Below are 274582 nucleotides of genomic sequence, written 5' to 3' on the forward strand. Positions count from 1 at the left end.
CCCATCCCTGATGGAGCCCATCCCCAGCATCCCTGCATCCCCTTCAGACACTGGAAGCTGCTCTGAGCTCCCCACACAGCCCCAGTGGTGTCAGCCTGGCTCCGGCCGGGGGAGCTGCCCCATGGTGCCGTGCTGTGCCATGGGTGCCCTGCAGCACCCCATCTGCAGCACCCCCAAACCAGGGCACGTTTCCTGTCCTGCTGCCTCTCACCTCCCTTGGTGACTGCAGACGGTGGTGATGGGGATGCTGCAGCCAGCAGGAGGAGGAGGAGGAGGAGGAGGAAGCACCAACAGAGCCTGCTTTGGCCTCAGGTCTCCCATCGGAGCCGGTGCTCGGGGTCATGGTTACACTGGTTTCCCCACACAATCCAGTGTGTTTGCTCCCCAAACACCTTACTGGGAGCTCCTCCTCCCATCTCTGCCCCCCCCCAATCCCCCCAATCCCCTTTGGACCCCCCACGCTGCCCCCATCCCTGCCTCCATCCCTGCCCCATGTGCTCTGCAGAGATTGCGGGAGCCCAGGAAGGGGACGAGCACCGAGCCCCCCATCTCCCCCCCCCTCCTTTATAGGATGTGGGGAGGCAGCTGCCAGGTTGAGGCTTCAAACAGGGCCAGAAGTGACGCAGAAAACCACAGAGGGAGGAAAACAGCCTCTGCCTGCCCGCCCCGGCCCCACTGCAGCACCCCGGGGCCGGCCGTGCCGATGGCATCCCGGAGCCTGCTGCTCCTCCTGGGAATGTGGGGTGAGTGCCGGGGCGATGGGGCTCGGCGGGATGGGGGGTGCCCAGTGAGCACCCAGCCCTTGGGGTGATTTAAAGCACATGGGGACCCCCCCCACCCCCTCGGTTTTCCTGCTGTTGGGAATAATCTGGGGGGCTCAGGCTTGTGGGCTCTTATGGGGGTCGCTGGTGATCATTTGGGGGTAAACCCAAAGCATGGGGGGCTCTGGACAGGCAAGGGTCCTGGGGGGGGGGCAGGGTGCACCAATGGGTGCTAGGGGCATCCATCCATCCTTCCGTCCTCATTCCCAGCTCATTCCATCCCCGGCTGAGCCAGGAGATGCTCTCCTATGGCCAAGGACTAACCCAGCATGATCCGAGCTCCCCACTCACTCCCATACACTGGGGTATGGGGACAGGAGGGTCCCCCCAGCTGGGTATGAACAGGGAGCTCCTGGCCACCATCACCAGCTTCTACCCACCAGCAGCACCCTTACATGGGCACAAGGCTGATCTGAGCCCCCAGAACAGCCTTTTCTCCCCCAAAACAACCACTGAGAGGCCGAAAGCTGGGAGCTGCTGCCCCAGGTGGGGGGATCCCACGTGCCCTGGGACGAGGAGCTGGACTGATGCTCTATCCCCATCTTCCTTGCAGCCATCACCAGCCATGGAGGAGCTGCGCCGAGCACTGGAGGTAAGAGCAGGGATGGGGACCACGCTATGGCTCCGTTAGCATCCCTTTGGGCATGGCTCCATCAGCATCCCTTCAACCATGGCTCTGTTAGCATCCCTTTGTCCATGGCTCCATCAGCATCCCTTTGGGCATGGCTCCATCAGCATCCCTTTGTCCATGGCTCCATCAGCATCCCTTTGGGCATGGCTCCATCAGCATCCCTTTGTCCATGGCTCTGTTAGCATCCCTTTGGGCATGGCTCCATCAGCATCCCTTTGTCCATGGCTCTGTTAGCATCCCTTTGGGCATGGCTCCATCAGCATCCCTTTGTCCATGGCTCCGTTAGCATCCCTTTGGGCATGGCTCCATCAGCATCCCTTTTGCCATGGATCCGTTAACATCCCTTTGACCACAGCTCCATCAGCATCCCTTCGACCGTGGGTCCATTAGCATCCCTATGACCATGGCTCCATCAGCATCCCTTTGGCCATGGATCCGTTAACATCCCTTTGACCACAGCTCCATCAGCATCCCTTTGACCACAGCTCCATCAGCATCCCTTTGGCCATGGCTCCGTTAGCATCCCTTTGACCATGGCTCCATCAGCATCCCTTTGTCCATGGCTCCATCAGCATCCCTTTAACCATAGCTCCATCAGCATCCCTTTGACCATGGGTCCATCAGCATCCCTTTGACCATAGCTCCATCAGCATCCCTTTGACCATAGCTCCATCAGCATCCCTTTGACCATGGGTCCATCAGGATCCCTTTGACCATGACTCCGTTAGCATCCCTTTGACCACAGCTTCATCAGCATCCCTTTGGCCATGGCTCCATCAGCATCCCTTTGACCATGGGTCCATCAGCATCCCTTTGACCAAGGCTCCATCAGCATCCCTTTGACCATGACTCCGTTAGCATCCCTTTGACCACAGCTCCATCAGTATCCCTTCGACCATGGGTCCGTTAGCATCCCTTTGACCATGGGTCCATCAGCATCCCTTTGACCATAGCTCCATCAGCATCCCTTTGGCCATGGCTCCATCAGCATCCCTTTGGCCATGGCTCCGTTAGCATCCCTTTGACCACAGCTCCATCAGTATCCCTTCGACCATGGGTCCGTTAGCATCCCTTTGACCATGGGTCCATCAGCATCCCTTTGACCACAGCTCCATCAGCATCCCTTTGGCCATGGCTCCATCAGCATCCCTTTGGCCATGGCTCCATCAGCATCCCTTTGACCATGGCTCCATCAGCATCCCTTTGGCCATGGCTCCATCAGCATCCCTTTGACCATGGCTCCATCAGCATCCCTTTGGCCATGGCTCCTTCAGCATCCCTTTGGCCATAGCTCCATCAGCATCCCTTTGACCATGGCTCCATCAGCATCCCTTTGACCATGACTCCGTTAGCATCCCTTTGACCACAGCTTCATCAGCATCCCTTCGACCACAGGTCCGTTAGCATCCCTTTGTTCATGGCTCCCTTAGCATCCCTTTGTCCATGGCTCCATCAGCATCCCTTTGTCCATGGCTCCATCAGCATCCCTTTGACCATAGCTCCATCAGCATTCCTTTGACCATAGCTCCATCAGCATCCCTTTGGCCATGGCTCTGTTAGCATCCCTTTGGCCATGGCTCCGTTATCATCCCTTTGGCCATGGCCTTCCGCAAGAAGCCCTGGTGGGGACATGCCCACGGAAAACACGCTGTGGACGGAAGGAAATCCCCTTCCACCCTTGGCTTCCCCACAGAACCCAGGCTGCGGCTCACGGGCGGCGGGTGCCGCTGCTCCGGGATGCTGGAAGTCAATTGGGACGGCAAATGGAGCCGCGTGTGCCAGGACGTTGTGATTGGAGCCAGTGCTGATGGCATGTGCCGGAGCCTGGGCTGTGGTCCCCCCATCACCGGGCCCCTCCGGCTTGCGCCCAGCACCGGGAAGGAGCCACACTTGGGTCCGCTGCGGTGCCCGGTGCTGGTGGATGCTCCAATGGGATGCGTTTGGGAGCCGGCAAACTGCACGGAGCACGCGGTCCTCACCTGCAGCGGTGAGTACGGATCCCAGCCCTGCTCACCAGCATCCCCATGGGCCTGGCCCCTCTCTTCACCATACAATCATGGGATGGGTTGGGATGAAGGGAGCTTAAAGCTGATCCAGTTCCAACCCCAACCCCTTCCACTGGAGCAGGGTGCTCCGAGCCCCTGTGTCCATCCTGGCCTCGGGATGGGGCAGCCACAGCTTCCTTCCTTACATCCAGTCTGGATCTGCCCTGTTTCAATCCGAACCCATCACCCCTGCTCCTACCCCTCCGTAACCACCTTGTTCTTGCTTCAGAGCCAGCAAAAACCACCCCGGCGCCTCCTCCAGCCACCACACCGGAGCCCACCGGTAAGGCCCCAGCTTTGCTATGATGGAATGGGTTGAAAGAAGCAATGCCCAACCCGGACCCCCTTTGTTGATTGCTTCGCCCCATTAACAGCGTTTGGGGCCAAAAAGTGATGTTTTGGGGGACTTCCTGCTCTATAACACAATGACCCCCCCCCCCCCCCATTCCTCCCAGGGCCCCCCCGGCTGCGCCTGGTGGATGGTGATACCGGTTGCTCGGGCTTCCTGGAGCTGCACAAGGCAGGGATGTGGGGCTCGGTGGCCGCGGACCGGAGCATCCCGGTGGCGTTGGCGGCCCGCGTGTGCGGGGCCCTGGGCTGCGGGAGCGCCTTGGAGGGCTCCGTTCCCCCACGGCCGCGGTGGGGCAGCCCCCTACCGGTGCGCTGGGAGGTGATGGAGCCCTGCGGGAGCCTCCTCCTCCTCGAGTGCTTCAACGGGAGCAGCGGCCGGAGGGGAGCGGAGCCCGCGTTCATCCGGTGCTCAGGTGAGGACCGTCGGGGCTTGGCTACGGGGGTGCTGGGGTGGGTGCTGGGGTGCTGGGGGCAGCTCCCACCGCGTTCACCCCACTCATCGCGTTCCTCTCCTGCATGCGAGGGTAAAACAGGGGTGCCCCCAGGGCAGCTCGAAGTAGGGGGGGTGGCCGCCTAGAAGGGGATGATCCCAAGGTCCTTGCCGACCCGAAGCGTTCCGGGATATCCCTGTGGAGCTGCTTGGGGCTGGCGCCCTGGGAAGGAGAGCCGTGAGGAGGGGGCTGGCTCCCCATCGTGGATTCATGGAATGGGTCGGGATGAAGGGAGCTTCAAGCTCATCCAGCTCCAACCCCAAGCCCTTCCCACTGGGGCAGCTTGCTCCAAGCGCCTGTGGCCTTGAGCACTGCCAGGGATGGGGCAGCCACGGCTTCTCTGGGGCCGCAGCCCCCTCCCAGAGCAGGATTCCTTCCCAAAGCGTTCCCACCATCTGCCCGTGCTCGGAATCCCTCCCGTGGGATTCAGGGATGAGCCGCAGCAGCCGGCAGAGCCACGGGCACAGCTCCTTCTCCCTGCGGCACAAAGGGGAAGCGGTGATGCCAGGAGCCCATCCCAGGGGATGGAGGCTCACACGCGGGCGGGATTCCAAGCCCTGGCAGCCGGTTCCAACGCCTCCCCATGGATCTGATCCCTCTTTCCCCCCCACCCTTTCAGACTCCCAACCCAAGGCCCTGCGGAGGCTGGCATCCGGCCCCACACCATGCGAAGGGGACATCGAGGTCTTCCATAGGGACCAGTGGCGGGTGCTGTGCGACAGCAGGACCCTGCGGGCGCAGTGGGGCAGGGAGCTGTGCCAGGAGCTGCGCTGCGGGAACCTCTCGTCCAGCACCGAAACGCGGGACCCCCCTCCTTCCACGGGGGTCACTTGTGGGGTCCCCAACCTGCACCTCTGCCCCCTCAGGGACACCCCGAGCTGCTCCAGGATCCGAGTCGTGTGTAAGCCGCTGGGGGATGCTGAGCTCTATGGGGGTTACACTGGGGAGCGGGGGGCAAAGGGGATGGGTCCAACGGGGGCTCAAGCTCCCAGCATCAGCGGCAAGGGTCTCATTCGGTGAACGCTGGTCCTCTCTCCCCAGGCCAGGACTCGAAGCCGCATCCCAGCGGCACGGCCCCGGGTACCATCGTGAGCATCTGCCTGGCCCTGCTGCTCTTCGGCATCCTCTTGGTCCTCTGCGGGCCTCCCGCTTACAGGAGGCTGATGAAGAGAAGTAGGGCACAAGCCCTGGATCCCCTCTTCCTATGCCCTTTGCCGTGCATCCATCCCTGCCTTGCTCCTCCACTGAGGGCCTTCGGGAGATGCTCCGCGCTGATGCCCATTGTCCCTGAGCCTGCCCCACTATGGGGTGGGCACAGAGAAAGGGGATTAAGCACTGAGCACACACAATAGAGCAGACAGGGGGGTTCGGGAAGGGGATTACCAGGAGGAGGAGGTGATTGGGGATGACATATGGGGCCGGCGGGGTAGCGGGGGGGACAGCAGCCGGAGGAGGAAGCGGCATCAGGTCCATGGGGAGCTGCCCATCACATCGCCTGCCCTCTGCCTTCCAGGGTCCAGGAAGAAGCAGCGTCAATGGATCGGCCCCACGGGACTCAACCAGACGGGTGAGGGGGTTGGGGGTGGGTTGGGGCTGGGCTGGGGCTGGGCTGGGGCTGTTTTGGGGATGGTTTGGGGCTGGTTTGGGGCTGATCTGAGGCTGATTTGGGGCTGGTCTGGGGCTGGTCTGAGGCTGGATTGGGGCTGGTTTGGGCTGATTTGGGGCTGGTTTGGGGCTGGTTTGGGCTGATTTGGGGCTGGTTTGGGCTGATTTGGGGCTGGTTTGGGCTGGTTTGGTGCTGGTCTGGGGCTGATTTGGGGCTGGTTTGGGGCTGGTTTGGGCTGATTTGGTGCTGGTCTGGGGCTGATTTGGGGCTGGTTTGGGGCTGATTTGGGGCTGGTTTGGGGCTGATTTGGGGCTGGTTTGGTGCTGATTTGGGCTGGTTTGGGGCTGGTTTGGGGCTGGTTTGAGCTGGTTTGGGCTGGTTTAGTGCTGATTTGGGCTGGTTTGGGGCTGGTTTGGGATGGTTTGGGCTGGTTTGGGGCTGGTTTGGGGCTGATTTGGGGCTGGTTTGGGGCTGATTTGGGGCTGATTTGGGGCTGTTTTGGGGCTGGTTTGGTGCTGGTCTGGGGCTGATTTGGGGCTGATTTGGGGCTGGTCTGGGGCTGATTTGGGGCTCGTTTGGGGCTGGTTTGGGCTGATTTGGGGCTGGTTTGGGGCTGATTTGGGGCTGGTTTGGGGCTGATTTGGGGCTGGTTTGGGCTGGTTTGGGGCTGATTTGGGGCTGGTTTGGGCTGGTTTGGGGCTGGATTGGGGCTGGTTTGGGCTGATTTGGGGCTGGTTTGGGGCTGGTTTGGGCTGGTTTGGGCTGGTTTGGGACTGGTTTGGGGCTGGTTTGGGCTGGTTTGGGCTGGTTGGGGCTGATTTGGGGCTGGTTTGGGGCTGGTGCTGATTTGGTGGGTCTGGGGGATTTGGGGCTGGTTTGGGGCTGGTTTGGGGCTGGTTTGGGGCTGATTTGGGGCTGTTTTGGGGCTGGTTTGGTGCTGATTTGGGCTGGTTTGGGGCTGGTTTGGGGCTGATTTGGGGCTGGTTTGGGGCTGATTTGGGCTGGTTTGGGGCTGGTTTGGGGCTGGTTTGAGCTGGTTTGGGCTGGTTTAGTGCTGATTTGGGCTGGTTTGGGGCTGGTTTGGGATGGTTTGGGCTGGTTTGGGGCTGGTTTGGTGCTGGTCTGGGGCTGATTTGGGGCTGATTTGGGGCTGGTCTGGGGCTGATTTGGGGCTCGTTTGGGGCTGGTTTGGGCTGATTTGGGGCTGGTTTGGGCTGATTTGGGGCTGGTTTGGGGCTGATTTGGGGCTGGTTTGGGCTGGTTTGGGGCTGATTTGGGGCTGGTTTGGGGCTGATTTGGGGCTGGTTTGGGGCTGATTTGGGGCTGGTTTGGGCTGGTTTGGGCTGGTTTGTGCTGGTTTGGGGCTGGATTTGGGGCTGGTTTGGGGCTGGTTTGGGCTGTTTTGGGGCTGGTTTGGGGCTGATTAGGGGCTGGTTTGGTGCTGATTTGGGCTGGTTTGGGGCTGGTTTGGGGCTGGTTTGGGGCTGGTTTGGGCTGGTTTGGGGCTGATTTGGGGCTGGTTTGGGATGGTTTGGGGCTGATTTGGGGCTGGTTTGGTGCTGATTTGGGGCGGGTTTGGGGCTGATTTGGGGCTGGTTTGGGCTGATTTGGGGCTGGTTTGGGGCTGATTTGGGGCTGGTTGATGGCTCTTTTGGGGCTGGTTTGGTGCTGATTTGGGGCTGATTTGGGGCTGGTTTGGTGCTGATTTGGGGCTGGTTTGGGCTGATTGGGGCTGGTCTGAGGCTGAGTTGGGGCTGGTTTGGGGCTGGCTTGGGCTGATTTAGGGCTGGTTTGAGCTGATTTGGAGCTGGTTTGGGGCTGATTTGGGGCTGGTTTGGGGCCGGTTTGGTGCTGATTTGGGGCTGGTTTGGACTGATTTCGAGCTGATTTCGGCCTGATTTGGGGCTGATTTGGTGCTGATTTGGGGCCGGTTTGGTGCTGATTTGGGGCTGGTTTGGGGCTGGTTTGGGCTGATTTGGGGCTGGTTTGGGGCCGGTTTGGTGCTGATCTGGGGCTGGTTTGGGGCTGGTTTGGGCTGATTTGGGGCTGGTTTGGGGCCCGCAGCAGGCAGAGCGCTCCCGTTTCCTGCCTCCACATTGACTCATAGCACGATGCGAACCCGGCCCCGCTCGTGGGTCCTGCTTTGACTCAGCCCCTTCCCCTCCGAGCAGCATCACCTCCCAGGGGCTGCTTCAGCCCCAAATCCCCCCCCCCTATTCCCCACTGTTCCCATCTTCTCCTCCAGTTTCCTTCCACCGCAACAGCACCATCACGCAGAGGCCACGGGCAGAGGGGCAGCGGGTGCAGGGGGGGGACAACGACTACGCTCAGCCCCCCAAGAAGAGCCCTCACACCCCGGAGTACCCAGGTGAGGGCAGGAGGATGCTGGCAACGGCTCCTCCGGGCTCCATTCCCAATGGGAACGACCCACCCATGATAGAACCCCTGCATCCATCCATCACCCCACAGCCCTGGAAGGAGCGTTGCGACCTCCCAACCCTTCGGAGAACGCCTCGGACAGTGACTACGACCTGCACTCTGCGTGCAGAGTGTGACCCCAAAGGGTGCTGGGCCCCAGGCCAGCCCTCCCCCTGCTCATGACACTCTGCAAGTGCTCTTTTAGTGGCTTTCCCTGCATTCTTTGGGGGTGGGAGGAGAAAATGAACTTGGATTCCTTCATCAATCCCCCTTTTCCATGGGGGGAAAAGGGGGGATGAAGCACCAGGAGCAACCGGATCAAGCAAGAAGATGGCCCTGCCTGTGGTAGGGGTGGAAGGAGATGATCCTGGAAGGTCTTGCCCAACCCAAACCCCTTCTGTGTGCCCATGCAAGGATGAACGGATGGGAGGTGATGGAGGATGCTGGCACAGGGCGGCCGGAGGAGCTGTGGCTGCCCCATCCCTGGCAGTGCTCAAGGATGCAGGGGCTTGGAGCAAGCTGCTCCAGTGGAAGGGCTTGGGGTTGGAACCGAATGGGCTTTAAGCTCCCTTCATCCCAACCCATTCCATGGCTCCAAGAGATGTCAATGCCCTGCACTGCTCCCCTCGGAAGGAAGCCTGCGTCCCCAAAGGGATGGGATGAGCTCTGCTCAGCCCAGAGCCAAACCCGCCCCTGCTCCTACCAGCACACGAAGCCATCCTAAACCCAGCTGGGGCTGCTCCCCGGGGCTCAAGCCCCATCTAAGGAGGCTTCCTCTTGCTCTTGAGCTTCTCCCACTGGAGAGTGCGAGGAGAAGGGGGTTTAAGCTCTTTGCATGGGTTCAAGAGGCACATTCATCCCTGCATGAATGGGGCAGCCATGCTTTGCTCCCTGCTGAGCGGCACCACCATCTCCTCCGTGCCTCCAATCCCGGATCCACCACACTCCTCCTCTCAGCCAGGCCAGGCTAAAAGCAGCTTGAGCTGCCCTGTGCCAGGCAGCTTCAGGACAAAGGCAGTGACCCCCCCGTCCGCCTGATCCCGCTGGAGCTGTGAAACAGGGGTGTGAGGAGCAGGGGAATTACTGGCAACAGGTCAGGTGTTTAATAAGCACCAACCACGGCAACAAAATCGGGAATTCTTCTAGGAATTACGTCTTGTTTCCTTCCTTCCAACCCTACCTGTGCTATTCCCAGGCTAGAGAGCTCCTAGTGATGGAGGACAGGTCCAAGGGGAGGCTGCTCCTCTGCTCCGTGATCCCACCTGGATGCTGCATCCAGCCCCGGTGTCCTCAGCATCAGGACATGGAGCTGCTGGAGCGAGTCCAGAGGAGGCCACGAGGATGCTCAGGGGCTGGAGCAGCTCCCATAGGGAGCCAGGTTGGGAACATTGGGGCTGCGTGGAGAGCAGCCTGAAGGGGATGCAGGGATGCTGGGGATGGACTCTTCATCAGGGACTGGAGTGATGGGATGAGGGGCGATGGGTTCAAGCTGAAACAGGTCCCTTAGGAAAGATGGGAGCAAGGAAGAGGAGTTTGAAGCTGATCCTGAACGAGCCTGAAAGGTTTCAGTGATGAAAGCGAGAGGAAGCTGCTCTGAGGATGCCCATGGGAACCAGGATCAGGATCAATGCAAGCGTGAGGCTGGTGCTGGCGCCGGAAGCAAGCACCCCACACACAGTTCATCGAGTTTTATTACTGCCATTAACCAGAGCTATGGAATGGCTTCCATCAAACCTCGTCCTAGGCCATTAGTAACAATTCCTGATAAATAACTTACAGGGAGACAGGCAGGAGCTGGAGGATAAAGTGCTGAGCAAAGCAATCCCATTCCCATTCCCATCCCGCATCGGTGCTCCTTCCGTTAGTGTTACCTGAGAAGGGGGATGTAAGGAAGGCTGGAGCCTGGGGCACCTCAGTAACAACTCTGCTCTCCCCATGGGAGAGGTTGGGATATGGGAAGCACCAATTCCCGACTCCCAGATGCAAAGCAGCGATGCCCCAGGTCACTGTGCCAGCCTGGTTTACATCAAAACCATGGAGAAGATCCATGCAGTGAGCCCTGGGAAGGGACTGGAGGCTCCAAACCCTTGGTGGGACAGGGAACAGTGGCAGAGCGAAGAGGTTTGTGCTTCCCAGTGAGCTGGGATCACTGGGGCCCATCCAAACTGGGAATTGCCTCTGCTTTGGAGCACACCAGGACTCACCACACAGGCAGAGGCGCAGCGGAAGTTATCCCACATCCAAGGATAACACCTGGATAGATCCCAAGGCCTGGCTCATCCAGGGAGCTGTTTCTCCCTGCTGCAACCTGTTGGGAATGCCCTGCAAGCCAGGCTGGCTCTGCCTCTCGCTTCCAGGCGCATCCCAGGACTGCTTTGGGGCCCCAAAGCGGTGGATGTGGGGCAAGCAGCGGGTGGTTTTGTGCCAGGAATACTGTCCAAGATTCCCAAAGTGTCCTTTGAGCACTCGTGGAAAGGTTTAGGATTAGGATATGACATCTGAGACCCACAGAGCACACAACTCTTGCACACTCATGCTCTCTTGCAAACACGGAGGGGGTCTGGCTCTTGGAGCTGCCATCACCTCCCATCGAGTACCTCAGGGTCTACCTGGATTTCACATCAAAACCTGGATGAATCCACCTGGGATTGGCCACTCCAGCCCCTCAGATGAGCACAAACCTCAGGAGATGTGGCCCATGGGGACAGCATCAACCTGCCTGACCCCCGGTGCTGCTGCCCGTGTAATGCTTCTGCCCCAATGGGTTGAAGAGCATCACTCTTCCTCCTCACTCCCCGAAACAGAGGAGGGGACTGCAGCAGATGTCCCACATTCCAGGAGCCAGGAGTCCCACGTTTAGTAGCCAGGCCAAGCAGGGCGCTGGGGATTGGGAGGTGGGGGGAATCCAAAGGGTGGAGGTGCTCCAGGAGGATAAGGAGGTTGGGGGGGGATTGGGAAGTTCGGGAGAGGAGGCTGGGTTGGGTACGGACACTGGGGCCTCGCTGCTCCAGGCGGGAAGAAGGGAGGGTATCCGGGTCTGGGGGGGGGTGGAAGAGGAGGGGGATGAGAGCCAGGAAAAGGGGGGGGCTGAGGTGGGCCCCTGGATGGAGACCAGGAATAACCCGGGGCTGGAGCAGAGCCTCCTGAGGGGGGTTTGGGATAGCCGGCTTCAGCAGCTGGGGCTGGAGGAGGTTTATAGGGAAAGGTGGGCTGGGCTGGAGCAGCGTTCCCCATGGCGACTGGGGAGCCAGAGAAGGGAGCAGGGGGCAGAGCTCCATGCGCTGTGGGCCCAGCTGGCACACTTGGGGCTGGGCTGTAGGGCAGGGGGAAGGAAGGAGCTGCTGAAGGCTTTGGGGTTTCTGTGGGCACAGGTCCATGAGGAGCTGGTTGCTCCTGAGGCTCCTGCGGCGTTCCCGACTTCCTCAGGATCTCCTGGAGCTTGTCCACCCTCACCCGGCGCAAGTGGGACAGCTTTCTCATGCTGGAAAACTGCTCCAGGAAGGTGTCCAGGGGCACGGCGCCCTCCAGGAACTTCTCAGCCATTTGCTGGAAGAGAAGCCAGGATCAGTGCTTCAGCCCCAGACCCAGCTCAGGATTTAGGGGGACACACAGGAGACACCAAGGACTGTAGGGACAGGCCAAGGGGTGAGGGGTTTGAAGTGAAACAGGGCAGATTTAGGCTGGATTTAAGGAAGTTCTTCCCTGGGAGGGTGCTGAGGCGCTGGCACAGGGTGCCCAGAGAAGCTGTGGCTGCCCCATCCCTGGCAGTGCTCAAGATGGGGCTTGGAGCAAGCTGCTCCAGTGGAAGGGGTCCCAGCCCATGGCAGGGGGTCGGGACTGGATGAGCTTTAAGGTCCCTTCCAACCCAAGCCATTCCATGCTAAGACCATCACCCCCCACACCACCAAACAGAGGGCAATCCAGTTCCTTTAGGAGCACGAACACCAAAGCACAAAGAGATAATCCTCGATTCAAGGCCTTAAGCTTGGGATTGTAACTACAACTGGGAGGACTTCATCGCTTGCCTTGCTCAAGGATTTAAACCTTAAGCTCACCTCAGACTCCTCTTCAATCTTCTGGCTTTCCACCTGCAGGAGATCCAGCAAGGTCTGGGGATGCAGTGCTGCAGAGAACTTCTCTGGGGGGAGAAGGAACAAGGAGAGCAGCAGAGCACATCAGACACAAAAGGAAAGGAAACCAGCAGCACCCAACCCTGCTGTGCTCCGCCAGGAGCCAATTCCTGCCTTGGGAAGTGGTGGTGCAAGGAGAAAAGGAGAGGAAAAGGTTCTGGGCACTGCTGCACCAGGAGGGGGGTTTGCTGGGTGATCTGCTCAACTGGATCTGACTGGGAAATGGGAGAAAAGAGATCTTATAGGCAGCCCAATGTGCCACCACCCCCGACAGCTCAGCATGGCCAAGGGAGGGAGAAGCAGACGGGAAGGCTCTTGCTCTAAGTGCAGCCCTTGTGCCTCTATCGGCCAGCAGAGGTTGGCAACCACTCACCCAGCTTTGCCTTTTGCTCCTGGCACCTCTGAGCCAGCTTCTGCAGCTCCTTGTACTTGCTGCCCAGCTCCGTGCGCCCCGTCTCCAGCGGCGCCTGGAACTTGAGGTTCTGCTCAGCCAAGCTCCTGTTGGCAGCCAGGGACATTTCCCTTTCCAGCTGCAGCTCCTGGACCTGGGCAAGGAGATGGGGAACTCATGGAAGCAGGGAACCAATCAGGCTGGAAGAGACCTTGAAGAGCATCACGTTGCCCCAGCACTACCAAGGCCACCATAACCCATGGCAATGAAGCCTTCTCTATGGGGTTTGTGAACACGTGCAGGGCCTGCAGCCCTGCCCTGGGCAGCCTGTTCCAATGCCTGAGCACCCTCTGGGGCAGGAATTGTTCCTCAGCTCCATCTAAACCTGCCCTGGGGCAGCTTGAGGCCGTTTCCTCTTGTCCCATCCCTTGTTCCTTGGGAGCAGAGCCCAGCCCCTCCTGGCTCCATCCTCCTCTCAGGCACTTGGAGGCAGCCATCAGGTCCCCCTGAGCCTTCTCTTCTCCACACTGAACCCCCCAGCTCCCTCAGCCCTTCCCCATCACACTTGGGCTCCAGGCCCTGCTCCAGCTCCGTTCCCTTCTCTGGCCCCGCTCCAGCACCTCAAGGTCTCTCTTGCAGTGAGGGCCCCAGAGCTGAGCACAGGATTCGAGGTGCAGCCTCACCCCCCCCTCCATCCACACGCACCTCCTGGGACTCCAGCGCCAGGCGCTCGATCTCCTCCGTGTTCTCCTGCAGCTCCTGGAGCTCCTGCACCGTCCGGGTCCTCAGGGTCTCCATCCTGCCCGCAGGAGCTGCACCCTCCCCTGCCACAGGGAGGAAGCCCAATAACACCGAGGTTTCCTAAAGCCACCTGCAAACAGGCACTAATCCTATCAGGGATTGAAGCAGCTTTGTTAAACTGCTTCAAGCGGCCGCATCCTCCTGCACCAATCCTGGGCCTCAGCTCCCATCTCATTTGCCTGCTGTTGCCCTTTCCGGATACAGGGTGCCATTGCTCCCCTCGGAAAAGGCATTATTCATCCATGGGGAACGGGATCCAACACTTGGGACTTGAAAAATGGGTGAAACGTTACTAAAATCAGGGAATAAAACCGGTTTCCTGCACTATCCATGACTTATTCCTCCACTCTCCATCAAGTAATCGGGGCTGCCCAACACTATTAAGCAAATAGCAATGTTCAAAGCACAGTTTAGAAGAGGTGGGATGGGATAATGTGGGAATACACGAAAACCAAGGGAGAGACACAGCAGTGAGAGGGGAAAGGGAGCTACAATGGGAATCCCAGTGCTGTCCTCATCACCTGAGGTTCTGCCTTCCCGTGGGTGAAGCAGCCCAATGCTGAGCCAGCCTCTGCGCCTACCATGGAACGACAAGGGAAGGCTCAGGGTTACCAAACGTCCTCACCCAAGATCCAGCCAAACTTGTCTGTGGAATTACCACGTGGAAGAGAGGGAAGCTGCTGCTACGGACACACGGGGGTGACTTCATCCCTCTGCCAACAGAAATCGACTTATGGGGTGGCTTTTGTTATTAATGAGGCTCAAGGAGGGAAAAGGGAGAAACAGGGGTGAAGTGAACGTTCAGCCCCTGCTGCTGTGCAGGTGTAGAGGGCATGGATCATAGAATCATTGAGTGGTTTGGGTTGGAAGGGAGCTTAAAGCTCATCCAGCTCCAACCACAACCCCTTCCACTAGAGCAGGGTGCTCCAAGCCCCTGTATCCTTGAGCACTGCCAGGGATGGGGCAGCCACAGCTTCTCTGGGCACCCTGTGCCAGCGCCTCAGCACCCTCACAGGGAAGAGCTTCTGCCTCAGAGCTCATCTCAGTCTCCCCTCGGGCAGGTTAAAGCCATTCCCCTTGGCCTGTCCCTACATCCCTTGTCCCAAGCCCCTCTCCAGGTTCCCTGCAGCCCCTTCAGGCACTGGAGCTGCTCTCAGGTCTCCCCTTCAGGAGCCTTCTCTTGTCCAGGCTGCCCCAGCCCAGCTCTCTCAGCCTGGCTCCAGAGCAGAGCTGCTCCAGCCCTATCTCCATGCCCTCCTCTGGCTCCCTCCATCAGCTCCACGTCCCTCTGGTGCTGTTCCCGCAGCGCTGGATCAGGGCCGCAGTGGGGGGGTTCCCCCCCCGGAGCACACCAGCAGGGCTCAGCCCCCTCCCTGCGCGGTCAATGGGGGTTTATTAATGGTAATTAAGACAGTAGTGATTAATTAATGATGTTTTAGGTGATGAATACTCTGTATGGGCCTGCTGGAGGGGCTTTCCTGAAGGGGGTGCTGAGGCACTGGCACAGGGTGCCCAGAGAAGCTGTGGCTGCCCCATCCCTGGCAGTGTTCAAGGCCAGGTTGGACACAGGGGCTTGGAGCAAGCTGCTCCAGTGGAAGGGGTTGGGGTTGGACAGTGGGATTGAGTGCGCCCTCAGCAAGTTTGCCGATGGCACCAAGCTGTGTGGTTCAGTTGATACCCTGGAGGGAAGGAATGCCATCCAGAGGGACCTCGACACGCTTGTGAGGTGGGCTGATGCCAACCTCATGGAGTTTAACCATGACAAGTGCAAGGTCCTACAACTGGGTCGGAGCAATCCCAGGCACAGCTACAGGTTGGGCAGAGAAGAGATTCAGAGCAGCCCAAGGAGAAGGACTTGGGGGTGTTGGTTGATGAGAAAATGAACATGAGCCGGCTTCAGTGTGCGCTCACAGCCCAGAAACCAACCGTGTCCTGGGCTGCATCCAAAGCAGCGTGACCAGCAGGTCCAAGGAGGTGATCCTGCCCCTCTACTCTGCTCTCTTGAGACCCCACTTGGAGCACTGTGTGCAGTTCCGGTGTCCTCAACATGAAAAGGACATGGAACTGTTGGAACAAGTCCAGAGGAGGCCACGAGGATGCTCAGGGGCTGGAGCAGCTCCTGTATGAAGACAGGCTGAGAAAGTTGGGGCTGTTCAGCCTGGAGAAGAGAAGGCTGCGGGGAGACCCCAGAGCAGCTTCCAGTGTCTGAAGGGGGCCTATAGGGATGCTGGGGAGGGACTCTTCATTAGGGACTGCAGTGACAGGACAAGGGGTAACGGGTTCAAACTGAAACAGGGGAAGTTTAGATTGGATCTAAGGAGGAAATTCTTTCCTGTGAGGGTGCTGAGGCACTCGAATGGGTTGCCCAGGGAGGTTGTGAATGCTCCATCCCTGGCAGTGTTCAAGGCCAGGTTGGACAGAGCCTTGGGTGAGATGGTTTAGTGTGAGGTGTCCCTGCCCATGGCAGGGGGTTGGAACTGGATGAGCTTAAGGTCCTTTCCAACCCTGTTCTATGATTCTATGTATCTTAAAGCAGAAAGTTGTCAAGCTTGCAGATGTTGTTACTCTGGCTGTCTTCTGTTCCTTTTCTTTCTATGGATCCCGTTTAACCAAGAACGTCTTCAATGTTAAGTTATGACTCTTACCTACTACAATTCTGCTTCACCAAGCACAACGGCTGCTTAAGCAAGCAGGCACCGCGTTAACCCCTTATTCCCAGGTACCAGGAGCTCTTCCTCGTGTGAAACAGGAACATCCCCGAGCAGATGAGACCCAGGAAGCTCCAATCCCTTCACCCTCTTCTGTCCCAGCGGTGCTTCTGCATCCCCACAGACATTCCCTCTATTCCAATGGAGCAGGTTGGAAAAGACCTTTCGGATCCTCCCTGAGCAGGCCTGGGAGTTGCCTTAGGAGGAAGGGAAGCTCGGTGCTGAGGTGAGGAACACGAAGGGCACTGCTGAGGGCTGGGCAAGGTCCTCCAGCAGAGCTGCGATCCAGGTGCGTATCCGCTCGTCCCGGCTGGAGACAGACCCTGTGTTGAGGGAGTTATGTGGATCCCGATAGGAAACCTGGCCTTTAATCACTGGGGCTGATAACCAGGTCAAAGCCCGGTGTTAGTGCGCCAAGGGACGTGGCTTTCCAAAGGGAGATGGAGATTTCCATGTGGAATTGTTGCCGTGGCCCTAGAAGGACATTGAGTTAACAGCTTCCGCTCAGCTCTAAGGGCTGAGTAGAGGATGCACTACGTTCTGCTCCGATTTACTCCTTGCAAAGAAGGAAGCCTTGGGTGAAATGATGCAGTGTGACCCAGTGGGCACATCCCAAGTGCCAAGTGGGTGCTTTCTGGTTAACTCTGGAGCCCTCTGTGCCTTACATCTGTTAGGCAGCATCTTTGATGACGTTACCGCCGCTCCTCAGGACACATCCCACGCTTACTGTGAGGCTGAAAGGTGCAGAAGTCAATATCCAATACACACCAAGAGCAAGAGTGACTGAGAATGGGTAAATACCCAGCTTACAGCAAGCAGGAGCTGAGCTGAGGATCCACAGAGCACTCGCCTGGGGGTAAAGACACCAGAAAGGAGCAAAATGCTTGCAGAAGGGAGCAAAATGATGCAGAAAGGAGTAAAATGCTTGCAGAAAGGAGTAAAATGCTTGCAGAAAGGAGTAAAATGCTTGCAGAAAGGAGTAAAAGGCCTGCAGAAAGGAGTAAAATGCTTGCAGAAGGGAGCAAAATGATGCAGAAAGGAGTAAAATGCTTGCAGAAAGGAGTAAAATGCTTGCAGAAAGGAGCAAAATGATGCAGAAAGGAGTAGAATGCTTGCAGAAAGGAGCAAAATGCTTGCAGAAAGGAGCAAAATGATGCAGAAAGGAGTAGAATGCTTGCAGAAAGGAGCAAAATGCTTGCAGAAAGGAGCAAAATGATGCAGAAAGGAGCAAAATGATGCAGAAAGGAGTAGAATGCTTGCAGAAAGGAGCAAAATGCTTGCAGAAAGGAGCAAAATGCTTGCAGAAGGGAGCAAAATGCTTGCAGAAGGGAGCAAAATGATGCAGAAAGGAGCAAAATGATGCAGAAAGGAGTAAAACGCTTGCAGAAGGGAGCAAAAGGCCTGCAGAAAGGAGCAAAATGATGCAGAAAGGAGTAGAATGCTTGCAGAAAGGAGCAAAATGCTTGCAGAAAGGAGCAAAATGATGCAGAAAGGAGCAAAATGCTTGCAGAATGGAGCAAAATGATGCAGAAAGGAGCAAAATGCTTGCAGAATGGAGCAAAATGATTGCAGAAAGGAGCAAAATGCTTGCAGAAAGAAGCAAAATGCTTGCAGAAAGGTGCATTTGGCTCCAGAACTGGCTTCTGAAGCAGCTCAGGGCAGTCGGGAGCCTTCCTATGCCAAGGAAAGGAAGCTGGAAGCTGGCAAGTGAGTGCAATGGAAACTTTGTGGGGTTATCAGTGCAGGAGCTCGTTGGCACTGGTGTTTGCAGGTGATGTTTGCAGCTCCTTGGGGTCCCAAGAGGAGGGTGGCAGCGTCGAGAGTGGGAAGCGAGTGAGCACACAGGCAGGGAAAGGTTAAACCAACAAAGCCTCACGTGCGGAGCTGATGGCAGCTTTCCCCCCCCGGCGTTGTTATCAAAGGCCAAGTTCATTTGTGGCTTTGGTGGAACGTTCCTTCGGAGCCCAGGGGTCAAATGGAACTTGGAGAGTTTCCCAACTGAAGGAAGAACGCGTTGATGGGGATGGTCTGGTTTCTCTCTTAATGTGATGCTGGTTGGTTTCAAGCCGATGTTGTGGGTGTTCCTCAACGGGATTCAGAGGTGGAAGAGCCTGTGGCAGAATCCCACCCTTCTGGAGCTGGTCTGAGAGCACCATGTCCACAGGAGGCCATGGAGATGCGGCGAGGGCTGGAGCAGCTCTGCTCTGGAGCCAGGCTGAGAGAGCTGGGCTGGGGCAGCCTGGACAAGAGAAGGCTCCTGAAGGGGAGACCTGAGAGCAGCTCCAGTGCCTGAAGGGGCTGCAGGAAACCTGGAGAGGGGCTTGGGACAAGGGATGTAGGGACAGGCCAAGGGGAATGGCTTGAACCTGCCCGAGGTTGAGGAGACTGAGCTGAGCTCTTAGGCAGAAGCTCTTCCCTGGGAGGGTGCTGAGGCGCTGGCACAGGGTGCCCAGAGAAGCTGTGGCTGCCCCATCCCTGGCAGTGCTCAAGGATACAGGGGCTTGGAGCACCCTGCTCCAGTGGAAGGGGTTGGGGTTGGAGCTGGATGAGCTTTAAGCTCCCTTCCAACCCAACCCACTCTGATGCTCTGGTGTCTGCCAGCTCTTCTCAGCACCACGTTCCCCAGCAGCCTGGCTGCTCACCTCAAAGCAGTTCCCCTCTGCTCTTGCTCTTGCACACTGGAAGCTTTGTGGTCCGCGTGGTCCAGCCCTAACTGATTTAACAACCACAGACCGAGCCACTAATGGTTTTTAGTCACCCACAGCAGGGAGGAAGAGCTGGGCCACCCTGAGCTCCTAGCCCAGCAGAAGCCCTCCCACCACCCGCTCAGCCTATATCTCAGGAGGCTTCCTTGATAACTCCATCAAACACTCGTAAATCAAAGGGGTTTTGACACTCTCAAGACTCAAACTTGGCCTCCCTCCTCTCGGCCTTTGTGCCTTTCATCTGATAAAGCCACAGCGTGATAACGCCTTTACGGGAAGGACAGGGAAAACCAGGAGCAGGGGCTGGAAAACAAGTTTGCTTCCTTAATCTGCAGTTCCTAAGATAAGGAATATCTCCATGAGGTGACTGTTTTTCCAGCTCCACAGATAACGTTCAGGCTGTTGTGGGCTTAGTCAGCCAAGTCTTTGCCATGGAGAAAATCCATATATGGTCCCATTTGGCCCAAGGGGTGAGTCCTGTGGCACTTAAACCCATCCTGAGCGTTGTTACCCGGTCCTGTGCAGTTCCCATTGACAATCCCAGGCAGGTGGCTGTCAGGATGGAGTGTGGAAACAGGCTCCTGGCCTTGTGTTCCACATGAACGTGATGGGTTGGTTTGATCAGGAGCCAAGCAAGATTCTATTCCGTAGAATCATGGAATGGTTTGTGTTGGAAGGGGCTTCTGCCTCAGAGCTCATCTCAGTCTCTCCTCGGGCAGGTTCAAGCCATTCCCCTTGGCCTGTCCCTACAGGCCCTTGGCCAAGGACCCTCTCCCCATTTCCCCTTTAGGCACTGGAGCTGCTCTAAGGTCTCCCCTTAAGGAGCCTTCTCCAGGCTGCCCCAGCCCAGCTCTCTCAGCCTGGCTCCATTGAAGTTCTCCAGCCCCTTCTCCTGTTGTCCATGGCCTGGATTGCTCAGGGTACCCTACAAGTGACCTCCAGTCCATCCCATGTACCCTTTAGCGTTCCTGTCTCCTCACACACCGATTGCTGCCCATAAGGGACAGCAGCAAAGCATCAACCATTCCTAGCAGCAATCCTGCAGGAATGGGGGGGTCAAAGTCACCTCTCAGCTCTTCTGCCTTTGCAGGCACCCCCAACCACTTCAACCACCAGTTATCCTGCACCCATCAGCGCTGTTGGGTGCTTTAGTTTAGAGCTCCTTACTTACTTAATGCATCTACAATAGCCCAAACTCGTCGTGAGGCCAGGCTGAGCCTCCAGATGCTGGGATCTCACTTGGAGATGGACACAACAGGCATTAAATCCTACATTTCTCTGGATAGAAACATCTGTCTTTGTGGATTTGATCCAACAGGAATCCTCACCCTGCCACCAATGCGTCAGGCCCTGAAAGCTTCCAGATCCATCCCTCCGGCTGGATTTGGGGATCTCAGCATCCTTTGGTGCCCTCTGCCGCCAAGTAGAGCTACAGCAGAGCACCCAAACTGGGCGCCCAGCCTCCTTCCTCCCTCTTTGCCGCGGTGGGCGTGCAGCAGAGTTGTGTTTCACGCTCTTCACAGCTTGGTTTCGAGTTTCCTCAGGGATTCCTTCACCTTCTGGGAGCAAATGGAAGATTATTCCAGAAGCTGGCATGTCTCATTCCCTCCATTTCTCTACCAAATGCTGATTTCCCTCTCCCATCCCATGCCATGAGGCTGGAAGGGGGTTACTTGGGTCACACCACATCTGCTTCCAAAGTTCCCCGAAGGACTTTGAAAGCCATAAAGACTTGAAGGGAGCCTGGGTGGGAAGAGGTTGGGAAAGAGGCAGAGCCTTGGAGTTACACTGCCACCAGTCCACAAGGAAAGGGCTGGAATTCATCTTGTCCTGCCAATGGAACTGCCCTGGGGCTTCAGGAACAAGAGCCAGGTCCTGGAGGAACAGCACCCTTATCTCTGGGGCCATCAACGTGAACCTCGACCACTTCCAACGCAGGACAAACCAAGCCTGTGGGTTTCTCCAGGCAAATCCTAGGAAGGAGGGAATTGAAGGGAATCTTCTCTGAGCACCCTGTGCCAGCACCTCAGCACCCTCACAGGGAAGAGCTTCTGCTTTATCTCCAACCTGAACTTGCCCTGTTTCAGTCTGAACCCATCACCCCTTGTCCTATCGCTCCAGTCCCTAATGAAGAGTCCCTCTGCTGCATCCTTGTAGCCCCCTTCAGACACTGGAAGCTGCTCTGAGCTCTCCACGCAGCTTCTCTTCTCCAGGCTCAACAGCCCCAATGTTCCCAGCCTGGCTCCATACAGGACCTGCTCCAGCTCCTGAGCATCCTCGTGGCCTCCTCTGGCCTTGCTCCATCAGCTCCATGGCCTCCTGATGCTGAGGACACCAGAACTGCACCCAGTGCTGCAAGTGGGGCCTCACGAGGGCAGTGGTGATGCCAACTCCGTGACCTGCTCCTAGACCTCCCCTCCAGCCACCACGTTCCCAGCAGGGTTTCCTCACCTCAGGAGCTGTCTCCACAGCCCTTACGAAGTCATCTTGCACCTAAAGGTGGTTCTTTTCCAGCCCCCCCCATCTCTTTTGCTCCTGATGGGAACAGTGCCAAATATTTGCTCTGGGATTGGTTTTGTGGGGCTGAATTCCATAACTGGAATTCTGGCTGTACTTATACATACCAAAAATCAATACCTGTCTGGGCACAGCTTCCCATTGGCTGCTGGTGATGGAATCTATTGACAGAGGAATGAGCTTATCCGAAAACTTCCCCTGCTTTAACAAGTTAGTTCTTTCCGTTGGAAGGAAAACTGAAACCTGGATCCTCCGTGATTCCAACTGTCCAATTGCCTCCAGGAGAACCTTGGAAAATGGCTACGGGTCATCATTGCATGGTAGAATCCTGAATTTGGGATGCCGTTTGGGTGTTTGGAAGAGCCCAGCTCAGCTAAAGGTCCATGTAAGGGCTCAGAAACGTGGGATGGAGATAAATGGAACTGGGGTTAAGCTGCTGTGATGGATCCAGTCCAAACCCATCGCTGCCAGGGTGGAGAACGAAGCAAGTTGTGTTCCCTGGCATTACAGACCAGGTTATAGATCCCTAAAACACGAGGCTCTTCCAGTTTCTTTGCTAAATACAAGGAGAGGATCCATCCCAAAGAATTTAGCACTTGACCTTCCCATTTCTCCGCTCAGTACCACAGGGAATGCAGGAGGAGCCCTTTGAGGTAGCTCATCCCTCCATCACCCCACCATGAGCTCTGGATGAGCATCCCAGCTCACACCTTTCCCACTAACAGAGGAGAATCCACCTTGGCATCACCAGGATCTCCACCTCTCTGCTCCCAAACACCCAACGGTTACCTCCTGTTCCCCGCTACGGGGCTGGACCAAGGACCAGTCCCAGCAGGACCTTCCTCTCCATCACAAGTTCTCCACTGTGGGAGCAACAGCAACACATGCCCATGGCTACTTCGTGGAGCTCCAGCCACCTCCACCAGCTCCCATGGACCTCCTATGGTGTTCTCTGCCCCAGCATGGAGCACATGGACCTCCTATGGTGTTCTCTACCCCAACATGGAGCACATGGACCTCCTATGGTGTTCTCTACCCCAACATGGAGCACATGGACCTCCTATGGTGTTCTCTACCCCAACATGGAGCACATGGACCTCCTATGGTGTTCTCTACCCCAACATGGAGCACATGGACCTCCTATGGTGTTCTCTACCCCAACATGGAGCACATGCATGCTGTTCCTCCTATGGTGTTCTCTACCCCAACATGGAGCACATGGACCTCCTGATGGTGTGATCTACCCCAACATGGAGCACATGGACCTCCTATGGTGTTCTCTACCCCAACATGGAGCACATGGACCTCCTATGGTGTTCTCTACCCCAATATGGAGCACATGGACCTCCTATGCTGTTCTCTACCCCAATATGGAGCACATGGACCTCTGATGGTGTGATGTACCCCAACATGGAGCACATGGACCTCCTATGGTGTTCTCTACCCCAACATGGAGCACATGGACCTCCTATGGTGTTCTCTACCCCAACATGGAGCACATGGACCTCCTATGCTGTTCTCTACCCCAATATGGAGCACATGGACCTCCTATGGTGTTCTCTACCCCAACATGGAGCACATGGACCTCCTATGGTGTTCTCTACCCCAACATGGAGCACATGGACCTCCTATGGTGTTCTCTACCCCAACATGGAGCACATGGACCTCCTATGGTGTTCTCTACCCCAACATGGAGCACATGCACCTCCTATGGTGTTCTCTACCCCAACATGGAGCACATGGACCTCTGATGGTGTGATGTACCCCAACATGGAGCACATGGACCTCCTATGGTGTTCTCTACCCCAACATGGAGCACATGGACCTCCTATGGTGTTCTCTACCCCAACATGGAGCACATGGACCTCCTATGCTGTTCTCTACCCCAATATGGAGCACATGGACCTCCTATGCTGTTCTCTACCCCAACATGGAGCACATGGACCTCCTATGCTGTTCTCTACCCCAATATGGAGCACATGGACCTCCTATGGTGTTCTCTACCCCAACATGGAGCACATGCACCTCCTATGCTGTTCTCTACCCCAACATGGAGCACATACTTCCAAGCAACCTTCCTGGAGGAAAACCCAGGATCTCAGCCCTTGGGGAGTGAATGGGTGGGAACGTGGGAGCTTTGTCATCTCCAAACCACCCCCCAAAAGGACTATCTCGGCAGGGTCCAGCCTCTGCCTTCTACCAGCACCAAGGTGGCAGGAAGCTTGCAACGCATGGCATAACGGAGGAAGAGCCAGGCCAAGGAGCAAGCCCCGGCTATGGATCTCCCTGTATCCCAAGGGAATTTGAAGCAGCTCTTCCCAATACCTGCAGGAAGTCACCCAGAGCCTTGTGGAGACGTGAATCCCCCTGTGGAGCGCGGAGGAAGGAGTGGGAACGGCCTCATCCCTGGGTGCCGGCACGCAGCGCCTTGGGGAGAGGAAGTGCTGCCTTCACAGTGGGGATTCTCCGAGCACATCCTCAAGCCCCCTTCTCCAGTGCCTTCTCCAGCTCTGTGTTTTCCCTGTGGAAGCACATGGATGTGGGTGCAGGGAGCCAGCCCCTTGGCTGGGGCTGCTCCGTATCCGAGCTCCTGCGCATCACCCACGCTGCTTCCCTTGTGCAGGGCAGGGATAGGCTGGAGTGAAGTGGGAATTAGATGCTCTCTGGTTCTCTTGGCAGTTCACAGCTACCTGCAGGCCCAGACTTGGCTCCTGAAGCTGCCAAGGCTCCATAGGGGATTGGTTTTGAGGCTCTGGCTTCCATCCAGCTCCAGACTTTCCATCCTGGGGGTCAGCCAAGACCTTCTCCTCAGCAGAGCCTGCTTACCCCAACAACGCATCCCGTCTTCCTTTGGATGAGGTGCTTTATCCCTTTCCTCCCATCACCAGCCACCAAACCCTCCCAGGATCTCCTTGATCTCATTTCCTTGGTGCCATTCAACATCTCCCCTCAATTCTGTGTTACCCAGAGCTGGAGTGAAGCTGGTGCTGAGGGATGAAAGCCAGTTCCAGCCCCTATGGTGCCTGTGGTCCTCAGCGCAGGGTCTGCCTTTGTTTTCCTGCAGGCCAAGGTGACCGTGCCAGCACGGGGTGCTGTGATGGAGGCCAAGGAGCCTGGTCCAGCACCGCTGACGTAGCCCAGCACCAGTGACCTTGGCTTTGCTCAACCAGCAGCATCCTGAGCTGGGTTTTCCCCTGTGAGGTCCCGCTTTGACCCTTCCCCATCCCACTTCCCCCCACGCAGCCATGGGACGGACGAAGGACCAGCAGTGCCTCGCTGTTGGGACACCTGAGGATGCTGCTCTCCCAGCTCCAGCCTTCCCCAAGCATCCCCCACGGCCCAGCTTTGGACTGGGGTGAAGATGGGGAGCCCTCCGCTTGACATTGCCCCGGTGCCTCCGTTAAGGACGTCGTGATAAGTGCCCCACAGAGCTGTTTGCCTTCCTTATCGTGAGCGCTGCCCAAACAACGCGCTTGGGGATATAAGGAACCTGCTTGGGACGCCCTCGCTGGGTCTGCACCTCAGCTGCTAGAACCAGCATGAAGCTGCTCCTGCTCTTCAGCTTGGTGGCCCTGGCTCAATGCCTCCTCCACAGGTAAGCATGGGGATGGGGGTGGGATGGGATTTAGGGTGCTGAGGACCCCGCAGAACCCGTGCAGGGGACAACGTGCAGCCCCCCCCAAGCCATTGCGTGGCCAAGGCTCCCCACAGCAAGGAGATGGCTGGGTCCCACATGTGGAGAGGGACCTGCACGTCCCCTGAGCACATCCCTGAGCAGAGGGTGAGGGATCCCTCTGCTGTGTCCCAGGATCCCTCTGAGGAAGGGCAAGACCCTGCGGCAGTCCCTGCAGGAGCATGGCTTGCTGGAGCGCTACCTCAAGCAGCACCCCTACAACCCGGCTGCCAAGTACTTCAGGACCCTCGTCTCTTCTGAGCCTATGCAGAACTACATGGATGTGAGCATGGCAGGGAGAGGGCTGGCCCCTTCCCATCCCACTGCCCCCTTTCCCATCCCTCTAGCTCCTTACCTGACCCACTAGCTCCTTACCCGTTCCCCTAACCCATTCCCTACCCTGCTAGCCCTTTACTCATCCCAATAGTTCCATACCTTTCCCTCTAACCCTTTACCCATTCCCCTAACCCATTCCCTACCCCGCTAGCCCTTTACTCATCCCAATAGTTCCTTACCTTTCCCTCTAACCCTTTACCCATTCCCCTAACCTGTTAACTTATCCCACTGGCCCATTACTTGTTCCACTAGCCCCTTACCCATTCCCCTAACCCGTTACCCATCCCACTAGCCCCTTACTTGACCCACTAGCCTCTTACTTAATATGCTAGCTCCTTACCTGTCCCTCTCATCCTTTTCCAGTTTCCCTAACCTATTGAGTCATCCCACTAGCCCCCTACCTGTTCCATTAGCCCTTTACCCTTTCCCCTAGCCCCTTACCTGACTTGCTAGCCCCTTATCCATTCCCTTAACCGGTTAACTCATCCCTCTGGCCCCTTACCTGGGCCACTAGCCCTTCAACCATTCCCCTAACCCGTTACCCATCCCTCTAGCCCCTTACCTCACCCACTGGCCACTTACCTGACCCACTAACCTCTTACTTGATAGGCTGGCTCCTTACCTGTCCCTCTCATCCTTTACCAATTCCCCTAACCCATTAAGTCACCCCACTAGCCCCTCACCTGAACCACTAGCCCCATACCTGACCCTCTAACCCTTCACCTGGTGTTAGTTCCTTACCCTAATCCTTTACCAATGGCACTCATCCCACTAGCCCCTTCTGCATCCCAGTAGCCCATTACCCACCTTGCTAGCCCCGTCTCCATCCCACTAACCCCCCACCCACCCTCCTTTGGCAGAGCTCCTACTATGGCACCATCTCCATCGGGACCCCCCCCCAGGAGTTCACCGTCATCTTCGACACCGGCTCCTCCAACCTGTGGGTGCCCTCCGTGTACTGCACCAGCCTGTCCTGCAGTAGGTGTCTGCTAGCCCTGTGGCCACTGGGCGAGGGGAGAAGCCCCCAGGATTCCCTGGGAGCCCTTGAAGGGATCAGGAGACGAGGATGGCTCTGCCCTGTCTCTCCCAAGGGATTTAGGGCCATGGGGAGGCACTGGAGATGCATCCTCAGCCCTTGGGGTCAGGCTGGACCGTGACCATCTCCCTGCATCCCCACAGGCAACCACAAGCGTTTCAACCCAGCAGAATCCTCCACCTTCATCAGCACCAACGAGAGCCTCTACATTGCCTATGGCACTGGCAGCATGTCTGGTATCCTGGGCTATGACACCGTCCAAGTAAGGCACCGTGCCCCAGCTCCCCCCGTCCCATGGGACTGAGGCCATTGGGACACCCACACCGAGCCTTTCTCCCCCGTTTCTTTGCCCAGGTTGCAGACATCGAGGTCTACAACCAGATCTTTGGGCTCTCTGAGACCGAGCCTGGGGACTTCTTCTACTACAACCCCTTCGATGGCATCCTGGGGCTGGCTTACCCCAGCATCGCCTCTGCTGGAGCCACCCCTGTCTTTGACAACATGATGAGCGAAGGTCTTGTGGCCAGGGACCTCTTCTCTGTCTACCTGAGCAAGTAAGTCCTGGCCAGAGCCACCCAAGCCCACGGCGAGGATCTTCTCCCATTGTCCCCCTACCGAGGCTGACTCCAGGACCATTCCTTGGTGCTGTGACACCCTATGGCTCCCGGGGACATGCTGGTGCTGGCATTGCCATGGTGGTGATGGGACAGGGCCCTCATCTGATGGATTCCCCCTTCCAGGGATGAGGAGAGCGGCAGCTTTGTCCTCTTTGGTGCCATCGACCCCTATTATGTCACCAACGGCATCGTCTGGATCCCCCTCTCTGCTGAGACCTACTGGCAGATCACCATGCGCAGGTAGCCCTGGGGTAGCTGCAGCGGGGGGGGGGGGGCTCCCCTCGCCCTGCAGACGCTGGCTTTTGGGGGTACAGCACCCAGGAGCCTCACCCTGTGTCCCTTTGTCCCCAGTGTCTCCATCAAGGGCAAGGCTGTGGTCTGCCAGCACAGCTGCCAGGCCATCGTGGACACGGGCACCTCGCTGCTGGCCATGCCCAACCAGGACCTCACTAAGGTCCTCCGTGCCCTTGGTGCCACCTCCAGCGGCGAGGTGAGACCCAGGGGAGCACACAGAGCTTTGGGGCTCCCATGGGGTGCGTGGTGCTTCTTGGGGTGACCACAGACACCCCGTCCCCCGTCCCCTTTACCACCGTGTGTCCATCCCCACCCCAGATCGACTGCAATGACCGGCACAGCCTGCCCGACGTTGTGTTCCACATCAACGGTGCAGAGTTCCCTGTGACACCCAGTGCCTACGTGATGGAGGTGAGCATCCTGCTGGGCTGGGGACCGGGAGGGCTCAGGGAGGAGATCCAGGAGCTGGGAATCACCCTCCACCGTGTCCTTGCCTGCAGAGCGATGGGGTCTGCAGCCTGGGCTTTGAAGGCATGGATGTCCCCACTGAATCCGGCGAGCTGTGGATCCTGGGTGATGTCTTCATCCGTGAGTACTACGTGGTCTTCAACAGAGGCAGGAACATGGTGGGCTTGGCCCGCCTGCCCTGAAGGACGAGGCAGGGCTGCCCCACTGCCCTGCAGCCCCAGCATGGCAGCTCCCCGCCACCTCCTGCCGTGACCACCAATAAAGCTGTATAGAAGCATCCTTGGGTTGTGTCTCTGGGTTCAGGTGCCACCACGGCCCTGGGCATGGAGCGTGGGCACCTTGGTGCCACCTTCACCCCCCTGATGATGCTCTTGACCATGCAAACATGGCCAGGGCTCCCAAACCCCTTCCTCAGCACCATTCCCTTAGGATCAACCTGCAAAGGTCCTGTCTGGGTGCTCTGATGATGCCCTTGACCATGCAAACATGGCCAAGGCTCCCCAGACCCCTTCCTCAGCACCATTCCCTTAGGATCAACCTGCAAAGGTCCTGTCTGGATGCTCTGATGATGCCCTTGACCATGCAAACATGGCCAAGGCTCCCCAGACCCCTTCCTCAGCACCATTCCCTTAGGATCCACCTCCAAAGGTCCTGTCTGGATGCTCTGATGATGCTCTTGACCATGCAAACATGGCCAGGGCTCCCAAACCCCTTCCTCAGCACCCTTCCCTTAGGATCCACCTCCAAAGGTCCTGTCTGGATGCTCTGATGATGCTCTTGACCATGCAAACATGGCCAGGGCTCCCAAACCCCTTCCTCAGCACCATTCCCTTAGAATCAACCTGCAAAGGTCCTGTCTGGGTGCTCTGCTGATGCTCTTGACCATGCAAACATGGCCAGGGCTCCCAAACCCCTTCCTCAGCACCCTTCCCTTAGGATCAACCTACAAAGGTCCTGTCTGGGTGCTCTGATGATGCTCTTGACCATGCAAACATGGCCAAGGCTCCCCAGACCCCTTCCTCAGCACCATTCCCTTAGGATCAACCTCCAAAGGTCCTGTCTGGGTGCTCTGATGATGCTCTTGACCATGCAAACATGGCCAAGGCTCCCCAGACCCCTTCCTCAGCACCATTCCCTTAGGATCAACCTGCAAAGGTCCTGTCTGGGTGCTCTGATGATGCCCTTGACCATGCAAACATGGCCAAGGCTCCCCAGACCCCTTCCTCAGCACCATTCCCTTAGGATCAACCTGCAAAGGTCCTGTCTGGATGCTCTGATGATGCCCTTGACCATGCAAACATGGCCAAGGCTCCCCAGACCCCTTCCTCAGCACCATTCCCTTAGGATCCACCTCCAAAGGTCCTGTCTGGATGCTCTGATGATGCTCTTGACCATGCAAACATGGCCAAGGCTCCCCAGACCCCTTCCTCAGCACCATTCCCTTAGGATCCACCTCCAAAGGTCCTGTCTGGATGCTCTGATGATGCTCTTGACCATGCAAACATGGCCAGGGCTCCCAAACCCCTTCCTCAGCACCATTCCCTTAGAATCAACCTGCAAAGGTCCTGTCTGGGTGCTCTGCTGATGCTCTTGACCATGCAAACATGGCCAGGGCTCCCAAACCCCTTCCTCAGCACCCTTCCCTTAGGATCAACCTACAAAGGTCCTGTCTGGGTGCTCTGATGATGCTCTTGACCATGCAAACATGGCCAAGGCTCCCCAGACCCCTTCCTCAGCACCATTCCCTTAGGATCAACCTCCAAAGGTCCTGTCTGGGTGCTCTGATGATGCTCTTGACCATGCAAACATGGCCAAGGCTCCCCAGACCCCTTCCTCAGCACCATTCCCTTAGGATCAACCTCCAAAGGTCCTGTCTGGGTGCTCTGATGATGCTCTTGACCATGCAAACATGGCCAAGGCTCCCCAGACCCCTTCCTCAGCACCATTCCCTTAGGATCAACCTCCAAAGGTCCTGTCTGGGTGCTCTGATGATGCTCTTGACCATGCAAATATGGCCAGGGCTCCCAAACCTCTTTCTCAGCACCATTCCCTTAGGATCAACCTGCAAAGGTCCTGTCTGGGTGCTCTGATGATGCTCTTGACCATGCAAACATGGCCAAAGACTCCCAAACCCCTTCCTCAGCACCATTCCCTTAGGATCAACCTGCAAAGGTCCTGTCTGGATGCTCTGATGATGCTCTTGACCATGCAAACATGGCCAGGGCTCCCAAACCTCTTCCTCAGCACCCTTACCTTAGGATCAACCTACAAAGGTCCTGTGCTGGATGCTCTGATGATGCTCTTGACCATGCAAACATGGCCAAAGACTCCCAAACCCCTTCCTCAGCACCATTCCTTTAGGATCAACCTCCAAAGGTCCTGTCTGGGTGCTCTGATGATGCCCTTGACCATGCAAACATGGCCAAGGCTCCCCAAACCCCTTCCTCAGCACCATTCCCTTAGGATCAACCTGCAAAGGTCCTGTCTGGGTGCTCTGATGATGCCCTTGACCATGCAAACATGGCCAAGGCTCCCCAAACCCCTTCCTCAGCACCATTCCCTTAGGATCAACCTACAAAGGTCCTGTGCTGGATGCTCTGATGATGCTCTTGACCATGCAAACATGGCCAGGGCTCCCAAACCCCTTCCTCAGCACCATTCCCTTAGGATCAACCTGCAAAGGTCCTGTCTGGATGCTCTGATGATGCTCTTGACCATGCAAACATGGCCAGGGCTCCCAAACCCCTTCCTCAGCACCATTCCTTTAGGATCAACCTACAAAGGTCCTGTGCTGGATGCTCTGATGATGCTCTTGACCATGCAAACATGGCCAGGGCTCCCAAACCCCTTCCTCAGCACCATTCCCTTAGGATCAACCTGCAAAGGTCCTGTCTGGATGCTCTGATGATGCTCTTGACCATGCAAACATGGTCAGGGCTCCCAAACCTCTTCCTCAGCACCATTCCCTTAGGATCAACCTGCAAAGGTCCTGTCTGGATGCTCTGATGATGCTCTTGACCATGCAAACATGGTCAGGGCTCCCAAACCTCTTCCTCAGCACCATTCCCTTAGGATCAACCTGCAAAGGTCCTGTCTGGATGCTCTGATGATGCTCTTGACCATGCAAACATGGCCAGGGCTCCCAAACCCCTTCCTCAGCACCATTCCCTTAGGATCAACCTGCAAAGGTCCTGTCTGGACACAATGAACTCCCCACTGGACAAGGCACATCCCTCCTGTCCCCAAACCCAACTTGGGGGGGGGGGGGGATGAACAGCACCATCCAGGGGGGGTGGGGGGGGCTGCACACCCCAAATCCCCCTCCAAGGACACCTAGAGCAGCCCTATAGTAGGTACAAGCAGGAGTAAGGGGAGAGGGCATAAATATCAGGGTGACTTTATTGGTGGCAGGGAGGGCAGGTCCCCTGTCCCCAGGCCAGGAGCTGGGGCAGCAGCACCCCAGGGGTGCATGGGGCACTTGGGGGGCTGGTTTGGGGCTGGGGGTCCCCAGGGATGCTCCAGGGCTTCCCTGCGCCATCCTGCTGGGAGGATCCAGCCTATGGGGCTGGGGGTCCTTAAGGATGCTCCAGGGAGATGGAGGGGGTGCTCCTGGGGGACCCCAGCACCTCAGGGTGGATGAGGACCACGCAGCCTCTGCCTGAGAGAGAAGCAGTGCCTATGCACCCATGGGAGGTGGGATGCACCCATGGGAGGTGGGATGCACCCATGGGAGGTGGGATGCACCCATGGGAGGGGGGATGTACCCATGGGAGGTGGGATGCACCCATGGGAGGGGGGATGCACCCATGGGAAGGGGGATGCACCCATGGGAGGGGGGATGCACCCATGGGAGGGGGGATGCACCCATGGGAGGGGGGATGCACCCATGGGAGGTGGGATGCACCCATGGGAGGGGGGATGCACCCATGGGAGGTGGGATGCACCCATGGGAGGGGGGATGCACCCATGGGAGGGGGGATGCACCCATGGGAAGGGGGATGCACCCATGGGAGGGGGGATGCACCCATGGGAGGGGGGATGCACCCATGGGAGGTGGGATGCACCCATGGGACATGGGATGTACCCATGGGAGCCAGGATGTACCTGTGAGAGCTGGGGTACACCCTTGGAGCTGGGATGCACTCATAGAGCTGGGATGCACTTATGGGAGCTGGGATGCACCCATGGGAGCTGGGATTCACCCATGGCAGATGGGATGTACCCACTGGAGCCAGGATGCACCCATAGAGCTAGGATTCATCTATGGGGCCTGGGATGCACCCATGGGATCCGGGATGCTATTGCCCACCCCATCTACTTGGCACCCCCTCCCCAGCCACCCATCACCCCAGGGGCCTGGTGGGCCAGACCTGCTGGTCCTGCAGACCCCTTCTCCTCCTCTTCCTCTTCCTCCTCCTCCTCTCCATCCTTACCAAGTGCCACTTGGTCCCTATGGGGCCATGGCCCCGGGGCTCTCCCCTCTGGCCGGGGTCACAGCAGAGGGCTCCGTGTCCCTGGGGGGTCCCTGAGCTCTGGGGCTGCCTGTGGGAGCCGGGGGTGCTCCGGCCTCAGAGGGGGCGTTGGGGGGCAGAGATGGGTGCCCAGAGGGGCTCAGCGCGGCCTCGGGGGGCTCCTCAGCCCCTGCACCCCCCAAAGAGGGGCCAGGGGGGGCTGTGTTGGGGAGCAGGAGCTGGGCCAGGCGAGGCCGGGGGGGGCGGGATGGTTGGGGGGGCGTTGGGGTTGCAGTGGGGGTGTCCTCATGGCTTGGGGATGGGGATGAGGATGAGGAAGATGAGGATGGGGATGGGGCCAGGTCACTGCTCTGCAGCGGGAGCCGGACGTCTGTGGCTATGGAGAGATGCTTTGCGTTAGCACCCACCTCCCCCTTGGGGACCCCCATGGGCTGCATGGGTGCACCCCAGGGTGCTCCAGAGGGGAGGGGGGGGTCCCCATGTGAACCCCATCACCCCGAGCATCACCTTGAGCCTGGCAGGGCGCAGCGAGCTCCGCGCAGGACCGGGGGCACAGCCTCTGCTCGCAGCTCACCTCCCCGAGCTGGTACCGAGGGGAAGGTTGGGGGTCAGCCCCCCCCCCATTGCCCCCCCCCACCCCATTGCCACCACCACCCCATCCATGCCCCCCCATTCACCTGGCAGGTACAGCGGGTGCAGGGCTGGCCCTCGGGGGTGAAGGTTTGGCCATTCCCCACCTTCCGACCTTGGTAGTTGCAGTCTATGGGGCAGGGGGGGGGAGGCAGCGATGGGGAGGGGGGTGATGGGGGGGGGAACCACACACACACACTCAAGGTGGGGCCAGGACACCCCCCTCGGTTGTCCCCTTTGGTCCCTACCGTTACAGACGGGGCAGCACTCGCCCTCGGGGTGGAAGGGGTACGTGCAGAAGATGGCACAGTCCATGGGGGAGCAGGCCACTGATCCCAGCTGCGAGAGATGGGAATGGGATGGGGGGGTGGAAAAGGGGGAATTCCCCAAGGCTTTTTCCTGCAAAGGAGGAAGAAACCTGGGCTGAGGAGCCAAGAGCATCTCGTGGTACCCGGCCCAGCCCTCACCAGGCAGATGCAGCTGAGGCACGGGTCCAGCACGGAGGGGAAGGTCTCGTTGTTGTAGAAGATCCTCCCCATGTAGGTGCAGCCTGGAGGGAGAGGGGGGGATTTGGGGGGGGGGGGGGCAGAGATGGGTTTGGGACCCCCAGAGTGTCAATGGGGTTGGGAAAGGGCTTTAAGAGCATCGAGTCCAACCCCAAGGCCACCATAACCCATAGCACCCTGGCTCCATCCTCCTGTCAGGCAGCTGTGGGGAGCGATCAGGTCCCCCCTGAACCTTCTCTTCTCCACACTGAACCCCCCAGGTCCCTCAGCCCTTCCCCATCACTCCTGTGCTCCAGGCCCTGCTCCCACCCCCCTGTATCCCTATGGATACAGCGGCTACCCCCAGCAGCATCCTCACCTGCGGAGCAGTCGGGGCAGCACTGCCCAGGGATGCGGATGGGATAGGGACACGTCTCCACGCAGTCTGTCCTCTTGCAGCTCACGGAGCCATCAGCCTGCAGGGGAGAAGCACTTGACCGAGACCTCAGGCTGCCCAAATCCATGGGGATCAACACCCCCCCCCTCCCCTCCATGGGGAGTGCCAGGGATCGTGGCCATGAGGAGCCCGGCGTTCCCAGGGGAGGAGTGGAGCAGAGCAGGTTCTCATTCACCTGGCAGATGCATAACTCACAGGGATCGCCCGGAGACCAGATCTGTCCGACGGGGAGCTCCACGCCGTTGTCATCCAGGAAGCAGCCTTGGGATGGGGGTGGCATGGAGGGGACGTGGGTACCCGCCAGGGATGGACGTGTGTGTGTGGTACCCATCGCCCCGCAGGGACTGCAGCCTCCCGATCCCTGTGCGCCCACATCCAGCTCCCCTGCCCTCCATGTCCACATGTTCCCTACATCCCAGCGTCCTCTACATCCCGTCCTTCTGGTCCCCGTATCCCCTACATCCCATCCTCACTATTGCCCCAAGCCCATTTTCCTTGTCCCCAAGCATCTCCACCCGTCTCACCCCACCCCATCCCATCCCACCCCATCACGTCCCATCCCACACCCTCCCATCCCACCCATCCTTTCCCACCCCATCCCATCCCCTTCCATCCCACACCATCCCACCCCACCCATCCCACCCCACCCCATTCCCTTCCACCCCATCCTACCCCATCCCATCGCTTTCCATCCCATCCCATCCCACCCCATCTCCTCCCATCCTACCTCATCTCACCCCATCCCATCCTCCCCCATCCCACCAATCCCATCCCCTCCCACCCCATCTCCTCCCACCCCATCCCACCCATCCCATCCTACCCCATCCCACCCCATTCCATCCTCCCCTATCCTACCCCATTCCATCCTCCCCCGTCCCACCTATCCCATCCCACCCCATTCCATCCTCCCCTATGCCACCCCATTCCATCCTCCCCCATTCCATCCTCCCCCATCCCACCTATCCCATCCCACCCCATCCCATCCTCCCCCATTCCATCCTCCCCCATCCCACCTATCCCATCCCACCCCATCCCACCCCATCCCATCCTACCCCATCCCATACCCCTCCCCTATCCCACCCCATTCCATCCTCCCTCATCCCACCTATCCCATCCTACCCCATCCCACCCCATCCCATTCTCCCCCATCCCACCCCATTCCATCCTCCCCCATCCCACCTATCCCATCCTACCCCATCCCACCCCATCCCATCCCACCCACCCCACCCCATCCCATCCCCTTCCATCCCCTTCCACCCCACCCCACCCCATCCCCTTCCATCCCATCCCACCCCACCCCATCCCCTTCCACCCCATCCCATCCCCTTCCATCCCACCCCATCCCACCCCTGCTCTCACCGGTGGGGGCCGGGGGTTCCCTGCAGCTGAAGCAGCACTGCCCAGGGCTCAGCTGCTGCTGGTGCTGGGGACAATCCAGGGCAGGGCAGGGGGCAAAGGAGCACTCGACCTCGCCAGCCTGGGGGCAAGGGACCGGTGACCCCCGGGCATGGACCCCCCTGTGCCCCCTGTCCTGCTCCAGCGCCAGGCAAGGACCCCTGGATGGTGCAGGGGAGCCCTGGAGCATCCCTGGTTCACATCCATCAGGATAATACAGGGGATCCCTGCAGCATCCCTGGTTCTCATCCATCAGGATAATACAGGGGAGCCCTGCAGCATCCCTGGTTCCCATCCAGCAGGATAATACAGGGGAGCCCTGCAGCATCCCTGGTTCATATCCATCAGGATAACCCAGGGAAGCCCTGGAGCATCCCTGGTTCCCATCCATCAGGATAACCCAGGGAAGCCCTGGAGCATCCCTGGTTCCCATCCATCTACAGGGGAGCCCTGCAGCATCCCTGGTTCCCATCCATCAGGATAATACAGGGGAGCCCTGCAGCATCCCTGGTTCCCATCCAGCAGGATAATACAGGGGAGCCCTGCAGCATCCCTGGTTCCCATCCAGCAGGATAATACAGGGGAGCCCTGCAGCATCCCTGGTTCCCATCCAGCAGGATAATACAGGGGAGCCCTGGAGCATCCCTGGTTCCCATCCATCAGGATAATCCAGGGGAGCCCTGCAGCATCCCTGGTTCCCATCCATCAGGATAATACAGGGGAGCCCTGCAGCATCCCTGGTTCCCATCCATCAGGATAACACAGGGGAGCCCTGGAGCATCCCTGGTTCCCATCCATCAGGATAATACAGGGGAGCCCTGCAGCATCCCTGGTTCATATCCATCAGGATAACACAGGGGAGCCCTGGAGCATCCCTGGTTCCCATCCATCAGGATAATACAGGGGAGCCCTGCAGCATCCCTGGTTCCCATCCATCAGGATAATACAGGGGAGCCCTGGAGCATCCCTGGTTCCCATCCAGCAGGATAATACAGGGGAGCCCTGCAGCATCCCTGGTTCCCATCCATCAGGATAATACAGGGGAGCCCTGGAGCATCCCTGGTTCCCATCCATCAGGATAATACAGGGGAGCCCTGCAGCATCCCTGGTTCCCATCCATCAGGATAATACAGGGGAGCCCTGCAGCATCCCTGGTTCCCATCCATCAGGATAATACAGGGGAGCCCTGCAGCATCCCTGGTTCATATCCATTAGGATAATACAGAGGGGTCCTGCAGCATCCCTGGTTCCCATTGAGCAAGATGATGTAGGAAAACCCTGGAGCATCCCTGCTTCCCATCCATCAGGATAATACAGGGGGTCCTGCAGCACCCCTGGTTCCCATCCGTTAGGATAATGCAGGGAAGCCCTGGAGCATCCCTGGTTCCCATCCATCAGGATAACCCAGGGAAGCCCTGGAGCATCCCTGGTTCCCATCCATCAGGATAACCCAGGGAAGCCCTGCAGCATCCCTGGTTCCCATCCATCAGGATAACCCAGGGAAGCCCTGGAGCATCCCTGGTTCCCATCCATCAGGATAACCCAGGGAAGCCCTGGAGCATCCCTGGTTCCCATCCAGCAGGATAACCCAGGGAAGCCCTGCAGCATCCCTGGTTCCCATCCATCAGGATAACCCAGGGAAGCCCTGCAGCATCCCTGGTTCCCATCCATCAGGATAATACAGGGGAGCCCTGCAGCATCCCTGGTTCCCATCCATCAGGATAATACAGGGGATCCCTGCAGCATCCCTGGTTCCCATCCATCAGGATAATACAGGGGAGCCCTGCAGCATCCCTGGTTCATATCCATCAGGATAACCCAGGGAAGCCCTGGAGCATCCCTGGTTCCCATCCATCAGGATAACCCAGGGAAGCCCTGGAGCATCCCTGGTTCCCATCCATCAGGATAATACAGGGGATCCCTGCAGCATCCCTGGTTCCCATCCATCAGGATAATACAGGGGATCCCTGCAGCATCCCTGGTTCCCATCCATCAGGATAATACAGGGGAGCCCTGCAGCATCCCTGGTTCATATCCATTAGGATAATACAGAGGGGTCCTGCAGCATCCCTGGTTCCCATTGAGCAAGATGATGTAGGAAAACCCTGGAGCATCCCTGGTTCCCATCCATCAGGATAATACAGGGGAGCCCTGCAGCATCCCTGGTTCCCATCCAGCAGGATAATACAGGGGAGCCCTGCAGCATCCCTGGTTCCCATCCAGCAGGCTACTACAGGGGAGCCCTGCAGCATCCCTGGTTCCCATCCATCAGGATAATACAGGGGAGCCCTGCAGCATCCCTGGTTCCCATCCATCAGGATAACCCAGGGAAGCCCTGGAGCATCCCTGGTTCCCATCCATCAGGATAATACAGGGGAGCCCTGCAGCATCCCTGGTTCCCATCCATCAGGATAATACAGGGGAGCCCTGGAGTATCCCTGGTTCCCATCCATCAGGATAATACAGGGGAGCCCTGGAGCATCCCTGGTTCCCATCCATCAGGATAATACAGGGGAGCCCTGCAGCATCCCTGGTTCCCATCCAGCAGGATAATACAGGGGAGCCCTGGAGCATCCCTGGTTCCCATCCATCAGGATAATACAGGGGAGCCCTGCAGCATCCCTGGTTCCCATCCATCAGGATAATACAGGGGATCCCTGCAGCATCCCTGGTTCCCATCCATCAGGATAACACAGGGGAGCCCTGCAGCATCCCTGGTTCCCATCCATCAGGATAATACAGGGGAGCCCTGCAGCATCCCTGGTTCCCATCCATCAGGATAACCCAGGGAAGCCCTGCAGCATCCCTGGTTCCCATCCATCAGGATAACCCAGGGAAGCCCTGGAGCATCCCTGGTTCCCATCCATCAGGATAATACAGGGGAGCCCTGCAGCATCCCTGGTTCCCATCCATCAGGATAATACAGGGGAGCCCTGCAGCATCCCTGGTTCATATCCATTAGGATAATACAGAGGGGTCCTGCAGCATCCCTGGTTCCCATTGAGCAAGATGATGTAGGAAAACCCTGGAGCATCCCTGCTTCCCATCCATCAGGATAATACAGGGGGTCCTGCAGCACCCCTGGTTCCCATCCGTTAGGATAATGCAGGGAAGCCCTGGAGCATCCCTGGTTCCCATCCATCAGGATAACCCAGGGAAGCCCTGGAGCATCCCTGGTTCCCATCCATCAGGATAACCCAGGGAAGCCCTGCAGCATCCCTGGTTCCCATCCATCAGGATAACCCAGGGAAGCCCTGGAGCATCCCTGGTTCCCATCCATCAGGATAACCCAGGGAAGCCCCGGAGCATCCCTGGTTCCCATCCAGCAGGATAACCCAGGGAAGCCCTGGAGCATCCCTGGTTCCCATCCATCAGGATAACCCAGGGAAGCCCTGCAGCATCCCTGGTTCCCATCCATCAGGATAATACAGGGGAGCCCTGCAGCATCCCTGGTTCCCATCCATCAGGATAATACAGGGGATCCCTGCAGCATCCCTGGTTCCCATCCATCAGGATAATACAGGGGAGCCCTGCAGCATCCCTGGTTCATATCCATCAGGATAACCCAGAGAAGCCCTGGAGCATCCCTGGTTCCCATCCATCAGGATAACCCAGGGAAGCCCTGGAGCATCCCTGGTTCCCATCCATCAGGATAATACAGGGGATCCCTGCAGCATCCCTGGTTCCCATCCATCAGGATAATACAGGGGATCCCTGCAGCATCCCTGGTTCCCATCCATCAGGATAATACAGGGGAGCCCTGCAGCATCCCTGGTTCATATCCATTAGGATAATACAGAGGGGTCCTGCAGCATCCCTGGTTCCCATTGAGCAAGATGATGTAGGAAAACCCTGGAGCATCCCTGGTTCCCATCCATCAGGATAATACAGGGGAGCCCTGCAGCATCCCTGGTTCCCATCCAGCAGGATAATACAGGGGAGCCCTGCAGCATCCCTGGTTCCCATCCAGCAGGATAATACAGGGGAGCCCTGGAGCATCCCTGGTTCCCATCCATCAGGATAATACAGGGGAGCCCTGCAGCATCCCTGGTTCATATCCATCAGGATAACCCAGGGAAGCCCTGGAGCATCCCTGGTTCCCATCCATCAGGATAACCCAGGGAAGCCCTGCAGCATCCCTGGTTCCCATCCATCAGGATAATACAGGGGATCCCTGCAGCATCCCTGGTTCCCATCCATCAGGATAATACAGGGGAGCCCTGCAGCATCCCTGGTTCATATCCATTAGGATAATACAGAGGGGTCCTGCAGCATCCCTGGTTCCCATTGAGCAAGATGATGTAGGAAAACCCTGGAGCATCCCTGCTTCCCATCCATCAGGATAATACAGGGGGGTCCTGCAGCACCCCTGGTTCCCATCCGTTAGGATAATGCAGGGAAGCCCTGGAGCATCCCTGGTTCCCATCCATCAGGATAACCCAGGGAAGCCCTGGAGCATCCCTGGTTCCCATCCATCAGGATAACCCAGGGAAGCCCTGCAGCATCCCTGGTTCCCATCCATCAGGATAACCCAGGGAAGCCCTGGAGCATCCCTGGTTCCCATCCATCAGGATAACCCAGGGAAGCCCCGGAGCATCCCTTGGGACCACAGGACCTACCCTGCAGACACAGGTCGTGCACTCATCCCCATCCAGGCTGAAGCGGGCACCGTGCGCGTACGTCCGACCTCGAAAGCTGCACTTGGCTGGGGAGGAGGGAGGCAGCAGGCCCAGGAATGGGATCATGGAGCGAAGCACAGCTCCTCCGGAGCCCCATCCCCATCCCAGCAGGGCCTGGGGTCCCCCTGCCCCACACACCCCACAGGATGGGGGTCTCGGACCCACCGGGCTGGCAGGAGCAGCAGTCGGATGAGGAGGAGCTGGGGCAGGAGCTGGGGGGGCACTCGGGGGAGATGCAGGAGATGTTCCCAGCCTGTGGAGGGGAACACGGAGCTGCCACAAGGTCCCACATTCCTCAGGCATGGAGGAACCGTGGCAGGGCAGCATCTGCAATAGCGCATCCCAAGCCATGAGCCCGAATGGGGATGCAGGGGGATGCTCCCTTGCTTGGGGACAAGGAGGATGGGATGCAGGGATCATGGACACAAGGAGGATGGGATGCAGGGATCAGGGGGACAAGGAGGATGGGATACAGGAGACACACGGGGACGATGAGGATGGGATGCAGTGATCATGGAGACAGGGAGGATGGGATGCAGGTGACATGGGGACAAGGAGGATGGGATGCAGGGATCAGGGGGACAAGGAGGATGGGATGCAGGAGACATGGACACAAGGAGGATGGGATGCAGGTATCATGGACACAAGGAGGATGGGATGCAGGGATCATGGACACAAGGAGGATGGGATGCAGGGATCAGGGGGACAAGGAGGATGGGATGCAGGAGACATGGACACAAGGAGGATGGGATGCAGGTATCATGGACACAAGGAGGATGGGATGCAGGGATCATGGACACAAGGAGGATGGGATGCAGGGATCATGGACACAAGGAGGATGGGATGCAGGGATCAGGGGGACAACAGGATGGGATACAGGAGACACGATGAGGATGGGATGCAGTGATCATGCAGGATGACATGGGGACAAGGAGGATGGGATGCGGGTGACATGGGGACAAGGAGGATGGGATGTAGGAGACACATGGGCACAAGCAGGATGGGATTCATGGGACATGGACACAGAGGGAATGGGATGCAGGGATCATGGGGACAAGGAGGATGGGATGCAGGAGACATGGACACGAGGATGGGATGCAGGGATCATGGGCACAAGGAGGATGGGATGCAGGGACAGGGGGACAAGGAGGATGGGATGCAGACATGGACACATGATCATGGACACACAAGGAGGATGGGATGCAGGGATCATGGACACAAGGAGGATGGGATGCAGGGATCATGGACACAAGGAGGATGGGATGCAGGGATCATGGACACAAGGAGGATGGGATGCAGGGATCATGGACACAAGGAGGATGGGATGCAGGAGACATGGGCACAAGGAGGATGGGATGCAGGAGACATGGACACAGAGGGGATGGGATGCAGGGACACAGGGACAAGGAGGATGGGATGCAGGAGACATGGGCACAAGGAGGATGGGATGCAGGGATCATGGACACAAGGAGGATGGGATGCAGGGATCATGGACACAAGGAGGATGGGATGCAGGGATCATGGACACAAGGAGGATGGGATGCAGGGATCATGGACACAAGGAGGATGGGATGCAGGGATCATGGACAAGGAGGATGGGATGCAGGGATCATGGACACAAGGATGATGGGATGCAGGAGACATGGGCACAAGGAGGATGGGATGCAGGGATCATGGACACAAGGAGGATGGGATGCAGGGATCATGGACACAAGGAGGATGGGATGCAGGAGACATGGACACAAGGAGGATGGGATGCAGGGATCATGGACACAAGGAGGATGGGATGCAGGTATCATGGACACAAGGAGGATGGGATGCAGGAATCACACAGAGGGGACGGGATGGACACAAGGAGGATGGGATGCAGGAGACATGGGCACAAGGAGGATGGGATGCAGGAGACATGGACACAAGGAGGATGGGATGCAGGGATCATGGACACAAGGAGGATGGGATGCAGGAGACATGGACACAAGGAGGATGGGATGCAGGAGACATGGACACAAGGAGGATGGGATGCAGGAGACATGGACACAAGGAGGATGGGATGCAGGAGACACGGACACAGAGGGGACGGGATGCAGGGACACAGGGACAAGGGGGATGCCGGGTGCTCACCAGGCAGACACAGACGGTGCAATTCCCATCGGACAAGGAGAAGACGTCGCCCTCAGCCCGGGCCACCCCTTCGTGCAGGCAGCCTGCGGGAACAGGGGGTCAGGGGGGGCTGCCCCATGCAATGGGGCTGGGATGGGGGGGGTTTGGGGCTCACCTGCACAAGTGGGGCAGCAGCTCCCGCTCGGAGCAGGCAATGGATGGGAGCAGGACACCGTGGGGCAGGTCACGGCCTCACAGAGCACTTGTCCCCCTGCATGGGCACGGGGATGGGGGGCTCAGCAGGGCCATGGTGGCATGGGGGTGGTGACACAATGGGGGGGACACGGTGCTCACCAGGCAGGAGCAGCTCCGGCATCCCGGCTCCATCCAGCGGGCACCGGGATCCCGCGGGATGCCCCGGTCCCAGCAGCGCGGGGCTGATGGGGTGGAGGATCCAGGAGCTCCGTGTTGGGATGGCTCCGTGGCCGGGAACGCCGGAGAGGAAGGAGGGAATTGGGTCCCGGGAGCCGCAGCGGGGAGCTGGGATGAAGGGGAGCCCCTGGGCACCAATAGGGATGCTCCGGAGCCGGGAGGAGGGAGCAGGACCAGGGTGGGAGGATGCTGCAGGGATTGCAGGATGGGCGATGGAGCCAGGATGGATTTGGGGTAACCTGGGAACAGAGGGAGCGGGCATCACTTGGGGCAGGGAACGGGAGCATCCCGCTCCGCTTCCCAGCGCCAGCGCAGGGGGGATGGATACCTTCACAGGACACCCTGTCCCCGCTGAGGCGGTACCCGGGCCGGCAGGAGCATTGGAAGCTGCCCGGGGTGTTATGGCAGGAATGCTGGCACGCCCGGCCCTCCCCGGGCCTCCGGCACTCGTTGACATCTGGGAACAAGGGGATGCGGCGGGGCCATCCCGGGAATGTCGCTGCCATCCCAGGGATGGGCCCGGGAGCCTCGAGCCCGTGGAAGGATGAGGATAAGGCGGTAACAGCCCATCAATGGGGTCAGTGGTCGCCTCCATCCCATTGGGATTGGTGGCGTGGGGAGGGAAGCGGGGGTTCGGATGTCGGCGCTCACCCACGCAGGAGTGCCTGTTCCCATGGAGGTGGTAGCCGGGCCGGCAGGAGCAGCGGTAGCTGCCGATGCTGTTCTTGCAGCGGTGCTGGCACGGGGTGGCCAAGCACTCGTCTGTGTCTGCAGGGAGAGGATCGTGGAGTGATGGAAGGGGTCGGGATGAAGGGGGCTGAAAGCTCCTCCAGCTCCAACCCCTTCCACTGGAGCAGCTTGCTCCAAGCCCCTGTGGCCTTGAGCACTGCCAGGGATGGGGCAGCCACAGCTTCTCTGGGCACCCTGTGCCAGCGCCTCAGCACCCTCATGGTGAAGGATTCCTCCCTTACATCCAAGCTGGATCCCCCCTGTTCCATTCTGACCCCATCACCCCTTGTCCCATCACTCCCATCCATCCCCAGCATCCTTCTATCCCTCCCCTTCAGGCACTGGAAGCTGCTCGGAGCTCCCCACACAGCCCCCATGTTCCCAGCCTGGCTCCACGCAGGAGCTGCTCCAGCCCCGGAGCATCCTCACGTCCCGATGCTGAGCACACCGGGGCCGGATGCAGCACCCGGGCTGGATCTCACGGAGCAGAGGGGCAGGACCCCCACACACCCCCCCCTTTCCCCCCAGCCCCCCAAGTCCTTGCTTCCCCCCCGCACCCCGGCAGCGGTGGCGGTCGGCAGCGAGCTGCATCCCGGGGCCGCACTCGCAGACGAAGCCGCCCTCGGTGTTCACGCAGCGCCCCTCGCAAGCCGCGCTCAGGCACTCATCGATGTCTGCGGGGTGGGAAGGGAGCGCTGGAGATTGCGGGGACCCCCCCCAAACCCCCGGCACCCCGCATCCCCCCCCCCCCGAGCGCCTCTCACCGGTGCAGCGGATCCCGTTGGAGGTCTCCACCATGGCGAAGCCGAGGGGGCAGACGCGGGCCACCTCCTGGCAGCCGCCCTGGTTACAGGCCAGGTCGCAGCCGTACTCCCCGCACGTCCCCGGGGGCTCTGGGACACGGACATTGGGGACCACGGGGCGCCGGGGCCAGCGCGGAACCCGTCCCCGTGCCCATTGGAGCCCATGGGGATGAGCGGGGGGAGCGTCCCTGCCGCTGCCGGGGATGGGGATGAAGGGGACGAGGTCTGGGAGCGGTACCTGGGCAGGTGATGCCCTGCTCTCCATCGGGGCAGGAGCACAGGTTGGGGGCGATGCAGAGCCCACGGCCGCAGCCGAAGGGGCAAAGGGCTGCGGGCAGAGGGGACAGGCGGCCATGAGGAGGGCAGGGACCCCAGAGACGGTCCCGTGAGCCCATTCCTCATGCAGGGACCCCCACATCCCCCCTGTGAGCCCATTCCTCACATAGGGACCCCCATATCCCCCCTATGAGCCCATTCCTCACATAGGGACCCCCATATCCCCCCTATGATCCCATTCCTCACGCAGGGACCCCCATATCCCCCCTATGATCCCATTCCTCACGCAGGGACCCCCATATCCCCCCTATGAGCCCATTACTCACACAGGGACCCCCATATCCCCCCTATGATCCCATTCCTCACACAGGGACCCCCATATCCCCCCTATGAGCCCATTACTCACACAGGGACCCCCATATCCCCCCTATGAGCCCATTTCTCATACAGGGACCGCCATATCCCCCTTATGAGCCCATTCCTCACATAGGGACCCCCATATCCCCCCTATGAGCCCATTCCTCACGCAGGGACCCCCATATCCCTGCTATAATCCAATTCCTCACACAGGGACCCCCATATCCCCCCTATGAGCCCATTTCTCATACAGGGACCCCCAAATCCCCCATTCCTCATACAGGGACACCCATATCCCCCCTATGAGCCCATTTCTCATACAGGGACCCCCAAATCCCCCATTCCTCATACAGGGACCCCCATATCCCCCCTATGATCCCATTCCTCACACAGGGACCCCCATATCCCCCCTATGAGCCCATCCCTCATACAGGGACACCCATATCCCCCCATTACTCACATAGGGACCCCCATATCCCCCATTCCTCAGGCAGGAACCCCCATATCCCCCCTATGATCCCATTCCTCAGGCAGGGACACCCATATCCCCCCTATGATCCCATTCTTCAGGCAGGGACCCCCATATCCCCCCTATGAGTCCATTCCTCAGGCAGGGAGACCCATATCCCCCCTATGACCCCATTCCTCATGCAAGGACCCCCATATCCCCCCTATGATCACATTCCTCAGGCAGGGACCCCCATATCCCCCCTATGATCCCATTCCTCACACAGGGACCCCCATATCCCCCCTATGATCCCATCCCTCATACAGGGACCCCCATATCCCCCCATTACTCACATAGGGACCCCCATATCCCCCCATTACTCACATAGGGACCCCCATATCCCCCATTCCTCATGCAGGGACCCCCATGACTCACGCAGGGTGCACTGCCCGCTGCCCGGGGACAGCATCCACCCGGGACAACATCCGCTGCCGAAGGCGGAGAAGCAGACGTGGGGCCCCAGGCGGCGCCTGAGCGAGGGATGCGGGGATGAGGCCGGGCCCATCCCAACCCCCTGGGGCAGAGCAAAGGTCCCGGCCTTGCTCCTTGAGCCAGTGGGGAACCCTCGGCCATGGGGATGGGGGATAAGGGGGTGCCCGCGGCCACGCTGTGCCGGGCAGCGCATGGATGCAGGGGGAAGAGTGACCCCCAAAACGAGTGGGATGGAGGGAGAGCTGTGCCCCTAAGTAACCTGAAAGCAGGGATAAGGGAGCAGGACATGGATGCAGAGGGAAGAGTGACCCCCAAAACGAGTGGGATGGAGGGAGAGCTGTGCCCCTAAGTAACCTGAAAGCAGGGATAAGGGAGCAGGACATGGATGCAGAGGGAAGAGCGACCCCCGAAACGAGTGGGATGGAGGGAGAGCCGTGCCCCTAAGTAACCTGAACTCAGGGATAAAGGAGCAGGACATGGATGCAGGGGGAAGAGCGACCCCCGAAACGAGTGGGATGGAGGGAGAGCCGTGCCCCAAAGCAACCTGAAAGCAGGGATAAAGGAGCAGGATGTGGATGCAGCAGGGAGAGTGACCCCTGAAACAAGTGGGATGGAGGGAGAGCCGTGCCCCAAAGCAACCTGAAAGCAGGGATAAGGGAGCAGGACATGGATGCAGGGGGAAGAGTGACCCCTGAAACAAGTGGGATGGAGGGAGAGCTGGGCCCCAAAGTAACCTGAACGCAGGGATAAGGGAGCAGGACATGGATGCAGGGGGAAGAGTGACCCCCGAAACAAGTGGGATGGAGGGAAAGCCATGCCCCAAAGCAACCCAAACTTAGGGATAAGGGAGCAGGACATGGATGCAGGGGGAAGAGTGACCCCTGAAACAAGTGGGATGGAGGGAGAGCTGTGCCCCTAAGTAACCTGAACGCAGGGATAAGGGAGCAGGACATGGATGCAGGGGGAAGAGTGACCCCCGAAACAAGTGGGATGGAGGGAGAGCCGTGCCCCAAAGCAACCTGAAAGCAGGGATAAGGGAGCAGGACATGGATGCAGGGGGAGATTGACCCCCGAAACGAGTGGGATGGAGGGAGAGCCGTGCCCCTAAGTAACCTGAAAGCAGGGATAAGGAAGCACTATGAGGATGCAGAGGGAAGAGTGACCCCCAAAACGAGTGAGATGGAGGGAGAGCTGTGCCCCTAAGTAACCTGAACACAGGGATAAAGGAGCAGGACATGGATGCAACAGGGAGACTGACCCCTGAAACAAGTGGGATGGAGGGAGAGCTGTGCCCCTAAGTAACCTGAACGCAGGGATAAGGGAGCAGGATGTGGATGCAGGGGAAATTGACCCCAGAAACAAGTGGGATGGAGGGAATGCCGTGCCCCAAAGCAACCTGAACACAGGGATAAGGGAGTAGGATGTGGATGCAGGGGGAAGAGTGACCCCCGAAACGAGTGGGATGGAGGGAGAGCTGTGCCCCTAAGTAACCTGAACGCAGGGATAAGGGAGCAGGACATGGATGCAGGGGGAAGAGTGACCCCTGAAACAAGTGGGATGGAGGGAGAGCCGTGCCCCAAAGTGACCAGAACACAGGGATAAGGGAGCAGGACATGGATGCAGGGGGAAGAGTGACCCCCGAAACGAGTGGGATGGAGGGAGAGCCGTGCCCCAAAGTGACCAGAACACAGGGATAAGGGAGCAGGACATGGATGCAGGGGGAAGAGTGACCCCTGAAACAAGTGGGATGGAGGGAGAGCTGTGCCCCAAAGCAACCTGAACGCAGGGATAAGGGAGCAGGACATGGATGCAGGGTGAAGAGCGACCCCCGAAACGAGTGGGATGGAGGGAGAGCCGTGCCCCAAAGTAACCTGAACGCAGGGATAAGGGAGCAGGATGTGGATGCAGGGGAAATTGACCCCAGAAACAAGTGGGATGGAGGGAATGCCGTGCCCCAAAGTGACCTGAACGCAGGGATAAGGGAGCAGGACATGGATGCAGGGGGAAGAGTGACCCCCGAAACAAGTGGGATGGAGGGATAGCCTTGCCCCAAAGCAACCCAAACTTAGGGATAAGGGAGCAGGACATGGATGCAGAGGGAAGAGTGACCCCTGAAACAAGTGGGATGGAGGGAGAGCTGTGGCCCTGAGTAACCAGAACACAGGGATAAGGGAGCAGGACGTGGATGCAGGGGAAATTGACCCCAGAAACAAGTGGGATGGAGGGAGAACTGTGCCCCAAAGTGACCAGAACACAGGGATAAGGGAGCAGGATGTGGATGCAGAGGGAAGTGACCCCCGAAACGAGTGGGATGGAGGGAGAGCCGTGCCCCAAAGTGACCAGAACACAGGGATAAGGGAGCAGGATGTGGATGCAGGGGGAAGAGTGACCCCCGAAACGAGTGGAATGGAGGGAGAGCCGTGCCCCAAAGTAACCTGAAAGCAGGGATAAGGGAGCAGGATGTGGATGCAGGGGAAATTGACCCCAGAAACAAGTGGGATGGAGGGAGAGCCATGCCCCAAAGCAACCCAAACTTAGGGATAAGGGAGCAGGACATGGATGCAGAGGGAAGAGTGACCCCTGAAACAAGTGGGATGGAGGGAGAGCCGTGCCCCTAAGTAACCTGAACGCAGGGATAAGGGAGCAGGACATGGATGCAGCGAGAAGAGCGACCCCCGAAACGAGTGGGATGGAGGGCGAGCGGTGCCCCCAAGGCAACCCGAAGGCAGGGATAAGGGAGCAGGACGCGGCTGCAGCGGGCAGGACGCGCGGGGATGGGCGGCACGGAGCGGGGCCGGTTTGGCTCGGCTGGAGCCAGGTGTAGCCGGGATCAGAGCAAGGAGGAAGGGAAGGGAAGGGGGGAAACCCCCCGGGTACCTCTCGACGGCAAAGCCGGGCGGGTTCTTCCTGCCGGGGTGCGCCGTGCCCTGGCCGGGGGGGCCGAGCAGGGAGACGCAGGCAGCGTGGAGGAGCAGCGCCCGCAGCATGACCGGGGCTTGCGGCTCGCTCCTGCCTCGCTCCGGCAGCCTGGCCCCTTGGCCCCGCTCCTCCTCCCGGCTTCCACGCCGGGAACAATGCGGGGGGTGGAGGGAGGGCGAGAGAGGGGAGCGAACCCATCGGCACCCGGGAGGCGTTGCACGGGGATGCTCGCACCGAGCCCGGCTCCTATGGACGGAGCGAGCGGCTCCCATCCCAGCCATAGGGCACGTTGGGGGGCTCGGGGATGCAGGGAATGGGAGCCGCCCCCCCCCCCCCCTTTCCCTTTTTCTCTCCCCCTTTCCCACATCTGGCAAAGCTCCGGCCTGGCCTCTCCCTACCGCTCCTCCTCCTCCTCCTCCTCCTCCTGGAGGCACTGGGCCGCCTGCCCGGCCCTGCACAGGGACCCACCAGAGAGGAGCACGCAGCAGCCAAAGGGGCCAAAGTGGTGCTGGGAGTGGGGGGGGGGGGGGCACCCACATGGGGTGGTTTTGGGGTGCAATGGGGTCACCCCCAACCAAGCAATTCCTTCCTCCCCCATCCCAACCAAAGGCCAGGGGCTGGAGCGAAGGTCGGAGGCAGGTAAATGATTGATAGGAGGGAGCAAAGGGCGGGTGCTGCTCCAGGGTCAAGCCCTGCAGGCTCCAGGTCCCCATTCCATAAGGATTTCCTTCCCCCCCCCTCGCCATATACAGCCCTGTCCGAGGTTGGATCCAGCATCAGGCACCCCCTGCATGCGTAGAAGTAAGGGTTAAAGGGTGTTCAGTGGGGGAATAGGGTGGGTTTGGAGGGGGGAGCAGGACCCCTAGGGTGGTCATGGACATGATCCCAATGCTGGGATAGGGATGGAGCAGGGGCAGTGGATGGGATAAGCACCCACCACAGAGGCACAGTAAAGGGGGGGATGCTGCCAGCATCCCCGGTGTTGGGGATAGGAGCCATGTGGAGCTGATGTGGTCCTCCAGTTGTAGGGGGGAGGGATGTCCAAGGAAGAAGGATGCAGGATGCTGTCCACCTCCTGCTGCTGGAGGGAAGAGTTTAGGGAAAACCTGCCCAGGATGGGACACGGGGATCTTAACATGAGGGGTTATGGATGGGGATCGTGCACGGGGTGAGATCAATGGGCAGAGAGACAGGGGAAGAGCTTCTTCCCTATCTCCACCCTGACCTTCCCCTGGTTCAGCTTGAAACCATCACCCCTTGTCCTATCCAGTCCCTGATGAAGGGTCCCTCTCTGAGGAAGAGGAGGGCAGGAGCAGCAGAGCAGGGGGGCTGGTTCCCCTCTTCCCTATGGAGAAGGGGATGCTCCACAAGAGCCAGGCTCAGCTCAGAGCCCCAAGGAACAAGAACACAGGTAAGGAGCAGTCAGACGAGGCTGAAATCGCATCCTAATCCCCCCCCAGATCCATAGGGATAGGGGCTGAGCACAAGGAAAAGGCTGCTGGAGAAGGAGCCCTGACTGCAATCCCCTCCACTACCGGTGCCTGCTGCCAGGGTGGGTGCTTCCATGGTCCAACAAGCTTCCAAGTGCTGCTGCTCCAGGGCCAGGAATGCATGGAATAGTGTCTAAAATGCAGGGGAAAAACGCCTTGCAGCGGGAAGGGGGAATCCCTCCGGGTGCCAGCAGCCAAACCTTTTCCTTGGACTACTTTATTTGGTAAAACTCAGAAACCACCAACTGCTCCCAGAACTTCCCTCCTGGAGCGAGCCAGTGCAGAGAGGAGCATCCCTATTCAGCTTCAGCACTTGGGATGCAGAGGAATCCTCCTCCTCCTGCTCCGTGTCTCACCACCACCCCCCCCTACCCCAGCCCTCACCCCTGGGGCAGCTTCACTTCCTCTTCCAAAGAAATCCCAACGAATCCATTAAGAATCCAAAGCAAAACTGAAAGAAGGAACAAGATGCTAAAGACAGCGATGAAGAGGGAATCCAGGCCAGGGAATCCCATCAGCCCCAGCACAGCGACCAGTTCCGGGGCAGCAGAGTCCATAGGAGCCCTAAATCCAAGCAGGAGATGAGGCAGTGGCTGAGGAACAACCCCCCAGAGAAGCTGGATCCCCTCCAGAGCCTCCACGGCCCCCATGGTTGGTGTTTGGTGCAGGGGTTGTGGGGGGGAAGCTTCCTTTGCTCCCCATGGAGGAAGGTGGTTGGGAATGAACCTGAATCCTGCTAATGGATCCGGGTCAGCTCCTCCACGATCTTTATGAGGTCGTCTACGGTGGCTTCCCTCTTCATGCCACTGCCATCATCGATCTGCAAGGAGAGGAGGGCTCAGAGCTTGGAGGCAGCAGGAAGAGCTCAAGAACAGTCCCAGTTCATGGCCGTGGAGGAAGGGAACAACTGGGATCTATTCCTTTAGCAGAGCCTGGATTCCAGAGTGGGATTGTGAAGGATCTAAGAGGGAGGAACCCCAGCTCACCTGCAAGTTTGCCACCACCTCCTGCATCTTGGGCCTGCTGATGTCCAGGAAGCTCTCGATCAGGTCGCCATCGATGAACCCCGTGGCTGGTTCCGTCTTGCGCTCGGTGTGAAACGATCTCCAGGTACCACAGTCAAGGAGCCAAATCCATAGGGAATAAGCCCAATCCATAAGGAATAATAAACCCAGCCCTGGTGGGGAGCACAGAAGATGCCCCAGGCTGCCAGTGCCACTACCAAGCCAGATTGAACCTCAAACTCCCCCCAAAAGAGACCCATCCCTACCTCCTCTATGAGCACAAAGCCCTGTGCTGGCACCTAAAGACCTCACAACCACCCTCTCCAGCTGATGTCCACCCCAACCAGAGCATCCCAACAGGAAGAAACCCCCCCAGCACCCCACAGGCACAGGCTCCAGAGGGAATGGTGGAAGGATATAAGGAATGCTCAATCTTGCCCACACTCTTGATGACTTTATTCAGCCTGTTCTGCATGTCCAAGAGGAGGTTGTACCAGCTCTCTGACAGCGAGGTCACCAGGCCTGTTAAGGGGAAAGCAGAGGTAAAGAATCAGGGTCATCCCAGCAGCCTCCTGGGACTGGAACTGCGCTGGGAGAGATGGGATAAGGAAGTGCTCAAGGAGACCCAGAGGACTTCCCTCTTCTGGAAGCAATCCAGAGGGAAAAGCAGGTTTCTGAAGGGATTACGGGTGAGGAATGGAGAAGAACAGAGGCGTGAGGGAACCCAGCCCAGGATCAGCAGCAGGGACGGCACCTCCTGCCCTCCGTTCAGGATGAGACCCTTACCAATCATGCCATTGACTGTGCCGAAGAGAACCGAGCCCTGGGTCGGTGTGGAGGTCTCACCCAGGTTCTGCATGACCAGAGATCCGTGGCAGAAGACATTGACAAACTCTCCCAGGTGGGACAAGCCCACCTCCTGCAAGTGCTGACGTTCCTCATCGGTCGTGGCCGCGCTGCAAGGCAAAGCACCCTGCGTTGGGGGGACCCGAGACCTTGCCCTGCTCTCCCCACCTCGCTCCTCAGAGCTGGATACGCTCCTCTCCCAGCTTCCCTGCCCCTAGGTGGGATGTGGAGGAGACCAGAAGGTCCTGTCCCTGCAGCTCACCTGTCCTTCTGGCACACAAACAAGTTGAAAGCATTCTCTGCTCCCAAGAAGTTGTCATCGTCCAGGATCTCCACAGCACTCATCCAGTTTGGATTGAAGTCCCGGGCAATCTGGAAGGGCACGAGAGGAGACCCAGTGAGCCCAGATGGCTTTAACTGTCATCCAGCATCATCATTCCACCCAGCACCACCACTCGGAGCGAGGATCCAGCCTGGCCTCTCTGCTGGCTGAAGCAGCTGAGTGGGAAAGGCACCAAGTGCCTTCTGGACATGGCCCATGTGGTGCTCAGGTGATGCCACAGCATTCCCATTTCAAACCCAGAGAGCCCAAAGCCTAACAGAGGAAGTGCCTGCTCCATCCTCCCACTGCCAGAGCTGCAGCTATGGTCACGCTGAGCTCTTCCAACTGGACAACGGGCACTCCAGATGGCAGCTCCCAACCCTGGCAGGCAGCAAGCATGTACCCAGAGCATGCTCTTCTCCAGGCTGCTGGTACATTGCCCAGGTCCACATTGCTCCACAAAGCACAGGCATCCATGTGGAAGCATGCCTGGATGATGCTGCCCTCATTGCACAGCCCTAGATCATAGAAGGGTTTGGGTTGGAAAGGTCCTTAAAGCTCCTCCAGTTCCAACCCCCTGGCACGGGCAGGGACACGTTCCACGAGAGCAGGTTACATCCAACCTGAACTTGCCCTCTTTCACTCTGAACCCATCACCCCTCATCCTATCACTCCAGTCCCTGATGAAGAATCCCTCTGCAGCATCCTTGCAGCCCCCTTCACACATGGGAGCTGCTCTGAGCTCTGCGCCTTCAAGGTGGGCTGAGCCAGACTCCTTCTTCCATCACCTCCAACGCACCTCCTCGAAGTTCCCTTCCATGGGCTTGTATGCGAGGAGGAGCACGGACCTCATGAGGTCTCCCACCAGGATGAAGTCCCCTTTGGTCTTCAGGTAGAGAGCCATGATGTTGTTGTAGTGGTTGCACTCCGTGCGCAGCTCCTTCTCGGCTGTCCACTCATAGAGGCGCACCTGAAGGCAGGGACGGTGCTCTGAGCCACCATGGACACCCCACAGCAGCCAGGACAGGCTCCTCCATAGGGATCAGGGACCTGACTGACAGCCAAAGGCGTTCCCAAAACCAGGTAGGGTCTTGCAAGAGCCTTACCGTGCTGTTGATGCTGGCTAAGAGCTTCCCATTGAATTCCACCATGGAATACACAGCTCCCTTGACCTCCTTCTCAGCCAGGCTCTGCAGCTTCCCTGGAATAAAGCCATGCACCCCATGGTTATTCCCCTTGCATTCCCAAGGGTGGCAAGGCAAAGGGAGCTGCTCTAAACATCATTCTCTTAGAGGATCTGTGGGCAAGTAACACAAGAAGTGAGATGACAGCAGGGGCAGCCACTGAGAAAGGAATCCCAGGATCCTGGCAAAGGATTCCTGGGCTTCTCTAAGAGATGGGAGCAGTGGCAGCCCCTACAGATCCTGTCTATGGGCAGCTTAGAGCAGGACCCTCTGGTAGAGCTCTACCTGCTCCTGGCACACGAGACCTTTTGGGTGTGAGGAGCTCATCTCTGCACCCATCTCAAGCAGCTGAGCTCGGCCCCAGGAGAAGACCTCGCTCTTACCGTCGGAGTAGTGGAAGACCACGATGCGGCCCTGCTTGGGCTCTGCCTCCTCGGGATACACCATGGCAGTGCCCACGATGAAGTAGGTGTTGGGGTCCTTGCCAAGCTTGCAGGAGACCAGGCTGAGGGCGTACTCGTTCTGTAGGAACTGGTGAGCGTGAAGCACTGTGCACAGAGGGAGAGGCAGGAGACAACTGAGTCCTCCCAGCTCCTTCCTGCTAGGCAGCACCTCCAGGTAGAGCAGGCTGAAAACTTAACACGTGTCCCAAGTAGATCCCATCTCCTGTCTCCCACCACCACCTTGTGCTATCAAACCCCACTATGCCTTAAACATGTGCCCTGGGGCTGATACTCCACCAGGAAACACACTCTGTCCAAAGGAATATAGAAACATAGAATAGTCAGGGTTGGAAAGGAGCTTAAGATCATCCAGTTCCAACCCCCTGCCATGGGCAGGGACACCTCACACTAAACCATCTTACCCAAGGCTCTGTCCTTGAACACTGCCAGGGATGGAGCATTCACAACCTCCCTGGGCAACCCATTCCAGTGCCTCAGCACCCTTACAGTAAAGAACTTCTTCCTTAGATCAAATCTAAACTTCCCCTCTTTCAGTTTGAACCCGTTACCCCTTGTCCTGTCACTACAGTCCCTCATGAAGAGTCCCTCCCCAGCATCCCTACAGGCCCCCCTTCAGATGCGAGATCACAGATCTCCCCATCACCAAACTCAGCCCCACGCTCATGGGCTTGTCCTGGAGGAGAAAACAGGAGTCTGGCAGAGGCAACATTTGGGGTTGGTACCTTCAAAGGTGTGCTGATCTATGATGAGCAGGTTGTGCACCTCCACCTCCTCTCCAAAGGATGTCTCGTGGGGGGCTGTGCTGCTGGAGAACAGCTTGCTGGTGCTCACACTGCTAGAGAGGGCCTAGGACACAGAGAGTCAGTCACATCCTTGGGCTATCACCATGTCCTCACGTTGCTCCACATGGGCTGAGGCAGGCAGAGACCAGGAAAAGGAATGGGACAGAAGGTGACCCAAGGAGCTCCCTGGGCCCGAGTAAAGGGACACACTCCCTGCAGGAGAGCTGAGCAACAGCATCCACAGCATTATTTACACACTGTTGTAGCTTCCACCAGTGCTCCTGGCCTTGAAGACCACTTATGCTGCATCCCTGCCAGAAGGAAACCACTGGAGACCAAATGGAAGCCTGTAGGAAGCCTGAAGGAGCAGCACCCAAAGGTGACCGCACACAACAGGGATGCTGAGGCTGCCAGAGGGCCCTGGGAGGTCTCTCACCACCCCATCTCCTCTCAGGCTGCCAAAGGGAGAGCTTGCACTCAGAGCTTTGCAAGAGCACACTGTCAAGGGTGATCTGCATCGTGTGTTGGCCTGAGGAGCTAGGAAACCCCCAGCCCAGAGCTCAGGATGATCTGCAGCTCCCCCTCACCTGGGTGCTGGCGCTGGGTCTGAGTGCAGTGGTGCCTCCACTGGCATCCTGCACCTCGATACGACTCGAGAGCACCCCAAAGCATTGGGACACCTCCTGGTAGCAGATCTTCCTGCGGGACAAATTGAGCTGGGTGAGAGGCAGGACAGGCCACTGCAAGGAGAGCACGGAGGCTCTGGAGACAGAGCTGTTTGCTTGTCCAGAGCGCTCTCAGCACAAGGCCACCACCACAACAGTGACCGTGAAGTCTTGCCCCCAAAGCTCCCCCCATGCAGCAGAGCATGGAGCTTCGAGCCAGGCTCCTTTTCCAGCTCACCTGGGTGATTCATAGAGGGGAACGGTGCGGATGTGCAGCTTCTGGATCTCATCAATGGTGCCAATTGTCAGGGTGCTGTTGTTGGCCAATGCCAAGCTGTAAGGAAACAAAAACACACGAGCACTGGTGCTTGCAGCATAGAATCACAGGATCACCTGGGCTGGAAAAGACCTTTAAGGTCATCAAGTCCGACTGTCAAAGGCAGGTGGCATGTCAAGAACCTCCCTTTCCTCCACCACCCCTCAAAACTGCTGATCCCAGGACAGAATCCCAGCCTGGGTTGGGCTGGAAGGGAGCTTCAAGCTCCTCCAGCTCCAACCCCAACCCCTTCCACTGGAGCAGCTTGCTCCAAGCTCCTGTGTCCAACCTGGCCTTGAACACTGCCAGGGATGGGGCAGCCACAGCTTCTCTGGGCACCCTGTGCCAGCGCCTCAGCACCCTCCCAGGGAAGAGCTTCTGCCTAAGAGCTCATCTCAGTCTCCCCTCGGGCAGGTTCAAGCCATTCCCCTTGGCCTGTCCCTACATCCCTTGTCCCAAGCCCCTCTCCAGGTTTCCTGCAGCCCCTTTAGGCACGGGAGCAGCTCCAAGGTCTCCCCAGGGGGCAGCAGAGAGGCAGAATCACCTCCCGGAGCTCACGCTCTGGGCGTGCAGCCCAGCACATGGAGGGTTTCCGGGCTCAAGCACACACTGCAGCCAGGTCATGGGGAGCTTCTCCTCACCCCAAACCCTCAAGTCCTTCTCCTCAGGCTGCTCCATGCCGTCTCCCCCAGGCTGTGCTTGCGCTTTGGATCCCTTTCCACAAGCCAACCCTCCCCAGCCCACGCCCCACGAGGCAAGGAGCAGACTCACCTGTCAGGATAGCCATCCGAGTTGAGGGGACACATGTAGTTCACCTCCTTCAGGTTGACGTTGGAGAAGACCAGCTTGTGGTTACTGCTGTAGATGACGGTGGGACGGTCGGAGCAGGCAAACACGTTGGTGGTGGACAGAGAGCGGAAGGTCCTCAGGACAGTGGGCTGGGTGCCAAGGGTCACCTTCTTCCTGTCACTCAGCAAACCTGTGGGAGAGGAGCTTGGTGCTGGGTGCCACAGGAGGAGCATGGCAGAGGGCAATGGGGCAAATGCATCCTGCTGTCAGCACAGGGCAGCTAAGGAATGGGTGTAAGCATCCATGCATCTCCTTTCTCCACAGTTCATTCCCAGTGCCCACAGCCTGAGCACAACCCAGTCACAGCGAGAACACAAGGCAAAATTGGGCTTTTTCAGCCCAGAGAAGAGAAGGCTCCTGAAGGGGAGACCTGAGAGCAGCTCCAGTGCCTCAAGAAACCTGGAGAGGGGCTTGGGACAAGGGCCTGTAGGGACAGAACAAGGGGAATGGCTTGAACCTGCCCGAGGGGAGACTGAGCTGAGCTCTGAGGCAGAAGCTCTTCCCTGGGAGGGTGCTGAGGCGCTGGCACAGGGTGCCCAGAGAAGCTGTGGCTGCCCCATCCCTGGCAGTGTTCAAGGCCAGGTTGGACACAGGGGCTTGGAGCAAGCTGCTCCAGTGGAAGGGGTTGGGGTTGGAGCTGGAGGAGCTTTAAGCTCCCTTCATCCCAACCCCTTCCATGATTCTACGAAAGAGAGCTCTCGAGAAGGATGACAGAAAACACATGAAGCACATGAGAGGGCACGAGTCCAGCCTCCCTCCCCAGCACCCCTCTCAGTGCTGGGCCCTGTACTCACCTGTCTCAAGGCTGAGCCCGAAGTAGAAGAGCGCTCCATCCCCCAGGGCACACAGGAGGTAGTGGCTGCTCTCAAAGGTCGTCATCAGGATGGAGCGAGGGATGATTTCTGCAGGGAGCACAAGGGAAGGCTGATGTCAGCCAGGACTCCCCCAGCACCACCCAGCACCGCCAGGAGATTCCTACCTCCTCCCAGCATCTCTTTGTGCAGCAGCTCAAAGGAAGGCAGCTTGAGGATGCGGGCAGAGATGTCAGTCCAGAGCCCGATTGCACACAGCGGGGACATCCCATTGCTGTCCCCCAGAGGGGTGATGTCCAGGCAGGCAACTTCATGCTCCATTTCTGTGCAGCTGGAAGCAGAAGTGTCCATCCTGAGCCCAAAGGCAGACAGGAGAGGCTGAGAGCCCTCAGGTTGGGATGGGAGACCTGCACCCACCTGATCTGCCTGAGCTCCTGGGGTCGGATCTCCAGGTAATACAGGGCTCGTCCCACAGCCACCACGACCTGGTTACTGTTGCAGGAAGCCACGCTGATGTTCTTGCCATTGGGCTCTTTCCATTCACTCACCAGGGCTTTGGGCTCCTGACTAACCAGTCTCACAGAGGCAGAGGTGATCTGGGGAGAGAGAACCCCTTTGCTCAGAGCTAGAACATCACCTTCCTTCCCACACCGGCCCAAGGAAGGACACCAAACCCTGCCCCAGGGAAGCAATGCAGGTCTAGGTTAGCCCAACATCAATAAGGGATGTGGGATCACCACAAGAGACATATCTGCAGTGCCTTAGAACTGGATTTACCTGGATCAATTGCTGGTGTGCCACATTGCCACAGAAGAAGGTCTGCTGATCATCCACAAACCCTGTGAGCTCTGTCTCTTCTACCTCCTCTCCATTTAACATAAGAACCCTAAGCAAGAAAGAGAACTCCTGTTGTATCATTAGATATGGGTGCAGGAAGTGATTCTGCCCCTCTCCTCTGCTCTGCTGCGACCCCTTTTGCAGCACTGTGTGCAGTGCTGGTGTCCCCAACATCAGGAGGACATGGAGCTGCTGGAGCAAGTCCAGAGGAGGCCACGAGGATGCTCAGGGGCTGGAGCAGCTCCCATATGGAGCCAGGCTGGGAACATTGGTGCTGTTGAGCCTGGAGAAGAGAAGCTGCAGGAGACCTCAGAGCAGCTTCCAGTGTCTGAAGTGGGATACAAGGATGCTGCAGAGGGACTGTAGTGACAGGACAAGGGGTGATGGGTTCAAACTGAAAAGGGTTGGAGATAAGGAAGCTCTTCACTGTGAGGGTGGTGTTGGCACAGGTTGCCCAAAGAAGTGGTATTTGCACTCCCATCCCTGGCAGTGTTCAAGGCCAGGTTGGACACAGGGGCTTGGAGCAAGCTGCTCTAGTGGAAGGTGTCCCTGCCCACGTTAGGGGTTGGAACTGAATGATCTTAAAGTCTTTTCCAACCCTACCTTAACTATCCTATGATCCTGCTCCAATATGCAGCTGAGAGCCCAGCTCAGCCTTAACCCCAGCTCACCTGGTCTGGCCAACGAAGGACAGCACCAACGTATTGTCTGTCTCCCGATGAGAATCCGACCTCAGGGGCCACAATCCTGCAACAAAGAGCCCACAGGTTGGCTCCCAGGGAGTATTCCAAGAGCTGGTGGGTGCCAAGCACCTGCCCCCCATCCCAGCCTCAGCCCCTGCACATGATGTGTCCCCTCTGAGGCTGCGGGTTGTACGTGCCAGCACTGAGGAGCTCACACACCTTTAATCCCTGGCAGGTCAATGCTGGCGTGTTCATGGATCCCAATGCCATTCCGGATGATCCGCAGGGAGCCCTCTTTAAATGCACCTGAGCATGTGACCAGCTGCAGGAAAAGGAGGTGATCTTTACCCACCATTCCAGGGAAGCTGCCCCGCTCCTCCCTGTAGCAATGGGTTCAGAGGGAGATGGGGAACCCCTCTTCACTTCCCAAAGGAAGGCTTTTGGCAGCTGCTCTTCCCCTGGTGCACAAAGACAACCCTTGCCTCATGAACAGGGTTGCCCAAGAATTAGCCTTCCCACTCATATCACTCTTCAATACCATCCCTGCAGCTGGAGAAGACTTTGAGATCCTCCAGGAAACCATCTGTGGTCTTTTCCTCCCATGGACAACCCACGTGCATCCATGTGGCTGGCCCAGACACCAAGCAAAGCAAAGCAGAAGCAGCATTACCTGCCCTTGGCCTTGTCTTTCCAGGTCTACCACACACATATCAACAATGGGCCCAAGGTTGGTGAAGGTCTCCATGGCCACCACGTAGGAGCCCTGCTCGTTGCTGTCCACGTTGAGCTGTGAATTGACCCAATGGTCAGCTCACGACACGCAAGACCATGTGGAAAGGGTTTAGAGCAGACAAGGGGAAGGAAAACTGATTCACATACACCCCAGATGAAAAGACACGGGTGCAAACCCCTGTCTGAGCACACTGTACCTTCACAAGCTGGGAATCCCCAAGGCGAGAGCCAACGAACACAACTCCGTTGTCCAGGTAGGTCAAACACTCTGCTATGGATGTCTGGGAAAGGAGAAGATGCAGCTGAAGCATCACGGGCGTGAGAAGGACCCTGTCACACCCCACAAGCAGCACATCTGAGGTGCAGCCCCATAGGAAGACCCTGGGCACAGGATGGAGAGGCCAAGCTTCTCCCAGGGATAGCACATAAGCACCAGGGAAAACCTTGGGAAGATGGTGCAGACTTTGAGGTGCTCACAAAGGGAATTGTCCAGGACAACTGTGACACAGCACCCGTGTCAGGCTCCAAACCAGCCCTCTGTGGAGCACTTCTATCCTATGGAGCCTCCCAGCCCCATGGTGAGAAGTGACAGGGCCACACGATGCGGCCAGGTCCTACCTCGCCGAGCAGCTCCACGCGCAGGTCCTTCAAGGTGACAGTGCCATCCATCTGCTCCTCCTTCTCCAGGAGCAGCATGAAGAGGCGTCCTTCCATGTCCCCCAGCAAGTAACGGGATCCATTGGGATCCACCCGGTTGTGGCACACGATTGTGCTTTGCTGCATGGAAAGGAAGAGGGAAGTTTTAGGATACCCAAAGGGGCATCTTGGACCATCTCTGCCCATGCCTGAAGGGAACGAGCACATCCACCTTGTGCTGGCTGTAACCATGGCAAAGACCCACTTCTCCTGTGGATCCACCCTTCAGCCATCTGTCTCAGCGACCACAACCACAACCTGTGCTCAAACAGTCTCATTTCAGGCACTAGGAACCATCTCATGTTCCTAAATTAAACACAGGATCACGGGATGGGTTGGGTTGGAAGGGAGCTTAAAGCTCATCCAGTTCCTAGGTCCATCACTCAGGGACCCCTTCCACTGGAGCAGCTTGCTCCAAGCCCCTCTGTCCAACCTGCCCTTGAACACTGCCAGGGATGGGGCAGCCACAGCTTCTCTGGGCACCCTCCCAGGGAAGAGCTTCTGCCTCAGAGCTCATCTCAGTCTCCCCTCTGGGAGGTTCAAGCCATTCCCCTTGGCCTGTCCCTACAGGCCCTTGTAAAGCCCCTCTCATGCCACTGGCTTCTTCACAGCCCAGGCAAGATGCCCTCAGAGAGCCTGTTCTCCAAACGCTGCCCCTTCTGTGGACTCAGGGATGCTACCTGGGACCTGCAGAGCTCCAAGCTCTGCTGCATCTCCAGCCCCAAGCTCTGCAGATGGATGCAGCCTGGCCTCCTGCCAACAGATTTGGTTCTGGTTTAAGAAATTCCTCATCTTGCAGATCTTTATTGGATGCAAACATCCCACTGGCCTCAGCACAGACGTGCCTGCAGGTCAAAGCTCTGCCTGCTCCAGTATCTCCATCACAGAGCTCCAGTAGCAGTTTGAGAGCCTGTAGCATTCAGGCAGCAGCATTAGGACTTCTTTACTCCAGATTTATTCCTCTTTCCTAGCCCATTGTTATTCCCAGCTTAAAAGGAGCTTCTGATCCCAGCTCCAGCCTCTTTCAGCCCCAAGTGGCACCTCAGCTGTGCCATTTGTGTTTCCTGCACCGTTTCAGTGTGAGAACTGGTCCATCCCTCTGACAAAAGCCACAAGCTCAGCCTCTGTCACAAGCTCTGTCTCCCTTTAAACAAGTGCCCCAGTCACACACTGGTGGACTCAGGTCTCCAAGGGACTCTTTCAGATCTTTTCCTGCTTGAAATGAAAGCAGGCTCTGGCCTGGACCCATGCCCAAAACATGCTCTGCATCCTGATTAAGCCCTTTCTCTGGGGCCCAGGCATGATTTCAGCCTTACTGCACCATTTCTATGCACTCCACAGAGGCAGAGCCACCAATACAAGGATCACACGTCCCTCGGCCCCCAGAACCACAGACAGGTGTGAAACACACACACCAAACCCAGTCTGGGAGTGAGTGGCCCTATTAGACTAAACCTGGAGACAACAGCAGTTGAATTCATGACTCCAAGCAGCCCAATACCCTGGCAGGACTCTTAAGAGATGCCTGGGAAAGGAGGAATTGCATGGGTTGCATTTCTGGATCTCAGCAGGCACTCACCTTGATGATAGGTGGAGCTATAGCCAGGTATTTGTCTCCGTTGTGGTAGGTGATGGACTCCTGCCCAATGATGATCGCGCCTCCGAAAGGCTCTGGCACTGCGCAGGGGAGAAGATAAAGGGCTCATTGGAGAAGCTCTGCAGCAGGGCTGAGGTGCTCAGCCTGGAGGAAGGAGCAGGAGGGAAGATCTCTGACAGAGCAGAACCAACCTGCAATGACCATGGAGGCTTCAGCTTCCACGTTCTCCTGTTTCCAGGGCCCTTTGTTGAACTCCTTCTCGCGCAGGGACACCTCGTACGTCTTCACGTGGCGACCCTGAGGGTCCTGAAAGAGAAGCCACGGGGCATGATGCACAATGGCCATAGGCTTGGGTGCACTGAGACTCCAACCTGCGAGGCAAGGAGGCTCCACCTCATCTGCAAGAGCCCCATCCCGAGGCTTCCCACCTCGTCCACCCCCTCCTCTTCATCCTCCCACAAACCACCCAACGTGTCCGAACACCCCCTGATGTTCTCCTTCGCCTTATCCTGGTGTAGGACAAGCTCTGAATAAATCCCTGGGCCAAAAAGAGGCTGAAACCTGCTTTTTGTGGGTTCAGACAAGTGATTTTGCTAGGACTTGTATTCATCTGGGCACAAGTGGCATTACACTATCACCATCACCCCCAGCTTCAGCTGAGGAATCCAGCTGCTGCTGCAGCAATGCAGGTGCCACTGAGCTCCCATCTGATGCTCCTCAGGCCTTTCAGCCTCATTTCCTGAGGAAGCATCACCTGCTTGGGGAATAATCCCCCTGAAGGCTCTGCCATTCCAGTATTCCAAGCCCAGTGGGTGATTCCAACCTTACCTGATGTGTGGAAAGGTCGGCATGGGAGCAATTCCATGTGGGCTTCACTGTGTGGTGGGTGGAGAAGAGGCCCCCCAAATCAACACCCCACTATGGGGAAGGTGGGTCTGTGCTAACAGGCACTTGGGAACCCGTATGAAGAGAAGATATATGAGCACCCAAAGCACACAGAGGGCTTTGAACATAATCCTCTGACCTATTTCATGTCTAAGATGCTAAGACAAAGCTCTAAATCAGAGGGAACCACATTTCTTTAGTGATGCTGGCCACAAAAGAGGCTATAAAGAGGTGTTCACCCCTTCATTTGTTATGCCACCACCTTCCAGATCTGAGATCCTGGCAAATGCCCCATCCCTGGCAGTGTTCAAGGCCAGGTTGGACACAGGGGCTTGGAGCAAGCTGGTCTAGTGGAAGGCGTCCCTGCCCGTGGCAGGGGTTGGAGCTGGGTGAGCTTTAAGCTCCCTTCCAACCCAAACCAGGCTGGGATTCTATGAAACATCCTCACTGATGATGCTCCAGAGCCCGAGGGATGCAAAGAGCAGCACAGGCTGATAGAGAAGGGGAAGCTAAAGGAGAAACAGCTCTGTGGGGAGGAGAAAGCTGAAGCGGGGCTGTGAAAAGGGCAGAGGAGGCATTCAGGAAACCATTGCCGTTTCTGCACCTTTTCGCTCCACCCCACAGCAGCTCTGGAGCCTTTTTCTGCATCTGTTTTTACCAACTTCCCCTTTTTTTTTTTGTGGCACCTTCCTCCTGTTTCCCAACGGCACAAACATCCTCTCCCTGTAATTCTCTTCGGTCCAAATCCTATGGTAATGATTGATAAACTGAGAAGGAAGCCAAGCAGCAGCTTGGAAACATCCCCCTCTCCACACACACGATTCAGACACCTAGGGCCTAAAACAGAGCCAGAGCTTTATGTAAGGCTCAATGAGTCAGGCAGAGCTTCCACCTCGCTCCTGCTGCGAGGAGAAAACCTGGATTAAGGGTTAGACATGGAGCAAGCTATTAATTTACTCTTCCTTTGTGTCCTACATGCTTAGAATGAGTGATCTATTAACAGCTCTGCTGCTTTATCCAGAGATCTGGCATCTTCACAGGTTAAGACTTCACTGGCTCACTACATGGGGTCACCAAGCTCTCCTTTTCAATGCTCTTGAGAGCTACCACAGGGCACAGGAGAACTGCCCTGCCCTGGAGCTGCATTCCCAGGCCCATGGTGACAAAGGGGTTTCTTCCCCATGCTTTTACTCAGTAACTGTTTGGGGGAGGGGGGGTGCATCCCACAGCACCCAGATAGGGAATAACCAAGTCTCTGTTGTTGCACAGAAGCTCTCATGGTAGGAGTTTGCCACCGTGAAGCAGAACTAAGCTCACAGCAGATCCCATGTGCTGCTGCACCAGGAACTTCCAGCTAAGCCCAGCCTGGGCTGGAATTTGACACAGCAAAGATAATCCCTTGCTCAGTCAGCACAGCAAAGGCTCTTTAGGTCAAAGTAAGCAGGAGAAGGGCCTACAAACACTGCCTCTGTGAGGACCCAGGCAAGAGGAGAGGGGATGGCCTCTCTTTACACTCCTGAGTGGCCACACAAGACATTCCCTTCTTCTTTAAGGGGAAGGCTCAGGTCTCACTGCAATGCCTGCAGGAAACAGGACCCTGGTTCTAACTGTGCTCAGCACTTGCTGGGAAGATCCATGCACCCCATGTTTAACAAGGAAATGGTCCCATCTGAGGCATCAGCTCCTCAGTTTTCCTATGGGAGTCTTGTTTCCTCAAGCCCAGGAAGGGAAAAAAGCAGCCCAGAGGAAAATGGACTTTCCTCAGCTACACAACGAGCCTGCAGGAGGGCAGAACCACCTCTTGTTCCATCCCAAGCACTGCCTGCTGGTAGCCCCAGGACACTTCTACTGTTCCAAGCCCTTGCCTGGTGCCTCTGCCCATTGAAATCAAGGTACCTGGTAGACAAAGCAGATGGTGGGAGCCTGACAGCCATAGAGGAACTTCACATCGATGACTTGGAGCTCTTCCAGGCGGATGTTAAAAGCCTTTAATTCCTTGTTCTCCCTGTCCAAGGGGATGACCTTGAAGAGGCCATCATAGAGCCTTAGGCCGATCATGCGGCACTCGGGGTCAATGATGCCGATGATGCCGGTCTCCGAGGGGCGGCCGATGCGATCCTGAGCCAGGGATCCATGGAGAGGGGAGAGAGAAAGAGAGGTTAGATAAGAGATCCCAGTGTGGGGCTGGAGAAGAGCAGGTACAAGAGTTACCACCCCCTGGCTTGAGGAACAACTCCCTGCACACCTCCCAGTGGGTGTTTAAATAGGTGGTACCAAAGGCAATTGAGGCATCTCCGGCCTTAAGCAGCAAGTCATGGAATCATGGAATGGTTTGGGTTGGAAAGGACCTTCAGATCATCCAGCTCCAACCCCTGCCACGGGCAGGGACACCTTCCACTGGAGCAGCTTGCTCCAAGCCCCTGTGTCCAACCTGGCCTTGAACACTGCCAGGGATGGGGCAGCCACAGCTTCTCTGGGCACCCTGTGCCAGCGCCTCAGCACCCTCACAGGGAAGAACTTCTGCCTTATCTCCAACCTGAACCTCCCCTGTTTCAGTCTGAACCCATCACCCCTTGTCCTATCACTCCCATCCCTGATGAAGAGTCTCTCTGCAGCATCCTTGTAGCTCCCTTCAGACACTGGAAGCTGCTCTGAGGTCTCCACACCTTCCCATCACAGCTCCTGTAGCAGGAACTTGCTCTTTCCTGGGAGCGAGGCATTCCAGGAGCAGAACCTGACTGGTTTCCTAACCCCAGCTCTCTCCTGAGTGACCTCAGAGCCCCATTGCTTTCCTAGAGCCGATGGAAAGTGATGCCCCCCACTGCTGTGAAGCACTTTGATACCCACAACCAAAAATCACCCTCCTGATAACCAGGACACCCCGTTATCAGCCTCCACAGGCCCCTCACCGTTACTCACTGGGGGCTGGTATCAGCATCTCCATATGCCACGAAGCAGAACTGTGCCATAAGAAGATTAAAGGCTTCTCCCCAAACACACTGACATGCTACTGATGGGACATGTCCACCTACATCTCCTGCCCATAACCCCCTGCTCAGCTTCAGCAACAGGCAATCAGCAGAGGCTCAGTGCTTGGAAACAGATGGAAGATATTTTGGCTTGACAAGTGATGGAAAGCATTTAGCTAGTGACTAATGGAAAGCCAAGGACCATATGGAATTGGGACCTGCTCAGAAAGGCCATTTTCATCTACATAAAACAGAATAATGGAAAATATAGACAATTCTTAATGATGCTGTATGGGTGGGGTGGGAGGATTAACTCCAGCAGCCATGGTTCTGGTGTGCAGGGTGTACCAACCCAGTCACGAAATACCAAAGAAGCCATTTCCCAGGGAGAATTCCACCTTATGTTGAGTTTTGAGCATTAATTCTCTTTGTGAGAAGAGTATCTCAAATGAACCTTATTATTCTGGTGCTGAGGCACTGGTATAGCCTGCCCACAGAGGTGATAGGTGCCTCATCTCTTAAAACATTCAAGGTCATGAGAAACAGGGCTCTGAGCAACCTCATCCAGTTGAAGATGGATGTTCCTAAATAAAACACAGGATCATGGGATGGGTTGGGTTGGAAGGGCTCATCCAGCTCCAACCCAAACCCCTTCCACCGGAGCAGCTTGCTCCAAGCCCCTGGGTCCAACCTGGCCTTGAGCACTGCCAGGGATGGGGCAGCCACAGCTCCTCTGGGCACCCTGTGCCAGCGCCTCAGCACCCTCCCAGGGAAGAGCTTCTGCCTCAGAGCTCATCTCAGTCTCCCCTCGGGCAGGTTCAAGCCATTCCCCTTGGCCTGTCCCTACATCCCTTGTCCCAAGCCCCTCTCCAGGTTTCCTGCAGCCCCTTCAGGCACTGGAGCTGCTCTCAGGTCTCCCCTTCAGGAGCCTTCTCTTGTCCAGGCTGCCCCAGCCCAGCTCTCTCAGCCTGGCTCCAGAGCAGAGCTGCTCCAGCCCTCGCAGCAGCCCCACGGCCTCCTCTGGCCTCGCTCCAGGTCCCTCTTGTGCTGCTGCCCCCAAAGCTGCACCCCCATAACTCCATAATCAGGCGTTAAGAAGGTCAAACCCCATCACCAGCCCACCCCAAAGGACGGGAACTGCTGCCTCCCAGGTTCTGCAGCTCCGCTCACCTGCACGTTGCCATGCGCTCGGGTTATGATATCAATGTTGTCTCCGTTCTGCTTGTACTCCAGGATGCAGGCGTTGTACTTGGCTGTCAGGATGAACAACAAGTCCTTGCTCTCCCCCTACCAAAGCAGAGCAGCGACGAGCCTTGAGGAGGGTGTCAGAGCCAAGGGCACCAATGTCCCCGGCCCCTTCCTCCCCACGGCAAGGTCCCTGGCCCCACAGCACACCCACCTTGGGGCGGAAGAGCTCCATCACCGCTGTCTTGCCGTACATCCCCACCTCCTTGACGGGCCTCAGCCCCTCTGCTGTCACCACGTAGATCTCCAGCCGCGTGTTCTTGGCAATGAGCAGGTTCAAATCCTCTGCCGAGGTGAAGTGTCCTGGAGAGCAGGGAGGAGAAACCACGGCTGAGGCACAGGGATGGGACAAGGGGACAACGTGGGGCGGTGACACTGAACAACCGGGGCAGTCCGGTCCATAACCCCCAGCCACAGCATCCCAAAAGCGCAGCTTCTTCCTCCCACAAGTGCCAGCTCCCTCAGGACCCACATCCCCTGGGCTCTGAGTTCTCATTGTCCCCCTGGAGCTTCATTCCCGGGGCTCTTTCCACTGGACCCCCTCACCAGAGTACACCCCCCTTGGCCCCTGTCCCAAGTCCCCATCTCCCCAGTGCCCCACAGAACCCCAACAAACTCAGTCCCCTCCCCTGCTCCCCCCAGTGCCCCCTAACACACCTACAGACCCCCGGGCACCCCACAGCCCCCCCACCTCTGCACCCCCCAGGGTACCACTGTGAACTCACACCCCCCCATGGACCTCAAGGAACCCCCTGACTCCCCCATCCAGCACCCCACAGCTCCCCAATGCCCCCCCCGCCCAATTTCCCCCCACCCCACGCCTCACAACCCCCCCAAAGCCCCACAGAATCCCCCAATGCCCTCCCAGTGCCCCATTTCCCCCCACCCCACAGGTCCCCCCCATGCCTCACAACCCCCAATGCCCCACAGACCCCACCATGCAATACCCCACAGACCCCCAGTGCCCCACAGACCTCCCCAGTGCCCCATTTCCCCCCACCCCACAGCTCCCCCCATGCCTCACAACCCCCACTGCCCCACAGACCCCCCCAATGCCCCACAGACCCCACCATGCAATACCCCACAGACCCCCAGTGCCCCACAGACCTCCCCAGTGCCCCATTTCCCCCCACCCCACAGCCACCCCCCCATGCCTCACAACCCCAATGCCCCACAGACCCCCTAATGCCACCCCAGTGCCCCACTTCCCCCACCACACAATGCCCCACACACCTCCCCAATGCCCCACAGACGCCCCAGACCCCCCCAATACCCCACTTCCCCCACCACACAGTGCCCCACAGACCCCCCCAATACCCCACTTCCCCAACCACACAATGCCCCACAGACCCCCGCAGTGCCCCAGAGCCTCCCAATACCCCACTTCCCCCACCACACACTGCCCCACAGACCCCCCCCAATACCCCACTTCCCCCACCACACAATGCCCCACAGACCCCCGCAGTGCCCCACAGACCCCCTCAATGCCCCACAGACGCCCCCAATGCCCCACAGACGTCCCCAATACCCCACTTCCCCCACCACACAATGCCCCACAGACCCCCCCAATGCCCCACAGACCCCCGCAGTGCCCCACAGACCCCCCCAATGCCCCACAGACGCCCCCAATACCCCACTTCCCCCACACACACAATGCCCCACAGACCCCCCAATGCCCCACAGACGTCCCCAATACCCCACTTCCCCCACCACACAATGCCCCACAGACCCCCCCAATACCCCACTTCCCCCACCACACAGTGCCCCACAGACCCCCGCAGTGCCCCACAGACCCCCCCAATGCCCCACAGACCCCCCCCCAATACCCCACTTCCCCCACCACACAATGCCCCACAGACCCCCGCAGTGCCCCACAGACCCCCGCAGTGCCCCACAGACGCCCCCAATACCCCCACAAGGCCTCAGCCCCCTCCACCCCCCCGGTGCCCCATTGACCCCCATGAACCCCAATACCCCCCCCCCCCATAGGCCACACAGGCCCCGGCTCCGCAGCCGTTAGGCCGGGCCCCCCGGCGGTACCGGTGACGCAGCCGTTGACGGCCGTGGGCTTCTGCGCCGTCACCACGTAGTTGTAGGACATGGTGGCGGCGGGGGGGGGGGGTTCGGGAGGGCCGGGAAGGGGAAGGGGGGGGGTTCGGGAACCGGGGAGCAGGAACGGAGCCGCGCACCGGGAGCGCGGCCTAGCGCGGCCTGTCCGCCGCTTCCGCCCGCCGCCCTGACGTCAGCCGGAAGTGAGGCGCGCGGGGCCGCTCTAGGCTGCTTGGAGGACCCCGAGGAGCAGAGGAGACGGGAGGAGGAGGAGGAGGAGGAGGGGGCTGAGCTGCGGTGGGGATGGAGCCGGAGGGGATGGATCCGTACGGGATAAATCCCTTTGGGATGGGTCCGTGCGGGATGGACCCGGAGGGGATGGATCCGTGCTGGATGGATCCCTATGGGATGGATCCCAATGAGATGGATCCCTATGGGATGGATCCGTACGGGATAGATCCCTTTGGGATGGACCCGGAGGGGATGGATCCGTGCGGGATGGATCCGTACGGGATGGATCCCTTTGGGATGAATCCCTATGGGATGGATCCGTACGGGATGGACCCGGAGGGGATGGATCCCTTTGGGATGAATCCCTATGGGATGGATCCGTACGGGATGGACCCGGAGGGGATGGATCCCTTTGGGATGAATCCCTATGGGATGGATCCGTGCGGGATGGATCCCTATGGGATGGATCCCAATGAGATGGATCCCTATGGGATGGATTTGTATGGGATAGATCCCTAAGGGATGGATCTGTAAGGGATGGATCCCTTTGGGATGAATCCCTATGGGATGGATCCGTACGGGATGGATCCCTATGGGATGGATCCCAATGAGATGGATCCCTATGGGATGGATTTGTACGGGATAGATCCCTAAGGGATGGATCTGTAAGGGATGGATCCGTATGGGTTTGATCCGTATGGGATGGATCCCTATGGTATGGATCCGTATAGGATGGATCCCTACGGGATGGATCCGTAGGGGATGGATCCCTATGATATGGATCTCTATGGGATGGATCCATATGAGATGGATTGCTATGGGATGGATCCCTATGGGATGGATCCGTATGAGATGGATCCCCTTGGAATGGATCCCCCCAACACACACACTCTGGGAGGGGTCCCCGCTGAGGAGGGGGTCCCTGATGGGCGGAGCATCCACCCCGGTCCTTCCACACCCCATAAAGGGGATCCCTGCTTGGGGGTGCATCCCCGCTGGACCGCTCTTCCCAATGGATAGTGCCCCCCCCCTTCCTTTTTCCCCCAGGAGGGGGATCCAGCTTGGGGGTGCTCCCCTCTAACACAGGAGTGGTCACTTTGGGGGGGGGGTTGTCCATCATGGTCCTCCCCTACCCCATGATGGGGGCCCTGCTTTAGGGGTGCTCTCATCCTGGTCCCCCCAACCCCATTCATGGGTCCCTAATTTTTGGGGGGGTGGGGGGGCTCACTCCTACCTTGGTCCCCAAGCCAGGATGGGATCCCTGCTTTGGGGATGCTTTCATCCCGGTCCCCACGTTCCCATCCCCATGAGGGGGTCCCCGCTTTGGGGATGCTCCCATCCTGGTCCCCAGGTCCCCATCACCATGAGGGGGTTCCCGCTTTGGGGATGCTTCCATCCTGGTCCCCAGGTCCCCATCCCCATGATGGGGTCCCCGCTTTGGGGGTGCTTTCATCCTGGTCCCCATCCCCATGAGGGGGTCCCCGCTTTGGGGATGCTTTCACCCTGGTCCCCAGGTCCCCATCCCCATGAGGGGGTCCCCGCTTTGGGGATGCTTTCATCCCGGTCCCCACGTTCCCATCCCCATGAGGGGGTCCCCGCTTTGGGGATGCTTTCACCCTGGTCCCCAGGCCCCCATCCCCATGAGGGGGTCCCCACTTTGGGGATGCTTTCATCCCGGTCCCCAGGTCCCCATCCCATTGAGGAGGTCCCTGCTTTGGGGATGCTCCCACCCTGGTTCCCATCCCCATGAGGGGGTCCCCGCTTTGGGGATGCTCCCACCCTGGTTCCCATCCCCATAAGAGGGTGTCTGCTGTAGGACTCGTTCCTCTCCATCCTCTCCCCATCTCCCTGGTTGAGGTCCCTGCTTTGGGGGTTATCCCCATCCTGATCCTGCCCCATCCCAGACGTTATCCCCGTGCAGGACCACACTGAACCCCTCTCCCCGATCAGGCGCTGTCCCCGTGCCACCGTATCCCGTGTCCCCGCCGGCAGCGGACCTTGCCCTGCCTCAGCCCCTTGGACTCTGAGCTGCAGCTGCGAGGGATCCATCACCACCACCACCACCACCACGCTGCCCTATGGAGGTGAGCCCCCCACACACACCCCCTTTACACTGCTATGGGGTCCCCATGTTACCCCTTTGTGTCACCCCTTTGTGCCCCCAGGTCCCCAAGAAGTTGGTGAACTCGGTGCCGGGCTGCGCTGACGATGCTCTGGCCGGGCTGGTGGCCTCCAACCCGGGGCTGCAGCTGCTGCAGGGCCACCGGGTAGCCCTAAGAGCTGACCTGGTGGCCATCCGGGGCCGGGTGGCTCTGCTTTCCGGGGGGGGCTCTGGCCACGAGCCCGCCCATGCAGGTAAGTGCCTCACCACCACGAGCCGGCATTCCCTGGCGCAGCTCTGAGCTCCCTATCCCCTTCCATAGGGTACATCGGGAAGGGGATGCTCACTGGTGTGGTGGCTGGAGCCGTCTTCACCTCTCCGGCTGTGGGCAGCATCCTGGCTGCCATCCGGGCCGTGACACAGGCTGGGGCAGGTAGGGATGAGCTTCCAACCCAAAGCAGTCCTTGATTCCAGGGTTCCTTGATTCCAGGGTTCCCTAATCCCATGGTTCCGTGACTGAGGGCTGTGGAGACCCTGTCCCCTAGGAAGCAACAACTGAGCTCATGGTTCCCCTCTTCCCCAAGAAGGAGAGGTCCCAATGAAGACCCCACTCCCTGGGCTACCCCCTCCCCACAACCCCTGCCCCATTGCCCTCAGCACCCACCTCAGCCGCCCGCATGGCCACAATCCCCATCTCCAGCATCCTGAGCCCATCCTGCACATCTGGGCTTCGCTCCCCCCAACCCATCCCATGTCCCACCGCAGCCGGGACCCTCCTCATCGTCAAGAACTACACCGGGGACCGGCTCAACTTCGGGCTGGCGCTGGAGCGGGCGCGGGCAGAGGGGGCCGACGTGCGCATGGTGGTGGTGGGCGACGACAGCGCCTTCGCCACGCTGAAGAAAGCCGGGCGCCGCGGGCTCTGCGGCACCGTCCTCATCCATAAGGTGGCCAGGATCCAATGGGAATGTGGGATCCGGGGTGCCGGGGGTGATGGTCCTTACCCGTGGTGCTCTTGGCAGGTCGCAGGAGCTCTGGCTGAGGCAGGAGCGAGCTTGGATGAGATCGTGGAGAAGGTGTCAGCGGCTGCCAAAGGCTTGGGTAGGTGGGGGGCACCCTTAGGGGGATGCTGAGCCTCATCCCTGGCAAAGCAGAGCCCCCCATCAGCCCCACGTAACCTCCCCACGCAGGTACCCTGGGGCTCAGCCTGTCCCCATGCAGCGTTCCCGGCTCCAAACCCACTTTCCAGCTGGCTGCTGATGAGATGGAGCTGGGCCTGGGTGAGGAGCTGCCCCCCGTGTGCCCCCCATTCCGCATGGGACAGGCATCCCTTGGTGCTGGAGGGGGCCACGACATGGGCTGATGCTGCCCTATCTCCGCAGGGATCCACGGTGAGGCAGGAGTGCGCAGGATGAAGGTGAGCGGGGTCCTGCTGGGTCCCCCCCAATGCTCTCCAGATCCCCCCCAACTCTTCCCTCAATGTCCCCCCGTTGTCCCCCTACTATCCCCCTAGATGCTGACAGCGGATGAGGCGGTGGAGATGATGCTGGCCCACATGACAGACCCCTCCAATGCCTCCCACCTCCCCCTGAGCCCCGGTGAGCCCCCTTTCACCCTCCTCCAACCCCCCCCCCCCCCAGACCCCATAGGCAAAGGGTCTCATTCTGCTCCTCCCCTGCAGGAGCCTCCGTGGTGCTGGTGGTGAACAACCTGGGTGGTTTGTCCTGCCTGGAGCTGGGCATCGTGGCCGGGGTTGCTGTGCGCTGCCTGGGTGAGTGCCGGGGGCTCCATCCCCCTGCTCTGCTCCTGCTGCTGCTGCTGCTGCTCATGGACCTCCCTCCATGGCCGCAGAGAGACGAGGGCTCAGCATCGCCAGGGCACTGGTGGGCTCCTTCATGACGGCGCTGGAGATGGCCGGGGTGTCCCTCACCCTCATGCTGGTGGACGAGGAGCTGGTGGGGCTCATTGGTGAGCGCCTGCTGCTGGGGCTGTCCCCAGGTGATGGGGATGCTCAGGACCGCACGCATCCGGTGTGGTCCTTGGGGGGGGGGGGGGGGGGGGGGCAGCACTCACCTCCTGCCTCTCCAGATGCCAAGACCACGGCCATGGCATGGCCCAACCTGGCTGCGGCGCCTGCCACGAGCCACAGACAGGAGCTGCCAGCACCAAAGGAGGGAGCGGGGACCACACAGCATGAGGCCAGCTCAGGTAGGAGGCAGCAGCAGGGAGCTTGGATCCCTTTGGAACCATCACCTCCCCATGCCTTGGTTTCCCCATATCCAGCCTGGGATGAGCAGGGCGATGCCTCCTCCTCGCAGGGCCCGGTGCGGCGCGGGTGCAGCGGGTGCTGGAGCTGGTGTGCAGCACCCTGCTCGCCATGCAGGACAGGCTCAACGAGCTGGACCGTCAGGCAGGGGATGGGGACTGCGGCCACACGCACGCTCGAGCTGCTCGAGGTGGGTGCTGGGGGATGTGGGGCAGGGAGTTATGGGGAGAGGGCACCCCAGGGATCAGCTCCTGCGAGCGGGGGCTTCCGTTTTCTTGGGGGGAGCAGGGAACGCTGAGCTGTTGAGTTCTCCCTTCAGGGTACCTGAATCATGGAGTCATGGAATGGGTTGGGATGAAGGGAGCTTCAAGCTCATCCAGTGCCACGGGCAGGGACCCCTTCCACTGGAGCAGGGTGCTCCAAGCCCCTGTGGCCTTGAGCACTGCCAGGGATGGGGCAGCCACAGCTTCTCTGGGCACCCTGTGCCAGCGCCTCAGCACCCTCCCAGGGAAGAGCTTCTGCCTCAGAGCTCAGCTCAGTCTCAGGTTAAAGCCATTCCCCTTGGTGAAAGCCCCTTTAGGAACCCAGTCTCAGCTGCCCCAAGGCATTGGGGGGGTCTCCCTGCTTGTCCCCATGGCCCAGGGGGTCACTCACCCCCCCCCCCCCCCCCCCCCAGATCCAAGGGCTCCCTCCCTCCCAGCCTGTTCCCATCTCCTCCCTGCAGCCATCCAGGAGTGGGTCCGTGCCCGGCCCCCCCCAGCAGCCCCAGCCCAGCTCCTCTCGGCCCTGGCTGACCTCCTGCTGGAGAAGATGGGGGGCTCCTCCGGCGTGGTGAGTGCAGGGGGGGCAGGAGGGGACCTCACCCCCCAGCGGTGACACCGGCCGGGCCCTCACCCCCAGTGCCCCACAGCTCTATGGGCTCTTCCTGACGGCGGCCGCCCGGCCCCTGCTCCGCAGCACCGAGCTCCCAGCGTGGGCTGATGCCATGGATGCGGGCATTGAAGCCATGCAGAGGTGAGTGAGCATGGCCATGGCACCCCCGGGATCCCCACACCTTCTGCAGGGTCCCGCTGACCCTCTCCTGCATCCCACACAGGTACGGAGGTGCTGCTCCGGGGGACAGGACAATGGTGAGTGCTGGTGTCCTGGGGGATGCACTTGGGATTTGGGTCCGCAGTGCAAGAGGGATGTGGAGCTGTTGGAGCAAGGCTGTGGGGCTGCTGCGAGGGCTGGAGCAGCTCTGCTCTGGAGCCAGGCTGAGAGAGCTGGGCTGGGGCAGCCTGGACAAGAGAAGGCTCCTGAAGGGGAGACCTGAGAGCAGCTCCAGTGCCTGAAGGGGCTGCAGGAAACCTGGAGAGGGGCTTGGGACAAGGGATGTAGGGACAGGCCAAGGGGAATGGCTTGAACCTGCCCGAGGGGAGACTGAGATGAGCTCTGAGGCAGAAGCTCTTCCCTGGGAGGGTGCTGAGGCGCTGGCACAGGGTGCCCAGAGAAGCTGTGGCTGCCCCATCCCTGGCAGTGCTCAAGGCCAGGTTGGACACACAGGTGGGAGGTGTTGGGGTTGGAGCTGGATGAACTTTAAGCTCCCTTCCCAACCCATCCCGTGCCTCCACGTGGGGTAGAGCCACAATCCAGGCTGCCCCCAGCCAGCTCTCAGCCCCTTCCCCATCTCTGCAGTTGGACTCTCTGTGTGCTGCAGCCCAGGCTCTGCACCCCCTGCGCAGCCCCGGTGCCAAGCTGCTGCCCGTGCTGACCAACGCTGTGCAGGTACCGTGTGTGTGGAGGGGGGATCCCAGCGCCGGGCTGGCTTGGGAATGGGATGTGGGAACCCCTTTGGTGTCCTGACCCCATCCCCTTTATCCCTGCAGAGCGCGGAGGCTGCAGCAGAGGCCACCAAGCACATGGAGGCCGGGGCGGGCAGAGCCAGTTACATCAGCTCAGCGCGGCTGCTGCAGCCCGACCCGGGGGCTGTGGCTGTGGCTGCAGTGCTCAAGGCGGTGCTGGAGGGGCTGCAGAGCTGAGGGGGGGGGGCTGCATCTCACTTCTGACCCCCCCCCCTTCTCCCAGTACCCTCAATAAACCTTTGTGGTCCTCCTAAAGCTGCTCCAGAGCTTCCATCCCCTGGGCGAGGGCTGGGGCGGTGGGGATGCAGCAGGGGAAGGGGAGCAGGGATCCTGTGCTTCCTCGTCACTGAGGAAGGAAGCTTCTGGGCTGGGCACGAGCTCAGCACCAGGGTAACCACAGGGCTCACATGGCCCCAGGCACGGGGCTTGGAGGACACTCGGGGGGGGGGAAAGGCAGAAAGAAGAAGCAGGGGATGGGGGCCAGCACCGGGATCTGCTCCTCTGGCCCCCACTGCTCCCATCCCGGCTCCTGCGGCCCCACTTTGTCCCCAATGATGTGGATGCAGGAGCACTGCAGAAGCCAGTGCTTTATTAGGTGGCCAGGAGGGCCCTGTGAGGCTCCTGGGCTGGTCCCACCACCGTGGGGTGGAGGGAGAGGCACCCTGGTGAAGGGCAAGGCACGGGGTGAGGGTCCCCCACATCACCAGCAGGGACATGGGTGCTCCTCCAGCAGCTTCTGCCAGCTCCGGGGGCTGCTTTGAGCTGGTGTGGAGCACAGCAAAATCCAGGCAGGAGATTCCAGCCGCATGGAAGCAGGAGGATGCAGGCAGGAGCATCCCCCTGTGGCTGCCCTCATCCTGCCCCAGGCCACAAAGGAGGCAAAGAGATGTCCTCACAGCAGCAGCATCTCCTGCGGGGCAGCTGAGCGTGTTCCTCCCATGGATTTGGGAGCGTTGGGTGCAGGCTCCTGGGTGAGGACAAGGTGATGGCCACGAGCAGGGCCAGCAGGGAAGAGCTGGGATCCAAATCTCAGTGCTGGGATCCCGGGAATGGCAGGGAGAGACCTCAGCTGCTCAAGCAGAGTAAGCAGGGAAGCGATGGATCCAAAGCTCGGGAAGGGCAGGGATAGACCTCGGCTGCTCCAGCAGTGCAGGCAGGGAAGTGATGGGCTTCCACAGCTCGGGAATGGCAGAGAAGAGACCTCGGTTGCTCCAGCACAGCAGGCAGGGAAGTGATGGGATCCAAAGAGCACAGGAACGGCAGGGAGAGACCTTGGCTGCTCCATCGGCATCAACGCTCAGCGGCGAGCAGTGGCTGTGGGGAGGACACGGCTGAGCCCCACATCCCTCCCCACACAGGGACAGCTTGGGGGGGAAGCAGGACCCCCAAAGCCACCCCACAGCAGAGCTGGTACCTGACGGGAGTCCGGGCAGTCAGCATCAGGGCGCTTCCAGCTTGGCCGGGCCAGGGCACCCAGCACCAGCACCCCAAAGAGCAGGATGAGGAGCCCCAGGGTGTTGGCAAAGACGGCCTCAGCAGGCAGGAGCTTGTACTGCGCTGTCCCGTTCTTCCTTGGGGGGGGAGAAAGGAGCCCAGAGCTGTCCTGGATGTGCCCAACCTCCCCCTCTAAGCCCACACAACCCCTGCAGCAGGGAGCGGAGGGGGCATCACCCCTTTCCCTTTGCCCCCAGGGCTTGGGTTCACTCTGGGCTACTCGGAGCCCAAAGCCTGCTTGCTCCCCACCGCACGCGATGCTCACAGGCTGAGGCTGAAGAAGAGCTTCTCGTTGATGCCCGACACGCAGGAGGCCACGGCCAGCAGCAGGATGGTGGAGCCAAAGAAGACGTGGACGGGCTTGTAGAGCCCCCGGAGCCAGGAGGGAGCCCAGGGCAGCAGGAAGGTGCTGAACCCAGCCAGCCACTGCAGGGAGGGAAGTGAGGATGGGGAGTGCATGGAGCTGGGATGCAGGGAGCAGGACCAGCACTCACTGAGAGGAGAAGAGCAGGATGGTGCTGAACCCAGCCAGGCACTGCGGGGAGGGAAGTGAGGATGGGGAGTGCATGGAGCAGGACCAGCACTCACTGACAGGAGAGCAGGATGGTGCTGAACCCAGCCAGGCACTGCAGGGAGGGAAGTGAGGATGGGGAGTGCATGGAGCTGAGATGCAGGGAGCAGGACCAGCACTCACTGAGAGAAGAGCAGGATGGTGCTGAACCCAGCCAGGCACTGTGGGGAGGGAAGTGAGGATGGGGAGCGCATGGAGCTGGGATGCAGGGAGCAGGACCAGCACTCACTGAGAGGAGAAGAGCAGGATGGTGCTGAACCCAGCCAGGCACTGTGGGGAGGGAAGTGAGGATGGGGAGTGCATGGAGCTGGGATGCAGGGAGCAGGACCAGCACTCACTGACAGGAGAGCAGGATGGTGCTGAACCCAGCCAGGCACTGCGGGGAGGGAAGTGAGGATGGGGAGTGCATGGAGCAGGACCAGCACTCACTGAGAGGAGAAGAGCAGGATGGTGCTGAACCCAGCCAGGCACTGCAGGGAGGGAAGTGAGGATGGGGAGCGCAGGGAGCAGGACCAGCACTCACTGAGAGGAGAAGAGCAGGATGGTGCTGAACCCAGCCAGGCACTGCAGGGAGGGAAGTGAGGATGGGGAGCGCATGGAGCTGGGATGCAGGGAGCAGGACCAGCACTCACTGAGAGAAGAGAAGAGCAGGATGGTGCTGAACCCAGCCAGGCACTGTGGGGAGGGAAGTGAGGATGGGGAGCGCATGGAGCTGGGATGCAGGGAGCAGGACCAGCACTCACTGAGAGGAGAAGAGCAGGATGGTGCTGAACCCAGCCAGGCACTGTGGGGAGGGGGAAGTGAGGATGGGGAGTGCAGGCACTGTGGGGAGGGAAGTGAGGATGGGGAGTGCATGGAGCAGGACCAGCACTCACTGACAGGAGAGCAGGATGGTGCTGAACCCAGCCAGCCACTGCAGGGAGGAAAGTGAGGATGGGGAGCGCATGGAGCTGGGATGCAGGGAGCAGGACCAGCACTCACTGAGAGGAGAAGAGCAGGATGGTGCTGAACCCAGCCAGGCACTGCGGGGAGGGAAGTGAGGATGGGGAGTGCATGGAGCAGGACCAGCACTCACTGAGAGGAGAAGAGCAGGATGGTGCTGAACCCAGCCAGGCACTGCTGGGTGGGAAGTGTGGCTGGGGAGCGCAGGGAGCAGGACCAGCACTCACTGAGAGGAGAAGAGCAGGATGGTGCTGAACCCAGCCAGGCACTGTGGGGAGGGAAGTGAGGATGGGGAGTGCATGGAGCTGGGATGCAGGGAGCAGGACCAGCACTCACTGAGAGGAGAGCAGGATGGTGGCCATGCCCAGCCAGGCACTGCAGGGAGGGAAGTGAGGATGGGGAGCGCAGGGAGCAGGACCAGCACCCACCTGACAGGAGAAGAGCAGGATGGTGGCCATGCCCAGCCAGCTGTGCAGTGAGTACATGTTGGGGGTGCCGTGCTCGTTGTGGAAGCGGAAGACGGCCACCAAGCCCAGCGCTGCCAAGGCGAGGGCTGCCAGGGCCAGGGAGCTGTGCAGCACCTTCCAGGGCAGCTTGGGACCGCTCCAGGATGCGGGCAGGCGATAAACCAGGGATGCTGCGGGATGAGGAGGTGAGGCAGGCGCCGCGCTGGCTCCGCAGCCCCCTCCGCACCCTGCTTACCTGCCCCATAGAGCACCACCATGGCCGTCACCATGAGCACCGGGTGCCAGTTGAACATCCGGGCGCTGCCGTCCCAGGCGAAGCCCCCCCGCCAGTACTGGCACCAGGAGCTCACAAAGGCCACGCACACGAAGCCCAGGAGGCCCAGGAGGAGGCAGAAAGGCAGGAAGGGCACATCCAGCATCTCCACAATGCGATGGGGGCACCTAGGGAAGAGCAAGGCAACGGCTCAGGTCTGTGCTTGGGGTCCCCCCTCCTGCCCCATCCCAGGGAGGAGCCAGGCTCAAAGGGGAACTGAGGACCACAAGGGGGGGGGGTCCAGCCCAGCTGGTGCCTGCACTGGGAGGGATGGCAGGGCCCATGCAGGATGAGGGCAGCCCATTAAGGGTCTCTCCTGTACCCCCCCCACTGTCCTCAGGACCCCATTGATGTGATCCCCTCCCTCTCCACACCCCCAAACCCCTTCCAACTCTCTCCCAACACCCCCCCCCCCCCCCAAGCTGCACCCTAATGGGGTGAACCCCATCCCCACCATAGGGCTCACCCCAACTGGAAGCAAGGCCCCCAGCATCACCCCTCGCCCCATAGGGTTAAAGGGGGACCCACGGGCAGCACCCATCGTGGTACCTGCGCTATGGACGGCCCCGGCAGGCTCCTGCCCTCAGCCTGTGGGGCTCCAAGCGTGAGGCTGAGCTCATTTGCCTGCGGATTTGCATCTGCCTCCAGCAATGGCTATTTCTGGCCCGGCCCGGGGCGGGGACGGCCCCGTCCTGCCCCACAGCGGCCGCCCCACGAGGGTGGGACACGGCCCCAGAGCCGGGGTTGTGTGGGGGGATCCGGAGCTCGGACACTCATTGCTTGAGGTACTGCAGTGGGCACCGCCGTGCTGAGCTGCCCCATGGCTGCCCCATGGCACCCACAGAGCATGGGTGTCGGGGCTGGCCCCATGGCTGCCCCATGGCACCCACAGAGCATGGGGATCGGGCCTGGTCCCATGGAACCCACAGAGTATGAGGATCGGGATTGGCCCCATGGCACCCATAGAGCATGGGGATCGGGCGCTGCCCCATGGCACCCAAAGATCATGGGGACTGGGCCTAGCCCCATGGCTGCCCCATGGCACCCACAGAGCATGGGGATTGGGCGCTGCCCCATGGCACCCAAAGAGCATGGGGACTGGGCCTGGCCCCATGGCTGCCCCATGGCACCCACAGAGCATGGGGACTGGGCCTGGCCCCATGGCTGCCCCATGGCACCCACAGAGCATGGGGACTGGGCCTGGCCCCATGGCTGCCCCATGGCACCCAAAGAGCATGGGGATCGGGCCTGGCCCCATGGCTGCCCCATGGCACCCATAGAGCATGGGGATCGGGCCTGGCCCCATGGCACCCACAGAGCGTGGGGATCGGGCCTGGCCTCATGGCTGCCCCATGGCACCCACAGAGCATGGGGATCGGGATTGGCCCCATGGCACCCACAGAGCATGGGGATCGGGATTGGCCCCATGGCACCCACAGAGCATGGGGATCAGGCCTGGCCCCATGGCTGCCCCATTGCTCCCCCAGAGCATGGGGCTCAGCGCCGGCCCCATGGCTCCTATCACACCGGGCACACAGGGCCCTGCCCCACGGCTCCCCCCGGTACCGGGGCCGTACCTCGCCCCCTCGGCCCCTCCGGCCGCCTCCATCGTGGCCGGCGCCGCTCGCCCCGGTGGTGGCGCCGAGCCCAAGCCTCCAATGCCCCCGGTGATCAGCGAGAGCGGCGGCCAGAGCGGCCCCAGCGCGGCCCCAGCGCGGCCCTTCTAGCCACGCACTTCCGCCTCCCTCTCGGTGGCCGCGCCGTTGCCGTGGAGACGGAAGATGGCGGCCGCAGGTCAGCGCCGGGCCGCGGTGCGATGCGGGGACATAGAGGGGGTATGAGGGGACAGGAAGGGACAAGGGGGGAACACAGCGGCACCCACAGCCCCGGCACTACCGGTGTCTGCGCTCCGTTGAGCGGGGAGCCCGCTCTCGGTGGGGAACGGGGGGTTCGGGGGGTGTCCGGTAGGGCTGCGGCCTCCTTAGGGCCTGGTAAAGGAGGTCCGCGGGGGGGGGGGGGGGGGGGGAGGGGAGAAGAGGGGGGCACATCGGTGTTGGGGCTGTGTAAGGGGGTGGTTGTCCCCTTCCCCCCCCCCATCCCAGCCCTATGGGTGCCAGGACAAGGGGCGCTGCACCCCACATTGCCCCCAGCACCCCCGTTACCTGCCCGTGCTCCACGTCCCTCCTTTGTCAGCGGTGCGCAGGGAGGGTTGGGCCCCGTGCGGCCTCGGAGCCGCCCCAGGGCTGGGTGCGGGTTCCAGGAGGCACCGCGTGTCCAAGCCTGTCCCCACAGCGTGGCCTGCTCAGCGCTGGCCCCGGGGGCCTGAACCCCGGCATGGGTCTGCTCCCTGGGACTCACCCATGGGCCTTGGGGCTGGAAGGGCCGGGGGGAGAATGGGACTGGGGAGGCTGCACCTCGAATCCTGTGCTCAGCTCCGGGCCCCTCACTGCAAGAGAGACCTTGAGGTGCTGGAGCGGGGCCAGAGAAGGGAACGGAGCTGGAGCAGGGCCTGGAGCCCAAGTGTGATGGGGAAGGGCTGAGGGAGCTGGGGGGTTCAGTGTGGAGAAGAGAAGGCTCAGGGGGGACCTGATGGCTGCCTCCAAGTGCCTGAGAGGAGGATGGAGCCAGGAGGGGCTGGGCTCTGCTCCCAAGGAACAAGGGATGGGACAAGAGGAAACGGCCTCAAGCTGCCCCAGGGCAGGTTTAGATGGAGCTGAGGAACAATTCCTGCCCCAGAGGGTGCTCAGGCATTGGAACAGGCTGCCCAGGGCACCGGCCCTGCAAGTGCTCCCAGACCCTATAGACAAGGCCCTCGGTGCCATGGGTTATGGTGGCCTTGGCAGGGCTGGGGCCACTGATCTTAAAGGCCTTTTCCAGCCTGGTTGATTGTAGGGGTGAATCTGAACCTGCTGCATGGGGAGAAAGGAGGGGGGACACAGCCCAGGGCTTCATCCCATGCTGCCAAACCAAACCTCTGCTCCCCCTCCAGGTCCTGGCAATGGAAACGAGCAACACTGAACCCCTCAGCTCCACGCCATGAGCTGCCTTTGCCTCTGGGGACGCTGGAGCTGAGAGCCCCAACACCAAGGGAAGGAAGATGCTCCAGACCAGCAACTACAGCCTGGTGCTGTTCCTGCAGTTCCTGCTCCTCTTCTACGACCTCTTTGTCAACTCCTTCTCGGAGCTGCTCCGCACGGCTCCTGCTGTCCAGCTCGTCCTCTTCATGTGAGTGCCCCCAGGGGGCTGTGACCACCATGGTGGGACAGGAAGGGTGGGATCTCACCCCGTTTCTCTCCTCCTGCAGCATCCAGGACATTGCTATTCTCTTCAACGTCATCATCATCTTCCTCATGTTCTTCAACACCTTCGTCTTCCAGGCTGGGCTGGTCAATCTCCTCTTCCACAAGTTCAAGGGCACCATCCTGCTGTCTGCAGCCTACCTGGGGCTCAGCATCTCCTTCCACGTGTGGGTTATGGTAGGTTGGGGCCGCTGATTCCTCCTGAGGGTGGCCAGCACAACCCTTTGCTCCCTCCTTCAGCCCCTCTTCCATGAGAGGAAGACCATCGTCCACCCAGCAGGGACAGTTTGGTGGCCCCCCATTGGCATCAGGCTGGAAGGAAGGAGCTGCCCCATCCCAACCCCTTTCCTAAAGGCTGGAAAATCCTCTTTCCCCCAGGGAAAGCAGCTCCAGCTCCGTGCTGGCACGGGATAATCCCTGCTGAGGGCTGGGACAGCAGCTCCTGCTTTACCTGGGATTAATCCCCAGCAAACACCAGCGCTCAGAGCCTGGGCACAGCCACGTCACTGCTGGCACTGGACAGCCCTGAGGGCTCTCAGGGGGTCCTGGCTCTGTTGAGGCAGCATCTTCACCTTTTCGTCCCCAATAAACTCCCTCTTATCCCCATCCCCTGAAGAAGCAGCCCCACACCCTGCCCAGCCCCTGGGCATCCTCCTCCATGGGGTCTCATCCCCCTCCATCCTCAGGGTGAGGGTCTCTCCTCACCCCATTGCCCCTGGGGGCTGGAGCGGTTATGTTGGTGCTGCCCACACCCCCCAGGCAGGGGATTGACAGGGGATTTGCAGGGATCTGAAGCAGGAATAGGTCCTGGCTTGTTGGCTAAATCCCCTGAGCTGCTTAACCTTTGGGGTGGGAGTGCCCCCAAAGTGATGGAGCTGCTGCGAGGGCTGGAGCAGCTCTGCTCTGGAGCCAGGCTGAGAGAGCTGGGCTGGGGCAGCCTGGACAAGAGAAGGCTCCTGAAGGGGGAACCTCAGAGCAGCTCCAGTGCCTAAAGGGGCTGCAGGAAACGTGGAGAGGGGCTTGGGACAAGGGCCTGTAGGGACAGGCCAAGGGGAATGGCTTGAACCTGCCCGAGGGGAGACTGAGATGAGCTCTTAGGCAGAACCTCTTCCCTGGGAGGGTGCTGAGGCGCTGGCACAGGGTGCCCAGAGAAGCTGTGGCTGCCCCATCCCTGGCAGTGCTCAAGGCCACAGGGGCTTGGAGCAAGCTGCTCCGTTGGAAGGGGTTGGGGTTGGAGCTGGATGAACTTTAAGCTCCCTTCATCCCAACCCATCCCATGCCTCTGACTCCTGTCTGTGCTCAGAACCTGCGCTGGCGCGACTCCAGCCGCTTCGTGTGGACCGAAGGCCTGCAGACCCTCTTCGTGTTCCAGCGCCTGGGTAAGGGCTGGGGCTCACAGGAGCCCTGCTGGGGCCCTGCTGCTTTTGGGGTGCCCCTGGGGCTGCCCACCTTCACACCCCTCTCCCTCCCTCCCGCAGCGGCTGTGCTCTACTGCTACTTCTACAAGAGGACCGCGGTGCACCTGGGGGACCCCCTCTTCTACCAGGACTCCCTGTGGCTGCGCAAGGAGTTTGAGCAGTTCCGTGGCTGACGGTTCCCCTCCAGCTCTTCATCACCTCCTGGCCCCCACTGCGGACAGCTCCACCTCAGCCTCTTCTTCCTCACTGCTACCAGCACCTCAGGTGGATGCTAGGAGCCAGCGGGAGGCTCATCTCCATCCCACTGTGCGTCAGGATGGAGCCGCATCCCTCGGTTTGGGACTCCAGTGCTTTTGTAACCAGTAAAGAAATAAATGAGCTGTGTTTTCCAACGCTGACCCCCCCCCCACCCCCCGGGCTCTTCAGGGGGGTTGGAACTAGATGATCTTAAGGTCCTTTCCAACCCTAATTATTCCATGATTCCCTCCCATTCACTCTCTGCACCCCAACATCCTTCCCCCAGCTCCTCGCTGCGTTTCCAGCCCGCTCACGGGGCAGTGCCCACGGTGCAGCGGAGAGAACCGCGGCTCAACCCGTGTGTGTGTGTTTGGGGGGGAACACCGGGCTCCCCCCCCGCCCCATACCTTTCACCGTGCCCCATTGCCGGCTGCGGGTCTCGAACCCGTGTCCTCCCGGCTCAGTCCTCCGGGACCATAGAGAGGGCGGAAGGAGCGGGCGAGGCCGGCGGCGGTTCCCATGGAGACGGAAGATGGCGCCCAGGAGTGAGTGAGGGACCGCGGCCGGCGGCGATGGCGGGGAGGGGGGGCCGGGAGGGACCGGGGCTCGGTGCCTCCCCCCCCGGAGCCCGCCCACAGCCGCGTTGTCCCCGCAGGCCGCCAGCGCTCCTCGGCCCCGCTGCAGGTCCTGCTCTTCCTCAACGGCTGGTACAGCGCGACCTACTTCCTGCTGGAGGCCTTCATCTTCGTGTACAAGGGTGAGCACCCCTCCCCATCACCCCCGGTACCCCTTGAGCGCACCGCGGGTACCGGGTACCGGCCCCTGCGGGGGGTGAGCTCTGAGGCAGCCGTGGCTGTGCCCGCAGTGCTGCTGCTGCCCTATCCCTTCACCAACCTGGCGCTGGACGTGGTGCTGCTCTTCCTCTACCTCGGCACTGAGGCGACGCGCATCTTCTTCGGTGAGTGCTTAGGGCAAGGGCCTGGAGGGAGAGGACAAAGGGAATGGCTTGAACCTGCCCGAGGGGAGACTGAGCTGAGCTCTGAGGCAGAAGCTCTTCCCTGGGAGGGTGCTGAGGCGCTGGCACAGGGTGCCCAGAGAAGCTGTGGCTGCCCCATCCCTGGCAGTGCTCAAGGCCACAGGGGCTTGGAGCACCCTGCTCCAGTGGAAGGGGTTGGGGTTGGAGCTGGATGAGCTTTAAGCTCCCTTCATCCCAACCCATCCCATGCGTCTAAGTCCTGGTGACACCAAGCTCCAGGAACCGATGGGACCCACAAGCACCCCCCCCCCCCCCATCCCACTTCCCATCCCCACCCCAGGCTCCAAGGGCAACCTGTGCCAGCGGAAGGTTCCCCTCTGCATCAGCCTGGCACTGACGGTGCCGGCAGCTGTGATGGCCACCTATTACCTGCTGCTGCAGACCTATGCCCTGCGCCTGGAAGCCATCCTCAACGCCATCCTCCTCCTCTTCTACGCCCTGGAGCTGCTGCTGGCTGTCCTGGCGCTCCTCTCCTTCTCCAGGTATCTTTCCCAGGCCGTTCCCTATGGAATGCCGGACTTCCAAGCTGCTTTGGCACTCCTCCATCCCTCTTTCTTCCCCTTCTCTTACAGCGCGGATTCATACTGAGGCCCTGTGCCACGCCAAAGGACCAGGTACAGGAGACACTGGGTGCTCAGCACCCCCCCGGTTGGGTGTCTCCCCATCGGCCAGGAGTGACCTGCGAGGCAGCCCCCTCCCTGCTGCCCCCCAGGACGTGCACGGCAGCTCCAGGTACAGAGAATTCCTATTTTTTTTTGCTACCTTCTCACAAGAATTCCCTCTTTTCCAATAAATATTTATTTTTACCTGGTGCCTGAGCACTTGGGGGTCCCCCCCCCCCCCCCCAACCCCGGGCACCCCCCACTGCTGCTTTGAGGGGCAGAAAAGCCCCTCAGCAGTGGCCCATCAGTCCCCAACCACCCCTAAACCACTCCAACCCCCTCTTTATCACTTCCAACACCTCATAGGCAATGCAAGGTCCTACACCTGGGTCAGGGCAACCCCAGGCACAGAGGCAGGATGAACAGAGAAGAGATGGAGTGCAGCCTGAGGAGGACATGGGGGTGTTGGGTGATGAGAAACTGAACATGAGTGGGGTTTAGTGTGCACTTGCAGCCCAGAAACGAACCGTATCCTGGGCTGCATCAATGGCAGCGTGACCAGCAGGTCCAAGGAGGTGATCCTGCCCCTCTGCTCTGCTCTTGTGAGACCTCACCTGGAGCATTGTGTGCAGTTCTGGGGTCCTCAACATAAAAAGGACATGGAACTGTTGGAACAAGTCCAGAGAAGGCCACGAGGATGCTCAGGGCCTGGAGCAGCTCCCATATGGAGCCAGGCTGGGAACACTGGGGCTGTTCAGCCTGGAGAAGAGAAGCTGCGTGGAGACCTCAGAGCAGCTTCCAGTATCTGAAGGGGGCTACAAGGATGCTGGAAAGGGACTGTTCATTAGGGACTGGAGTGACAGGACAAGGGGTGATGGGTTCCAACTGAAACAGGGGGGATCCAGCTTGGATGTAAGGAATTCATTCTTCACTCTGAGGGTGCTGAGGCGCTGGCACAGGGTGCCCAGAGAAGCTGTGGCTGCCCCATCCCCAGCAGTGTTCAAGTCCACAGGGGCTTGGAGCAAGCTGCTCCAGTGGAAGGCATCCCTGCCCACGTGCAGGGGGTTAGACCTGGATGAGCTTTAAGGTCCCTTCCAACCCAACCCATTCCCCGCTTCCACACCGGACACCAAGGGAAGAGCCCTCCAGCACCATCTAAAAGATTGACAACGTCAGCCAAGTTTTATTACACAACGTCCAACCTATCAGAAAGACAAACCAAATCTCTCTACTCACTGCGGGCAGGAGGGGCACTGCCTCCGGGGGGGGTCTTGCTCTGCACTCGTCTTCTTTGTGTCCCCCCCCCCCCCTCCCTCCACTATTTGCAAAGAAACCTAAAAATGTGGCATTAAGTAGAAAAGAAAATCCATCCGGAAGCCTCCTGGCACCTCCCCGGGGGGGGTTTCAGGCTCTTTGGGGCTCATTTCAACTTAAAAAGCCCTCCAGAGGCAGGTTTGCTCCTTGGCCAGCGACAGTTTGGAGGTGGGGGGGGGGGGGGGGGAGCCACCAGCTCTGGAAGTTGCCCCTTGTCTCCTCAGCTCAACCCGACCCTTTGTGGGTGCTTCCCTTGGGATCCCACCCGGCCTGGAGAGGTGCAGCCCCCTTGAGCATGGGGAACACCCCCCTGCCATTGTGCCCCCTGGAAGGGTGGTTGGGGAGAGCATCCCCAGGGATAAGCATATGGGGGGGGGTTGCATCCTGCCCTGCTGCCTCCTCTTCCTCTAAAACAAGGAAGGTGCTGCAGGAGAGCCCTGGAATGTGGGGCAGAGGGAAGGGGTGAGCCCCAGCTCTGCTCCAGCCCTCCTGGGCTGAGCAGGGAGGATAAAGGGGAAAAGGAGCAGCATGGGGGCCTGTGCTGGCACTGCGGGGCAATGGGGACACGAGCGTCCCCACAGGAGGGGGGCAGGAGGCTGGGGAGCCCCTGGTACCGCTTCCAGCAACCCCAAGCACGGAGCGGGATCCGTGCAGCCTTGGGAAGGATCCATCCCCTTCCCAGCACGGCCTCACCGCCCTCCCTCCGTGGAAGGAAAAGCACCATTTCTCTTTGGGTCCGAGTATCCGTGGAGCAGAGCGGGCTGAGCCGGGTGCTGGCATTCCCTCTGGGAAGCAGCAGGGAGCAGGGGCTCCGGCTCCAAGGCCACGAGGTGTCCGGTGGGAGGCCCGGCTGCTGGCGTGCTCCACGGCTTTCCTGGGGTGTCCGGAGGGAGCTAGGGGGGGGCCTGGGATGGGGTGGGAGGGTGGAGCAGCCTCGTCGAGGGGAGGAGATACGAGTCCATTAAAAACCACTTCCTGCCAAATTCCTGTGGGGAAGAGGAGCAGAGGGGTCAGGGCAACCCTTGGGGGGCCAACAAGGACCAGGGGGATGGCTTTACCCTGCCAGAGGGGAGATGGGAGAGTGCTCAAGGCCAGGTTGGACACAGGGGCTTGGAGCAAGCTGCTCCAGTGGAAGGGGTTGGAGCTGGATGAGCTTTAAGGTCCCTTCATCCCAACCCATTCTATGATGCTGTGGGATCCCCAGTGTAAGGGGGATGTGGATGGAGGTGTTGGAGGGAGTCTGAAGGAGGCCGTGGAGATATAAGGGAGCTGGAGCAGCTCTGCTCTGGAGCCAGGCTGAGAGAGCTGGGCTGGGGCAGCCTGGACAAGAGAAGGTTCCTGAAGGGGAGACCTGAGAGCAGCTCCAGTGCCTGAAGGGGCTGCAGGGAACCTGGAGAGGGGCTTGGGACAAGGGATGTAGGGACAGGCCAAGGGGAATGGCTTGAACCTGCCCGAGGGGAGACTGAGATGAGCTCTGAGGCAGAAGCTCTTCCCTGGGAGGGTGCTGAGGCGCTGGCACAGGGTGCCCAGAGAAGCTGTGGCTGCCCCATCCCTGGCAGTGCTCAAGGGCAGGTTGGACACAGGGGCTTGGAGCAAGCTGCTCCAGTGGAAGGGGTTGGAGCTGGATGAGCTTTAAGCTCCCTTCATCCCAACCCATCCCATGATGATTCCCAGCACCTCGGGGATACCCCTCACCTGTCTCAGTGGTGCCGGTCCCTCTCTCTGTCCCTGTCCCGATGCCGCTCGTGCTCCCGGTTCCGCTCCTGGAAGTAGTCCTCGTGCCGGTCCTCGCTGTGGAGCACGTCCCGGTGCCGCCGGCTGCTTTCACGGGACCGGCTGGGGGAGCGCTCCCGGGATCGGTGCCTTTTCCTGGGAAAAGAGGAAGGAAAAGGACTTCTGGTGTGCGCAGTTGTGGTGTCCTCAGCAACTGGAGGACACGGAGCTGTTGGAGCAAGGCCAGAGAAGGCCACGAGGATGCTCAGGGGCTGGAGCAGCTCCCATATGGAGCCAGGTTGGGAACATTGGGGCTGTTGAGCCTGGAGAAGAGAAGCTGCGTGGAGAGCTCAGAGCAGCTTCCAGTGTCTGAAGGGGGCTATAAGGATGCTGGAGAGGGACTCTTCATTAGGGACTGGAGTGATAGGACAAGGGGTGATGGGTTCAGACTGGATGTAAGGAATTCATTCTTCACTCTGAGGGTGCTGAGGCGCTGGCACAGGGTGCCCAGAGAAGCTGTGGCTGCCCCATCCCTGGCAGTGTTCAAGGACACAGGGGCTTGGAGCAAGCTGCTCCGGTGGAAGGTGTCGGGGTTGGAGCTGGATGAGCTTGAAGCTCCCTTCATCCCGACCCATTCCACAACGGGATGCAACGAAGCCAACCCCACGGCAGCTCCCAGCCTGGGGTTACCTGGAGGAGCTGCTGCTGGCGCCGGTGCTGTAGGACTTGGCCTCGATGCCGTGCAGGCAGTCCTTGAGGGACGAGAGGAGGACGCGGCACCGCTCGTCGCTGGCCACGCGGGACTGTTTGATGACGGCGATGGCCGTGAGCAGGGTCTCGATGGCGTCGCTGTAGTCACCTGGGGGGGGGGGAATGACACGACACAGAGCAGGGTTGAGGGGGGGCAAACCCAACATGGGACAAGGGGGGGGCAATCCCACAGGGACATGGGGACACGGTCACCGGTACCTGCGCTGGCACCGGACACCGCCTTGGAGATGGCGCTGCTGGAGATGGCCCGGTTCCTGTTCATGATCTCCTCAAACTCCCCTTCAGTCACTGGGGCCGGGGGAGGGCCCAGCTCCCGGCTGCACAAGAGACAAGTGGGGGTTCAGCAAATCCCCCCCCCCCCAAGCCCATTTGTACCCCACTGAGACCCCCCCCCTCACCTGCTGTGGTTGTAGGGAGCCATGGCCTTGCCGTAGGTGTCCGGTGGAGGACCCAGCGCCGCGTTGGGTGGGGGGAAGAAGGCAGGGTTGAGGTGCAGGGCAGGGGGGACAGCCCCCGGGGGGGGCACAGCGAGGTGTGGGGGCAGTCGAGGCGGGGGGGGCATGAGATGCTGGTAGTGGATACCGGGGGGTGGCGGGGGGACACCGAAGCCGGAGGACAAGGGGGGGGGCGGTGGCATGGGTGGAGGGGGCAGCCCCATAAGGGGCAAAGCAGTGGGGGGGCGGTTGAAGAAGGGAAGGACCGAGGGGGGTTTGTCCGGGCGGGCTGCAGGCAAAGCATTCTCTGTCGGTGTGGCACGGCCATCCACGGAGTCCACGGAATCCCGGGAATGGGCCCTCGGAGGCACACCTGGAAGCGGGATGGGAAAGAGCCATGAGCTACAGGCAGAGCACCTGCAGGTCTTGGGAGCGCTCCTCCTCTTCCTCCCCACCCGCAGTGACCAGTGCAAGGAGCATCCTCTCCCTCAGCCCCGGGAGAGCTCAAGGTGCCCAGAGCAAGATCCAGCCACAACCACACGTAGCCTCCGCTTCCACATGCCTCCAAGAGGGGAGCAGCTCCCGGTGCCGAAGCCACCGAGCGAAGTGGGTTCCAAAGAGAGAAGCCAAAAAAAGCCACAAGAGAGGGTGAGAGGGTGCCCAGCAGAGAGCTCGCTGGGGCCCCGAAGAGATGCAACAGCCCCGAGAGAGATCCGGAAAGGCCTGAACGTGGAGGAACACAAGGGGTCAGAACCCAAGTGCTGAGAGCAACGGAGCTGCTGGACGAAGGAGAACTTGGGAGCCTTGGTTGCCCTCAATGAGGACCAGGAACGGCTGCTGTGTCCCAAGAGGCTCTGAGGATGAGACTGATGTTCAATGAGGGCACGGAGCCCCTGTGGGGGAGCCACAGCTCCCCACCAGGCTCTGTTGGCCATCAAGCCAAGCACTGTTCAGGCTTCATGCGAGCTCATGACGAGGCCCCTGGGGCCAGGCTGAAGCGCTGGTGCCTGGGCAGGGTGAGGGCAACACCCCTGTGGCTCCACCAGAACACAAGGGCAGGTCCAGCCAGGGTCTAACAGCGCCCAGTGCTGCCAAGCAGCCGATGGAGCTGAAGGAAGGAAGCTGTGACTCTGCCAGGGTGCTTAGGAAGAAATGGTTTTCCCCTTGGCTGAAACAGGCCACGGGATGTCCAATGGCCAAGACCTCCTCTTGCCAAACACGCTCCTGCCCAAAGAGTGCCTGTGGGTCCAGCAGAGCCCCCCCCAAGCACCGGGGCTGGGCACGTCACATCGCTGCGGAGTGAGGCGAGGACCACCGACTGCCATCGTAGAAAGCCCCACGGCCAGGCCCCAGCTGGAATACTGCGTCCAGTGATGGGCACCTTACCTCCGCAGGGATGGACAAGTTCTGGAGGAGATCCAGAGAAGAGCTACTACTAGATATGGAGGGTCTTAGCTATGTTGATAGGCTGAAGAGCTTAAGCCCATTCAGTTTGGAGAGGAGGAGGAGGAGGCTACGAGGGATCTTCGCAGTGTGTGAGCACCTAAAAAGGGGATCATAAAGACTCGGGTCAGGATCTAAGCAGACTCAGCAGCAATAGGAAACAACCCCCAGAGGCTCCTGGCAGCGTTCCCCCCCACCCTGAAGGTGCCGGCGGGCTCAGGCTGACAGCGCTGCGGGGGCCCTGCAGTGTGGAGAGCCCCCCCGACCCCGTGCCGCGCCGTGCCCGCGCCCCACTCACGTTTGCGAGCCTGGGCCTCGAACTGGGAGAGGTTCTGCCGGGTGGCCAGCCTCACCTCCACCTTGTCCCCGTTGAGCATCTTGCCAGGCAGGAGCTCCAGGAGCTTGTGCACCGAGTTCTCGGAGGCAACCACCACCTCTGCGTACCTGTGGGGAAGCCCAGGGCTTGGGCTGAGCGCACCTTGGTGTCCTGCATCCCTTCCTCCTCATCCCGTGCTGCCTGCGAGTCCCTGCTTTACCACCGGCAGCCAGGAAAAGCATTGCCTGTCCCCTCACCACAACGGATGTGGGGCTCATGACCCCCCGCCCCGTTCTGCCCCAGCTCTCACCCTTTGGACTGGCCGTTGGCTCGGTTCTCTGCGAACTTCAGCTCCACCACGTCGTAGACACCGACGGAGCGGATGGTTTGGATCAGCTGCTGGTCAGTCGTCCACTGAGGGGAGGAGAGAGATGCAGGGGTCACCTCTTGTCAGCCCTTGGTGTTCCCAAACACCCCCCCCCCCAGCTAACACGTTGAGTACTTGCACCCTCAGAGCCCCTGCCATGGGGTTTACAACCAACCAACAGGCTCTGGGCAGAGCCACCAGAGGTCTGGATGAGACAGAGCATTCCCAAGCTGTCCATCAAGGAGAAGGGGACGCATCCACGCAGCCCCAAGAAGGAAGAGCCACGCAGGGCCAGCAGCCGGCGCGCTGCAGTCACCGGCCCCCCTGCTTCAGGCTCCATCTGAAGCCCCTCAGCGCTGACCCCAAAGTCAAGCCACAACCTCCAAAGAGCCCCTCGGTGGGGATGGGGTCTGAACCTCCCCATCCCCATTCCCACTACAGGAGACCCAAACCGGACCCCCCAGAGGGGGCCAGGCGAGGCGGCGAGACCCCACTCACCCAGGAGAAGCTGCCCACGTAGACGGCAGCCCTCTTGTTGCGCAGCCCGCTGTAGGTGTACAGGATGGCGGGGGCCTTGCTGTTGGCCTTGGGGGAGGGCTCCTGGCGGATCTCGGGGGGGGGCTCGGAGCTGCTGCTGCTGCGGCTCTCGGGGGGCTGGGAGCTGACGGCCAGCACATCGTCGTACAGGTCCATCTGGTCGGCGCTGCTGAACTCTGAGTCCTAAGGGGACACCCCCGGGGTGGGGGGGGGAGAAGCAATTGCATGTGTGCCCCCCACCCAACCGCAGCCCTGCTCAGCACCTTCCATCAGAGCAGGGGGCTCCAAGCCCCTGGGGCCTTGAGCGCTGCCAGGGATGGGGCAGCCACAGCTTCTCTGGGCACCCTGTGCCAGCGCCTCAGCACCCTCCCAGGGAAGAGCTTCTGCCTAAGAGCTCATCTCAGTCTCCCCTCGGGCAGGTTCAAGCCATTCCCCTTGGCCTGTCCCTACATCCCTTGTCCCAAGCCCCTCTCCAGGTTTCCTGCAGCCCCTTCAGGCACTGGAGCTGCTCTCAGGTCTCCCCTTCAGGAGCCTTCTCTTCCCCAGGCTGCCCCAGCCCAGCTCTCTCAGCCTGGCTCCAGAGCAGAGCTGCTCCAGCCCTTGCAGCAGCTCCGGTCCAGCCCAGCCAAAGATTAACACAAGCCCCACAACAAAGCGCTCAACACCTCCCGGCCCCAGCTATGGGGTTACTGGTACCCCAAAGATGGGGTGATGGGCTCTGCTGACATAACCCTGGAGCACTTTTAACACAAAAGGAGGTGAAGAAGGGAGGAAAACCCCAGGAAGCAGAACCATGAGGCTCTGGGTTGCTTTTCCTCCCCCAGACCACAACCTTTTTGCTTCTGACCCACTGAGCCCCAGCAGAGAGCTCATTCAAGCAGAGAACCCCATCAGGCTGTCCCGAGCAACGAGACAAGACTCAACTTGCTCCTTGGGGAGCTACCAGGAAGGAATTCACCTTTGCTAAGGGAGAGCAAGAGTTCAGTGGTGCAAACCCTCAATGAACGAGCCTCTGGCTCCTTGGCAGGCGCATCCATCACCACCAGTCCACCCTCAAACCCTGTTTGCTCCACAGAGCCCCACGGGGAGCGCTCTGAGGGCCGGCAGAGCCAGATGCAGGAGCATCTGTGCACTCCAACATGCTGGCTCTGCCTCCCCGTTCCCACATTCCCACCCTGATCCAGGCTATATTTAATGTGGAGCGCGGAGCGGGAGCTGTGTTTACTATGCAGCCCCAGGCTCTGGGAGCCTGAGTGTTCTGTTGTGCCACACGTTACTACGGTAGGCTCTGTCCCATGGGTCCTGTATGGCAGAGAAACACGGAGGCTCTGCTCCCAGATCCCTAATTCCAGGGATTCAAAGGCGGTTTGGGCAATGCTAGCTCTAGAAATGGCATGAGGTGGTGAAATTCCCTACGCGGTGATGGTCAGGGGATGGGACAGCTAAAACAGGGGGTGAAGGGAGGGAGGGAGAAAGGTGCTCAGCCAAAAGCAGTCAGGTCATGGAAATATAAAGATAGAACCATTTTCATGGAAGCATGGAGTTCCGGCCTGGTTGGGATGAAGGGAGCTTAAAGCTCCTCCAGCTCCAACCCCAACCCCTTCCACTGCAGCAGCTTGCTCCAAGCCCCTGTGTCCAACCTGGCCTTGAGCACTGCCAGGGATGGGGCAGCCACAGCTTCTCTGGGCACCCTGTGCCAGCGCCTCAGCACCCTCCCAGGGAAGAGCTTCTGCCTCAGAGCTCATCTCAGTCTCCCCTCGGGCAGGTTCAAGCCATTCCCCTTGGCCTGTCCCTACAGGCCCTTGTCCCAAGCCCCTCTCCACGTTTCCTGCAGCCCCTTCAGGCACTGGAGCTGTTCTAAGATCTCCCCTTCAGGAGCCTTCTCTTCTCCAGGCTGACCAAGCAACACTCTCATCCTGTCCATCTTCCCCACAAGCACCTTCTCAGCACCAACACCACTTGTAACGTTTCCAGCCAGCCCTTTCAGCTGGGGAGCTGATAAACAGGTCACAAGAGCTCCAACAGGGAGCCGTGTTTTCCTGCTCCTCAACCCAGCTCAGCTCTTTGTTTAATCCACCTCACACACTCCTACCCCTGCTCTAAGTGCTTTGGACACGGCCCAAGGCTGGAAGATTCCTGCCTGGAAGTTGCAGAAAGTCGAGACCAAAACCAGAGGCGGGCAGAGAATTCCTCGCTTGTGCTGCTATGGGGATGCTGCAGCTTGGGAGATTTTAGAACTCTTCTGGGATCTCTGTAAGTGCTCCCCTTTACTCATGGAATCAACTGGGTTGGAAAAAAACCTTTAGGATCATCCAGTCCAACCGTTCCCCACCACTAACCCATGGCACTGAGGCCTCGTCTCCATGGTGTGTGAACACCCGCAGGGCCAGTGCCCTGGGCAGCCTGTTCCAATGCCTGAGCACCCTCTGGGGCAGGAATTGTTCCTCAGCTCCATCTAAACCTGCCCTGGGGCAGCTTGAGGCCGTTTCCTCTTGTCCCATCCCTTGTTCCTTGGGAGCAGAGCCCAGCCCCTCCTGGCTCCATCCTCCTCTCAGGCACTTGGAGGCAGCCATCAGGTCCCCCCTGAGCCTTCTCTTCTCCACACTGAACCCCCCAGCTCCCTCAGCCCTTCCCCATCACACTTGGGCTCCAGGCCCTGCTCCAGCTCCGTTCCCTTCTCTGGCCCCGCTCCAGCACCTCAAGGTCTCTCTTGCAGTGAGGGGCCCAGAGCTGAGCACAGGATTCGAGGTGCAGCCTCCCCAGGGCCCAGCACAGGGGCCCAATCCCTGCCCTGCTCCTGCTGCCGCACTGGTGCTGGTGCAGCACCAGGATGCTGGGGGCTTCTTGGCTGCCTGGGCACAAGCTGCTCCTGCTCAGCTCCAGCAGCTCCTTTTCCACGAGCAGCTTCCCAAGCCTGCAGTGTTCCATGGTGGCTCAAGCGCAGGACCCAGCACTGAGCCCTGTTGGAGCTCAGGCAATGGGTCCAGCCTGGCCACATCCCTCTGCAGAACCTCCAGCAGAGCAACTCCCCCTCCACCTGCTGTCATCTACAAAGTGACTGGGGGTGGCCTCAATGCCCCCATCCAGACCATCAATGAAGATACCAAACACCATCCCTGGGGGCCACCACCAGTGAGCAAGCTGATGGGACCCCCTTCAGCACTGCTCTCCGGGCTCTGCCATGCAGCCAGGCCTTTCCCCAGCAAGGAAGCCAGCCAGCCAGGCCAGGAGCAGCCAGTTCCTCCAGGAGAGCACTGCAGGACACAGCATCCATGCTCTACTGAGGGCCACCCGATGGGGTGATGGTGCAGAAGAACCCAAAGCCCCGCTCTGCTGCTCTCTGCCCTTGCCATCACACCATGCTTGCAGAGCATCGGTGGTGAGAAGCTTCCTCCATCCCCAACGCCTTCACTCCTGCCACCCAAACCCCAGCTCAGTGAACACACCACAACTTGTGAGGTCCGTGAGGCTGAATCCGGGCACCACCAGCGGCATTCCCATGTTGTTCCATGGGCTCTGGGACCGCACCAGCATCCCCGGTGTGCCCTGGGGCAACCACGGCACCTTCCCCCTGCACTTTGATCCCATGGATTAACTCCGGTTCCTTCCTGCTGCAGCACAGCCTGAGGTGCTCAATAAGCACTTCCAGCTCCAAGAAGCCACCATCTACTATCAAAGAGCTTGGGTCTCCTGTGCACCAGCCCCTCCAGGTAAAGCTTTCCCTGCTGTGCAGCCAGGATTGCTCCATCCTCCTCCCAACGCTGCTCCACTTCACTCCTAAAGATCCCCAAGACTGGAGCAGCACCGGACCAGATCCATCAGAGCCCTCTCAGCATTCCAGTCACCATTCCCATGTCAACTCCCCAATCCTGGGAGCCAAGCCTTCATGGGAAAGCCTACCTGTAGGCATAGGCAGGACCTGCCCACCTCCACAGAGCACCCATGAAGCAGCAGCACAGCTCTCCCATTAAATCCTTCCACCTGTATTCCCGCAGCTAGCCAGCAATTCCCTCTGCTCCCAAACCCAGATGGGATTGGGTATCCCCAGGCATACCCATTTCCTAATGCTTTTCAAAGCAAACTGCATGAAAGCATCCAAACTGAGGTTATTCCTAAGCCAGAGCAGTTCCATTTGGTCCCAGCACCATCACTAGACAGTTTCATGCACGGAGAAGTGGGATTATTCCAGGGTTTTTCAAGGAAGGATGCAGTATGTGGGAGTCAGAGGGCATCCAGGCAGGAATTCACTTTACAACCCACCTTCCTAGTGAGGATCCCATTGCTTTGGCAGCGTCACAGCCAGCTCAGAGCAGAGCCCCCTCTGCTCCGAGGGCCTCAACACCGCTCCCACCATCCTGCTTCTCCCAACACGGCAGGAATAATTCCTTGGAACAGAAGATTCCTCCCCCTCCGCTCCTCTCCCGCCCTCCAGGAGCTCACGGGGATTCCCTTCCTCCATGTGCTTTGCTCCCAGTTCACGTCTTCCCTCTTAGTTCATTCCAGCTTCCCTCCTTGGCTGCTCCACAGCAGTTCCTAACCTCCAAGCATCCACGTCCATGGCTGCTCTCCCGCATCCCTGAATCCTCCAAAACCTCCTTTCCCAACAGCCACGCACTCTCCTTCTCCATCACTTCTTCCTGAGGTTCCCAGGCAACCCCAAGGTGGGAGAAGGTGGCACCTTGGGCATGACCCTGACCACAGCTTTGGTGCTCTGGGTCCCTTCCCTGTGCCGTTCCCTCGCAGAGCCTCTTCCTGCTGGGATTTCTCACTTCTCCAACCAGGATGATGCTCTCCCTCCTTCCATCCTCACTCATCACTTCCCTAGCAAAGGCTCTGCTCCAGACCCTGCCTCCCCTTCCCAAACACTGGGTGCCAGGGGAAGGTGTCCCTACCCATGGCAGGGGATTGGAACTGGAGGAGCTTTAAGCTCCCTTCCAACCCAAGCCACTTCTATATGGAAATCCACCAGGATTTAGGACCATTCCTGGTGGATTCTCCCCATAGGAACTCCTCCATGCTGGCCCACACCTTCCCGGGCGCATCTTCTCCTTCAACTCAACGCGTTCACATCCCTCCATGGGTCCCTCCATAGTAACGGGTCCAGGTCCCGTTAAGGAGCTGGCTGCTGCTGCTTCCAGTGCTTTTCCCACCGGGAAGCGGGGACGTGCAGCCTCTCACCTGGTTGAACTCCTCATCGGCGTAGATATCGATCAGATCCACCCCCTCCGACATCCTTCCAGAGGCGGGAGCAGAGCAGGAGCCCGGGCTGGGACCGGGAGGTCGGGATGAGCACTGCAGCGACGAGCAGGAGAGGGGGGGAAGCCCATCAGCGACCCCCTCTGTGCCCCACACTTCTCCCTATGGGATTGGGGTCCCCCCTATTCCCTGCAGCACCCCTTTAACGGGACAGACCCCACCTCGACCCCCGGGGGGGGGGGGTCCCCCTATTCCCTGCAGCACCCCTTTAACGGGGCAAACCCCACCTCGACTACGGGGGGGGGAATTCGGGTCCCCCCTATTCTTTGCAGCACCCCTTTAACGGGACAAACCCCACCTCGACTATGGGGGGGGCAACTGGGGTCCCCCCAATTCCCTGCAGTACCCCTTTAACGGGACAAACCCCACCTCGACCCCCGGTGTGGGGGGGGAAGGCAACGTGGTCCCGTTACCCCCCAACCTCCCCCACACCAGGGGGCGACCACCACCACCACCACCGCCGCCCCCCTCCCATCCTCTCCCCACACCCCCTCTCTATGGTACCCCACACCCCCTCCTCACACACTGAGGCCTCCCCCCCCACAACAACCGGGGCCGAGACCGCCATAACGGGCCGGGCGGGGGGAGAGGAAGGGGTGGAACCGGAGGGGGGGGTAACGAAAAGGGGGGAGGGTCGGGTCGGTTCCGTTCCCCCTCCCCCATCCCGGTTCCCCCCCCCCCCCCCCGTTTCCGCCCGCAGGCCCCGAGCGCGCGCGCTCAACCGCGCTCACCGCCACCGCCAGCGCCGCCGCGCCACGCCACGCCCCTTCCGGCTCTGGCGGGGACGTGGGGGTGAAGGGAGGCCTGTAGGGGCAGGAAGGGGGATAGGGGGGGATCAAGGGGTCGGGGTCATAGAGGGGCCGGGGGTAGGAAGGGCAAGGGGGTTATAAATGGGGCTGAGCGTTTGGAGGGGGGTGTATGGAGGGATATATGGGTGGTTGGGGGTGTATGGAGGGATACAGGAGTGGAACGGGGTGTATGGAGGGATATATGGGTGGTTGGGGGTGTATGGAGGGATATATGGGTGGTTGGGGGTGTATGGAGGGATATATGGGTGGTTGGGGGTGTATGGAGGGATATATGGGTGGTTGGGGGTGTATGGAGGGATATATGGGTGATTGGGGGTGTATGGAGGGATATATGGGTGGTTGGGGGTGTATGGAGGGATACATGGGTGGTTGGGGGTGTATGGAGGGATATATGGGTGGTTGGGGGTGTATGGAGGGATATATGGGTGGTTGGGGGTGTATGGAGGGATATATGGGTGATTGGGGGTGTATGGAGGGATATATGGGTGGTTGGGGGTGTATGGAGAGATATATGGGTGATTGGGGGTGTATGGAGGGATATATGGGTGGTTGGGGATGTATGGAGGGATATATGGGTGGTTGGGGGTGTGTGGAGGGATATATGGGTGGTTGGGGGTGTGTGGAGGGATATATGGGTGGTTGGGGGTGTATGGAGGGATACATGGGTGGTTGGGGGTGTGTGGAGGGATATATGGGTGATTGGGGGTGTATGGAGGGATATATGGGTGGTTGGGGGTGTATGGAGGGATATATGGGTGGTTGGGGGGTGTATGGAGGGATATATGGATGGTTGGGGGTGTATGGAGGGATATACGGGTGGTTGGGGATGTATGGAGGGATATATGGGTGATTGGGGGTGTATGGAGGGATATATGGGTGGTTGGGGGTGTATGGAGAGATATATGGGTGGTTGGGGGTGTATGGAGGGATATATGGGTGGTTGGGGGTGTATGGAGGGATATATGGGTGGTTGGGGGTGTATGGAGAGATATATGGGTGGTTGGGGGTGTATGGAGGGATATATGGATGGTTGGGGGTGTATGGAGGGATATATGGGTGGTTGGGGGTGTATGGAGGGATATATGGGTATGGGTATGGAGAGATATATGGGTGGTTGGGGGGTATGGAGGGATATATGGATGGTTGGGGGTGAGAGGGATATATGGGTGGTTGGGGGTGTATGGAGGGATATATGGGTGGTTGGGGGTGTATGGAGGGATACATGGGTGGTTGGGGGTGTATGGAGAGATATATGGGTGGTTGGGGGTGTATGGAGAGATATATGGGTGGTTGGGGGTGTATGGAGAGATATATGGGTGGTTGGGGGTGTATGGAGGGATATATGGGTGGTTGGGGGTGTAAGAGAGTCTGGGGAGGTTCTGTAGGGGAGTGAGGTGGGGGGGAGGTGGGTCTGAGGGGGTTATATGGGGGGGTTATATGGAGGGTTACATGTGGGGTTATATGGAGGGATACATGTGGGATTATATGGAGGGATACATGTGGGGTTATACAGAGGGTTACGTGTGAGGTTATACGGAGGGTTACATGTGGGGTTATATGGAGGGTTATGTGTGGGGTTATATGTGGAGTTATATGTGGGGTTATATGGAGAGTTATATGTGGGGTTATACGGAGGGTTATATGGGGGGTTATATGGAGGGTTATGTGTGGGGTTATACACAGGGTCTGGGGCATATATGTGGGGTTATATAGGTGGTCGGGGGGGGACACAAAAGTATTTGGGGGCTTATATGTGGGATCGGGGACTGTAGGATCTGGGGGGGATTTTATAGGAGTTTGGGGGGGCAGGAGGGTCTGGGGGGTTATATTGGGGTTTAGGGGGGCAGGAGGGTCTAAGGGGTTCTAGATGGGGGTCAGGGGCAGTATATAGGGGGATTATATGGGGGACCAGGAGGGTGTTAGGTAGGGGTTCAGGGACAGCAAGGTATGGGGGGGGGTGGGACCAGCAGGGTTGAGGAGACTGGAAGCAGCATCTGGGGAGTTTCTATGGGAGATCAGGGGGGCAAGAGGGTCTGTGGGGTTCTAGATGGAGGCTTGGAGGTCAGTGGTGTCTGGGGGGCTTCTGTGGAGGTTGGGGGGGGGCAGCAGGGGCTGGGGCTTTATAAGGTGGGGTGGAGCAGGAGGGGTTATATGAGGGTGTTGAGGGCAGCATTTAGGGGGTTATATGGGGGTTTAGGGGGGCAGGAGGGTCTGGGGGTTACAGATGGGGGGTCAGGGGTGGCATTTAGGGGGTTATATGGAGGGTTGGGGGGTCTGAGGGAAAGCATGTAGGATGGGGGGATTAGATGGGAGATGGGGAGGGCAAGAGGTTCTGGAGGGTTATAGATGGGGGATTGATGAGGGATTATATGGGAGGCCATGGGAGCAGCAGGGCTTTATGGGATGGGGGTCACGGCCAGCAGGGTTTGGGGGGGTTCTGTGTGTGCGGGGACAACCAGGCCTGACGTCCCCTGCACCATCCCTGTCCCTCTCACAGCTCTGCTCCCTGCCCGGGAGGGCTCTGTGCCGGCGGTGCCTGGGCCCGGCGCTGCTGCAGCGCGGCTACCGAGGGGACTCCCCGTCGGAATCCGGGAAGGATTTGCTGGAGATCCCATTGCCCCCATGGCAGGAGCGTCCGGACGAGCCCCTGGAGACCAAGAGAGCCCGGCTGCTCTATGAGAGCCGCAAGAGGGGGATGCTGGAGAACTGCATCCTGCTCAGGTGGGCTCCGGGCTGCTCGTCCTCCAGCCCTGCTCCTTGGGTCTGCCCTGTCCCCAGGGTGCCCTGACACTTTGTGCCCTGCAGATAGGGCCAGGGATGAGAGAATCAGCCCTGGAGAGCTGAGGGGGAAAAGCTGCTTGAGGTGAGCTCTAGTTCAGCTCCCTGAAGGTATCTCTGAAGGTTTTTAGGTAACATTGGCACTGGGGAGGCTGCACCTCGAATCCTGTGCTCAGCTCTGGGCCCCTCACTGCAAGAGAGACCTTGAGGTGCTGGAGCGGGGCCAGAGAAGGGAACGGAGCTGGAGCAGGGCCTGGAGCCCAAGTGTGATGGGGAAGGGCTGAGGGAGCTGGGGGGTTCAGTGTGGAGAAGAGAAGGCTCCGGGGGGACCTGATGGCTGCCTCCAAGTGCCTGAGAGGAGGATGGAGCCAGGAGGGGCTGGGCTCTGCTCCCAAGGAACAAGGGATGGGACAAGAGGAAACGGCCTCAAGCTGCCCCAGGGCAGGTTTAGATGGAGCTGAGGAACAATTCCTGCCCCAGAGGGTGCTCAGGCATTGGAACAGGCTGCCCAGGGCACCAGCCCTGCGGGTGTTCACACACCGTGGAGACGAGGCCTCGGTGCCATGGGTTAGTGGTGGGGAACGGTTGGACTGGATGATCCTAAAGGTCTTTTCCAGTTGATTCCAGGATTCCATGAAGAGCCCTGAGCGTTGTAGCAAAGTGTTTGGTGGGGTGCTCAGTGCGCAGCTGGAATCCAGACCTCGGGAGATGGGATTTTGCTTGGAGGATGGCCGCTGACCTGTTGGACCGATCACTGCAAGAGCTTTGCTCTGGTCCATGCTGGATGCAGTGGTCAGTGCTGCAGGACAGGGTGAGGCAGAGCCAGAGGCATGTGAGGAAGCTCCTGGCTGATGTTTGAGCCAAAATCCTTCGGGAAGGATGCATGCAATCCTTTGGGATGTACAGACCAGGCACGGCCGGTTGTGTTTTGGGACTTGAGGAGTGTTTAATGGAGAGGAAGTCCTTTGGCCCAGCTCCTTCATGTCTTCCAGCACCGTGCTGGGTGCCAGCCTGGCTCTTCTTCCCGTCATCCCAATGCATCCTCCCCCATCCTCTCTGCAGCCTCTTTGCAAAGGAGAACCTGCACCACATGAGTGAGCACCAGCTGAACCTCTACGACCGCCTCATCAATGAGCCCAGTAACGACTGGGACATCTACTACTGGGCCACAGGTACGGAGCAACTCCCTCCTGCCCTGCCCTGCCCATCCCATCGCTGGTGGGATGAGTGTGGGTGCCTCGGGAGAGGACACAGCCCTTCCTTTACTGCCCTTTCCTCTTGGTACCCCAGAAGCAAAGCCCACCCCGGTGGAGTTTGAGAGCGAGGTGATGGCCAAGCTGCGGGACTTCGCCAAGAACAAGAACAGGGAGCAGAGGCTGCGGCAGCCGGACCTGGAATACCTCTTTGAGCCCCCCCGCTCACAACAGTGATGCTGCTGCCCTCCCTGGGGCCTTCCTCCTCCTCCTTTTCCTCCTCCAGCAGCTCCTTTGAACTCTCAGGTCGTGCTGAATAAAGCTGTGGCTGCTCCTGGCTGCACTGTGAGCTCAGGGCTCTGCTCTTTGGCAGCGTTCAGGAGGGAGGTGGTGGAATTCCACGTGCCAGCTCATTGCTGCCTCCAGCTCCTACCTGTCCCTTTGAAACCCCTTTTGGGGGGGACCTGGGGGAGGTTGGAGTGGGGCATCCTGCTCCTCGGTGCCCTCAGTGGGGTGGCACAGCGACAGTGGAACCCAAGCAGCGGTGGCATTGTGTGACCGAGCCGTTACTAGGAGACACTGTCCCCAGGAGACGCTGTCCCCATCATAACGTCCCCTTCCACGAGAGCATTCCGTAGCCTCCAGACCTTCTGGTCAGCAGGGAGCTGCTCTCCAGAAGAGCTGCACCATGGAGGATGCTTGTCCCTTTGCCTGTCACTGCATCGAGCTGCAGTCCACGGGGATGGACACTCTGTCCCCTTCAGAGAAGGCACTCACCGGGGGGAGCTCCGACCTCATGGACTTCTATGCCACAAACTACCCCGTGGCTCATGGTAGGGGGGCCCAAAACCTTCCCTAAAAGTGGAGTGGGCTCATTCCCAAAGCTCATCCCTCTTTCCCTGCTGTCACCCAGGCCAGCCAGGCTTCTGTCCCCAGCTCGGCCACCACACAGGCACTGGCTACGTGACCGACAACCACTCAGCCATGTCCTGCCTGCTGCGCCCACACGGTGAAGCAGAGGGGTAGGTACCTTTGCCTATGGGTTGTGGGGGGGGGGGACGACAAAGAGGACAAGTTTCGGGGCCGCTCCATCACATCCATGTGGCTTCCCACTGCAGCCACTGCCAGGATGCCATGGCCACCACTGCTGAGCACTTCAAGCCCCTCTGGCTTCCCAACGGCAGGAGCATCCTGCCCTGCCACATCCACGAGCCACAGAGTGGGTACCTGCAGGAGTGCCCCCCTTCCCGCCTCCGTGCGGGGATGGTGAGTCCCCAGCACATGAGGCTCCAGCAGAGACGGCCCAGACTAAGGGAGAACCGCTGCACCGATCCTCTCCAGCCAGGTATGGATTTGGGGTGCTGGTGGTCCCTGCACAAGCTCCATCCCCAAGAAGGTTTGGGGGTGTTGATGATTCCGGGGCCAGCTCCATCCCGAAGAGGGTTTTGGGGTGCTGGTCATCTTGGGGTCAGCTCCATCCCCATGGGGGTTTGGGGTGTTGGTGGCCCAGGGATCAGCTCCATCCCCATGGGGATTTAGGGTGTTGGTGGTCCTGGGATCAGCTCCATCCCCATGGGGATTTGGGGTGTTGGTGGTCCTGGGATCAGCTCCATCCCCACGGGGATTTAGGGTATTGGTGGCCCAGGGATCAGCTCCATCCCCATGGGGATTTAGGGTGTTGGTGGTCCTGGGAACAGCTCCATCCCCACGGGGATTTGGGGTGTTGATGGTTCCAGGACCACCAGCTCCATCCCCATGGGGATTTAGGGTGTTGGTGGTCCTGGGGTCAGCTCCATCCCCACGGGGATTTGGGGTGTTGGTGGTCCTGGGGTCAGGTCCATCCCCATGGGGATTTGGGGTGTTGGTGGCCCAGGGATCAGCTCCATCCCCATGGGGATTTAGGGTGTTGGTGGTCCTGGGGTCAGGTCCATCCCCATGGGGATTTAGGGTGTTGGTGGTCCTGGGATCAGCTCCATCCCCATGTGGATTTGGGGTGTTGGTGGATCCAGGACCAGCTCCATCCCCACGGGGATTTAGGGTGTTGGTGGCCCAGGGATCAGCTCCATCCCCATGGGGATTTGGGGTGTTGGTGGCCCTGGGATCAGCTCCATCCCCATGGGGATTTAGGGTGTTGGTGGTCCTGGGATCAGCTCCATCCCCATGGGGATTTAGGGTGTTGGTGGCCCAGGGATCAGCTCCATCCCCATGGGGATTTAGGGTGCTGGTGGCCCAGGGATCAGCTCCATCCCCATGGGGATTTAGGGTGTTGGTGGTCCTGGGAACAGCTCCATCCCCACGGGGATTTGGGGTGTTGATGGTTCCAGGACCACCAGCTCCATCCCCATGGGGATTTAGGGTGTTGGTGGTCCTGGGGTCAGCTCCATCCCCACGGGGATTTGGGGTGTTGGTGGTCCTGGCGTCAGGTCCATCCCCATGGGGATTTAGGGTGTTGGTGGCCCTGGGGTCAGGTCCATCCCCATGGGGATTTAGGGTGTTGGTGGTCCTGGGGTCAGGTCCATCCCCATGGGGATTTAGGGTGTTGGTGGTCCTGGGATCAGCTCCATCCCCATGTGGATTTGGGGTGTTGGTGGATCCAGGACCAGCTCCATCCCCACGGGGATTTAGGGTGTTGGTGGCCCAGGGATCAGCTCCATCCCCATGGGGATTTAGGGTGTTGGTGGTCCTGGGATCAGCTCCATCCCCATGCGGATTTGGGGTGTTGGTGGTTCCAGGACCAGCTCCATCCCCACGGGGATTTAGGGTGTTGGTGGTCCTGGGATCAGCTCCATCCCCATTTGGGATTTAGGGTGTTGGTGGCCCAGGGATCAGCTCCATCCCCACGGGGATTTAGGGTGTTGGTGGCCCAGGGATCAGCTCCATTCCCATGGGGATTTAGGGTGTTGGTGGTCCTGGGGTCAGGTCTATCCCCATGGGGTTTTAGGGTGTTGGTGGCCGTGGGATCAGCTCCATCCCCATGGGGATTTAAGGGTGTTGGTGGCCCAGGGATCAGCTCCATCCCCATGGGGATATAGGGTGTTGGTGGTCCTGGGGTCAGGTCCATCCCCATGGGGTTTTAGGGTGTTGGTGGTCCTGGGATCAGCTCCATCCCCACGGGGATTTGGGGTATTGGTGGTCCTGGGATCAGCTCCATCCCCATGCGGATTTGGGGTGTTGGTGGATCCAGGACCAGCTCCATCCCCACGGGGATTTAGGGTGTTGGTGGTCCTGGGATCAGCTCCATCCCCATTTGGGATTTAGGGTGTTGGTGGCCCAGGGATCAGCTCCATCCCCACGGGGATTTAGGGTGTTGGTGGCCCAGGGATCAGCTCCATTCCCATGGAGATTTAGGGTGTTGGTGGTCCTGGGGTCAGGTCTATCCCCATGGGGTTTTAGGGTGTTGGTGGCCCAGGGATCAGCTCCATCCCCATGGGGATTTAGGGTGTTGGTGGTTCCAGGACCAGCTCCATCCCCATGGGGATTTAGGGTGTTGGTGGTCCTGGGGTCAGGTCCATCCCCATGGGGTTTTAGGGTGTTGGTGGTCCCGGGATCAGCTCCATCCCCATGGGGATTTAGGGTGTTGGTGGTCCTGGGGTCAGCTCCATCCCCATGGGGATTTAGGGTGTTGGTGGCCCAGGGATCAGCTCCATCCCCATGGGGATTTAGGGTGTTGGTGGTCCTGGGATCAGCTCCATCCCCATGGGGATTTGGGGTGTTGATGGTTGCAGGACTAGCTCCATCACCAAGAGGGTTTTGGAGTGCCAGTGGTCCCAAGACCAGCTCCAACTTGAGGGTGTTTTGGGGCACTGGTGGATCTTTGACCCCAAGGAGGGTTTGGGGACCCCCTGACCTGTATCACCCATCCCTGTGCATCCCCGAACACAAGGGTTCCCCCAGGCCCTGTGACACCAGTTAATGCCATGGCATGGACACTGTTGGGGACAGGACTGGAGACAATGGGACTCCCTCCCTGCCCTCCTGCTCCCCACAGATACCCTGCAGAAGGTCACCCTTGGCACCAAGGAGCCATCAGGCTTCACCAAAGGCACCAAGAGGACCGACTCCTTCCTGCCACCTCTGCCAGTCCAGCAGGGCCAGCCCGTGAGCACCCTATGGGACACTTCTCTCCCTCCCAGTCCCCTCCACCCCCATTTGCACCCCATGGGACACTTCTTCTCTCCCCACAGCTCGGCGTCAGCCTCACCACAAGGGATTGCCTGCCCTCTGTGCGCAGCCATGTAAGTGGGGCGAGGGGATGGGGTGACAAGGGGACCCCCCACGGAGGTGTCATCACCCCCTTATCCCCTTCCATCCTCCTGCAGGGCAATGAGACGCTCCCAACACTGCCACCAGGCTCCAAGCGAGGCAGCGGCTTCACCCGGGATGGACGGAGCTGCCTGGGCAGGGTGGTGAGCAGGATCCCATCCCGTTGTCCATCCCCATCCCTCTGTGTCCTCCTCATCCTCACCCGCTGTCCCTACACAGGTCTTGCCCACGCTGGGACACTCAGCATCCCTCGTCTCCCGAGGGCTGGAGGCAACCCGAGAGACCCAGGCCAGGCTGCTGGGCCGGCAGGCTGCTGGCAGGATGATGGGTGCGTGGTCCCATCCCTATCCCCATCCTCATCCCCATCCTCATCCCATGGGAACACGTTCCCAACTTGCCTCCATCCCACAGGAACCATCAGGGTACACCACTAACTATGGCCAATACGTGACCAGCTGCCTAACCCCATCCCCTGCAGCTCCAGGTGAATTTGGGGTGGCCATGGGGGGTGGTGGTGGTTTGCAGCCCCCAAAGAGGGGGTTCCAGCTTTACCACCCCATCCATGATATTCCAGCCTGGGATGCAACCTGGATAGCGAGACCCATTGGTGGAATCCAGCCCCAGCATCCCAGCGGCTTCAGCACCAACAACCACCCCACAGGGCTGGGGGACGTCATTGACCACCTCCTGGTGTGATGCCCCCCGTTGCCCCATCTTTAGGAGTAACCCCAGCTTCATTGTTGATCCCCAAATCCCTGGAAGTTCCCTTTCTTCCCACGTGGAGGAATAAAGACTGCAAAGCAACCTTCTTGGGCGTAACTCCATTGGCATTGTCACTCCCATAGAGGGGTGGTGGCATCGTTTGGGGGGGCTGCCTGCACCCCAAAGGTGAGCAGGAGGATCTGGGCCGGGGGGGGGGGAACTGGAGGTGCTGTGTGGCCGACAGCCACTGGAGGGCTGTATGAGCCCGGCTTATCCGAGCTGCCTTTGGGATGACACAGCTGATTTCAGGCAGGGAAAAGCAGGCAAGGCTGGCTGGGGTGGGCAGCGAGAGGAGGAGGAAGGTGGCAGCTGTGCCATGGGGTTGTCACTTGCGGGCTTCATCCGTGCCCTCCATGGCCTTGGGGCACTAACAAGGCTTCGTGGGGTGGGAAATGGCACCGAGGGGGTGCAGCAGCACCCAGGGGTGCCAGGGGGTGTGGGTGGGTGATAACAGAAGGACGCCCCCCCCCCCCCCCCATAGCCTGGTACCCAGGGAGGTGCTGAGCCTGATGGAGGGACCCAGCAAGGGAAGGGGCAACGTGGGCACAGGCAGATGATGGACAGGGAGCTAGGAGAGGGGAGCAAGGTGCTGCTGCTGCCTGGGGTGGGGACAGGCAGGAGTGGGGCAGAGCGATGGTGGGGCAGGGTGAGGTACAGGCAGGGGGTGACAGAGCAATGGTGGTGCAGGATGGGGTACGAGAAGGGCACAGGCAGGGCATGACAGCAATGGTGGGGCAAGGTGATGTACAGGCAGGGGGTGACAGAGCAATGGTGGTGCAGAATGGGGTACAAGAAGGCCACAGGCAGGGCAGAGCGATGGGGCAGGGTGAGGTACAGGTAGGGAGGGGCAGGGTACATGCAGGGCGTGACAGAGCAATGGTGGCACAGAATGGGGTACAAGAAGGGCACAGGCAGGGAGGGGCAGCGTAGAGGAAGGGCATGAGAGAGCAATGGTGGGGCAGGGTGAGGTACAGGCAGGGCATGACAGCAATGGTGGTGCAGGATGGGGTACAAGAAGGGCAGAGGCAGGGCAGAGCAATGGTGGTGCAGGATGGGGTACAAGAAGGGCAGAGGCAGGGCAGAGCAATGGTGGGGCAGGGTGAGGTACAGGCAGGGGGTGACAGAGCAATGGTGGTGCAGAATGGGGTATGAGAAGGGCACAGGCAGGGCAGAGGAATGGTGGGGCAGGGTGAGGTACAGATGGGATGACAGAGCAATGGTGGTGCAGAATGGGGTACAAGAAGGGCAGAGGCAGGGTGAGGTACAGGCAGGGGGTGACAGAGCAATGGTGCAGAATGGGATACAAGAAGGGCACAGGCAGGGTGAGGTACAGGCAGGGAGGGGCAGTGTAGAGGCAGGGGCAGTGTAGAGGCAGGGCAGAGCAATGGTGGGGCAGGGTGAGGTACAGGCAGGGCGAGGTACAGGCAGGGCATGACAGCAATGGTGGCACAGAATGGGGTACAAGAAGGGCACAGGCAGGGAGGGGCAGCGTAGAGGCAGGGCATGACAGAGCAATGGTGGGGCAGGGTGAGGTACAGGCAGGGGGTGACAGAGCAATGGTGGTGCAGAATGGGGTACGAGAAGGGCACAGGCAGGGCAGAGGAATGGTGGGGCAGGGTGAGGTACAGGCAGGGGGTGACAGAGCAATGGTGGTGCAGGATGGGGTACGAGAAGGGCACAGGCAGGGCAGAGGAATGGTGGGGCAGGGTGAGGTACAGATGGGATGACAGAGCAATGGTGGTGCAGAATGGGGTACAAGAAGGGCAGAGGCAGGGTGAGGTACAGGCAGGGAGGGGCAGTGTAGAGGCAGGGCAGAGCAATGGTGGGGCAGGCTGAGGTACAGGCAGGGCATGACAGCAATGGTAGCACAGAATGGGGTACAAGAAGGGCACAGGCAGGGTGAGGTACAGGCAGGGAAGGGCAGAGGAATGGTGGGGCAGGGTGAGGTACAGGCAGGGCAGGACAGCAATGGTAGCACAGAATGGGGTACAAGAAGGGCACAGGCAGGGAAGGGCAGAGGAATGGTGGGGCAGGGTGAGGTACAGGCAGGGCATGACAGCAATGGTAGCACAGAATGGGGTACAAGAAGGGCACAGGCAGGGTGAGGTACAGGCAGGGAAGGGCAGAGGAATGGTGGGGCAGGGTGAGGTACAGGCAGGGCATGACAGCAATGGTGGCACAGAATGGGGTACAAGAAGGGCACAGGCAGGGTGAGGTACAGGCAGGGAAGGGCAGAGGAATGGTGGGGCAGGGTGAGGTACAGGCAGGGCATGACAGCAATGGTGGCACAGAATGGGGTACAAGAAGGGTAGAGGCAGGGCAAAGCAACGGTGGCCCAGGGTGAGGTACAGGCAGGGCGATGATGGCCCCGAGAGGTACCGGCAGGGCCCTCGGGGGGGGGGGCGTGGCATCCCGGGGTGGGGGCGTGGCCTCGGCGCAGGTATCCCCGCCTTCCCATTGGCGTTGCCGTGGCGACGGCGTTGCCCTCGTTGCGATGGGCAGCGGCGGCTCCGCGGGCCGCGGGGCTCGGGCGGCCGTGGCCGAGGGCCCGGACGGGGCTGAGCAGCGGGTGCCGGTGCGGGCAGGCCGGGTCCCGGCCGGGCTTTGGGCGCAGCGGGAGCTGCGGAAGCTTTACCTGAGCGGGGCCGGGCTGCGGGACGTGCCCGCCGAGCTGGCGGCGCTCCGGCACCTCCGCACGCTGGCACTGGACGGCAACGAGCTGATGGAGGTGCCCGAGGCTCTGTGCCGCTTGCCCTGCTTAGCGCATCTCTACCTGGGCCGCAACGGGCTGCAGGGGCTGCCGCCAGCCTTCGCCCGCCTGCAGAGCCTGCGCTGCCTGTGGCTGGAGGGCAACTTCCTGGCCCGCTTCCCCACGGCCCTCCTACGCCTCCCCGAGCTCCGCAGCCTGCAGCTGGGGGACAACCGCTTGTCCCGGCTGCCCGCGGCGCTGCCCCGCATGGCCGGGCTGCGGGGGCTCTGGCTCTACGGGAACCGCTTCGAGGAGTTCCCCCCGGCGCTGCTGCGCATGGGGCAGCTCCGCGTCCTCGACCTGGATCGCAACCGCATCGCCCGCTTCCCCGACCTCAGCGGCCTCGCCGCCCTGCGCCTCTTCTCCTACGACCACAACCCCGTGCAGCGGCCGCCCCACGTCGGGGATGCCGTGAGGCTGGTGGGGAACGGGGCGCAGGAGTTCATGGAGGCGCGGCAGGAGCGCCTGGAGAGCCTCCAGCGCCAAGAGGAAGAAGAGGAGGAAGGCGCCGAGGCCCCACCGGTGGCTCCCCGCGATGGGTCGCCGCTGCTGGAGGACGGGGAGGGTGGATGCGCAGCCCTGCCGGGCTCCCCAGGGGAAACGTGAGCCGCCGCGCTGCAGCCGGACACCCGTAGGGAAGCACCGCGGAGGGATGCGCAGCCCCGGGCAGGCTCCCAAGGACCAGCATCTCCCAGCTGGGGCTGGGGAAGAAGGAAGCTCACGGCCTCCATGCAATGAAAACAGCCCCAGCATCAGCATCTCCCTTGGGACGGCAAAGAGCTGTCTCATGGTTCTACACTGGGATCCACAAACGCACCTTGGAGCATCCCGTTAACCACAGCGTGCCTTGGATGGGGGAAGCAGCCGTCTGCCCTGATGGGTGACCCCATGGACCCCACTACCTGCCTATGGGTGGGCAGCAAGGTGCTGCTGAGAGCTGGGCATCTCCACGGACATGGGGACCTTCTGCAGCCACCGCAACACCCCCATGGGCATCCTTTGCTCCCGGCTCTGTGGGGCAGGACAGGTAAAGCAGCGCTGTTTGCACCCGATCTGTGGACCCCATCGACCTGAAGAGCAGCAAGGTTGGAGAACAAGCGCATGGACCCCTTTTCACCCCCAATCCCTCATCCTGCTGCTGGAATTGGGATGGGGAGAGAGTGAACTCCCTGCTGGGGTCCTCCTGGGCCTGTCTTAAGCCTGGAAAGGGTTTTACCTCGGTACAGGAAAAGGAGCCCCAGCTCCAGCTCTGTCTGCCCCAAAACGGGCACCAAAGCCAGGGCCTGCCTCCTCGTCCTTCCTCTTCCCTTCCCCGAGTGCTCTTTGTACTAAATTCAAGCAATAAAAAGCACAAACCCAAGGAAACCTGGTGTGAGAGGCAGGGCATGGGCCCGTTCTGTGGGATAGGGTCTGTTTAGGACCCACTTGGAATACAGCAGCCCCTCCTTGTGCAGGAGCCCCTCTTGTTGCTGGCATCGAAGGGAGCTCTGCTTCCCTCTGCCTGTCTCCAAGCCGCAGCAGGAGCTCAGCCACACCAGCACCATTGGGAGGGCTGGAGGTTCCAGACCATGCATCCGCTGGTGATCACAAGGGGGTTTGGGGTTGGTGGCTGGGAGGCAGCCAATGCTCCCACCACATCCTCTCCCATGCCGATGGGACGGATGCTGCTGGGCTCTCGCCCTCCCCGCCTGCTCTGTGGTGGAACCACAGCTATTTCGGATGTGCTGGAGCAGCCGCATCCAGGCCGGTGCCAGCCCCTCCGGCAGCAGAGGCTGATGGAGCCCCTAACTTCCCAGCAGCAAGGTGGCCCCGTTCTCAATCCCACTTCAGGATGCTGCATCTGGCAGGTCTTATCCTCCAAATCCAGGTCCAGATACAGGCTCTTGGTCCCTGTTGCCATCCAAGCAGCCTTCACTGCTGTGGGTGGGAGTGGGCATGGGGCACCCCCAGCCCCATGTGTGGCACCCTGGGGTGCTGACACAGCAATGGGGGGTTCCCGGACCTCGGGGTCATGCCATAGATCCTGGGGTGCATCACCCCAAGGAGCGCTGGTGTTGGCAGAGGCTCCAAGCTCCAGCTATAAGATGGGAGTTCCTGCATTCCACATCCCTCCTGCTCCCACCACCTCCATGCAGACCCTTATCAAGCAGTCCATGCTTGCAGGGCGAGGGTAAAGACAGCCTGGGTACCACCAGCCTGCTCCTGCAGCCAGATCCAGAAGCTCTGACCCATGGGATGGAGATCCCTGCATCCCTTTCCCACTATTCCAGCCTCAGTTTTCACCTTCTGGCTTGGGAAAAGAGCAAGGTCTGGGTGCAGGCACTACAGGAGCCAGGAGCTGCTGCAGTCAGCAGGAACCTCACCCGCTCCTGCTACACACAAATACCTTGGGATGCTGGTGCACGCAGTGCATCATCCATACGTCTGTCTCTATATATATCCCTGCCCACTCCCCATCCCCGGGTACAACAGCTCACGGCCTCAGCGCAGCTGGGATCACGCTGCTATTCCCATCTGCTCCCGACAAACACAAAGGAAGAGGCTCGGGAACGGGGCTGGCTCCGTGCAACAGGAGCACTGGGATCGCGGCGCCAGGCCAAGCGTGGATGCTCTGTGCTGCGTCCAAGGATGGAGCGTGCTAAAACAAGGCAAGGCTCAGTGGCACTGGTGCCGTCTATAGCTTGGTAGTGCCAAAGAGTCCTGGACTGGTGCAAACCAGAGCCCAAAGGGGGGGAAGCAGCAGGGATTTACCCTCCATCGGGATGCAGGAGCTGGCAAAGGGATGGATTTGTCCCCTTCTGTCAGCTCTAACGCTAAGGAAAGGTGGATGTAGAGGGCACAAGAGCCCGGCTCCACTCCTTTCCCTGCATCTGGAGTTTCTCTTACATATTCAAGACCAGTGTTCAGTGAATTATTTAACACAGGCACTTGAGCCTGAGTGGTGGCAGCCAGCTCCTGGCACGTCCCCTGCCTCGCCAACCAGCGTCTCTCCATACAGAGCATCATTCCCTCCCTCTATCCCTCAACCCAGAGGTGGATTCCAGTCCCTACCCTACACATCACCCCCCAGGGACCCAGCACTCACCTTTAAGCTGCTGCCTTTGGGGTACCAGCACTGCCCCCCCGCTATTTGGGGACCCCAAAGCCCACATTGGGGTTCCCAGCCTGGGCAGGAGCTGCCTCCCAGCACAGCCTCTGCTTGCAGCCACATTGCCTTGAGAAGGAGCCCCTTGCCTGAGGGCTGCTCTTAATAAACCCTCATTAATTGCCCTCATTGGCTGCTCTCATTAGCAGGCCCAGCCTTAAGTCCCTGCAGGTGGTGTTGGGCAGCCTTGCGGCTCGCAAGAGGTGTCCTGGAGCCTATGAGGATGCTCTGGGATGGGGGCTGTCATTGTCCTCTCTCTTTGGAGTGCTTCACCCCCAACACAAACCCTCTTCAACAGGGGGTCCTTGGGTATATCCTGCTTCATCCTTCCCCTGCCTTGTGCAGGGGTCCACAAGGTGCAGGGATGCAGAACATGGAGGGATGCTCAGTCATTGGGGGGATTCTTGGTGCTGGGGAAGGATATTTTAGTGCCAAGGGCACTGGGGGGAGGAATGCTCCATGTTGGGGGGATGCTTGGTGCTTGGGGGGATGCTTGAGGGGGGCATTTGGTGCTAGGAGGGATGCTCAGTGCTGAAGGAGGGATGCCTGATGTTGGGGGGATGCTTGTTGCTTAGAGGGATGCTTGAGGGGGGGATTTGGTGCTTGAAGGGATGCTCAGTGCTGAAGGGGGGATGCTTGTTGCTTGAAGGGGATGCTCAGTGCTGGGGAAGGATGCTCGATGCTGAAGGGATGCTCGGTGCTTGAGGGGGGATACCTGATATTGGGGGGATGCTCAGTGCTGGGGAAGGATGCCCCATGTTGAAGGGATGCTCAGTGCTTATGGGGGGATGCTCGATCCTAGGAGGGATGCTCAGTGCTGGGGAAGGATGCTTGATGTTGAAGGGATGCTCTGTGCTTGAGGGGGGATACCTGATACTGGGGGGATGCTCAGTGCTGGGGAAGGATGCTCGATGCTGAAGGGATGCTCGGTGCTGAGGAAGGATGCTCAGTGCTTGTGGGGGGATGCTCGATGCTTGGAGGGATGCTCAGTGCTGGGGAAGGATGCTCGATGTTGAAGGGATGCTCAGTGCTTATGGGGGGATGCTCGATCCTAGGAGGGATGCTCAGTGCTGGGGAAGGATGCTCGATGCTGAAGGGATGCTCGGTGCTTGAGGGGGGATACCTGATATTGGGGGGATGCTCAGTGCTGGGGAAGGATGCTCGATGCTGAAGGGATGCTCGGTGCTGAGGAAGGATGCTCAGTGCTTGTGGGGGGATGCTCGATGCTTGGAGGGATGCTCAGTGCTGGGGAAGGATGCTCGATGCTGAAGGGATGCTCGGTGCTTGAGGGGGGATACCTGATATTGGGGGGATGCTCAGTGCTGGGGAAGGATTCTCGATGCTGAAGGGATGCTCGGTGCTGAGGAAGGATGCTCAGTGCTTGTGGGGGGAAGCTCGATGCTTGGAGGGATGCTCAGTGCTGGGGAAGGATGCTTGATGTTGAAGGGATGCTCAGTGCTTATGGGGGGATGCTCGATGCTTGGAGGGATGCTCAGTGCTGGGGAAGGATGCTCGATGCTGAAGGGATGCTCGGTGCTTGAGGGGGGATACCTGATATTGGGGGGATGCTCAGTGCTGGGGAAGGATGCTTGATGCTGAAGGGATGCTCGATGCTGAAGGGATGCTCGGTGCTGAGGAAGGACGCTCAGTGCTCGAGGGGGGATGCTCGTTGCTTGGAGGGATGCTCAGTGCTGGGTAAGAACACTTAACGCCAGGAGTCCCCCCACATCCCACCCCCCGGAGCCGAGCCACGCTGGCAGTTCCCGACTGTCCTTTATTACAGAGAACAGGGGCTGCCTCCAGAAAACGAGGGGCCCCGCTCCCCAAAAAGAGCCTTCACCCCCCAGCTCCCCCCACACCCCCCGGCTCCTGCTGCTGCCATTGGCACCGAGGGGGGGGGGGTGTGTGGGGTGGGGTGGCAGCCAGCGTGGCCCCCCCTTCCCCCATCAGCAAAGCCGGCCTCGCTTGTCTTGGGTTTAATGTCTCTTTTTCGCTGTGGTTTTGCCCCGTTTTGCTGTATTTTACACACCAGTTGGATGTTACCGTCACATGAAGAAGAGAGAGACCTGGACAAGAGAACGGCTACGAGCGCTAGGGTTAAAACACACAAACCCCCTCCCCAGCCCACCAGGGAATGCTTCCTGGAGGAGCAGGGTGGAGGGGGGGGGGGGGCTGAGAGGTGATGGGTGGGCACCCAGCGTGGCTCCGTCCTCAGCCCAGCCGCGTCAACCTCTTCTTTTTTTTCTTTTTTAGGGGTAAAAAGAAAAGAGAATGGGCTAAAAACACGAAGTGGCCCTAAAAGCATCGTTGTTACTGCGGAGCAGGATTATGACTTCTCTCCAGATTGTCCAAAATCACCTACAGAAGGACTTTGGGGCCTGCTGACCATGGTCCCGCTGCCACCGTGGTCCCCGTGGGATGCGACAGGGATGTCCCCCCTTTGGTAGGAGAAGGAACAAGCAGCCAGGTACCCCAGGGAGGTGGTTTTTTTTTGGGGGGGGGGGGGTGTCTGGATGCAGGCTCCCCTATGGAGCACCTTGGGGTTCAGTGGGTGCCCCTCTCCATCACCCTGTGCCTGGTGGGGTGGCACTGGGTGCTGGGCCCCATTGTGGAGCAGGGGTGATGGTGATGGGGTGAAGCACTCTCATGGTCTGTAGCCAGGCTCCTGGCTGTTGGCAGCACCCCAGATGTGGCCTCGGTGGTACCCAAGGAGGGGCAGATCAGTGTCCTCCCCATGGGCGCCTTCGGAGGGGCATGGGAAGACTGAGGATTGGGGTCAATGGGCTCGCTATGGGTGCCCATGGGTGGCTGTGCCCTACCTGAGATGGCTGCGGAGCTGGCAGCACCCACCTCTTCCCCTCCTGCTGCTGTGGGTGCTGTCACATCATACCCAGTGCTGCTGGGGTCCTGCCAGCACCCATGTGCCCCATGGGGAGCTCACCACCACAGGGTGACACCATTGTCACCCCCAAACCCCTGCACCCCATGGGGCTCCCAGGAGGGTCCCATAGCCTCGGCCCCAGGGATCTGGCAGGGATCTGGCACATGAATCCCAATGGGAGATGCTGGCACTGCTCCTGCCAGGCTGGCTGCCCCAAGGAATGCCACCTACCCAGGATGGGGACAATGGCACTTGCTCCGTCCCCTATCCCCAGGGACCCCAGCGCTGGGCACAGGGCTCATGGGGGTCAGCCTGGCTGGAAGGGGATGCTCTGGGGCTCAGCATCCCTTTGTGGGTACCACCACATGGGTCAAGGCCAGTCCCTTGCCCAGCCCTATGGGGACAAGCCCAGGGTGGGGGTAACGTGGGGTGAAAGCTGGGTTAGGGGCAGGATGGAGGGGGGGTGGTCCCCACGCAGTGGGGTGAGCCCCAGGATGGGGTTCTCGACCTCCTGCTCCCAGCGAGCCCGTGGACGGAGGTAAAGCATCAAACCCAGCTAAAGGCAGTGCACAAACGAGCCCGCTTTGGCTATCGAACTGTGTCATGGCTTCCGATCCCAGGAGCCCGCGCCTGGCCCGGGAATGGGGGTTACCCCCTCCCATGGGTGCCCCCACCTTCCCCATCCCACCCCAACAGGGGGTTTGGGGAGGGCGGTGGGGATGAGGATGGGCAATGGAAGGGGGGAGCTCCATGGCCCTGCTCAGGCGACGCTGACGGCTCGGAGAGGTTCTATTGAGCTGGAAGGGGAAGGGAAAGGGGGGGACCCCTCTTGCCTGGCCCCCTGCAATGGCGGGGGGGGGGTGTTGAGGCTGGGAAGGGGCAGAGGGGCTCCCAGGGAGCGGGGCTGGAAGCACTCATTGAAGTCCTGCCCAATGGTGGGATGGGGATGGGGGGGGTCTGGCACCCATCTCCAAGCTGGGGGGGGGGGGGTTGGGGGGTGGGTCCTGGGTACCCCAGCGCTGGGATGAGGTGAAAGCAAAGGGGTTGGTGGGCTCCATCCCCCTCCTACCGCAGGGTCCCCACGAGCCGGGCGCTGTCCTGCTGGTGCCTCAGCTCCCTCCCGCCTGGGAGGCCTGAGGAAGGGTGATGGGCGCTGGGAAGGTGGGGGGACCCCCGGCCCCGCAGTCCTTGGTTTGGGGGGGGGGGTGGTGGGGGTGCTCAGGCCTTCAGCTGGTGCCACTGTGCCACTGCCTGCCGGGGACGGGCGATCATGTCCTTCCAGTGCTTCACCTCCCCGGGGCCGCTCTTCCAGGACAGGTAGATCTGGGAGGGGGGACACGACAGGAAGGACTTGGACCCATGGCTCCGCTATGGGAGCCTCCAGTCCCATCCTGCTCCCTATGTGTGTGGCTGTGTTCATCCATCAGTTTTCCATATGGTGACATGGAAAACCACGTGTGCCAAGGCCTCCCTGGAGAAGAATTTGCTGCTAATTTTGCCAACTGAAGTGATCGGCCCACTACTGGCTATGGTGGGGTGGCCAGGGCATGGGCTTCACCATCAGCATCACTGTGTTGCTTTGATGCTGCAGTGCTCCCAGCAGCTTAATGCAATGTGGTGGCATCATGGCACTGGCTGTCCATTCGTCCATTCATCATTGATCCATCCATCCATCATTGATCCATCCATCCATCCATCCGTCATTGATCCATCCATCCATCACTGATCCATCCATCCACCCATCATCCATCCATCCATCACTGATCCATCCATCCACCCAACACTGATCCTTCCATCCATCCATCATTGACCCATCCATCCATCATTGATCCATCCATCCATCCATCACTGATCCGTCCATCCATCACTGATCCATCCATCCATCCATCTGTCCATCCGTCCATCCATCATTGATCCATCCATCCATCACTGATCCATCCATCACTGATCCATCCATCCATCACTGATCCATCCATCCATCATTCATCCATCCATCCATCCATCCATCCATCCATCATTCATCCATCCATCCATCCATCCATCCATCCATCCATCCATCCATCATTGATCCATCCATCCATCACTGATCCATCTATTCATCATTGATCCATCCATCCATCCATCCATCCATCCATCCATCCATCCATCTATTCATCATTGATCCATCCATCCATCTGTCCATCCATCACTGATCCATCCATCCATCCATCCATCCATCCATCCATCACTGATCGATCCATCCATCCATCATCCATCCATCCATCACTGATCCATCCATCCATCCATCCATCATTGATCCATCCATCCATCCATCACTGATCCATCCATCCATTCACCCATCATTGATCCATCCAACCACTGACCCATCATCCATCCATCCTGATGGCACAGTCATGCTCATGCCACCAGTGATGCTCCCACTGGGGACACTCCTGTCCATCTCCAGCATCCCACCATTCCATCCCACCCCTTCCCAGCTTCATCCCAATCTCCACGTTTCCTTGATGACAGCACTGCATTGGGGGATCACCAGCTCTCTTTTGCCATCACTACTCTAAGGAGCAGTGAGCTCAATGGGTTTAACTGCATCAAATCCAGAGGGAGGGAATTCCTCCCTTCCTGTTTTTGGGAAGTGGTGGGTAATCCCGGTGTGGGGATGGAGGCTGGGGTCTGTCTGGGGGTGGACCCACCATGGCACACAGGAGCCATAGGAGGCTTCAATTTGTGTCTTGCTATAGGTAGACTTACGCAGGTTGAAGCTCACCATGGCACAGGCTATGGGCATGGGGCTCCATCATCTCAATGCTCATAGAACCATAGAACGGTTTGGGTTGGAAAGGACCTTCAGATCATCCAGTTCCAACCCCCCTCACACCAGATGAGTCCTTGCCACCACACACCATGGCCGTGCAAAGCCAACGCAAGGGAACCCCACCACACTCCACCTTCCTCTTCAGCTTGAGCTGACACCACCGAGCAGGGACCCGGTTGTCCCCCATCTGCCACCCTTATGTAGGACCCTCCACCCCACCCCGGTGCCATGGGACCCACCTTGCCGATGACATCGTTGCGGCTCAGCCTGTCCTTGTCCATGACGGTGATGACGATGGTGGTCTCGCGCAGCCGCTCCGTGGGGATGTCGAAGGCGAAGGACTCGTTGAAGACGGGGTTCAGGCACCGTTTCATCACCACCGTCTTCTTCTTCTCCACCCGCTTGTCCTTGTACATCAGCCAAACCTTCACGTAGGGGTCTGGGTTGGGGGGGGACACACAGGAGATGCTCTCAGCCCTGGCCTGGCATGGAGCAATGGTACCCAACGCGGTGAGAGGTGGAGCTCGTACCTGACGTGCCCCCGATGTCCATGGCTTTGAGGTTCCGTGCTTTGATGATGTTCACCACGATGGAGTTGGCGGAGGGGTTGTAGCACAGCGACAGCAGCAGCTCCCCACGGCTTCCCTGTGGGACCCACAGAGGCCCGAGCCTTGAGAGGGCACCCAAAGCCCCCATGTCCCACTGTGGGTGCTGAGATGGGAACCCCTCTTCTGGAGCTGTCCCAAGGTGGGGCTTTGGGGCCACAGGGAAAATCAGGGCAGGAGGAAACGGGGCCGTTCCCACTGGGACATTGTGTGGTCCTGCTGGAGGCAACTTTCAGTTTAGATCTAGTCAAACCAGCTTGTTTTGACCCAAAATGAGATGCTCTGGACTATTTTGGATCTAGCCAAAATGGCTTGTTTTGACCCAAAATGAGATGCTCTGGACTATTCTTGATCTAGCCAAAATGGCTTGTTTTGACCCAAAAGGAGATGCTCTGGGCTATTCTAGATCTAGCCAAAATGGCTTGTTTTGACCCAAAATGAGATGCTCTGGGCTATTCTAGATCTAGCCAAAATGGCTTGTTTTGACTCAAAATGAGATGCTCTGGACTATTCTAGATCTAGCCAAAATGGCTTGTTTTGACCCAAAAGGAGATGCTCTGGGCTATTCTAGATCTAGCCAAGAAGGCTTGTTTTGACCCAAAATGAGACGCTCTGGACTATTTTGGATCTAGCCAAAATGGCTTGTTTTGACCCAAAATGAGATGCTCTGGACTATTTTGGATCTAGCCAAAATGGCTTGTTTTGACCGAAAATGAGATGCTCTGGGCTATTCTAGATCTAGCCAAAATGGCTTGTTTTGACCCAAAAGGAGATGCTCTGGGCTATTCTAGATCTAGCCAAAATGGCTTGTTTTGACCCAAAAGGAGATGCTCTGGGCTATTCTAGATCTAGCCAAAATGGCTTCTTTTGACCCAAAAGGAGATGCGCTGAGCTATTCTAGATCTAGCCAAAATGGCTTGTTTTGACCCAAAAGGAGACCCTCTGGGCTATTCTAGATCTAGCCAAAATGGCTTGTTTTGACCCAAAAGGAGATGCTCTGGGCTATTCTAGATCTAGCCAAAATGGCTTGTTTTGACCCAAAAGGAGATGCTCTGGGCTATTCTAGATCTAGCCAAAATGGCTTGTTTTGACCCAAAAAGAGAAGCTCTGGACTATTTTAGATCTAGCCAAGAAGGCTTGTTTTGACCCAAAAGGAGATGCTCTGGACTATTCTAGATCTAGTCAAAATGGCTTGTTTTGACCCAAAATGAGACGCTCTGGACTATTTTGGATCTAGCCAAAATGGCTTGTTTTGACCCAAAATGAGATGCTCTGGGCTATTCTAGATCTAGCCAAAATGGCTTGTTTTGACCCAAAAAGAGATGCTCTGGACTATTTTGGATCTAGCCAAAATGGCTTGTTTTGACCCAAAATGAGATGCTCTGGGCTATTCTAGATCTAGCCAAAATGGCTTGTTTTGACCCAAAATGAGATGCTCTGGACTATTTTGGATCTAGCCAAAATAGCTTGTTTTGACCCAAAAGGAGATGCTCCGGACTATTCTAGATCTAGCCCAAATCGCTTGTTTTGACCCAAAATGAGATGCTCTGGACTATTCTAGATCTAGCCAAAATGGCTTATTTTGACCCAAAAGGAGACGCTCTGGACTATTCTAGATCTAGCCAAGAAGGCTTGTTTTGACCCAAAAGGAGATGCGCTGGGCTATTCTAGATCTAGCCAAAATGGCTTGTTTTGACCCAAAATGAGATGCTCTGGACTATTTTGGATCTAGCCAAAATGGCTTGTTTTGACCCAAAAGGAGATGCTCTGGACTATTCTAGATCTAGCCCAAATGGCTTGTTTTGACCCAAAAGGAGATGCTCTGGACTATTTTGGATCGAGCCAAAATGGCTTTTTTTGACCCAAAAGGAGATGCTCTGGACTATTCCAGATCTAGCCAAAATGGCTTGTTTTGACCCAAAATGAGATGCTCTGGACTATTCTAGATCTAGCCCAAATGGCTTGTTTTGACCCAAAATGAGATGCTCTGGACTATTTTGGATCTAGCCAAAATGGCTTGTTTTGACCCAAAAGGAGACCCTCTGGACTATTCTAGATCTAGCCAAAATGGCTTGTTTTGACACAAAATGAGATGCTCTGGACTATTTTGGATCTAGCCCAAATGGCTTGTTTTGACCCAAAAAGAGATGCTCTGGACTATTCTAGATCTAGCCAAGAAGGCTTGTTTTGACCCAAAATGAGATGCTCTGGGCTATTCTAGATCTAGCCCAAATGGCTTGTTTTGACCCAAAAAGAGATGCTCTGGGCTATTCTAGATCTAGCCCAAATGGCTTGTTTTGACCCAAAAAGAGATGCTCTGGGCTATTCTAGATCTAGCCCAAATGGCTTGTTTTGACCCAAAATGAGACGCTCTGGACTATTTTGGATCTAGCCAAAATGGCTTGTTTTGACCCAAAATGAGATGCTCTGGGCTATTCTAGATCTAGCCAAGAAGGCTTGTTTTGACCCAAAAGGAGATGCGCTGGGCTGTTCTAGATCTAGCCAAAATGGCTTTTTTTGACCCAAAATGAGATGCTCTGGGCTATTCTAGATCTAGCCAAAATGGCTTGTTTTGACCCAAAATGAGATGCTCTGGACTATTCTAGATCTAGCCAAAATGGCTTTTTTTGACCCAAAATGAGATGCTCTGGGCTATTCTAGATCTAGCCCAAATGGCTTGTTTTGACCCAAAATGAGACGCTCTGGACTATTCTAGATCTAGCCAAGAAGGCTTGTTTTGACCCAAAATGAGATGCTCTGGGCTATTCTAGATCTAGCCAAAATGGCTTGTTTTGACCCAAAATGAGATGCTCTGGACTATTTTGGATCTAGCCAAAATAGCTTGTTTTGACCCAAAAGGAGATGCTCTGGACTATTCTAGATCTAGCCCAAATGGCTTGTTTTGACCCAAAATGAGATGCTCTGGGCTATTCTAGATCTAGCCAAAATGGCTTGTTTTGACCCAAAATGAGATGCTCTGGACTATTCTAGATCTAGCCAAAATGGCTTGTTTTGACCCAAAAGGAGATGCTCTGGGCTATTCTAGATCTAGCCAAAATGGCTTGTTTTGACCCAAAATGAGATGCTCTGGACTATTTTGGATCTAGCCAAAATGGCTTGTTTTGACCCAAAAGGAGATGCTCTGGACTATTCTAGATCTAGCCCAAATGGCTTGTTTTGACCCAAAAGGAGATGCTCTGGACTATTTTGGATCTAGCCAAAATGGCTTTTTTTGACCCAAAAGGAGATGCTCTGGGCTATTCCAGATCTAGCCAAAATGGCTTGTTTTGACCCAAAATGAGATGCTCTGGACTATTTTGGTTCTAGCCAAAATGGCTTCTTTTGACCCAAAAGGAGATGCGCTGGGCTATTCTAGATCTAGCCAAAATGGCTTGTTTTGACCCAAAAGGAGACCCTCTGGACTATTCTAGATCTAGCCAAAATGGCTTGTTTTGACCCAAAAAGAGATGCTCCGGACTATTCTAGATCTAGCCCAAATGGCTTGTTTTGACCCAAAAAGAGATGCTCCGGACTATTCTAGATCTAGCCCAAATGGCTTGTTTTGACCCAAAAAGAGATGCTCTGGGCTATTCTAGATCTAGCCAAAATGGCTTGTTTTGACCCAAAATGAGACGCTCTGGACTATTTTGGATCTAGCCAAAATGGCTTGTTTTGACCCAAAATGAGATGCTCTGGGCTATTCTAGATCTAGCCAAAATGGCTTGTTTTGACCCAAAATGAGATGCTCTGGACTATTCTAGATCTAGCCAAAATGGCTTATTTTGACCCAAAAGGAGACGCTCTGGACTATTCTAGATCTAGTCAAAATGGCTTGTTTTGACCCAAAATGAGATGCTCTGGACTATTCTAGATCTAGTCAAAATGGCTTGTTTTGACCCAAAAGGAGATGCTCTGGGCTATTCTAGATCTAGCCAAAATGGCTTGTTTTGACCCAAAATGAGACGCTCTGGACTATTCTAGATCTAGCCAAGAAGGCTTGTTTTGACCCAAAATGAGATGCTCTGGGCTATTCTAGATCTAGCCAAAATGGCTTGTTTTGACCCAAAATGAGATGCTCTGGACTATTTTTGATCTAGCCAAAATGGCTTGTTTTGACCCAAAATGAGATGCTCTGGACTATTCTAGATCTAGCCAAAATGGCTTGTTTTGACCCAAAATGAGATGCTCTGGACTATTCTAGATCTAGCCCAAATGGCTTGTTTTGACCCAAAATGAGATGCTCTGGACTATTTTGGATCTAGCCAAAATGGCTTGTTTTGACCCAAAATGAGACGCTCTGGCAGCTTTGCACGTTAAAATAAAGATGTGGGATGAGAAACCCGTCCAATGGACACCAAACCTCCTCCCAAGGCAGAAAAGTCCCCATCGGGGTAGCAAGAAGGTGCTGGTCCCATTGGGACACCCCAGAAACGGGGGGAGCCTCCCCTTGAGGACTGTGCCCCTGTTTTGGAGGGGGAGCAGGGCCTTACGCTGCCATCGCTGCAGGGCTTCAGGTCCTTCCAGAAGGTCTGCATCTGGGTGAGATCCACCTTGTTGAGGGGGATGGACACCTCCCCAATGGGGTCGTTGCGACTGAAGCGGTCGTAGTCCAGCACCTGGAGGTACAGCACCCGCTGCACCACCTTCTCGTAGGGGAACCCTGTGCCAGAGATGGAAGAGGAGGAAGAGCCATCATGGTCATGCCAATGAGCACCCGATACTCTTCCTTGTGTTGATGGGGAGATGTTGACACGAGGGAGCAGACCATGGCGTGAGCGGTGGTAGGTTAATTCCCATGTACGCACCCACCCATGGGTGCTTGATGGGAGAAGAAGGACCCCCCCACATGTCCCTTATATGCAGAGCAAACACCTCCAACGCGGCCTTGATAGCTTGGCCAACCCATCTCATCAGCGGTAGCCATCACGTTGGCGGCTTGAGCTGAGCAGACCCAGCCAAGGAGGGAGGGAATAGGGTCCCACCACCGCCCTGCTCCCATCCCAGTCCACTCCAGCCCATCCCAACCCCTACCTTCGAAGAGGAAGGTCTCATTCCAATGCGGGTTGAGGTTCTTCCGCTTCACCTTGGTCTCCAGCTTGTGCTTCTTGTCGGGGAGCAGGTAGATCTTGACAAAGGGGTCGCTGGTGCCGCTGAAGTCCTTGGCCGGCAGCTCCTGCGCCTTCATGATCTTCACGGTCAGGGTGGACTCCTGGAAGTTGTAGCCGACGCTGAACTGGATGCGGCCCAGGTTCTCCCGGCTGATGCCATCGTGGGCCTCGTCATCCTCGGAGCCCGGAGAGAGCTGTGGCAAGGGGAGAAGGGCGATGAGCTCCTGGGGACCACCAGTGGGGTCTGCACATCCTTGTCCCCCCCCTTTTCAGCACCTCTACACCAGCACCCAACCTCCAACCCTGCGAGCTGTCGCTGGGCATCAGCTTCTCAACCAGCCCCCTGTCAGCAGCATCACCTCGGATGACTCCTGGCTCCGCGCCGTGCATCCCAAGGATGGGAAGTGCCAATTAGCCAAATTCCTCCTGACAACCATCCCTCACATCTCCATCACTGCTTCATCATGCTTGGCCCCGGGGGGATGGCTGCGTCACCTCGGTTGTGACACGGACGTGCCACTGCTTAAGGCACCGGGTGGGCACAGGGAAGAGCCAGAGGGATGCGAGAAGACACCCATATGGTACCCAGCCAGGGCTACCAACCATGGGGAGCCCGTCCCCATCACTCCCCATCACCCACCATGAGCATCTCGCTGGTCAGGGAGTTGACCAGGTCGGAGACGGAGGAGCGAGGCTCCGTCTTGCGGTCGGACTCATCGTGCGGCGGCTGCCCGGGCACCGGTGCCGTGGTCACCGCCTTGCCACCGGCCGGTAACCTGGGGAAAGAGAGGCCGGGACTCAGAGGAGAGGGGCTGAGAGCCGAGGGTGAGACAGCGAGGGGCTCCCCGGGCACCCTCTCCCAGCGGATGCTGCGCCTGGGCTGGGATGCAGGGCTGGGATGCAGGGATACCCCGCGCCGGCGGCTGCGTGCCACCAGCATCCCCGCCTCCTGGTTGGTGCAGGCAGCTGGTTCTGCCTGTGCTGCTGCCAGCTCGTGCCCTAAGACCTGCGCACACCACCTCAGAGCACAACAGAAGGTCCCACGGTGCCCATGTCTCCCCCAGCACCAGCAGAACCCATGGTGATACTGGGCCAGCCACTCAGCCATGTGGCCACCCAGTCCCTGTCTGCACCTCACACGGCCCCTTTCCACCCTGGTGAGGTCCAGTGTAGCTGACACACTGTGAGTGAGCTCGGCACCCGGTGCCAACCACCCCTTGTCCCTCTGCCATAGAGCCCCCCTGTGCCCCACAGCCAGGACCACTGCCCTGGTTCTAGAGAGCGGGTCTGGAGGGGCTGCGGCTCCTGGCTGGTTGCGGGATGATGGACACGGTGCCAGGGAGGGAACATCCCAGAGGGAAGGTGGAGAGCCAGGAGCACACAAACAGAGCAGCAATGGAGGCACCCCACCAAGGCCACGCTGCCACGATGCACAGGGCCAACAGGGATGGGGCAGCACCGGGTGGCCCCATGGTGCAAAGGGAGGGTACGTGCACACAGACAGCACCCCACGCTGCACCCAGCCCGAGCCGAGACACGATGCTGGGGTACACACAGCCCCAGAACGGCCCCACAAGGTCACAAAGCCACCATCATGCCACTGGGACACGCCAAGCACACGCAGACACGCACACACACACTGATGGAGATGCAGAAGGGGGACCTGGGGGGTGATGGGGGTGGCAGCACCGGGGGGCCGCCCTCTCACACACGCACGCGGTTCAGCCGCCCCGCTGGGACGGCACCAAGCGAGGACCGGAGAGCCCGAGGTAGCTGGGGAGGTAAAACCGGGTTAAAACCAGAGGGAAAATGGAAGCAGAGGAGCTGGTGGTGGGAGCCGCTGGGGCGAGAGGCGCCGGTGGAGCCGTGGGTGCCGGGGTGCGGGCACCGTGTGCCAGCGGAGGTCGAGGACAGCAAGAAAGAAAGAGCAAGGAAAGAGCAAGAGAAGGAGGAGAAGCATCATCCGCTGCTGGCCTGCAGGGAGGGAATGGGGAGAGAGGAGCGGGGAGGTGAACGGACGGAGAGAGCTTGCTTGGTCGCCGGGACAGGAGCCGCGCCGAGGAGCCGGGCTGGAGCCGCCGGGGATGGGCTGGAAGGAAGAAGCTGAGAACTAGGGATGGAGGAAACGTTTTGGGGTGGAAGAGCGGGAGGTCGGCAGCGCCGGGTGGGCAGGAAGGAGCAGAGGGTGAAGCCAATGCTGGCTGAGCCCCCCTCCGTGTCCCATGGGATGCAGGGGAATAGGGAGCAAGGGATGGATGTGGAGGCCATGCATGCGCCGGGATGGGGCTTTGGGACCAGCGAGCTGGGGGAAGCAGGGAGCAGGGTCTTGCTGCGGCCCCCACCGCCACGCAGGGACCCCCATCCCCGTCAGCCAGCACAGGGCAGGTAGCACGGGCCCGTCTGCTCAGCGCGGAGCCGGCTAAAGGGAAGTGCTAAAAGATGGAGCAAAACCAAGCGGGTGCAGGGTTAAAAATAGGCGCTGGGAGAGAACGGTGCCAGTTCATCCCCACGGCGAGCACACGGCGGGGGGGGGGGGCAGAACCCGCCGGCTTCACACCTCCTCCCCGCTCCCGAGAGGGGATTAACACCCGCTCCCGGCAGCACAGGGCCCCTCTGCTCCTGTCGGGGCTGGTGCCAGATGTGGTGCTGAGCCTTTGGCACCCCGAGAAGGCAGGAGCAGGCGGAGGCGCAGCTTGCTTGGAGGAAAAAGGGGAGTAACGCGTGTGTCCGTGTCCCCCCCCCCCCCCCCCCCAAGCCTGTTGCGCTTGCTCTGCCCCTGGTTGAGCACTGAGGCTCTAAGGGATGAACACAAGCCGCTGCAGGGATGTCCGCGCATCCCTCGGGGTGCTGCCAGCCCCGCACCGGGCTGCAAACGGCGCGATGGACCAGACATGCGTTAGGATGGGATGCGGCATCATCGGGGGCATCCCATCCGTGCGTCCCTGCTCCCGAGGTGGGCCCCCCCCCCCCCCCGCCCCCAGCATGCAGCCGGGATGGGAGGGCTGGAGGTGGGGATGGCAGGAGGGGAAGGGCAGGGAGGGAGGAGGAAGGGATTAAGGGGTGGGGGGGTTCCTCTCGGTGCCGCTGCTCCAAAGGCAGAACCGCGGATGCCGGCGGGCGAGAGCTGCAGTCGTGCCGGTGCCCGCTGGGGCCACCCTGTGCCGCTCCAACCTTGGCGCTCCACGAGGCCAGCCTCCTCCTCCTCCTCCTCCTCCACCCTGCGTGAGGCCCTGGTCTCCTCCTGCGGGACTGCCCTCGTCCTCGCTCATACCTCTTGTCCCCCTGAGCGTTCGGCTGGTTCGGCTGCGTCCCAGCGGGTTGCAGGTCGGGGATATTGGCAAAGTCATCTTGCTCTGAGAGTCCCAAAACCAGGGATAACACCACCATCCGGCCTTCCCTGCCCAGGCATCCCCGCAGGCAGCGGGAGAGAGAGAAAGAGAAAGAGGAGAACACAGCATCAGGCAGAGAACAGGCAGGAGCCGCTGGCGCACCGAGGGTCCCCCGATGGCAAAGGGACCCCGGCTCTGCCCGCTGGAGGTGATGGGCACAGAGGGCTGTGGGGAGAAAGGTGCCAGCTCCTGGGACACATGGGTACCACCACCACCCTTCTCCTCCACTGGTCCAGGCAGGGAGGATGCCAAAGTCCTGCCGAGGGGGAAAGATGATGCCCAGAGGGGCTGGGGATAAGGGGCAGAGCAACAGGAGCGAGGTGCCAGCATCCTTCCAGGGAGGAGGAGATAGCAGTGCCGTGGCTGAGGCTCTTTGCCAGTCTCTGGCACTGCTGGCACAGCCTCCCCGGGCCTGTAACCACGTTTATGCCATGGTGATAGCAGGATAAAGAGGAAAAGCAAAGTGAAAGCTTTGGGAAGCAGCTCTGGTGAATGGAAGCAGCTCCTCCGCCGGGAAGCAGTGCGCTGGGTCGGCACATTGCAGCTCTGCGGCTCTTCCTCCCATCCCAGCAATAAAGGCTGGGATCCAGCACCAGGAAACAGGGGGAATGCGACCCTTGGGATGGCGAATGAGGCACATCACATTGGGAAGCTGGCAAATGGGGCCTCTTGTGGGAGAGGGCAGAGCTGGCATCAGGAAGAGCCGGCAGGCACCGGCTGGCTCGTGGTGAGGATGGGGGGTTCAACTTCTCCATTGCTGCCTATGGAGGCAGAAGTGGGGTGGGCAGCCAAATTCGTGTCTCTTAGGGCATTTCCCACCTAACCCTGATGCAGAAGGTGCTGCACTGAGCAGGATCAGACCTGTGTCCCCTACCCTGAGCACTACCAGCCTGTGGGAAGCGCATCCAGGACCTCAGCATCCCCTTTCCTGGGGCTCTGGGTGGCAAACAGAGGCCAAGGGGGAGCAGGAGGACCCTGGGGAGGATGGAGGCTGGGGGGGGGGGGGGGGGCTGTCTCCATGGAGGAGTGACAGTGTCATGTGCTGGGATGTGGTCACAGCACGGGACTCAGATTAGCCCTCAGTGCTTGAGGGCTGAGAGGCAGTGCTGATACAGGAGATAGGGTTAAGCCAGATTAAAGACCACACGACTGCAGCAGCTCGATATCGGGGCTGAACAGATGCTCACCCCTGCACGGGGGCCACCACCACTGTGGCTGACACCCCCCATTCCTCCTTGGGGCAATGTCATTCCTTGGGGACCGCACCAGTGGCTGTCCCATGGGCTGGAAAATCCCTGCACTCCCTGGGGACCAAAGGAGACCTGAGCACCCACATGGAGAGTGATGGGCAGCAAAGCCAGAGGGCAAAGGAAGTTGGGGAGGGTGAGGGGTCTATCCCTGAGCCCCCAGGTTGGGTGAGCTGGGATGGGGATGGAGGGAGCCGGCTCTTCCCCATGGCCGTGGGTAGCGGTTCCCTGAGGAGGAGCTGGCTGAGCAGAGGAGAGAGCAGAGGGGAATGCAGCAGAGAGGAGACGAGAAGGAGAAAGAGAAGGAGAAGGAGGAGAAGAAGAAAGAGGAGAAGGAAAGGTGGAGGAGAAGGAAAGGAGAAGGAAAAGGAAGAGAAGGAAAGGAGGAGGGAAAGGAGAAGGAAAAGGAAGAGAAGGAAAGGAGGAGGAAAAGGAGAAGGAGAAGGAAAGAAGGAGGAAAAGGAAGAGAAGGAGGAGGAGATGGAAGAGGAGAGGAAGAGAGAGAAGTGGAGAGGGGAGAGGAGAAAGGAGAGCATTGGGAGAGCAGAGGAGAGAGAATGTGAAGGGGAGCAGAAGAGAATGCCACGGAGAGAGCCATGGAGGGAGCAAATGAGAGAGCGAAAGAGAAAGCAAAGGACAGAGCAGTGGAGAGAGCAAAGGCAGGAGCAAAGGAGCCAGCCAAGGGGAGAGCAGAAGAGCGCGCACTTACAGGAAGGACTTCATGTCCAAGCCGCGGTTGCGGATCTGCCCCACCACATGGTCCCAGCTGCCGGGGTTGGAGCGGCTCCGGCCGCCGGCCGTCTGATGCTTGGAGCCGGCGGCGATGCCGGGGCGCGCCTGGCCCCCGCGGGAGCCCCGGGCGGTGCCGGTGCCGGCCGAGGAGCCGCTGTGAGCCTGGAGGTGACCCAGGCTCTGGCTGGTGGTGGGCTGGCTGTGGTTGGAGCGCTGGTGCTGGCTGAGGGGCTGCTGCAGACTTTGCTGGCGCATGAGCGTGCGGGGCCTCTGGCATTTGGGGTCGCCTGCTGAGGTGGGGATATACTCAAGGGTAGTGGCTGTGGACAAGGTGGAGTCCTCGAAACTTAGGGAGAGGAAGGGCAGAGGAGAGGAGAGAAAGGAGAAGAAGGTGAAGGGGTAGAATTGGAGGAAGGAAAAGAAGAGAGTTAGAGAGAAGATGCCCCAGCGCAGGGAGCGCTCCGGCAGCGCCCAGCGGATGCAGCCACCGGTTCCTCTGCCCCTGCGCCCCGGCTCGCCGCTGGCCCGGCGCTGTCGCCCCGCTGCCATGTCGCTGGTGATGGGGGTGATGGTGCTGGGTGCCCTCCCTCTCCCGTGCCTGCCGTGCAGCAGCGGGCACCTTCCCAGCGCGCCGGGCGACCTCATCTGCCAGCTGAGGAATTAGGCTGCTGCGTGGAAGGCGAGTCCCGTGGCGCCCGCTCACGTGCTGCCGGTCCCCATCCCCATCTCCATCCCTCCCAACCCGGCACCCGCTGGGCCTCAGCATCACCCGTCCCATGGGACTGTGTCAAATGGGGTCCCACAGTGATGGAGAGGGTCGAGCCACCCGTGGTGGGGACGAGCCAGCAAGCTCCCCAGCGGTGAGGGGAGGGACCCCGTTAGGGTCCAGCCACGCTCCCAGTGCTCCGATAGTGGGATGGGGGTGATGCAGACGCGGGCCCAGTGGGATAGGGAGAGCAGGGAAGCCCGGCCCTGCGTGGAACGGGTTCATCTGGTTGTTGGAAAGGGAACAGCGGGTGCGGGAAGCGGCGGTGCCCATCGCTGGCCATGCAGCACATGCGTGGCATGGCCCATGCAGCCAGGCACGGTGCTGATGCCCACAGCAGCCTGCAAAGCTCGTGGCCGTGAGACCAAGGAGGGTCCATCCAGCCTGGCCAAAGCCCCCAGGACCGCACCAGGCCTGGCCCCACCTCCAGCAATAGCCACGGAGCCAACCGCGGTCCCCTGCATGGTGAAGCTGTGCCGTCGCGCATTGCCAGCAGCGGGGGGCAGAGGGGAGGGGGGGGGGGAAGGATAAAGAGCTTACAACATAAAAAATAGAGGGGAAGAAAGAGCGAAAGGGGAGAGAAAGGGAGAGAGGAGGGGGGGGGGTGAGAGGAGCTGAGAGCTGGGATGGATCCAGCCCCATGGAAGGGCTGAAGGCAGCTGGGCAGTGCCCGGGCGCTGCTCCGTGCGTCTCCCCCCCCCTGTGCCTGCCGCCGACCTCCTTTTGCTTTCCTCCCCAGTCCCAAATTAGTTCCATTTACAACCTCTCACTCACAGGAAACTAAATCTGGCTCCTCTCGGCCCCGAGCCAGCCGGAGGTGCGAGCTCCTGCCAGCACCGTGCCAGGCGGCAGCACACCCTGCCTGCACCCTGCCTGCACCCTGTACAACCTGCCTGCACCCTGCACACACTGCAGGTACCCTGTACACCCTGCTTGTACCCTGCACACCCTGCTTGTACCCTGCATACCCTGCCTACATGCTGCACACCCTGCCTGCACCCTGCCTGCATCCCCTCAACCTGCCTGCACCCTGCACACACTGCAGGTACCCTGCACACCCTGCTTGTACCCTGCATACCCTGCCTACATGCTGCACACCCTGCCTGCACCCTGCCTGCATCCCCTCAACCTGCCTGCACTCTGCACACACTGCAGGTACCCTGTACACCCTGCTTGTACCCTGCATACCCTGCCTACATGCTGCACACCCTGCCTGCATCCCCTCAACCTGCCTGCACCCTGCACACACTGCAGGTACCCTGTACACCCTGCTTGTACCCTGCATACCCTGCCTACATGCTGCACACCCTGCCTGCACCCTGCCTGCAGCCCCTCAACCTGCCTGCACCCTGCACACACTGCAGGTACCCTGTACACCCTGCTTGTACCCTGCATACCCTGCCTACCTGCACACCCTGCCTGCATCCCCTCAACCTGCCTGCACCCTGCACACACTGCAGGTACCCTGTACACCCTGCTTGTACCCTGCATACCCTGCCTACATGCTGCACACCCTGCCTGCACCCTGCCTGCATCCCCTCAACCTGCCTGCACCCTGCACACACTGCAGGTACCCTGTACACCCTGCTTGTACCCTGCATACCCTGCCTACATGCTGCACACCCTGCCTGCATCCCCTCAACCTGCCTGCACCCTGCACACACTGCAGGTACCCTCTACACCCTGCTTGTGCCCTGCGTACCCTGCCTACACGCTGCACATCCTGCCTGCACCCTGCACACACTGCAGGTACCCTGCACACCCTGCTTGTACCCTGCATACCCTGCCTGCACTCTTTACAACCTGCCTGCACCCCGCTTAGTACTCTGCATACCTTGCCTGCACGCTTCACATCCTGCCTGCACCCTGCACCCACTGCCTGCACCCTGCACATCCTGCCTGCACCCTGCACACACTGCAGGTACCCTCTACACCCTGCACGCCCTGCTTGTACCCTGCATACCCTGCCTGCACACTGAACATCCTGCCTGCACGCTGCACATCCTGCCTGCACCCTGCATACCCTGCCTGCATGCTGCACGTCCTGCCTGTACCCTGCACACACTGCAGGTACCCTGCACACCCTGCTTGTACCCTGCATACCCTGCCTGCATGATGAACATCCAGCTTGTACCCTGCACACCCTGCCTGCACCCTGCACATCCTGCCTGCTCCCTGCACACACTGCAGGTACTCTGTACAACCTGCCTTTACCCTGCATACCTTGCCTGCACGCTGCATATCCTGCCTGCATGCTGCACATCCTGCCTGCACCCTGCACACCCTGCCTGCACCCTATGCAAGCTGCCTTTATCCTGCCTTTACCACGCCTGCACCCTGCACACCTTACCTGTACAACCTGCCTGCATCCTGCCTGTACCCTTCACACCCTGCCTGTATTCTGTACACCCTGCCTGTACCCTGCATACCCTGTCTGTACAGCCTGCCTGCACCCTGCCTGTACCCTTCATGCCCTGCCTGCACCCTTCATGCCCTGCCTGTGTCCCCTGCCTGTACCCTCTGCCTGTACCCCCTGCTCGCATCCCCTGCCTGCCCTGCCTCTACTCTGCCTGCACACCCTTCTGCACCCATCCGGGTGTCTCCGGTACCAGAGGAGGGTCACAGCAGCTGACCCCCCATGAACACCCCTAAACCCAAAAGCTCTGCACAAAAGAGATGCTGAAAGGCAGGAGGATGCTTCTCTGGTGGCTTCCATTCCCCCTTAGCTCTGCCCTTGCTGCCTGTGCCAGCCCTGTGAGCTACAGCATCGTCCATCCAGCATCCATCTGTCCAGCTGCCAACCCCTCCAGGCTCTGGAGCCAGGAGAACAGAGCCCATCCCCACACCAGCATCACTCCAAACAGGTACTGCAGCTCCCAACAGTGGGGGACACCAACCTCTGGGGCTCCAGGAGGCGGTTGGGGTTTGACCAAGACATCAGGAGTTGCCTTTCCCCTTTGAAAAGGTTTTCTCTCTACCAACAAGGCTGGAAGAAGCCATTGGGAATGAGGAACAGCAGTCCTTTGCCATCACCACTGAGCTCTCTGAGGGTGCTGGGACCCACCAGGAGCATCGGAACAAGGGAACCAGCGCAGAGACAGAACGCAGGATGGAGCCCACAGCCAGATCATCCACCTATGGTCACTGCCAGCATTGGAGGGTCTCACCAAGACCCTCACCCAGGTTTGCCACTGCCAAAGCTCTGGTTTCCCCCTCAACCTGATAAACCACCATATTCCCAAATTATCTGCCAGTATCAGGATGTGGAGCCGCAAATGAGATGCCGGCGCCGGGTCTCATGGGTCAGGGAAGAGGCTGGTGATGGCCACATCCTAGGGATGGGGAGATGGGATTGCAGCTCCTGCCTTTGGGCCGACACCACGATGATGCTCCAGGGAGCCTCACCGGGGACACCGAGCGGCACCGAACAAAGCCACCCTCGGCGCTGGAAACACACCGGGAACAGCACCCGAAGGCGCTTCTCCTGCAGCCAAAGCCCATGGAGGGGCAGGGGCAGCTCCTCAAACTGCGGTGGCTCCCGGTGCCCCCCATCCAAGCACGCTGTCGGTGGTGCTCACTCACTTGGACAGGCTGAGCTTCCCTGCGGCCAAGTGGCTCTGCACCGTGTGCCAGCGGCCTCGCGCTGCCTTCCCCGCGCCGGGCTCGCTGTGGGCAGAGATGCTGCTCCTCAGGCCGTCCTCGCCGAGCCGCTGCTTGTCCCCAGGGCGGCCGTCGCGGTCCCCAGCCAACCCCGCCGCGGCCGATGCCGTCAGCTTGGCCCCTGATAACAGAGAGCCACTGGGCCGGGCCGGCGGCCAGACCCCCCCAGGACAGACAAGGAAGGAAGCCAGACGGATTGACGTAAGAAAAAGAAGGAGCCGTTCGATAGGGAGCAAGGGGGTTACAAGGGAGAGAGCCGGAAAAGGGGGGGACAGACGGACAAGAGACGGACAGACAGACAGAGAGAGAAAGAGAGACATCAGCACTGCAAAAGAAAAGGGGTCCTGGCTTTGGGGGGGGGGGGGGGTGAGCGGCAGAACCATCCAACGTACAGGGGCAAGGGGAGGGCTCGGGGTGAGGGTCCCGCTCGCCGGCAGCCCAACCCCGGGGCGGGGGGGGACCCGTCCCCACCACCGAGGGGGTGCCCCCCAACGCGCAACCCCATCCTGTGCCGCCGTGGAGAGGACGGGGGGGACCCAGCGGGAAGGAAGGGGTTGCTCGTCTCCATGGGGCGGCCCATGGGTGGCGTGCGGGGTAGCCCGGGAGGAGGAGGAGGAGGAAGGAAGGAAGGAAGGAGGAAGAGGAGGAGGAAGGCGAGTGGGTGCTGCCCATATACTCACTACACGGAGCAAACCAGGTAAGGAGAGACTCACTTGAGGGAAAGGCGCGGGTCACCGTACGGGGCGTAAGGTGAAATGTTTAGTATAAACTCCTTGGGAGGGTAGGAGCTCCATTTCTGCTGCACTGTGTTGTCATTGTTATTCCAAAAGTCTCTGTCTAGATCGCTACAGCGGCCGGAGACCAGGGCGGAGAGAAAAAAGGGAAATACAAGAGAAAGAAGCTGAATTCCTGTGAGAGGGAAGGAAAAGCAGCCCTCAAGCCCCGGAGCGCCGGGATCCTGCGGAGAGACACGGGGCTGCCCACTCCTCGGCCATCAACACGCACACGCTCACAGGAGGAGAGATGGATGGATGGAGGCATGGAGCAGGGAAGAGCTGTGGAGAGACAGGGAGCGGGCGGCTCCATTGGCTGGGGGGGGAGAGAAGGATGGTGCGGGGTTAGAGAGGTGCTGGTGAGCGCACTGTGCCCGGCACGTGTCTGCATGTCCTGGGTACATGTGTCTGTGTGTCCTGGTACATGTGTCTGTGTGTACTCACTACATGTGTCTGTGTGTCCTGGTACATGTGTCTGTGTGTCCTGGTACATGTGTCTGTGTGTCCTCACTACATGTGTCTGTGTGTCCTGGGTACATGTGTCTGTGTGTCCTGGTACATGTGTCTGTGTGTCCTCACTACATGTGTCTGTGTGTCCTGGTACATGTGTCTGTGTGTCCTCACTACATGTGTCTGTGTGTCCTGGTACATGTGTCTGTGTGTCCTGGGTACATGTGTCTGTGTGTCCTGGGTACATGTGTCTGTGTGTCCTGGTACATGTGTCTGTGTGTCCTGGTACATGTGTCTGTGTGTCCTCACTACATGTGTCTGTGTGTCCTGGTACATGTGTCTGTGTGTCCTGGTACATGTGTCTGTGTGTCCTGGGTACATGTGTCTGTGTGTCCTCACTACATGTGTCTGTGTGTCCTCACTACATGTGTCTGTGTGTCCTGGTACATGTGTCTGTGTGTCATGTGTCTGTGTGTCCTGGTACATGTGTCTGTGTGTCCTCACTACATGTGTCTGTGTGTCCTGGGTACATGTGTCTGTGTGTCCTCACTACATGTGTCTGTGTGTCCTGGTACATGTGTCTGTGTGTCCTGGGTACATGTGTCTGCATGTCCTGGGTACATGTGTCTGTGTGTCCTCACTACATGTGTCTGCGTGTCCTCGGTACATGTGTCTGTGTGTCCTGGTACATGTGTCTGTGTGTCCTGGGTACATGTGTCTGTGTGTCCTGGTACATGTGTCTGTGTGTCCTGGGTACATGTGTCTGTGTGTCCTCGGTACATGTGTCTGTGTGTCCTGGGTACATGTATCTGTGTGTCCTCACTACATGTGTCTGTGTGTCCTGGTACATGTGTCTGTGTGTCCTGGGTACATGTATCTGTGTGTCCTCACTACATGTGTCTGTGTGTCCTGGGTACATGTGTCTGTGTGTCCTTGGTACATGTGTCTGTGTGTCCTTGGTACATGTGTCTGTGTGTCCTGGGTACATGTGTCTGTGTGTCCTGGTACGTGTGTCTGTGTGTCCTGGGTATATGTGTCTGTGTGTCCTGGGTACATGTGTCTGTGTGTCCTCACTACATGTGTCTGTGTGTCCTCGGTACATGTGTCTGTGTGTCCTGGGTACATGTGTCTGCATGTCCTGGGTACATGTGTCTGTGTGTCCTCACTACATGTGTCTGTGTGTCCTCACTACATGTGTCTGTGTGTCCTCACTACATGTGTCTGTGTGTCCTGGGTACATGTGTCTGCATGTCCTGGGTACATGTGTCTGTGTGTCCTCACTACATGTGTCTGTGTGTCCTGGTACATGTGTCTGTGTGTCCTGGGTACATGTGTCTGTGTGTCCTCACTACATGTGTCTGTGTGTCCTGGGTACATGTGTCTGTGTGTCCTCTCTAGATGTGTCTGTGTGTCCTGGGTACATGTGTCTGCATGTCCTCGGTACATGTGTCTGTGTGTCCTGGGTACATGTGTCTGCGTGTCCTCAGTACATGTGTCTGTGTGTCCTGGTACATGTGTCTGTGTGTCCTGGTACATGTGTCTGTGTGTCCTGGGTACATGTGTCTGTGTGTCCTCACTACATGTGTCTGCATGTCCTGGGTACATGTGTCTGTGTGTCCTCGGTACATGTGTCTGTGTGTCCTGGGTACATGTGTCTGTGTGTCCTCAGTACATGTGTCTGCATGTCCTGGGTGCATGTGTCTGTGTGTCCTGGTACATGTGTCTGTGTGTCCTGGTACATGTGTCTGTGTGTCCTGGGTACATGTGTCTGTGTGTCCTGGTACATGTGTCTGTGTGTCCTCAGTACATGTGTCTGTGTGTCCTGGGTACATGTGTCTGTGTGTCCTGGGTACATGTATCTGCATGTCCTGGGTACATGTGTCTGTGTGTCCTGGGTACATGTGTCTGTGTGTCCTGGTACATGTGTCTGTGTGTCCTGGGTACATGTATCTGCATGTCCTCGGTACATGTGTCTGTGTGTCCTGGGTACATGTGTCTGTGTGTCCTGGGTACATGTGTCTGTGTGTCCTGGGTACATGTGTCTGTGTGTCCTCGGTACATGTGTCTGTGTGTCCTGGTACATGTGTCTGTGTGTCCTCACTACATGTGTCTGTGTGTCCTCACTACATGTGTCTGCATGTCCTGGGTACATGTGTCTGTGTGTCCTGGGTACATGTGTCTGTGTGTCCTCACTACATGTGTCTGCATGTCCTGGGTACATGTGTCTGTGTGTCCTGGGTACATGTGTCTGTGTGTCCTCAGTACATGTGTCTGCATGTCCTGGGTGCATGTGTCTGTGTGTCCTCAGTACATGTGTCTGTGTGTCCTGGGTACATGTGTCTGTGTGTCCTGGTACATGTGTCTGTGTGTCCTGGTACATGTGTCTGTGTGTCCTCAGTACATGTGTCTGTGTGTCCTGGGTACATGTGTCTGTGTGTCCTGGGTACATGTGTCTGTGTGTCCTGGGTACATGTGTCTGTGTGTCCTGGGTACATGTGTCTGTGTGTCCTGGTACATGTGTCTGTGTGTCCTGGGTACATGTATCTGCATGTCCTCGGTACATGTGTCTGTGTGTCCTGGGTACATGTGTCTGTGTGTCCTGGTACATGTGTCTGTGTGTCCTGGGTACATGTTTCTGCATGTCCTCGGTACATGTGTCTGTGTGTCCTGGGTACATGTGTCTGTGTGTCCTGGTACATGTGTCTGTGTGTCCTGGGTACATGTATCTGCATGTCCTGGGTACATGTGTCTGTGTGTCCTGGGTACATGTATCTGTGTGTCCTCGGTACATGTGTCTGTGTGTCCTGGTACATGTGTCTGTGTGTCCTGGGTACATGTGTCTGTGTGTCCTCACTACATGTGTCTGTGTGTCCTCACTACATGTGTCTGTGTCCTGGGTACATGTGTCTGTGTGTCCTGGGTACATGTGTTTGTGTGTCCTCACTACATGTGTCTGTGTGTCCTCACTACATGTGTCTGTGTGTCCTCGGTACATGTGTCTGCGTGTCCTGGTACATGCGCCTGCGTGTCCTGGGTACATGTGTCTGCATGTCCTGGGTACATGTGTCTGTGTGTCCTGGGTACATGTGTCTGTGTGTCCTCGGTACATGTGTCTGCGTGTCCTGGTACATGCGCCTGCGTGTCCTGGGTACATGTGTCTGTGTGTCCTGGGTGCATGTGTCTGTGTGTCCTGGGTAAATGTGTCTATGGGTCCTCGTCATGTGTGTCTATGTGTTCTCATCACGTGTCTGTGTGTCTCCATCACATGTCTGCCTGTCCTTGGTACATGTGTCTAATGTGTCCTTGTCATGCGTGTCTATGTGTTCTCATCACACGTGTCTGTGTGTTTCCATCACCCATGTCTGTGTGTCCTTGGTACATGTGTCTATGTGTCCTCGTCATGCATGTTTATGTGTTCTTATCACATGTGTCTGTGTGTCCTCATCATGTGTGTCCGTGTGTCTCCATCACACATATCTGTGTGTCCTTGGTACATGTGTCTTTGTGTCCTTGGTACATGGGTCTATGTGTCCTCATAATGCATGTCTATGTGTTCACACCACGTGTGTCCCCATCACACGTGTCTGTGTGTCCCCATCACATGTGTCTGTATGTCCCCATCACACGTGTCTGTGTGTCCCCATCACACATGTCTGTGTCCCCATCACACGTGTCTGTATGTCCCCATCACACATGTCTGTGTGTCCCCATCACACGTGTCCGTGTGTCCCCATCACACGTGTCTGTGTCCCCATCACACGTGTCTGTGTCCCCATCACACGTGTCTGTGTCCCCATCACACGTGTCTGTGTGTCCCCATCACACGTGTCTGTATGTCCCCATCACACAAGTCTGTGTGTCCCCATCACACGTGTCTGTGTCCCCATCACACGTGTCTGTGTGTCCCCATCACACGTGTCTGTGTCCCCATCACACGTGTCTGTGTGTCCCCATCACACGTGTCTGTGTGTCCCCATCACACGTGTCTGTGTCCCCATCACACATGTCTGTGTGTCCCCATCACACGTGTCTGTGTCTCCCCATCACACGTGTCTGTGTCCCCATCACACGTGTCTGTGTCCCCATCACACGTGTCTGTGTCCCCATCACACGTGTCTGTGTGTCCTCGCCTCCTCAGCAGCCAGGTCCTGGAAGCTCACACTGCTTGGTTAACCATGCTGCTGCTGCATGCTGGAGACCCCTCCGGGTCCCCTCCTTCCAAACCAGACCATTGCCAGCACCAAGCCTGAACCTCCTGGCTCCAGCAAGTGACCCACAGCATCCCACTATAGCTGTGTGCTGGGGGCTGTGGAGCCCAGCAGCTCCTCACTGATGTGGAGTCTTGCCCAGCCCTCATTGATGTCCAACAGTGGCTCTGGGTTGATGGAACCCATTGGAGCTGGGGATGGAGAGCCCCATGTGCCATGGCATCAGGAGGGGACGTGTGTCCTCCTCCAGTCCCCACTGTGGCCAGGAGCCCCTGACCAGGCTGTGCCCAATGGAGAGGTGCCCAAGGTAGCCCCAGATGCTTGCACCCCAATAACACCCTGGGCAGGCCAGGCCAGCCAAGGGAGGGGGTTTGCAGCAGCCTTACTGCAGTCACAGGCTATTTCCTTCTGGTTGTCCATCCCCGGCTCTTCCCAAGAGCCCTGCAGGATACCAGAGGTGTTCAGGGGGCAGAGCTGGAGCTGGGGTGCCTGGGAGAGCCCCCCTTGGCTGCCAACACCCCACCTCACTCCATATGCAGTGCTATGAGATGCCTCATCTCCCATCACCTTTCCCAACCACATCCCTGCTGCCTGTGGTCTACAGAGCTGTGCCAACCACGCACACAGGGAGGGCTCCATCAGTGTGACCTGGAGCATCCTTAGGGACACCCATACTGAGGTCCCCATGGCTCCATCCGGTCATGCCCATAGCTTGGGGGGTGAACCAAAAGGGGTTCCGGAGGGTGCTGGAGACACCCATCAGCTCTCCCACACCCCTTCTCCCATTAAGACTGGGAGATATGGGAACACTCCTGCCCCATCCAGGGGGATGATCCCATCCTGCAGCAGCCACAGGAGGAGCAGGGACCGGCGATGCTTTGGCAGCACCATGGGCATCACCCATTGCTCAATCTCCCCGGCATCCCTCACTCTGCCAAAGAGCTGGGCATGGACCATCCTGTCTGGGAGCAGAGGGACAGCCACCTCTGACCCCAAAGAGGGACTTTCCTGCTTCCAATGGGGATGGCACCCATCCGGCACGGGATGACGGGGGGGCTGGCATGGGCTGCGGCGGTGCCAGTCCCATGGGCACAGAGGCCCCTCTTCCCCCCTGCCCCTGGAACCTACTTGATGGTTTTCTTCTCACTGCGGCCTCGGCTGGAGTCCGGAGTCCCCACAGTCTCCAGGGAAGTCTTGTAACGCTTACCCTGCGGACAGGAGAGGATTGGGGGGTCAGGGGTGGAAGGGAGACCCCCCCTGCAGCAGAGGATGGGGATGGGAGTGACCAGGGCTGCAGCTCCATCACCTGGAGGGGTTGAATCACAGAAGGTTTGGGTTGAAGGGAGCTTTAAGCTCATCCAGCTCCAACCCCAACCCCTTCCACTGGAGCAGCTTGCTCCAAGCCCCTGTGTCCAACCTGCCCTTGAGCACTGCCAGGGATGGGGCAGCCACAGCTTCTCTGGGCACCCTGTGCCAGCGCCTCAGCACCCTCCCAGGGAAGAGCTTCTGCCTAAGAGCTCATCTCAGTCTCCCCTCGGGCAGGTTCAAGCCATTCCCCTTGGCCTGTCCCTACATCCCTTGTCCCAAGCCCCTCTCCAGCTTTCCTGCAGCCCCTTCAGGCACTGGAGCTGCTCTCAGGTCTCCCCTTCAGGATCCTTCTCTTGTCCAGGCTGCCCCAGCCCAGCTCTCTCAGCCTGGCTCCAGAGCAGAGCTGCTCCAGCCCTCCCAGCATCTCCGTGGCCTCCTCTGGCCTCTCTCCAACAGCTCCAGGTCCCTCCTGTGCTGGGGCGAGTTTGATTTCCCCCTTTCCCCTTACAGCTCCCCAGTCGCTGGGCTCCATCTCATCGATCCAGGCAGGAAAACTCCTGATAGCTTCATCCCTTGGTCCATAGGAGCCAACAAAGGCACCAGGGAGCTGCTGACCTGGTGGCCTGGTTTCAGCTGTAACATTTATTCTCATTCCTAGTATCTGGTGCAGTGCTGGGTTTAGTGTGAGAATGATGCTGATAACACACTGATGCTTTAGCTGTTGCTCAGTAGCACTTATCCTGACCAAGGACTGCTTAGTCTCACGCTCAGCCAGTGAGGAAGGCCACAAGAAGCCAGGATGGAGCAGAGACAGCACCCATGACCTACATCCAGAGGGGTATTCCATACCATTCCATACATCATGCCCGGAATAGAAACTGGGGGGAGTCACCCAGAAGGGACTGATCTCTGCTTGGGTCAGGCTGGGTATCAATCAGTGGGTGCTGAGCAATTGTATTGGACATCACTTGCGTTTTTGGTTTCTTTCCTTTCTCCTTTTAGTTTTAGTGTTATTTCCCTTATCATTGTTATTAGCAGCGTTATATTATACTTCAGTTATTAATATCTTCTTATCTCAACCCATGGGATTGATTTGATTCATCCTTTGATTCTCCCCCCCATCCCAGTGTGATGCTGAGTTACCGCCTGGCTCTAAACCACGACCCCCTGTCTCCTGGTCACTGTCCCTAAGGGCACAGGGGAGCAGCAGCACCCTTCCATGGCCCCACCAGGGGGCAATTTTAGCCCTAATGACCCTGAATTAATTGAGTTTCACCTTCTTGAGCGCTAGGGAAGAGCTGAGACATGATAACGGAGCTGGAGCTCGCTCCCACCTGGGGCTTGAAATCAGGGCGCTTTGCTGTGGTCTCCAATGCAGGCTGAGCACAAGCTCCCATCCAGGGAGGGCAGGAGCACAGTCAGTGCCAGTTAGCAAACAGTGAGGAGTGGGATGGGAGCAGCTGCTGGAGCAGGAGGGGGTTGTGGCCCGGGAGCATCCTTCCTGCAGGAGCCAGTGCATGGAGCTGCAGGGGTGTTGGGTCTCCCTGGATGCCTATGGGCCAGTCCTGCTTGGATCTGCAGGGATATCGGACCTCCTTGGATACCCATGAGCTAATTCTGCAGGGATCTGCATGGATACCCAGCCTCCTTCTATGACCATGGGCTGTTTCTGCTGGGATCTACAGGGATCTTGGACCTCCTTGGATGACTATGAGCTAATCCTGCCTGGATCTGCAGGGATGTGGGATCTCCTTGGATCCCCATGGGCTAATCCTGCCTGGATCTGCAGGGATGTGGGATCTCCTTGGATCCCCATGGGCTAATCCTGCCTGGATCTGCAGGGATGTGGGATCTCCTTGGATCCCCATGGGCTAATCCTGCCTGGATCTGCAGGGATGTGGGATCTCCTTGGATCCCCATGGGCTAATCCTGCCTGGATCTGCAGGGATGTGGGATCTCCTTGGATACCCATGGGCTAATCCTGCCTGGATCTGCAGGGATGTGGGATCTCCTTGGATCCCCATGGGCTAATCCTGCCTGGATCTGCAGGGATGTGGGATCTCCTTGGATACCCATGGGCTAATCCTGCCTGGATCTGCAGGGATGTGGGATCTCCTTGGATACCCATGGGCTAATCCTGCCTGGATCTGCAGGGATGTGGGACCTCCTTGGATCCCCATGGGCTAATCCTGCCTGGATCTGCAGGGATGTGGGATCTCCTTGGATCCCCATGGGCTAATCCTGCCTGGATCTGCAGGGTAGCCCAACTTTCTTGGATGCCTATGGGCTAACCCTGCCTGGATCTGCAGGGATATTGGACCTCCTTGGATGCCTATGGGCTAATCCCACCTGGATCATCATGGACCTGCAATCTCTTTGGATGCCCATGGGTGAATCCTGGTGGGATCTGCGGGGATGCGGGACCTCCTTGGATGCCCATGGACCATCTTGGAAGGAGCCAGCGCTATGCTGAGCATTGTCCCCAGCCGGGCACAGCCCAGGGCTCATGGGGACACGGCTGCTGGCCCCTGCTCTCCCAGCACAAGCCAACTGGGGCCAGTCACTCAGCGGGTTTGGCCGTGGTTCCCAAGCAGCCATTCCAGCTCCATCGAGGGCCTCTCCATTCCCAGCCTGAACGTCTTCCCGGCCAATTTATCCTTCTTTGTTCCTCTGCCAGCTTCATCCTTCGGTACAACCGGTCCTTCTCCTCCTGCTCCTCAACCCTCCATCACATCCCTCTCTGGGTGGTACCAGCCAGGCTCTCAAGCTCCTTCCCATCCACTCCCCACTGCTCCCACACCCACAGCCAAACCCCATCTCCCATTCCCAAGGGATCTCTGCCTTCCCGCTCGTTATGGCATTGCCAGGGTGGGCATCTCAAAAGCTGCCACCACCGCAGCTCTTGACCCAGATTTGAATCTGATGGTGAAGGAAACATGGCCAAGAACCAGATCCTGGTCCATGGAGAGGAGGAGGAAGGATGGAGAGGAGGAGGAAGCTCTAGCTCAAGCCAAACCCCCCTTTAGCCACAGCGGGGCTTGAAGTGGGGTGCCCTGTGAGTGTTGTAGAGCTGATGTATGGGGCACAGCAATGGCAGAGCTGCCTTATGGCACCCAGCACTGCCAGACACGGGCTGGCCACCTTCCCATGGGGCTCTTCCAGGCAGGAGCGTGCCCAGCAGGACAGGGGCCAGCTTCCTGCTCATCCCAAATATATCTATATCTCTATCTATGTATTTGGAAACTTCCCTTTATGCTGCACAAACAGTTTTGCCCAAACATTAAATTATCCCATCCCCTAAAGAGCACAAGAGAAGCTGCAGCCAGCGCCCGACACAAAGCGCTCTCGGCGTCTTGCCTTTGTCTGCCGGCATCAGTGGGCATCGCCCCCCATCCAGTGGGACCCCCATACCCAGGGCGAGGAGAAGGGGTGTCCCCCCCCCACCCCAGGCCATCATGGGACGCTCACCAGTTTGCGCTGGCACCACTGGCAGATCCCGCAGAGGACGATGGTGACGCTAAGGCTGACGGTGATGATGGCTGAGACGAGGAGGACATCGCGGGAGGGAGCCCCTATGGGGAAGCAAAGCAAAGCCAGAGCTTAGTGGGGGGATAGGGGATGCGGGTGGGCACCCAGGGGTGTCCCCAGTGTGGGCACGCAGCCCCCAAGGGGAGCTGCACAAGAGCAGGGAGGGGGAACACGGGGAATGTGGTCCACGGGCTCCAACCCCATCAGGAGACACCGGCACCATGGCCGCATCCATGGGCTCCAGGTTCCCAATGGTGTGCGTGCAGTGGGGCAGAGCTCCAGGAGCTCAGGTTGGAGCAGAGCAAAGGCTTTAATCCCTGCTGCCCCCCCCCTGGCAGCACCGGTGTGTCCAGTAAAGGTCACAGCATCACACGTGCCTCCCGCAGCACCGCGGCTCTTGTGTTGATTCCTCTTCCCCTTCACAATCACCGTCTCTTCTCCTTGCCCTCTCTCTTCCCCTTTCCTCTTTTTCTTCCTATGCTCATCCCTTCCCCATCCTTTCACCTCCATCCTCTTCCCATTTTCCTTCCTTTTCCCCACCTCTTCTTCCCTTTCCCCTTTCCCACCCCCTTCTCCTTCCTAATCACCAACTCTTCCATTTGCCCATCCCTTCCCTATTTCCTTTCCCCTTTCCATTCCTCTTTCCCTTCCTTATGTCCATCCCTTCCCCATCTCCATCCCTTCACCTTCTCAATCTTCTTCCCCACCCTTCCCCTCCTCTTTTCCCCTCTCTCCTTTCCCTTTCTCTGCTCCTTCCCCTTCCTAATGATGAATGCTTCCCCTTGCCCATCCCTTTACCTTTCCTTTTCCTCTTTGCCTTCCTAACGCTCATCCCTTCCCCATCCAAATCCCCATCCTTTTACCTCCTTCATCCTCTTCCCCTTTTCCTTCCCATTCCTCACCTCTTTCCCTTTCCCATCCCCTCCAGACAAGCCATCCCCACTTTCCTTGCAGCACCCATTCCCTTTCCATCAGAGCCCCGCAGCCACCCCACCAAGGGGGTTCCCTCTTTGGATCAACCAAACCCCATAGATTCACCCCAAACTGTGCACTGCGGGCACTTGGCAGGGGCAGGAGCTGCTGCCTGACCCAGCCTGGCCTTGGGGCCACCCTTGAGGACCCCAAAAGTGGGGATGGATCCTTCTGCTGCGCCAGCATCACCCCCTTTGAGTGCTGTGGGTGGGTACGGGTTAATGCAGGTATCTCCCATCCACCCTGTCCTGCACCCAACCACCCCCACTACTGGGTGCCCCCATCATCATGCTGCCAGCAAGGGGGGTGGCCCTGGCACCCTAAGAGGATGAACATGGACCTAAGGTGCCTTGGGGGGGGGGGGTCCAGCGCATCCCCCATCCCACCATAGCCCTTTTCCCATGCAAGACCCCCTGTATGGCATCCCCCCGTGCAGCTCAGCATCCCGGGATGGGGAAGCCCATTGCTCGAGCGGTGGGAAGCGGTGCTACCCTCTAAATATTAAACACTGATTGTTAATAATTAATTCACCCGCAGCCCTTGTTATTGTAATGAGATTTGCCAACGGCTCAGAGGCTGCCGTGAGTCAGAGCAGCCGCGATCGGGGCTCAGGCATCCCCTGGGCACGTGGTGGGGTCCTGCCTCTATTCCATAGGGAGCAAAGGGGATGGAGGCAAGAAAGGGGATGGAGCTTTATAACAGCACCTTCAGCAGCCACACGGGTGCTGCTGAGTGGGGTGAAGGGGTTAGAGGGCGGTGAATGGGCTTGGGGGTCCTGGACCACTCCAGCGCTCCATCACTGGTACACGTGCTCCCTGCATCCAAACCCAGCGCGGGGCCCCTCCATCCCTCCTGGGTCACGAGGAGCCTGTGTATAAAGCTCGCTTAGCAACTGTTGCCTAGGAGGGAATTTGGGACCAGCCCTTAATTTCAAACATTTATAAAGCCCAGCTACATCAGCTGCTTGGGGAGGGGGTAAAGCAGCCATTGGGGTACAGCCCCCCCCCCCCCCCCCCAGGATACTTGGGTCGTGGTGGTGAGAGAACCCAAGCAGTGCAGCCCATGGGCTAAATGGGCAGCCTGGTGTGGTTAAGATTTAGGGTGAGCCCCCCTCTGACACCAAATGTGTCTCCCCACAGCCCCGATGCCTGCTTGGGGACAATGTGGTATGTGGAGAGCAGGGTGACCTGCTTGGCTGCTGTGCAAGAGGTGAGAGATGTAGGGTCAAGTTCATCCTCAATTTAATCAGGCATGAGGGAAATTGTGGAATCATAGAACCATGGAATGGTTTGGGATGAGGGGAGCTTAAAGCTCATCCAGTTCCAATGTCCATCAGTCAGGGGCACCTTCCACTGGAGCAGCTTGCTCCAAGCCCCTGTGGCCTTGAACACTGCCAGGGATGGGGCAGCCACAGCTTCTCTGGGCACCCTGTGCCAGTGCCTCAGCAGCCTCACAGGGAACAACATCTGCCTTACATCAAAGAGGAAAGGACAGAGGTGCTGCCATGGTGCAAAGGAGGGATTACCCTGCTTGGGAGGGAGAAATCCAGGACCAAGGGGCTTGGGGAGGGATGCTCGTGCTGGTTCCTATGCTGGTACCTGCCCCCGGCCTAAACTGAGTTGTCACCACAGCCCCAAGCCTGGCAGCACCCAGTGAACCTGATGATGGGGACCTGCCCGGTGGGCTCCACGGCCCCAGTGACCTCCAGGTTCATCCACACTGGTCCCTATGTATGGAGGCTCCTACCCCTCCCCAGCAGGGAAACAGGTCCCTGTGCTGGCCCTGTCCCCAGCGCTGGGGGACAGATGCTGACCCCCAGGCTCTGCTGCCCTCAGCACCATTGAAAGGACTCATTTTCCAGGCAATTAACACTGGTTCATTAGAGAAGCTGAGTGGAGCAGAGCTCCTGGTTTGGCCCCAGCCTTGGGGGCTGGCCTGGTACGCTGCATGGGGTCCCCATGCTAGCTCTGTGCCTGGGATGCTTGGCATAAGGATGCCATGGGGCGGGTGGCTGTGGGACCTCAGCTCTGTGCACTGGAGGGTCCACAGCCTTGTTCTGGGGTCCCTGCATCCCACCCCCATCACACCCCCCCTTCACTGATCCTGCCCCATCCCAAAAGAGGAGCTGCTCCATGAGCCAGAGACCCCACATCCTCCCCCTTGGAGGACATCAAGGTCTCCCCAGGCTGGCAGTGGAGGCTGGGGAAGGAGCCAGCACAGCCCTGCAGCTCTGTCATCAGTATTCAATGCCACTTGACGGGCTATAATTCCACTTTTACAGCCGGTTATTGATGAGGGGATTACCTGCCTCGTTAGATCCACAGCTCTGCAGCGTGGGGTTTGTGTGGTGCTGCCACAGGGACAGGGCTCCTGCACCTGGAAACAGCATCCCTGCACACAGGGAGAGGGTCTGCATGGACAAAGTGCCCCTCAGCATGGAGGACCCATGCCCTTGGACGAGCAGGACACCCCGCAGCACCCATAGGAGTGCGTTGGGAGATGAGGCTGGTGGTGGCATCGATGGCATCGTGCCACCGGTGCTTATCCCCCCTAAGCCGCCGCTCCTGCAGGCGTGGAATTAGCTGCCTCCGGAGCACGGCCGAGCTGTGGCCTTTGTGGCTGAGGAGGAAACACTTCAAAACCTGACCTCAGCGCAAGGGAGAGGTGCGGAAATCCGAGAGGGATTTGCATGTCCTTGTGGGGTTTGGGGCATCTCGTGGCTTTGTGCAGCCCGCTGGCTTTGCATCACAGGGGTTTTGAGCATCTTGGTAGCCCTGTGTACACTGAGCTCTCAGGGATGGGCATCCCTCAAGTCCAGCACAGTGAGACCTTGGTGCTCAGTTCCCCCTGATTCCCTTCCCCATGGCATGGATGCTGTATCCCTGTGTCCATCCCTGCGCTCAGACTCAATCAACAGCTCCCCCATCGCTCCCAGTTCCTCACCATGGACCTGCACCAAAGGCCATGGTCCTGGAGCAGCACTTCCCACCATGGCATGTGGCAGCACTGGGAGGACAAAGCACTTGTGAGGGGCATCCAGCTCAAAAGGCACTTGGATGGGATAAAGAGGCTGGAAATCTCTTCCACGGAGTGGCAAATGGCCAAGGGCTTTGGATGAGTGGTGGGCACAAGCTGCCAGCATCTGCCAGCACCATCTCTGAGACTGACCTCTCCATAGTGAGGATGGCGCTGGCCATGCTCTCAGGGCCATATTGTTGGGTGCAGAGCCCAAAATACCTGTGTTGAGCATGGCATCCCCCTGCTGCCGCTCGGTATCCCCATCTCCCCGAGCATCCTCCCCTCCTCTTTCCATCTCCATCAAAACCCCATCAATACCCAGTACCCGGAGGCAGAAATCAAAGCGGACGGACCCCCCTCCAGCCCCAGCCACTCTTTGGAAGTGCAGATCAAAGCTCATCCCCACAGCCAGCACGTCAGAGCTCCATGCAGAGACACGGCACCGCGTGCCAGCCCGCCTGCCGCCGCCACCACCGAGCGTGCCAGCCCGAGCCGGCAGCGGAAACACGTGTGTGCATGGAGAGGGAATGGGAGAAGGTGCCAAGGGAGCGGTGCAATCCCACCACATCGTCATGCTGCGAGCCGTGGAGCTGGGGTGGGATGTGACGTGGAGCACAAGTTGGGATGATGGTGCTGAGGAAGGGATGGAGCGGGGCTGGAGCAGCTCCCGTATGGAGCCAGGCTGGGAACATTGGGGTTGTTCAGCCTGGAGAAGAGAAGCTGCGTGGAGAGCTCAGAGCAGCTTCCAGTGTCTGAAGGGGGCTACAAGGATGCTGGAGAGGGACTCTTCATTAGGGACTGGAGCGATAGGACAAGGGGTGATGGGTTCAGACTGAAACAGGGGGCATCCGGCTTGAATGTAAGGAAGGAATTCTTCACTATGAGGGTGCTGAGGCGCTGGCACAGGGTGCCCAGAGAAGCTGTGGCTGCCCCATCCGTGGCAGTGTTCAAGGCCAGGTTGGACACAGGGGCTTGGAGCAAGCTGCTCCGGTGGAAGGGGTCCCTGCCCGTGGCAGGGGTTGGAGCTGGATGAGCTTGAAGCTCCCTTCCAACCCATTCCACGATGCCATGGGAACGGGGCTGATCCTGCCCTGCGTGGCATCAACACATCTCCACGTGCTGCTGCGGTGGATGGCCGCGGGGCGGGGAGCGAGGCGACCACGTTGCCACTCCGGGGCTTCCCAGATGCTGTTTGCCTGGCGCCAGGCCATTAATTCCTCCTCTTCTCCTCCTCCCACTCATTTGCTCGATATTTCCCAAACCTCTTATTTTTAGGTTGCAGCTGAAAAGCTGTGAATTTGCAGCTTTCGCTCCGGTGCAGGAGCCCGGGTGCAATGCGGGTGGGAGCCGGGCAGGACCACGGTGGAGCAGGAGAGACCCAGGTGCTCAGTGCAGGCAGAGGGACAAGGACCGGGCATGGAGGTGCTGCCAGGATGCAAAAGCTCCGAGGGGGGCTGAGCCCTCACCAGCATCCATGGAAACACCATGATGGGCATTTTGGATGTGCCACGAGGCAGAGTTGGTGGCCACAGGGCTGGAGGGATGAGGTGGTTGTGGGGATGCCAGGGGCTGTGTGGCCATAAGGTGCTCAATGAAGGATGCTGGCTGTCCCAGGGTCCTGGCCAGTGTCCCGCTGTTGGACAAGCCTCAGAGGAGAGGCCCAGCGCAGTGATGCAGCTCAGCACCCCAGGCATGTCCAAGGGGGAGCAGGCGTCTGTTCTGCGCCTCTGTCTGTCTATCCGTGCGTCCTCCTCTCCAACACATCCATCCATCCATCCATCCATCCATCCATCCATCCATCCATCCATCCATCCATCCATCCATCCATCCCTCGTACACATCTGCTTCTCCATCCAGCCATCTGTCCGTCCCCCGGAGCTGTCAATCTGTCTGTCTCTGCCTCCTCCACACAATGCTGCCTGCCCTGGGGGGCTTTGCCTCTGGACCCCCGCCGTGGTGCTGCCTCCTTTACCGGGGACACCATGGATGGGCCAGATGGTGCCACCCTGTGTGGGCATCCCCAGCACCTCTCCCCGTGCCTGGGGCTGTGGTGATGCCAAGGCACCAGGACCCAGCAGAAGCATCATGGTGGGGACAGGGTGACCGTGCCCATGGGCACCATGTGGGCTGCCAGGGAGGACATCTCCCATACACCACCTAGCTCCTATCCAACCTGTTGCCATGCATGGACATGGCCCTGGCGCCACGGTGAGGGGCACAGTGAGAAACCAGTTTTGATGTAAGGCAGAAGCTCTTCCCTGGGAGGGTGCTGAGGCGCTGGCACAGGGTGCCCAGAGAAGCTGTGGCTGCCCTGTCCCTGGCAGTGTTCAAGGCCAGGTTGGACACAGGGGCTTGGAGCAAGCTGCTCCAGTGGAAGGTGCCCCTGACTGATGGACATTGGAACTGGATGAGCTTTAAGGTCCCTCCATCCCAAACCATTCCATGGTCTATGGTGGAGGATGGGATGGGTGTTTTGCCACCAAAGCCATCAGGTCCCTCATGCAGTCAGGTTTCATTTCACGCTGCCTTCACGGAGCAAGCCCCCCACTTATGGTTTGGATACGATGCAGGGCTGTGCATCAGCCTCCCCAAGGCCGCCAGGCACCAATGCAACGTGGTTCACCCTCTTGCCAATGGGACATGCCCATCAGGATGGGCTCAGCCTATGATTCCCTATGGAGAGCCAATCCAGAGCGCCCAGCATCCAGTGTGTGCTCTCATCACCGCCCGGTCACGGAGAGAGGATGCTGAGGCCACATCCATCACCAAGCCCCAATGCTGCCCGCCAGCATCCCCACTCCCTGCGCTGTCCCGGCCTTCCGGCAGCTCCCGGCACACGGCCCCACGGCAGAGCAGACCCCACGGCAGCCACAAGCAGGAGCTGGCGGTGGAGGGAGGATTTGGCAAGCGAAGGCAGCTCCTTCCCCCGGTGCCGAGCTATTTTTGGCTGAGGATTTCCGGAGAGACGTGTGGCTGCTTTCTCCTCTCCGTGGTCCCCTCCGCATCCCTCCTTCCTCCCCCCCCCCCCCCCATTCCCCCAAGGACTTCCTGCCCTCATGTCCAAACCCCATCGGATCTGCATCCATCACCCTCCCTGTTTCACGATGCTCCGCACCCCTTCGGCTCCTGCTCAGCCTTGCTCCGGGTCATCTCTGCCCTAAGCCCTGAGCCCTGAGCCTCACCTCCCGCAGGCAGGGAACGGCCGCGCTCGGCGGCAGCAGGCTCGGAGGAGCGGGGCTGGGCTCTCGTAGCCAGCAGCGCTGCCAGCCCGAGCGCCGCCGCGCCGCCACCACCACTTAGCCTCTAGCCCCAGGGTCCTCCATCATTGCCGGGCACTTCGGGTGACAGCGGGAGAGAGGGAAGCACAAAGCCAGAGGCTCCCGAGGGATGGGAATGAGCAGGCTCCGCACGGCCATACCCAGCCCCGTTGGCCCCTGTTTGCTTCCCCACTTGATGCTGCGGCCAAGAAGGTCACCATGAGGGGGAGAAGAGCCCCATAGGGAGCTCAGGACCGGCAGCAGCACCCAAAATAAGGGTGGGGGGGGGGTGGTGATGAGGGAGGAAGAGGAGGGTGGGAGGGAGCAGAGCACATGGGAAGATGGAGAAACGCAGCTCGGAGGGGAGGAGAGAGGAGGCAGAGGAGGGGAATAAAGGGCAGAGGAAGGCTCCAGATGGACACAGAGGTGTGGGCAGGTGCCTGGGGGACATGGGGGCTGCTGGAAACCCTCCTGCAGACCCTGCTCCCGGGGCTGCATCCTCCAGTGACACACACCGAGCCCCCGGGGCAGCGGGCATGGACACACATGGAGGTGTGGGGACAGCCACCCATCACCGCCCCAATGCCACCAGCATCCCATGGACTGAGTGCACCCCATTATAGGGGGCCCAGAGCCCCCCCCCCCCCCAGAGAGCTGTGTGTCGTGTCCCCCCCCGCCTCGGGAGAAGGCTCCTGTCCCTCTGGCACCACCCTGGCTCCATCCCCGTCACCACCACCGCCCGCTTCCCTTTCAAACCTCATTAACTCCCCCCAAGGTGACCCCTCTCCCTCCTGCAGCAGCAGAGGACAGGAGGGGATAGGGTGCTCAGCGCGCACCCCAAGGCGGGCACCCAGCACCCCTGCACCACCCCGCTCACACCCACAGCGGGATGTGCTGCTCCAGCTCAGCCTGCCCCACTGCTCCCTGCGCCCACCTCCAACCCCACACCCCCCCCACACCCCACTCCCTGAGCCCCCCAAGTTGTAACGCAGGGAGCCCGGCCCCTGCTCCACGCTTTGGGTGCTGCTTTGCCTTCGCACACGCACGGTGGCTGGCGGCTGCTCTCCGAAGCCCTTCCCCTGCTGAATGCATCTATAATAGATATTGTAGCTGAGCCCCCAGGGGCTGGGGGGGGGGGGGGGGGGGTGGCAGTGATATTATCTGCATCTGTCTTCATTCCCTGCTCCCCCGCCCTTCCCTGCCAGCCCGAAAAGCCGCGAGATGTGGCGGTGGGAAGCCGCCTCCAGCTCCAATCCTGCTCCTTGGTGTGATGGGGATGGGGATTGGGGGGGGGGGGATCAAGCAGACCCCCTGCCTGCTTGTGGACACCCCCCAACCTTGTCCCTGCAGTCCCCAAGTCATACACGGGGCTATGGGACATGCACTGTGCATCGGCCGCCCCACGCGTGACACACGTCTGCTTGGGGGTCACCCCCCCTAATGAGTGGATTAGGGGGAGACACAAGGCAAGGACCCCTGGGAGGGAGAAGGGGAAGAAGACCCAAAAGGGGGCTCTATATGGACACCCCACTGCCGTACAGGATGTGATGGAGCCGTCACGGGGGGGGGGAATATGAGCGCTGGGGGACAAAGGGACACGGTGAGGCCGTGGGGATGCTCTGGGGATGCAGGCAGGAGCATCCCTTAGGCTCGAGGTGCTGCGGAGAGGCTGGGAGGGAGGAGAACCCCAACCCCATGCAGGATGCGGGTACCAAGGAGGTGGTGGGGGGGGGGAACTGGAGGCAGCAGCGCTGAGCCTGCACCGTTCGGGACGTGTGGCTGCAGCAGGTGCCTGGCTCCCAGCCCTCGGCTCTTTGTCTGCCTCCGCTGCTGCCGCGCTTCCCCCCCTCCCCATGCTCCCAACGTCTCCCCGCACATCCCGGCCCCCCGTCTCGCTCTTCAGGGCATTCCAGCTCGTTTCCAACCCGGCTCTCGGCTCCTGTCCCAGCCCTGGGGACGTGCTCCCATGGCACAGCCCTCTCCATCGCTCACCCCGAGACAGCGCGGGGGGGAAAACAGGCAGCAGCCTGGTTATTGATTCACCACCGGCAGCAGCACGGCTCTGCTCCGGCAGGAATGGAGCCTGGGACACGGGGATGTGGGGCAGCGGGAAGCCAGCCCCCCCCCCCCCCCCCCCCCCGAACCTCTCTGAAGCAGCTGGGGTGCAACCACCTCCATGGAGAGGGACATGGATGGAGGGGGGGGTGTCTTGCATTGAAGAAGGGAGGAGGAGAGTGATGCCTGGTGTCCCCGGAGCTGGCGCGGGGGACGTTGTCCCTGTGGCACAGAGGGCACCTTTGTCTTCAAACCCAATCTCTGCTCTGCACTCGGCCCATCAGGGGATGATGGCCCCGTCGGCAGCACAGCCCCCAGCTGGAGGGAGCTGCTTTGGGAAGCACCTCGGCTCCATCCCAAACCCCAACACCTCTCCCTAACCAAGGCTCCCTCAGGCATCTCCCACCCCAGAACTGGACCTGCCATCACCAGCATCACCTCCAAGCTCTACCTCACCCCTGAATCCCCATCACAAAGCCCAGTGCAGATGGCATTCAAGTGTCCCGAATTTCCCCCTATGGCAATTTCTCCCCCCCAAAAAAGCATCCAGGGCTGAGGACCACAGTGACACAGAGCAGGGGACGAGGCTGGTGCCACCTCCAGCTGAAGGAGCTGTGCTGGGGGCACAGGCGTTGCTTCACCCAAGGCTGCACCGTGGCTCTTACCATGCCCAGTGTGTGTGGGGGGTGAGCCCCCAGGATTCCCCCCCCCAGCTCCATCACTGGGAGGCAGACCCGACACCCACAAGCATTGTGGCCGAGCAGCAGCACAGGAGGAAAAGCAGGAGCAAGGAGGGAAATAGGGAAGGGAGCAGATGGTGTCCCAGCACCAGCCGGGCCCCCCCACAGCACCCCACGGCTGCAGGCACCACGGCACAGCCGCGGGCGCTGACGTGGGAAAACTCCCACGTGATGGGAGACCCGGCAGCCGGGAATGGGGGGGATTGGGAATGGGGGACAAGGGGGTCTGCACCCCCCAAAAGCCCCAGCAGCTCAGGCTCTGCCTTTTAACCTTAAGGGCAGCAGTGGCACAGGCAGCCGGTGGTGCTCACAGAGCACCAAGGGACATGGGGCAGGGACAAGGGGGCAGATAAGTTTGGAGGGGGAATAACACCAGTGCAAACCTCAGCTCTGGGAGGGAAGGGCAGCTCTGCCACAGTGCTGCTGCTGGGAACAAGCCGCTGTCCCCACTGTGCCACCAACCCACCCGGTGACCTTGGGCCAAGCCGTGCCCGGCTTGCTGGGCATCCCTGCGGGCTCCTAGGGATGGGGTATCCCAGGACCGGGCTGCAATGGGAAGGGATGGGAAGGGATGCTCAGCCTGCGGGCAGGAGGAAACTTCCCCTCGAAGGCAGCTCGTGTGGAGCCGCCGGGTCCCGGGGCAGCAGTGCCAGCGCCACCGGCCACGGGTGACAACGTGTGGCTGTCCCCAACGCTGCCCAAACGTGGCATCTCCCGCAGGCCTGGCTCTGCCGAGCACCTGCAGCTCGCTCCAGCCGCTCTCCCTGCATCCGTGCTCGCCCGCTGCCGCGCCGGCACGTCCCCACGCCACCGCAGGACACCGTGTCCTTCTGCTCCTCGAGCCCCGGGACACCGCAGGTGAGGGCTGCCAGGCCCCGGTGAGCCGCACCGCACCGGTAGCAGCATCCCTTCCCCTCCGCACCGGCTGCCGCCGGCGCCGGCAGCCCCGAAACCTTCCCGGTAGCGTCCCAGATTCCCCGGTACGGGGCCGACCGATGCCTTCGGAGCATGAGCTCAGCAAAACCGCACCGGCCAAAGCCCCTTCCCCAGTTGCCCACCCCGGCAAGCGGAGGAGATGCAGCGGGATGAGGCTGGGGGACCCGCACAGCGATGCAGGGGGTGAAGGAGGAGGAGCGGGGTGAGCACTGGATGCTTGTCCGGGTGCTGGGGGCTCACCAGGCGCTTGCCCCAGGGCTGGGGGCTGCCCTGTAAAGCGGGGAGCTGGCCCGGTGGGGGGTGTCCCCGGGATGCGGGGTGGTGGTGTCCGGTGCCACCGGGTCTCCATGGGCTCTGCAGGGCGGTGATTCATCCCACAGTGACTTTGTCCCTAAACTACCGTAACTCCCGACCGGTCACTCCGGCAGAGCCGCAACCGGGGAGGCGAGGAGGGGTGGGGTGGGGTATGGGGGGGGGGGGGAAGCCGGGCAGCGGGGACCGGTCCCAGCGGCGGAGCCGGGGCAGGGAGGCAGCGGGAGGCGAGCCCCGGTGCGTGCGTGAGCGGCCCCATCCCCTTCTCCCGCTGCGCGGTGCTCGGCGCTGCGCACCACGGGCTCACCTGCGGGGGCAGCCTCCGGGTGCAGGTACATGGCGGCGGGCGGCGGGGCGGCGGCTGCCCGGTTCGGCGGGGCCGCGGCTCATCAGACGGCGGCGGCGGCGGCGGGCGGCGGCAGCGGGGCGGGCGCGGGGGCCGCGGGAGGCGGCGGCGGGGCGGCGGGGACCCGCATGCGGCGGGGGGGGCGGCCCGGTAGCCCCGCGAAGCCCGTGCTGCCCGCCCGCTGCCTGCCTGCCTGCCTGCGGGGTGTGTGCGGGTGTGTGTGGTGTGTGTGTGTGTGTGTGTGCGTGTGCGCCCCGATCGAGCATCCACTTGCTGCTCGCTGCTGGCGGGAGAGGAAACTGCAGCCGCCGGGGAGGGAGGGAGGGAGGGAGGGATGGGGGAATGAGGGGGGATGGAGGGAGGGAGGGGTGGAGGGATGGGGAGAGGGAGGGAGGGATGGAGAGAAGGAGAGGGATGGAGGGATGGATGGAAGGGGGTGTGGAGGGATGGACGGGTGGAGAGGGATGGATGGATGGAGGGAAGGATGGAGGGATGGATGGAGGGATGGAGGGATCAATGGATGGAGGGAGGGAGTGAGTGATGGATGGAGGGATGGATGGATGGAGAGATGGAGGGGTGGATGGAGGGATGGATGGAGGGATGGATGGATGGAGAGATGGAGGGGTGGATGGAGCGGTGGATGGAGGGTTGGATGGATGGAGAGATGGAGGGGTAAATAGATGGATGGATGGATGGATGGATGGATGGATGGATGGATGGATGGATGGATGGATGGGTGGATGGATGGATGTAAGGAGGAGACATCGTTACCGCTCAAGGAGAAGGGGGAACACGGCCCCGCTATGGCCCCATGCATGGCCACTGGCCACGGATTAAGGACACGCGCTCACGGAGCCCTGCACTGACCACGGAGGGGGTGCCACCCGCGGGGACACACCCGCAGCCCCGCACACACGCACCCGTGAGCACAGATGGGCTCCACTCACGCACACACGGACACAGACTCCCACACCTCGCACACGCACGGCCGCGGGCACACGCGGTCTTGCACACGCACATGGCAGCACGGAGCGCGGCACACGGGACCTCCACACCAGGGAGGTCCAAGCAGAGCGTCCCGTGTCCCCGTCCCCCCCACTGCCACCGCGTCCCGAGCCACCCCCGCCGGCTCTCCTTTGCTCCGCTCCGCTCTGATCCAGGCCGGGTCTTCCCGGTGCCGGGGCGCGGCGGCCGCTGCTGGGGCACTGCCGGCGCGGCGGGCACTGCGGGCGGCGGAAAACCCGGCCTGGAGTCCTGGAGCGGGTGCGAGCCGTGAGCTGGCTCCCGTTCTCTCCCCCTCCCAGCACGCAAAGGCAATTTGTGCCCGGGCGTTTATTGCTTGCTCAACGTTTGCTGTTAGAGAGGCAAACAAACGGGAGAGCTGCTCAGGGGTGTGCGCCTCCACCTCCAGCCCTGCTGGCCTGGGGGTTCCCTGGTGCAAGAGAGACCCCGAGATCTGATACAGGAGGTGCCCCTGGAGGGATGCAGTGAGGCAGGGGAGGATGCTGGTGGGTGAGGACTGGGGGCTGCACCCGCTTTACCCCTTCTGCTGGGGTGAGGAGGTCAGAGACCCACCCCAGCACAGGGCAATGGGGCTGGGACGCTTGTGCAAACCTCAAGGAGCAGAACACAGAGTGGCCTTGCGGGATAGAGGGGATCAGGTGGAAGCTCTCTGGAGCGATACTGTGCTGGGAAGAGCCAGAAAACCACCACCATGGTGGCTCTTGGGACCACACCTCGACTTTCCATGCCCCCAGGCTGGGTTTTGAGCAGGGAGCTAAGCGGGGAATATCTCCTTATAATGATGTTTAAGGCCTGAAGAGGCAAACCTGAACCATCAGGGACTGGTTTTAGGCATGGGGCTGAGCTGGAGGGGAGCGTGACCCGGCACCATTGGCTCCCTTGTCGGTGGGGTGCCAGCACTGGCTGCTGCCTGTTGCAGCGAGGCCGCGTGGGTGATAAGGGACCCAGTCTCGTGCGCCTGACTCACTCTGCAGGCTCCTCATAGCCTGTTCTGGCACGTCACCCACCACGGGGGACCGGGGACTTCTCCCAGCCCCTCGGAGCTGGGCCAGCCACAACCCATCTTGGGGCTGAGTGCCAGGAAAGCGGGTGCTGGCAGCCGATGTGGCTCGCTGGGGAGCCATGTGCCAGGCAAACTTCTGCACAGGCACCCGGGGAGAAGCTCTTCCAGCGAGTGGGACCAGCCACCAGCCTGCTCCCGGCACCAGGAGGCTGCGGATGGGCTGGGAAGGAGGCAGCATCCCTCTGCCCTTCTCTTCTCCAGAGCTTGACTTTGATTTCCTCTGTTCCTTCCCCCCTCCCCTCCCTCCTTTTGGTGGGAACCTTCTCATTAAACCCTTGGCACAAACCCTTGCTTTCACTCCGCTTCTCTCCGCTCGCTTCCCACACACTCTTCAGCGAGCTCCAAGCTCCCGGTCCCCGCACGCTCAGGCATCCCGGCAGCAGCAGCACCGTAACCTCCCGCTCCCACACAGCCGCTCGCTTCCACCGGGGGCCAAGTGGGTGTGAATCGCTGCTGACTCACGGCGGAGCCGGCTCCGGTGCCTCAACGGGTGCCACACGTGAGCCTCTGACACCAGACAGGCTCCTGCCTTGGCGTCGGCACCCAGGGGTGCTCATCCCGGCCTTGCCAGGTCCTTGTGGAGGGAGGGAGAGAGTCGGCCCCAGCTCAGCCGGGGTTGGTGGGGTGGGTGTGCGGGAGGTGAGACCCAAATCGCACTCGCCCTGCTGTCACCCATCACTCCCTGCCTCCCTGTGGTGGAGACAGGAGCTGGCCCCAGTCCTGTCCCAACACCAGACCCTGCAAACCCCTGCACCCACAAACCTCTACCCCTAAAACCTCTGGGCAACTCAGCCCCTTGCCATCCCAAAGCAGCTTGCCCTCCCAACCCCCTGGACAACCTCAGCTCCTGCTTATCCCAACCCTCTGGGTATCCCAAATCCCTGGGTAACACAATACCTGCCATCCCAACCCCCTGGACAACCTCAGCTCCTGCTTATCCCAACCCTCTGGGTATCCCAAATCCCTGGGTAACACAATACCTGCCATCCCAACCCCCTGGACAACCTCAACTCCTGCTTATCCCAACACTCTGGGTATCTCAAATCCCTGGACAACTGGGTCCCTGCCGTTCCAACCCCATGGGCAACCTCAGCCCTTGCCATCCCAAACTGCTGTGTACCCTGAACCCCTGGGTAACTGCAGCATCTACCACCCCAACCCTCTGGGTATCCCAAATCCCTTGCAACTGGATCCTTGTCATCCCGAAGCTCTGGGCAACCTCAGCCCTTCCTATCCCAACCACCTGGCTAACTGGAGTCCTTTCCATCCCAAACCCCTGGGTGTCCTGAACCCCATGGTAACTGCAGCTCCTGCTTCCCCAACCCCCTGGGTACCCCAAAGCCCTGGGCATCCCGAGCCCAGCCCAGCGTGAACCCCTCCATCCTGACCACAGGGCAAAGGGATGCTCCCATGCCTCCTGCATGGTACTGGGCTGTACCGGGGATGCTCCCATGCCTCCAGCATGGTACTGGGCTGTACTGGGACAGCACCATGGGGACCATGGGTGTCCCCCAAGGCTTGGCTCAGGTTTTGGCTCCATCTCCCAACATTGGCTCCCAACCTCACTGGGGAAACCACAGCTCCAGCCTGGAGCATCCTTCCCGGATCCTTCCTGCAGCACCGGGGACAGGGAGCTCCTTGGTCCTGAGCCGCATCCCCCATACGGCCAGAGCTCCACCACCTCAACCCACATTGCTTTGTGCATGTTCCACACGGGGCTCCTGGGAGAGGGCAGGTTCTGCTGCCAAATTGCAGTGCTCAGTTCCCAGGCGCTTCGGCTTCCCCGCTGCTCCGAAAGGAGTCATTACCCTCCTTTGCTTCTGTGGATGGGGAGAAAATGGGCATTTCTCATTCTCCCCTCCCACCGAAGGGGGAAGCTTTTCTTCCCTCCTCACACGAGCCTTTTATACAAATTAAAGCCGGGGCTGAGGCCAAGCCTGGGGAAATTTCATCTCCAATGGTGACTTTTCCCCGAGCCTAACAGCAGTAATTACAGGGGGTTAGAAAGCAAACTCCTTCACAGCTCGAACACGAGCAGGCTGTGACCCGGCACTTGTTCCAGCTAATAAAGATGTTAATGAAGCAGCAGCGGCACTGGGACTCTGCCATTGCTCTGTCTTCCTTCTCTCTGCTCATCCTGGTCCTCTGGATGGGGGGGAAGCGGGAGCAGGGGCTGAGCTCGCACAAGCAGCGGGGTGGATCCAAGAGGATGCTCATCCCTTTGGTGAGCTCTTGCAGCGTGTAAGTGGTGCTGATTGACAAGCTTGAGGGTCTGTGCGTGAGTAAAGGCCCTCGAACACGGGCTGTGGCTCCACAGGGAAGGCAACAAGAAACCCGTGCATAGGGACCACAGCAGACCTGCTTATCCTATTCCAGGGCCAGTGTCCCCTTGGTGACAGGGCACAGTGGGAGGCTGCATGGGGATAATGGGCTCGGTGGTGAGTGAATCCCTTGGTGCGTGTTTTAATTACAGAGAGAGCATCCTTTGTGCTGCTGCTGTGGAGCAGCTGCTCAGTGCTCTTTGCTTGGGGCTTGGGGGGGGATTTCAGACTCCCAGCCTAGTTTGGGTTGGAAGGGAGCTTAAAGCTCCTCCAGTTCCAACCCCAACCCCTTCCACTGGAGCAGCTTGCTCCAAGCCCCTGTGTCCAACCTGCCCTTGAGCACTGCCAGGGATGGGGCAGCCACAGCTTCTCTGGGCACCCTGTGCCAGCGCCTCAGCACCCTCCTAGGGAAGAGCTTCTGCCTAAGAGCTCATCTCAGTCTCCCCTCGGGCAGGTTCAAGCCATTCCCCTTGGCCTGTCCCTACATCCCTTGTCCCAAGCCCCTCTCCAGGTTTCCTGCAGCCCCTTTAGGCACTGGAGCTGCTCTCAGGTCTCCCCTTCAGGAGCCTTCTCTTGTCCAGGCTGCCCCAGCCCAGCTCTCTCAGCCTGTCTCCAGAGCAGAGCTGCTCCAGCCCTTGCAGCATCTCCGTGGCCTCCTCTGGCCTCACTCCAACAGCTCCACGTCCCTCTTGTGCTGCTGCCCCAGAGCTGGTGCAGGGCTGCAGGTAGGTGGTGGCATGGCTGGAGCCACGCCAGGGTGCCCATGGTACCATTCCCTGCAGCCTCACGGACCCTGAGCCCCTCTCCAGTTCCCCACCCCAGACTATCCCCAACGCCCTTCCCCAAAGCCCCTTTGGCTCCTGAATCCCTGCTGGTCTCCCTCCTGCACTTATCCCGAGCATCCCTTGGTACCAGCTCCCTTCTTGGTGAGGGGCTGTCCCGTGCTGCCTGCGGGATGCCACATCTCCCCCTTTCCTCCTGCCACCCCATTCCCACTCTTTGCTGCCACATGGTTCCATTCAAGGTGTTTAATACCTCGGTTTTTCCCAGGTATCCAGCACTTCTTGTCCATTTGGGAGCAATTCTGGCTAGAGACGCTCCTGGCTAAGCTCTCCTTTCCCTACAGCTCACTGCCTTCCTGGTCTTAGCAGGGGTGTCCAAAACCAAGATAGGGGGGCTCAGGTGGGCTTGAAACATGAGGTTTCCCTAAGCTACATGCTGGGGTATGTGGTTATGTGGGGCTATGCCAGGACCCCACTGTGGTGATGTAAGGAGCTGGAATGGTGCTTGACACCACGGGGATGGCCACCCTGGCTGCTGCTGGTGCAGGCAGGAGGGTTCTCAGCCCATCGGCATCGCCAGGGTGGATGAAAGCCCAGAGGAAGGCAGGGAAAGGCAGCAGATGGAGGCTGAAGGTCACAGCTCGGACTTTGCCCGTGGCATCGGGAGCAGCTGCTCTGCAGGTGAGATGGGTGCCGAGGCTGAACCATGGGCTCGTTCCTCCCCATCCACCCGGAGCCGTGGGATGCAGGGAGACCCTCTAGAGGCAGTGATGCTCCAGGAGCTGCTGCAGTGGGGTTTGGGCCGGGTCCTGCCCTCCAAAACCATATAGAGGAGGTGGCTGGTTCAGAGCAGCCACCTTGAATTGATGTTTGTCCTTCCTGGCAGCACAGAGCCAAAAGTGGGGCTGTGCCAGGGTCCTTCTCTCTAGATGGCCCATTTCCCCTCCTCCCTGTACCCTGTGTCTCCTCTCATTTGATACGCCATTAAATAAAGGGATAGACAAGTGCTGGAGCACTCAGCCTGAAAGGAAGGACGCGTGGTCACCCATCACCTCTTATCCCTGTACCCAAGGCTGCTGTAAGACCCTGCCTGATGCCAGCATCCACCGGGGTCTGAGGACACAAGGAGCAGCGATGCCAGCATCCACGCAGGGCCTGGGATGCAAGGAGCAATGCGGCGGCCATCAGCAGCCATTCCCTGAGGAGAGTTTTCACCTCCTCATCCCTGCCTTTGGAATCAGGTTTCGATCGATGACGAAGCGCCTGCTCCAGCCCCGCTGCCCTGACTCAGCAGGTCGCCATTGCCCGGCAGCACTGGGCATCGTGGTCATGCCCCGACTCCCCAGGGATGGGCGCTGGGCCTTTGGGTGCTGACCCGCTGGGACCCCTGCAAAGGGTTTGGGATCGGGATGTGCTCCCAGTGGCTGGGATGCTGTCCCCAAGGAGCTGGGAATGGTGGCAGCGCAGCACCACAGGGGTGGCCGCAGGGGCCCTGCTCTGCTTTGCCAGGCACTTCCAGGGGAGAAGCTTGCAGGGTACAGACACTGGGACCAGTTTGCAGCCCCGTCAGGCCCTGCTCTTCCCTCTATCCCCCATCCGAAGCCTGCCGAAGTCCCATCCTCCCTCCCATTGCTTTCAGAGCCCTTCAGCACTGGCCTCGGGTCATCTTTATTTCATGAGTGCTGGAAGGCGTTGGCGGTCGATGCCTGGGAAAGGCAGTGCTGGAAGAAGATGCTGCCCTTGGGCAGGCTGGCTGGGGCTGCTCTGCAACCACTGCCCTTCCTAAAGTGCTCCTGAGATGCCGATGTGGGCCTGAGAGCTCGCCCTGCCTCCGAAACAAAAGCTCTCCGTGTCCTGATGCTTGGATCGTTTGCGGTACCCGGCTCCATCACGAGCAGTGACCTCTATTAGTCATGCTATTAGTCTCATCAGGGGTTCCTAAAGGACGTTGCAGCGAGGTTCTGCCGAGTAACTGTACAATTAGGGCTAAATCAGCCCTGTGGCTGCAGCTGCTGATGGATGGGAGCCGTGGGGATGGCTGGGGGTGCGGTGGGATGGAAGGGATGCAAGCGAGGTCGTGTGGGAATGGCGTCTGTGATGGCAAAGTTGGATAGAGATGGAAAAGGAAGGATGTGCCTGAAGGTCAGGCAGGGATACACAAGGGGATGGAGGGAGAAACTGCTGTTACATTCAGCACCCGGACTAGCAGCAGACCCCTGGCTCTATCCAATGTATGGGCATCCCTGTGCAGCCACTATGGACTTGCTCCCTCATGGAGTCATGGAATGGTTTGGGTTGGAAGGGAGCTTAAAGCTCATCCAGTTCCAATGTCCATCGTTCAGGGACATCTTCCACCAGAGCAGCTTGCTCCAAGCCCCTGTGTCCAACCTGGCCTTGAGCACTGCCAGGGATGGGGCAGCCACAGCTTCTCTGGGCACCCTGTGCCAGCGCCTCAGCACCCTCCCAGGGAAGAGCTTCTGCCTCAGAGCTCATCTCAGTCTCCCCTCGGGCAGGTTCAAGCCATTCCCCTTGGCCTGTCCCTACAGGCCCTTGTCCCAAGCCCCTCTCCAGGTTTCCTGCAGCCCCTTCAGGCACTGGAGCTGCTCTCAGGTCTCCCCTTCAGGAGCTGAACTTTGGGGGGAGATCTCCCTCCCCAGCCCCATGAGATGCTCCAGCAGCACCCATGAACCCTTGTTTCACCCTGGCATTAAAGAAACCTCCCCGCAACGCAGCAGTAGTGGGGCAGAAGCAGACTGGAGAAGAGTGCTCTGAAAAGACCAGAGCCACAGGGGCGGGATGGGGAGGGCTGATCCCAAAAGGAAAACTCGCAGGGCAAGCAGGGATGTGGTGTGGAGGAGGGTGGAAAGGCGATGGTGCAGGGCAGGGTGGTGATGCACGGCTGAGCGCTGCCACATCCGCCTCTAATCCAAACATCTCTGCTCCACTGCAGGCGTCGGAGCAAAGTCCAGGGGAGTTCGTATCCCCGTGAGGACTGGAGCAGGTCCAGCAGGAAAACCCCCAGGATGGATCCAGGAAACCAGTGCTGGGGAGGAGCAGGGAACTGGGAAGAAGGGGAGGTCCCAGCTGCGGGAAGAGCAAAGGTGGGAGCTGAACTCTCCATCCCATCATGGCAGGGAGCAGCGCAGGAGAGGGCTCGCTAATGCAGGCTTTTAGGAGGAAGGGTTTTAATAGCCCGGGAGCAACACGGGGTTACTGAGGACAGGTTGTGCCAAGCCCTCTCCATCAGCCTCCTTCAGTGCAGGCAGGGATGGAGATGCAGGAGCAGCTCTGCACCTCCCAGCTGGCTCACTGCAGGGTCACAGTGCTCACGGTAAAGGGGAAGGGGCTGCTGTCGATGTGAAGGCAGCCCCAAGGAGAAGGAGAAGCTCTCCATGACCCATCGGGGTGCACTTGCAGAGCAGAACCCCCCTCCCGTGTGCTGGGCTGCACCCCCAGGGCGTGAGCAGCTCAGGGAAGGGGTCCTGCCCCTCTGCTGTGTGAAGGGGAGACCTTAGAGCAGCTCCAGTGCCTAAAGGGGCTGCAGGAAACCTGGAGAGGGGCTTGGGACAAGGGATGTAGGGACAGGCCAAGGGGAATGGCTTGAACCTGCCCAAGGGGGGACTGAGCTGAGCTCTTAGGCAGAAACTCTTCCCTGTGAGGGTCCTGAGGTGCTGGCACAGGGTGCCCAGAGAAGCTGTGGCTGCCCCATCCCTGGCAGTGCTCAAGGCCAGGTTGGACACAGGGGCTTGGAGCGAGCTGCTGCAGTGGAAGGGGTTGGGGTTGGAGCTGGAGGAGCTTTAAGGTCCCTTCATCCCAAACCAGGCTGGGATTCTGATTCTATGGTTAAGACCTGGCTCCTTCCCAAGCAGCTGAAGATGCTACCGCAGGCACCAGCCAGCGGGATCCCTCTGCCCGGAGGCCATGGGGATGCCAGCAGCCCAGAGTGGGATCTTTAAGAGCTATTAAAGGCAATGGCCATGCTCAGGGCAATGGGGGAAAGCAGAAACTTCTTGTCCCAGCCGTGCCACTGGTCATGGGGCCATTGAGACAGTGTCCAGGCAAGGAGCTGGTGGTTCCATACCCAGGGACCCATAGGAGCCTTTGCAGCACCTTGAGCCTCACTCATCCCTCGGAGACCCAGAGCATCCATCAGCCTTGCAGAGCTGGCTTGGGATGACTCTGTCCTGCCTGTGACAGACCCCAGGTTGCTGTACCAGTGTCCCACAGCCCCCCAAGGTCTCCAGCTCCCTGCATCCCTGGACCACTGCTCCCCATCCTTAGCTGCTCCCCAACTTAGCAGGGGATAGAGGCTTCACCCCATCATCTCCATATGGGTTACAGCAGCAGAGAGCAGGAGAGCATCCCTGATCCCATCTCATTCCTCCCTGACACCATCCTCTGGCACCTGATCTTGTGCAGGGGGAGGATTTGCGTCCTGTGCATGGGATGCTGGAGGGGTGTCCTTAGCACGGGGTGGTTCCGCCGTGCACCAGTTCCTGGTGTTCGGCCCTCATCCAAAGCCATCCCAGGAACACGAGGGCGTGGGTTTGGAAGGCTCACGGCAGCTCCAGTGCCGTGCCAGCATCCATGCCTGCGCTGGCAGATGCTGCCGCTGTTAACACCCTGCATGCCTCCAGCATCCTGCGGGTTCCAGCAGCACTCACCACTGCCTGGCACCATCCCCTCCTGCCTCCGTGGGCCCCGAGGCTGGCAGCAGATGGCCAGCACTGGATCCCTTTGGAATACGCCGCGTGCTCCCTTATCCCAGGGCTCAGCCGGTGTGGAGAGCACCAGATGGGCAGCCAGTGAGCTCCAGCACAGGGAAGCAATTCCCAGTGCAGCAGGGAGCGATGGGAGGACGAACGCGCTCCTGGCACCTCCTGGCCCCGCATGGTTTGACCGAGCTTGTTATTCCCATGTGGATGGTGCAGGATCTGCTCCGTGGCACAGGTGCCGCAATTCCCAAGGAATTCCCAAGCCGGGATGCTTGGGAACACTCAATTGTCTGAACAGGGATCGGCAGAGTCGGAGCAGCAGGGGGGTCCTGGGAAGGGAAGGGATGAGGATGAGGGTAAAATGGGATGGGAAGATAAGGGATGAGGATGGTATGGAATAGGAAGAGAAGGGAAGGGATGAGGATGAGGGTGATACAGGATGGGAAGAGTAGGAAGGGATGAAGATGAGGATGATACGGGGTAGGAAGGCAAGGGACGAGGATGAGGATAAAATGGGATGGGAAGATAAGGGATGAGGATGGTATGGAATAGGAAGAGAAGGGATGAGGATGAGGATATGAGATAGGAAGGGAAGGGATGGAATGAGGATGATATGGGGTCAGAAGAGAAGGGATGGGAATGGAAGGAAAGATTGGGATGGAAAAGGTGAGATGTGATGGGAAGGATTAGGATGGAAGGGGGGGTGAGATGGGAAGGGTTGAATGAAGTGGAGTGGGGTGGGATGGGAAGGAATGGGGATGATATGGGATAGGAAAGGTTGGATGGGGATGATATGGGGTGGGACTGGGATGATATGGGATGGGGATGATATGGGAAGGAATGGGGATGATATGGGATGGGACTGGGATGATATGGGATGGGACTGGGATGATATGGGATGGGGATGATATGGGAAGGAATGGGGATGATATGGGATGGGAAAGGATGAGATGGTACAGGTGTGATGTGATGGGAAGGATTGGGGTGGAAGAGGGGGTGAGATGGGAAGGGTTGGATGGGATGGAGTGGGGTGGGATGGGAAGGAATGGGGATGATATGAGATAGGAAAGGTTGGATGGGGATGATATGGGATGGGACTGGGATGATATGGGATGGGGATGATATGGGATGGCTCAAGTGCCCCTCAAGCAGCATCCAAGCAGGGTGCCTCCATCCATCACCGATGTTTCAGGGTGCTGCCCCTGCTCCCTTATGGCAGCATTAACATCCCTGGGATGGGCTATTCCCACTGGGCAGTGCGGGGGGGACACCTCATCCCTCCTGGCACCCCGGGATCTCTTCAGCCCTGGGCAGGGGAGGGCTCCAGGCAGGAGCTGGCAAAGGCTCCTCTCCTCCTTCCTCCCATCTTCCTCCTCTCCACACACACTGGGATGCATGGGGGGGGGGTGTGTGTGTCTCCCACATGTTCCGGGATGGGATGCATGGGGGGGGGGGGGAATCTCCCGGGTATCTCCCACCCCTTGGATGGGGAACTTCTGACTCAGGCACTGCTGCTTCCCTGCTGGAATCCCGCTCCACAGCTGAGTGTCACCCAGTGACGCAAATCCTGCCACCCCCAGCACCAGGAGCCACATTTGGAAAGGTTTCCAAGGGGTTTCCAGGCAGGAATCAGACACCCCCATGTGGGAGCTGCCGTCGTATTCCACACAGGAAGGTGCGGAAGGGTGGATCCCTATGTGTGGGGTGCCGTGGGGAGGACATCCCCCCCCCCCATCCATAGGGATGCAGGAGGTCACTGAGCCCTGGGATGGGGTGTTCCAAGCTCCTCTGGCCTCCTCACTGGGAAGAGCTGCAGCGAGGAGGGTGGGAAGCTGCTGTAATTCCAGTAGTAGGGAAAAGCCCATCCAGCGTTGAACTTCCAAACCTCCACACAGCCCTTTCCCAGTGGAACAACGCTGGACTTCAATTCCCAGCACACAGGGAGGACGGGGATGGGAGGGTGGATGCTGCTCCTGCATCCCTCATGGGCTCTCAGCAGTGATGCCCCATGTCTCACTGCTGTCCCACCATGCAGGAGGGATGCAGGAGCCTGAGCAGCTCCCAGGGACTTTGGGAAAGCCCCAGCCTGGATTTCCTGCGGGATGGCAAGGGGGGACACGTGGGACATGAGGACAGAGCTCGGCTCCTGGCAGCCCCGGGTTGCTGCAACCTGGACCCTGTTCCAGCATCTCTGGGTACAGCCCTGGGGACCAGTGTGAAGGGCTGAGGAGAACTGGGAGCACTGGGATGTGATGGGAGCACGAGGAACACCAGGAGGAACCCTACTGAGGGCATCGGGACCCCTGGGAGCACAGGGATGTGCAAGGAGCACTGGGAGCCTTGGGAACAGAGGGAGCATGAGGAGCACTGGGGTGCACTGGGGTGTTCAGGGAGCATTGGGATCGCTGGGAGCACTGCGATACTCTGGGAGCATTGGGAGCCCTGGGAACAAAGGGAGCACTGGGATGCACTGGGATGCACTGGGAGCACCAGGATGTGATGGCCACATGAGGAACACCAGAGGAAACCTAGGATGCGCTGGAAGCAACAGGAGAATGAGGATGCTCTGGGAGCACTGGGAGCCCTGGGAACAGAGGGAGCACAGGGATACTCTTGGAGCACCGGGATGCACTGGGAACAGAGGAAGCACCAAGAACACTGGGAGCATCGGGATGCACTGGGAGCATCAGGATCCCTGCGAGCATAGGGATGCATTGGGAGCATCGGGATCCCTGTGAGCACAGGGATGCTCTGAGAGCACTGGGAACAGAGGGAGCACTGGGATGCTCTGAGAGCCCAGGGATGCAGTGGGAGCATCGGGATCCCTGTGAGCACAGGGATGCATTGGGAACATCGGGATCCCTGCAAGCACAGGGATGCATTGGGGGCATCGGAATCCCTGCGAGCACAGGGATGCACTGGGAGCATCGGGATCCCTGTGAGCACAGGGATGCACTGGGAGCATCGGGATCCCTGTGAGAACAGGGATGCAGTGGGAGCATCGGGATCCCTGTGAGCACAGGGTTGCATTGGGAGCATCGGGATCCCTGTGAGCACAGGGATGCATTGGGAGCATCGGGATCCCTGCGAGCACAGGGATGCAGTGGGAGCATCGGGATCCCTGTGAGCACAGGGATGCAGTGGGAGCATCGGGATCCCTGTGAGCACAGGGATGCATTGGGAGCATCGGGATCCCTGTGAGCACAGGGATGCATTGGGAGCATCGGGATCCCTGCGAGCACAGGGATGCTCTGAGAGCACAGGGCTGCGCTGGGAGCAGCAGGAGCCCTGTGCACAGCGGGAGCCCCGGGACGCACCGGGACGCACCGGGAGCACCGGGTGCCGGTGCGGTCTGAAAGCTCCTCCTCGTGGCTCCCGCGGAGAACTACCGGGCACCGGCAGCGCCGGCGGGAGAGCCCCGGGGCACGGCCCCAGGCCGAGGAGCGAGCCGGGAAGTGGGGCACAACCCGGTGCATCCCTCCCATCCCATGGGGGCACAGCCACATCCCGGGAAACGGGGGGTGATGGGGATGCGGGGATGGGGCAGGGATGTCCCTGGGGATGCTGGGATGGGATGAGCATCCCGGCGCCCTTCCCGAGGGCACCCCACCAGTGTGAGCCCCGTGCAGGATTTCTGCTGGCTCCCAGGAAGCATTAAGTTAATCCATGAAACAGGATTTCAGGCTGGGAATGAGTGTGGGGATGCTGCAGGTGGAAAATCACTTCTGCTGCCAGCAGCAGTTTCTGCTTTTCCCCTTGCTGGCAAAGGTATTTAAATAAGAGGGAGAAAAGAGGAATGGGAACAACCAGGAGCTGCAGGGCAGTGCTCTGGGGAGAATCCCCCTGCATCCTGCATCCAGCTCTGGGGCAACAGCACAAGAGGGACCTGGAGCTGTTGGAGTGAGCCCAGAGGAGGCCATGGAGATGCTGCAAGGGCTGGAGCAGCTCTGCTCTGGAGCCAGGCTGAGAGAGCTGGGCTGGGGCAGCCTGGAGAAGAGAAGGCTCCTGAAGGGGAGACCTGAGAGCAGCTCCAGTGCCTGAAGGGGCTGAAGGAAACCTGGAGAGGGGCTTGGGACAAGGGATGTAGGGACAGGCCAAGGGGAATGGCTTGAACCTGCCCGAGGGGAGACTGAGATGAGCTCTGAGGCAGAAGCTCTTCCCTGGGAGGGTGCTGAGGCGCTGGCACAGGGTGCCCAGAGAAGCTGTGGCTGCCCCATCCCTGGCAGTGCTCAAGGGCAGGTTGGACACAGGGGCTTGGAGCAAGCTGCTCCAGTGGAAGGGGTTGGGGTTGGAGCTGGATGAGCTTTAAGCTCCCTTCCAACCCAAACCAGGCTGGGATTCTATGAATTCCAGAGCTCTGTGCCCCTTTCCCTGCCTGTATGGACTTTGTGTCCCCACCCCAGCAGGTTGCTGCCTCTGCATGCACTCAAACTGCACATTGCCAGCATCAGCTGCAGGAATCCCCCTCTGCCAATCCCCCATGGAGGGAGCGGGGCCTGGCAGCATGGGGACAGGAACTGATAGGACTTGGAGTCGTTTTAGGTGCTGGGACTTCGCTCATCCCCCTTTTCCAGCTGGCACAAAGAGGATGGGCTCACACCCGGCTCTGCCACCAGCTCCCATGGGAATGGGGGGCCGGTTCCTGCACGGGCAGAGCTGCTCCCCCCTTTACTCTGCACCCTCCAGCTCCAGAGAACCCAAGGAAAAATCAATACCTGGCTGCAAAAAGGAGGCAGCTGCGAGCTGCTTTTTATAGCAAGCTGTCCCATTTGCATCCTTCCTCCGTGCTGACCCAGGGACACCGACCAATGGCTAAATTGGCTGCGTTATCCCAAGGGAAACGGGCTTGGAAAAGCACCAGCCCAAGACAAGGAGCTGACGTTGGCCGTGCTGGAATATTCCACCCCAGCCACCCCTTCCTTTGCTCCTTGTTGCTCCAAGCCCCTGTTCCTCACAGGGATGTTAAGCTGGCCCCCAATGATCTTGTCCCCTTCCCAAACTGGACTGGGGGGAGGGATAAGGTGGTTTCCAGCAGTCCCAACCCCTATTGAGGATATCCTATAGGCTACCCTATAGGCTGGATTTGGTTCTGGGCAGCATGACATAAAGGAAGGTGTACAGGGGGGTGGAGCAGATTGCCTTTCCATCCCAAACTATTCTATATCCCAAAGGGAATAATGGATGTGGGCAGGAGCAGAGCCTGGAAACCCCTTCCCATGGGCTGCTGTGATGGCAGAGAGAACCACAGGGAGCAGGAGCAACCCCATGGCAAGCAGGGAGAGGGATGTGGGATACTGCAGGTCCAGCCCAGGATGGAGAGGGGCTGCTCTTTTCCTTTCCCCATGAAGATATCCCTTTTCCCCCTGGATTACAGAGGTGCCAGAGTAGGGGAGTCGAGCACGCTGGCATATCTAGGTCACTGATGTGAGCAGCCAAATGAGCTCCCTCATTAATTCCCTCTGTCTCTGCATTGCACCTACACGGGGCTGGGATGTGCAAATCAGGCTCTGCCCTGACAAGGAGGGGATTTGGGAAGCCCTGAGTGGGAGGGAAAGGCGGATGCACCCGTTAGCCAGGGAGACTGGAGCAAGATGAAAGGTGAGGAGCTAATGTCAGGGTGGCAGGTTGAGGAGGAGGAAGGCACGGCGTTGACAGGGATGGATGGATGGATGGACGGATGGATGGATGGATGGATGGATGGATGGATGGATGGATGGATGGATGGATGGATGGGCAGACAGAGGAGTGTGGGTGCCAGCATCCTCATATCACCCTTGCCTTAGGGCTTCCCTGCCCTTGGAATGCTTTTCCTGCTTGCAGCACAGCACTAGAGGCAAGACTGAGCCTCAGCTGCCTTCCCAGGTCTCCCAAGGGCTGTCCATCAGCATCACACCTGCAGCAGATGAGGGATAAAAGAGCAACCGAGGGAGGCAGGGGCTCCTTGGGAAGACGGCAGCACGGCCTGAGGCTCTGTGCTGTGTCTGCAGGGAGGGCTGAGATGAGGTGTGCTGCTGAGGGTGCATCGCAGGAAGGTGAGTTAGGACCTGAAGCCTGTGCAGAGCACATGGACCAGGAGTTTCCCCCCACCTTCCTTCCAAATGGCTCCTTCTCCTTTAGCCGGCTGTGATTTGCCCTGCCCTGGGGGTGAAGGCAGCCCTTTCTGCTTGAGCTGCTTTAGGGTCATAGAATAGAATGGAAGGGGTTGGAAGGGACCTTAAAGCTCCTCCAGGTCCAACCCCAACCCCTTCCACTGGAGCAGCTTGCTCCAAGCCCCTGTGTCCAACCTGGCCTTGAACACTGCCAGGGATGGGACAGCCACAGCTTCTCTGGGCACCCTGTGCCAGCACCTCAGCACCCTCACAGGGAAGAGCTTCTGCCTTTATCTAACCTAAACCTCCCCTGTTTCAGTTGGAACCCATCACCCCTTGTCCCATCACTCCAGTCCCTGATGAAGAGTCCCTCCCCAGATTCCTTGTAGCCCCCTTCAGATGCTAGAAGGCTGCTCTGATAACACATAGGTTATAGCCTGGCTGTTGGAGGTTAAACCTCGGCTGTGCAGCCATAAAGCCTTTGCTTGCTCTCCTTTAGTGCTGCTTTTTAGTGGCTGAACCCCACATCGTGGCTGGGTTCGTTGAGCCCTGCTGTCACATCACTGTGATGCACAAGTTGCATCCTTCCCGTCAGCAGGATCCCATTCCTGGCTCTGGGAGAACTCCGGGTGCTTGTGGCTGTGAAGGGGACACCAGCCTCTGCTGAGGAGGAGTTGCTGGCTCTTGATGGTGGCATTAAAACTTTGCTGAGGGGGCTTTGGGAAGCACCAGCACCGTGCTATAAGGCGGTGCTGGGCTCCATGCCTTGTGAATGGCTGTAGTAGCAGCATCCTCCGGTGAGCAGCAGCAGGCAGCGGCGGTGTGGTGCTGGGTGTGTAATTGGTGTCAGTGTGAGCAGCTGAGGCCGGTGCTTTGAGGATGAGTAATTACATCAGCCTAATTGTGACAATCAGGCTCTTCATGTGGTGCCAAGCTCATCTGCAGGACAGGCGGGAGCTGCTGGGACAGCATCCAGGCAGCGTGGTACCCGCGCATCCTTGGCCCTGTGCCTGCCAGAGGTGGACAGAGCAGGGCTGCACATCCTCTGCCCTGAAAGAGGAGGGTTTGCTGCCTGTGAAGGATGGAAAGGGGAAGCTGTGTTCCCATTAGCACCCAGGAAGAAGGGATGGAGAGGGGCCTGTAGGGACAGGCCAAGGGGAATGGCTTGAACCTGCCCGAGGGGAGACTGAGATGAGCTCTTAGGCAGAAGCTCTTCCCTGGGAGGGTGCTGAGGCGCTGGCACAGGGTGCCCAGAGAAGCTGTGGCTGCCCCATCCCTGGCAGTGCTCAAGGCCAGGTTGGACACAGGGGCTTGGAGCAAGCTGCTCCAGTGGAAGGGGTTGGGGTTGGAACTGGATGAGCTTTAAGCTCCCTTCCAACACAAACCATTCCATGACATCAAAGTCCTTGTGGATACAGGGGAGAATGGCTCTGGGGTGCAAGAAGGCTTTAGCCAGCATCCTTTTATTTTACCCTCTGCATTTATGTTTTTCCATGCCCTTTGGTATCTACATCCTACATCACCCTACATCCAACAGTTGTAGGGTGAGGAGAGAGGATTTAGGAAGAAAACACTTGAGTCTGTGTTCAAGTGACCTGATGCATGGGCTCTTCCAGGCTCTCCTGAAGCATTTACTTGCTTTTATGGCCGTTTTGTACCACTGGGAGATGCTGTGTCAGTGTCCCAGGGTGAGGGTGCTTTGCCTGCCAACACTGAGCCCCCTGGCCTGGGTGCTGCTCTCCGAGCTCCATCACCCCAACATTCCCACTCCCAGCTTCAACTGAAGCTGCTGGCAATGAGGGGGCTGTGTTTGCCCTTGGCAACCCCACTCGGATGCCCACGGACAAGGGGTGCTGATGGCTTCTCCTCCCCACAGCAGGGGACAAGCTGGAGAGCAGCGGGTCTGGAGGCAGTGGGTACCACGCGAGCTGTGCTGCTCTAGCATCATCCCGGCTTGCCCGAGCATCTGTTTGTTTGTGTGGGTTTCTCTCAACAGCAGCCCTGGCAGGTTGGCACCAGGATGGGAGCTGCCGCTCTCTGCAGCGTCTTTGAGCAGAGCTCCAAGATGGAGCTGCCTACACAGGCAGCTGAACGGGCTTGGGTGAGCAGCTCGGAGCTGGCACTCGCATCACGCCTCAGCTTCTTCCTTCCCCTCAGAGTCTATGGGGGCCCAAAGCTATCTCCTAGCAAAGGTAGAAGGTGATGGTGGCGTGGCCTGTATCCTGGAAAACATCCAATATATAGCGCTGCCTGCTGATGCTCCTGCAACGGGCACGTCCGTGTGCCTCCTGCCATGGATATTAGGAAGATCCATGTCACTAATGTCTGATCTTCCCAATTCATCTTCACTAGGAGGGTGGTGGGACTCTGGTTGCTCAGGGCTGCCCCATCCCTGGCAGTGTTCAAAGCCAGGCTCTAATAGAAGATGTCCCTGCCCATGGAATTGGATGAGCTTTAAGGTCCCTTTCAACCCAAAGTCTTCCTCCTTTGCTTGGCCCTCTGAAGTGACTTGATCTGCTTGATCCTCCTTGAGGCTGTGTGTGTCTGTGTCTGTTCTGTGTGCACAGATTGCGTGTGTCTGTCTAGTCCATGCGCACAGACGTGGGTTCACGGGGAACAAGTGCTTGGTGCAGGTCCCATGTGGGTGCTTACTGAGATCTGCAGCTCCTCATGGACCTTCTGGGGTTGATTTCAGGTCCAGGAGGTGCCTGTGATGGGAGTTTGGATGGGGGACAGGTCCCTCTTTTACACCCTGTGGCTGTTGACTGGAAGCAGCCTGGTCCAGCCTGAGGGATGCAGAGGTTCCCCAAACCAACAGCGTTCCCTATGGGACTCGCACCCCTCCAACCCCAGCACAGAGCTGCTCTGTTCCGTGCGTGCCTCATTCCGAGCTCTGCTGCCTCGGCTGCCAAGCTTTGGGATGGGGTTTTCTTTCCAGCTCTTTCCTTCAGAGCCTTGTTTATGGCCGTCAGGATTTGACAGGCTCTTGGCACCCTCCCAGCCCAGCAAACGCCGCGGTAGCGGCAGCTCCCGCCTGCTTTCCCCTTGCCCTGCCGCGGCGGTTTGAGACCTGTTGGGAGCCTTGTCTTTGCAGGGAAATCAAGTTGGAGACTTCCAGAGCCAGAAAAGACCTGGCACAGGGATGACAGCAGCAGAAGCCAAAAGGCTCAGATGGTTTTAAATGTCAGGGAGAGGTGTAAATGCATCTCAGAGACAGCGTGTCCAGGAGCGATGGTATTTTACAGACAGCCTGGTCTCCAGAGCCAGCATCCCCGTGGCTCTCTCCTCTCTCGGAGCTGTGACTTCACCTGGGTGCTGCTGCGTGGCCATGCTGGGGCTTGCCTGTGGAGCGCCCAGCACGGGGAATGATGCTGGTGGCTGTGGCCTGTGGCGAAGAGGAGGGGGATGAAGGGCTGGCGAGGGGAATGGGGGCAGAGCTCCTGATGAGCAGAAGCACAAATGCCTCTTGTCTCCTGCTGCCAGCGTGACCTTTTCCGTTCTGAGATGATCCACGCTGACACTCGGAGGTGGTGGGGCAGGAGGACGTGGTCATCATCTCAGCCTCACCGCTGTGTGAGCGCCTGCTCCCCTTCATCAACCCCCCCCCTCCCCTTAAAAGAGTTTTAGGAGTCAGCAAGTTCCCCGTGCCAGCCATCTGTCCCATTTCCCCTAGCAACCATCCGTCCTTGTCTCCTTCATTAAGGATCTGAAGCAGATCCTGACTGTCAGCCCCTCTCTTGTTTCCCTTTTTGCCTCTCTGGATCATGCCTCTTGCCTGTCACCGTGTCACAGGCTCTTTCCCTGGGAACACGATGCCTTCCCACGCAGGGGATGCAGCCATAGGCATGTTTGGATGGGCTCTGTTTGCTCACGTTCTGAGCAGGCTCTGGCTTCCCTGCTGGCTCTTCCTTTCCAGCCTGATCTTCTCCAGTTCCTTCACCTCATCCTGATCCATGTGCTGCTTGTGTCGTGCTTTCGAGGATGGAGCAGGCACCGGCGCTATTTCCGTGGCACATCTGGGCTCTGACTCGTTGGGATGCAGGGGAAGAGCCTTTGGATCCGGAGCTGTGCCACGTGTTAGTTTGGTGATGGAGGTACCGAGCTACCGACTGCCACAATAACAGAGCTGTGACTTAAACTGAGGGGAATGCTCCCCCCCCGCCTCATCTCTCAACACTTGCCCACCCATCATCTCTGGGCATGGCCAACAGAGCTGAGCAATCTCCTTTCCAGCGTTGCCTGCTCACATCTGACCTGCCTTGTGCTGTTTCTGCTCCTCGCAGAGGGATCCAGCGCCCTGGCTCCAGCTCCTCCTTGCTCTTTCTCCATGCTGTTGTTTGACCCAAAGGTGCACCAGGAAGAATCAGCCTGGGGTTTGCTGCTCTTCTCCCATCATAAACAGGTTCTGGGTGGTGAGGGCAGCTCCAAGAGGCCACCTGGATGCACTACCTCAGCTGGGCTCGTTTTGTGCTCCTGGAGCAAGGATAAGGGTGTTGGCGCATCCCAAACCCTGCCACGCATCTCTCACTGTGGCCCAGCAGGGCTCTGCCAGAAAGGTCCTGGAGGAGAAACCCACTGGGAGGAAGGATGCCCTCTGCCAAACCAAGGCCATCATGGAGACTCGAGCCCTGTGATAACACCTCAGTTGATGCTGTAAGTATTGAACAAGCTGCATTCAAGCGAGGGAGGATGCAATGCTCTGCAAGGGAAAACTGGGAATTCTCCATGGGATAACTATTCTAGGAATACTGGTCTTCATAGCAACCTCTGCTTTGCTCCTAGGTCCCTCTCCCACCTGCCTGATGGGCTGAGATCCCAACACCTCTGTGCACTTTTTGCTGGGGGAGCTGTGTACTGTGAAGAGGATTAGGATCGCAATGGGATGCTCCATCCCCAGGCTAGAGCAGAGCCCTCCCCATTGGGCGGTTCTGAGCTGGGCTAAAGCCAAGTGGGTTAGAAAGGTCTTTGAGGTCCTGGAGAACTGAGGGATGGCTCTGCAGGAGGTGTGAGCAGTGGGCAAGGAGCCCGGAGCAGAGCCAGAGAGAGAAATCCTTAATGTGAACCCTTCTGGTTTGGTCCAGATGCTTCAGCCCTGCTAAGAATCACCCTTGGAAGCAAGCACCGGTTCCTGAGTGTGCAGAGAAGGGATTTGGCCTAATGAAGTTATCCAAGTGCTCTGGCTCCAGCTGCTGCTTCTAATTGCATCTGTCTGATGTCCAGAGACACGGCAAGTAGGGAGGGTCGGCATCCTCCTTGCATCATCCACATCCTCTGTGCTCTGCCCGCATCCAACAGCGTATTCCTGGCCCCTCTTGCTTCCTAGAGAGCCTGGGAGGCTGCAGGTGCTGCTTGGTGAGGAAGAGGCAGACTTGGTGCTCTCTTGCAAGTGCTTCTCTCCAGCGCTGACAGGCACAACACAGCTGAACCATAAACTTCCCTATCCTGCTTGCAGCCATCCCTGTCACAGGGGGTTAGCAAGCGTCTGACAAGCAGGAAGCAGCCTGGTCAGCCCTTAGGGTAAAGTCTCCTGGTTTGCTATCTCAGGCAGCATCCCCCCGCAGGGAAGTGGTGTTAATGCCACCTGAGCCCTGGGATAGGGCCAGCCCTCCTGCGTGTGGGGGTGAATGCATCCCACATCCCTAAGGCTCCTGTTAAAACTCCTGATTCATTTCTGGGCTGGAGCTCTCCTTCCAAGCGAGGCTTTAGCAAGGAGGATGGAGCCAAGGGCATTTGAGAGGTGGGTGGTGAGGAGGAATAAGAGCATGTAGGAATTTGGGGGGGGGTGTGGGGTCAAGCAGATAAGGAATATGATGTGTTATCGCACCTGAACTGATGCTGGGATGGAGATAGGATGCTCCGGATGCTCTGCTGAGCTGCCAGCACTGCAAGCACAACACCATGAGTCAGGTCCTCGGGATCAGGAGCTTGTGGGTTTGTATTTTAGTCCCCTCTGAGCCTTTCGAGCTCATTTCTCTCCTTGGTTTGCCTTTCTCTGCAGAGCCACGAGGCTGGAAAAGCAAACTCCAGCCCATGGCTTGTGAGGAAACGAGGGGTTCATCCAAGAGGAGACATGTGACAGAGCTGGAGGATGATGGCAAATGCACCAGGAGCCCTGAGCGCTGCTGCTGTGTGATGGAGAGGCCACCTGCAGCTGCTGAGCAGGAAAAAGGCCCTGGGCTTTGCTGAGCAGCCTCAGCAGTGGTGAGAAGCCCAATGGAGGGTTATTTAATGCTCCTCTGCAGCGGAGATGGCCATTTACCAGTGAGGAATCTCTGGGCTGAAGAGCCACAGCTTGGCTAATGCTGGATAATGTCCTTGGGAAGGGGGGGGGGGGGAGAAAGTGCTGGCGGGATGTAGAGCAAGTCTTTGAGGCTTGGCTTCCATAGTTAGATCTGGCACAAATATAGCAAAGCAGCTGGAGGATGAGCTTGTGCTTGGAATCATTAGCAGCGAGGGCTGTGCTGAGTTACTGAATGCAACCTGGGGTGGGGGGGAATGGTTTCTAGGCTGTCTATTAAAGCCAATCCGTGGTGCACGTGTATGCATCTGCTACGTGGCAAAGGCAAACTCACAGCAGGGTAAAGGCATGGAGGGCCCTGCGGGGAGGTGAGCTGTAGGAAGCAGGGATCGTGCGAAGCGAGCCCAAGGAAGCAGCTCTGTGGCTGGGAAGGTGGCTTCACCTCCAGGGCAGAGCTGGGTGGGCAAAAGGGGCAGCTGAGCAGGGTGGTGTCTGCTGGGGTGAAAGGGCTGTGCCCAAGGGAAGGAGCTGGGAACGGGCCAGCGATGCTCTGCCCTGCTCACCTGTGGTGGGAATTGAGGGATGCCCCACAGCTCTGTAATGGTCTCTTCATGTGTCACTTAGATAGGCTCATGGAACGCGTTGTGTTGGAAGGGACCTTAAAGCTCATCCAGTTCCAACCCCGTGCCACGGGCAGGGACACCTTCCACTAGAGCAGCTTGCTCCAAGCCCCATCCAGCCTGCCCTTGGATACTTCCAGGAATGGAGCAACCGCTTCAGAGCATCTCTCCCTGGGTCATTTCATCTCTGAAACGAGCCTTGGCTTACAGCAGGGATGAACTTGGTTTAGGTGCCCATGCACACAGGAGCAGATCCAGCCCCCTGGGCTGCTCCAGGTTAACCCAGCCTCTTGTCTTTTGGAAGGCACAAAAGGGGACAATGCACCCAGCTTGCATCGAATGGGAGCTTGTGTTTGCCCTCAGCAGGAATCAAACCTCTCCTGGGGTGCCCTGTGGAGTTTGACTTGACAGCATCCCCGTTTTGCTTTGTGCAACTGCCTGGGCTTCACTTGGGTACCACAGCTGGTTGCTTGGTTGTCGAATGCCGCTGAGCATCACTTTAACAGGAGCGGAGGCTGGATGCAGAGCCCTGAATGTGATGTGGGGACATGGGAGTAGGGACATAGCGTGATGCATGCTGTGTCCTCCAAAGCATGTCCTGGTGCCTGGAGAAGGCCCTGACTCATCTTGAGGAACATTTTAGCATAAGACATGCTGAGCACAGGAGAAACACCTTTGTCAGGACAATGCCTGTTAGGCAGGATCTGAGTAATGCAGTTTATCTGCAGCGCTGCAGCAGCTGGTCCTGCTGTAGGGCATTAACACTGGGCTCTGGTGCCAGGGAAGAGGCAGAGGGGCCGGTGTGGGAGGTGGGGGTGGCTTTGTGTGGGGATTACAGCTGCTTCTGTGGCTGTTGAGGCAGAGCAGGCTGCTGGGGAGATGCGATAGCGGGCAATGAAGGACCCGGAGAGATGGTGGGGATGGGGAGCTTAATCCTGGAATGGTTTGGGTTGGAAGGGAGCTTAAAGCTCATCCAGCTCCAACCCCAACCCCTTCCACTGGAGCAGCTTGCTCCAAGCCCCTGTGTCCAACCTGGCCTTGAACACTGCCAGGGATGGGGCAGCCACAGCTTCTCTGGGCACCCTGTGCCAGCGCCTCAGCACCCTCACAGGGAAGAGCTTCTGCCTCAGAGCTCATCTCAGTCCCCTGTCTTTCAGTTTAAAACCATCCCCTATTTCCCTTGTCCAAAGCCTCTCTGTGTGCAGTGGAAGAAGCTGTGGGATGATCTCTTGATGGTGAGAGTTTGTGCTGTACAAAAGGGGATCTCAAGGCAGTTTTAGCCTGCAAGGAAGGAGAAATGAAGCTGCCACAACACCTGCAGTGCCTGTAGGGGTGATGGGGGCCACCGTGGTCTGGTGCTTAGCAGTGCTTGAACAGGAGACAGAAGGCGGTTGGGTACCCCTGGTGTTTGAATCCCTGTGTCAAGGAGGCTGCCGTGCTCCCAGATGAGCCCATAGAGGCTTGTTAATGTATTTCCATATGATTTGATTGTAATCCTTATGGAGCAGCTTTGGGAATCTGGCAGCATGGAGCTCGAGGAGGAGCAGGGCTCGCTACAACAGCAGGACTGAGCTGTCTGCTTCCAACTGGGAAGCGAGCAGGAGCGGGATGGGAGAGCGGTGGGATTGGATGTGCTGTGCTTGGGGGTGGCAGGAACGAAACCAAACTGAACGACACCAACACTCCAAAGCTCCCCATGCCCACAGCTAGCTTGGGCAGCTGATGGCTCCCGGGTTTGTGCCTTTGGGAGCCTTGTTACTTTCCCAAATTTCCTACAGAGGGCTTTGTGTTGCTTTTAGGCTTAGGAGAATGTGATCCTTGATCCTGGAATCATTGAATCATAGAACAGTTAGGGTGGGAAAGGACCTTAAGTTCATCCGGTTCCAACCCCCCTGCCATGGGCAGGGACACCTCACACTAAACCAGGTCACCCAAGGCTCTGTCCAATGTGGCCTTGAACACTGCCAGGGATGGAGCATTCACAACCTCCCTGGGCAACCCATTCCAGTGCCTCAGCACCCTCACAGGAAAGAATTTCCTCCTTAGATCCAATCTAAACTTCCCCTGTTTCAGTTTGAACCCGTTACCCCTTGTCCTGTCACTGCAGTCCCTAATGAAGAGTCCCTCCCCACCATCCCTATAGGCCCCCTTCAGATACTGGAAGCTGCTCTGAGGTCTCCACGCAGCCTTCTCTTCTCCAGGCTGAACAGCCCCAACTTCCTCAGCCTGTCTTCATACAGGAGGTGCTCCAGTCCCTGAGCATCCTCGTGGCCTCCTCTGGCCTTGTTCCAACAGTTCCATGTCCTTTTTATGTTGAGGACCCCAGAACTGCACACAATGCTCCAGGTGAGGTCTCACGAGAGCAGAGCAGAGGGGCAGGATCACCTCCTTGGACCTGCTGGTCACGCTGCTTTGGATGCAGCCCAGGATATGGTTGGTTTCTGGGCTGCAAGCTCACCCTCAATTTTGTCACAGGGCAGAGCCGGATGCCTTTGCTGTGGACCGCATCCTCCCTGTGCATTGCTGGGATGCTAAAGATCCCCGGAGCTTTGCCAAGGCTGCTTGCAATGATCCAAGTTCTTGTCCTGGAGAGCCGATATCGGCAGTTCCAAGGCTGCGGTGACAGCAGCTCTGTACCTGTCTGTCGGGTTGAAGTATGATGTACTCCGGCTTAAAGAACAACACAGAATGTCCCCTTCCTTCACGTTCCTGGCTTATTCTTCAGTCCAGCTTGGCTGCAGAGCAATCGAAGAGTGAGCAGGGATGATGAGGGCCAGCAATTTATTAAGGCAGTGCTGGTGCTGAGGGTTTTATAGTGAAACTCACAGTGCGGTGTCAGCAGAGGTGATGTCCTGATGGAGAGGCAATAAAGCAAGCTGGGTTAAGCGTGCCGTAATAGGCATGTATCCGAGGTAGCCGCTATGATAACCCCGCTGATGGATGTCTCTGCTCTCCTAGGTCCCTCTTAAGGTGTAGGACTTATCGCTGACACCTCTGTGCCGTTGCCCTGGGCACTCAAACCCCAAATCTTTCGTTCTCCCCAGGTTGGGATGCTCCCAAGTTGATGTTCGTGCTGCGGAGGATGTAGGTGGGGACCAGGTTCACTGGGGCTTAGCGAGCATCCCACCTCTCCTGTGATGCACTCAAATGGATGCCTTGTGTAGCTTTGGTGCTCGTGAGGAGTTATTACTGTGAGGGCTCTGCCCCCTTCTCCCATTGCGTGCAACGAGAGGGCAGTGCCCTTCGTTGAGGGGTGTGAAGTCCTGAGGGAGCGCTAAGGAAACAGGTCAACACGAAGCAAAGCCCACATTGGGGTGTAAGTTGTGTCCCTGCCATAGAGGAGTGTGGAATGAAGAGCTGCTCCTGGCTGGGATGTGCTCCATGGATAGGGCTGTGCTCTAAATACAGGCTGGCCTTTGATAAGCAGCAGCTCTCGTGGAGCTGAGTTAGATACGGACATCTGAGCATCGCAAGCAGAAAGCCTGAGCTGCACCGGTTTAATAGCTTGGACACATCAATTGGCAGCATCCAGGCTGGAATGTACTGGGAAGCACTGGGAATAAAGCCCCTACTGATTATATTTTCATCAGTTAAGCAGTTGCTTATGGTTTTCCTGACGTTCCTGCTCCTGTCTGCTCCAGGTTCCAGGAATGTCTGCCCACCGGGATGGCGCTGGCTCTGCTGACAATGGCTCACGCTGGAGGGGAAGACCTTGGAAGGATAAAATGGTTTTGGCTAAATACTATATTTGGCACCAGCTTTTCATCTAAACCTGAGCCACTTTGCACCTGTCTGGAGAGATAAAGGGACTTAAAATGAGCGTGAGTGTGGTTTTGATGCCTGAACAGTACACAAAGCCCTCAGGAGAAACGAATCCCGGGGCTTCAAAGCCTTTGCTGGATGTTTTTCTACCACCTAGAGCACTGTCAGGCTATTTTATTTTCAAGGTACGGTGATTTCACCGAGCAGACCGTTTGAAGGCTGCTCTACTTGCTTTAAGGAGGAATGGACAGATGGGTATGTGCTGCTATTCCCTGCTGGATGAGCTGAACTGTTTTCTGGGACACGCGTTTCTGCCCACAGGAGGCTCTTTTTGCTGCTTTTCTGGTCTTGTGCAATAGCAGCATCTAAAATATGACCTGGAGGATTGAGTTCAGCCTTGGGCAGCTCTAGATGTGGAGCTGTTGAGTGAGGCCAGAGGAGGCCACGGAGATGCTGGGAGGGCTGGAGCAGCTCTGCTCTGGAGCCAGGCTGAGAGAGCTGGGCTGGGGCAGCCTGGACAAGAGAAGGCTCCTGAAGGGGAGACCTGAGAGCAGCTCCAGTGCCTAAAGGGGCTGCAGGAAACCTGGAGAGGGGCTTGGGACAGGCCAAGGGGAATGGCTTGAACCTGCCCGAGGGGAGACTGAGCTGAGCTCTGAGGCAGAAGCTCTTCCCTGTGAGGGTGCTGAGGCGCTGGCACAGGGTGCCCAGAGAAGCTGTGGCTGCCCCATCCCTGGCAGTGCTCAAGGGCAGGTTGGACACAGGGGCTTGGAGCAAGCTGCTCCAGTGGAAGGGGTTGGGGTTGGAGCTGGATGAGCTTTAAGGTCCCTTCCAACCCAACCCATTCCATAACGTTCTTGGCTGATACTTTGGTACTTGCTGAGTCCTTGCTGTGTCCACCCCAGGCCACCGCTGTCCTTCCACCACTGCAATGCCACGAGTGAGGGAAGGCTGTTAAGATGTGTCCATCCTAATGAGGATTTAGTTGGTAAGTGAATATGCGAGTCTGGGAGGGTCCATGAAGAGGCTTCCACGGTGTTCTTACCGGGGAAGGGATGCTGGGAGAGCCAGGTGTGTTTGGCTTCTGTCCATCAGTGATGTGTTTTGGGGCACGAAGCTGCTTCATGCTTGGAGTGGGGTTAAGTGGAGCTCTGGCTGTGGGGCTGCGCTGGCAGTGGGGAGGGAGCCGGCGCCCTCAAGGGGGTTGTGGCCCTGGTGCCCAGCAAGATGCTGCTGGTGTGGGGGCCCCGGGGGCCAGCGGCAGGACCAGGGCTCGATCCCCGTTACCGGCAGCCGCTCCTCGCGTCCCGCCCGCACCGCCGCCGCAGGCCCGCCAGGGGGCGCGCCGCGTAGCGGTCCTTACGAAGCTGACGCAGTGGGCGGCCCGGCACGGGCGGGGGCGGCCCCTGCACGGGCGGAGGCGGTGTTAGAGAATCGGGGGGCCGCCAGGCCCCCGGCATGGAGGCGGCGGCGGCCTTGGGCCTACGTCGCGGGCGGCGGCGGCGGCGGCGGCTGAGGTGAGGCGAGGCGGGATGGCGGCGGCGGGAGGGCAGGGCCCCGCGGGCCGTGAGGCAATGAGGCGGCCGCGGCAGGTGCCGAGGGGCGGGGGTGCGGGCTGGGGGTGCCCCGCTTCACGCAGCCCCGGCGGGGGGAGCCTGCGGGCTGGGGCGAGCGGGAGCCGCAGGCTTCCCCCGCCGGGGCTGCGTGGCCTGCGCCCGGTGGACGAGGCGGTTTCCCTCCCCGGAACGGAGGCCCGAGCCCCCGGCCCGAGGTGGGTTTGGCTGCCACGGGAGATGGGATGGGCGCTGCGGGCTGGCGGCACCGCGAGCGGCCGCCGCTGTGCGGAGGGGTGGGTGTGACCCACGGAGTCGGTCAGTGCTCGGGGCGGCCCCGCGGGCTCCCGCAGTTAGCGGGGGCTGAAGGTGCTCCAGTGATGCGGGTTTACCGCGCCCTGGGTGTAGGAGCCCTCGTTTAGGGTCGCAGTGAGCCGCATGCTTATGGAAGTAAAGGATACATCGCCCTGAGAGCGTGCAGCTGGGGTGTTGCCAGGCTGTTCAGCCCTGTGCCCGGTCTGGGCATCGCTACCTGCCGCTGTGCTTGGGACAGGCTTCAGTTGCCGCTTGGAATGGTGGTTGCTGAGTCTGCGGGTCCCGATGGCTCTTAACAGCCCCAGCTCCAGGTGGGAAACAGCACCGTGATCGCCAGCGGTGCTCTGTACGGCTCCTGGGATGCCGGAGTGTTGCAGCGCTGTGTGCTGGAAGCAGCACATCTCGGTGGGGTGGGTTAAACGGCGTGTTAGAGGCAAGGTTCTGAGGGTAAGTATAACCTGGGCCAAGGTGGGAAAGGCTTGATTCTTGCCTGCCAGGGCAAAACTTCGTGCTGCCGGCTGTCCTTCCGCCCTGCTGTGTTCTGGATGGACGGGGGAATGGTGGTTGCTGAGTCTGCAGGTCCCAATGGCTCTTACAGCCCCAGCTCCAGGTGGGAAACAGCACTGTGATCAGCAGAGGTGCTCTGGACAGCTTCTGGGATGCTGGAGTGTTGCAGAGCCGTGTGCTGGAAGCAGCACATCTCGGTGGGGTGGGTTAAAAGGTTCTGAGGGTAAGTATAACCTGGGCCAAGGTGGGAAAGGCTTGATTCTTGCCTGCCAGGGTAAAACTTCGTGCTGCCGGCTGTCCTTCCGCCCTGCTGCGTTCTGGATGGACAGGAGGAAGAGGCTGTGCTTTGTGCGGTCAGGCAGAGTGTTTTTAACATAGTCGTGGTTGGGAGATAATGAAATTGCAGGAAGTGGCTTTTGGAAAGGCAAAGTCTTTAATGGCTTGGGTTTGTTACGTTGAAACATGTATCTCCAGTGGGCGGAAGTGGAGAGCTTCTCTAAATAGGCAACGTTATCAGGGTGAAGTTATTTGTTGGCCCAGGTGTTAGCTTTCTGTGTCATGAAAGTTACGTGGGGTTCTTAGAGGTGCTGCTGAAGTTACTGCTCAGCCCTCAATGTGTGTGTCAGGCTGCAGCGGACAGGCAGGCCAGGGACAGCTAATGGGGACGAGAAACTTGAGCAGCATCTGCTACGTGGTAAATAATGTATGTCGCCTGGAACTTCTGTAACTAAAGCTCCTCAGAAAGGAGTAGGAGAAACAGTCCTCTTTAAATCTGCATTTAAAGAAGAGATTTGGGAGTTACCATCTGGTTTACACAAATTTCACTCCTTCTATAACGTGCTAAGAGTCAAAATGACGTGAGGGTATGGATTATGTATAGATTTTGGTAGCACTGACCTGTAAAAACCAGATTTGATCCGAATTCCATTTTAACTTAAGGTCCTTTGCCTGCTAGCTGCAAAATCAGAAGTCACACAGAAACAGGGGTTGCTTTAAGCCCCTGACAGTTCAATTGCTGTTAGGATGTGGGTGCTGAGAAAGTCAGACTTCACTGTGCTGTGCCCCCTGTTCCTTTTCTAGAGCCCTAGAAAGGAGCAGTTGTGCAACAAGGTATGGTCTGAGTGGTTGAAATTGAGAAACGTGCTGCTCCAGGGGGAAAAGTGGGAAGGATGAAAATCCTCCACTGCCAAAAAGTTGCATAAAAAAAAATAGAGAAATGGGGTAAAGCAAAATACCTTCCATTAAAAAGGAAAAAAGAATGTCGATATCAGCCTGTTCAGTAATGTTAAGACTTTCCTTCAGCAGCAGCTCTGTGTTTGTCTTCTACTAAACTCTGGCAGAGTTTAACTTCTCAGGGAACTGTCAAAATGGACAACATAGTTATGACCCAAAATATCTGCTTTGTATGGACGTGCTGTTGGACTTTGTATGGGAATAGAAATCACATTGCTTGTGCTGGGTCTGCCTCTGTTTGCTCTATGAAGAGACTTTTATGTACCCCTTAAACACTGTGTGCATCTTAACTAGGAACTGGAGGCGTAAACTTGCAAACCCCTTGGTTGCCCTTTGGAAAATCCGTTTGATTTCCATGTTTTTATCAGTCCCACCTGTCTGTGCTTCCCTTTTAAGGAAAAACAAGCCCCAAAAGGTTTGGCATTCCTGATGGATCTGAGTGCAGGAGCTGTGGATTGTCACTGTAACCCATGCGAAGTTCAAGTTGTGGCTCTATCTGTGAGGTGATCTTTAATCCTGGGGCCCTGAAGGTACAGATGTTTAAAGGTGCCAAGACTAAAACCAGGGAGATGGGTGTCTGCAGTGCAGCCTCTTCTTAGAAATTCATTAATTTTGAGTTAGCTCCTCAAAATAGGTCACTTTGATTTCTGAGCTGGGATATAATTGTATGCATTTGCGAAAAATAGATTGATCTGCTGCTTCCAAGGCTCTGTGACTTTGAAAACTCTCCTTAAAGCAACACAGATACCAGTCTTTTTGGGTTTGTGCACCGCTTCCAGGCAAGAACCTCCAAGCTGGAGGCTTGTAGGAAATACAGGCTTGGGACACTGCTCAGCTTTGGACAGCCAAGAGCCTGTGAGGCTTTGAGTTGTCATCTGCTCCATCCCTGGCAGTGTTAAAGATGGGGCTTGGAGCAGTGGGTTCTAGTGGAAGGTGTCCCTGCCCATGGCAGGGAGTTGGAACTGGATGAGCTTTAAGGACCCTTCCAACCCAAAACCGTTCCATAATTCTATGATTTAGAGGCCTGCCTACAATTAAGCTTTCTTGCATTAAACAGCAGTCGTTCTGTTGTCTTCAGGCAGGGAAAGGATGTTTGAGAGCTCTTCCTTGGTCAGCAGAATGTGTTTACCCTAGAGCAAGAGGCTTTTACTCTGGGGAGCCTGCTTCCACCCTGCTTTTTCTCTGAGAAAGCAGCATGCTCCCTTTCTCAGCTTGCCACCTAGGTAGCAGCAGCAAATAATACTGATTTAAAGCTAGCTGATTCTGACAGTGATCCAGCAGATGAATAAGTACATCCTGAGCCGGATTCAGCACTGGAGTTTGAGGAAGTTCCATTTAAAGAGACAGCTATTGAGATGTTTGGATGAGTGCAAACTCTTTTCAGCTGCTTTGAGAGCGCTTCAGGGCTGGAGTTTTGAGAGAGCTGGGGGAAAGGAATTTATGAAAGTGGCCTTTGTGCTATCAGGAGCGTGACAAATGGACTCTGGGGATCTGGGGTTAGCTTTAGGATGTTTGTTCCTACTGGAATAGATTCTTTGGAGTCAATCAGACTTTACTCGACGTTCGTTTGTTCTGATACCTTCTTTATCTGCTCTGTACTCACATGATACTGTTAATTTAAGTGTATATCTGCCAGAACAAACACACATGGCACATGGTTCACGGCGGTGGGAATCCTTGTGATGCTTCTACTTAGAACTACATTCCTTCCGTTTCAAGCCAACACTTCGTTTTGTGTATTTACGAAGAGAAATCAGAGGAAAAACATCTTGCAAATGTGGTGGGTGCATTATCTGTGCAGCTTTGAACTCCTGTGAGAGAAGAAACTGAAATGATCTCTCTGCTTTTGATAAGAAATGGAAAATTTTGCCTACTGAAACCCTAAAATTACTGTGTATTTTAAGAGCACGACTAGCTGGGAGCTGATAGTTACTCACAGGGCACAGAAATAAGACTCTAGAGTCTGCTCCCTTAGTGCAACCATGGTATGTTGATCCTGCTCACTAGATCTCCCTCTGCTTTCCAATAATGCAATATATTTCTTGTCCCCTACAGCAGCAATCACTCTACTTTTAATTCTACTGTGCTAGATGCTAAGGCTCTTAGTCTGCTTGCTTGGGTGCATGAGTTTAAGTCGTGGTACTTGGCGTGTTGATCCTAAGTTCATTATCACACTGTAAGAGCATACCCAACTGATCTGTTAAAGTCTAAAATACTGTGGAATATGAACTCTGAAGCATCACAACAAGCTTTAACAAATGATAATGTGAAAAGGGCTGGGTTTATTAGAAAGCAACATAAAGGGGAATATTCTACTATAAAATGCTTCCAAAATTTGGGGTTTCAGTGCTGTAGCTTGGTGATGATTTCATATACAAAATAGAATTCCTGCTGAGCTTGGGGAAGAACGTGCTCTCTGTCTTCAGTCCTTTCTTATTTCTGTTCTTTTCCTTCCTCCTTTTTACCCCTTTTTTCTCCTCCCAGTGAAAGGGCTGTGGGTCCCTTACCTCATACACTGGATTTCTTTGAAAAGGTGTCAAGCTAAAAGATGGAATAAAAAGGTTGTTGAATATTTTCCTCTTTCTTGCAGCAAGAGTAGAAAAATCGGCACTGCAAGCAGAGCCTGCTTAGGCAAGGAATAGTTTTGTCATGGGCTCTTAACCCCAAGCTTCCAGTCTGTGCCTTTACATTGATGCTTCTTTAACTGGGCTCATGCTCCTGCAGACTCTTGCAGGCCCCTGGAATTCCCATTCCTACCCCCTCCACTGGAGCTTCTGTGTCTCTTGCAGGAGACCTGGCCTTATGGTCTCCTTCAGGCTGGCTATGGATGTCTGGAACTGTGAATTCATGGCTCTTGGAATCATAGAATCATGGAATGGTTTGAGTTGGAAGAGACCTTAAAGTTCATCCAGTTCCAGCCCCAACCCCTTCCACTGGAGCAGCTTGCTCCAAGCCCCTGTGTCCAACCTGGCCTTGAGCACTGCCAGGGATGGGGCAGCCACAGCTTCTCTGGGCACCCTGTGCCAGCACCTCAGGACCCTCCCAGGGAAGAGCTTCTGCCTAAGAGCTCAGCTCAGTCTCCCCTCGGGCAGGTTCAAGCCATTCCTCTTGGCCTGTCCCTCCATCCCTTGTCCCAAGCCCCTCTCCAGGTTTCCTGCAGCCCCTTTAGGCACTAGAGCTGCTCTCAGGTCTCCCCTTCAGGAGCCTTCTCTTGTCCAGGCTGCCTCAGCCCAGCTCTCTCAGCCTGGCTCCAGAGCAGAGCTGCTCCAGCCCTCTCGGTTCTGTTCATCAGCAGCCCGCCTGCTTTTGGTTCCTGCACATTCCCTTTGTGTGAAATTAAAACAACCAGAGGATTCCTCAGTGATGTCTTTGACCTCAATAAAAATTCCTCCCTGAGAACAGGATACAAGATACACTCTAAGGTCTTTCAAATTCTAAGTTTCCTTGTATTTCACTTGCCTTTTCCTCATGCAAAGCTGCTGTTCAGCAGGCAAGGATACAAACCCCAGTGGAACTGATTTCTAGGAATCTCATATTATGCTAAATTCTCCCCGAGTTGTTTGAGCTCATTTCCATGACCTTATGTGCAGATCTACGTGGCTGCATTGGCAGGAACCTGGTGCTGAAGAGCCCTCTCCTACCAGTGGTTATTATGGGAATCTTAGAGAAGACTGTTGGGGTGGAGTATTTTCTAAATGCCTGCTGTTTTGTAAGAAGTTTTGTGAGCTCCTTCATCCACGTAGAGGTTTGTGCTGCTCCACTCCCATTTGCCCTGAGTCTTCCTCAGGGTGAGAATGTCCTTGTGCCCTGAGGGGGAACTCGCTGAGAAAGCTGTCCTGGAGGGTGTCTGGGTGAGTCTGTCTTCATCACCATGCTCCTCTCTGTCAGGCACTGGCATCTTTAGGGGTGAGTAAGCACTGAAGATCCTCTTCAGGATCTGTGGGATAGCTTCTTTGGTGCTCTGTGACATGGGAGATGGGAAGATTTACGTGTAGCTTCTAAATGATGTGTTATATTACTGAAGAGCTTGTAGCTTCGTGCTGAATGAGAGCAGAGACTTGCTGGTACTGAAACTGTGTGAGGTTTTTCTCTTGTGAAGGCATGGTAAGACAATTTTAAACAGCATTTCTGGTTACTGTGAGTAATTAGCTAATGGCTAAATATGAGAAGGCTGCCTTAAAAATGAATAGGTCCTCTAAGCCTTTGTTTTGCATGTCTGTTTTCCTCTGTAACATGTTTCTTTGTGATTTGTTGGTCCAGAGATACGATTATCAGCGCAGACCTGAGAGATCCTGAGCTTAGATCCAGGCAGGCTTCTAGACTGAGTCCTTGCTCTGTTCTGAAGCAAATATGCAAATAACATGGTGAATCCCTCAGACCACCTTAAATAAAACTGAGCTGGATAATAGGAAGAAACGGGGAAATTCAGGCCCTGCTATTGTGGTTTCATTGCAGTAAGTACAATAGAAATGGTAGGACAAAAACCCCTCTGGTTCCTTTCTCCCCTGAAAGGTTTCCATTCAGATCTGTTGTGTTGCTCCTTGTTAGAGGTTGGAGTTTAAAGAGCTTTGCACCTTTTGGAAAGAAGAGTGAAATTGGATGTTATGTCATGGCTTGTCTTCTCAGCACAGAGCTGTGTGATGTGCTTGCTGGTGTTTACAGCCATAGATAAAGCCTTGATGTATTTTTGGAATATAGATTCCAGCTCCAAAGTGTGAGCTTCTGGAGGTTTGTCTGTTCCCCATGGGATCTGCTGAATGATCCTGGTTTCTCTCATGGGGAATTAATCATTTCAGCTCCCAGGAAATAAAGACAAGTCAGAAGCTGCTTGTGAGTTTGCAGCATCTCCGCCAGCCTAAGACTGCCCTGAATACAGTGAGTTCAACCCTCTTGTGTTGTCTTGTGCATACAATAGTTCTTGGGGCATATCAGGATCCCTTAAAAGAGTTCTTCATGGAAATTAAACCTAGCGCTGTCTGTAACTTCCCTTTTTGTACGGCTTGGCTTTGTCCAAAATGTGTTTTCCTTTGGGAGCAAACTCAGATTTCAGTGTTTGGAAATTCAGCTGTGAGAAGTAGTAAATGAAGTGAACTCGGTGCGGATCTCCATTGCTAAATGTTTCTGGACCATTTTGCTGCTTGTCTGCTGTTGAACTCCAGACAAGCCCCCTTGTGAAAGGGCACCAGCCAGTCTTCAAGGACTTCAGCCTCAGACCCTCTGGAACGGTCAGGTTTTCCAGCCCAATGGCCTCTCTTTGGTTCCAGAATATCCCTGTGAAGAGGCTGTGTCCTTCCCTTTCAGAGTCCTGTGTGAGTGCTTCACCTCTCAGCCAGATTTAACCTTTTAAACCTTTCTGTGACTGGCTTTGTGTCTGATTCAGTTGTTTGTCACCATCTCCATGGTACCCAAGGACAGCCACTTCACTAAATGAGAGTATTCAGATAGGAACCTCTCCGTACTTGCTTGGAGGGGAAACATGTGCCTGTGATCCTGTCAGAGGAAGCAAAACCGTTCCCTTTTGCTCTGCTGAATGGTGGATAAGTTACATGCTTAAAGAAAAAGAAGCAGCAGCAATTTGCAGCTTGTCTCTTAAGTTCCTGTTGCAGTGGATGCTGTCTTTCTTCCCTGAATAGAATGGAGAGTAATAACACACTTCTTTGAGAGACTGTGTGCTGTGGCATTGCTCTTCCCTTCACCTTTGTCATTTCCACTGATTTTCCAGCAGAGAAAGAGGCTGCTCTTTCTTTTCAAGTCTTTCTTCCGAGGTTAATAAGGGGCTAAAATGATTTGGCGCATGAATAATGAAGCACACAGGAAGCCAGAGATGCCTTTCCTGAGATGTTACGTGTGTGTTCTAAAACTGGAAGGAGTAGAAGCTTTCCTTGAGCTAAAGTGACAGGAGAAGACAAAATGTGGAATTGTGTTCAGCTTCATTCTCCAGGAAGCCACTTTTCTCCAGGAGCCCTTTCCCCTCTAAGTTTCAAGCCTATTCCTGGTTCAATATCTTGCTTTTAGAAAACAAATCTTTTATCCTCATTGATTCTTTTCTGAGCAAAAAAGGACTGTGTTTTCGTCCAGACCTTTTGAGCACCTCGGGGGCCATCATTGAATTTAACTTGATAGGGAAAGGGGACATCCACAAATGAGATGTTGTCCTGGATTGTTCTGAATGTTACTGGCCTGGAAGAGACTGAGATAAAGAACTTCAGGCGCATGTAGCTATTATTTACCTTCTTTTATAGGAGCCCAGCTCTGCTCTGGAGCCAGGGTGAGGGAGCTGGGCTGGGGCAGCCTGGACAAGAGAAGGCTCCTGAAGGGGAGACCTTAGAGCAGCTCCAGTGCCTGAAGGGGCTGAAGGAAACGTGGAGAGGGACAAGGGGACTGTAGGGGCAGGCCAAGGGGAATGGCTTGAACCTGCCCGAGGGGAGACTGAGATGAGCTCTGAGGCAGAAGCTCTTCCCTGGGAGGGTGCTGAGGCGCTGGCACAGGGTGCCCAGAGAAGCTGTGGCTGCCCCATCCCTGGCAGTGTTCAAGGCCAGGTTGGACACAGGGGCTTGGAGCAAGCTGCTCCAGTGGAAGGTGTCCCTGCCCATGGCAGGCGTAGGAACTGGATGAGCTTTAAGCTCCTTTCCAACCCAAACCATTCTATGAAAGACAATTTATCCGTTCTCCAAGGCCTTGGTCTGACTTTGTCTTTCTCTTGCCTGAGGGTGGAGGGATTAGTACAGGCGGGTCTGGAGGTGGGAACCACGTAGGATGCTGCAGAAAATGTTGTTCTGCTGTGAACGGGTAGCTGAGTAAGTGTGGTGCATCCATCTCAGTGCCTCATGGGAGCCTGCTGCTAATATTTAGAGTTTGGAGTGTGCAGTGCATGAGTTTTGTATGATGCAAGCCCAGAAGCATCAAGAGTGTTTGATTTGCCCCGGTGAAGGGGTGTGTGTGTGTGTGTGTGTAAGTTTGTTCAGGGAGGAGTGGGTACAAAGCCTGAAAATCCACTGTAAGGTGGAGAGTAGGGATTTGGGGAGAAGAAAGAGAGATGAAATTACTTTATAATCTGGTGTGCCAGTTGGGAGGACACCTATTTGTCTGTGTCCGGGCCACATGCTTCTGAGTGATGAGACATGCACAGAGGAGAGCAGCTCCACCAGTGCCCTTCATAGCATGAGGAATCTACTTCTACACTTAGTTTTACTGAGTCCTCGGGTATTTTAGACCTCATAGCAGCCTTCCAGCATCTGAAGGGGGGCTATAAGGATGCAGGGGATGGACTATTCATTAGGGACTGTAGTGATAGGACAAAGGGTAATGGGTTCAAAATTAAAACAGGGGAAGTTTAGATTGGATGTAAGGGAGAAGTTCTTTACTGTAAAGGTGGTGAGGAGGCACTGGAGTGGGTTGCCCAGGGAGGTTGTGAATGCTCCATGCCTGACAGTGTTCAAGGACAGAGCCTTGGGTGACCTGGTTTAGTGTGAGGTGTCCCTGCCCATGGCAGGGGGATTGGAACTGGATGATCTTAAGGTCCTTTCCTACCCTAACTGTTCTACGATTCTATGAGTTGTTCCCTGGAATGGCTTGAAACCCTCTGCTTGGGAACTGCGAGATACATTGAACTCAGCATTCATTCTTTGAGACGTCTAATGCTTATTTTGTGATGAGTTGCCATCACCAGCTCCTCATGGAGATGATATCACCCCAGAAATAGTGATTTTCTTCTGGGAGTGGTAAAGAGCAGAGGAACTCAGCCCACTGCTCTGTGCTGTTCTTTGCCCAGAACACATCCGTGTTTTCCTCCTGTGTGTGTCTGGGCCTGCTGATGGAGGAGCTGGGGGTGGCTGGGTGAGGCTATAGAAAGAGCTTTCAAGACTGGAGGCGTTACCAGAGACACGATGAAGGAAGTGTCCAGTATGGAGCACAAGAAAAGGAAATGAGCCTTTGCTGGAGTTGATCTTGTGGCACAATGTGAATTGAAAAGCCAGTAAGGTCTTGCTGCTGTTCTGCAGTTTGAGGTTGAGCTGTAAAAGCTGGGGAGGTTAAAGCAGATCTGTGTGGAGGCTGCTTTTACTGCCTCCAAACTCTCACAAATACTTCTTGAGCCATGAGAGTGGAAGGAAATTCCCTGTGTTCACTCTGTCAAGTGAGCATGCATGCTAATAAGTGCTGGGTTACTTTTTAAGCTGACGTGACAGCTACTCCTGGGTGTATAGGGTGCTTTTGTTACCCCCTTTGAGCTGCCTGGGGAGGCTGAGGAAGAGCATGGAGTTGCCAAAGGGAATGTGAAAGTCTCTCCAGCACTGATTATCCTGGATTTTGCCTCTCTGAGCCACCTGAGTTGATGATTCTCTTGAAACATTGCAGTTTTGTGCAATGGACCAGTCAATATCCTTCATGTCCCCAGCGCTGTTGTGTTTATCCTGTGAAGAACTGGTTTACCAACTGCTCCGCTCATCTTTCTGTTCTAGTGAACTTCTAATTTGTTATGGAAAGACTTGAAAGTGGTAAAATGCCTTTGATTGAACAGAGGACAGCCAGAAACAAAGCGCTAGTCTTGCTTCCCTCAGAAATGTCTTCATAAGAAACGAGACCTTTTGTTCCTGTGATCACAGCACTGGATGAGGAGGAATGGTTTTTGGAAAGTAGTAACATTAACCTGGAAGGGAATCACAGAATCATGGAATGGTTTGAGTTGGAAGAGACCTTAAAGCTCATCCAGCTCCAACCCCGACCCCTTCCACTGGAGCAGTTTGCTCCAAGCCCCTGTGTCCAACCTGGCCTTGAGCACTGCCAGCGATGGGGCAGCCACAGCTTCTCTGGGCACCCTGTGCCAGCGCCTCAGCACCCTCCCAGGGAAGAGCTTCTGCCTAAGAGCTCATCTCGGTCTCCCCTCAGGCAGGTTCAAGCCATTCCCCTTGGCCTGTCCCTACAGGCCCTTGTCCCAAGCCCCTCTCCAGGTTTCCTGCAGCCCCTTCAGGCACTGGAGCTGCTCTCAGGTCTCCCCTTCAGGAGCCTTCTCTTCCCCAGGCTGCCCCAGCCCAGCTCTCTCAGCCTGGCTCCAGAGCAGAGCTGCTCCAGCCCTCGCAGCATCTCCATGGCCTCCTCTGGCCTCGCTCCAACAGCTCCACATCCCTCTTGTGCTGCTGCCCCAGAGCTGGATCAGGGCTGCAGGGGGATCCCCCCATAGCGCAGCAGAGGGGCAGGATCCCTTCCCTGTGCTGCTGCTCATGCTCTGGGCGTGCAGCCCAACACATGGGCTGGGGTTCTGGGCTGGAAGGAGGGAATCACACTGGTTCCTGTTGCCGTAGCTGCAGGTGTTTGGCATTTGGTGTCACTGCTCTGCATAATCATGGCCATGGAATGAAATCCTTTTGAGTGCAAAAGCATGAAAGGGTGCGGTTAAAGCCATCAGAACCTTTTCACTTCAAATTACCTGATTTATGAAATGCAGATCTCAGTGTTAACATAGATTTGTTTTGCAAACCATTGGACTGGAAGGTACCTGGTGCTATGCCAGACCACTCCCTCTTGACAAGCATGTGAACATTACAGCTCTTGAGCCACTGGTCTAGACCACGAGGGCTAAAGGCTTCTGAAGAAAGAGTAAGTTGAACTTTCAGTTCTTTCAGCAGTAGCACGCTTCATTTAGTGAGAATATTTGAGTAAGTCCTTTGGCTTGAGGTGTGTGAACCCCCTTTTCTCTTCCTGTTCTGGGCTACTTCAATCATTCCAGTGTGTCTGGGCTTGCAGCTTTTGCGTTGACACTATGAACTATAGGTTGCTCTTCTGCCTTTGCATCTGGAGGCACAAACCTTCCCTGTACCAGTGCCAGAGGGTGGGATACCAGAACTCCTGGTTGTCCCAGCCTGGAGAAGCAGGAGATCCTGCTTCCAGAAAGGCAGGTCCATTTGTTTCCTTGTGCTTTAGCTGAACATGTTGGTGTTTGCTCAACAGCTTTGCACCTCGCTGCTGCCTCTGTGTAGGAGTTCTCCAGGAGTTTGTGTTTCATAATGGAGTTTTTGTTTAAACTCGAGGTTTTTGAAGAGGAAAAAGTGACAGATGCCAAGGAGGGGAGAGAAAAGGGAGGAAAATAGGATTATCCAAAGCTTGGTGGCCCTCAGGACTGTGTGGCTGCTGCTGCCTCTTTGTAGGGAGCAGGAGTAGGAGATGAGAAAGCGTTATCTTTATCTTCTCTTCAAATATGCAGAGCGTGCCTCCTGCACAGGAGCAAGGCTACCGAGGCTTCATCAGAGATTTCTGCTATTGGAAAAGGCAATGGGGTTGGAAGCAGTTGTGGCTCTTACGTTCCTATGGGAACAGATAGGAGCTGCAAGGCCTTGAATTCTCAACTCTCAGGGAATTTGTCAAGAAAGGTGGGAAAAGGATTTAATTTCTGATTTGAGTGGGAAACTAATATTCATTTTTCCCTTGATGGGCTCTCAGCTGCGAGTTCTTTTTCTGCTGAAGAGGAGACGGAGCTTTGTGCAGCATCTTCAACGATACTGAAGAGGAGGCAGAAGCTTGTGCAGTGTCTTTGAGGCTGCTTCCCTGAGCCTGGTCATGGGCTTAATTCCAAGTTGGACAATGAGATGCCTGAATCCACCCTGCTGCTCTTTTGCTGACTCAGCTTTTTGTGTGGTGAGGGGCAGCAAAAAGGCTGTACATACAGAATCATGGAGTGGTTTGGGTTGGAAGGGAGCTTTTAAAGCTCATCCAGTTCCAACCCCTGCCATGGGCAGGGACCCCTTCCACTAGAGCAGCTTGCTCCAAGCCCCTGTGTCCAACCTGCCCTTGAACACTGCCAGGGATGGGAGTGTGAATACCACTTCTTTGGGCACCCTGTGCCAGCACCTCAGCACCCTCACAGTAAAGAATTTCTTTATATCCAACCTGTTTCAGTTTGAACCCATCACCCCTTGTCCTATCGCTCCAGTCCCTGATGAAGAGTCCCTCCCCAGCATCCTTGTAGCCCCCTTCAGACACTGGAAGCTGCTCTGAGGTCTCCACCCAGCTTCTCTTCTCCAGGCTGAACAGCCCCAATGTTCCCAGCCTGGCTCCATATGGGAGCTGCTCCAGGCCCTGAGCATCCTCGTGGCCTCCCCTGGCCTCGCTGCAGCAGCTCCATGTCATGCTGGATGAGAATGCAAACACAGCTCCGTCCCACTGAGCAGTGGTGCTTGTGGAGCAGGGTCAGTAACCCAGTCTGAGTGAATGCTCCAGACTAAACTCCTTCTGAATCCACTTTTACCACCCCATTTAAAGCAGATGAGATTTTGAAGGCAGAGACATCCGGGTTTGTTTCAACCACCCTGAGCTGCAGCCTGTTGTTAAAGCAGTTCCTACCAAAGGTGGGACTTTGCCCAGCCCTGCTTAAGCTCTTCCTGGGAAGATCAGCCAACACGCTGTAAGTAGGTTCTCCCTGTTCAGAAAGGTTGTGTGGTATAAGATTCCTGGTAGAGGAAGGAAAGCAGCAGCATGATAAGATCCAAGAGGAATTTCAGTCCCAAAGTTAGGTTGCTCCATCTGAAAACTGAAAAGGAAATGGCAAAAAGGAGCTTGATGAATGAAGAAGCTGAGGATTTTAACAGTGAGTGTCTTGTTTCCAGCTAAATTCAATGGAAAGCAAGCACCTGCCCAGGGGTGGTGCTTGGATGGGTGCACTTCCTGGTCACCAGCAAGAGCTTTTGTTCTGTTAGAGAAAAGAAGAAAGCTGGTGGCTTTGGCGGCTTGTCACAGTAGCTAAAGGCTGAGGGAACAAGGAATGTTGGGCTGAAAATGGACCTTGTTGGTGAGTACAAGTTGCACTTACCTCTTAGAAAAAGCTCCTTTTAATATTCTTTAATGTTCTTCTATATACATAATATTTTAGCTGCACATCCTGGTTCTTTGACTGTTGCAAGGTCAACCCAATGCAGCCAGTGAGTAAAACCAGTATCTGCTGATCACCTGAGCAGTTGGTGTGGTGGTTGACTGCAGGGATGCTCTGGCAGTGCTGTGGTAAGTACTGTTTTGGTGTTAGGGTCCTGACTGAAGCAGTTGTGCATGGTGGAGCTCATCCCTTTGGGAGCTGCCAGAGCTGCTTCTGCCCTGGGTTGTGGTCAGCACATCTGGGGTGTCCTGCCTGGAGGTTACAGTCTCTTACTGTATTATAAGGGGGATAACTGTCAGTTATATGTCCCAAATCAATGGGTTTTCAATTAATTCCTAGCTGACCATTAAACCTGATACCTGCTACTTAAACTGCATGGTGCTTAGGGTGAATAATACCGTTTCTTTGTAGTACTTATGTGTTACCTACATTGTAGAATGGGATTTGAATTAAGATCATTAGGTGTGCAGGAAAGGAAGTACTTCAGTTGAAGAACAGCTTAGCCTTCCTTGTAGCCTTTACACTGAGGTGCTTACTGAAGACCTGCAGCTATTTAGGGAACATGATTTCAGCTTCCTCACAGAGAAGGGGGGAACCTACCTTAGAAATGGGGGGGGGGGGGGGGGGGGGGGGGTTCAACTGCTGTTCTTTACTGCAAAAACCCCAACATTTTATGTGATTTCCCTAAAATGGGTATGTAGCAAAGCTGTAGGTAGGGGCTTGAAGGCAAACTGCCTGTTAGCTGTGTGCTGTGGTCTGTGGTTCTGTGTCCTCCAGAGATGGAGATCATAAAGGTCACTGCAGCCCTGGTTGGCAGCCTGGAGGAGGAACAGGATGCCTGGCTGCTGTCAGCTGCTGAGGGGTGTTAAAGTGCCAGGCTCTGCTTGTTCTCCTTCAGTGTCATTAACACCTTCCCTCCTGGTTGTCTACTTGATGCTTTGCTGCTGGATTCTTTGACTCTAATCCTCGTGATGCTTTTGTTATAGAAACCATTTCCAACTGACTCAGTTAGAAAGTTGTACGTTCCGTTGCCAGCCCTGGTTGGCAAATAGAGGTGAGGCCACTTGTGAGCTGTGGCCCAGATCCAGCCAAAAGTGAGGCTGAGCATGTTAAGTCCTCTAGGCCCACCACGTATCTACTCAACATATACAAGGATGTATGTATATATCAAAAGGAGCATGAGCAGCAGGTTAAGGGTAAGGATTCCCTCTGCTGCACTCTTGGGAAGACCCCCCCCTGCAGTCCTGATCCAGCTGTGGGGCATGAACACAAGAGGGACCTGGAGCTGTTGGAGTGAGTCCAGAGGAGGCCATGGAGATGCTGCAATGGAGCAGCTCTGCTCTGGGGCCAGGCTGAGAGAGCTGGGCTGGGGCAGCCTGGAGAAGAGAAGGCTTCTGAAGGGGAGACCTGAGAGCAGCTCCAGTGCCTGAAGGGGCTGCAGGAAACCTGGAGAGGGGCTTGGGACAAGGGATGTAGGGACAGGCCGAGGGGAATGGCTTGAACCTGCCCGAGGGGAGACTGAGATGAGCTCTTAGGCAGAAGCTCTTCCCTGGGAGGGTGCTGAGGTGCTGGCACAGGGTGCCCAGAGAAGCTGTGGCTGCCCCATCCCTGGCAGTGTTCAAGGGCAGGTTGGACACAGGGGTTTGGAGCAAGCTGCTCCAGTGGAAGGGGTTGGGGTTGGAGCTGGAGGAGCTTTAAGCTCCCTTCCAACACAAACTATTCTGTGATACACTTTCTCCTGTGACAGCCCAGAGAGGAGCTAAAGCAGAGGTTCTGCTTCCCCACCTAGATTAATGGGGTTCTTCTGCCTGCTGTAGTGCCTCTGTGCTCCTGTGTGTGTAGGTGAGCTATTTATCTCATAACCTGAGGCGTTTCAGAGACCAGACTATCTCTCTGCCTCTCTCCTTTCATGCCCAGCCTATCCCTGATGGAAACATAATTTTTCCATTTTGCTGTGTTTTTCTGCTTTCTCACTTCTTGGGGTATTGCATAGAGAGAGGAGGAGGGAGAGAGGGAAGGAGGCTGCTGGTTTCGCAATTCAAAAACATACTTGTAGGGTCATTCTTGTGTCCTGTAGATACTTTTCCCTTTGCCAGATGAACTTGATTCTGTCAACTGGAACACCTTTAATGTTTCAGTGATGCCAGCAGAGATCATTGAACTGCTGGTGAATTATTCATAGTATCATTCCACCAGTATTAGTGTTTCTTTACTCCACAGTGATCACTTTGACCTCTTGGTATCATTCATTCAGTTGAAGTCGGGTGCTGTTTGCTGGACAATCATTCTCGTGTGACTGAGGACTGCAGAGGAGGAAGGAAGAAGCCTGTGGACATTAATTTTTTCCAGTTTAAGGAATGCTGGTATTTATCATGTGCTGGGCAAGTCATTACTCAGATGGGATGCTGCAGTAGACTCTGCTTTCTGGGTTTGTCTGCTCTGCTGTTCTCCTCTTTACAGTGGAAAGAAGATCATAAATTATCTGTGTGGTTTCTGCCACATGATATATTGGCTGCTGGGCAGCTGGAGATACACAGAAAGATGAGTTGTTCATGTGAATAATAGCAACACTAATAGGGATAAATAAGAGTTCTTCATTATCTTGCTTCCAGCAGCAACCTAATCACTGACTGGTTCTCATCATGAATTCCCTGGGCAGTGCAAATGCTGCAGGACTTTCATCAGGCAACTTTTTGTTGCGCAACTCTTCAAACACCCCAGTGCTGCAAGTACTGGGTGTAGTTCTGATGCCCTCAACATCAGCACATGGAGCTGTCGGAGCAAGTGCAGAGGAGGCCACGAGGATGCTTAGGGGCTGGAGCAGTTCCCATATGAAGCCAGGCTGAGAGCACTGGGGCTGTTCAGCCTGGAGAAGAGAAGCTGCATGAAGAGCTCAGAGCAGCTTCCAGTATCTGAAGGAGGTTACAAGGATGCTGGAGAGGGACTCTTCATCAGGGACTAGAGTGATAGGACAAGGGTTGATGGGTTCAAACCGGAACAGGGGAAGTTCAGGTTATATATGAGGAAGAAGTTCTTTACTGTGAGGGTGCTGAGGTGCTGGCACAGGGTGCCCAGAGAAGCTGTGGCTGCCCCATTCCTGGCAGTGTTCAAGGCCAGGTTGGACACAGGGGCTTGGAGGAAGCTGCTCCAGTGGAAGGTGTCCCTGCCTGTGGCAGGGGTTGGAACTGGATGAGCTTTAAAGGTCCTTTTCAACCCAAACCAGTCTGGGATTCTATGAATGAACAGAGAAAACTGAACTGAATGATGGACACCTGCATAGGGAAAGGCTGGAGGCAGGAGGTGGGTGCTTGGCTAAGCATGGATTCTTGACGTCACCAAAATTTGACTGTCCAATGTTAGAAGCATGGGTTTTTCTCACTGGAGAAGGTGGAGTGTGAGAGATGCTGTCAGCAGGATTGCTGTGAAGGTATGTGAGGAGCTACCTGGCATTTAAATGCAGTTGTCTGGTGATCTGTTATTGAGTACTCAAGGAAATCCCCTTCTCCAAGAGATTAGTCATGGTTTGGAAAAGACTTGGAGCCATCTGACAACTCTTCTGCAGCTTTTGGCCTTGCAAACTGTTGTGCACCCAGATCTCAGACTATGATTTGAAGGTAACTTTGCTGGTGCTGTGGGCTGTGCTGGGTGGCCTGCAAGGTCTTTGCAGTCTAGTATAAACCTTTCTGCCAGAATGCAGGCATCACTCCTAGAATCCCTTTTCCAAAGGGCTGGGAACATCTTCCCATCTTGCCTGTAGATGAGTACAGGAAACCTCAGCTCCCGTGTTTGTGCCTGTGTTCAGAATTCAAGTGACTGAGGGAAGAAGTTGAGGTGCAGGGGTGAAAGAAGTAGCCCAGGATTAGGATGCAGAAGAGTCAGACCTGGGCTGGGCTTATGTCTGGTATTTGGGTGCTTTAATCGGGTGGATTAATTGCAACATCATATTGCTCTGAGGCCTTTGAGCTCTAATCAAGGATGAGGCTCTGAATCAAGGACTAGAAGTGAAAAAGGTCATGTTTTGTTTGCAGGCTGGCAAAGTTCACTTGCAACAACAGTGAATGAGCTGGTTACCAGCGCTCAGATCCTGTGCTTGGGATCTCTTCCAAGATGATCAGGGGCTGGAGCATCTCCTATATGAAGACAGGGTAAGAAAGTTGAGGCTGTTCAGCCTGGAGAAGAGAAGCTGCGTGGAGACCTCAGAGCAGCTTCCAGTATCTAGAGGGGACCTACAAGGACGCTGGAGAGGGACTCTGCATCAGGGACTGGAGTGATAGGATGAGGGATGATGGGTTCAAACTGAAACAGGGGTAATTCAGGCTGGATATAAGGCAGAAGCTCTTCCCTGTGAGGGTGCTGAGGCGCTGGCACAGGGTGCCCAGAGAGGCTGTGGCTGCCCCATCCCTGGCAGTGCTCAAGGCCAGGTTGGACACAGGGGCTTGGAGCAAGCTGCTCCAGTGGAAGGTGTCCCTGCCTGTAGCAGGGGCTGAAACTGAGTGACCTTAATGTCCTTTCCAACCCAAACCATTCTATGATTCTGTCATTATAACATTCTTACCAAGGACTGTTTCTTCTGAAGCCCAATTGGAAAGCCTGAAAGGAGTGGACACCTCATGGTTAATTGTAATTTAATTAAAGGAAAGGGAAAATAGTCTCCAGCAGGTCAAATCCTGCAGAATACATTGCTGCAAAGGCACTACATTTAATTACAGGGATATAATGATGCATTGCCTACAGCATAAAAGGAAAAGTACTTTCTCTTCTAATAGCCTTAAAAGTGTGTCTGCCCAGAGCCAATTTCTTGTCCTGGAGTATATGTGAATAAACAGCTTCTTTTTCTCTTTATAATCCTGTTTAGATTGTAAATTCAAGTGTGAAGACTCAGCATTTGAAATTGGCTCCTGCTAGGCTAGAGAAAAAAAAACTTCTCTTATAGAGATCAGTTTAAAATCCGTTCTTTTCCAAGGAATAGTGACCCATCCACTGGTTGAGTAGGAGCCTGTCTCTGTTAATAGGTTCTCTGCATGAGATTTGGAATCAACTTCTGGTCTTATCTTCTTGATGGAGCAGTGAAGCGGCTTTCTTTTCTTCTACAAACACTGCTAACTTCTTGATGTCTTAATTTGCCAGTGGAAAGGAATTCAGTAGGGATCTGATCTGGCTTTTGGCCTGGATGTATGGCAACCAGGTCTGTCCTAAAGCTTTTGAATTGGACTTGGGAGCAGGTAACAAGGCTGTGTATGGCTCTGAGGATGACCCTGCTGATGATACTCAGGAAAGATGACCTTTTCCTTGTTCATTCAGACTCCAGTGACAATTCCAGGAGCAAGTTATGCCATTCCACATTCTTTCCTTGCTCCTTTGCAGCTCACTGGCACCAAGGTAATGTTACTTAGACCTTGTACATAGGTTTTGCCCACTTCTCTTTGGCAGGAAGAGGATACCTAGCTCCTTTCCCAACCCTTCTTTTGTGCTTTCTGATCCCTTTCCTCTGCATGATTCTTCTCTTGCTTTCCAGTAACTATGGTTGTGATTTATGTTCTGAACAGTCTCCTGCTGCTTTCTTGTACCTCCAGCCATAGTCCTAGCAGTCTGCAGTGCTGGAGTTGGTGGCCTCCTGTGTGTGGCCAGCTCATGCTTTCTGCACACCATGAGCTTGGAAGAATTGCTCCTCATTTTCTGTCGGTACACCCAGTTGTCGGCCATAGAAACAGACAGTTGCAGGCTGTGCTTTTTGGTTCGTGTCTCTACAGCTGCTTAAAGCCAAGGAATGTTTTATCCAGGGTATTTCTACTGCTGCAGCTCTTGTCACGTGGAATGTTTGCTTCTGTCTCACCTCCTTTCACCTCAGTTTTGTCCATCTTTGCTCAAGTCCTTCTAGGTGCAGAGCTGGATGGGCAGTAGGAGGGAGATGCTGTCCCTGCAGTGACAGGCTGTTGTAGCTCCTGCCAGCAGCTAATGGGAGAAAGGGAGGAGTATAGTAAACAAGGAGGATGGTGGCAACAGGGGTCTTCATGACAATAGCAAGGCAATGCTTGGGAGAGGCTGGAAACACTTTGCTTGCATTGAGTTCTAATACAATCAGCTACGAGCTATAACACGTGTGGTTGTATGAAGGGGTATGTAGTAATCATAGAATCCCAGCCTGGTTTGTGTTGGAAGAGGACCTTAAAGCTCATCCAGCTCCAACCCCTGCCACGGGCAGGGACACCTTCCACCAGAGCAGCTTGCTCCAAGCCCCTGTGTCCAACCTGGCCTTGAACACTGCCAGGGATGGGGCAGCCACAGCTTCTCTGGGCACCCTGTGCCAGCGCCTCAGCACCCTCCCAGGGAAGAGCTTCTGCCTAAGAGCTCATCTCAGTCTCCCCTCGGGCAGGTTCAAGCCATTCCCCTTGGCCTGTCCCTACATCCCTTGTCCCAAGCCCCTCTCCAGGTTTCCTGCAGCCCCTTCAGGCACTGGAGCTGCTCTCAGGTCTCCCCTTCAGGAGCCTTCTCTTGTCCAGGCTGCCCCAGCCCAGCTCTCTGAGCCTGGCTCCAGAGCAGAGCTGCTCCAGCCCTCGCAGCATCTCCATGGCCTCCTCTGGCCTCACTCCAACAGCTCCATGTCCCTCTTGCGTTGTTGCCCCAGAGCTGTCTGCAGGATGCAGGGTGGTTTCAGCACAGCAGAGGTGCATAATATTTGCTGTCTGTGTGTGCAGAAGGTGCTGTGTGTGGGTGGTGCAGAGGAGGGATGTGTGTGCTGGTGTTGACGAGTGCAGCTAATAGAGGCTCTGTCTGAACGGAAGGGCTTTTTAGCTCTGGGTTATAGGAAGATACATATACATAAGGCTTAAATCTGACATAAGAGCAGAGAAACCTGGGCTTGATTCATCCTTGCTTACATAAGCAAAATGAAAATAGGATTCCAGCCTTTTATCACATGCATCCAAATCTGAGATGCAGGAAGAGTCCAGCTCCTTCAGCTTGGCAAGATCAGCCTGGGATTTCAGTTTCCTCTTGCTGTGTCATTAGGGAAACACCAGCCAGTCAAGAAATCGTGGGAAGAGGAGGAAGCATGTGGTCTGCTTGTCCCTGTGATCTGCACACAGAGGTATGGGACCTGTTCTGTTTGTTTGCTTGTGCCTCTTGAAGCAGCGTTGTACGTGTGGGGTTACAGCATCTTTATTAGAAGCACCAGCTGGTGAACGTGGCTCAAGGGAAAGCAAAGTGATCAGTCACAGGGGAGCTGCCTGGATTTCATTTCCACTGGGGCTGAATTTGGGTCTTAATTTCCTAAGCCAGGAGGGAGCATTTGCTGCACGCACTGAGCAGTTGGGTGATTCTTACTTCTTGCTGTGCTCCTTCTCAGTGAGCTCCTCTGGGATCCTAATGGACAAGCCTTTTGGGCTATAGAACAGCTGTCAGCAGCTGGAAGGAGGAGCTTTGATTGTCTCAAGATACTCCAGGGCCTCTTAGCAACAAAAAGTGGAGGAATAGATGGAGAGCTGCAAAGCACAGAAAATGTGGAGAAAAAGAAAAGGGAGGAAGAGAGTGACAGAATAATGGGGGAGTGGGTTGTAGAGGAGAGAGAAGGAACATGTAAAAGGGAAGGGATTAGGTGTGGAGACAAGTTGTTAGTGCAGGACAGTGCTGTTACGACAGGTCTGGGTGAGATATGAGGGAGCTATGAGGAGGAGAAGCACACTGACATGTGCAGAGCTGTGTATGGAGCAGCACAGGCTATAGGGAGGGTCTCAGTGAATCATAGAATCAGCTAGGTTGGAAAAGTCCCCACTACCCAGCACTGCCAAGGCCACCACTAACCCATGACACTGAGGCCTTGTCTCCATGGTGTGTGAACACTTCCAGGGCCGGTGCCCTGGGCAGCCTGTTCCAATGCCTGAGCACCCTCTGGGGCAGGAATTGTTCCTCAGCTCCATCTAAACCTGCCCTGGTGCAGCTTGAGGCCGTTTCCTCTTGTCCCATCCCTTGTTCCTTGGGAGCAGAGCCCAGCCCCTCCTGGCTCCATCCTCCTCTCAGGCACTTGGAGGCAGCCATCAGGTCCCCCCTGAGCCTTCTCTTCTCCGCACTGAACCCCCCGGTCCCTCAGCCCTTCCCCATCACACTTGGGCTCCAGGCCCTGCTCCAGCTCCGTTCCCTTCTCTGGCCCCGCTCCAGCACCTCAAGGTCTCTCTTGCAGTGAGGGGCCCAGAGCTGAGCACAGGATTCGAGGTGCAGCCTCCCCAGTGCCCAGCACAGGGGCCCAATCCCTGCCCTGCTCCTGCTGCCGCACTGGTGCTGGTGCAGGCCAGGATGCTGGGGGCTTCTTGGCTGCCTGGGCACAAGCTGCTCCTGCTCAGCTCCATCAATCAGCACCCCCAGGTAAATGAGGTGATGAAGATTTGGGTTCCTGCAGCACTCGGCCCTGGAGGGGGGTTATTTATAGCAGCAACCACTGAGGCAGGAAAAGTTTGCTCAAGCTGTCATTTGTGTGAGCCAGAGAGCTGGAATCTCACTCTCCCTCCTCCCTCCTGCTCTTGCTTGTTCACAATTTCACTGTAATTACCAAGCTTTACATGAGCAGGGTCAGAGCAAGGAGCTTTCTTTAGAAGACTCTCTTCTCCAGGCAGGAATCAGGCAGGATTTTTTTGTCTCCTGGGAATACTTACCCTGAGCATTTGTGTTATTTCGAGGGCTGTTCTCGTGTGCTGAGGTGGAAGCCACGAGATGGGAGGGACAGAACCACACTGCTTCTGAAGCTGCAGCAGCCAGAAGCCACCATCTGAAACTGCAGAGTTGAAATGTTCACTCTGAGTTTAGGAGGGATAGAAAACCCCGACTGCAGATTATAATCTGTACTAATGTGGGTTTGTCCAAGATGAGAGAAGCACGTTAGTCAATACAGAGCTGTTCTCCTGCCGCATACTTTCAAAAGCTGTTTCCTTTCAGATGGGAAAAGCTGCTTTTTGAGTAGCCAACAGGATGGATTGGGACCAGCAGAGGGTCATTGTGCAGCTCCAGCGGGGTAATAGCTGTGTCTCTGTGACACATGGTGACAATGCTCTGCTGTCACATGCTGTAAGGCCTTGTGCAGTGTTTATTGTGGAATCATGGAATAGCTTGGGTTGGAAAGGACCTTAAATATCCAATTCCAATCCCCTGCCGTGGGCAGGGATGCCTTACACTAGATCATACTGCCCGAGGCTCTTGTCCAACCTGGCCTTGAACACTGCCAGGGATGGGGCATTTTCCCCACTTGTTTGGACAACCTGTTCCAGTGCCTCACCATCCTCACAGTAAAGAACTTCTTCGTTATCTCCAACCTGAACTTCCCTGTTTCAGCTTGAGCCCATCACCCCTTGTCCTATCACTGCAGTCTCTAATGAAGAGTCCCTCTGCAGCATCCTTGTAGCCCCATTCAGACACTGGAAGCTGCTCTGAGGTCTCCACCCAGCTTCTCTTCTCCAGGCTCAACAGCCCCAATGCTCCCAGCCTGGCTCCATATGGGAGCTGCTCCATCCCCTGAGCATCCTCGTGGCCTTCTCTGGACTTGCTCCATCAGCTCCATGTCCTCCTGCTGGTGAGGACACCAGAACTACACCCAGTGCTGCAACGGGGCTCTCATGAGAGCAGAGCAGAGGGGCAGGATCTCCTTGATAACATACATGGTATTATCCCAGTTAAGGAAACTTCCAAGCTAAAATCCACAATGCTGCAAGGTTTCAGCAGTGTTTATGGTGTGTGGGGTGTAAGTTACTGCTATGGTGGCACTTGGCTTGGTGACAGCGCTCGTGTGTGTTCACGTGTGCTGAGCAACACATGGACACCCAGTAACCAGAGCTCATTACTTTGGTGTTTGATCTCTGCGTTGTTCATGCCCCAGGGGAGACTTTGAAGTGAAAGTGGATCTGTTCCATGGTACAGACACGTGGCCTGGATTGGAGCCTGGAGAAGCCCTGCTCTGGAGGCAGTAGCCCTGTGCGTGTTAGGAGGTTATTAGATACACAGGTCTTGTTGGGAAGAAAAGGATTCAGGGGTTTTCTTTGACATTCTTTCTATGTAGTCAGGGTTACAGCAAGTAGAGTCAGTGATGGCAATATAGAGTTAGGTTTCTAAACAGGATGCCATAAATATTGCTTTAGGTTCTGTTTTATGAAATACTGATTCTTCTTGCAGTAGATCCTGCTGTTAACTTGATTTTCAGTAAAGACTCCAAGAACTCCAGAGTGGTGGGCAAGGAATAGAAGGGATTCTGCTTGATAAGGGGCAAGGCTGATGATTTCAGGAGGGATAAGCTAAGGGAAAGTGGGAAACTGGGAAGGTTTGGGGGGTAATCAGAGAAGGCAGATGTGCACTTGGGATGAAATACAGACATGGTATTTTCAGGGAATTCATAGAATCATGGAATGGTTTGGGTTGGAAGGAAGCTTAAAGCTCATCCAGCTCCAACCCCAACCCCTTCCACTGGAGCAGCTTGCTCCAAGCCCCTGTGTCCAACCTGCCCTTGAACACTGCCAGGGATGGGGCAGCCACAGCTTCTCTGGGCACCCTGTGCCAGCACCTCGGCACCCTCCCAGGGAAGAGCTTCTGCCTCAGAGCTCATCTCAGTCTCCCCTCGGGCAGGTTCAAGCCATTCCCTCTGGCCTGTCCCTACAGACCCTTGTCCAAAGCCCCTGTCCAGGTTTCCTGCAGCCCCTTTAGGCACTGGAGCTGCTCTGAGGTCTCCCCTTCAGGAGCCTTCTCTTCTCCAAGCTGAAACAGCCCAGCACTTGAAATACTGCTGCAGGATGAGGTGGGCCCCTGGAATAGTGTTTTGGTGTCTGTCTGCTGGGAGTTTCAGGTGAACATTGGAAGGAAACAGGTTGGGGACTGTGGGAGACTGGATGGACTTCCATGGCTTGATGGTTTCGGAGTGACCAATTGAAAGATAGTTGGGAAATATGTTGACTGCATTTATGGGGCTGTTTGTGGGAGTGGAGAATGTTCAGAAATGGGTAGTTTGAACTTCTAGGAAGCAATCCTTAGTGGTAGATGACGTAGAAGAACAGTGAGAACTGAATTAAGGCATTTGCAGTAACCCAGAGAGAGCTTTTACATTCAGCTCTCATGCTGGATGACTTGAGCCCATGATGGAACATGCATGTCTTTGGGGTGTATGACCTCAACAACCCAGTCTTTTCAGCTATGATTTCTAGGAACAGAAGATACAGGCATGGCCTTGCCTAAAGTCAAGAATACAAAGCAAAAGTGGCACTTTGAACCCAGGTGGAGGTACAAGCAGTCCAGAAAGATCAGCAGATGGGTTTAGTGCACATGGAGAAATCAGAGACCAGAGGAAAGAGGTGAGAGCCAGATGTTTGACTAGAAACAGAGCTGTTGGTCCAGGGTTCCATCATCAGGGCCATGATTGAGGGAAAGCACTGAAATAAGCAGGCAGCACCAGTAAGATGAGGATGGATCATCTCCAGCTAAGGTTTAGACTGTTTGAAGCCCATTTCCAATGTGGTTAAGGCTGGAAGCTTCATAGAGTTTGCAGCCAGGTTTAGTGGGTAAAAAGTACATTAGGGTTTAGTGTTCAAGGCCAGGCTGGATGAGGCTTGGAGCAACCTGCTTTAGTGGAAGGTGTTCCTGCCCATGGCACGGGGCTGGAACTGGATGAGCTTTCCTTTCCAGCCCAAACCAGGCTGTGATTCTGTGATATCCCCAAGCAGGGGAGGGAGAAAGGCACTGCTTTTAATTCCAGAGCATCTTTCCCTTCCAGAGACTCCTTCCTGTATCAAACACTCCTTGGATGTGAGCAGATCCAGCACATTTCCTCTTTCTCTCCTGGCAGTTGCCTCTGGAGGAAACCACTCTGCAGCGATTCCCTTTGCTCGGGAGCCTGGGGCTGCCTCTGTGCTGCCTGCACGGGGGTGCTGCTGCTCTCCAGCATGGTTTTTGGGGAGCGAAACAGGGAAGTTCTGCCAGGGAATGGTGTTGACCACACAGTTTTCTCCAGTTTGGCACTGATCTTGCTGTTCTCCCACTTGTTTCGCTCCTCTCGTATTGGCAGCGGTGGTCCCTTTAGCTCCCGGAGAATGACTGGTGGCTTTCCCTCTCTGTGACTCATCCTCTAGGGAATTCCTGAAGCAGTGAGTCAAGTTATTGGGAAAACTGTTTGCCCACTAGTGTAAACGAAGAAGCCAGGGAACCTGCCTGAGGTAGTGTAGAGGGGATTACTTTTCACTGTGACTGGTTGTCCTCTCTCTTGCTAAAGGCAGGTCCCTTCACGATAAGCTATAGCAGGGAGACAGTAGTGAATAGATGGATTTTTCCCTTGCAATATGCTCCTGCTGATGGTTTTCCTCTTTTCCTTTCAAGGTGGCTGATCTGATAAGCATTCCAGGGTGGAGAAAAAGTGACAGATTTGACTTTGCCAGGATTACAGTGAAAAATAGCTTGCCTAAAGAGATGAGGCTGTCAGATTGGCACCACTCAGCTACAGCTGCAATACTCCTTTCGTAAGTACCATTTACCATTTCATTCTGCCCTGGCTGACTTTAATCCAGCCTTTTGTTCTTTTGACTTCAGACAAATGAATGGTTGTGTGCTTTCCAACTAGGAATTAACTAATCTTTAATATTGCCATGGGATATTACAACAAAACCAAAGAACTTGGATGCATCCAGGAGGAATTACCTAGTGTACTGCATATGTAAGTGTGGATTGGTCAGGGTTGTTTGTACTGATGCCAGTCAGACTCAGGATGCATTTTTAAAGCAAGGTGCTTTTTGTATCTTAACTCATCCAAATGTTCTCTTTCTACATCCTTCCCCTGTCCCATTCAAACCCAGCTTTCCTTGTCACTGCCTATTAAACATTAGCAGATCTTATTACCCAGTAGAACAGCAAGTTCTATTTAAAATCCAGAATTAGTTTCACTTCTGAATCCATTCTTTTTTCCCCTTAGCAACTTGGCCATGTATTTTTGCTCAAGCTTGGAGGCTTCAGCAAAGCTCAGCTTGTGGGCTTCACTAGCACAAGCTGTAGGTGGTTGCAGATATGTCTGCACTGATACCACGACTGGGGGGTGGTTTTAACTGTCAGTAGACTTTGAGGGTGCTCCTGCTCCGCTCCCAGGTTTGCAGTCCAGGGGCTCATTTGAAGGTAAGTTCATCTCTCAACTCCTCTTGTTTCTCATCCACTTATTCAGGAAGGCTTTGGATTTTCTCTAGTCTGACAAGTAAGCTTGGAGTTCAATTGTGCTCCTGTTGAGGTCATGGAGTAAAGTGCTAGTAAGCTTGGAGCTGGCGGGTGAGGAGGCACCTTCATCTCCCTCACAACATCATTCTTCCTTTAGTTTAGGCACTGGAAGTGTCTCACAGTGTTCATGGTCATGATGTCCTCAATTGAAAGTGGTTTTAAAAGGACTGTTCTTATCCTTACAAGCTGCTTTTTGCCAATGGAAAAATCCCGGCCTGTGGGGTATTCCAGCTGGAAAAAACCCAGGAAGCTCTGAACTGATACCAGCTGATTAGAGGAGGTATATCCCATACTAGAGAGTTTCTTTTTAATTCAGTGGCTCCCTTCTCCTGTTTTTACACTGGTGGCTGTGAAGTTGTGAACAAGTGCTGTGAATAGTAGCGGTTGGCTCTCAGTTAACTCTTACGCTAAAACCAAGGAGATTTGCAAGATGATGCTTTCTTTCCTGAAAGAAAAGACTTTTCATCACTGTGGACAAGTCCATGCCAAGCAGATACAGTGGTTGTTCCGGTGTCTAACAGAAAATCATCACTCAGGAAATGGATTCAGCTTTGTAAAGAGCTGTCACAGGCTGAAGGTGAGAATCTTACAGAATCACAGACTGGTTTGGGTTGGAAGGGAGCTTAAAGCTCCTCCAGCTCCAACCCCTGCCACGGTCAGGGACACCTTCCACCAGAGCAGCTTGCTCCAAGCCCCTGTGTCCAACCTGGCCTTGAGCACTGCCAGGGATGGGGCAGCCACAGCTTCTCTGGGCACCCTGTGCCAGTGCCTCGGCACCCTCACAGGGAAGAGCTTCTGCCTAAGAGCTCATCTCAGTCTCCCCTCGGGCAGGTTCAAGCCATCCCCCTTGGCCTGTCCCTACAGGCCCTTGTCCCAAGCCCCTCTCCAGGTTCCCTGCAGCCCCTTCAGGCACTGGAGCTGCTCTCAGGTCTCCCCTTCAGGAGCCTTCTCTTGTCCAGGCTGCCCCAGCCCAGCTCTCTGAGCCTGGCTCCAGAGCAGAGCTGCTCCAGCCCTCGCAGCATCTCCATGGCCTCCTCTGGCCTCGCTCCAACAGCTCCACGTCCCTCTTGTGCTGTTTCCCTTTGCATATTTTATGCTTGTGTGTGTCTCCACTGAATGGAGGCAAAGGGATGTTGCCAACTTGCGGCATATTGGTTGTTTTCCTCTGAAATGATCCCTTTCATGTGGTTTTTAGACAGGGGAAATGTATTAATCCTTAGAATTGCAGAAAAAACGGTTGAAAACCTGAACCCTTTGTGTGCAGAGCCTAAACCCCTGATTTAAATATTTCAGTGGGAGCATCTCATTGTAAAAATACTTGTGGATTTTGACATCTCAATTAATGCCTTAGACTGCCTGGGATTACCAATACTATTGCTCCGGAGCAGGCAGTATGTCAGCGTTGGGCTCTTTGTGGTGTGCACAGCATTGTTCTGCAGGGAAATAACCAGTTTGGAGTGAATAGCAAATGTGATACTAAATCTTCTGTGTTAGTAGGAAGGTTTTTGAGAGCTGAATGTTTTTTTCCTGTCTCGGGAGAGAAAAGGGACCATTTAAGGAAAACCTGATAAGAGGCTTTTGAAATTCAAGGGTGTAAGTTGTAAGGCTGAAAGGTTAGAGAAGGGAACAAGTAGGAGACACCTGTGTTTGAAGATAGTGTGGGACTCATGGGACCTATTTCTAGCCAAGGCAAGAGGTGTTTGGAGTAAGGCACAAAGGGGATGGATTTAAGCAAGGAGCACATATACACAGAAAACATCTCAATGTGTTTATGGTGCCTGAGGCAGTGGGGCTGTGTGAAGAAATATAGGGAGGAATAAGCTGAAATGGAGATCATGGAATGAGTTGGAAGGGGCCTTAGAGCTCATCCAGTTGCAACCCCCTGCCACAGGCTGAGACACCTTCCACTAGAGCAGCTTGCTCCAAGCCCTGTCCATCCTTGAACACTGCCAGGGATGGGGTTCAAGCCCCATCAAGTCACCCCTACCTGAGCCCCCCATCCTTCCTCTCCTCACCAGGATGTTCCACATGGGCTTTCTACCCCTGGGTCATTGTCCCTGCAGCTTACAGAACCTTGCTGTTCCCATTAAATAAGCCTTTCTATAAGCACTTACTGTCCTTGACGGAAATCCTCAATTAGAACTTGGATCCAACTTCATCGGTCCTCATCCAGCTATTTTTAAGAGCTTGAAATGGAGCTCTTTCTGCTTGAGCCTGGTTCCTCACAATCTGGGAATTGTTCTCCATGCAAAGTGTCCTGAAGCTGATAGGAGGCACTTGCTTCCCTGTGTCTGCCCATATGCAAACCCAGCTCTCCTCCAGCACCTCTTGCAGGACCCAGGGATACCTACTCACCACAATGTGGACCAGAGGCTCATAACGTAAGGTGGGGCCAAATGAGACAGCACCAAAGGAAGATGAGCTCTTCCAAGGCAGCGCTGCCTTTTACAAGTGGCAGAGGATATCTGCTGCAAGCAATGCCCACAGGAATTGTGGGGAAAGCTCCTTCCCTGGGGGAAGATGGTACAGCAGCAGCCAGAAGGATGTGAGGATAGCTCTGGCATGACTATGATTAAGGGAACAGATCTGTACTTCAAAGAATACTGCCTGTGTTAGTGTAACATTTACTTACAACTAAGCCAAAGGTGGCTCAGCATGGGGAGGGGGTGATGGCAAAAATCAGTGGGGTCTTTAATGCTGGAATATCAATTTCACACCTGCTTTTAAGATTCTCCTTTATTTATCCCATTTTCCAAGGAGAAGGAGATAAAATGAGTCAGTGGCAGAGCCTGGGGACCGAGGCATCAGGTTCAAGAAAGAAAAAAGTTCAAACAGCCTCTTGTGACTTGGCACATTTCAGATGCAGCTCCCCCAGGATAAGGCCCCTGCCCCACAATCTTCTCACTACAGTGTCCTCATCACAGAGCTATATGATTAGATCTGAAGCTATAACACTGCCCATTGACACACATACCCAAAATACATCTCGGAGTAGAAGCTGACCTTCAAAACCCAGGGGACAAGAACTTCCCCATGGGTCCCACCAGCTTAAATTGTACATGCTGGCAGAAATACAGCCTTGAAGTGCATGGTGATGGTCACAAGAATGCTGATAGTAACAAGAACAGACTGTTGGCCCAACCCTGGCTGGAGAGAGACTTATAAGAGCAAGCAGGGACAGGCCAAGGGGAATGGTTTAACCTGCCAGAGGGGAGACTGAGATGAGCTCTCAGCAGAAGCTCTTCCGGGTGAGGGTGCTGAGGCTCTGGCACAGGGTGCCCAGAGAAGCTGTGACTGTCCCATCCCTGGCAGTGTTCAAGGCCAGGTTGGACACAGGGGCTTGGAGCAAGCTGCTCCAGTGGAAGGTGTTGGGGTTGGAGCTGGATGAGCTTTAAGCTCCGTTCCAGCACAAACCATTCCATGATTCTATGATAAAGAGGAAATGCAAATGTACCAGCAGGGGACAGAACCTGTTTCTGTTGATGGAGATGAGGAGGGTTGTGCTGTGCATGAGTACTTGCAGGTGCCATCCTGTATGGTAGGGAGCAGAAGGCAGTTCCAGAGGAGCTAACAGGATGGAGCTGATCTGGTGATGTTCAGACATTGTACAGGGCCTGCCTGGGCTACTTGGGTGACTCCTGGGGCTTTCTGTTCTCCCACTGGGGCTCTGCAGCACCAGTGCTGTGCCTGTAGGACCAGCACCTCTGGGTACCTGGGCAGAGTGACCTCAGGGAAAAGGGAGGGTGCCTCTGCTGTGGTAGCACAGGAGGAGCAGAGAAGAACCCTAAAGGAGATGCTGCTGTTGGAGCTGCCCTGACACAAGCTTGTTTCCAGATGGATTTTTCTCCATCTCCATCATTTTTCTTCATCTCCTCCAGCAGATGAGCTGTGAGGCTGTGACTTCTCAGTGGCACAGCAGGTTGGAACTGGGATGTTCCCTTGGAACACAGTGGCATTTCCTTCAGTACCACAGCAGTGTGTTGCTGGATTCCAGTGGCTTTGTCCTGCAGTGACTCCCACAGCCATCTCCAGTGCTAAGACCTAGACATCCCCTTTCTTTTGGGCTTCCTGTAGGCAGTGAAGATGAAGGGCTGGTCGCTGGGCTTTGAACACTTACTTTGAGGGAGTTTCTCTTGGGGGAATCATACAGTAGGCCTCAAGGCAGAATCTGGGGAGACTGGCTCAAAGTGTGCTTCCAGATAGGAACCACAGGTGAGTTGGGATCACTCTTCCATACCTGGGGCATGTGGAGTTGGAAGCAGGTCACCAGCTGAGGCTGAGGGGAAAGGTGGGTGATGGATCAGTTGTTCTGGCAGAGCTTTCTCCTGCTGGTGCCTCCAGTGGTCTGGCAAAGTGGGAAGAAGCTTGGTACTGGCACATCCAATTTCAGTGTCTTCTTGGCACCCCATCGTTTGCTTGAGGGCAATAACAAGGCATGTTCTGAACTCCAGGAGGTTGTGTGGGCCCGGAGGAGGGTTTGGAGGATGCTGAGTGAGTGTTCGAGCCCTTGTAGATCCCCAGGGATGAGGGTTTGTAGGGGTTTAGTGTGCTGGGCTGTGTGGGTGCGACTGTGCTTCAGGTGCCTGGGTGATGGGTGAGCTTTGAGCTGCTCGTGGGTTTTTGGGTGGTGGGGAATAGCTGATGCTCTCCCTTGCAACAAGCATGGTGTGGGTGGTCTCCTGTGGTGCAAGATCCATGCACAGCCCTTTCCCTCCAGCTCTGGCTGTGTTCAGCTTGTATTTACTTGTATCCCTTCTCCCGAGGCTAATGTCAGATGGGATGGGATGCTGGATTAGCCTAAATCTCCTTGGTTTAGCTGGAATGTTGTCTCGCTGGAGCATTTTTCTCCTTTGCTCTTTTCTCTAAGCCTTCCCCTTCCAGACAGCTAATTCTCCCCTTCCCCCACATCCTGTCATACCCCAGAGCATGTCACAAGGAATTAAGGGCTGAAAGGCCTGGGAGAGGCTGCTCCTCTTGGAACAGTCTCTCCTTTCTATGACCAGGGTGGCCCCCTCTGTGTGTCCCTTTTGTGTCCCATCCAATTCCCCTCCCCCTGCCCATTCAGTCCATGCCAGAGCAGAGAGCAGTGCTCCTGAGCCTTTCCCAGCCCTGCTTCCAGGACTGCAGCCGATGGGATGCATGGCTCAGAGTCCAGCCCGATCCCAAACCGCTGCCGCAGTGCTCCTGGTCCGGCAGCAAGAAGGGAGGAGGTTTGTGCTGCTGCACTTGCTGCTGCTGGAGGGTTTTCCTTCTCTCCCATCTCCGTGTGGCTCTGACAGCATCACTCCCGGTCCTCCTTCCCACAATCCACATCCAAGCTCCTCAGAATAGGGATGATGTCACTTCCTTCCAGAGGGTGCCGGGGGTGTGGAAGGGGGGAGTCACGACCCCTGGCAGCCCTGAGGAAGAGCTGAGGTTGCTGCCTGCCTGCCTGGGAAGAGGGAGTTGCTCTGAAGATGATGCCCAGCTCTGTCAGCAGGCAGGCACCACGCCGCCCTTCCCTGTGCCGAGTGGGATTTTCAATGGCTGCAAGAAGAGTTTGCTGTTCCTTCCTTCACTCGTGATGCCTGTCTCCGTGGATATGCACTGTTCCTGCAGCACCCTGATGGGAGAGAAGGATGTGCAGCAGCTGGGTAAGATTCCTGCTTCCGTAGGTCTTTGAGCTGAGGGTCAAGGGCTTTGGACTTGGTGTGCACAAAGCTGGTGCCTGCATGTGCTTCCCCTCATTCCAGTGTTGGGAGCTCGGTGCTGCTTGTACTGGGATTCAGGCTTCAAGGTCCTGGGAATTTTTCCCACTCTTTTCCAGCAATTTTAGGGATGGTGCAAAGGGGGTTTTGCTGTTGCAAAACTTGGGTCAGTGGTCTCAGGGCTGTTGTGTGCTTTCCTCCTGGTTCTTCTGCTAAATCACATCTTCATCATCTGAAGCAACTCCTGGGATGTGCTGGGATGAAGCCAGGGTTCCTTACACCGAGAGCTTTGCTTTTTTTTTATCCTTTGTGAGCTTTATTCTCAGGCCTTCTGTCATTTCCCTTCTTTCCAAACTGGCCCCATCCCTCATGGGTTGGGTTTTCAATAGATGGGCTTTGGGAGCTGTGATTCTTTCTGCAGTGCACTGGGAGCATGATGAGCACGGAGCCAGGAGTGACAGTCCCTCAGTGAGTGACAGGTTGCTCTGCTCCAGCCCCATCTGTTGCTGTGGGTAAAGGAATTCGTGTTGGATGGTTGCTGCTCTTGCCCATTCCCTGCCTCTTCAGCTGGCAGGGAAAAGCAGGGAGAGCACAACCACTTGTGCATGGAGAGGTGGAAGAGTTGTTGGGAAAGTGGGAAACGCGTTGGTGGGATGCAGCCGTAAGCTGAGGGATGATGGGAATCGAGGTCTGAGCTGTGGTGGCCAGAGGCAGCGTGAATGAGCATGATGGAAAGTGCATCCCTAAATCCTGGCCAGGGATACTGATATCCCAGGTATAAATGCTTCATGTGGGTGGGTTAGTCAGGGCAGGGCTAGAAGAAGTCACCAGATGGCCAGAGGAGTGAGCAGTTTGAAGCTGCAGTGTACTGAGTGCTCTGATTGTAATGTGCTGAGGAAGCGTGAATCCAACTGGTGATGGAATTTCACATGTGCTTTGTTTGTGGAATAGAGCATTCCCTCCATGCACTGGGAGTGTGTCAGCCTGTTACCCATGGAATCTCCTGGATAGCGTGGAAGGTTTGTGGAGGTTTTCAATACTTAGTGACTGAAATGGGGGGGGAAGGTTCAGTCCAGTGGCCGTGGGTGGTGGTTCAAGAGTGGTCCCTCCTCTGGTTTGAGGTGATCTGTACAGCAGGTAAGTGATGGGGTAACCACATCTGACCAGGCAATAGGTTTGAGTACTGTTCCTGCAGCAGTGAGCGCTGTGATACTTAGTGGTCTGTCACAAACCCAACACTTGTGTTACTTTGAAGGTTCAGATGAGTTTTAATGTGATGGTGTTGCTCCCCCCTGCCCTCTTTTACCCAGAGCACTAAATGAGATAAGTCACATACGGGTTTGATTGGGTTTTGTCCTGTGCATGAGGTGTGGCAGATGATGTTCCCTCCGAAATGCTATTGGAAATCCTGAGTATATTATAAGTAACAAATAGGAACACTTTGAGTTTTGCCTCTGAGCACAATAGCGTGTTGCCAGATCAGTACAAAGAGCTTTTATTTGGAGATGCAGCTTTGGATCAGTGTGGTCACTGCAGGTCAGGAATGGGGCACTCCAGCAGTAGGGCATGAACATGAAGACTGGGAGGTTGGTGGGATTAGAATATGGGAAATGCTGTGATTTTGAGCTGGGATGCATCAGTTGGCAGAATCATGGAATCACAGAATGGTTTGGGTTGGAAGGGACCTGAAGATCATCCAGTTCCAACCCCCTGCCATGGGCAGGGACACCTTCCACGAGACCAGGTTGCTCCAAGCCCCATCCAACCTGGCAGAACTTCATACTGGTGAGATGGTGTCTTGGGGCAGAGGGGCACAGGCCAATGTGTAGTGTCCCCTGGTCTCCTCCTGGTAGCACAGGAGGGTACAGTTAAAGATGTGTGACAGGGGTTAGGGCACAGCAAAGAGGGACAGGACTGACCACTGCAGCCAGGAGATCACTGCTGGCTGTGGGCAGACCACATAGACACAGTCGTAGAAACCAAAGGCTGATGAAACCAAACAGGGGTCACGGTGAAAGCATGTTGTACAACATAGGAAAGGACTGAGGCAGTCTGATGCAGTGGACTTGGACTGGAGCAGACTGGAGTGTGTACAGCAGAGCTGGAATGGTGTGGGAGAGCTGTGCTGGGAGGAGGCGGTTGGGGAGCCCTGTGGAGTCTCGTGACTTACACCACTGCTGTTGCTGTTCTTAAAGGGTTTCTGAAGCTTTAAAAATAGGAGCACAAACAAAATGTGGGGAAGAACAACCAGCTCCTCAGTCTCTGACCTTTTAATTGTTAGTGCCCATCAGTGTGAGCACAAAGACGTGGAGCTGGCAGGGTGCTTCTGATGATGGAGCGAGAGATCTCCTAGGAGCTTGCTCCCTCAGCTCTAAGTGCTTGCTGTTGAGAGCAGGTCAATAGCTTCCCCAGACACTGCTGCTAACTGCTAATGGGTATTTTGGCTTGCTGAGAGAGGAAGAGAAGTGTTGGACAACAAGAGAAGAGCCTGGCAGCAGGGGTGCCTCTGGAAGAACATGGGAGCAGGGCTTTCTTCAGAGCTGAGGCCAGTATAACCTGCCCAAAGCACCCCACGGTGACTGCTGCCCAACACACAACCCTAACAGGATTCCAGGTAATCTTATGAACTGGAGCTGGGGGAGCGGTGATTATGTTCAGTGAGTTACACACCGGCTTCACCTAATGCTTCCCACTCTTTCAACTCCACTCTCTTGTACATCTCCTTCCCGAGCGTGCCATGCCCCCTGGTGCTGGAAGGAAGAACCTCTGCCATCTTTGGTGGAAAACGGGGGTCAGGTGCCATCCTTCTGCTGGTGTGGGTTTCTCTTGAGGACGATCAGCAGCATGTTTTGGCTCTGTTCTCTTCCAGGAGGTGAGTGTTGTGCCTGCTGAAACCCCTCAGACCCACTAGCCATGCCAGGGATTGTCGTGTTCCGCCGCCGCTGGTCTGTAGGCAGCGATGACCTGGTTTTGCCAGCAGTCTTCCTCTTCCTCCTGCACACCACCTGGTAAGTGAGAAGGGCAGAAGTCTCCCATCAGTTCTTTTTGTTGTCCTATTCCTTGCAGCGGTCATTCTTCCCGGCTGGAAGGCTTGTTTGGGGCGTTTCTCATAGGCACCAACGTATTCCCAGCTTCTTTGGATAAGTTCTATTCTAAGCTCTAGTTCCAAAAAGGGAGCCTGACCAGCTGCTTTCATCCTCCTGCGCTACCCAAGGTTGTACACTGGAGTCTGGGGCTGTGTTTCTTCCAGGGGCTCAGGTTAAACAATTGGAGTAGCAGATCCCAGTGGGATAATGGGACTTGACACAGGTCGTCAAATTGTTTGGACTCTGGATGGCTTGTGGGGAGGAGGTTTCCAGACCAAATTAGAGTAGCTGTGGGTGACTGAGGAGCCTCAGGAGCTTGGTGTGGGTTATTACATGCAGCTTTCTTCAGCTTCCTGCTGGTAACAAGCTGGTTTGTGACTGGCAGGTTTGTGATCCTCTCTGTGGTGCTCTTTGGGCTGGTGTACAACCCCAACGAGGCCTGCTCGCTCAACCTGGTGGACCACGGCAGAGGCTACTTGGGCATCCTGCTCAGCTGCATGATCGCAGAGGTGGCAATCATCTGGCTCAGCATGAGAGGCAGTATCCTGTACACAGAGCCTCGGGACTCCATGCAGTATGTGCTCTATGTCAGACTGGGTAAGAGGCAGAGGCCTGAGGCCTCCTAATGACTCAGCCTCCACACTGCCATCTGCTAGCGCAGAAGACTTCTCTCCCCACACCCTGACAAACACACAGCTTCTGAAAGACATCCAGATGGCCACTTGTATGTGCTATGCATCTGAATACATCACATAGACAGCACCCTGTCATTGCTGTAAGACTCTCATGCAATGCCCCAAATATCTTTCTAGCAAACCTTTTAACTTGCCATGCTCATTGCAATGCAGGTACATCCTTTCCCTCAAACCAAATGTGCTCCCCTTCTGTCTCACAGCGCAGATCTGCCACAGTGAGATGCATCTATACCTCTTCCCCCATCTTTTTTCCACATGTTTTCCTAGGATGCAGGCATGGGTCTGTGTAAATCATGCAGGGTCTGACCCCAAGGCATGCGTATGTCCTTGCCTGTCATAGAAGACACATCTACAGCCACCTACCTTGAGACATACTGGACCTCTTGACTCACAGGAGATGCATCTCCATCCAGTGCCTTAGATTCTCCCCCTCCAGGCACATTGAGATAAATAGGTTTACCACCTGCTCACTGGTTGCATCCTCTCTCTGAGTGTGTATTTGTCTTCCTAAAAACGTTTCCTGTCTCTCTCACCCACCAAAAAGTAGATCAGAAAAGAGAGATTGTTCCTTGATCTCTTACTCAAGGCTTCCCTTTTAGCTTGTTTTCCCTCCTCTGCTCTGTTGTCTTCCAGGTACAGAAACTTGAGCAGATTTTTTCTGTGCTGTGTGAAGATTTTTAAGAGGAAACAAATCCTTTTGGAGCTGCAGAGTCAACCCCATTCCAAATAAAACACCTCAGGGTTTTGCATCTCTGTTTTTGCTGGATCCTTTCCCTGCAGAAGTCACTAAAAGAGGGCTAGCCTTGCTTGAAAGCTCTGTCTGAGAGACATTTCCACCTTTTGAGTGCTAAGTGCAAGTCATTAACACAAAGGGCAAACAAATCCTTCTCTTTGCTTTCCCAGACACACTGCAGTCTCCCTAGGGAAGCACGTGGAGCCTGACACCGAGTTACACTGTGTTAAAACCAGACTAAATGGGGCAAGGGAGATAGAGAAAGATCCAAAAAGCTGTTTTCCTGCCCAAGAAACACCCACTTTTCTTCCTTGTCTGCCTTAAACTCTACATGGATCAGTATTTACACTGTATTTTGGGTCTTGTTTGTGGTTGTTTCATGGGGCTTTTTACTCTTAATGGCTTCATGAATTCTGATGATAGATTAAGGAGTGTGACCAGCATGTGGGCAAGGTCCATGTGACTGTCCCAGTTGAAGCATGTGCTGTTTATTACATAGGAATCTGGGAAAGAGCTCCAATACGACCCCAGGAAAGTCTCATGCATGCTCTGTCCTGCAGCAGGTCATCTCGGAGGGCAGACAAGCCATGGTAGGCAAAGCCTTAGCTAAGATTAAGCACCCAGTTCGTGCTGAGCAGCAACCAGGTCCAGCTTTGGTTCCTTGCCTACTGCTGTTGTAAAGTCTTTGTGTCTCTTTGAACTGGTTTTTCCAGGCTGGTGAGAGCCTGTAGTAAGCCACTTGTGGAAAGACACCAAGCCAGCACATAGATAAGGAGGGTGGGTGGTTAGTTAGCTCTAGGCTGGAATGTGGATTTAGTCCCAGCTCCACCAAAGCCTTGCTAGGCATTACTAAGCAAGCTACTTACTCTGTCCATATCTGGTTGCTCACCTGCACTTTGGGCTTGTAATGTGGAGAGAAAGTGTGGGGATGGGCACTTCAGAGTAGTGTTTCCCAACTTTTTTGTTCCAGGGAACCATCCTGAATCCGCAGTTCCCTGTTTATTCATAGACTGGTTTGAATTGGAAGGGACCTTAAAGCTTATCCAGTTCCAACCCCCTGCATGGGCAGGGACACCATCCACTAGGCCAGGTTGCTCAGAGGGTAACATGCAGAACTGAGGAGCTAGTAAATGACTCCTTAAGGGTTGTGTCCTGGGAACTGTTACTGGAAAGGCTGCAAAGGGCAGAGGTGCTGGGAATATTTACTAAGTGTAGTAAGCAGAATTAATCCAGGATACTCACTACTATGTATTTCCCATCTTTGAATCAGACCAGCTGGCCAAGGTGGTTAAGTCCTGGGTGCTGCTATGCGGTGATTACTCTGTACTCCTGTGGTCCTTGTATCATTCAGGAGTAGTTTTAAGGCCATATCACACTTTTGGTTCATACCTTTGGAATATCACCTTCCAAAGCGTGGGGCCCAATCCTGCAGTCACTAATTCTGTGAAGCCATCCTGCTAAAGAGCCACTCTTTATGTTTCCTCTCCAGAAGCTTTGGAGAAGCAGTGGTTAATCCTTAGGGAGATGCTGCTACTCTCTATTGTGTTCCTTTTGTTGCAGCTATCCTGCTGATTGAGTTTGTGTATGCTATCGTGGGCATCGTTTGGCTAACGCAGTACTACACTTCCTGCAATGATATCACAGCAAAGAGTGTCACTTTGGGTATGTATTTGGAATGTGGTTTGGGTGCATCCCTGTGGATGAGCAGACATCCTCTCGCCTCAGAGAGCTAATTCATTTCTGCATCTGGGGATTGACTGTTGGAAGTGGATTGTGGCTGTAAATGTGGTGCTTGTTTTCCTGAGACATTAGTGCTCAGAACAGTTGTTCTATTCAGTTGTTTGCGCTGTCTGTGCTGAGGCAAGAATCCATGTTCCCATGGAAGGGTCTGGCTGGGGAGTCTGGAAGGCCTGGTTCTCCTTCTTCAGTTCCAAATGGCTTTGCTGGTTTCCTGGAACTCCTTTTCAGTCTCAGGCAGTCCCTTGGCAGGGGTGATACTAGTGTTGCAGTCCCTCTAGCTACTCAGTGAGTACTTAATGGTCTTTTACATGGGCAATATCCTAAACCAGCTGGAAACTTGGAAGCTTTTATAGAGGATTTCTCTTGCTGCAGCTGGGGTGACACTGGTGTGACTTTCTCTGCCCTGCAGCAATGGAGAGATGGGTCTGATGTGTGTGATGAACAGCAGGAAGTGTTGCTGCCATGACTTGGGGGCAGAGCACCTGATTCCTCTTCTTTCCTTGCAGGAATGGTGGTGTGCAACTGGGTTGTCATCCTGAGTGTCTGCATCACTGTCCTGTGCGTCTTCGACCCCACGGGCCGGACCTTTGTCAAGCTACGTGCCACGAAGCGGAGACAGCGCAACCTGAGGACGTACAACTTGAGGTAAAGCAGCATTCCCGGAAGGATATCCTGCTTTTCTCCATGCTTAACATCCCTCCTTCAGGGAAGCATCCAGCTTCAGGCATTGCTTCCCTTTGGTGAGGGGAAAAATGCAGCTCAGACTGTCAGGTGCTGTGTGTGGGCATCTGCATCCAAAGGAGGCTAAGTGATGCGGTAGCTGCCTGCATTGTGTGTTAGTCACTGCATCTGTGAAGCCTTAGGGGCCTCTTGAGCCAATGCTGACCACAACAGCTTCTTTTGTCCATCCTAGAAGCCTTTTGCCTGGGAGCAGTGAGGCAGTGCTTAGATACTGCTTAGATTGAGAGAGCATCTTCTTCCAAAGCCCCTTTCATCCTTCAGTATTGCCTTCAGAATACAACCTCTTGCCCTGAGGTTTCTTGTCTATGCTTGTGGCCAAGAAGCAATTTCTTTTATGTTGGCAGGCAGATCTTTTAATTAAGAATTGATTACATCTTGGAGCTGCCCAGATGGGGATAGGAAAGCTTTATTTCACCAAGCAAAGCATTTTTCAGAAGGGGGACAACACAAACAGCCTTTGTTTTTCTTATGCACTCTTGACATATGCAACTGTCAGCAAGGAATGTGGCTTTGTAGGACTCGAGGGCACTGGGTTTTGAACACTAGAAACTGAGGCTTTGAAAGAATACTCTGCAAGTCTTGCATTTCTCGTGAGGGATGTATATCCAAGAGGGCATTTTGAATATGCGCTCTTCCGCTGGCTTGAAATGGGATCCTTCAAGTTGTCTTTTTGAGGGAGAAAAAGCCTTTTCCAAGGACTGTGCAAGCAAGTTTTGTTTGAAGGAGCCTGGATTTCATTGTGGAATGCAAGACATTCTTCCTGACCTCTCCACTACGTGACACTAGACTTGGTTATTTGGAGTTGGTTCCCTGTTAGCCTAATGTGTGTGACTGCTGCAGTATGATCAGGACGTTCCCAGGGGGACTGGGATAAGAAGCTTTGATGATACTATGGATCTAGTACCCCACACTCCATCAAAGCTGTGTGGCTCAGGGTGTTATTTTTCCAAAGGGAAACTGAGTGCCAATGATGGCAAAAGTTTTTTGGCCCGCTCACTGCAAGAGAGACCTTGAGGTGCTGGAGTGGGGACAGAGAAGGGCAACAGAGCTGGTGCAGGGCCTGGAGCCCAGGTGTGATGGGGAAGGGCTGAGGGACCTGGGGGGTTCAGTGTGGAGAAGAGAAGGCTCGGGGGGACCTGATGGCTGCCTCCAAGTGCCTGAGAGGAGGATGGAGCCAGGAGGGGCTGGGCTCTGCTCCCAAGGAACAAGGGATGGGACAAGAGGAAACGGCCTCAAGCTGCCCCAGGGCAGGTTTAGATGGAGCTGAGGAACAATTCCTGCCCCAGAGGGTGCTCAGGCATTGGAACAGGCTGCCCAGGGCAGGGCTGCAGGCACCGGCCCTGCAAGTGCTCACACACCGTGGAGACTAGGCCTCTGTGCCATGGGCTAGTGGTGGCCTTGGCAGGGCTGGGGAACGGTTGGACTTGGTGTTCTTCAAGGTCATTTCCAACCTGGTTGATTCTGTGTTCTGTAGGTGAAGGTATTTATCCCTTGGGCCGTGGCCAGGTTTTCCCTCCAGGCCTGTACCAGTTTTGGACAGCTTGTGCCTGCTGTTTGCAGCTTCCCACTCTGCAAAGGGAGCGTGAACAGATGTGAACAAGCAAAACGCTGGGGGCTCTGATGTGAAAGGCAAACAGAAGATGGTACTACTAAAGCAGTTGTTCCCAAAGAGCACATTGTGAAATTCTCTGCCTGTTTGTGGATCATGATCCAGAAAAGAGGTTGAGGGCCAGGAACTGCTACTGAAACCCCTTAGGTTGCATCAGTACGTGCCTCTGCTGTACAGCAGGAACTTGACCTTTGCATTATGTTTATCCTGAGCTGTATTTCCTCTGTCTTGACTCATGAATAAGCGTGATTTGTTACATTAGGGAGATATCTAACTTCTGCCTTCCCTTTGGTGGTGCTTTGATGTAGGTGTTGGACTCTTACACAGAGGTTTTCCTTCACCAGTGGCATCGTGATGTGTGTGGGCACTTCTGTTCTTGCAGAGCTAAGAAAATAAAGCAACAAAACAAAAGGCTCAGCTGATTGTGCTGAGGCTTTGCTTGCTTCAGAGCCCACTAAACATGTGGAAGTTCAGTGTTAGGAAGAAAGAATTTGGGAAAAGTTGGAGTGAAAATAGCTCAGAGCACACTTGGCTTGTTCAGCCCCCGCGGTGAAGTTGTGAAGTTCTTTGCATTGCTGCCCAAGTACTTTGGCATTTGGTGGAGCACAGTACTGCCAGCTCTGCCTTGGGATGATCGTATTCCTGTTCCTCTTCTAGAGTCTTCCTTGGACGTTGTGGATAGTTGAACATTCCCAGGGGCTGGAGCAGCTCTGCTCTGGAGCCAAGCTGAGAGAGCTGGGCTGAGTCAGCCTGGACAAGAGAAGGCTCCTGAAGGGGAGACCTGAGAGCAGCTCCAGTGCCTGAAGGGGCTGCAGGAAACCTGGAGAGGGGCTTGGGACAAGGGCCTGTAGGGACAGGCCAAGGGGAATGGCTTGAACCTGCCCGAGGGGAGACTGAGATGAGCTCTGAGGCAGAAGCTCTTCCCTGTGAGGGTGCTGAGGCGCTGGCACAGGGTGCCCAGAGAAGCTGTGGCTGCCCCATCCCTGGCAGTGCTCAAGGCCAGGTTGGACACAGGGGCTTGGAGCAAGCTGCTCCAGTGGAAGGTGTCCCTGCCTGTGGCAGGGGTTGGAGCTGGATGAGCTTTAAGCTCCCTTCCAACACAAACCAGGTTGGGATTTTATGATAGTTATTGTATCATAGTTGTTTTCAAATGCTCAGCTCTGGGTTGATGGATTGCCCTGTGGGATCAGCTCCTCCTATGCAGGCAAATACTCCTTTATCAGCATCTCTTTCTTCCAGGTACAACCCACTTCCTGTGCTTTGGGCTTTTGCTCATGTGAGAGCCTGCCAGGAATACAGAAGTGGTCTTTTCTCTTGATTGCTCTGACCTGTTTTGGCTTAGTCTGTGTCCACGTTAAAGACCCTGCTTCAGGGGAGCTGTGGCCTTTGTTGATAGCATTGCACTCTGGCACAGACTCGCACAGACACCCACTTCAACACCACTAAGCTCAGGGCTGTTAGCAGGTATGCCAGTCAACAAGAAGGGACTGTCACCCCTCAGAGTGTAGGAACTGGGACAAGCTGACAACAGTGGAGGCAACTCCACTCTGCTTCATTGAAACAGGGGTGTCCAATTAGCTCGTTTTGAAGCTGGAATTGAAATGTCACAGAAACCAAATGTGGGTTGAGCTAAACCTGCTCTATTCAGCCTGTTTTAGCCTTGTCTAAATGGAAAGAGGCCCTTGAGCTAACTTAACTTTTCTTTCTCCTGAAAGCTAAGCACTGTACTTGAATAGAGTGTAAATTTCTTCAGTGCTGAGCCTGTGTTATGTTTTATAAATACATTTTTCCCAAATAAGCAATTTACTGGGGAGAAAAACTCCCCAGCTCCTCTCATACTATGTGCCCACAGTCTTTTGTATCCTGTGCACCCCCTTGCACTGAGGTAGAGTTTTCCTCCTGAGTGGTGGGATGTGCTGGCACGTGATGCAGCTGCCAGGTTGCCAGTGGATCCTCCTTCCATCCACAGCACCGGGTGCTCTTGACCATCTTGCTCCAGCAGATGTATAGAACAGCAGGAGCTTCATTATGCCCTTCTCATTCGAGTGGGACACCATGTATATAAATACAGAGGACAGATTTTTTGACCTTCCCATCATAGACTGTTTTGTGTTGGAAAGGACTCATCCAGTTCCAATCCCCCTGCCATGGGCAGGGACACCTTCCACTGGAGCAGCTTGCCCCAAGCCCCTGTGTCCAACCTGGCCTTGAGCACTGCCAGGGATGGGGCAGCCACAGCTTCTCTGGGCACCCTGTGCCAGTGCCTCAGCACCCTCCCAGGGAAGAGCTTCTGCCTTATCTCTAACCTGCACTTCCCCTGTTTCAGTTGGAACCCATCACCCCTTGTCCTATCACTCCAGTCCCTGATGAAGAGTCCCTCTCCAGCATCCTTGTAGCCTCCTTGGGATACTGGAAGCTGCTCTGAGCTCTCCATGCAGCTTCTCTTCTCCAGGCTGAACAAGCCCAACTTCCTTAGCCTATAAAATGAGATGAATTGTTAATCTTTATGTGCTCTCCTTGCCTCTGCTAGACCAGGATTCATAGAACAACATGGTTTAGCACGTGTTGTAGCAGTGATAGTGTAGACTGGGTGACTTTGGATCTTACTATGTGTTTGCAGACATGTTCTCCTGCCTCTCCTCATGCTCATACTCTACCCTTCATTCACAGACACCGCCTGGAAGAAGGACAAGCCAGCAGCTGGACACGCAGACTCAAGGTTTTCCTTTGCTGCACAAGGACAAAAGACTCTCAGTCGGTAGGTACCAAATAGCTCTTGTCCAAGCAGGAGATAGCATCCTGCCTGCATGAAGTGTGTCTCATTACAGTGAGATGTAGAGGCACTAGGAGTCCAGGGAGCCTTGTGTACATGCAGGGACTGGGAATCCCTTCCAAGAAGCATCAGGATCACCAGGCTTGGAGCTTTGCTGCATGCTGATTCCTTTTCTGTCCTTACAGCCCAAGTAGCCAGAAGGAGCCCTTGCATTTCTGCAGGGGGGACCTGGTATTCCATGCAGGAGCTGATGTAACAACAAATGCAGATGTAACAACACTGAGTAGGGCGGCTATCAAAATGACTAGTCTTAACCCTCTGGTTTTGAGTATTAGAGAACTCTGAAGGTAAAGCCAGCACTGAAAAGCAATGTCAGTGCTAAACTCTTCTCCTGTAGTTGATCTGTACCTCACTGTTGCAGTGAACTGGGATAATAATGTATAAGTGAAGACAGCAGTGGAAGAAATACCTGTTTTCACTATGTTTGGGCTCAACATTTGACTTTGTGATCCGTTTCAGTTTGCTCAGGCAGTTTCTCCTGGTGTTTGCATCAGTCTCATACACTTGAGGAGGAGAGAGACCTCTCTGAAAACAGGAAAATGTAAACCTGTCAAGCAGATAGAGACTACTTCTGGATTTCCTAACAGTCAAACCCCACTACTTAATCCCTAGATTCACATGGAGATCGTTGGTTTGAAGTTTTCATGTGCTACAGTTGGGATTTTCCCTTCTTGTGCAGCAGGGAAGGGTAAGGGGCTTGCTATTGCTTCCCCAGAAGTTAGCAGCCCATTTCTCCTGGAAGCAGTAGGAGCAGGTTTATATCTTGGGGTTGTGTTCAACAGGATTCCTTAGGACCTCCTGAAGACGTGGGCAAGAACAGGGAAAACTTTGCTGATTAAGACTCCTAATATTTAAATGGGTCAGAATTAGGAGTATTTGGGAACTCCTGGAAGACCAGACAGAACCAGGGTGTTGTTATCAGAGGTAGTTGTAAAGAAAGACCAAGTGATGAATGCACATGTACCCTGGCTCTGACTTAGTTCCAGCCTCTCAGGAGAAGAGCTTGGAGTTATCAAGGACACTTTGTCAAAGACATCAGTGCACAGCAGTGGCCAAAATATCACAAGAACATTTAGCATCAGTAGAAGGGCATAGCAAATGACAGGGAAACCACCAAGGGACCAACCACATCAGTGATGTCCTCACTAAATATAGCCTGGGGTTGGGTCTCCTCAAAGGTGCAGCAGAGAAAGGAGCATATTGGAGGGGATGTGGACTTTGAAGAGAAATGGGATTGGGATTTTAACCTCAAAAAGGAAGATGGAATAAGATGAAGAGCTGTATAACGGAGTCAGGTGAAGGCTACCTGAACATTTGTTCATCACAGATGGCAACCAGTATGAATTAGATTAAAAGAGTGTGTGAGGAAGTGCTGTGGAGTTACCCACAGGGTGCATTCCCAAAGTGTGGATGGCTGCAGGAGTTGTTATAACCCTCGTGCAGAAATCCAGCAGTGTGTCCTGGCACATGGATCCTCCCAGCAGCACTGGATGCAATGCCACCATGTTCCCAACCTGCTGCCCCACTGAGGAGTCAGAGGCCAGGCCTGGCAGCGCTCACAGCTCATCTGCTGGAGCTGCTGAGGAAAAGCCATCTGGAAAAGGGAAACAAAATGAGCTTTTGTGTCAGGGCAGCTCCAACAGCAGCATTTCCTTGGGGGTTCTTTGCTGCACCTCCCCTGCTACCATAGCACAAGCACCTTCCATTCCCCCCTGGGAGCACAACCAGGTCACCTTACTCAGGTACCCAGAGGTGTGTCCGTGTCCCAGGGATGCTGCAGCCTGGCTCCAGAGCTCTGAATGTCCTGGTTTCTGAACAGCTCTATTTTATTCAGGAATGTGAAATATTTCCCTGTATCGAGCTGTTTTAAACAAGCTTCTCATTCTGCAGTGACTGTTTCTACTTTAGATGTTTTTCTCTAGTTCAGGATAAGAGCAGATACCACAATCTTCAAATTCTTTGTGCTATTGAGTTCCCATTTTGCATTCAGCTTGGGCAATTCCCAGGCTCTTTTCTTCACAGAAACAAGCTCTGACTTTGTGTGTCCTGGCATGACAGCGTGTGGAATGAATGCATGTGTAATGGATGAGAAATGAATCCGTTGCTGTCTCTCCCAGTCTTCATGGAAAAAAATGTTCCAATACAGAATCATCATCATCCTCTGGGCTGGAAAATAGTTCTGTGGGGTGGACATAGTGGTTGAGACATGAATGTGGGTCTGGAGTGAAGAGTGAAGTCTGCAGCCCCTGAAGCAAATCGTCAGGGCTACAATCAATCCTACAATAGAATATGAGATGCTCCAGCAAAATCTCATCCTTTGGAAGCAATCATAGAATCGTAGAAGGGTTTGGGTTGGAAGGGACATTAAGGTCATCCAGTTCCAACTCCCTGCCATGAGCAGGGACACCTCACACTAGAGCAGGTTGCTCCAAGCCCCTGTGTCCAACCTGGCCTTGAACACTGCTCCTCTGGGCACCCTGTGCCAGCGCTTCAGCACCCTCACAGGGAAGAGCTGCTTCCTTATATCTAACCTGAACTTCTCTTGTTTTCAGTTGGAACCCATCACCCCTTGTCCTATCACTCCAGTCCTAATGAAGAGTCCCTTTCCAGCATCCTTGTAGCCCCCTTCAGACACTGGAAGCTGCTCTGAGGTCTCCACACAGCCTTCTCTTCTCCAGGCTCAACAGCCCCAATGTTCTCAGCCTGGCTCCATACAGGAGCTGCTCCAGCCCCTGAGCATCCTCGTGGCCTCCTCTGGACTTGCTCCAGCAGCTCCATGGCCTTCTTATGTTGAGGACAGCAGAACTTCACACAGGGCTCCAAGTGGGGTCTCATGGGAGCAGAGCAGAGAGGGTGTTGCTGCCCCTTTGGGTTAATAAGTGGTTTTACTTTGAGGCTGCATTTCATGTGTGCTTATAGGAGATCTGCTAAGCTTTATGGGGTCAGTACTTGAAGGCTGCTGCAGTTGTAATGTCACAGAGGTTACTGCCAGTCCATTTGCTCTTCAAAAGGCACAGCTGGTGTGGAAACCTGCACAATAGGCACCTGAAGCCCTGTTCTTAATGGTGATTTAACTTGCTTTTGTAGGCAAAAGTGAAAAATGAAAGAAAGTAATCTGGCACTCCAGGAGTTTATCAGAGATGAAAGAATATAGGTCATTCCCTGCCAGGAGTGCTTGGGAGAGAAGGGATTTACTTTCTTCCCAGTCAAAGAAGAGACTGAGAGAGATCCTGGCCTGAAATTGAGCCTTTCTGTTAGTGCAGAGCTCAGGCTTTCTACAGACAAAACTGCAGCTGGTGCTGAGTAAAGGATGCTCTGAAAACACAGGCTAAAAGTTCAGGGTAAGGCTATGACAGACCTTGGCAGGAAAGGTTACTGATGGCAGGAGTCAAAATACCAGTACCATTGATGTAGTACAGCCTCAGGGTTACCCTTGTCTGTGAGCCTGCTGGTCTTAGAGATGGCCACATCAGCATTGCCTCTCCAGCTCCCAGGCCATTCTCACTTAGCATCTTTTGTCTTTGTAGTACAGAGCAAAAGGGAAAATAACACCTTTTTCCTCACACCACCTTTGTCACTCTGCTTTAGAGGCTTTGCTTGACCCTCTCGGGTCACTTCCACTTGTGTCCCTCCTGTGGGGTCTTCCTTTTTTTGGCCACCTTCTCTTCTGGGAACTCTGTGTTTAATGACTCAGATCTTTATCCAGGTTTTCACTTTCAGGCCCTCTTGCTTGGATGCAGTCCAAGATAAACCTGGAAAAGCCTCATAACTTGGTCTGCTCCTTCAGCACCAAGGGCTGCCATCTGTAACACTTGCTTGTTGCAATGAACTCTTTGAAATCACATAGCAAAGAGGATGATGGTGAGCAATGAGCAGCTACAGAGTGGCAGGATTCAAAAGCTGTCGCCTTTATCTGCTTGCAGTGGTGAGCTCTGGGTTAAATATGGACAAAATCAGTGGGGTTTTCATCCTGAGGAGGCTTTGCTCAAATAAAATTGCTTTTGAGGGGCAAGGATGACTCTGAGATGATGCTGGGTTGGGATTTGCTTGGTTCTCCTCATACTTCCTCTGTCTTAATTTGCAGTGTAGAGATGAGACCGTTTCTCTCCCTTTCTGCCTGCTCTGTTTTGATGGTGAGGTGCTCTGTTTGCCCACACATCAGCACCAAGTGTAGTACAAACTCGGCCTCAGCTGAAGCCTCTCAGTGTGACTATGTAAAAATAAACAGGATCCTCATCTGATCAGGCCAGATATGGTGTTCCCTAAAGGAATCTCGTGGATGGTTTGGTGTGTGCGCTATGGAAATGAGGCCATTGCTGCCGCAATGGTTCTCGTTCCGTGGCCTGTTTCGAAGCTCCTCATACCCAAACTCCTCCTTCTTCTCCTAAACTCTTCTCTCCCTGGATTTTGCAGGATGCCTATTCAGAAATTGCCTACCTTTTTGCTGAGTTCTTCCGAGACCTTGACATCGTCCCATCTGACATCATTGCAGGCCTGGTTCTTCTGCGCCAACGGCAGCGGGCAAAGCGCAACGCTGTGCTGGATGAGGTGGGTGGAGAGGGCATCCCTCTTGGCCTCTGACTTAACCTGCTGCTCTTGACTCACTCTCTGAGACCGCATGACTCTGCCCACCTCCTTCGTGGTGCGTGTGATGGGCTATTGCCAGTCACTGAGCTGGAAAATAAAGGTATTAACTGCTTGAGCAGCTTTTCCCAAGGCTCCCAAAAGGCCCAGCTTGGGAAATCCATCATCTTTGCTAGGCAGGTGACACAGATTGAGTCTATAGTCTAACCCCAAGAGGGCCTGAAGGAGGTGGTAGGTGCTTGGGAGTGAGTGGGATGATTACTCCTCCTCTACACAGTAATGTGGAGAAGATTCCAGCATCTGGGAAAAGCTGCAGGAGGAGCTTTAAGGGCAAAATTCCTAAATTCCAAGCCATTATTGGCATTGAGATTTGTGGATCATCAACCCAGTAGAAAATGGGGTTAGCTTCTCTCAGAGGTGGGGTTCAGACAGCAATGAGCAAGAACAGCAGAATTGGACCCAGTTAGAGGAGACCGGTTGGGATACTTGAGAGCATCTTATCCCAGGTTGCACAGTACTCTCTGTTTCTCAGGTGTAGCTTTGTTTTGGTGTCACAGGGAAGAATCTTTCTTGTGTGTTTGTGACTTACAGGCAAACAATGACATTTTAGCTTTTCTGTCTGGGATGCCAGTGACCAGGAACACGAAGTACCTGGATCTGAAAAACGCGGTAAGTGGCTGCATTGTGAACTTGCAAACCCATCCTGCTTCCTTGTGTTGCCTGTTTTCTCTTTCTCAGTGCCTTCTCTCACTCCTTTCTGCCCTTTTCTGGACTAATCAAAGAAATGAAAGATTAGTACAGCAGAAACAGACTGGTTTGGGTTGGAAGGGACCTTAAAGCTCATCCAGTTCAACCCCCTGCCATGGGGAGGGACACCTTCCACTAGAGCAGGATCATCTAAGCCCCATCCAATGTAATAACAACACGTGCTCTCTGGAGGCTTTTAAAACATCACCTGTAAGGCATTCTCTCTGCCTTCTGTGTGGTGGGAGGTTGTAGGATTCCCACTTAGATAGGGGAAGGCAGCGTGAGGTTTGTCCAACACCAGGGGTATGAGCTGAGTGCTGCCCCCAGGAGCATCATGCAGAGCTCCCTATGGAAGTACCACCAGGCAGGGCTCCATCTTGGAAAGGACAGGGAGCTGCCTGGAGTGAGGATGGAGCCTTCCTCCCTGTGGCTGCTTGTCAGCAGCTCTCAGGATGGGAATGCCAGCTGTCTGTTCTGTGTGGATTAAGCTTGGTTTTCTTCTGGCATGCTGCTATTGCAGCCCTTCATGGGGCACACTATTCACCCCCTTGATTAGATGATATGGCTGCAAAAGTGACCCAATCCCAGCATCTCTGATGGAGTGCTTCTGTATTTAACCTCCTTGTGGCTCTGCTGTGTTTAACACTCACACCCTGCCTGTGCTCAGCCTGTCTCTCCTGAATAGGAGAGTGCAGGGAGAGAGGGAAGCAGAGCTCATAGGAGACCCTGCTGAGGTATGAGCCCCCAGACTGGCTTTATGGCCCTCTCTGTGCATCCTATGGCCTGTGACTATGTGGAAGTATATTTAGAGAGCTCAACTTCTTGCAACTCCACAGAATCCCCAACTGGTTTGGGCTGGAAGGGGACCTTAAAGCTCATCCAGTTCCAACCCCCTGCCATGGGCAGGTATACCTTCCACTAGAGCAGGTTGCTCCAAGCCCAGTCCTGTACTGCAGACCTCTGATTAAACTAGCTTATCTCCTCAACTATGAGGAGAGCCCCCAGGGGATGGCTTTCTTTGAGCAAGGTGTTGGATACACAGAGGAAGATTTCTCTAGAACTAACTGCTACTTTTGTTAAAGAGCTGTGGGGGCCCTTCCATGCAGGGAGAACAGGAGTAGCTGCACTGTGCTGTGCTTGGGAGGGGTTGCCTCTCTCCCAGCACCACCAGCTTGTGCAGCCACCTGCAAAACGCTGACAGTGCTGCTCTGGTGGTGCTGAGAGAGCAGGTTGGTGCTCAGAAAGAAGGGTGCACGTGTCTAATCATGATGGAAGAAGGGAACCAGTAGGAGAACCTCACTGTCTAAAAGGGAATATGGCCTTTAGCAAGTCTCTTGTCTCTTTCAGCAAGAGATGCAGCGGTACAAAGAGGTGTGTTACTACATGCTGTTTGCCCTGGCTGCCTATGGCTGGCCCATATACCTGATGAGGAAGCCCACATGTGGACTCTGTCGCCTGGCCAGATCCTGCTCGTGAGTGGCCATCCTGTCTATCGTTCTGCCTTTTCCCCTTTCCCCTTCTGTTTTCCCCAGATTTAGATATATCCTTTCCTTCAACAGTTTACTCTCCATCACCCCTCTACTTCTTCCTCTTCCTCTTCTCTTTTCTTCCTTATCATGCTTTTTCTTTCCATCTCCAACTCTGTCCCTTCATACTCCAATGTCTTTCCCCTCAACCTCTTCCTTTACAGTTGCTTATCTGCTTACCTTGTTAAATAAACCAGACTGCCCTACGCTCTGTCCTCTCTGGTGCACTAAGGATCATGCCAGTCCTGTGCAGTATGAACAGCCAGGAGAGAGAACTCATCTGGCACAAGGCTGCTTTCACATTGAGGCAAAACAGCTGTCTGGGAGCTCAGAAATCAAATGTATCAGCAAGCCTAGATAAGCAGGGAGTTGACATTTGGGTCTCTATTAAAGCCTTGGCAAGACTTGGCCAGTCTGTGCTGTGTTCTCTGTGACTAATTGTTTTCTTCCTGCCGTGCTCTGTGGTGCTCACCTCATGGTAGCAAGGCTGTAGTTCAGTGCAGGATATATTGGGTTTAAAGGTTTGCTTTCTGCTGCCATAATGCTGGCATCAGCTTCTCTTTGGGGTTGAGCTTTTTGCACTGAAGCAGGTTGACTGCTGTGCTGAACCTATGAGGAGGAATCTCCTTCCTTTTATTTGGGAAGTGTTTCATAAGGGAAAGAAGGAGAAATAAATCTGTGCTTCTGTTTTTGGCCTTGGATGATGATTCTAGACCTGTTTTCTGTTTTTGTTATAAATAGACCTTGAGCTCAGTATGATTCTAGACCTGCTCCTTGTTATAAATAGATCTAGAGCTCAATACATGCTGGCTGCTTGGTGCGTTGAAGCAATGTAGGACTGCACTGTGAGGCATAGTATCCCTTGAGGAGAGATCCCAGCTCCACCATGCATCGAGTCCTTGGGGACCGGTGGCACTGCAGCTCTCTCTGGTGCTCAGAAGGGAAACTACATCGGCTCTCAGCGCTCCTTTTTGATGCTGCAGCATCAGTTGTGTGCTCTTAGGTGCAAGAGCTCCTATCAGGGGAGGGCATCACTGCAGGGTCTGTCTTTCTCTCTAGGAATTCTGCTCTAAAGCCAATCTCTTCCACATTCCTCTTTTCCTCAAAGCTATTGCTCTTCTGCAGATGTTGCTGTCTGTGTCCTTCACGTCCCCGCTATGCACCTAGTGTCACCATTGAGGAGGACAACTGCTGTGGCTGCAACGCCATTGCCATCCGCCGCCACTTCTTGGATGAGAACATGACCTCGGTGGATATTGTCTACACATCGTGCCATGATGCGGTAAGAACCTGCAACCCTTTGGGCTATGCTCCTAAGGCACTTCCTAAGGGGATTTATGGGATTCCAGGTGTAGTGGAACAAAGGAGGAAACTTGAAGCCTTTTTTTCTGACCTTAGAGCTTCCCATCCTATCTCTTCATCAAGGAGTTCTGTCACTTGGACAGAAATATTTGCTAAAGGCAGAAATCATCGCTGAAAGGAGTGCTTACACATAAGGCATAATCTGTCACACCATTGCCTCCTTTTCCCTGGGAATAATTAAACAGGAATGTCTCACCTGATTGCTAGTCCTGGATATTTTCCAGGTTTATGAAACACCTTTCTATGTGGCTGTGGACCATGATAAGAAGAAGGTGGTCATTAGTATCCGAGGAACTCTGTCTCCAAAAGTAAGTGCCTCGCATCCCCTTTGCTCCCCTGGCAAACTTTCAGGGGGGGTCTCAGGCCTTCCTGGCTCATGCTTGATTTACCTGAAGGACAACAATGGCTTTTCTTCCAGGATGCCCTGACAGACCTAACTGGGGATGCAGAGCGCCTTCCAGTTGAGGGTCACCATGGGACATGGCTGGGCCACAAGGTGTGTAAAAGAAGAAAACCCCAAACCAAACAAAGAGCCCCCCCCAAAACCCCAAACAAACAAAATCCCCCCCAAATAACCAACCCAACCCCAAACCCCACACTTTTCTCATGTTTTGACTTGAGAAAACAAGTGGTTTGAATTGCTTGAGGTACTTCTAAGGTAGTTACATGATTGCAGTGAAATGGCTTGGAGCTGTTAATACAAAATCCTTAGTTGTAACTGTTAAACCCACTATGTGTGTAATTAAAACCTCCCATATAATTAGTGCAAACCAAGCAGTAAAAGGCATCTGTGGAGATCTAGAACAAAATTATTGGATTCATTGAGAGGACTTCTTCTTCCAGTGACCTTTTCAGAGCTTGCAATCAGACCCTGAGGATGTGTTTAGAATTCTCTGGCCATGAGATGGGCACTGAACCTCATCCAAGGGAACTGGCAGGACTTGTGCCTGTGTAATGAGACTGATGCTATGGGTCTGTGTTAGTGATCAGATCTGGGTTGATTAAATCCATTGATTCTAGAGCTGATCTTTGCCCCAGTCCAGCAAAATAGTGACGTGCACACTGAGTTTCAAGCTTATCAGGGATTTGGCAGCTTCTCAAGATGCAGGGCCAGATTGGGAAGGAAAAATCCCAACTGGAGGTTGTGTGTGTTGGAGGGAATGTGGAGGTTGCTGGAAATGCTGCCGCTGCTCAAGGAGATGAGACGTTGCTGATCATCTGCTTCGGGTCCCTTTGGGCAGGACATTGATGCTGCAACTCCATGGGAGTAGGGAGGTGGGAGCTCCTGCTTCCTTCATGATATTCTGCTTGAAAGATGAACCTTTTCCATGTGCTCTGATGCTTGGCTTTGGGAAGTAGAGGATAGTAGCTGATAGCTACATACTCAAATGCTCAGTTGGGTATGGGTCTGATAAAGAAATGCTCACCTAAGAAAGTCTTGTTTGGACTCTGCAGGCTCCAAGTCTCCCAGAGCAGGTAGTCTTGAAAAGTGTTGTGTACTTCCATTTGGCTAATGGGCATCTTTTTTCTTTCATAAAATCCTAGAATCCCAGCCTGGTTTGTGTTGGAAGGGAGCTTAAAGCTCATCCAGCTCCAACCCCAACCCCTTCCACTAGAGCAGCTTGCTCCAAGCCCCTGCGTCCAACCTGGCCTTGAACACTGCCAGGGATGGGGCAGCCACAGCTTCTCTGGGCACCCTGTGCCAGCGCCTCAGCACCCTCACAGGGAAGAGCTTCTGCCTAAGAGCTCATCTCAGTCTCCCCTCGGGCAGGTTCAAGCCATTCCCCTTGGCCTGTCCCTACAGGCCCTTGTCCCAAGCCCCTCTCCAGGTTTCCTGCAGCCCCTTCAGGCACTGGAGCTGCTCTCAGGTCTCCCCTTCAGGAGCCTTCTCTTCCCCAGGCTGCCCCAGCCCAGCTCTCTCAGCCTGGCTCCAGAGCAGAGCTGCTCCAGCCTTGCAGCATCTCCGTGGCCTCGTCTGGCTTTGCTCCAACAGCTCCACGTCCCTCTTGTGCTGCTGCCTCAGAGCTGGATCAGGGCTGCAGGGGGGGTCTCCCCAGAGCACAGCAAAGGGGGAGAATCCCCTCCCTTGACCTGCTGCTCATGCTCTGGGGATCAGCCCAGCACACGGGGGAGTTCTGGGCTACAAGCACCCAGGAGAAAATGAATTAGAAAATGAGGAAATTAACCCAGCAATTACCCAGGGCATGTTATGGAAGCAGCAAAAAGAGGTAGTATTTTGTCACAGAACTGCTATTTAGCTATGGGAATCTTTGCTATTGATCTGACATTGCTGGAGTGTTGTCTCTGCTGTTGCTGCTGATGTTGCTTCGCTTTGTGCTAATTCATTTAGCTCAAAGTGACTTTGCCCATCAATGTGATCAACAGCTCATGCAAAGGAAGGTGAAAGGAAAGCAAAGGGCAGTGAGGGGGAATTTGTTCTAGTGTACAGAAAAGCTCCTAATGGATCCTTGCAGAAGTTGGTTTTCTTTTGATCTCCATGTGCAAACATTCATGTGCCAGTGACTTACATGAAACGTTCTCAGCTCATTCCCTTGGTTCTATAGTGAGGTTGTATTCGGCCTTTATGTTATTTCTTGTTTTGACTGTTGCTAATACAGAGCTATAGCTTTATCTCAAATTATTATCAATATGAATCTTCAGACTATAATGTGCTGCTCACTCCTGAGGGGAAACTAATGGAGATAATAGAATTTAAATCCTCCATCCTAATGCATTTTTAATGTCCAGAAGTCAACTTGAATATACAAATAAATGAAGTGCTTTGCAAACACATTTAATTTGGAGCAAAGGACTCGGCTGTCCGGGAGCTTTCTGTGAGTTGTTTGATGTCTGTTCTTGTTCTTGCTGGTTCTGTCCTGCACATCCAACAGGCCTCTTATCTCCACCTGCAGAGCTCTCCTGGTGCTGGGCTTCACGTGGTGCCGATCACACATCCCACTAGTTAAACCTCTTGATGTTCACATGAGCTGCCTTATCGCTCCGCTGCTACCGCAGCTCAAAGTGTTTCACTGCTTGGGTCGCTGTGGATGCCACAGTTAGTACAGCATGGCAACAGATTGGTTTGTGCTGGAAGGGAGCTTAAAGCTCATCCAGCTCCAATCCCCTGCCACAGGCAGGGACACCTTCCACTAGAGCAGCTTGCTCCAAGCCCCTGTGTCCAACCTGGCCTCAATCTCAATCTCCCCTCTGGCAGGTTAAAGCCATTCCCCTTGTCCTGTCCCTGCAGGCCCTTGTCCAGAGCCCCTCTCCAGGTTTCTTATAGAGCTCTCTGAGCTATTTTGCGTCAAAACTCACAGCTGGAACTAACATTTAGGGCTTAGCATGCCAGAAAAAAAGAGGGATTTTTAGAATGTGGAGGGGAATGAACCACAAAAACCAATCCAGCTTCACAGTATTTGAAATAAAACCCACTGATTTTGTAACAAAATTCATTTTAACATAATCATAAGGCGAGAACATCAATGAACACTTAACTCTGGTGAACTGATATAGAACAAAACTACTAAAATGATGATGTTATGGAGGTTGATTTGTGGTGCTGAGCCAGCTGGGATGACAAGAAGCTGCCAGAAGGAAGTTCAGCCATGATGACAGCTCTTCCTGCTTCCATAGAACACTCAGTAATAGCAAGAACTTCCCATTCAAGCTCTTTATTCTACCCAATACACCCCCTTTATGGGTTTTTACCCCCAGTTCAAATATCCCTCAGCAGTTTAACGCCTTCAGACTGCAGTACAATAGACTATTCCCCTTTCCTTCCATCTCCACTGTGGTTATTTACATATGAGCGTCCATAACTAAACTCAAATAGATTTATTCCTTGAAAACTTAGGAAACAGGGTCCATTTAAATAGCAAGCCTACATTTAACACTGCAGTGATGAAAGGCTCATTCCATACTATTAAAATCACTGTCTATATTAGAATATCATTATCAAACCTATCGCTATCAGCCTAACAGCCCATTATTAATATCACCACAGATTTAGGTCATGCTATTCAAAAATAGCATCCTAAATTCATGTTAGGACTTTATGTAAGTAGTTTTGTCATTCACTTCTCATTAGAGAAGGAACTGGAGACTCCTCTGAATGCTGCAGAGAGATGGGAACACAGGCATGGAATATGGTGGCATCTGCTTTTGATGATGCTGGTGCTGTTACAGGTGTCCCATTTGCAGGCTCAGCGCATTCACCATGGTCTGTTCTTTCTCTTCAGGACTCGCATTGGGTTTGATGATGTGTTCGGTATTGAGGGCTTTGAATGCTCCATATTGCTGTGCTTTTTGAGAGGGGCATCAGTTCCTTAATGCCCAAAGCAGGGGGTTGGAACTGGATGATCTTAAGGTCCTTTCCAACCCTAACCATTCTATGATTCTACGTCACAGAGATTCACCAGTGCTCAGTAACATTCACTTTGTACTTCAGCTGTTTTCAGGTAGGGGTGTAATGCAATATAGCAGAGGAGATGATCTTCCTGGGTTTAGACCAGCCCAGGCAATGTGAATTCTTTGAGGTCTGTAATCCCCATATTCAAGCAGATCATTTCTGTTAACCCATGTTCACCCTGGACTACAGGACTGGTATTCAGCCCTTGGACTTCACATTTGCCTAGTACTGAATTAAACTCTAGTGAAGACATAACCAAGAACAGGTTATAAGCAATGGCTTTAACCTGCCAGAGGGGAAACTGAGATGAGCTCTTAGGCAGAAGTTTTTCCCTGTGAGGGTGCTGAGGCGCTGGCACAGGGTGCCCAGAGAAGCTGTGGCTGCCCCATCCCTGGCAGTGCTCAAGGGCAGGTTGGACACAGGGGCTTGGAGCATCCTTCTCTAGTGAAAGGTCTCCCTGCCCATGGCAGGGGGTTGGAGCTGGATGAGCTTTAAGCTCCCTTCCAACCCAAACCATTCTGTGGTTCTATTTATGCAGTGGACTGAATGCTGGTTTGTAACAGATCAGCTGCATCTGTAATTATTGCAGAGGGAGAAACACTCTTCAGCTGCAGCCATCAGCAGGGAGGATAAATGCTTAGACCCAGACTGTTGGCTCGTTTCACATCTTCCAGCAGTGCTTAGCTTCTAGTGAGTAAAAACCCTTTAATAATATGTGATAATCATAAAATCACAGCGCCATGGAGTGATTTGGGTAGGAAGGGACCTCAAAGTTCATCCGGTTCCAGCCCCCTGCCACAACCTTGTGTTTAAGCAGTGGGTTGTTTTGTTGTGGTTGATTCATTTTCTTCCTGGACTTTGCATTGTGAGCCCAGGGCTGAGCCTTTGAGTATTACCTTAGTTTAAGAGCTGTCATTACTTGCAGGCAGTTTGTGGCTCTGGTAATCAGTGAGGGAGGACATCTGCCTAATGAAGTCTATTCCTCACTATGGAGTGGAGTCAGTCTTCTTCCTCAAGCCTGACACATGCTGTGTGGCATTCTGGAGCTTATCCAGCCTTCGGGGCAGCGTAGTGTCTGCTAAATGTTCAGATTGGGAGCTGATATGTGACCATTTACATTCTGTTCTGCTTTCATGTTTCCTCAGGGAATGGTGCTATCTGCTGAGTACATCAAGAAGAAACTGGAACAAGAGATGGTGCTTTCTCAAGCTTTTGGAAGAGACTTAGTGAGTATTAGTTTTCCCTTATCCTTGTGGGCTATACAGAAGCGATTTCCCTAAAACACTGGTTTTAGGGAAACCTCAGTGTCCCTGAATGTTGTTCTGATTTCCCAAATCTTTCCAACCCTCTGGATTGCCACACAGGGAGCTCATTCAGTATTCCCCCAAGGCTTTTTTATTGTGAAACCATCAACTCTACAAAGCTCCTGATGATGGTTTTTGTTTTTCTCAGGCAAAGCTAAGGTCGGAAATCCCATTTGGTGGCAATGCAGGACAGGGAACACTAAAACCAAATCGACAGGAACTAAAATCTCATTTCTGTGGAGATTCTCTTTGGAGGTAGCAATGGGATGCTGCGCTGACTGCCTCTGTGTGCACATTTCTTGGGATAGACAGCTAGCAGAGGACCCAAGAGAGGTGTTAGGAAGCAGCTTCCCTTAGCGTATATGTCAGTAATAGCACAGCGTGTCCCTCTTTGGGAGGGAACTTCTGAACTGCCTGATTCCTTGATATCAGACAGCATTCTTCTTCCTATGCCCAAAGAGTGCTTGGCCTGAGCAGTTCCCATGGGGAAAATAGCAGTAGCTAAAGGAAGAATGAAAAGAGAGATAAAAGCCTCAATGGTTCCCCTAAACTTGAGTCAGAATCATAGAATCACAGCCTAGTTTGTGCTGGAAGGGAGCTTAAAGCCCATCCAGTTCCAACCCCTGCCACGGGCAGGGACACCTTCCACTAGAGCAGCTTGCTCCAAGCCCCTGTGTCCAACCTGGCCTTGAACACTGCCAGGGATGGGGCAGCCACAGCTTCTCTGGGCACCCTGTGCCAGCGCCTCAGACCCCTCACAGGGAAGAGCTTCTGCCTAAGAGCTCATCTCAGTCTCCCCTCTGGCAGGTTCAAGCCATTCCCCTTGGCCTGTCCCTACAGGCCCTTGTCCCAAGCCCCTCTCCAGGTTTTCTGCAGCCCCTTTAGGCACTGGAGCTGCTCTGAGGTCTCCCTGGAGCCTCCTCTAGGCTGAACAGGGCCAGTCGCATTCTGTTCAGTTTGAAGCTGGCTTTCTGTGTATTGGGTTCAACCTCTAACTGAGGAAATAGTGTAATGAGCTGGACCTGACCCACAAAGATGGAGAGAGTTTGATTAATATGGAGCAACCTTCTTGTGCGTGGAAAATTAAGAGTTGTCTGAAGCTGAACTGTGATCAATACCTGACAAAGTGCTGTGACCAGAACATTAATGCCATCCCAGGCCCTACCAAAGGTTCACCTACCCCAGTGCACTGTTTCTTAACAATAAACCAGCAGTGCCAGTTACCAGCAACAGATCTTCAGGGATAAAGTATAAGTGAGGTGTATAAAGTCTTAAATCTCCCCCAGCATTCACCTTACTGACTGTAACAGGCAGGGTGGTGGCTTGGAGGTGGCCTTGAGAAGGAAAATGGCACAAAGATAGATCCTTCTTGTGGGTTGGTCTTATGTTCTGTGTGTGCTTTGTAATCTAATGCAGGAAGTCCGTGTATTCCCAGGTGCTGGATAACAAAAACAGTATAAAACATTAAGGAATACTTCTGTCTCTTTGTTACTTGAGCAGTGTCCTGCTGTTGGGAGCATCTAGACTTAGAAGACTACTATCAAAGTGCTACTTGGATTCCTGCTATTCAGTGTTGGAATTCCTGAAAGCAAGTCATTTCTAGAACCTGGAGACCTCAGTCTGGGAGCCTGGAGTCAGATATCAGAAGGCTCATATCAAATCCTAAATAACTTGTGTACATTCCCTTTTTCTTACTTCCTTTTGTGTTTTATTGAAGACCCAGTAGGTCAAACACTGCCTGATAGAGATGTAGGAGAGAATAAACAAGAGGATGAAATCTAGCATCCCTTCAGCAACACTGCAGGGCAGGAGTGTGCCACTGTGACTTAGTCTAGGCAGTGTAAATCAGAACTCTGCTTCCATTTCATATCTAACATACCCTCACTAGTTCCTGTTGATGGAGGAGCTGGTGAGCTGGGGTATTCATGTATAGGAAAGACTTAGAGCAGGGGAAAAGGGACACATTTGGGGACTGTGGGCTTACCTTTTGCTCTGAGCTGAATTTCTTGTTTTATGGCTTTTGTTTCCAGGGGAGAGGAACAAAACACTATGGCCTGATCGTGGTTGGTCATTCCCTAGGGGCTGGCACAGCTGCCATCCTGTCCTTCCTCTTGCGTCCGCAGTACCCATCACTCAAGTGCTTTGCCTATTCTCCCCCAGGTGGGCTGCTGAGGTAGGTGTTGGGATGGACTGATGGGGGGGGGGTGGGGTGTGTAGTTGTAGCTGGATCAGATCCTGTTTGTGATGCTCTGAGGAGCAGTAGAAGACAAGTCTCTGCTCTGAGAAGCTTGCAGGAAAATGGAAAGGCTGAAAGCTCTTGGCAGCTTTTGCTCTGTGATACAGTTTAGGTTGTGATTGCATATGGCCAGTTTCCCAGGTATCCCAATTTAGGCCTTAGCTGTCTGTGGCTATAGCTCTGATTTCAGCCTGACTAGTGGAAAATGCTCACTGAGTGGACAAGGTGCACTTCCATAGAACCCCAGACTGGTTTGTGTTGGAAGGGACCTTAAAGCTCATCCAGTTCCAACCCTTGCTATGGGCAGGGACACCTTCCACTACACCAGATTGTTCAGTTTTCCTTATTCTCTGCACAGTGCCAGTGTCTCCTCTCCCCACCTGCTGTGAATAGATGTACAAGAAGGGAGATATCTGACCAAGTGTAGATTTCTACATGAGTTGATGTAGTTGTTTGAATTCCTTTTGCAGCTGACAATGAATTTGGCACTTCTGGAGGGTGATTTCTGTCATTCTAGAGTGAGTGCCTAGAATAGGTCAGATTCATGTGTTTCTTGGGTGCCTGTTTCTCTCCCTTTGCTGTAGGAGGGATCTAGGGTAGCTGCCATGGACATCTTTAAAGAGAAGCGTGGTGAATTCCTCCCACTGTAGACTGGGACAGACCAGCTGATCATGTTATTTATGTGGCAGCCAAACCAGACTATCCCACTTGGTCGCTGTGGAGTGACATAAAGTCTTTCCAGTTGTGGCAGACCTCATGGGGGCACTTAAAAGCAGCTATGGATTACCAGAAGCTTCTTGTGATAATTACTGCATCATGTTCCAGGAGCAGGCAAAGGGTTTTACTCCATCCTGCTAATGTATCTGGATACTGGCCTTGCTGTGACAGTTATCCCTGGTCTTCAGCTGCAGAGGAGTTGCTCTGTAGGATGTTTCTTGAGGGTTGATGGCTTTTTGCTCAGTTTCCACTCCTGACATCCCTCAGGCCAAGCTGTGCTGTGTTACCTCAACTGGTTCAGGGGTGCCTTTAACTGCCACACTTCTGTTGGGTTGTGATTCATGCCCAGGATCACCTCTAGGTCAGTGATGCAGCCTCTGCCTGTGGGAAGTGGTTTGGAGCATCTCTAAGAAGGTGGCTGATTGCACAACCAGCTCATAGAGTGGAAGGCTTAACTCCCTCTTACCTCAGTTCTCAGGTTGCTACAGAAGGTGGCCACCTTAGTTCTACAGCATCTTTGTAAAGTAGTTTCAGGAGGATGGGATATCTTCTTACTTTCTGCTGTCCTGGCCATTCCCAAACTTGGAGAATGACCGTGAAGCATCAAATTAAAGTACTTTTCCAAGTCTATTCAGAGCCATATGCGGAGTAATGTTACTTGGGACATGAGATGTGAATAATTCAGCTTTTCTTTACCAAGATGCAAGTCCCCAAAACCTTGAGCATCTTGGGGTTTATGGCTGTTCGGTAACTCGTCTGACGCCAGTGTCAAATTTGGGGATGAAGTGCAGTTTGCTGCTAGTGAAACACTCTTTGCTTCTTCTTGGTCCTGTTTCTCTTCCAGTGAGGATGCCATGGAGTATTCCAAAGAGTTTGTGACTGCAGTCGTGCTTGGCAAAGATCTAGTGCCCAGGCAAGTGGAGAAGCGTCTCGATGTCTTGATGAGTATCTGTTCTACACACAAGTCACCTCCTTCCTATCACAAACACCTCAGTCATATCTGTCTCTGCTTTCCTCATTCACCTCGTCCTTGTTACTTCTTCCTTGTCTTCTTGTATTGCTGCATCTTTCACCTGGACAGCCATATTGGTGTTTCACACAGCTTTTTATAGGCATATCCCTGGCCATCTCTCAGCTGCCTGTATGAAAGAAAAGGGTGAATATCCTGCCTCTAATTGCAGTATCTGACATGTCAATGCCATCTTGCCGTTGTTATCTTGGGACTTCTTTACACTCTGCTCTGAACTAAATGTCCTGTCATCTCATTTTGTACTGTCTGTCCCTGAGTACTTATCCCATATCACTTCACATCTCTGAATCAGATCCCTCATTTCATGTGTCTTGGCATCTCTCACCTCTCTCTCCTCCTGGGACATGTTCTGCTGAATGGGGCATTGGATTAGGAGCCAGACCAACTGAGTTTTCCTTTTGCTTCTGCCCCTGTTCTGTGACCTTGGATAAATGGTGACATTTGTCTGTACACATACAGAATTCAGTGGAGGAAAAGTACTCCACAGTATTGAATATGCCTTTGGGTAACCTGTATGACAAAGTCTTTTCCATCCTATAATTTAGTGGTGCCACATAACTCTGTGGGACCTTCACTTACCTGTTCTGTGTCATCCTATACTTGTCCTCGCTCACTTGTTCCTGTGATTGCATCATCTCCCTTATCTGTTCATTGACCTTTCTCATATCTCTGTTCACTGATCTCACTCTATTCCATTTTGTACTTCTTTATTGTCATGATGGTTTCCTGCAGCCTCTTAACCATGGTTACTGGTCCTGGCTGATGCCACAACCCTCCTCTGAAATGATCTGTGTTGTATTCTTGTAGTAGCTTTTGTAGCAGTTTCTTGTTCTGTGCTCTGTGTTCCTATAGTCCTGTTCCCTGACACATCTTCCTCTTTTCCAGAATTGGACTCTCTCAGCTGGAGGGATTTCGCCGGCAGCTTCTGGATGTTCTTCAGAGAAGTAACAAACCAAAGGTAAGAGTAAAGATCAGCAAACACCCAAAGTGTCTCTGGGCAGTGATGGTGAGCTCATAGTGTCACACAGCAATACTGCACGCTGCTTCTGCCCTCCAGCTCTCCTTAAGTCATAGAATCACTGAATCAACCAGGTTGGTAAAGCCCTTTAAGCTCATCCAGTCCAACCGTTCCCCAGCCCTGCCAAGGCCACCACTAACCCATGGCACTGAGGCCTCGTCTCCATGGTGTGTGAGCACCTGCAGGGCCGGTGCCTGCAGCCCTGCCCTGGGCAGCCTGTTCCAATGCCTGAGCACCCTCTGGGGCAGGAATTGTTCCTCAGCTCCATCTAAACCTGCCCTGGTGCAGCTTGAGGCCTTTGCTCTTGTCCCATCCCTTGTTCCTTGGGAGCAGAGCCCAGCCCCTCCTGGTTCCATCCTCCTGTCAGGCACTTGCAGGCAGCCATCAGGTCCCCCCTGAGCCTTTTCTTCTCCAAAAGCCCACTGTGACCACTACTTGCATGACCAGGGGAGTGATGATAAGAGCTTGAAGGCAGCTAGAAGGGTCAGGGCAAAGGGCTGTGCTTCATTTACAGGCTGCTTGATGACTGCTCCATGCATTTCAAGTTCACCATCACAGGTCTACGCTGAGCAGGATATTTTCTCCTCTAAGCCTGTTTTGAAGTCTGTGTTCCAACTGTAGCTGTTCTTGGCCAGTAACAAATGGTAACAGGCTAGGGAGTACAACAGTTGTCTGTGTGTAGACACTGCTGGTGCTGTTCTAGGATAAGCGGTCTGTTCATGTTTTGAAGATAGGATATGTGGGAAGTTGTTCCTCCCCAGCCTTCTTTATCATTAGGCTGAGGTGGAAAAAACCATAAGGCATTAAGATTACTAAAGGTAAAATATTATAGAAATGACCTGTAGAGGGAGGAAACCGAGTTGTATTTGTTTTTCATGTTAGTGTTCTATGGGGTTTGTGTTTTGGCTTTGGGGGTTATGGTGAATTTGGGGGGTTTTAGGATTTCTTTTAGTGCATAAAGGCCTAAACAGATTGTTTTGCCTGTGTTGGATAATCTATTGCTTATGTTTGTACATTAAACATTCAGATTCCTTCTACCGTGTCTAGCCTGGAAGATACCAAGTTATCAGTTGGTGGATATGTTGGTGCTTGCTCTAGATCCTTAACTCTGCAAAATCCTCCATCAAAACCAAGGAATTATAGAATCATGGAAGGGAGCTTAAAGCCCATCCATTTCCACCCCCTGCCATGGGCAGGGACATCTTCCACTGGAACAGGTTTCTCTCAGCCCCTGTGTCCAACCTGGCCTTGAGCACTGCCAGGGATGGGGCAGCCACAGCTTCTCTGGGCACCCTGTGCCAGCGCCTCAGCACCCTCCCAGGGAAGAGCTTCTGCCTAAGAGCTCATCTAAGTCTCCCCTTGGGCAGGTTCAAGCCATTCCCCTTGGCCTGTCCCTACAGGCCCTTGTCCGAAGCCCCTCTCCAGGTTTCCTGCAGCCCCTTTAGGTACTGGAAGGCTGAGATGTTGCCACTTCTAAAATTGGGAAAGGAAGAAACAGCTCTTCCAGGCAGGATTCTCTCTCTCTCTCTCTTGGTCTGTTATTTAAGCAATTGGGTGCAAGACCTGTTTTTTCTGCTATCAGGTATTCAGTTTAAACCTTCCAGTAGTGTCTTGAGATGACTCTGCTTTTCCGTGTTGCTTTTCTCACCTCAACGCTCTCCCTCGTTTCTCTTGTTGGACAGTGGCGCATCATTGTGGGGGCCACAAAGTGCATCCCCAAGACAGAGCTGCCTGAAGAGACAGAAGAGAACTCAGTCACGAGTAACCGCCTCTGGACCCACCCCAGTGACCTGACTATTGCCCTGTCTGCAAGCACACCCCTGTACCCACCAGGACGCATCATCCACGTGGTGCACAATCACCCTGCAGAGCAGTGCTGGTGAGTATCTGCAGAGCAGCACAACCAGTCCACAGTGGCGGTGGAAATTGCCCTTAGGGAAAGACTTCCCAAGACAGGAACCCATCTATGAAGGTGATTTTTTGCCCCCCCCCCCCCCACTGTCTTATAGCGACAGGGATTGTACTGCCAGAATAAAAAGATCATGGAATGGTTTGGGTTGGAAGGGACCTTAAAGCTCATCCAATTCCAACCCGCTGCCACGGGCAGGGACAGCTTCCACTAGAGCAGCTTGCTCCAAGCCCCGTCCAACCAAAGATGGTCATGTCACTGTTGGCTAGTGTAGTTTGGAACAATGGCAGTACCATGTGTACTTTAACATCTTCTCCCTCTGTTTCCCCTCCTGTTGCTTTCGTCTCTGCAACCTGCTGTTTCTTTTGCATGCCAAAATATTGGCCTGTTCTTTCATCCGCTGCTCTCTGCCTTTCCCTCTCTTTGCATCCCAACTCTTCTTCCAGTTGCTGTGAGCAAGAGGATCCCACTTACTTTGCCATCTGGGGTGACAATAAGGCGTTCAATGAAGTGATCATCTCGCCGGCGATGTTGCACGAACACCTCCCATATGTGGTCATGGAAGGGCTCAACAAGGTAATGCAAAGAATTAGGATCATAGAATCGTCAAGTCCAACTGTTCCCCAGCACTGCCAAGGCCACCACTGACCCATGTCACTAAGGGCCTGACGAGTGACTGAGCTGATGTATGATGGTTGTAGAGTGGGTCTCTGTCCCTAAGCTCTACAGTTCCCAGCCATGCAGCTCTACCATGGAGTTTTAGCCACGTCTCCTCTGCCCTGCTGATGTGAAGGTGCCTCCCCAGCACTGAATTCCCAGCAGGGCATTTGGGCAGGATAAAGTATATCAGAATGTATTGCTCTAACCCTTTATCTCAAGATCTCACCCTGTGCTTGCAGGGTAAGAAACAGGCTTTTACCTTGCAGGCCCTGGTAAGAAACAGAGGCAAATCCAGCTGTTTGAAAGCCCTGAGCTGAGAACAGTCTCCACTAAAGCACTGACTGTTCCTCTGCTTCCCTTGAATAGGTCCTGGAGAATTACAACAAGGGGAAAACAGCTTTACTTTCTGCAGCCAAAGTGATGGTGAGTCCTACAGAAGTGGATCTCACCCCAGAACTGATCTTCCAGAGTCAGCCCTTGCCCAGTGGCCCTTCAGTGCAGATCGGAACTGGAGCCGTAACAGCGGACAGAAGGAACAGCAGTACTAAGTAATGATCTCTTTGGTTTCTTGGAATGGTTGTTGGCTCTCTGTGGGCTTTCTTTCTCTTGGGGTATTGTGATTGATGCTTGTGGGAAGGGTGGATACAAGGGCTGCCTTTTGGGGGGCTTTGCTTAGCTTCATCTTGTCCTGTGTCATGTTGAGAGGGAGGAAATCCTTTGTGTGCTGCGAGGTGAGGAGAACCTGGAAGTGTGATGGGTGGAAGAAACTCCATCTTCATCCTTGTTGTGGCAAATGAGAGGTGGAGGAACATCTAGAAGATAGACAGGGGAAGAACTTGTTCTTGGTGGTGTGTGTGGTGTGTGAACAGCTTTCCTGTAGGAGCCAATGGCAGAGAGACTCCTTACAGACTTTCAGGTGATGTTTGAGGCATTGAAGGACCCCAAATCTGCAAGAAGCAAAGAAAATAAATGTAAAAATTTGGGCAAAGGCTTATTTCAAAGTTGCAACACAATTTCCATCGCTGAATTGCAAATTTGCAGACAAAACAGGGGAAGAAAGATAGTTCATAGTCACAGATAGGAAATGATGGTTGTGAGTCGATACAAAGACAACATTGTGGGTGGGAGAAGATTATGTCTTTGCAAGGGAATCACTTCTATGGAGATTGCAGGTAGAGACCCTAAGAAGCTCTGTGTGTGTGTGGGAAGAGGCAGGGTGAGATGGTCTGTACTGAGCATCCTTGAGATAACATGAGTGAAGTTTAAGCTTAGAAGGAACTAAAGGCAGCAAATAATATGAAAATGGTGAGGTTCTTGTCTCGGAGAGAGTGATAATGGCCAGAAACAGTGAAGGAGAGCTTAGAAGCAGAACTGCAGCTGAGATGAAACAGTAGGAGAAGGGATCAGCCTATGTTGTGAAGGCCACAGTAAGCCTGAGAAAATGAAGTAGGTCAAGCAGGGAGAGGAGCCGTGGTTTCTCTGCACACCCAAATAGCTGCTTCCCTTTGAGATGAGTGAAAACAGAAGGGAAATCCCGGGATCTGAAAGGGATGAGGGAGAGGGCAGAGAGGCTTCAGGGAGGTGCCAGAGTGGAAATGGTTGTAGGTCGGTTGTGTTTGATCCAAGGTTAGAACCGGTTTACTGCGTCACACTCCCTTCTCTGGGGTTCTGGAAACCTGTTCTTAGATGACTGTTGAAGCTAAAGGGATCAAATCTTGGTCTAACTTAAAAGCTTCTCCCTATCCATCAGGTCCTCCTGGCAGGTGCAGCAGTCCTCTGCCAAGCTCAGGCTCTTTTCCCAGGTATTCCTTCCTTTTCCCAGGAAGCTTGGAGCAAGCTGCTCTAGTGGAAGGTGTCCCTGCCCGTGGCAGGGGGTTGGAACTGGATGAGCTCTAAGGTCTCTCCCAACCCAAACTATCCTGTAATTCTATGATATTTCCTTAAGTTCTTGTCTTTAAGGGCTGTTGCTTTGGCTGCAGCTCATCTCAAGCTTTGTGTGTGCCTGGTGTGGGGAACTCCCTCCCTGTGTCTTTGACATGGTGTCTTTCTGGAGGAGCCCTGCCTGATCCTTTGAAGTCTTGGTGTAACTGGTGTCTTTCTAAAGATCTTCACTTGGCTTAAGCTGAAGAAGTTGCTTTTTTACCTGTCTTAAAGTCTGCCACCTGAAATGATAGCTGAATTGGGCATGGGTAATGCTCTAACAGCCTCCTGGCATTGGTGGTAGCAAAGCAGGGCCTGCCAGCATGGAGCAGGAGGGGAAGGCATGAGACTGGAATGGTTCTAGAGTGTGAGAAGAAAGAGTAATAGGTTAATTGTAGGCTGATCCTTCAACCTCTCGTGCCCCAGTCCTCTCTTAATACAGAGAGAGGGGTTTGCATGTGTGGAACCTAAGTGAAAACGGTGCTTGAGAGGGAACACTTTTGGCCAGGAGAGAAGGGAGAAGGGCAAGAACCTGAGTTTTCAGAAGGGAGAAACTGTACCTAATACTTTCAGGTGGGAGGATGGAGACATAAGAGGTTTCTTGCAGTTGTGGAGGGCTCTGGTTAGAGCAGCCAGGGTGTATGAGGACCTCTGTGCTTGGTTCCTGTGGCTGTTGTGGCCACTTGTGGTTGGTTCTCTGGTGTGATGCAACCTCACGTTGTCTGTTTCTCATTGCAGGAGCAAATCCCATTCTGAGATCAGCTTGGAAGGCTTCTATGAGACGAAGCCACTTTCCCCTGTGCAGAAAGACCCCGTGGAGCTGCTTCTCCTGGACACAAAGGAACGTCTGTCTGTGGAGCTGCAGGACCGCCGTGCCCCTCTTGCCACCATGGAGAGCCTCTCAGACAATGAATCCCTCTACAGCTTTGATTCCAGGCGCTCCTCTGGTTTCCGGAGCATCCGGGGCTCTCCCAGCCTCCATGCTGTCATGGAGAAGGATGAGACCCACTGCTTTTATATAGACCCTGTTATCCCTGAGGAAAACCCTTCCCTGAGCTCCCGGACAGAGCTGCTGGCTGCTGACAGCCTCTCCAAGCACTCCCAAGAGACTCAGCCCCCTGACAACGTGCTCAACAGTGGTGGCACTACCCCACAACGACGCTGCAGTGAGGAGGGAGCCAGCAGCGAGGGGGACCGTGTTTCCTTACCCCCTCGTGAGGAGCTGTCCCTCCAGAATGGACGTCTCACTGATGTTCCCAGTCCCCAAGTGCTGGAATTTGCTGAGTTCATAGACAGCCTCTTTAATTTGGATAGCAAAAGCAGCTCCTTCCAGGACATCTACTGCATGATGGTGTCAGACAGCTCCAGTGACTTTGCAGAGATGCCCAAATCTGTCAGTGATCAAGAGATCCTGTTGAGGGCACAATATGAACCCAACTTAGTCCCTAAGCCCCCGAGGTTGTTTGCAGGCTCAACAGATCCTTCGTCGGGCATCTCTGTGTCCCCCTCTTTCCCCCTTAGTTCATCTGGAGAACTCATGGACATCACTCCTACAGGTGTGAGCAGCCAGGAGTGCCTGGCCACTGAGAAAATCCGGACTTCCACCCCCTCTGGGCATGTAACCAGCCCTGCCAAGCAGGACGACCTCATGATTTCAGCCCTCTAGTTGCAGGGTAAAAGGGGTGCAGCTCTGAGAGCTGATCCCATAGGCTGAGTGCTGGGATAGTACTTGGAGGAGGAGGAGGAGGTGGTCATGGGGCAGTTCAGATCAGAGGAGACAGTTGGAAATGTTCCTTTCTGGGGGTGACACAGTGGTGGCACGTTGGTGTCTGGAGGATGGGCTGGGAGAAGCAGCTTTGCCTCACAGGGTCTGCTACAGGGCTTGAGCCTCTAAAGGTAGATGGAAGTTCCCTACCCCAGCCTGTCTCATGGCATTTCTGAGGCAGATTCCTTGCCTCAGGGCACCTGCTGAGTTTGGGAGTGACATATCCTGCTTCAGGGAATCCTCTGGGCTGAAGGGGTGGATTCTCTGAAGCTGAAGGATTGAATAGATTGAGAGAGCCAGGCCAGATCCCCGCCTTGGTACCATGTCAGTGGGTTTGGAAATGAATGGATTGAGACTTTGGGCCCTATTGCACTACCAGGTTGGATCTGGCCCAAGATCCAATCCATCCCACTTCCATAGGCATTGCTTTTGTAGGACACTCTCCTGTTCTAAAGCCATTGGGGCTATATTCTCCCCACATGCAGTCTCCCCTCCCCTGGCCAGGCACAGCAAGAACAGGGCTGGCACTGTGCTTTCTCTCCCCTGACTCCTTCTGTGTTCAGTGACCATCAGGCTGCTGCTGAGAGGGAAGGACACTGTTCTGAAGAGCCAAGCCCTCTGCACGTCCCTCCTTTGCCAGAAACAGTTCTGGATGTCACCACCATCACTTCTCAGCTCCCTGGACCACTCTGAGCTGGCCACATTCCTGCAGGCCTGACAGGATCCTCATCTTGGAGCTGCATGGATGGATCTACTTCAAATAACAACAGGCTTCTCAACACCCAGTGTTATGTGCCAGGCCCTTGTGGAGCCTGGGAGCCTCTGCTGGGTCCTCACACCACCCATATGCCATAATCACAGAGCAGTGCCAGCCTCTGTCATTGGGAGTTCAGGGGAAAGATGGACTTTTACAAGAGTATTGAAAAATTACAGGAGTATTGCAAAAATACTCTTTTTCAGTACAAAAATTACAAGAGGATTGAAATCTCTTGTATGTTTACAGAGCTGCTAAGCTTCTTGGAAGGTATTTATTAAGCAAACAGGGAGGCTTTCCCTCAGCTAAAAGCGTGTTCATCCTCTCCTTTCCTGTGCTGTTGCCTCTGGGATCCAAGGGGATAGAGGATGGGCAGGTAATGATTGCAAGTCCTCTGCTTTTCAAGTGGCTCAGAGCCTGGGGGGAAGCATTGTGCATCCCTCACCCACCCTCCCTTGGCTGCCTCTCCATTGCACACTGCAAAGCTTGACCAAGGTACCAGGAGAGCTCCCTGAGCACTGCTGTGCAGAGCCTCAGGGCCTCTAGGAGCCTCCAAGACCTTTCCAGGCAGGGACTTGCCAATGATGGGAGCAGGAGAGAAACTACCTATTGAGAGAGTTTAAACGTACTGTGACCTGTAAAAAGGCCTTTCGTTGGCACAAAACCTTCCTATTCAAGCTCTGCAGTCATCAATCAGTCTCACTGGAGCTCTGTCCTCCCTCACTGGAAGAGAAAGTCCCATTTTAACTTCCTTGTAATCACAGGGATGTTCATTGCTCTCCTTCCCCCTCCTTAGTCGTGATCTTTCCACTGTGGGAGGATGCTGTGCTTCCCAGGCTCATGGCAAGCCTCTGGGCTCCTGTTACCCCTATCCTGGTATCTCACAGCCTTTAGCTGTGGTCACTGAGTAGTCTCTTGACTACTCAGCCATGGGTCTGAGTCTTGTCTCTTGTCTGAGTAGTCTCTTGACTACTAGACATGGGTCAGGGCTGTTCTGTCCTGGACACCACACAAACAGAGTGGCATCAAATGCCATCGAGTCAGGACTGGAGCACTTTATTTCCATCAGTGCGCACTGGTTATAACCTCAAGTGCATGGAAATGAACTGGACTTTGTGTCCAAATCCCACAGTTTAGCCTGGGATACCGTGTTCCTGATCCTCACCCATTACAGGGCCTTCAGAAGCACAGGGGCTTTGTTCAGTGGGCAGTAAAATACTGTCCCTGGGGTTTAGGTCCCAAAGGTGACCTTTTCTCTACTGTCTTGAATTAGAAGTAAGAAACCCCTTTGAGTTTCAAGTAATTTCTAAGAGTAAAATGCTTTTAAAAGCAAAACCAAGTTACTTTTCCTCCTTGTAGATCCTTCAGGAAAGAGCAGTGGTGTTCCCTTTGCTGCGAGCTTGTTCAGGAGCTCCCCTAGAGCAGCTGTGTAAGTGCCATCACATCACCCACTCTTGCAGAGCACAGGGTAAGGCTGACTTGCTGCCCACACCCGAGGCACACTAAAAAGGTGGTGTCCAGGAAGACACACAATAAACTTGGGGTGGTTTTGAGGGGGAAAGGGGATATTGTAGCATCGGGAGGCTGAGGCTGGCAGGCTGGCTCTCCTCCTGATGCAGACTGCTCACCCACGTTGCTAAGAGGAGGGGAAAGGAGTTAATCTCTGCCTTTAATCATTGGCAGAAGATGGGTAGGAATCACTTAGCACTTAGGCAGAGCTTTATATCTGCAAAGCACTTTACAAATGCTAAGAAAGAATCATCTCTGGCCCTAGCAGTGAGGTGGTAGGAGATGGGTATCTCTGAGACTAGGTGGAACTACTGGTGCCCTACCAAGGATGGTGGGGAGATGCCTCAAGGTGAGGAAGGTGGATTATCTCCCTCTGGTGTTTCAGTGATGACCTGAGGATGGTTAATGGGTTATAATATTGCACTAGAAAGTCACTTCTGAGCTTAGGCATACATCCACAATGTCCTGGAAGACACAGTCCTTGTGTGTGACTCTTTCCTTCTCTGTGCCATTGGAACTGTGTCCCAAGGGAATGGGTTTACCTTGCCCTCACCAGCTGTAGCAGGAAACAGCCTGGCATGCTGCATTATTTGGCTTTGTGCTCTGTGGTTGTTAGGTTCCTACTGAAAAGCCTGAAAAACACCTAATGCTTGTGACCTGGCCTTGCCATAGATCAAGGCAGTAAAGGTGCAAAAGGGCCTTAGTTAAAGGTCTTGTATCACATTATGTGTAATTCCTGGCTTTCTTTGTTCTCTCTTGACAAACAGATCTGTTCCCAGTCACAAGTAAATCCATGTTCTTGGCATTATTTCTGCTTTAAATGGCTTTCTGTGTCTTCCTTCTTATCAGTCCTTTCCTCAAAGAGTATTTGACTGATCTCCTGTTTCATCCTGGAAGAGTGTATCTGGGGAGCTAAGCATGAAGCCTGTAGCTACCTCCTTTGCGCTGCACATGGTTGGCTGCTTCCTCTGCCCTTGGAAACATGAAGTATCCTCACGTTTCTTAATCTCTTGTCTTCTGGTTCCTACTCTTCAGCTTTGTGCCTTTGAATCTTTAGGTGTTCCCATGGAATTTCAATGGGATATTCCAGCCAGCAGTGCTGGGAGTGCTGTTGCTCGTGCCTGAAACCCCAGCTAAGCAGCAGCAGCTCCTCAGCTCCATGGCACATCCTTAAATGTCTTAAAATGCCCTCCAAGAGCTTTGTGGTACAGCTGAGGCCACAGCATTCCCGGAGAGCAGAGAGTGGACTTTATGCACCTTAAAGTGAAGCAAGGGCAACCTGCTTCACCAGCACAGCTTTGCTGGAGTCCAGCAGGGTTCTCTGTCCCTCCATGATCTCCTGCTGTAGCAGATTACATTCAAGTGGGTACCTGACACTTGCTGCTGCATCCTTCTTCATGATGCTCTCGACAGACTGTAGTGAAATGTAATCCTGAAGCCTTGAAGAGTTCAAGGGCAACGTGGGATGCTCTTGCCTAAGTGTGTGTGGAGCTCAGTCCCACAATTTAGCAGGGTCAGAGGCAATTCTTGTGTTCAAAGGCCAGGTTGGATGGGGCTTGGGAGCAAGCTGCTCTAGTGGAAGGTGTCCCTGCCCCTGGCATGGGGTTAGAACTGGATGAACATTAAGGTCCTTTCCAGCTCACATCAGTCTGGATTCTATGATTTCCATGGTTGACAGGAGTCTTTCTGTGTTTCCCTTTGCACTGACCGGGCTGGACCAATGCTTGGGGCTGGGTTCACTTTGTCCTTATGTGTGCCCATTGCTGGGATATTCTCTTCCTTTGGAGGATTCTGGCTTTGTAGGAAGGGTAGAGTAGCATTTGATTACCGTTATCTTAGATATAGTGGTTGCAGCTACCCTCTGCAGAGCACGTTAAGCCACACAGGTGAGTCATTTGCTTGTAAAGCGGTTTATAACTTATTAAATGTAACAGAAGTGCTGGCAGACACTTAAAATAACCTTTAGCTCTCAACCTAGCAGCTTTGCTGTGTGCTGAAAAGCTCCTTCAGCTTCCCTCCTATCTATAGCATCACATTTATTCCTTTCTGCTCAGACAACTGAAGTCTGAGATGGCTTTTGCTGACAATCCTTCCATGCTGTCAGTGTTCATCATTCCTTCTCTTTGGATTCACTCCACTAAAGCTGGGTTTTTGTGGAGTGCTGTTACTTCATTGTGCTGCTGCAAACAGACTCTCTCAGAGCTGCTCTGCACTTTAGGAAGCTTATAGACAATCTCTGACATCCTCTTTCTAGTTGGAATAGCTTTGGGTGAATGGGTTTTTCTGCCCTTTGAGGGTGCTGAGGCGCTGGCACAGGGTGCCCAGAGAAGCTGTGGCTGCCCCATCCCTGGCAGTGCTCAAGGGCAGGTTGGACACAGGGGCTTGGAGCAAGCTGCTCCAGTGGAAGGTGTCCCTGCCCGGGGCAGGGGTTGGAGCTGGATGAGCTTTAAGGTCTTTTCCAACACAAACTGCTCTGTGGTTCATGTTGGATAAGTGCTCCCTCATTAGAGTTCTGTAGCAACAGAAGTAATGAGTTCCAGAAGTAAGGTAAAAGGGAAATGGGTTGAACATCCAACACACTGAATCTGAAAGCTCAGTCTAACAACCAAGACGTCGAACATGGGTGGTTGTTTCTTAGCTGTGAAATCATAGAATCACAAACTGGGTTGGAAAGGACCTTCATATCATCTAGTTCCAACCCCTGCTATGGACAGGGACACCTCACACTAGACCAGGTTGCTGTAGTGAGAAGATGCTTGCAGTGAACCTAGTGCCTCTTCAGCCTTGCCTGGGGAAGGGGAGGGTTGGAAATCCAGCAGTGCTTTAGCACAGGCTGCTCTGATGTCCTGAATGAAGGAATATCTGGCTCGGAAGCACCGGTTGGGTCAGGCTTTTTGGCACATTCTCCTCGGAGCCTGTGCAGTGCTGAGCTGGGATTTAGGGAAGAGCTGCATCTCTGGTGCCAAAGCTCCCTCTCATGGCGCTCCTGTGCGGAGGAGGCGATGCTCCGTGTGGCAGGCAGAGAGCATCCTGCTGGAGGCAAACTTCCCTGGCGCTTAAGGGAAGAAAGGGACATAAAGATCGCAGCTGAGTGGTGGGACTTGAGCTGGAATTCCTTGCTCCACGGTGAGATGCTCACACTGGTGTTAGGGTGAAGTGTGAGAGAGATGTGAAATAGTGTATTGCATAGAGTGATGTTCTTCCCCCCTGCCAGCTCCTGAGTGGGCTGTGTCTGCTCTGGTCCCTTCAAGGGAGGAGCCACTGCCCCTTGGGGTGAGAGAGTCGGGGCCTTCACTGCTAAGATGGGTGAGTGTTTCACCTCAACCCTATTCGTTTGTGAGCTCTGTGTTGTTAGAGTGGAGAAACACTTGAGGAAGGAGGTTCCTGCTGGGTGGAGGGCAGCGTATTCCACGTGTGGCAGGACTTCTGCAAACAGCCACACTTCTGCTGTCCTGTATCTGCATCCACCACCTCACTGAGAGCTGTTACCCTCTGCACAGGAGGATGTTGGTAGCCTAAACTTCATCTGCTTTAAGGATATGGAAATTCATAGCATCCAGGAGAGAGCAATGCCTCCCTTTGCCACAGGGACTTGCTGTCTTGAAAAGCATCATTTGTCTGCAAGCACTTTGCTGTCTCTGTTCCTATTATTGGTTTCTTCTTTGCTTGTTTTCTTGACTTCATACCTGTTGTGCCTTTGCTTTCCTTTGACTTGGGCCATTTGCCAGCTTCCTTTCTTCTGCATGTTGTTTCTTCTCTGGCTGTGTGAAAGGGAATGCAGCGTGGCCAAGGACTGGTTCAGAGTTGCCTTTCCTGCCAGGTTCTCCCTTTCTGCCTCAGATTCCTGCCTCGGGTTGTATCCAAGTGCCAACAGCAAAGCTTGATCTGAGGCAGGCTCTGTCCTCAAGCCCACACCACCATCGGGTCAGCCCCTCCAATCTAGAACCTTGTGCAAAGTGAGTGTTTTACACATGAAAGGAAGGGAAGACTTCCTACCACTTCTTACTTCTGGTGTATGTGACCTCAGTCAGTGTTTTACAGGTCTGTTCATGAGTAAAGCTTCCTCTTAGGTCTGTTCATGAGTAGAATCCTTCCTCCTCTTCAAGATCTGCTTCTGGTTTTTGCCAGAACTTATGCTGAAAGGGACTTAGTTCTGAACTTACCATGCTCTGTCCACTGCGGTTTTATTTAGTGATGTTTCTCTCCCTGGCTCTGCAACATCCATCTCCCAAAGGTGAGCTCTCTTAGAGATTTGGGCTTTCTTTGCTGCTTTCATTGCTGTGTTGGACACCTTGGACCTCACCACAGCATCCTGTGCTCTGGTTTTCGTGCGCTGAAGTTCTCTACCTGCCCCGCCAACCTGTATGAGGGGAACCTCTGTCTGACTCCTTACTTCTACAAAGCTCATTGAACACAAAGAGCACAGGAACAAGCCTTGGGTTTTATTGGGATTCCACTTCCCTGCTTTCCATCCCGGGCTTTATACAGTTCTGATGGCTCAGAGTTGGAGATAACTGATGCACGTGGCAGTGGCAGGAGCAACCCAAAGCAGTGCATCCATCACTCAGCCTGGCTTGGTGGTACCTGTCCAGTCTTGTCCTCTCGATGCACTGCTTTGGGGATGCTGCTAGTGCCAGGTGATCACACCATTGAGTGTTTCCTAGTGCCACACACCTTTGCGGGTCTTAACTCCTTTATCCCAGCACTTGCTGATGGTCCCTGTCTGGTGGCAAAGTGGCTATGGAGGCTATGGCTTCCCAGCTTTCCCTCCACGCAGACTGAAGAGGTGATGGCCAGGGAATAGTCTCAAACTCCTATTGTAGTGAATAAACTTAGTTACTCATGTCAGCACAGGGGTTATTGTGATGGGCTCCCTGCCTGTGTCCATGGGGCAGCAGGAGAGGAGCACTCTGCCCTGCACAACCCTTTCCTTTGGCTCCGGTGTCCTGCTGGGACAGCCACTGGTCTGGCCTGTCCTCCCTTATAGCTGTGAACAAGCAGAGCCAGCAAGACCAGAGGAACTGGTGGAAACTCTTCCGTTTTCTCATCTTTTTGGGGCATTTTAGTGCTGGCTGCATTGGGTAGAGCCCAACTGGATGGCCTCGTGCAAGAGGAGCAGCACTGGCACGCAGAAACTCACCTCCCACTTCTCTCGCTGTCAGTGGACACCAGTGCCTCTGGCAAAGCCCTTCTGCCTGCTTCTGTCACCTCTCACGTCATGTACTGGGGCAGCTCAGGGTAGCTATGAATTAACCCCAATTGCCTCTTTCTAGCTAAAGCCTTTTGCATCAATGGGAGAAACAGTCCGAGGGAGCTCAGAGCTGCTCTGACTGCCTCTTGCAGGGCTTAGAGCGCTTGCATATGCAATCAAGGGGGGAGACAGCACAGGGTCCTGTGTCCCCACGCTCATCCAAGAGGTTACTGCCTGTCCTGGGAATGCTGCCCTCCGAATCCCTGCTCCGAGCTGCCCCAGCATGAAGACTACAAGGAAACTAAAGCAGTCCTCACGTGCCATTCTCATGTGACTGACTTTTTGTACCTATGTATGAAAGATCCAAACTAATATTGCTGTAAAGAAAAGAGACAGATTAATATAGCATATTCTATAAAGATCTATGTATATAAAAGTTTCTGTATATTACATGGCACTGTGTATAAAATGGATGTAGAAGCATGGCTGGTGTATGTGGCTGTTCCCACGTCTGAATCTGGAGAATGCTCGTTGTGGTTTGCTTGAGGTTGTGCCTTCAAGGCTTGAGTGTGAGTTTGAGAGTTGGAAGGAGCTGCACTGGGCTCCCTCGTTGCAGAGGCATGAGGACTATGGTGCTGGTGCATCGCCACAGCTCCTGGAAGGCTCTTGGGGGCAATTTAGGTGCTGCTGGGGCTGATCGTCACCTCACTACCTCTGTTTGTTCTGGATCTTGGCCTTTGATGGAGATAGGGTATAGCTCTTCCTTGGGATGAGCTTCACACTTCTATGCCCTGTGCAGCCAAGGGTGGAACTGCAGGAGACTCTTCTAGCATCTTTCTTCTTCAGTGAAGAGTTAAGGGAGAAACTGAAGGCATTGAGTTACCAAGTATGGAGTTCACCGACCAACATCAGAGCAAACAAAGGCACTGGATTACAAGGGGCTCTTTGGAAGGGTACGAGGAAGAGGCAGGGAGAGGATGGAGTGAAGCAAGACGAGTGTAAGAGGGTTTGCCCTGTGGGATCCTTTGGCAAAGAAGGTGAGGTCAAACAGGGGAGGAAGAGCTTCACACCCTGCAGAGCAGGACCGAGATCCTGCTTTACAACGAGTTGTAGGTGCTGCTTACAGCAGAGTAAGGCTGTAGGAACTCATACTCTGGGAAGGGGAAGCAGTACTTTGGTCAGAGGAGGGTAAGGAGAGGAACAAGAGCTTTCTGCCAGGCCATGAGCAACACGGGCAGGAAAAGGAATGCCTGGAAGAACGTTAATCCTATTAATGGCTGCATGGAGTAGTTTTTATGGTTGCTCCTGAAGAGATGAAGTACTATCAGGGAATTAAGAGCTTAAAGGCGGCAGAACTACTGAGTTCCCATAAAAATGCCTATAAAAAGGGCTGGTATGTGTAAGTGCTGCCTCTTGGTTGTGGTTTGTGGCTTTTTACCCTACCTATAGCTATATCAGCCTCATAAAAGGCTATTGCCTCTTCTTTAGACACTTCCTCTCATGGGGAAAGCAAAGCATAAGAGTCTGGATACAACCCTTGTATAAACACAAAGTAATCCATGCTTAGGAGTGACTGCTTTAATACAGTTCCTAAGGAGAATGTGTACCCAGCAGGCATGGAGGATGTTGCTTTAAACCCTGTTTTACTATTAAAAGCCTTCACTATTGAACGTAGTTAGGGATGGAGTTGCTATTTCCAAGACAACTCTCTGGCTCTTTGGGATGTTGGTGGCCATAGGAGGAATTTCTGTCTTACTGAGGAGAGGGGGATCAACCCATGGACCAGAAAGCATCCGGAAAACAAGGTTTGCAGTGATTTCTAAGCTCTGGAAGTGATACATTCCCAAGGGAGCAAAGAACAGGGGTGGAAACTAACGGAAATGTGTAAGTACAGCTGTGATTTGGTTGTTCATTCATTGTAAATAGAAGCGAGCATTGCACAAACCATATTTGGTTGTTTTTCAGGGCCGTTAGGTTGGACTTCAGTTAGGAAAAGAGACAAAGGATGAGAAGCAGCGCCCTGAAGGTGATTGTGCAGAGGCATATCTGAAAATCATGCTACGAGAGGTCATTTGGTTAGCTTGTACTTTTCAGAAGAGGCGATGTTCTGCTCAGGTACATCCCGAAACCTTGCTTACAAAGGGTTCTTCTTGGAACCAGTGCTATGATGAAGGCAAATGGAAGCAGTATGTGTGGAATCCCTGCTCTGGAGCCAGGCTGAGAGAGCTGGGCTGGGGCAGCCTGGACAAGAGAAGGCTCCTGAAGGGGAGACCTGAGAGCAGCTCCAGTGCCTGAAGGGGCTGCAGGAAAGCTGGAGAGGGGCTTGGGACAAGGGCCTGTAGGGACAGGCCAAGGGGAATGGCTTGAACCTGCCCGAGGGGAGACTGAGATGAGCTCTGAGGCAGAAGCTCTTCCCTGTGAGGGTGCTGAGGCGCTGGCACAGGGTGCCCAGAGAAGCTGTGGCTGCCCCATCCCTGGCAGTGCTCAAGGGCAGGTTGGACACAGGGGCTTGGAGCAAGCTGCTCTGGTGGAAGGGGTTGGGGTTGGAGCTGGATGAGCTTGAAGCTCCCTTCAACCCAAACCAGGCTGGGATTTGCGGCTGGGTGGTGGCTCTGTCTCGGTGCCTTGATGCAGGTTAACTTGGTGCTTTCAGTTAATAGTGCACTAGAGAAGTCGGGGGTGCTGCTTGCAAATACAGGGTGATGCTCACTTGTTTAAGGAGGTCGGATTAGTGCAAAGAGATCAGGAGTGAGGTCAGGCTGCCCCAGTGTAAGGAACAACTTGGGAAACTGGTGGAAGAGTGGCATGGAGTGGCATAGAAGAGGGAGAGTGTGGATCAGAGCTTATGACAGGTCACCATGGCAGAGCTGGAGTGTCTATAAGGATGCAACTTGTGCAGAGCAAGTCCATGTATTAGTGTTGTGTGTATTGTGAAGCCACACGAGACCCACGGGCTCTTCTGACAGCACTTGGATTTCCCTTCCTGTTCAGCAATCTCGCCTTACGCTGCTGTTCTTCCATTAACAGACCTTCCTTGAAGGCAGCAGTAGCTCTGTGGGCTTGTGTTCCTCTCAGAGTCAGCAGAGGGGCTCGATGAACCTGGGATGTCCTTGCGGGGAGATGCAATAGCAGGTACAGGACACTTCAGCAGAGGGTGCTGTGCCCGTGCTGGCAGCGCTGCCTGCTGTGGGTGCTCCCATCAGTGGAGTTCCCAGTGCTCAGCTGAGCATCCTGGGACTGAAGTGTTGCTGCCTGCTTCTCTGCAGCTGGGAAGTGCGGGCCTGGGGGGGCTAGCGATAATAGATGTGAGGGAATGGCCTTGGAGGGGGGGGGATCTCACTGCTGGAAGGGTTCATCTGTGCCCTTGCAACCTAGAACCCCTCCGTGGGCTGGGCTGCATCCGCAGGGTGTGAGCAGCAGCTCAGGGAGGGGATCCTGCCCCTCTGCTGCGCTATGGGGAGACCCCCCCTGCAGCCCTGATCCAGCTCTGGGGCAGCAGCACAAGAGGGACGTGGAGCTCTTGGAGCGAGGCCAGACGAGGCCATGGAGATGCTGCAAGGGCTGGAGCAGCTCTGCTCTGGAGCCAGGCTGAGAGAGCTGGGCTGGGGCAGCCTGGACAAGAGAAGGCTCCTGAAGGGGAGACCTGAGAGCAGCTCCAGTGCCTAAAGGGGCTGCAGGGAACCTGGAGAGGGGCTTGGGACAAGGGCCTGTAGGGACAGGCCAAGGGGAATGGCTTTAACCTGCCCGAGGGGAGACTGAGATGAGCTCTGAGGCAGAAGCTCTTCCCTGGGAGGGTGCTGAGGCGCTGGCACAGGGTGCCCAGAGAAGCTGTGGCTGCCCCATCCCTGGCAGTGCTCAAGGCCAGGTTGGACACAGGGGCTTGGAGCAAGCTGCTCCAGTGGAAGGTGTTGGGGTTGGAGCTGGAGGAGCTTTAAGCTCCCTTCCAACCCAACCCATTCCATGGTTCTATTTACTATGACCTTTCCAACCCCAAAAGGTTTGGACCAATCCTTCTGTGGCAGTGCTCCCTCTCTGCCCCTGTTGTTCTGAATCCCAGTGGTGCTGGTCTGAGCCTTTGTGCTTCTGACTCCTCCGCTCGCCAGTGATAGAGAGGATCCCCACTTTTGGTGCCCGTTGCCAAGGGCCATCCTTTATTCAGTTTCTCAATCAATGCTGGTATTCTCTCCATCTTGGGAACGAACCTCTTGCAGTTAATGAATAACCAGGGAGAGCTTTACCAGTGCAGATCTCTTGCCAAGAGGAGATAACAGCCTGAGCCCACAACAGACTGCTTCCGTCTGCACAGCGTGGGAGCTCCCTGGGGTGTGTTCGGGGCATTGGAGAAGGGTAGGATTGCATCCTAGAACCATAGAACAGTTCAGGTTGGAAAGGACCTTAGGATCATCCAGTTCCGACCCCCTGCCATGGGCAGGGACACCTCACACTAAACCATGGCACCCAAGGCTCTGTCCAACCTGGCCTTGAACACTGCCAGGGATGGAGCATTCACAACCTCCCTGGGCAACCCATTCCAGTGCCTCAGCACCCTCACAGGAAAGAATTTCCTCCTTAGATCCAATCTAAACTTCCCCTGTTTCAGTTTGAACCCGTTACCCCTTGTCCTGTCACTGCAGTCCCTAATGAAGAGTCCCTCCCCAGCATCCCTATAGCCCCCTTCAGACACTGGAAGCTGCTCTGAGGTCTCCCCGCAGCCTTCCCTTCTCCAGGCTGATCCTCTGCTCTTCTCCCTCTCCATAGTCTCATGATGAAGGACACTCACAGCCAAAGCAGGCCACTGCTGAGAGAAGCTCTGCAAGGACAGGGCTTGGGCTGGTGAAGCTCTGCCTGCCCCATGGGTCTGCGTTGGGTGCTGTGGTTGGAAGATCCAGGTGTGGGATGTGTTGTGTGAGAGAGCTGGGCTGGCTCAGCCCGGACAAGAGAAGGCTCCTGAAGGGGAGACCTGAGAGCAGCTCCAGTGCCTAAGGGAGAGGGGCAAGAATTCCCTGAATCCCGAGCTGGAGGCAGCCCAAGCAAACAGCGCTGTGTTTAGGAGCCTGCACCGCTGCCGTGCTGAGCCTCCTGCGTGCTGCACATCTGGCGGCTCCCAGAACAACCCCTGCTTGGTGATGAGGGAGCAATCACAGCGGTGTTTGAGGCGTGGAGATGCTGTAGCACGAAGGTGAAAGCTTTGGGGCAGCTTGGAGGAGAGGCCCACAGGGATGTGGTGGGGAGAGCGAAGCCTGCTGCGGTTTCACACGTTGCTGTGCTGGCTGCCACAGGGAACGCCGGAGGGAAGGATGTTCCTGTGTAAGGCCATAGGAGGAGGGAGGGTAAGGAGAAAGGGTGTTTAAGGTGGGGATATTTGTCTGAGGGCAAAATCAAGGGAAGAAATCAAGTGGCTGGACTTGGTATGAGCCCTGGCTCTTCAGCTGGGCTGTGTTTAGGCTCCCTCAATCCAGTTACAGGAGGAATTCAAGGGAGAACGAGTTGGAAGAGTTGGGAATTAGGGAGAGTTGACAGCATTCATTGATACGCTGGAGGGAAGGAATGCCATCCAGAGGGACCTCGACACGCTTGTGAGCTGGGCTGATGGCAACCTCATGGAGTTTAACCATGCCAAGTGCAAGGTCCTACACCTGGGTCGGAGCAGTCCCAGGCACAGCTACAGGTTGGGCAGAGAAGAGATTCAGAGCAGCCCAAGGAGAAGGACTTGGGGGTGTTGGTTGATGAGAAAATGAACATGAGCCGGCTTCAGTGTGTGCTCACAGCCCAGAAACCAACCGTGTCCTGGGCTGCATCCAAAGCAGCGTGACCAGCAGGTCCAAGGAGGTGATCCTGCCCCTCTGCTCTGCTCTTGTGAGACCTCACCTGGAGCATTGTGTGCAGTTCTGGGGTCCTCAACATAAAAAGGACATGGAACTGTTGGAACAAGGCCAGAGGAGGCCACGAGGATGCTCAGGGGCTGGAGCAGCTCCTGTATGAAGACAGGCTGAGAAAGTTGGGGCTGTTCAGCCTGGAGAAGAGAAGGCTGCGGGGAGACCTCAGAGCAGCTTCCAGTGTCTGAAGGGGGCCTATAGGGATGCTGGGGAGGGACTCTTCATTAGGGACTGCAGTGACAGGACAAGGGGTAACGGGTTCAAACTGAAACAGGGGAAGTTTAGGTTGGATCTAAGGAGGAAATTCTTTCCTGTGAGGGTGCTGAGGCACTGGAATGGGTTGCCCAGGGAGGTTGTGAATGCTCCATCCCTGGCAGTGTTCAAGGCCAGGTTGGACAGAGCCTTGGGTGCCATGGTTTAGTGTGAGGTGTCCCTGCCCATGGCAGGGGGTTGGAACTGGATGATCTTAAGGTCCTTTCCAACCCTAACTATTCAATGATTCTATGATCCTGTGTGTGCGCAGGGAAGTGCTGGTGGAATGGAGGGGGCACCTTGGCACAGAGGGAGAACCAAGCCCCTCTGGGTGCCCTCCTGAGGCTGTGCAGGGAGCGGAAGCATCTCCATGTTCAGGCTGCCTTGGCAAAGCAGTGGAGCAGTCAAGGTGTGCTCGCACATCCGTGATGACAGCGTTGGTGATGCTGCAGCCAATGAGGCCAATGACCCCGGAGCGAATGACACTCCTTTTACTGCACTAATGTTACCTCTAAGCGGTCCCTTTGTGTCTGCCTCTGTGTCCTCAGGCAAAGCCCAGTTACAAGAACGGGAGGAAGGTGCTGAGCTCCAACAGAGGGGGGTTTTGGTAGAGCGTAGGAACAAGAAGCAGAGCAGCACTAAGGCTTCCATCACCGTCCTGGAGAAGAGAAGCTGCGTGGAGACCTCAGAGCAGCTTCCAGCGTCTGAAGGGGGCTACAGGGATGCTGGAGTGATAGGACAAGGGGTGATGGCTTCAAACTGAAACAGGGGGGATCCAGACTGGATGTAAGGAAGGAATTCTTCACTATGAGGGTGCTGAGGCGCTGGCACAGAGAAGCTGTGGCTGCCCCATCCCTGGCAGTGCTCAAGGGCAGGTTGGACACAGGGGCTTGGAGCAAGCTGCTCCAGTGGAAGGGGTCCTTGGATGATTTTATGGTCCCTTCCCACCCAAACCATTCCATGAGTCCTTGCCAGCTTGCTGCCTCCTGGCATCGCCTGTGTTCTGATGGAGTCACTCACTGAAGCCATAGTCTTCTCGTGAAGGTTTTGGTCTTCCTGTGGTGCTGCTGGGTTCACTGCTTGGGCTCGAAGCAGCATTGTCACACCAGGTCAGAGCAACGGCTCTTCCCAGGGGAAGTCAGGTGGGGTCAAGGAGAGGAGTTTCTCCATGGGGAATACAAGTTCTGTACAGGCTCAAGCCCTGTCAGACTCTGTGTAGAGCACGGACAAGGCTGCATGGACCCGTCCCCAAATGAAGTCTTTTGCACATCAGACCCTTTCTCACCCCAAACCCCGGTAACCCTTGTAGAGTACAGTGTACTGTGTATGTCACCTATGCCATCCCACACTGCCCCAGGTCAGGAAGCCAGGATGGTGTCACAGGGTGGCTGCCAGGTTTCCCCCTTGCATTAACCCTAAGGGAATTCCAAAGCCCCTCACTGCAGTGTGGAACAAACCAGAGGGACCATTACCTATGGGTAACTCCAGACTCGCCAGCTCATGGAAGGGGATGGTGGGAGCGGAGGGAGGGACCTGCTGGAATGAGGCTCTTCCATATTATTTACCCCCATAGCACCTTCCTCCTGCAGCCTTCAAGAGTGACAGGAGATTGGTGTTATGGTTTCTCTGCTTTCCTATGGCATCATGGAATGGTTCGGGATGAAGGGAGCTTAAAGCTCCTCCAGCTCCAACCTCAACACCTTCCACTGGAGCAGCTTGCTCCAAGCCCCTGTGTCCAACCTGGCCTTGAGCACTGCCAGGGATGGGGCAGCCACAGCTTCTCTGGGCACCCTGTGCCAGCGCCTCAGCACCCTCATGGTGAAGAAGGAGCCATTGGACATCTCTTGACCGAAGTGCCCTGCTCAGGTGAGCCTCACGTTAGATGGTTCCATGGCCCAGGGACCGAGGCTGGATCCATGCTTGGTGCTGAGGAGGGAAGATAGAAGCAAAAGGCCTTCCTGCTGTGCCTGAGCAGCCTGGGTGCGGGTTGGGGTGCGGGGAGGGATGGGGTGAGGGACCACAACTGCTGGATGCATTCTTTTTGTGATGGTTTGAAGCTGAAATCCAGCGCTGGAGGCAGCAACAGCCCCGCCTCCCGTGAGTAACGTCCCTGCAGCCCTTCCCTGGCCCCCATTCCTGCCCCGGCACATGGGATGGGGACAGGGGAGTTGGCAGAGAGGAAATGAAGGCGTCTGTGTATATCCAGAGGAGCCACGAGGATGCTCAGGGGCTGGAGCAGCTCCCGTATGGAGCCAGGCTGGGAACGCTGGGGCTGCTTGGAGAGCTCAGAGCAGCTTCCAGTGACTGAAGGGGATACAGGGATGCTGGGGATGGACTCTTCATCAGGGACTGGAGTGATGGGACGAGGGGCGATGGGTTCCAACTGAAACAGGGGGGATCCAGGTTGGAGATAAGGAAGAGGATGCTGAGGCGCTGGCACAGGGTGCCCAGAGAAGCTGTGGCTGCCCCATCCCTGGCAGTGTTCAAGGCCAGGTTGGACACAGGGGCTTGGAGCAAGCTGCTCCAGTGGAAGGGGTCCCTGCCTGTGGCAAGAGGTTGGAACTGGATGATCTTAAGCTCCTTTCCAACCCAAACCATTCCATGAGTCTATTCAATGATTCTATCCAAGGGGAAGAGATGTGGGAAATGGGGAGGACGTGGAGTGGTAGGGAGGGACAGCAGCAGGGATGGCAGAAAGGAAAGCAAATGGCACATGGTGATGGGGGCTGGATTTCCAGCCGTTGCCTTCTGTGCAGCAATAGTTCAAAGTGATGTAATAACTTCTGTGGGTTCAGATCTCTCTGTGTACAGTATATATATTATCTCTCTATCTGTGTATCACTAATATAGTATATATATTACCGTGTGATCTCTGGGGATTGCACAGCACAGCTCTGAAGTGCTGCATTCTGAGCTCATTGCTGTAAGGGACCAGCTCTTTCCCCTTTGGGAAGGGGTGATGTTGGTGCAGAGCTTTTTCCTTATCTCCAACCTGAACTTCCCCTGTTCCAGTTGGAACCCATCACCCCTCATCCCATCACTCCAGTCCCTGATGAAGAGTCCCTCCCCAGCATCCTTGTAGCCCCATTCACACTGTTAGGAGCCACAGCTTGTCTTGCACACCCTGCTTGCTTTGGTTGGGATGAGAGCGGCCACTCCGACCTCTGCCTTCCCCATGCAAAGTGGGAGTGGGATTTCTTCATCTTACTCATACAGTAACTTGGTACATGGGACTGCGCTAATGGTCCCATGCAGGTGGAACGGTGTTGAGCCTGGGATAGCATGGCTCTATTTTGGCTACAAACACCTTCATGCTGTTGCCCAAAGGCACTGAGTTATTCCAGAGATCATTTCTGGCCCGTTGCCCTGCCCGTTCCTGTGCTCCCTTTGGACAATAGAGCTGAGAGCTGTGTTCGTCCTGCCCCCCCCTGCTCTGTTCTTAGGGTGTTTCTCTGCTTTTCTGGGGTTTTACTCTAGTGGGGGGCTCTCGAAGGGGTTTTCATGTCTCCTTAGTGGCGTGAGTGACCGGGAGGACTGGCTGGTCCAGGCCGTGTTGTGGGAAGGGTGAATTTACCCCTGGGCTGGTGGGGATCCCAAGCAGAGACTGATGCGGTCGGTTCAGACGGTTCCACATGGGAAGCAAATCGCTCCCAGGGTTATTTGCCTTTAAATCATAGAATCATAGAACAGTTAGGGTGGGAAAGGAGCTTAAGATCATCCAGTTCCAACCCCCTGCCATGGGCAGGGACACCTCACACTAAACCATGGCACCCAAGGCTCTGGCCTTGAACACTGCCAGGGATGGAGCATTCACAGCCTCCCTGGGCAACCCATTCCAGTGCCTCAGCACCCTCACAGTGAAGAATTTCTTCCTTATATCCAATCTAAACTTCCCCTGTTTCAGTTTGAACCCGTTACCCCTTGTCCTGTCACTGCAGTCCCTAATGAAGAGTCCCTCCCCAGCATCCCTATAGGCCCCCTTCAGACACTGGAAGGCTGCTATGAGGTCTCCCCACAGCCTTCTCTTCTCCAGGCTGAACAGCCCCAACTTTCTCAGCCTGTCTTCATACAGGAGCTGCTCCAGCCCCTGAGCATCCTCGTGGCCTCCTCTGGCCTTGTTCCAACAGTTCCATGTCCTTTTTATGTTGAGGACCCCAGAACTGCACACAATGCTCCAGGTGAGGTTACTTTGACCTGGTTCAGTGTGAGGTGTCCCTGCCCATGGCAGGGGGTTGGAACTGGATGATCTTAAGCTCCTTTCCAACCCAAACCATTCTATGATTCTATCATCTTTGGCCCCAGCTTTCAGGTCCATAACAGGCAGGAACTTGTTCACCCGCCAGCCTGGCCTCTTCACAGGTCCTTGTGCTGCCTCTGCTGAGCACAGTGAAGTGACCCAGAATAGCCTTGCCCTTCCCTTGTTGTTTTATTGTGCTTGAGCTCCCGCCTGCCGCTGCTGTGATTTATCAGCTGCCGCTGGGACACGCGGAGGGGATGCACTTGGAGGCCTGGTGCCACAACAGCAGCGCTTATGGGGGGGTAACGCTGCAGTGACCCAGTGGGGAGGGCAGAGGAGGTTGTGTAAGCAAGACCTGGCCAGGAGCAAGTGCGGGGGGACCTTTTCTGCGTGCCAGTAGCACTGAGCTCAAGTCCTCCATAGAGCCACGGACTCACAGAGTGGTTTGGGTTGGAAGGGAGCTTAAAGCTCATCCAGCTCCAACCCCAACCCCTTCCACTGGAGCAGCTTGCTCCAAGCCCCTGTGTCCAACCTGGCCTTGAGCACTGCCAGGGATGGGGCAGCCACAGCTTCTCTGGGCACCCTGTGCCAGCGCCTCAGCACCCTCCCAGGGAAGAGCTTCTGCCTCAGAGCTCATCTCAGTCTCCCCTCTGGCAGGTTCAAGCCATTCCCCTTGGCCTGTCCCTACAGGCCCTTGCCCCAAGCCCCTCTCCAGGTTTCCTGCAGCCCCTTCAGGCACTGGAGCTGCTCTCAGGTCTCCCCTTCAGGATCCTTCTCTTCCCCAGGCTGCCCCAGCCCAGCTCTCTCAGCCTGGCTCCAGAGCAGAGCTGCTCCAGCCCTCGCAGCATCTCCATGGCCTCGTCTGGCTTTGCTCCAACAGCTCCAGGTCCCTCTTGTGCTGCTGCCCCAGAGCTGGATCAGGGCTGCAGGGGGGTGTTCCCAGAGTGGAGTAAAGGGGGAGGATCCCCTGTGAGCATTTTCGGTTGCATCCTCAGGTGTAAAGCACGTGTCCGGGGCTGTGGGTCGCTGGGATCTCTGTTCCCAGCATCTTCACCCAGGATGCTCTTGCTGAGCAGGGATAACGGGGTGTTAGGAGGATGGGGGACCAAGGGTCAGGGCTTGAACTGTAGCAGGAGCATTTAGTTCTGGGGCCCCATCCGGTCCCAGGCCTAAAGCCTGACTTGGGACTGACTGGATTTGGGGCCAGCAAGAGCAAATCCACTTCCTTCCCATACAGCTTGTCCCCAGCGCTGGGGGAGGTGGGTCTGTGTGCATAGGAACAAGAGGCGTGTAGGACCAGAGAATAACAATTGTCTTAATGGAAAGAGATGGGGAGAAAGAGAAGAAAAAAGGGCTGTTGAGCTCTTTCTCTCCATCCCCGACATAATAGACCTATTACTGTCCCCAAACCTCGGTCCCTCTCCCCTCCCTAGAGAAGAATTGGTCACTGCACAGCTGTGAGAGCTGGGAAAATATATTTATATATCTAAGAGAATCTGCCCTTCTGAATTGGGTTGTGGGGCCAAACAAAACCTCATTGTGTGCTTTATCTGCCCCGGAGAGAATGGCCCCACAGTGCTGGCCTGGCAGGGGCTCTGCGTTTGGTGAACTGTGGTCACATCACTGTAACTTCATTTAGATACTGCACTGTTATGTAGCTGATTTCGGGGGGCATCGGGAGCGATTGTGGCCACATCTGGGCAAGAAAACACAAGAGGCCCTTCCCCCCGGGGCTGGGGTGTGGGGCTAAGAGGGGGTTTGGGGGGGGTTGTGGTTGGGTTTGAGGGCTGGGGGGTTTAGAGTGGGAAAAGGCCCTTTTGGGGGGACAAGGACCCGGTTTTGGGCTTGAGAAGTGGATGGGAGAAGGCATTTTGGGGGGGACAAGGACCTGGTTTCGGGCTTGAGAACTGGGTGGGAAAAGGCATTTTTGGGGGGACAAGGACCTGGTTTCGGCTTTGAGAACTGGGTGGGAAAAGGCATTTTTGGGGGGACAAGGACCTGGTTTCGGCTTTGAGAACTGGGTGGGAAAAGGCATTTTTGGGGGGACAAGAACCTGGTTTCGGCTTTGAGAACTGGGTGGGAAAAGGCATTTTTGGGGGGACAAGGACCTGGGTTCGGGCTTGAGAACTGGGTGTGAAAAGGCATTTTTGGGGGTACAAGGACCTGGTTTCGGCTTTGAGAACTGAGGCTTTTATAGTTGGAAAAGGCATTTTCTGGGGGGAAGAGGACCCGGGTTTGGGTTT

At 56.1% G+C, this 274582-nt stretch overlaps 15 protein-coding genes across 26 annotated transcripts; 9 read left to right on the forward strand and 6 right to left on the reverse strand.

Annotated features, from left to right (window-relative positions):
• The first annotated feature begins 684 nt into the window (after window positions 1-684).
• Window positions 685-8500, forward strand: CD5 (CD5 molecule). Its single transcript, XM_057410628.1, has 10 exons — window positions 685-743; window positions 1375-1413; window positions 3146-3439; window positions 3727-3780; window positions 3953-4261; window positions 4959-5240; window positions 5381-5512; window positions 5853-5906; window positions 8191-8313; window positions 8415-8500. The coding sequence occupies exons 1-10, from the start codon at window positions 704-706 to the stop codon at window positions 8498-8500; spliced, it is 1413 nt and encodes a 470-aa protein (XP_057266611.1). The 5' UTR covers window positions 685-703.
• Window positions 8501-11205: 2705 nt separating this feature from the next.
• On the reverse strand, window positions 11206-13702 carry VPS37C (VPS37C subunit of ESCRT-I). The gene is made up of 4 exons (XM_057410626.1): window positions 13590-13702; window positions 12867-13038; window positions 12419-12501; window positions 11206-11909 (listed from the first exon to the last, which is right to left on the reverse strand). The coding sequence occupies exons 1-4, from the start codon at window positions 13680-13682 to the stop codon at window positions 11220-11222; spliced, it is 1038 nt and encodes a 345-aa protein (XP_057266609.1). The 5' UTR covers window positions 13683-13702; the 3' UTR covers window positions 11206-11219.
• An 11289-nt stretch (window positions 13703-24991) lies between these two features.
• LOC130599850 (pepsin A-like) lies at window positions 24992-28290 on the forward strand. Its single transcript, XM_057410627.1, has 9 exons — window positions 24992-25210; window positions 25424-25571; window positions 26485-26602; window positions 26804-26922; window positions 27015-27214; window positions 27401-27517; window positions 27629-27767; window positions 27890-27982; window positions 28072-28290. The coding sequence occupies exons 1-9, from the start codon at window positions 25155-25157 to the stop codon at window positions 28219-28221; spliced, it is 1140 nt and encodes a 379-aa protein (XP_057266610.1). The 5' UTR covers window positions 24992-25154; the 3' UTR covers window positions 28222-28290.
• Window positions 28291-32485: 4195 nt separating this feature from the next.
• On the reverse strand, window positions 32486-48796 carry VWCE (von Willebrand factor C and EGF domains). The gene is made up of 20 exons (XM_057410657.1): window positions 48672-48796; window positions 45738-45832; window positions 44460-44549; window positions 44183-44311; window positions 43976-44092; window positions 43341-43457; window positions 43018-43146; window positions 42613-42928; window positions 42433-42530; window positions 42279-42361; window positions 40323-40410; window positions 40098-40183; window positions 35443-35560; window positions 34259-34344; window positions 34006-34102; window positions 33609-33691; window positions 33390-33480; window positions 33189-33271; window positions 33019-33094; window positions 32486-32887 (listed from the first exon to the last, which is right to left on the reverse strand). Exons 1-20 carry the CDS (start codon window positions 48779-48781, stop codon window positions 32490-32492), a joined length of 2490 nt encoding a protein of 829 aa, XP_057266640.1. The 5' UTR covers window positions 48782-48796; the 3' UTR covers window positions 32486-32489.
• Window positions 48797-50877: 2081 nt separating this feature from the next.
• Window positions 50878-69208, reverse strand: DDB1 (damage specific DNA binding protein 1). Its single transcript, XM_057410632.1, has 27 exons — window positions 69132-69208; window positions 67246-67394; window positions 67017-67133; window positions 64774-64995; window positions 62184-62298; window positions 61975-62072; window positions 60318-60476; window positions 59897-59980; window positions 59638-59754; window positions 59187-59289; window positions 58956-59031; window positions 58225-58333; window positions 57865-58043; window positions 57615-57778; window positions 57430-57537; window positions 56558-56765; window positions 55709-55804; window positions 55393-55504; window positions 54746-54869; window positions 53943-54107; window positions 53482-53576; window positions 53175-53345; window positions 52316-52425; window positions 51994-52163; window positions 51627-51729; window positions 51190-51313; window positions 50878-51023 (listed from the first exon to the last, which is right to left on the reverse strand). Exons 1-27 carry the CDS (start codon window positions 69190-69192, stop codon window positions 50940-50942), a joined length of 3423 nt encoding a protein of 1140 aa, XP_057266615.1. The 5' UTR covers window positions 69193-69208; the 3' UTR covers window positions 50878-50939.
• TKFC (triokinase and FMN cyclase) lies at window positions 65009-75837 on the forward strand. 2 transcript variants are annotated; one of them, XM_057410645.1, is made up of 18 exons: window positions 65009-65012; window positions 71427-71455; window positions 71537-71726; window positions 71795-71905; window positions 72238-72419; window positions 72495-72573; window positions 72663-72752; window positions 72855-72889; window positions 72986-73070; window positions 73154-73243; window positions 73324-73440; window positions 73561-73680; window positions 73791-73928; window positions 74463-74569; window positions 74649-74752; window positions 74835-74868; window positions 75416-75505; window positions 75607-75837. In XM_057410645.1, the coding sequence occupies exons 2-18, from the start codon at window positions 71450-71452 to the stop codon at window positions 75757-75759; spliced, it is 1731 nt and encodes a 576-aa protein (XP_057266628.1). In that variant the 5' UTR covers window positions 65009-65012; window positions 71427-71449; the 3' UTR covers window positions 75760-75837. The 2 variants fall into 2 exon arrangements, with proteins under 2 accessions (XP_057266628.1, XP_057266627.1); XM_057410644.1 differs by lacking the exon at window positions 65009-65012 and having other exon boundaries at window positions 71348-71455.
• A 940-nt stretch (window positions 75838-76777) lies between these two features.
• On the reverse strand, window positions 76778-80022 carry LOC130599868 (lysosomal membrane ascorbate-dependent ferrireductase CYB561A3). Its single transcript, XM_057410658.1, is given in 6 exon segments — window positions 76778-76896; window positions 76997-77153; window positions 77342-77502; window positions 79018-79226; window positions 79292-79497; window positions 79919-80022. Coding segments are annotated over 6 exon segments (846 nt in total). The 5' UTR covers window positions 80008-80022; the 3' UTR covers window positions 76778-76872.
• A 1039-nt stretch (window positions 80023-81061) lies between these two features.
• On the forward strand, window positions 81062-84300 carry TMEM138 (transmembrane protein 138). The gene is made up of 5 exons (XM_057410653.1): window positions 81062-81163; window positions 82359-82594; window positions 82674-82845; window positions 83972-84047; window positions 84147-84300. Exons 2-5 carry the CDS (start codon window positions 82467-82469, stop codon window positions 84257-84259), a joined length of 489 nt encoding a protein of 162 aa, XP_057266636.1. The 5' UTR covers window positions 81062-81163; window positions 82359-82466; the 3' UTR covers window positions 84260-84300.
• Window positions 84301-84745: 445 nt separating this feature from the next.
• TMEM216 (transmembrane protein 216) lies at window positions 84746-86165 on the forward strand. Of its 2 annotated transcripts, none has more exons than XM_057410655.1 (5): window positions 84746-84868; window positions 84979-85080; window positions 85189-85281; window positions 85640-85841; window positions 85932-86165. In XM_057410655.1, the coding sequence occupies exons 1-5, from the start codon at window positions 84856-84858 to the stop codon at window positions 85945-85947; spliced, it is 426 nt and encodes a 141-aa protein (XP_057266638.1). In that variant the 5' UTR covers window positions 84746-84855; the 3' UTR covers window positions 85948-86165. The 2 variants fall into 2 exon arrangements, with proteins under 2 accessions (XP_057266638.1, XP_057266637.1); XM_057410654.1 differs by having other exon boundaries at window positions 84829-84868; window positions 84962-85080.
• A 1996-nt stretch (window positions 86166-88161) lies between these two features.
• On the reverse strand, window positions 88162-98863 carry CPSF7 (cleavage and polyadenylation specific factor 7). 2 transcript variants are annotated; one of them, XM_057410647.1, is made up of 10 exons: window positions 98844-98863; window positions 98035-98148; window positions 92818-93039; window positions 92263-92366; window positions 91935-92080; window positions 90158-90566; window positions 89958-90076; window positions 89679-89847; window positions 88971-89144; window positions 88162-88261 (listed from the first exon to the last, which is right to left on the reverse strand). In XM_057410647.1, exons 2-9 carry the CDS (start codon window positions 98086-98088, stop codon window positions 88976-88978), a joined length of 1392 nt encoding a protein of 463 aa, XP_057266630.1. In that variant the 5' UTR covers window positions 98089-98148; window positions 98844-98863; the 3' UTR covers window positions 88162-88261; window positions 88971-88975. The 2 variants fall into 2 exon arrangements, with proteins under 2 accessions (XP_057266630.1, XP_057266629.1); XM_057410646.1 differs by lacking the exon at window positions 98844-98863 and adding an exon at window positions 98617-98633.
• A 2456-nt stretch (window positions 98864-101319) lies between these two features.
• Window positions 101320-103229, forward strand: SDHAF2 (succinate dehydrogenase complex assembly factor 2). The gene is made up of 3 exons (XM_057410622.1): window positions 101320-101642; window positions 102762-102871; window positions 102990-103229. Exons 1-3 carry the CDS (start codon window positions 101320-101322, stop codon window positions 103127-103129), a joined length of 573 nt encoding a protein of 190 aa, XP_057266605.1. The 3' UTR covers window positions 103130-103229.
• A 351-nt stretch (window positions 103230-103580) lies between these two features.
• On the forward strand, window positions 103581-107889 carry SAXO4 (stabilizer of axonemal microtubules 4). The gene is made up of 8 exons (XM_057410649.1): window positions 103581-103725; window positions 103806-103914; window positions 104011-104237; window positions 106881-106990; window positions 107077-107127; window positions 107212-107298; window positions 107375-107639; window positions 107730-107889. Exons 1-8 carry the CDS (start codon window positions 103581-103583, stop codon window positions 107849-107851), a joined length of 1116 nt encoding a protein of 371 aa, XP_057266632.1. The 3' UTR covers window positions 107852-107889.
• Window positions 107890-110411: 2522 nt separating this feature from the next.
• On the forward strand, window positions 110412-111278 carry LRRC10B (leucine rich repeat containing 10B). The gene has a single exon (XM_057410652.1). The coding sequence runs from the start codon at window positions 110412-110414 to the stop codon at window positions 111270-111272; it is 861 nt and encodes a 286-aa protein (XP_057266635.1). The 3' UTR covers window positions 111273-111278.
• Window positions 111279-117896: 6618 nt separating this feature from the next.
• On the reverse strand, window positions 117897-156922 carry SYT7 (synaptotagmin 7). Of its 5 annotated transcripts, XM_057410639.1 has the most exons (13): window positions 156876-156922; window positions 145219-145322; window positions 141571-141650; window positions 135725-135856; window positions 134934-135149; window positions 130563-130931; window positions 128489-128614; window positions 125858-125993; window positions 125141-125411; window positions 124600-124769; window positions 120035-120149; window positions 119744-119943; window positions 117897-118015 (listed from the first exon to the last, which is right to left on the reverse strand). In XM_057410639.1, exons 1-13 carry the CDS (start codon window positions 156904-156906, stop codon window positions 117911-117913), a joined length of 2055 nt encoding a protein of 684 aa, XP_057266622.1. In that variant the 5' UTR covers window positions 156907-156922; the 3' UTR covers window positions 117897-117910. The 5 variants fall into 5 exon arrangements, with proteins under 5 accessions (XP_057266622.1, XP_057266624.1, XP_057266623.1 ...); XM_057410641.1 differs by lacking the exon at window positions 130563-130931; XM_057410640.1 differs by lacking the exon at window positions 128489-128614.
• Window positions 156923-184884: 27962 nt separating this feature from the next.
• On the forward strand, window positions 184885-255601 carry DAGLA (diacylglycerol lipase alpha). Of its 5 annotated transcripts, none has more exons than XR_008972311.1 (22): window positions 184885-185041; window positions 211329-211468; window positions 220767-220905; window positions 221369-221580; window positions 223972-224073; window positions 224658-224796; window positions 229172-229259; window positions 233748-233882; window positions 234510-234587; window positions 236013-236137; window positions 237317-237473; window positions 237778-237861; window positions 237972-238049; window positions 243107-243187; window positions 245296-245438; window positions 247063-247131; window positions 248134-248206; window positions 249949-250145; window positions 250622-250751; window positions 251202-251383; window positions 253494-255436; window positions 255498-255601. XR_008972311.1 is itself a non-coding variant. In XM_057410638.1 (22 exons), the coding sequence occupies exons 4-22, from the start codon at window positions 220811-220813 to the stop codon at window positions 254419-254421; spliced, it is 3096 nt and encodes a 1031-aa protein (XP_057266621.1). In that variant the 5' UTR covers window positions 184885-185041; window positions 211329-211468; window positions 217690-217843; window positions 220767-220810; the 3' UTR covers window positions 254422-255601. The 5 variants fall into 5 exon arrangements, 4 of the variants coding, with proteins under 4 accessions (XP_057266621.1, XP_057266616.1, XP_057266617.1 ...); XM_057410638.1 differs by adding an exon at window positions 217690-217843 and having other exon boundaries at window positions 253494-255601; XM_057410633.1 differs by having other exon boundaries at window positions 253494-255601.
• Window positions 255602-274582: the final 18981 nt, after the last annotated feature.

This window comes from Pezoporus wallicus, unplaced genomic scaffold, assembly GCF_028554395.1.
Source record: "Pezoporus wallicus isolate ANWC-B61680 ecotype Strahan unplaced genomic scaffold, APGP_CSIRO_Pwel_v1 contig_8787, whole genome shotgun sequence".
Lineage (NCBI taxonomy): Eukaryota > Metazoa > Chordata > Aves > Psittaciformes > Psittacidae > Pezoporus > Pezoporus wallicus.

Coding starts and splice junctions, on each gene's coding strand:
- CD5 (XM_057410628.1), top strand. CDS start 704: ATGGCATCCCGGAGCCTGCTGCTCCTCCTGGGAATGTGGG. Junction 3,781..3,952: donor CACCACACCGGAGCCCACCG/GTAAGGCCCCAG, acceptor CATTCCTCCCAG/GGCCCCCCCGGCTGCGCCTG. Junction 4,262..4,958: donor CGCGTTCATCCGGTGCTCAG/GTGAGGACCGTC, acceptor CCACCCTTTCAG/ACTCCCAACCCAAGGCCCTG.
- VPS37C (XM_057410626.1), bottom strand. CDS start 13,682: ATGGAGACCCTGAGGACCCGGACGGTGCAGGAGCTCCAGGAGCTGCAG. Junction 13,039..13,589: donor TGGCGCTGGAGTCCCAGGAG/GTGCGTGTGGAT, acceptor CTCCTTGCCCAG/GTCCAGGAGCTGCAGCTGGA. Junction 11,910..12,418: donor AGATTGAAGAGGAGTCTGAG/GTGAGCTTAAGG, acceptor CTTCTCTTCCAG/CAAATGGCTGAGAAGTTCCT.
- LOC130599850 (XM_057410627.1), top strand. CDS start 25,155: ATGAAGCTGCTCCTGCTCTTCAGCTTGGTGGCCCTGGCTCAATGCCTC. Junction 25,211..25,423: donor GCTCAATGCCTCCTCCACAG/GTAAGCATGGGG, acceptor GCTGTGTCCCAG/GATCCCTCTGAGGAAGGGCA. Junction 27,768..27,889: donor GTGCCACCTCCAGCGGCGAG/GTGAGACCCAGG, acceptor TCCCCACCCCAG/ATCGACTGCAATGACCGGCA.
- VWCE (XM_057410657.1), bottom strand. CDS start 48,781: ATGCTGCGGGCGCTGCTCCTCCACGCTGCCTGCGTCTCCCTGCTCGGC. Junction 40,411..42,278: donor GCACCGTCTGTGTCTGCCTG/GTGAGCACCCGG, acceptor TCCCCTCCACAG/GCTGGGAACATCTCCTGCAT. Junction 34,345..35,442: donor GGAACCCCCGGCCCCCACCG/GTGAGAGCAGGG, acceptor CCCCATCCCAAG/GCTGCTTCCTGGATGACAAC.
- DDB1 (XM_057410632.1), bottom strand. CDS start 69,192: ATGTCCTACAACTACGTGGTGACGGCGCAGAAGCCCACGGCCGTCAAC. Junction 67,134..67,245: donor TGGAGCTCTTCCGCCCCAAG/GTGGGTGTGCTG, acceptor CTGCTTTGGTAG/GGGGAGAGCAAGGACTTGTT. Junction 55,505..55,708: donor CCCCTCTATGAATCACCCAG/GTGAGCTGGAAA, acceptor TTTGTCCCGCAG/GAAGATCTGCTACCAGGAGG.
- TKFC (XM_057410645.1), top strand. Junction 73,681..73,790: donor ACAGCATGAGGCCAGCTCAG/GTAGGAGGCAGC, acceptor TCCTCCTCGCAG/GGCCCGGTGCGGCGCGGGTG. Junction 74,570..74,648: donor TGGGGGGCTCCTCCGGCGTG/GTGAGTGCAGGG, acceptor AGTGCCCCACAG/CTCTATGGGCTCTTCCTGAC.
- TMEM138 (XM_057410653.1), top strand. CDS start 82,467: ATGCTCCAGACCAGCAACTACAGCCTGGTGCTGTTCCTGCAGTTCCTG. Junction 82,595..82,673: donor GTCCAGCTCGTCCTCTTCAT/GTGAGTGCCCCC, acceptor CTCCTCCTGCAG/CATCCAGGACATTGCTATTC. Junction 84,048..84,146: donor CTTCGTGTTCCAGCGCCTGG/GTAAGGGCTGGG, acceptor TCCCTCCCGCAG/CGGCTGTGCTCTACTGCTAC.
- TMEM216 (XM_057410654.1), top strand. CDS start 84,843: ATGGAGACGGAAGATGGCGCCCAGGA. Junction 84,869..84,961: donor ACGGAAGATGGCGCCCAGGA/GTGAGTGAGGGA, acceptor GCCCGCCCACAG/CCGCGTTGTCCCCGCAGGCC. Junction 85,282..85,639: donor GGCGACGCGCATCTTCTTCG/GTGAGTGCTTAG, acceptor TCCCCACCCCAG/GCTCCAAGGGCAACCTGTGC.
- CPSF7 (XM_057410647.1), bottom strand. CDS start 98,088: ATGTCGGAGGGGGTGGATCTGATCGATATCTACGCCGATGAGGAGTTC. Junction 93,040..98,034: donor CCGATGAGGAGTTCAACCAG/GTGAGAGGCTGC, acceptor GTGTCCCCTTAG/GACTCAGAGTTCAGCAGCGC. Junction 89,848..89,957: donor GGTGTCCGGTGCCAGCGCAG/GTACCGGTGACC, acceptor CCCCCCCCCCAG/GTGACTACAGCGACGCCATC.
- SDHAF2 (XM_057410622.1), top strand. CDS start 101,320: ATGGGATGGGGGTCACGGCCAGCAGGGTTTGGGGGGGTTCTGTGTGTG. Junction 101,643..102,761: donor GAGAACTGCATCCTGCTCAG/GTGGGCTCCGGG, acceptor TCCTCTCTGCAG/CCTCTTTGCAAAGGAGAACC. Junction 102,872..102,989: donor CATCTACTACTGGGCCACAG/GTACGGAGCAAC, acceptor TTGGTACCCCAG/AAGCAAAGCCCACCCCGGTG.
- SAXO4 (XM_057410649.1), top strand. CDS start 103,581: ATGGAGGATGCTTGTCCCTTTGCCTGTCACTGCATCGAGCTGCAGTCC. Junction 103,726..103,805: donor AAACTACCCCGTGGCTCATG/GTAGGGGGGCCC, acceptor GCTGTCACCCAG/GCCAGCCAGGCTTCTGTCCC. Junction 107,640..107,729: donor CCCATCCCCTGCAGCTCCAG/GTGAATTTGGGG, acceptor ATGATATTCCAG/CCTGGGATGCAACCTGGATA.
- LRRC10B (XM_057410652.1), top strand. CDS start 110,412: ATGGGCAGCGGCGGCTCCGCGGGCCGCGGGGCTCGGGCGGCCGTGGCC.
- SYT7 (XM_057410639.1), bottom strand. CDS start 156,906: ATGTACCTGCACCCGGAGGCTGCCCCCGCAG. Junction 120,150..124,599: donor AGCCCTGCAGCGATGGCAGC/GTAAGGCCCTGC, acceptor TGGGTCCCACAG/GGAAGCCGTGGGGAGCTGCT. Junction 119,944..120,034: donor GGACATCGGGGGCACGTCAG/GTACGAGCTCCA, acceptor CCCCCAACCCAG/ACCCCTACGTGAAGGTTTGG.
- DAGLA (XM_057410638.1), top strand. CDS start 220,811: ATGCCAGGGATTGTCGTGTTCCGCCGCCGCTGGTCTGTAGGCAGCGAT. Junction 220,906..221,368: donor TTCCTCCTGCACACCACCTG/GTAAGTGAGAAG, acceptor TGTGACTGGCAG/GTTTGTGATCCTCTCTGTGG. Junction 245,439..247,062: donor CCCCCAGGTGGGCTGCTGAG/GTAGGTGTTGGG, acceptor TTTCTCTTCCAG/TGAGGATGCCATGGAGTATT.